The sequence below is a fragment of the Lepidochelys olivacea genome (genome assembly GCF_965140295.1).
Source record: "Lepidochelys olivacea isolate rLepOli2 genome assembly, chromosome: 10".
Lineage (NCBI taxonomy): Eukaryota > Metazoa > Chordata > Testudines > Cheloniidae > Lepidochelys > Lepidochelys olivacea.
Window position 1 is genome coordinate 80,771,596 of NC_140420.1, and position 288,358 is coordinate 81,059,953.

The 288,358-nt window shown below is 41.0% G+C and overlaps 4 protein-coding genes across 5 annotated transcripts in view; 3 read left to right on the forward strand and 1 right to left on the reverse strand.

Moving 5' to 3' along the window:
• Positions 1–17,440: 17,440 nt before the first annotated feature.
• Positions 17,441–46,954, reverse strand: AAGAB (alpha and gamma adaptin binding protein). The gene is made up of 10 exons (XM_084642521.1): positions 46,852–46,954; positions 35,725–35,915; positions 34,544–34,640; positions 33,560–33,649; positions 30,270–30,353; positions 24,680–24,762; positions 23,524–23,617; positions 21,752–21,856; positions 21,054–21,103; positions 17,441–20,448 (listed from the first exon to the last, which is right to left on the reverse strand). Exons 1-10 carry the CDS (start codon positions 46,922–46,924, stop codon positions 20,371–20,373), a joined length of 945 nt encoding a protein of 314 aa, XP_084498647.1. The 5' UTR covers positions 46,925–46,954; the 3' UTR covers positions 17,441–20,370.
• A 237-nt stretch (positions 46,955–47,191) lies between these two features.
• IQCH (IQ motif containing H) lies at positions 47,192–153,203 on the forward strand. Its single transcript, XM_084641774.1, has 21 exons — positions 47,192–47,345; positions 49,867–49,989; positions 50,366–50,463; positions 51,338–51,452; positions 58,135–58,254; positions 72,121–72,232; positions 73,325–73,453; positions 74,729–74,937; positions 76,025–76,576; positions 77,208–77,274; positions 85,004–85,087; positions 89,353–89,528; positions 92,491–92,763; positions 98,271–98,462; positions 113,704–113,824; positions 114,809–115,095; positions 141,028–141,195; positions 147,206–147,331; positions 148,496–148,557; positions 150,227–150,335; positions 151,781–153,203. The coding sequence occupies exons 1-21, from the start codon at positions 47,295–47,297 to the stop codon at positions 151,877–151,879; spliced, it is 3,273 nt and encodes a 1,090-aa protein (XP_084497900.1). The 5' UTR covers positions 47,192–47,294; the 3' UTR covers positions 151,880–153,203.
• A 7,168-nt stretch (positions 153,204–160,371) lies between these two features.
• LOC311527743 (uncharacterized protein C15orf61) lies at positions 160,372–164,148 on the forward strand. Its single transcript, XM_084642045.1, has 2 exons — positions 160,372–160,770; positions 163,925–164,148. Exons 1-2 carry the CDS (start codon positions 160,437–160,439, stop codon positions 164,050–164,052), a joined length of 462 nt encoding a protein of 153 aa, XP_084498171.1. The 5' UTR covers positions 160,372–160,436; the 3' UTR covers positions 164,053–164,148.
• Positions 164,149–182,582: 18,434 nt separating this feature from the next.
• MAP2K5 (mitogen-activated protein kinase kinase 5) overlaps positions 182,583–288,358 on the forward strand; it is a 212,626-nt gene continuing 106,850 nt past the window's right edge. For both annotated transcript variants that reach the window (XM_084641235.1, XM_084641236.1), the window contains exons 1-13: positions 182,583–182,855; positions 190,048–190,096; positions 202,417–202,484; positions 219,529–219,598; positions 225,140–225,180; positions 225,951–226,018; positions 230,576–230,624; positions 235,990–236,054; positions 259,304–259,343; positions 273,815–273,883; positions 273,976–274,057; positions 278,821–278,882; positions 285,774–285,822. In XM_084641235.1, the coding sequence (XP_084497361.1) occupies positions 182,721–182,855; positions 190,048–190,096; positions 202,417–202,484; positions 219,529–219,598; positions 225,140–225,180; positions 225,951–226,018; positions 230,576–230,624; positions 235,990–236,054; positions 259,304–259,343; positions 273,815–273,883; positions 273,976–274,057; positions 278,821–278,882; positions 285,774–285,822 (847 nt within the window). In that variant the 5' untranslated portion in view covers positions 182,583–182,720. The remainder of the gene's footprint in view (positions 182,856–190,047; positions 190,097–202,416; positions 202,485–219,528; positions 219,599–225,139; positions 225,181–225,950; positions 226,019–230,575; positions 230,625–235,989; positions 236,055–259,303; positions 259,344–273,814; positions 273,884–273,975; positions 274,058–278,820; positions 278,883–285,773; positions 285,823–288,358) is intronic.

A 288,358-nucleotide genomic window follows, 5' to 3' on the forward strand; every position in this document is an offset into this window, starting at 1 on the left:
GAGGTCGGGGTGCCTGGGCAAACATGGGAGTGACTCAGCCAAGTCATTTCCCTTTTAAGTTTTGTTTCGTAGTGATTCAATCCTACCGGCAGTGCACTGTCTTTTAATCTGCAGCCAGCAGAAGAAGATGGCCAGCAGTCATACTGCACCGTCTTCTGCCGAACACCCAGGAGATGACGATGCTAGTGGTCATACTCCACAGTCTGCTGCCAGCAAGATGTATAAAGATAGATCAAGTGGATCAAAACAAGAAATAGACCAGATTTGTTTTGTATTCATTTTCTCCTCCCTCCCTCCGTGAAATCAACGGCCTGCTAAACCCAGTTTTGAGTTCTATCCTTCAGGGGGCCATTCTGTTTCTCGCAAAGCCACCCTTTTTATTGATTTTAATTCCTGTAAGCCACGTCGTCAATCATCCCTCCCTCTGTCAGAGCAACGGCAGACAATCGTTCCGCGTCTTTTTTCTGTGCAGACGCCATACCATGGCAAGCATGGAGCCCGCTCAGATCACTTTGGCAATTAGGAGCACATTAAACACCACACACATTATCCAGCAGTATATGCAGCACCAGAACCTGGCAAAGCGAAACCAGGCAAGTAGGCGACATCAACATGGTGACGAGAGTGATGAGGACATGGACACAGACGTCTCTCAAAGCACTGGCCCTGGCAATGTGGGCATCATGGTGCTAAGGGGGCAGGTTCATGTGGTGGAACGCCGATTCTGGGCTCGGGAAACGAGTACAGACTGGTGGGACCATATAGTGTTGCAGATCTGGGACGATTCCCAGTGGCTGCGAAACTTTTGCATGCGTAAGGGCCCTTTCATGGAACTTTGTGACTTGCTTTCCCCTGCCCTGAGGTGCAAGAATACCAAGATGAGAGCGGCCCTCACAGTTGAGAAGCGAGTGGCAATAGCCCTGTGGAAGCTCGCAATGCCAGACAGCTACTGGTCAGTCGGGAATCAATTTGGAGTGGGCAAATCTACTGTGGGGGCTGCTGTGATGCAAGTAGCCCACGCAATCAAAGATCTGCTGATATCAAGGGTAGTGACCCTGGGAAATGTGCAGGTCACAGTGGATGGCTTTGCTGCAATGAGATTCCCTAACTGTCGTGGGGCCATAGACGGAACCCATATCCCTATCTTGGCACCAGAGCACCAAGCCGGTGAGTACATAAACCGCAAGGGGTACTTTTCAATAGTGCTGCAAGCACTGGTGGGTCACAAGGGACGTTTCACCAACATCAACGTGGGATGGCCAGGAAAGGTACATGATGCTTGCGTCTTCAGGAACTCTGGTCTGTTTCAAAAGCTGCAGGAAGGGACTTTATTCCCAGACCAGAAAATAACCATTGGGGATGTTGAAATGCCCATAGTTATCCTTGGGGACCCAGTCTACCCCTTAATGCCATGGCTCATGAAGCCATACGCAGGCAGCCTGGACAGTAGTCAGGAGCTGTTCAACTACAGGCTGAGCAAGTGCAGAATGGTGGTAGAATGTGCATTTGGACGTTTAAAAGCGCGCTGGCGCAGTTTACTGACTCGCTTAGACCTCAGCAAAACCAATATTCCCACTGTTATTACTGCTTGCTGTGCACTCCACAATATCTGTGAGAGTAAGGGGGAGACGTTTATGGCGGGGTGGGAGGTTGAGGCAAATCGCCTAGCTGCTGGTTACGCGCAGCCAGACACCAGGGCGGTTAGAAGAGCACAGGAGGGCACGGTGCGCATCAGAGAAGCTTTGAAAACCAGTTTCATGAGTGGCCAGGCTACGGTGTGAAAGTTCTGTTTGTTTCTCCTTGATGAAACCCCCCACCCCTTGGTTCACTCTACTTCCCTGTAAGCTAACCACCCTCCCCTCCTCCCTTCGATCACCGCTTGCAGAGGCAATAAAGTCATCGTTGCTTCACATTCATGCATTCTTTATTAATTCATTACACAAATAGGGGGATAACTACCAAGGTAGCCCAGAAGGGGTGGTGGAGGAGAGAAGCACCAGGAGGGGTGGTGGAGGAGGGAAGGACGAGGCCACAGAGCGCTTTAAAAGTTTAAAACTTATTGAATGCCAGCCTTCCATTGCTTGGGCAATCCTCTATGGTGGAGTGACTAGGTGGCCAGAGGCCCCTGCACCGCATTCTTGGGCGTCTGGGTGTGGAGGCTATGGAACTTGGGGAGGAGGGCGGTTGGTTACACAGGGGCTGTAGCGGCGGTCTGTGCTCCAGCTGCCTTTCCTGCAGCTCAACCATATGCTGGAGCATATTAGTTTGATCCTCCAGCAACTTCAGCATTGAATCCTGCCTCCTCTCATCACGCTGCCACCACCTTTCAGCTCAGCCCTCTCTTCAGCCCGCCACTTACTCTCTTCAGCCTGCCACCTGTCCTCATATTCATTTATTGCTTTCCTGCACTCTGATATTGTGTGCCTCCACGCATTCGTCTGTGCTCTATCAGTGTGGGAGGACAGCATGAGCTCAGAGAACATTTCATCGCGAGTGTGTTTTTTTCACCTTCTAATCTTCACTAGCCTCTGGGAAGGAGAAGATCCTGTGATCCTTGAAACACATGCAGGTGGTGGAGGGAAAAAAAAAAGGGACAGTGGTATTTAAAAAGACACATTTTATAGAACAATGGGTACACCCGTTCACGGTAAACCTTGCTGTTAACATTATATACATAGCACGTGCTTTCGTTCCAAGGTCACATTTTGCCTCCCCCCAGCGTGTGGCTAGCCCTCATCCCTCCCCCCTCCCTGTGGCTAACAGCGGGGAACATTTCCATTCAGCTACAGGCAAACAGCCCAGTGGGAACAGGCACCTCTGAATGTCCCCTTAAGAAAAGAACCCTATTTCAACCAGGAGACCATGAATGATATCACTCACCTGAGGATAACACAGAGAGAGAAAGAACGGATGTTGTTTAAATGCCAGCAAACATACACTGCAATGCTTTGTTCTACAATGATTCCTGAGTACGTGCTACTGGCCTGGAGTGGTAAAGTGTCCTACCATGTAGGATGGAATAAGGCTGCCCTCCCCAGAGACCTTTTGCAAAGGCTTTGGGAGTACATCCAGGAGAGCCGCGAATGCCAGGGCAAAGTAATCCTTTCACATGCTTGCTTTTAAACCATGTATAGTATTTTAAAAGGTACACTCATTAGAGGTCCCTTCTCCGCCTGCTGGGTCCAGGAGGCAGCCTTGGATGGGTTCGGGGGGTACTGGCTCCAGGTCCAGGGTGAGAAACAGTTCCTGGCTGTCGGGAAAACCGGTTTCTCCCATTGCTTGCTGTGAGCTATCTACAACCTCATCATCATCATCTTCCTCGTCTCCAAAACCTGCTTCCATGTTGCCTCCATCTCCATTGAAGGAGTCAAACAACAGGGCTGGGGTAGTGGTGGCTGAAACCCCTAAAATGACATGCAGCTCATCATAGAAGTGGCATGTTTGGGGCTCTGACCCGGAGCGGCCGTTCGCCTCTCTGGTTTTCTGGTAGGCTTGCCTCAGCCCCTTAAGTTTCAAGCGGCACTGCTTCGGGTCCCTGTTATGGCCTCTGTCCTTCATGCCCTGGGAGATTTTGACAAATGTTTTGGCATTTCGAAAACTGGAACGTAGTTCTGATAGCACGGATTCCTCTCCCCATACAGCGATCAGATCCCGTACCTCCCGTTCGGTCCATGCTGGAGCTCTTTTGCGATTCTGGGATTCCATCATGGTCACCTCTGCTGATGAGCTCTGCATGGTCACCTGCAGCTTGCCACGCTGGCCAAACAGGAAATTGAAATTCAAAAGTAAGCGGGTCTTTTCCTGTCTGCCTGGCCAGTGCATGTGAGTTGAGGGTGCTGTTTAGAGCGGTCACAATGGAGCACTCCGGGATAGCTCCCGGAGGCCAATACCATCTAATTGTGTCCACAGTACCCCAAATTCGACCCGGCAAGGCCGCTTTCAGTGCTAATCCCCTTGTTGGGGGTGGAGTAAGGAAATAAATTTTAAGAGCCCTTTAAGTCGAAAAAAGGGCTACGTCATGTGGACGGGTGCAGAGTTAAATCGATTTAACGCTGCTAAATTCGACCTCAACTCCTAGTGTAGACCAAGGCTTCGACATGAGGATTGAGCTGGAACACAGTTGCAATTCTAGAAATCACAGTTAACAATGCAGAACCAACAATATCTTCAGCTACTGAAAATGTCCCAGGTTGTGTGTTTAAATATGGGATTGCAAATAAGAAAGATCATTGTTTTGCAAGTTATGCTGTGTGAAGCCCACAAGAAAGTGATACATGAAGTCACAACAGGTTTGTTTATTTTTATTTTATTTACCACTTGACTGGAAAGTGTGGAAGCATCATGGTTTAAGATGAAAGGGATGTGCTGCCAATTGCGGGAAGATCAATCATGGCTAACTGTTCAGTGCTTGCCTAATATACCAAACTATCCACACTCATCCAGCAGTTTTGAAATGTAAAAACTCACTGTCAGAGGCCTGTGAAATACATAGAAATATCTACAGCTTTAGCTTTGACCTCTGTTTCTAAAATGACTAGTATTTTACACCTTTTGAGATCTGAGCAACAGGCATAAAATCCTTGAAGTCTTAAGTTGAAATATCATGGGCAGCTCAGCCCTTCATCTTTCCAAAGAAGATAAATGTAAGTGGATGGATCTTGATGTCCATATAGGGCATCGAGGGCGTTTTTCCAGTATAGTTCTATATACACCATATATTAGTAAAAAATATAAAGCAATACTAATGGGTAGGTCTGTAACCAGGCTGTCATTCATTGTGATAGGTGGGTTGAAAGCCCTTCCCTTAAGATAGTAAGATCAACAAGTAAGGATTTTGCCCTTTGATCAGGGTTCCTGTAGTAGAAACTTGTTACAGTTGTATTTGAAAATGTCACCTGTCTTAATTATCTGGCTGCCCAAGAATTGCACATCCTTACACAAAACAGCTTGGTCTGGAAGATCATGCGTGTAATTATAATTGCCTGACGGTGTTTTGGAGATTGTTGGCAACTTGTTAGATACTGTACCCCTTTTCTTTCAGAAGGAGTCGAGATAATGGTAGTGTATGTATTCCCACTAACCTTTTTTTTTTTTTTTTTTAAAGCCTGGAACAATAAAAAATACACCATGATGCAAACTGCTGGAGTTTGGCAATCTCTGCTCAGAGGGTCCGCTACTGAAAGAGTTAGTGAGAAAATGTATGCTTTGGGATTGCCATGGGGAAGTTGCACGCAGCATCTTTATTATGCACAACTCCAGTCCTTCCTGACTTGCATTTTTGTGAACCGTAGCAGTCATCAGTTGCCCACAAAACGTACAGCATTCCTGTTAACAGTGTTAGTATCAGTTGTATATATCTCCCCGCTTTGGGGACCACATCCTGTAGTGGCAAGGCTGAAAATAGCTCTTCTCAGCTCTGTCTTGTAAAACTACAAACTCTGGATCTAATCTTCTCTGGATGCTCATGTGTAGCCCACTAACTGGAGCTGAATATGTGCATCATGGAGCGATGGTACAGTTGCCGTGGTTTTGAGTTGAACATCTTTTGGGTGTGCATGCTATTCCTGCTCAGTAGAGCTCTTCCAAACCTTGCATTAGGAAATGACTCCTCGGAGTCCAGTTGTGTTGTCAGAAGTGAACCATAGCTTCTTCCCTCTGTGGTCACTTGAATTAAACAGGGAACTGGTTATTTCTTTATTTTTGGCATGTCCCCCCAACCCTATGCCAGACTCTCAAATACTCTGTCAGCACTAGCAAACTCCATAGGTATAATTTTCCAAGCACCAACTCCACCGATGGCAGATACAGCACAGAGGGGGCTCAGATGTTTGCCAACCCATCTAATGGTTAGGCAGCGTGGTGTTGAATGCTTTAGCTCTGTCTACACTACAGCTTGCACTGTTGTATCTCTTGCTGCACACTGGGGCATTTATGCTATGAAGTTCTAGAGTAAATGCAGCAGCAGTAATGGAAGGTAGTTATGTTGAGAGTGTAGCTTAATTCTGGCATCACAGAGTCTGAGTAGGGAGACAGCACACTCAAAAAGCATTGTTAATCAAGTAGAGTAACTTTATGAGCCAAAAAGCCTATTTCTATGAACTTGTCTAATTGCCCTCCTAGTGTGTCATAGAATTGAGCAGTACACTTCTTCCTCCCCCTCACCCCCCGGCCCGTGATAAGGGGTTTAAGGAAGAATGCTTTTTCCACTCCACTTTCCAACGATGTGGTAATGAACTGGCTTCGTCCAGATTTTCACTAGGTTTGCCAAAAGCGAAGGTAATGTAGTAAATCAATTTCAGTTCTCTTAGCAGTCACCTTAGTTTATAATTCTTGATTTTCTTGTACTTCAGTATCACAAACTAGTCATTGCAGTAAAATTAGAGATATAAACAAAATACATGTTCAGTGATAAATGAAAGATATAATGAAGCAATTACACATTGCAAATGTATTGTCCAAAAAGTTTGAAATGTCATTCCTCTTAAGCTTTAATTTAAGCAAATGTTGCATAACAAATGACTGATACCTACTGGCAGGAAACCCTTCTTGTAAGTATAATTATAGAATTATGCATTTGTATTACAGCTTGGCGTGCAGAATTTTTTAATGCCCCAATACTAGAGCATGATGGAAAATTCCTGATTAGCAGATCTATAGTTCTCAAATTGTGGTGGGTCTGTTGCTTTGTTCAATATGCGTAATTCAATAATCAGTTTTGGATCCCTACCCTGGACTTTTCCTGCTATCTTCATGGATTCCAAGGCCAGAAAGGACCATTGTCATCATCTAGTCTGACCTCCTGTATAGCACAGGCCATAGAGCTTCCCCAAAATATTCCTCAACCAAATGTTCTAGAAAAATATGTGTTTGATTTTTAAAATGTCAATGCTGGAGAATCCACCACACCTCTGTTAAATTGTCCCAATGGTTAATTATCCTCACTGTCAAAAATGTATGCCTCATTTCCAGTCTGAATTTATCTAGCTTCAACTTCCAGCCACTGGATTGTATTATACCTTTCTCTGCTAAATTGAATCAAATATTTGTTCCCATGTTGGTACTTACAGACTGTAATCAAGTCACCCCTCAACCTTCTCTTTAAGTCAAATAGATTGAGCTCCTTGAGTCTCTCACTACAAGACATGTTTTCTAATCCTTTAATCATTCTCATGGCTCTTCTCTGAAACGTCTCCAATTTATCAACATCCTTCTTGAATTGTGTACACCAGAACTGGATGCAGTATTCCAGCAGTGGTTGCACCAATGCCAAATACAGAGGTAAAATAACCTCTCTACTTCTACTTGAGATTCCTATTTCTGCATCCCAGGATTAGCTCTTTTGGCCACAGTGTCAGATTGGGAGCTCATGTTTAGCTGATTATCCACTATGACCCCCACTGCTGGAGTCCCACATTGTGCAAGCCTGGTGTACGTTCTTTTGTTCCAAGATAAGTTTACATTTAGTTGTATTAAAACACATTGTTTGCTTGCACCCAGCTTACTAAGCAATCCACATCACTCTGAAACAGTGACTTGTAATCTTCTTTTATAACTTCCTCAATTTTTGTGTCCTCTGCAGCTTTATCAGTGACGACTTTGTTGTCTTCTAGATCACTGATAAAACTGTTAAATGGCATAGCGGTCCCAGGGAGACCCCACTGGAAATAGATTCAGATTCCCCATTTGCAGTTACATTTAGAAACCTATCAGCCAGTTCTTAATCCACTTAATGTGTGCTGTTTTGGTTTTTTTAATCAAAACGTCATGATGTACCAAGTCAAATGCCTTACTTAAATCTAAGTACATTATGTCAACCCTATTACTTTTATCCATCAAATGGGCCAGTAAGCTCCTCAGCCAGCTCTTTCAAAGCTCTTGAATGCAATTTATCTGTAGCTGCCTATTTAAAAATATCTAACTTTAGTAGCTGCTGTTTCTTCTTTGAGTGCTTGCTGATGTCCATTCCGTATTAGGTGTGCGTGCTTGCCACATGCACCAGTTCTGGAAGTTTTTCCTTTAGCAGTATCTGTAGGGGACCGGCTCTGGCACCTTTGGAGTGGCGCCCACATGGCGCGGTATAAGGGGCACCACCAGCTCCCCCCACCCTCAGTTTCTTTTTGCCCCCAGTGATGGTGCTAGAACTTCCGCTGCTTCGGCTAGCTTTCGCTGAGTTCAGTGTGTCTCACGAACATTTATTTGAAAAATAGTTGTATACAGTTTTAGTAATTATCCTTCGTATTAGTTCTAGTTAGTTGGTCCCGGATGGGACTCAGCCTAGGGATCCCCAGGCTTTAAACCATGAGATCGTTGTAAGTGGCCCATGCCCATCAGCGACCCACAGGTTCGCTGTTTAAGGTGTCTAAGAGAAGGACACATAAGCAACAAGCGTTGCATCTGTAAGTAGCTCAAACCCAGGATGGAAAAGGAGAGAGACCTCCATCTCGGGACACTCCTGATGGAGTTGGCACTGACCCCAGCATTGGAGCAGAGGTCCGACTCAACCCCAAGCACCGCAGCATCAGGACAGAGCGCCCTGCCGGTGCTGTCTACGAGCCGGAACCAATCCCACTCCCTGGCCAAGAAGCCCAAGAGGTCCATGAGGGGAAGATCTCCCACTTCCCGTAAGGGAAAGGGGAGGGCCGTGCTGGGCGGCTTAACACCTCCGTCAGGGAGTTGGGTCCCAGCTCATGTCGACCCGTTGAGCGCCTCCCGTGCTATGCCTGCCACACGGGACAGTGACAAAGGCCTCCATCAACTCGAAGTCCCGTTGACGCCCGAGGCCCTGCAAGCAGCACGGGAGATCCTGACGCTACCGGTGCCGCCCACCCCAGCTCCGGCAATACCCAAGCGCGGGGTAAACCCAACTTCAGACCGTTCCGAGTGCCCCGCCTCAGCAGCGCCGCTCCTGCCAGCGCTCACCCGCACCGAGCCGTCATGCCTTGGACTGTGGGAGGCAGGCTCAGAGAAACCCTCTTCGGTCTCTGGATGGGAACCTGGGAGGCAGCGACCATGAGATGGTCGAGTTCAGGATCCTGACACAGGGAAGAAAGGAGAGCAGCAGAATACAGACCCTGGACTTCAGAAAAGCAGACTTTGACTCCCTCAGGGAACTGATGGGCAGGATCCCCTGGGAAAATAACATGAGGGGGAAAGGAGTCCAGGAGAGCTGGCTGTATTTTAAAGAATCCTTATTGAGGTTACAGGGACAAACCATACCAATGTGTAGAAAGAATAGTAAATATCGCAGGCGACCAGCTTGGCTTAACAGTGAAATCCTTGCTGATCTTGAACACAAAAAAGAAGCTTACAAGAAGAGGAAGATTGGACAAATGACCAGGGAAGAATATAAAAATATTGCTCGGGCATGCAGGAGTGAAATCAGGAAGGCCAAATCACACCTGGAGTTGCAGCTAGCGAGAGATGTTAAGAGTAACAAGAAGGGTTTCTTCAGGTATGTTGGCAACAAGAAGAAAGTCGAGGAAAGTGTGGGCCCCTTAATGAATGAGGGAGGCAACTTAGTGACAGAGGATGTGGAAAAAGCTAATGTACTCAATGCTTTCTTTGCCTCTGCATTCACGAACAAGGTCAGTTCCCAGACTACTGCACTGGGCAGCACAGCATGGGGAGGAGGTGGCCAGCCCTCTGTGGAGAAAGAAGTGATTCGGGACTATTTAGAAAAGCTGGACGAGTACAAGTCCATGGGCCCGGATACGTTGCATCCGAGAGTGCTAAAGGAGTTGGCGGATGTGATTGCAGAGCCATTGGCCATTATCTTTGAAAACTCATGGCGATCGGGGGAGGTCCCAGATGACTGGAAAAAGGCTAATGTAGTGCCCATCTTTAAAAAAGGGAAGGAGGAGGATCCCAGGAACTACAGGCCAGTCAGCCTCACCTCAGTCCCTGGAAAAATCATGGAGCAGGTCCTCAAGGAATCAATTCTGAAGCACTTAGAGGAGAGGAAAGTGATCAGGAACAGTCAGCATGGATTCACCAAGGGCAAGTTATGCCTGACTAATCTAATTGCCTTCTATGATGAGATAACCGGTTCTGTGGATGAAGGGAAAGCGGTGGATGTATTGTTCCTTGACTTTAGCAAAGCTTTTGATACGGTCTCCCACAGTATTCTTGCCAGCAAGTTAAAGTAGTATGGGCTGGATGAATGGACTATAAGGTGGATAGAAAGTTGGCTAGATTGTCGGGCTCAACGGGTAGTGATCAATGGCTCCGTGTCTAGTTGGCAGCCGGTATCAAGTGGAATGCCCCAAGGGTCGGTCCTTGGGCCGGTTTTGTTCAATATCTTCATAAACGATCTAGAGGATGACGTGGATGGCACCCTCAGCAAGTTTGCAGATGACACTAAACTGGGAGGAGAGGTAGATACGCCGGAGGGTAGGGATAGGATACAGAGGGACCTAGACAAATTAGAGGATTGGGCCAAAAGAAATCTGATGAGGTTCAACAAGGACAAGTGCAGAGTCCTGCACTCAAGACAGAAGAATCCCATGCACCGCTACAGACTAGGGACCAAATGGCTCGGCAGCAGTTCTGCAGAAAAGGACCTAGGGGTTACAGTGGACGAGAAGCTGGATAGGAGTCAACGGTGTGCCCTTGTTGCCAAGAAGGCCAATGCCATTTTGGAATGTATAAGTAGGGGCATTGCCAGCAGATCGAGGGACGCGATCGTTCCCCTCTATTCGACATTGGTGAGGCCTCATCTGGAGTACTGTGTCCAGTTTTGGGCCCCACACTACAAGAAGGATGTGGAAAAATTGGAAAGAGTCCAACGGAGGGCAACAAAAATTATTAGGAGACTGGAACACATGACTTATGAGGAGAGGCTGAGGGAACTGGGATTGTTTAGTCTGCGGAAGAGAAGAATGAGGGGGGATTTGATAGCTGCTTTCAACTACCTGAAAGGGGGTTCCAAAGAGGATGGATCTAGACTATTCTCAGTGGTAGCTGATGACAGAACAAGGAGTAATGGTCTCAAGTTGCAGTGGGGGAGGTTTAGGTTGGATATTAGGAAAAACTTTTTCACTAGAAGGGTGGTGAAACACTGGAATGTGTTACCTAGGGAGGTGGTGGAATCTCCTTCCTTAGATATTTTTAAGGTCAGTCTTAACAAAGCCCTGGCTGGGATGATTTAGTTGGGGATTGGCCCTGCTTTGAGCAGGGGTTGGGCTAGATGACCTCCTGAGGTCCCTTCCAACCCTGATATTCTATGATTCTGTGACCCTGGATTCAAGGCGTGGCTTACCTGTAACCTGGCACAGACCTATGGAGGCATGCATTCCCTGGCATGAGCGTCAAGACCGACCCAGCGGGTCTCCAACATCTCGGAACGGGGTCACTGGTCACCCGCCCACTTGCAGCTGGCACCAAGACGCGAATCTCTTCCAACCGGGGAGATTCTATTAACGACCGGCCCACTCTGGATCCCGGTACAGGTCAAGCACTGTGAGACATAAATTGCTGGTCTACCAGCACAGATCTGCCGAATGATGAAGATTCCCCAGGGCCGTGTGGGAGGAACTCATCCTGATCGGACAGGTCGGCGTTGAGGCACAGAGGCCGGCACCGCGGTGAGGAGGGCCAGCCAGTCATGGTCACTCCGCAGAGTCCGTTCCACCTACGACTCCAGTGCTCATCAGGAGTGCCTGGTAGCAGGACAGGCCCTGGCACTGTCAACTTCATCAGCACCACAACCAACCCCGTGGCCTCTGGGCCAATGGCCAGCAGTGTGGTACCCTTGAAATCCCCCATGGGGGTTCACCCAGCCTTCCCAGGCCTCCCGATCAGTGGTGAGGGTCTCAGGCCATCAGCTGCAGCATCACGGCCCTCTCCGGAGCTGGAGGCCCCACAGGGGAAGCCCCCCGACCATGAGGACCTAGGGGAGCAGCCAGTTGGACCACCAGGGGATGTGGTGCATCCCTTGGCGCTGGCTTTGTCGTCCTCATTGCTGGACGAAGCAATTAGGGGATCCCCTTCACCCAGTTCCACAAGGTGATGCCAAGGCTCATCAGGAGCTTTTAAAGAGGGTTGCCTCTAACCTGGGGCTCCAGGCAGAGGAACTTGAGGAACCACCGGACTCAATGTTCTATGGCCTTCGCTCCAAAGCACCCGCTAGAGTAGCTTTACCCCTACACAAGGGGGGTATTGAAAATAATTAATGCCCTATGGCAAACCCCCTCTTCCCAGCCACTTATCTCAAAAAGGGCTGAGCTTAAATACTTTGTGCCAGATAAAGGCCATGAGTATCTCTATACTCACCCAAACTCCCTTGTAGTTGAGGCTGTTAACCAGAGGGAGAGGTAGGGTCAACCCGGGCCTACGCCCAAGAATAAAGACTCAAAGAGACTGGATCTGTTTGGGCGAAAAATTTATTCGTCTTCTTGCCTTCAGTTGAGAGTGGCCAACCACCAAGCCCTCCTGGGCCGCTATGACTACAATATGTGGCAGTCTGTGGCCAAATTCGAGGTCCAAATTCGAGGTTCGAGCCGGTCCCCTACGGATACTGCTAGAGAGAAGAACTTCCAGCACCGGTGCATGGGGCGAGCACACACACCTAATATGGAATGGACATGAGCAATGCATCTCAAAGAACACCAATTACGGAAAAGGTAACTGTCTTTTAACATCCTCCAGACACTACTGGAATGAAAAGTATGTTACCACCTCACAATGAGACTATATCATTTGGTTTTTCTCCAAGTACAGACCAGAAATAGTTATTGAGCACTGCTGCCTTTTCTGTAGTATTGTTGATCATTTTACCATTTCCATCTAGTAAGGAGCCTATACCACTGTCGAGATTCTTTTTGTTACAAATGTATCTAAAACTCCTTATTGTCCTTAACTCTGCTGTCCATATATTTCTCTTTGTGTCCGTTGGCTTCCCTTATGAATTTTCTACAATTCCTAACTTCTGCTTTATATTCATTACTGTCAACCTCCCTTTTCTTCCATTTGTTACAGCTGCCTTCACTTCCCCTCAAACCAGGTCCGTTTTTTCACCAGTAAAGCCGCCTTCCTCAATTGTGGCATTTGGGGCATCTAGTAAGGTGTTGTTAAATGATGCCCAATGATCATTCTCATTTTTCTGATTTAAATTCTTCCCCCCACCTGAGTTAGTTCATAATTGTTTTCAGCTTCCTGAAATTGGCCTTGTTGAAGCACCAAGTGTGTATATTACTGGTCTGGATCTTATCCACATTATAAATGTGATCAGGTCATGGTCACTTGAACCTAACCTGCCGTTAATTCTTAGTTCTATGATCAATTCCTCTTTACCTGTTAGGACAAGATTTAATAAAGAATTCCTCTGTGTTGGCTCCAACACTTTGAGTTAGGAAATTGTCATCTGTATAATGTTCAGAAATTCCAAGGGTGTTTTTAATAATGGCCATGTGAGCCAGCTTATTCATATGTCACTCAAATTGAAATCCCTCAGATCTCTTTTCCCCCTACACACTAGACACCAACTAATACCCCATCTTGTGCTTTATCTGCTTTGGATCAAAGTTCTAAGCATTCAGAATCACTTTCTTCCGAGTCATTAGTGACTCAGAAATGGACAATGCCACTCCCGCTCCCCTCTAACCCTTACTAAATAGGTTATAACCATTGGTTTTAATATTCCAGTTGTGCAGAAGCTCTCTCTTTCCCCAGGTTTGGTAGGGAGCTTCTCTTCTCTGAACATTTCCAACACGGTGCTGCATCCTCACTGGACCTCTCCCTCCATGGCCACACATGCGCCTAGGGCCTTCTAAAGGCAAGCAGGCGGTTGCTTCAGGGCCTGCTTTGAGCTGGTTTCCTTGTCCTAGCTGTACTGTTGCAGCTCTGGTGTGTTACGCACCAGAAAGTGCTCCTCTAGGGGAGGCCATTTTCTGCTGCAACTCTAGCTGGCTATTTGGGGGAGTGGCTCCTAGGGGGTACACAGCACAGGCTCCCTTTCCCGGACCTGGCAAGAAAGAACACTCATACCCCTGTGTACAGCTGTATGTGCGGGGGTTGCCCTAACATGTTTCCCCAGTGTAGATAAGCTACATTGTGTTCAGTCAGGACCTTGTCATGGTAACTAACACAGTTTTAGGCACTCCATGTAGAACAAGGACTGGTGTGACTGATGTCATGTCAACAGGTCATGCTAGGGATATTGCACCCAGTTGGTGCAATATTAAACCTGACAGGCCCTGGGTGTTTAACACTGTCAGTTACTAGGCCCATTTAGGTTATGTTCTACCACAGGGAATTTCCCAAGGCAGACTAGGCGGGTTCAGAAGGTTAAGCACTTCCTTTCAGGTTAGTTTTCATAGTTTGACCTTGACCATCAAGAAGAGTTGGGTCCCACTGCTACAGCTCCTCTAGTTACTGACAGATGAGGAATACTGATGCAGTCGCACATTAACAAGAGTAATCTCTTCTACGTGTACTAAGGACAATGGAGGTACCCCTCAAGAATCCCATTCTCGCCAAGTTCTTCTCTTCCATCAGAGCATCTGCTAATGCTGTTTAGAGAGTCTTTCTCCACGTCTCATTGTGGTAGTCCCCTGACTCTTCAACACAGCTCTGCTCCGGACGTTATGGCAGGAAACATAGCAGCTGGGCTGAGGGAAGGACGTGTAACCTGGTAGCAGGGAATGTGGTGCTCTCTGAAGGCTGGACAAGATGGAGCAAGTGGTTCTAAGGAGGACAGTAGCAGAACTTCCCCTCCTCTGAGTCCCAGACCCTTCCTGTCCTAGGGTTCCATTTCTGACCTCATCCACCCCTGAACATTAGCCACCCCCACCATAGGTTGACTCTAGCTAGGCAGTGCTTCTGCTTCCAAAGGTGTGTTGATTCTCCACTTGGTATAGGCCAGGCATTCCCACACCCACAATAACTTCTTCAGTGTAAACAATAGCAATAGTACCTGTCCTGTTATGAACCAGTGCTGTCCTGTCAACAATGGGACTTTTAATCATGTTTCAACTGATCCCCTGACGTGCTAGGTAAATACAGATATCCTAGAAGTAATGGTTCCAACTCAGCATGGCTGACAGTCCTTCAGCAAAGGATCTCACTTGAAGTATCTTTCAGAAAAGGCCCTGTGTACCTGGGCCCTGTTAATGTGTTTAGAGCTTTTGGCCACAAGTGGCCCTGCATGCAGTTGAGTGCCGTGATCCATGGCAATTGTCCAGATGGCTGCTACCTTCCCGCTAGCTGTGGGGCAGCAGTTCACCAGTGCGTGGAGCAAAGCTGTTTTGTAAGGCTTCAGGAGGGGAGGTGCTATAGACAATAAAACCGATAAAAGGATATTTTCTTCCCTCTACCTTCCTAAGCAACCTGTAGAATTCACTGCCACATTTGCGAGGCTAAGAACTTAGTAAGATTTAAAAAAAAAAGAATGCTCCACTGTAACTGTATAACATCTACAGTTACTTTAGAAAGAATGGGTAAGGAATAAATGCTCAGGACATAAACCTACCACTGACTGTCCAAGGCTAGGAAGAAATGTCCCTTTTGCCTCAAAAATGCCAAGTATAATTAGTTTAAATCTGAAATACACTTCTGTTGTTCTTTGCAAGTAGCACCTTTCCCCCTAAGAATTTTCAGCCCCTTGGGAGTAATGAGTAATGCTTTCTTTTTACCTTGATCTAGAATCATTATGTTGACACCACATTCCTGTAGTCCTCATGGTTTCTCAGAGTTGGAGACTTGCTAACAAACAATGGTATTAAGTCATTAGGAATTTTGGCAATTTAATTTCTGATAATTTTACAATCTGTAATAAGCTAGTGACCAGTTCAGGCACTGTTTTGCTTATTACACAGAATTCCAACCTGAATGGGACATAGAACAGCATGAGAGTCTCTCTGGACTGTAAGGAAGTACAAACTGTTCCATATAAAGAACACAGTCAATTTAGGAAGTCTACCATTGTCAAGGCAGAAGATGCATTTCAAGAAGACGCAGACATACTGCTCTGAAAAGGCCAATCAGCATATGATAGCTTTAGGGGTTTTTTCAAAGACTGGATAATAAATACTGCCAAACCTGAGCTCATAAGTAGGCCTGGGTTATGTTTAGAATAGATGCAGACTGGTATTTGACAACTGAACCAGTCTGTAATGCACACTCACCGTTTTTAACCAACTTCTGCAAATCCCAATTGTGGATTAAAAGCGCAAGGGGCAATTTCAGATGGAAGCCAGGCGAGTGACTGCTAGTCAAGAGATGTAAGTATCTCCATTTATACCCAGTATAAGTGATGAGACTTCACTCAGTTAGAAAAAAGTCACCAAGTTTTTGGAAGTACTAAAGCTTGCATTTTTGAATCGCATAAAACTAAAGCGAATGGATGAGATTAAAGTTAGTTCCACTGCTTTCATTTCACAAAACGTAATGGGTAATCCAGGAGTTCCACAACATTTTCCTGTAATGTGGTTTGTGTTTTAATAGGGAGATTACATTTGGATGGACTAGCTCCTCTGGAATTTGGGAACATGTTCAACAGCTGCATCCATGGTAAAACAATACTGAGATTATGTTTCTGTACCATTTGCTTTCTAGAGTGCAGTTTGTCCTTTCAGTGAGAAGTGACATTACACACACACTACTTTTGTTCATTACCTCCCTCACTCCCATCTGCTCAGTTATTTCTCTACTGAAGTCAGCCAGAATCATATGACCAGCCAATCCTCCATGGACCAGTAGGTTAAACTAGAAGTAACAACACAGAAATTGATTGAGGGATCTCTGAAAGTTTATCCCTTTACAGTATGTCTTCTCATATTGTATGGGGTAGTAGCAGCTACACCATATTAAAAGCTAATTATTGGTGTCTTGTGGAAGCCCAAGTTTAGTTAGCTAAAATCCTCACCTGAATTTTCTTGATTGCAAAGGTTTGAGGGGGGTTGGAATGTTCACCTTAACCCTTTCCAGCGTTAGGGTTTCTGTTGATCCCCAAACCCGGCCCTTCACAACCGGCCTTGCAACGGTGGCAGCACGGGAGCCAAAGTAACTGACACTTTCCATTTTAATTGCAGCTTCAGGGTTTTTCTTTGGGATGCTTCAAGACACTATTTTTCTGGGCAAAAACCAGCAGCTATTTGACCGTCTACAGCAGTACTGCACAACTGCTTAAGGTCCCAGTTAAGCACGTGCCTAACTTTAACCATATGAGTCGTCCCTCTAAAGTCAAGTGTTTAAGTGCCTTCCTGGGTTAGGGCTTAAGCAGGAGGGAGGTACGCTTGTCCAATTTCAATTGCAAAGGGAATCTTTGGTAGCCAATAGCTTTACCCTAAGCAGTTAAGTAGACTACTAAAGGGCCTGATCAAAAGCTCAGTGGAGCCACTAGAATGCCAGTTTTCCAAGAGCTAAGGAAAGTTCACCTCTTGCAAGCCATGTCCTTATTTAACTACTAACATGAGATTAAAAGTGATTTCCAAACTGTTACAGATGTATTTAAATAGCATTTTAATCAGCCCATTTCCATGTTTACAATGCTAGTTTACACACTAAAGAAAACCCTAAACAAAAGGATACAGCAGCTTTTTTCATTTTGCTTTTCCATTAACACTTGCTTTATTTATTTCTAAAACCTCTACTGTAAGAAATTTTGCAGCCAAAAAACAGAAGAAAAAAAACCACCACACAAGTTCTCAAAAAATACAATTCAATAATCTAAGAATCGCTGAATTTAATTCCATCCTATTTTCTAGCCACAACAGCTAGTTTGACTCATGAATAGATTTTTATTTAAAGTGCTTCAACTGCTGGGATACAAGTTTACAGCACTAAGCTGTTCCAAAGCACTCCCTGACGTGCTGACACGTTGGGGCAAGTGTTAAAACCCGTGGAAACGAATGGCCGTTACAGGGACTAGTGGCAGTGGAAGCGCATACTGTGCTGACAATCCTGGCTAGTTACTGCTGTTTGGGAGTCCTGGCACTTTCCTGCCAATCGTATCAACTTGTGCTGGTCTTTTAAAGACTTCTCACCCCCCTCCGTCCCTACCCCAAATATCCCTCCCAGTTAGCAGGAAGACGGGGTGGTTAGGTTGGATTGGTGTACTCATTCCCTGCATGCCTTGGGTTCTTACCTCTTACTGGTGTCTCTTGCTTCACCTGCCAGCACTTTAAAAAAAAAAAGTCAGTCAAGATCTTAAATTTTAAACTACGGCCAGATGTATCCTGTGAATCTGCTTTACAGAGCATTCAAATGCATGCTGCTCTTTAGGGTATTTAAATGAGTCTTCTCTACTCTTTTGCCACATGCCTCCCCACCACCTGACCAAATATTTAGCAAAGGGTAAAGTCTCTGCCTTCCACGAAGCAAGGAGGCATGAAAGACTATAACTCAACAGAATATAACTCCATGATCTCTTCCTCAAAGCTCTTTCTGCTTGCAGAAGAGGATAGAACAGGATGAGATGGAAAACAACAGAACAAAAGAGCTGTTGCGGAGAGTTGTCTCAAACCCCTTCAGTTTGATTTCCAACACTGTTGACTGGGAGGATGGTTCTGAGGAGAGAGCAGTGCCTCCCAGCACAGTCTTCTGCATATAAGGAATCAGATCCATCCCTGCAGCCTTTCACTTTAGACTCTTGCCTGAGGAGGTCTGAGACTTTCCCATGGCTCCTGCAAAGTCAGTCCCAGGAGAAACACACAAATGACTGGACACAGAGACAGGAAGCAGTGTAAGGTCTCTCCATACAAAGCAACCGCCATTCAAAAAGGTCCACTTTGCTGTGATGGAATCACAGGTGGCAAGCCCTTACAGCTGAGCCTCAACTATGATCAAAGCAGCATTAGTTGCTATTCATAATGGCTTCACAATTTTCAGTTTTGACTTGTGGCTTTGAGTGTTCCTGCCACCCTCCTGTTTCATCTTCATTTGATCCTAACCCAGGATCAAAAGAATAGACCAAGTTCTGTGGATGCGAAAGACCCTATTGTCATAGGGCTTCCAGAAATTCAGCTTTTATGGATGCATTTATGGAGTTTCACTGAAAGTATAGGCTCCATAATCCCTAAAATTTAATGTACACTGCGGCTCAAGTATCAGAAAAGTAAAAGCTCTTTCTCTTTTCAAAGTAAAAACGATTGTCTTGACATGGACTATTTTCATGTGGGTTAGGGAATACCGGGCGTGGCACATGACAAGCCTGAGAGGCATTAGAGAAGCCTGGGCCCTTGTGCTGAATAGTTGCAAGACGGCTGGTTGCATCATCTAAAGTGGTTTTTCTCTTCTAGCATGGAAAGACATGTTTTATGGGCCACTGTTTAAGGTAGGTCCCACCTCCTTTCACTGTATCCCTATCTGCTCTCTGATGAGAGTTAGTTATGTTTGATGAGAAAAGTAGACTAAACTGGTAACTGGCTTTTCCTTTACCTTCTTACCCCCCATCCCCAACCTTCTTCCTTTCAGATTTCTTGTCTTTATGGTGATTATCTCAATGGTGCCTGATATGCTTACACTCTAAATGTATCTCCAGTCAATCTTTGCTTCCTAGTGTCCAGGGAGGAAAAGAGACACTCAGACTGAGCATCTACAATGAGGCAGAGGGGAAGAGGAATACTTTGCCAAGTACGCTCATTGTTAATCTACTATACTTTTTCTAGCACTGAGTACCACTACAAAGCAATACTCCTCCCACTTGCTGGTGCTCTAATACTTTCTAGTCTCCCGATTAAATACAGGTGCCTAAGGCTGTAAGGCATGTCATGTGACAATTTAGTGTTGTTGAGGTGATGGCTTTTACTCAGCATTTAGGATAAAATTCACCAGTACTAGGCCTGTGCCCTTCCCTAGGTCATTTTTAACATTGATGGCAATCAGTGAACAGGACTAATCCTGTGGCCTTACTCTACCATCTCTCAATAGAGTGCAATTCAGCAGTTTTCTTTTCCTGGCTCAAACAAGTCTGGTTCCTTTAAACCAGTAAATTAGTTCTAAAGCTACATAAAAACTTGAGACCAATCCAGGCCTCAAATCTTGAGTTTAGATTCAAGTACTGATTTGACAACCTCATAGAAAAAAAACAGATGGTGAATTTGTTTTTTAAAAAACTCTAAGGAAACAACAAAAATGGTTATTTGGAAAATATAAACTGGTTTGCTACTTATGGTAAAGATGGTACACACTACCTTAAAAATACACAGAAAAAGCCACACACAGAGAGAATACAGGCAGGAGAACAAACACAATCTAATGCAGTTTCAGGTGTTATGGAATGCGTTACTCAATGATAAGCAAGGAGGATCACTTAATTTCTAAGCAAACGAAGTCCAATAGCAGCTTCAGCAAAAAATGAGTTGTTTGTCGGAAACGTCCAGCATTAACTTTTAGGATATTGCATCAGGTCTACTACAAACAGCTACAGAGAACTTAGTTTTCTTCATCTGAGGAGAGGCCTTCAATCTCATCTCTGTCTCCTCCAATTGCCATCCAGAATGCTTTGGCCACCTGTGGGTCAAAGGTAGCAAAACAAGCTCAAGACACTTGAAGTTTGTGCTACATGCTAATAAATGTAAAGTGACCAGGAGTTAAACACGGTAGTGACAGCTATATACAGTACTCCTCGCTGAAATGTTATTTTCTTTCTCTGGCTAAAATCCCAACAAAATGGGTGTGACAATTTAGAGGGCTTTGGAATATCTGCAAGGTAAAATCTGTTTGTGAAATTTGTTAAAGTCTGATCTAATTCCCACTAAAGTCAGAGAGTTTTCCACTGACTTCAATGGAATTGGTTCAAGCCTTCAGTTCTACTGCATGATTTCTGAATTTCCGATAACTGTAACCCGCCCTCAACTTTAAAATTCCAGATTGTTGCCGTTTTCCTGGGAGATCAGCAGCAGGCCCATTCGTAAGCCTGTTGGCCAGATTAGATCATTTGTATTCTGTTTGGAAGATGCTCTATATGTATAAAACTCCAGGAGCAGATCTATTTTTCTATTTATGAAATAAAGTCATGCCTTGCTAAATGTCGTCAAGAGTAGCTGCTATTTAGAAACATGAACACGCAAAGCTGGAGAATTCTGGAGAATTTAAGTTCTTGTTTCAGACCTCACCTTCTCTGCATGCAGTTTTCTCTGTTCATGGGGCAATGTTGCTGCCTTGTCTGTAGGGAAAAGAAGAGTAATGTTAGTTTGTCTCCCTCAAGGGTTAGCAGAGTTACTGAGCATTGAGAGAAACAGAGATGGCCTACTGCAGTGCTCCAAGAGGGATTGGAAAGTTATTTCTGAACTACTGGAATATCATGGGAAAAGAGAGAGAGTGGAGACTTTAGCGAGGACTTCCAAAATTCAACTACGCTAGAAATTCAGTGGTTTTAAGTATTTTGGATTCCACCTCACAACCATTTCTAAACCTCCTTAAACCTTAAGATTAGCATGAAGTTCTATTTTTTTAATCACAATTCTTGTCATGGAATTGTTCATAGAAGATTGTGGAGTAGAAGATCACGAAAGAAGACTAGTGCAGAATGTTTGAGCTACTCCAGTGGGACCTACTTAGATGTTCTTAAAAATAAAGCACTATTTACCTACAATGATGAGTTTAATTGACAAAGGACTACTGCTTTCAAGATCAATACTAGTTAAGATGAAAAGGGAAGTACAACAGATCAAAGTGTTCAACAAGATTTCAACCATTACAAGAATAACTTTCAAGATGTTCACATGGACGCAATGAAGTTCCCAGGTCTGCTAACTGGCTTTTTGACTATTAACTGTTCAGTCACTGATGGTGTGCTCTTCATTTACAGTACCTTTCATTTCCTTCAGCTTTGAAAACAGTCTTTCGAAATTCTCCAGGTCTCCTCCTCCTGTGGTAAGACTGGCTAGCTCTTGAATATCCATATCTAACATGGGATCTGAAATAAGCATATTAACATTGATCTAAGCGGGACTGTTCCTGCTGGATAGCACATTAGTTTGATGATAAATTGCTGGATATTAAACATTATATGGAGTACTAATGAAAGACTCCTGGCTCCCTTTGCAATGTGATGGATAAAAGGTTGGAATTTTCCATTGGTTCATGGCATTAATTACTATGTTACTCGGTTCTGACGTGACACACATTACAAGGTGTTTTAAAATCTGACAAAGTTCAAGAACATGGTTTAAAATGGCTATAAATGTCAAAATGTAACAAGTTTTCTTGCTGGTCTTAACACTATCTGCCTTAGAAATGGCTGGGGATCATTACAAATCGAAGTGCTGACTTAATTTTTGCTTAAACATCAACATCAATCCCCAGAAGACTAGGATTTGGACAATGCCTGTTAAGCACTCAATACCAGGTAGTTTAAAAGTTCTCATATTAGTCCCCTCTAATACATCCCAGCCCAATAAGTTAAATACTGTACGTTGGAAGCTAGGGACTTTTACATTTATACACTCAATGTTGTGAACAGGGAACAATTTAAATCTGGTCTTAACCCCAAAACATATATTTTTAGTTTTGTTTCCATACTGTAAAAGAACTAAGCCTATAATCTCTTTCCATCAGAAGCAGAAGCATCCATGGAACTATATGTTCTCTTCCAGTGATCTGAAGAGTAGGTTGGGGATGAGGCTGGTAGCTACTCTGAGATAAGTGTAGTTTTGCTAGGTCTCACAACTTGATAGTGATAGTCTTGTGATGGTTTGAGATTTACTTAAAGCCCCAGCTCCTGTAGTCATGCAGGAGGATCTCAGCTTTCATTTAAAAAAAAATGCTTCTAGCCCTCATGGTTGTGAAGAAAGACTTGAATGCTCTGAGTTAGCAATATGGCAAGTGGAACCTCTGTCTTAAATTCTGAGGGAATCTGTTCCCGGCAGGGTTGGGCCTTGGTTTCTCAAAAAGAGGCATGATTTTGATGAGAGGGTTACTTAGTTTCTAGGGGCTCTGGCAACCCCAACCCCAATTATGCTATTATCTTTGGGGAGAGGATGGGGATGGCCAGGAACCAGTAGCCTTCTGTAACTATCTAGCATAGGGGTGCATATATGCCTGCATGTGCATGTTGTTCATCATGTCAACTTTTTAATAGGGAATACAAACATATGCTAAAATCTTTGACTGAATGGTAGGAAATGTCAACTACTGACAGCAATGAAGGCTAAGGACATGTAAAAAATGAGGCATAGATTTGTGTACTGTCTCTTTAAAGCAAGATTCTGCCACAAACAAGCTGGGAAAAAAAGGGGAAATTGATTATCTGTAATTCTACTTCTCTGAAGAGTTTTTTTTTTTTTTTTTAACTCCGTTCCTGTTCTTGGTCTTCTGCTTAAAAGTCCCAAGAGCAAGCATCCAGTCAACGTGGTATCTTTAGAGAAGTACTATTATGCAGTTTCTAACTGGAAACTATTCTGATATTGGTTACCCTATGGCCAGAGAACTAAGCCACAAAATCATCCAGTTATAATGAGTAATGGCTCTCTTCCCACACAGTTTTTTGGGAATGTTCCTTTTTTGTACACATCATGGTTTAGTTTCTACCTCACCCTGTAAAACTCATCAGAATTTTGTTTACTAAGCAAAGGAAGAACTTACCTACAATGCTGTCAATCTGCAAGTTGTTTGTGCTAGCTGCATCTCCTCTGTTGTCTAAATGAGATTCTGCTCTGTCCACTGCTGGTGGATGGGGCTGTCAGGGAAATTACCAGTTATTACTATAACCAAGAAGAAACAGCTCTCTCTATTCCAGTTCAAACATTCAGGAAGCCAATAGGAGTTCAGAGAGTCAGATATTTATGAAAGTCTAACGAGTGTTTAGGAGAAGCATTCTTGATAGTCTTAATCATTTTTTTTTAAACAATATCTCAGCTGAGTGAAAGACTTAAAGCTACACATCAAACGTAGTTGCGGTGTAGCAACACCAAGAATTCAGTTGCTTTGTGTTTTCCCTTGAAAGCTTAGCCTTTTCCAGGGATTGTTTCATATGGATCTTGAAATGCAAGTTTTTCAGGATAGAGCACCTATCTTGTGTATCTTTACTCATCCAAAGTGCTGTATAGGACTGTGGATGTACACAATGCTACCATGATACATATTTTTCTGAGCTATGATATTCCTGCAGACAATTTAGGGCTTTTGAAAAATAACCTCTCAAACCGTAGCTCTAATCTGGCACAAACACTACTCCCAGACATAAATGAAAAAACCCCAGCATCTTGACTAGAATTTTGTATAACTTTTTCTTGGCTCCAGCCTGCTGTCTGAGGGAAAGCATTTACACAAATGTCAGAGAGCCTATGACTAACACCCACATTGAAAATTCAACCAAGTTTCACCAGGGAAAGTTACTGAGCGCAAAGGAACTGTGCTGTGCAACAGCTCGCAGCCACAAGCTGACAGCTGTTCCATTACTAAGGGCATTCATCTTACAGGTAATCTTGAGTATGCATCCGATGAAGTGAACTATAGCTCACGAAAGCTTATGCTCAAATAAATTGGTTAGTCTCTAAGGTGCCACAAGTCCTCCTTTTCTTCTTGAGAAAAATGCAGGCTGCAAGTCTTCAGGCTTCATAACATTTACAGAGGGTATTTCCTTTAACATTGTATTTAGAGAGGACATGAAGTGTCCTTTGAGGAAAAAGAAAATGAAGGTGGAAGACAAAGGGTGTAATCACATTGTGTGACAGGGAGGAGGGCAGGGCAGAGAGGAAAAACACTGATTTTAAAAAAAGTGAGAAATAAGAACGTTTACTTTTGTATCTTGGTTCTCTTCTGACCCAATGCTGCAGTTTGCACCTGCTAGCGTACTGAGAAGGCCAAAGCCCTGATTCCTGTCTGAAGAAAAACAGCTATTAGTTTAATAGAAAATGCAACACTATTCCCAAAGAGCAATTCAGCAGATAGGATGAAGTCTGTTACAGGAAATAGCTAAAGCAGTATATAAATCATGACACAAACCTATGCCCGTATAGTTTACAAAAAATGAAGTCCCTAAAAGATGCTGATTTAAAATAAGGTTGGGGCCTAGCACAACTGTCCTCCTGAGCCTGCAAACCCTTGCGCACATGCTTACCTTCGTGCGTGCGAGCAGTCCCACTAGTTGCAGGGCTGAGTCCAAAAACACTGGCATGGCAGCATTATTTCTAAGTGTTAAAATCAGTGACGAGAGTGGGGACAAGGGTCATGGGAGGTGTTAAAAAGTGAGTGTGGGCCTGGATATTGTATGTCCTGGTCTCTAAGTACCAGTTAATGCTTGGATTCCACCAGACCCCCCTGACAGAAACACAGTTCAGTATGATTTTCAGAACACAGCAGGAGAGTACACTAGTGATTAACAAGGGTGGTGGAGTTTGTTTCACATACCACACGCAGCATCAATGGAGGTGAATGTCTGTTATTCCGCAAAGGAAATGCAACAAAAGCCTTTGTTTATATACAGCTCTATCCTCTAAATCTGACATACCTTAATGTCATGAACAATAGTTTTAAATTTATGCAGGATTAACGTACAGGTCCACTGGCCACAGTACAATGTTTACTCAGACTGTATGATGTTCTGGACACTCAATTTTTATGAACACACGGTGTACTTTAACAATATTTTAAAAAATCCTACCAAGCCAGCACCATGAAGCTGAAACTAGTTCATTACCCTCCCATCTCTGACCTCTAGCATGATGGGTTTTAAAACTGCTAAGTATTACTAAGCAGAGACAAATTTAACAAGCAACATTAAATGTTAGGACAAATATTTTTGCAGGGCTGGTACTGACATAAGTATTTATAAATTATTTGCATGCTGAATATAATGGACTCAGAGCACTTAAAGTATTTTATTAGTAACAGAGGGCTTAGTCAACTGAAAAGTTAGAAGAACATAACATTCTGCTTATAATTCAAAATGCAAGATGTCAGAATTTTTTTTTTTTTAAACTTTTAAAAGAAATCTGCCCTACATTAACATTGCACTAATGACTTAACTCTAGGCTCCAGCTTGGATGATATAATTTTTATACACATTCCAATTCAATTTGTAGTTTATACAAGATTTTTTTTTTTTTTTAAACCAAAATCATCAGCTATCTGGAAAACATGTAAAAATCCCTCAAATAATTCCAAATACCTCCTTTCCCCTTTAATAAAATTTGTCATTGTGTGCTTGAGTTTAGTGATTGATTTTTTTTAAAAATCCACTTTAGTCTTTTACCAAGTATTTGTTTAAACTGGCTCTGCTGTATGCAGTTTTATTGATGAAACAGGTTACTTGCCAGAGGCCCCAGGGAAGAAGTGAATCAGTCTAGCTGACTGAATCTCCTTAAAAACCTTGGGCTGCAAGATGCATGAAAGCATCTGAGGTATGCCAACTAAATTAGCATCAGATGAAGTGATAATATATTGGAACCCACAGCCCAACAGAGTAGTTTTTAAAAGTTTCTGTAGGCTGTGCAAAAGCTGTCTTTTGGAGAAGTGGTAAAAACGAAAGATTATTAACCAATTTGAGTCATCTGAAAGTAGGTTGGCCATTATTGTCCAGCCGGTACAAGAGAGAACATCCCTGCCTGTGCAGAGGCATGGATTTTGTGATGTAATAGTGTAGTTCTTGTTGGCTTCTCATTTCTACAATTAGAGCTCATGTTATATAGAGAAATGACACAAGGATTTGCACCCTCTCCTGCAAGCTTGTTTGGAACTTGACATATTGGTTTGAAAGTACTGCCCCATATAGCAATGATTTGTGAGCAGGAAGCTGTGTTTCTCTAAAGCTGTGAGTAGGCAGACACAGACCTTGGAGTTGCAGTTACACCTTTGAGAAGTCTCCCTACAAACTCATTTTATTGGATGTCAAAATTATTTTATCATCTGGGCACAGCTCTGGAACAGGGCAAAGCATTAGACAGTATTCTTTCTATGAACCAGGAGCCAAAAATTAGCTAGCTAACTCCCTCCCTCAGAAATAACTGGCATAATTTATGGTTCTATTAGGTTATCAACAGCAGATTCTTTACAGCTTCACAAATGCCAAAGTTAAAAAGCAAAGTTTGCAACAGCTGTGAACAGCAGGCTGGCTGTGTTCACAGCATCATTTTGAGCACCACACTTGCTTATTTGGCAGCCAAGGTATGTTTACTATATTGGTTTCTATTGAAACATTCTCCCCACCCCCACACACATCTGTTGTAGCCATATCCAGCTGAAGATTGTGTTAACTTTGCACCTTTGACTACCTCACCTGCACTCTGCCCACTAATCCTGCTCTACAACTGCAAAATGAACACACTACACTGCTGAGCAGCTTTTAAACAGCTTTCTCCTCCACTTCAAGATGTGGAATTTGTCCCCAAAATTGTCTGGTCTGAGGTTCAGAATAGGTAATAATTAGTCCTGGATCAGAGTGATAGATTGACAATCCTTATCTTGTGTAAAAGAGTAAAAATGCCTGCTTTGTCCCACTGGAAGTTAAGTCAGCATTTGTTCAAACAATAGGGCTTACATACCTCACTACAGCAGGCAGAGAAGAGGTTAGCTCCCTGCAAAAAGGAGAGAACTAGTTAGCTGGCCCCACCCCAGTGAACCTGCTCAGTCTCCACCTGGGCTCATTGGAACAAGTACTTAAGCAGGAAAGAAGGTCAGCTGGAGGAGTCTTTCAAATGAAAGCAGCAAGTATCCTGTTCCTCTTCCCCCATTGTAAGGAGACAGCAGAGCCAGTCACTTCCTCAGCCTGATCCTGAACATCAAAGAATAGGGAGTGTTTTATTTATATCGAAGAACTTTGTTTGCCCCTCCTAACCCCCGGAGGTGACAGAGCCATCTGACTCCCAAGACCAAACACAGGTAAGGACCTGCTTTACCCCGGCCAGAGGATGGAACTCTGCACAGCCTCTCAGATAAGCCTATTTATTTTCCTTTCGTTTTGCATTTCCCTTCACTGAAGTACACCAAGCTGACAGCGCTGCACCGGTGACACTCAGTTCACAGTTACAAGGCTTTATTCACAAAACAGTTATTTCAGTATAATAATGTGGCTGAATTGTAACCATTCAACCCTATACTGAAGTACCCATTTTGCTCTATCATCTCGCTCTGTTATAGAGAGCTGTACTGCCTTATTTAGGAGATGAGTGTGGAAGAGGCATCAAACATGTTCTTAGGGGAGAGGGAGAAAAGAAGGCTCCAGTAGGCTCTTCCAGTTACAATTTGAACTGCTGGAGAAACGAAAGCATGTATATGTTCCAACAATTAATTTAATATATTCATTCTTTAAAACAAGTTTCTTACAAATGTAAAAAACAGCTGAATCTTCTGATTTTAAAGTAAGGCAACTACTGAATAAAGTAAAGCAACTAAAATAGGTATTTGTGATGTAGCCTTGATGGCCAATCCTAGTTTAGAAGGTATGGTACATTAGAAGAAATCCTTAGTATTATGAAATCATCCTATCATTTCCTGTAAAAATCCTCACACAAAGAAGGATAAGCAGCAAGGCCAAGCAGCCACTGACTGGTGGTGAGGGGTCAGCCAACAGAGAAGCTAAGATTTTATTTCTGCTGCAGCCAGTTTTAAGGATCAGGAGGAAGTTGAAAACAAAGGATTGTTACAGGTTGTACAATGTTTTACTTAGGCACACTGAGCTCAGTTGTGCCCCTTTGAAAGTATGCTCAAGCTGCGAGAGAGTCCAAATGTAGTTCATTTCCTGACATGTTTGTAGTAATGTACAGCAATGCTATGTAGTTATTGCATAGTGGAAACTTTAAATCTGGATTCTAAACAAGTTTGACCTTTACAAAATACACTAGTGATGTGTGGGAACTTCCCCCCAATGTAGAATTCAGCATATGACTGAGTCCTGCTCTTTGGTAATATAACATCTGTCAAATGCAGGATGTAAAACCAGGAAACAAGCTGCCAAATAAGTGTCTTCCACTCTAATGAAATAATTTACACCATCTCGGGATGGCTATTGGTTTTACCGCACTCACAGCTATATAAAAGTTGGAACCTTTTTTGAAATCTCATTCTGACTTAATGCGACAGTCACCAGGTTAATTTAAAACAATCGATTTCCAGTTTAGTACTTAGTCATGTTCTACTGGAAAAAACACTACCATTAGGTAATCGGTTATAGGAACTAGCAAAGACCTTTCAATACTCAGTCACTGTGTGAGGTGGGGGAGGGAGGACGGGGAGAAGGAGCCAAGATAGTAGAGAAATATGTGCCACAGAGGAGGTGACTTGAAAATCCATCTTCCTACATTTTCTCAGATAGTCTATGCACTTGCAAGGGCAACTGAAGGGTCCTTTGTTTGAAAAGATGGTTGTATCTATACTACAAAAATAAAGTATGCTAGGCAAGCACTGCTCCTCCCTTTTAATGAGCCCAAGCCTAAGTAGATATTTCCACAATCTGACAGTCTCTACCTGATGGCCTAGTGCCTGGGAGATGATTTTTCCATGTTTGCTCCTGATCTCAAGTACTTCCATGTAACCAAAGACTCTGAAGCTTCTATTGCTCACAAATGGAGAGCTTTGTATATTTTCACACCCAACTCATCTTATGAAGAGTGACTAGCAGTAGTAGGCTAACTTAGTCTCCACTACAGCCTTCTGGAATACACGGTACAGGATGGAATATGTCTGGACACTGGCTTACCAGTAGCTGAGTCAGTAGAAATATAGGGTATAAATATCTGATTTTAAAAATACCATAGGGTAGTGCTATTTTATGCTTCTACTTTGGGGTGTATTTGGGGAGGGAGGGTAACGTTCAGTTCCACGAAGTGGGACACATGGAATGAATTCCTCAGAAAATCCAATCTCTTCCTTCAATCCTATTTTAGCCACTATTTTAAAGTGTAAGAACAACTGATCTGTGACTCAGTGTGAGGCAATATAAACTTGATAGGCAAGTGCACTGAACTAGAGGTGGCTTCATTACAAGTTTTAGAGTCAGAACAGACGGGAGGCAGGCCACCTCACTGCCAGAGCTTTGGTTGAATGAGCTTTAATTTCATTTGACCCTGATCTATCTATCTTACCAAAGACCGCCAAGGAATGCTTGAATACAACCATTACAACATAACAGTTCTGAGTATAGCGGGAATGCTGTGAGATGGTAAATTTTGAGTCTTTTAAGGCCAGACACCTGGAAAAGATTGCTGAACAGCCAGCCCCCAAAAGCACTCAGAAGGAGCTCTGTTTTTATATACCCTTTTGCAAGTGTGGATCTAGTACTTCCACTTTAAAAACCTGCTGAACTTAAACTCTAGCTGTAAGAACTGAAAACTATTGGCATTAACTTATCCAGAATTCCAGCTTTACACCAGAGAAAAGCCTTGGTTACATACCACTCTTCATTACTACATTAGACCAGACATTGGCGTTCAAGGCTTGTACGATTCGTTTCACCCCTGTGGACTCAGGAAAGTCATCTAAACGAAGAAGACAAAACTCATGTAATTTCTATCAAAGTTATTCTGAACCCTAACATGCACGACAGTAGAAAATTAAACTTGGAAAATGGTCACGTGGTGCATCAACAGTAGAAATGAAACAGAGACCAGCCCACTGTCCCAGACTCCAATTACTAGAGCGTGCAACCCAACCCAAAGGGACCTGACTACCAGTGTCAGGATTGTGTCAGGTCAGAAAACAATCCAACTCTCTCCAGGTCCGGTCAGGGAGGCTCTGATCACTTCCCCCTGCCCATCGGGGTGTTGTGGTGGCAGCTTCAGGCCCACCGCTGCACTGAGTGAGAGGTGCTGTGACTTGTCCAGCAAACTGGCAGAAGTAAAGCATGCAGCAGCTGCTGCTGCGCAGAACCCCTGGGTAGGAAACTGCGGGAGACCCCCTGCATGGTAAGAGGGGCTGTGGGAAGCCCTCACTAGGCTGAGCTCTAAGGAAAAGGTGGCAGTGGTGCTGACAGGTTTGGCGGGAAGGGTCGGGTCTGAAAACAGTCAACCCTCTAAGGATTAGGTTAGGCTTTAGAAGTAGGCCTGAGCAGACCTCTTCTAATCACTGGAAAATTTTCTTACATACTTCACCACTGAATACCTATCAGGTGTGAGTGCTTGTCTTACGCTGCCGAGCAGACTGGTACTGAAAGTGAAGGGATGTAAAAAGTAACCTGCTTAGGGAAAAACATTTGTCCCTTTGTGCCTCTTTGATACCCTATATTTTTGCCAGGTGTTTAAATTTTTTACTTCATCGCCTTGTCTTCCATGGGTCTAAGCAACATTGATTGAGCTCTCTCCGCCTTAAAATGAAGGGTTGGATATGCTGAATATTTAACAAAAATTGCCCTTGCATATTGCTGAGACATTTGAGTTACAGGTACGTGTGCTACGAAGTGCAACACTATGAACTGAAATCACGTCCCCTTATAGTGAAGCAGGTGGCAGGTGTCACTTGTTGTATTGCTATCTGTTCTGCTCTTGATGAAAAAATTGCTAGAATTATGACAAGTCCTGAATATTTAATGTAAAAAGCAATCAACCCCTCATCCCTCCAACAATCTGATCTTTATACACAACAAAGGAGGCAAACCCCATTTTTTTCCCTTTGCAGTTCACTAGTTAAAGAGGGCAGAGATGTTTGGCCAGCTGACCATTTCCAGTTATAAAATGTCCATGCTCTACTATTTAAAAGCTCTAGGACAAACGCTATAAAAAGCCTGATTATATTTTGATTGATTAATTGGAATAGGATTACAGGGAAAGCCTAAAATTACTTCTCTGAAAACTGTAACTTCAGTTGCTCCTTAAATTACTCTAACCTGAGAGCCATTTTTATTATTTCAGTTTGCCTACTGTGTGCATCTGACAGCACTTTGTGTATAGTCAGTTTCACCATTTCCTTGGATTAGTCAGTTTCCTCTGTTTGTGGAGGTCTCTCACAAAGCAAAAGGGGAGAGAGAAACATTTCAGGATAGGAAAATATGACTGCAAAAAAAAAATCATGAACATTTCTGGGATGACTCAGGGGCAGGTCTTGTAAATTAGATTACCTTTAACGCCTTTTAAAAATAGATTTCAAGGTGACAGTGACCCTTAAGTTTAAAATACGAACAAAAAGCCAAAGAGCAGGGTCTCTCAGGAGACAAAGCACAGGAGTGACTGTCATGAGGCTGAATTAATAGTTCAGGCTCTCATTACAAAAAGTAGCTGACTGATATTGTACTCGTAATGAGAGCTCCGAGTCAGCTGTAGCAGCTCCTTTGGTAATTTTTAAACCGCTCTTGGCACCATTTATGTGCTGCATCCATTTTATTATGTTCCTGGGTAAGCATTTCATGTAACAGGTTTACAGGGGAAACAAGTTACTCATTAGAATGTACTTCTTTCAATGTCTGAGTCACAATGATTCAATATGTTAATGTCAGACAGGTACGAGAGCTAGAGTTTATGTATCACCACTCAAAAACTAACATACTGGCTGATTATTAAGATTACTTATTTTATTTGCATCTAAACAAGTGAGTCATACTTTAAAAAGAAAGTACATTTAAAAGAAATTTCCACTGAGAGAAAGCATTGGTAACTTTAAAGTACAATTCTACTCTGAAAAGTGATTAAAAATGATACCATGGGGTTTCATAATTGTCTCCCAGTAACTTCCGTATCAGTTGAGTTCAGTTTATAACTCAAAACAAGCTCTTTTCCCTAACTGCGAGGCCTGCAAACTCAAACTGATCTAAAAGACAAGTTGGGTTCTTTCCTTCTTGTACAGCACCAGTAATGAAGGCGCTGTGAAATATGGAACCTTGTAATTTTCTGCATAGAGATTCTTCAGGTGAAATTAACCTCTCCTTGACAGCTGTGCATTCCCACTGCCTTCAGTGTATTTGAACTGATATAAATATTAGTGAATAACTGATGCTTGGGAATATAGCTGATGGTGCTAGCTCTACTGAAGTAGTAAACGCTTTCCTTTTCTCAACACACATGGGAGATCTGCATCAGGGGGTGCCAGAACTCAACCACAAGAGCGGAACATATTACATTTTTCGTCACAGATGTCAACAACACACAACCGGTTTTGCTTCATGGGTTTTAATTTTGAACATACAAGTGATTCTGAAACTGGTTTGTTTCCTGCAAGACTCTGTGTGTGTGCGTGCACACCCCCCCCACCCCCCAAACAAAAAATTAAAAAAGTTTATTCAAAAGGTAAATTTTGTAGCCTGAAGACAAGAGATCATTAAACAACGCTTGTATTTTATGTTTGGTGCTTTTAAAAGTCCTCAAAGCTCTAAAAATACTTTTTCTCTCCCCCCTTGACTCTCTCTACCAGTTTTTTTGTTTCAAATGGATCTGGAAATTGAGTATAAATGTTATTTTATACATGACCATCAAGTATATAATCACAGCACTAGAATTAGTTAACAGCTGCTACAGAGCCAGAAGAGCGAGCACAAAACAGTTTTGATGTAGGTGCTACATCAACAGCAGTGTATTTTGGAGGAAATAACCCTGGAGGAAACAACCAACCCTCCTAGCCCTGACAGGAAAAGCACCACTCTAACTTGCAGTATTCCACAGACACCCCGGTAGTACAGAATCAAATTAAAAGCCCCTTTCAACTGCTCCATAATCAGCGTTGTAATTTTATTCGTTCTAAAAACAGGTTGTAACCCTACCGTCTTCATCAGGCAGCTCCTCTGGGCTCAGTTCCACCAGTTCAAAACTGTGTTTGATGCACCACTCTTGAGCTTTTTGTCGGTTCACACCTAAGGTTATGAAACAAACTGCTTTCTAAATGTCTAATTTTTTAAACTCTGCAATACCAAATGTGCAGAATTTTTTATACCCCCCAAATCTGTCCCCTCGCTTTGGATCCTTTCATAACAAAGGAAGTACAGAAATAGTCGGGTTCTGTCCATTACTAACATCACAAATAAGGATTCTACAGGCTTTCGAATTAAACTGCACCATATCTCGAATCGCTCTGTTTCCCTCTTCAAAAATCATGTATAAATTCTTGCTTTTTTGCAATTAGAGCCAAGACTGACATGTAAATGAAAATTATGGCATAACAGGGATTACTTCTACTAAGGGCTTGATCCTGAGCTAAATTAATTTGCTTTGCACAATACATGCCAACACAGGAACCAAGCTTACTTATATACAATAAAATGGATTTACACAAGAAAATCACCCAAAAAGGCTGACACTTCTGTCTTCACACTGCAGTCAGTACCCAGGATCCTACTGATATGCCCCAACTCTGACTCGTATGGACCACCTGTACAGGCAAGTGTATTTCAGCCCATTCAGTAACTTGACCTCCCAGTGAATATTGGCAGTGGTGTTGAGAGATATCAAATGTGGGGGTGACTTTTCAGTGTGTACACCTGTCCACTAGGAACTGGCCAGCCCAAGTGTGTCATGGAGACAAATAAGCAGCCATCAGATGGTACGTTTGTCACTGCCAACCTGGTTGGATTTAAATTGCAATTAAAGTAAAAGGCTCCATCCAATTACCAGCCATTTGAGTAACTCAGCTCCTCCCTATCAAATCTAAAGCTCTTATCCATATACCATAAGATATAGCTGTAGTACGTTTGCCAAGAAAACAAACAGCATGCAAGATCACTTTTTCAAGCCAAACTTTAGCATCTTACCATTTTCAGATACTCTGTCACACACCAAGATCATAACCTCTGGTAACCATTCTTCTGTTAGGGGAAGCCAAGTAGAAACACTTTCAAGACCAGATTTCTGGAGGAAACAAGGTTCTTGTATGAATACCTCAAAGCACTTTGCAACTTTAAAATGAATCTTTAAAACCCTGTTAATGTAATGCTTAAAGCCGCATGGTTAAAAGACAGTCACAAAATGAGAGGATTAAGGTTCCAACAGCAATGCCAGCTCATCTGTGTTGTACAGTTGGTATATTTTAGGATAGGTTCACAATACTAATATTAAACTATGCATTTTTAACCAGAGAAAACAGGAATAGCAAATATACTGTGTCCTCTGTGGCGGAGTTCATCTCACTTGTTTGGAACTTAAATATCAAAATATGCAAATTAACTGAATTCCTAGCTCAGATTACATAAATTAAAAATCCTTTGTAATAATTTAACATTTAAGCAGTTTCAATGAGGCTTAAAGTTCATGCATCACTGAAGCTAATGAATTATCTTTGCTGCTGCTGCAAACTGTTTATCTGGAGACAGTCTTACAGTGCCAGGTGAAAGGTGTCCCTCAAATAGGAGGGAGCTTGAAATAGATTTGTGCCCTTTCTTGTTCATGGTGTGAAAGATTCTCCACCCCAAACAGACATTTTCTATTTGTTTTTTGTTTTGCCTTAGAAATATTAGGAATCCCATTGGCCTGTTCTGATTTTACTGGAAGACTGTTTGGATGACTCCAGCCATGTTGGGGCTCTCTTATTTTAATTAAAGGGGTGATGGTGAATCCTTACAAAGATCCGCCCTGATCCCAGGCTTTGCACAACCAGCATCAAACAGCTCTAAAATCAGCATAACTAGTCTGAGGAGAATGGCCCCAGTGTAGCAGGAATATCTGATGCATACAGGTGGAGTACCAGTTCTTATGCTACCTCTCGTCCTGGGACTGGTGTAAGGGAAGATGGTGGGGCAAGGAACTGTGGCTTCCCTAGCTGCCATAATGGTTCCTTAGGACCACTGGTAATAGGCATAATTTAAGGCTCCTCTAACTTGCATTACAAGACCAGCCTGACATAGGATCTGGGGAACATAAAGATGACTTAATTATAGTAACAGTCCCAACTACAGTGCATGAGAAGATCATATACAGGAACAAAAAACATTCTTACTATTGTGCTGTCAAAGTAAACCACAAATGCCTGGACAGATTCAGAAATTTCTGCTGTCACAAGATATTTGTTTGGTACCACACACAGGTGAATATCAGCAGAATAATATTTATTGTCTATTGTCCAGGGGTAAAATCTCACACCCCCACTTGTAGACACATCTGCAGCAAGGTCTTCTGTTCCAATGATACCTATACAAAAATCAGAGAAAAGAATGATGAGATGGTAAAGCCAATACCAAGAGTACAGTCCATCTAGAAAAGTCTTAGACATAAGGCTAAATTTAGCTGGACTGTAATACTCAGAATAGATATTAAAAAAAACACCAATACTTGTATGGACTCCAAAAGCTTATTTCCCAACTTGTTACTATATCCTAGATGAATGCTAGCCATGGAGATCAATACTGTAGCAAGCAAGAGTTACGGAAAAGTTTTAAGAAGTTATTTTAATTAATACTGTTTTTTCTAGCCTGAAGTATGCTATGCAGGATTGCATCTAACAATGCACACGATGGAGCTCATTAAGGATATTCTGTGGAAGGAATAAGAAGGCGGCTTAAATACTGAAGGTGCAGGCCTGGCTTCTATCATGTGTGCTCCTCCAACTACCAGCTGGGACAAAAAAGGAGAATTCTTGTCACTTTTGCCTACCTACTTGCAGATTTACTTCAGTGTTTAAGTATGTTCCTCCAACTTCATATACTTGCAAGAGGCTGTACCAGTAACCTCTACTCGGTTCACAATCTTTTTAAGGAAAGAAAAGGAGTACTTGTGGCACCTCAGAGACTAACCAATTTATCTGAGCATAAGCTTTCGTGAGCTACAGCTCACTTCATCGGATGCATCGGATGCAGTGAGCTGTAGCTCATGAAAGCTTAGGCTTAAATAAATTGGTTAGTCTCTGAGGTGCCACAAGTCCTCCTTTTCTTTCTGCGAATACAGACTAACACAGCTGCTACTCTGAAACCAATCTTTTTAAGAATATACACGCTATAAGGGCGTGAAATGAAATACATGCAACCAATGTCACTACTAGCCAAGTCATCAAAAATTGTTGACGACTATGACTGACAATGCACAACAAGGTGATGGAGTAAATTATCAGCTGTCAGAAGTTTAGTGTTGGTCCCAGGATATGAGAGATAGAAGGTAGATGAGGTAATATCTTTTACTGGACCAAATTCTGTTAGTGGAAGGGACAAGCTTTCAAGCTCCACAGAGCTCTCTCTCGGGTCTGGGAAGGTAACCAAAGTGTCTGATCTATATACACACTGGGACAGATTATACAAGATTCCTATATGGAGTTCTATGGGAGCCGCAATTAAAGTCCCAACCAACACTTTGAAAATTTACTCCTAAATAGTCCACTACCTGAGCCCATAATAACATTTAAGTTAGTATTGCCTCCAGGGCCGAGGCTATCACATAGCTTGACAGCCACCTGGTGGAGTTAAATCATAATTAGTAGCAAAGAACTACAAATATATAGCATTGAAATAGTCAGCATAACTGGGATCATATTGGGCAAAATCATAAAGTTTGAAAAAGTTCTAGAACTGTACCCATGAATGTGAATCTATCGGAGAACTACAGTTTTGTGGGGACCAGAAGGCTCAGAGGACTGGAAATGGAATATGCAGTCTTTCAGTTCTCAGAGTCAGATTTTTAAAGTATTTAGGTGCCTAAAGGTATAGATAGATGCTTAATAGGATTTTCAAAAGCACCTAAGGGCCTAACTCGCAGTGCTTTCCAAGTCTCTTGCCCAAGAAGTTTGATTGAATTCCATTTACAATATATGGGAGAAGAGTTTAAATACAGGTAGGTGAGAAAGTCCCATTGGCAAGGACAGCATAGTGAAAATGGGGTTTACCATGGGATTTGAAGCAAGATGGGAAGGACTGGAACAAATACGAGGTGGAGGGAGCAGCTGTTCAAACACATCAGTGGATGGCACATAACAGATGTAAACAAAAGTGTTATGCACAACACTGAAGCAGAGGAGCTTGGTAGGAAGAGGAAGGCAGTGAAGGAATTAGAGGGTAAGATTTGACCTTGATAACAGATGACTAATCTGTAAAAGAATTTCCTAATCTAGTTTCATAAACCTTGTTTTTCACAAACTGGCTCCTCCACACCTATATTCTAACTCTTTAACCTACTTTTCTTATAAATAAATTTTATACGATAGAACCTCCGAGACAACTTTCATCTTATTTTAGCAACATTTATCATTTTTGGTCCTATTACTCTTCTGTTGTCAGAGTGAACTAATGGCTTTTAATGCAATCAAAGTCCATTCTGTTTGATAAGAATGTTCACTTAACCAGAAAACAAAAGAAATAAAGGATTTAAGATAATGCAAGGCCAAACAAATCTTGATTCTGGCTTCCCTAGTATTATGTGACCAACTGTTAGTCTGCAAATCCATGGTCATAGAAGTATAGTCCAGGGGCCACTACAACACCTAACCAAAATGATCTGGATTAATATGTAATTCAAAAAAAACCTTTTTACCTCACTTCTAAAAACAAACAGTTTAAAATCCTAGCTCACGAAGATATTTAGATTTAGTGTATACTGTTTATCAGTAACTTTCAACAGCATCTGAGAAAGTTCTTCCTACAGTTGTCTGCCAAAAACTCTGTGCAGGATCCAATATTTACCCTGCACCATTTTATGGCCTTATAGACACCTAAGAAAAGAACTCTGTCTGTGTTTGGTGGCTGGATGATGCCATCAGTTGCTATGATGCAAACACCCAAGTCTCTCGTCTAGACAGGCTAGTGGAAGAGGACTGCTTTTCAGTTTGTTTAAACACACACTGAGTATTTTCAGTTCTAAACCTCCTCAAGTAATTTGGATTACACACACAACCTTCAGAAATCCCTTTAACAGATTGTCCTTAGCATTCAGTAACAGAGAAACTCTTGAAGGGTGACATCGCCTTCCAAAATCCACAGAGCTGTTCACTGAGTCATACATCAGTTTTATTTAGAATAAAATTTGTTTTAAAAGTGTCCCTTGCATGCCAAAACTAACACTTGTTTCTAGTGTAAAGTGGGGGGAGGTGGGGTTGTAATATTGATATACTGCAGCCAGATTTAAGTACAACGGCAAACCACTATCATTTACTTTAGTTTGAAACTCAGGATATTAACAAGTCTGGTATATAATAATGCCAATTCCTACTGCACAAGCAGTTTACTTGCAAATTGCTAATACTGCAATTTCATATTCTGTTGCAAAGTCAAGGTAGTTAAGATATTGTTTGAAAAATCCAGGGACTTTTTTTTGGCAAGTAACAAACAATGAAGCATTTCTAAATACATGAATACCAGTTCTTTTTCTACAGGGCCAGTATATGTAGCACACTGTTTCAAATGCAGGTAAAATATAATTAGTCTGGCCTAGAAGTAGCTATACTGTGGTGGGTTTTTTTGTTTTTAATTCCCACTTTAAAGCATGTTTTGGCACCTTAGTAATCTGTTTTATGAAAGTTCTCAGAATTGAATTTTTAGAATTGCTTGCCAATGCTAGTGGAAGTTATTTAAGTTATGTTAAAGCTGTTCACCACCACCACCTTGAAATCATACAGAAATTTTCAATCATTTAGTTAAAAAATTCCCCATATTTTCATGTTTCCCTTTTGCTACTGAAGATAGTTGTGTCTCAGAGCTCTTATCTCTGCCCTGCTTCTCCCTCCATTTGATCCTTTAACAAAGCTATAACTGTTTGACAGTCTGTTGCCACTGAAATAATTGTAAAGTCACAAAATCAACATTATAACTTCACTGAATGACCAGTGGGAAGAAAATAGAATGAGGAAAGAAAGTCTTTGTTGGAAAACACTTTTTTTCTTCTTAAGTTAGCCAACTCAGTAAGAATCATGAACGCATGCAAAAAGGAAGTATGTTTTTAAAAATAGCTCCCCAAACGTCACTGTGAAAGATCTTTCACATCAGCTCCATCAATAAAAAATTGTTTACAAAACAGTAGAGGCAAAATTGCTAGACAAAGTATAAGCCTTTAAGAGAATTCAAGAATGTAAAAACAAAAACCCCCCGCAAATGCTTTCCTTTCGCTGCTAAGGTTCTGCTATTTTATGCGACTTTCATTCACCCTATTCTGCTTCTGATTATAGACATTTCTCATCCAAACAGAATGACTTTGCCAGTCATAATGTGGAATTTCTCTCCAAGAACCATGTGGAATTAAAACTCTTGTACACAAAACTCAACTCAAATACTGACAAGACCTTAAAGTTTTATAACTTGCCTTGAGCTAGATTGCACACTTATAACTTCCCATAAAAGTAATTAGAGGTTTGGGATAGTTACTACATTTCTACAGCACAGCCGTGATGTCCCATTTCTATATATTACTCTTGCTGACAAAATTAAGTGCAGCTTGGATACTTTATTTTTGACAGCTTCAATAGGTTTGCCACTAGTTACATTTCTCACTAAAAATCACTACCTATACTAAGATATTTAAGTGTTTTGCCTTCTGTTTCTGCTGTAAAAACAGAGGCTGTACGAGGGTACTGAAATAAACTGTCTAGACAAATTAAGAATTGTCCAGAATGTTACTCCACCTTGGAATTAGTTTCATATATTGTACATACGGTACTTCATTTCCATTAATTTTCTCCCCCAAATAGAAGACTCTTTGTATTTTAATGCAAAAACAGGTTCTCAACTATAATGAAAGCTTTCCACACCCAGTTCTAGAAAATATTTTTTTAGGATAAAAAACATTTCAAATTCTGCTTGCACTTGGCCAAAACAAACATTTCCAGAAAACTGATATCATGGCAAGAGCACGTGTCTCAGTAAATGTACGTCTTTAGAGAATTACTCATTTTCATGTTTGATCTTCCCAACCATCAAGAGGGATAGCTCAGTGGTTTGAGCATTGGCCTGCTAAACCCATTTAGGGATCTGGGGCAAAAATTGGGGATTGAGTGGGGGGTTGAACTAGATGATGACCCCCTGGTCCCTTCCAACCCTGATATTCTATGATACATAAGAGGGTCAGTGGTTTAACATCCAAAGAGTCTAGAAAACCAACTGACTCACTCAGTGACCACAAACGCAGGCAGGCCTATTGGACTGACTTCTCTAGCTATCCTCTTCATGGAACAGAGATGGGTTATTCAGATTACAATAGCAAATCCACAGGTCCAAATGGTTCAGGGCCCAGTGGAGAACACTGAACACATAGGACAGTTCGTGCCCCAAAGAGACTCTACTCACAGAGTGTCACATGCACAAATATAACACCTTTTTCAAGAAGGCTTCATCTACAGCAGAAATGTTAATGTTTAAGCTCCTTTGCTCTGAGAATCACAACAGGAGATACTGGACTGGCCCAAATAGAGATGCTAAAAGCACTGTAAACAACATGGCATTTTTGACTGGTTCAAGACCAGTCTCTTGCAACCCACCAAGGACTAAAGTTATTTAAAGTTGAAAATCTTACATTTCCAAAATGGTGTATCAGCTTGGTCCAGAGCAAGACACAAGAAGCTCCCTAATACTTATGGAATCTATTCATAGGAGAAGTGTCTTTCGAACCCCAGGCAGTTGGTTGGTTTATGCCTTAAAGCATGAATTATTTATATTCCTCAGGTTTTTTTAAAAATTCTGTTTAGATATTTGTTTGAGCAATGAGAACACTAGGTTTTTTGTTTTTTTTTTTAAATACTGCTAAGATCTTGGACTCTGATAGGGGCAGCAATATTCCTCGATAAGTTAAATTTCTTGCCTTTCAAATTTCATTGGGTGTTCCTTTGGTCTTGTTACCAGAGGATAAATGAAACACAGTAAGGTTCTGAGAAGGAAAGGGAAGGCAGACACCACCAAACTGAAGAATGTAGGTGGCATGGCATATATTCATGCCATTTGTAAAACTTCAAAAGCTCAGCAGACGTTCCATACATGGAAGGCAACTAATGTATGGAATGGACTGTCCAAAGCACTTTAGAAGCTTGAAGTATGACCTCTAAAATGAGCTGAATATGAATATTTAAGAGAAAAGTCACAGGAAATAAGCTACAGAGCTGAAGGTCTGTCCATCTCCCTCCCCCAGCCCCCACCCTCAGAATTTACTGCTCTATTACAGCTATGAGAAAACAAATACCTAAAACTGAAGCACCCTTGCTATGTCTAGTATTTACTACCACTGGACTAGTAACGTTCTGTTAATAACCATCACAAATCCCCTGTTGCAACTTTTCTCCCAAAGATTACCGTAAAGCATTCTTGGTTTTCTTTTTCTGAGTGCTTTCCAATTTTAACACTGACTAAATCTTAATTTAAAACACGTTAAAGAACTGAACTATCAAGTCTCCTCTGGTCTGGTAGGTATGCTACTAGCAGTTCTCATATTCTGTGTCTTGAGAGCCACCTGGTGGAAAGCAACTATAAGAAATACTTCCTGTGTAACTTTCAGGGGGTAAGAACTTTTCAGGAATACATTTAAGAATCCCTTTTCTGAAAGAAAGAGAGAACCACCAAGTACCAGGGATTAGCTGTACAGCTACCTACCTGGTCCACCAGAGTGTTTAAAGTTTGATCTGAGTGAGTAGACAGTGTTTGGAGTGGTAATATTATGATTTTGCAAGACTGTTTCAGATAACTAAATACATCTAAGGTGCAGGTGCCCATCCTGTGCTATGACATAATGTAACACACAATACAACAGTCATAATGTAGTAAACTATGAAGGGCTGCTCACTGCATCTTGAAACAAAAATATATCCTCCAGCATATACACTAAAAACCCCATAGTGCTCACAACACATCCCTCAAGCCACACCCCCAAAAAAGGTTGAGGGAGTGGGGAGAAGAGCTTTGCAACAGGACTGAAAGTTTAGAACAAACCTAGGTTCTAGAAGACCACAGGGGAAGTGAGTTCCAAAGTAACTGCAGTTCAAATCATTTAGGACTTTATTGGTTAATACCCAATACCTTGATTTTTGACCCAGAAACCTACTGGAAGCCAGCACAGATCCTAGAGCACTGCAGAGTGTGTTCATGGTAGGACTCTTTGCTTAATAAGAGGGCACCACATCCTTCTTTAGTTTCAGCTTCCAAGTGGTCTTGATGCATAGCCCATCACAGGTTTCAGAGTAGCAGCCGTGTTAGTCTGTATTCGCAAAAAGAAAAGGAGTACTTGTGGCACGTTAGAGACTAACCAATTTATTTGAGCATATGAAGTGAGCTGTAGCTCACGAAAGCTTATACTCAAATAACTTTGTTAGTCTCTAAGGTGCCACAAGTACTCCTGTTCTTTTAGCCCATCACAGTAATCCAATGTCAAAGTAACAAAAAGTGATGGATAATGGTGATAAGGTCCCTGCATCTGAAAGGAAAGGCTCAGATTTGACAAAAAAAGATACTATCTGGGTCTCAAGGAGCAACACAGGACACCCGTTATATATGTGTGTGTGTTACAAATGGCAGTGCCACTCCCTTAGTGGGACTGCCACATAAGGTTTTGTCTCTATAAGCAGGGTGCACTGATTTAACTAAATCAATTTAAAATTCATACCCTTTGGTTAAAATGATGCAGAGTGCCCAAATTCTGCGAACTCTACCAGTGTCTGTCTTCCTCCCAGTCTTGTCTTGATTGAGTGGCAGCCATCTAGCCCTCATCCAAATGCCAACCTCAGATAGCCCCTGGGTTGTTTGTTCCACTATTCCAGTTGGGTCATGTGATTTACTTTCATATACAGAACAGCAATTTAAGTTGTTGCTTTTTTAAATGTCACTATTTTACTATCTCCATTCAATCTCTCTCTCTGTGAGTTGCCGCCGTAAGTGCTATAAGCAACTTAATTTGATGATTGAAAATAAGACTAAGAATCTGCTTTGGCATTCAAAAGCAATGGAAGTCTAAATGTTTCAAAGAGGTTACTGTTTTTAAAAAGTCAAATCTGGTTTATTTGAGTCACTTATAAGTTCTGACTTCCATAACTCTCAAACAACAAGTTCTTCCAATCCTATTTTCCATCATCAGGTAATCAAGATATCACCACCCTGTCTTATTTTAACTCCTTTAGGTTTCTCTCTGACACTTAGAGCACAAAACTGTGAGGCTGTACAAAAAACACAGAATTCCCTACAACTTTCCCACAAACAAGCAGCTACAAACAACTACCCAGGGGTAAGATTTCCCAAAATTTTCTCCTGGTACTGAACTAACATGCAGACTGAATCAGAACTTCCATGGTTTAAGTTACAACCTTAAAGTTGACCAGTTGCTTTGATGTGATTGCCTTTACTTAAACATCTGTACTGCCATTCAAGTCCCACCTGAAGTTGTAAACATTTTGAAAGTGAATTATTTAATCAGTTACTTGTCTTTTAGTATGCATGTAATTTATCTGACAGCTCTGACTATTCTTTAGGACCCATAGCTGTGCCAATTATTTCACATTTATAGATGAATGATAAACCATGACAATGAACTATTAAACCAAAGCTTCTTTCTGAGCAGATTACCAATCCCTGGAGTCATATCATGCAAAAAGGCAAATTAGCTCCTTGCACTGAACATTCTCTGGTTTCAGAGTAACAGCCGTGTTAGTCTGTATTCGCAAAGAGAAAAGGAGTACTTGTGGCACCTTAGAGACTAACCAATTTATTTGAGCATAAGCTTTCGCGAGCTACAGCTCACTTCATCGGATGCATACTGTGGAAACTGCAGAAGACATTATATACACAGAGACAGATTGATAGAGCCAGAAGAGTTCCCAGAAGTCACCTACTACAGGACAGGCCTAACAATGAAAATAACAGAACGCCACTAGCCATCACCTTCAGCCCCCAACTAAAACCCCTCCAACACATTATTAAGGATCTACAACCTATCCTGAAGGATGACCCAACACTCTCACAAATCTTGGGAGACAGGCCAGTCCTTGCCTACAGACAGCCCCCCAACCTGAAGCAAACACTCACCAACAACCACATACCACACAACAGAACCACTAACCCAGGAACCTATCCTTGCAACAAAGCCCGTTGCCAACTGTGCCCACATATCTATTCAGGGGACACCATCACAGGGCCTAATAACATCAGCCACACTATCAGAGGCTCGTTCACCTGCACATCCACCAATGTGATATATGCCATCATGTGCCAGCAATGCCCCTCTGCCATGTACATTGGTCAAACTGGACAGTCTCTACGTCAAAGAATAAATGGACACAAATCAGATGTCAAGAATTATAACATTCATAAGACAGTCGGAGAACACTTCAATCTCTCTGGTCACGCAATCACAGACATGAAGGTCGCTATCTTAAAACAAAAAAACTTCAAATCCAGACTCCAGCGAGAAACTGCTGAATTGGAATTCATTTGCAAATTGGATACTATTAATTTAGGCTTAAATAGAGACTGGGAGTGGCTAAGTCATTATGCAAGGTAGCCTATTTCCCCTTGTTTTTTCCTACCACCTCCCCCCCCCACCCAGGCGTTCTGGTTAAACTTGGATTTATGCTGGAAATGGCCCACCTTGATTATCATGCACATTGTAACGAGAGTGGTCAGTTTGGATGAGCTATTACCAGCAGGAGAGTGAGTTTGTGTGTGTATGGGGGTGGGGGGTGAGAAAACCTGGATTTGTGCTGGAAATGGCCCAACTTGATTATCATACACATTGTAAGGAGAGTGATCACTTTGATAAGCTATTACCAGCAGGAGAGTGGAGTGGGAGCAGGTACGGTTTCATGGTCTCTGTGTATATAATGTCTTCTGCAGTTTCCACAGTATGCATCTGATGAAGTGAGCTGTAGCTCACGAAAGCTTATGCTCAAATAAATTGGTTAGTCTCTAAGATGCCACAAGTACTCCTTTTCTTTTTTTGAACATTCTCTGCAATTTTTCCTGACTGCCAGGCATGTGATCCAAATCACTTTTTCAGACCATATGAATGCTATTCCTCATCCTCCAAGAAGTCAAAAGCACTACTGCATGCTACAGATTCTCTCTGGGCCAAATACATGGAAATTTTAAAAATGTCATGGAATATTTGAGTGAGGGGAGAAAAGCAGTGGGAAGAAGAGATTTTTCCATCCCTCTAGTTTTTGGTGTTGCTAAAACAAATCTAAGTTGGAGTTATAAACAAAAAGAAGTCACTTGTTAAGGAGCACCCCTGCCTAAAAAGCATGACCTCAGATAAACTGCAGACTTTGGAAATAGCAGAATGCTGGAGAACTGTGCCCTTTTCTTCTCCCCTCTAAGAGGAATTTGATCTTAGAACTACCTGAGTTCATCAACTAAACAAACACAAGTTTATTTTTCTAAGGTACTTCATGGAAGGTCACACTGTCTGATTTCATCATTTGGGGTTTACTCAGACTGTTCTCTGCAAATTTTAGCTATTCCTGGCTATTGGTCCTTTCTTTTACAAAAGTTTGTCTTAATCCCCAGGAGAATGTCAAACGTCAACGCTTAAACTATTTGATCTGGCACAGGCTTTCACAGAAAGCTACTTCCCCTCATCTGTGTGAATCGGATTGTGATCATTTCAGGCAGGTCCCAGAGCGATGAGGCAGCTGCTCCTTGGCCTGGAGGGCACTCACCTGAAGGGTACAGGGTAAAATCCTACCCCTTTCCCAGCTATAAAATCCCCATGAGAGTTTGCTCCGTGCCACAGCATCTAGGGTCAATAACATGCTTAAGCCACCAAGGTCAAACATTTCCGGGCCTGCTGTGACCGATGCCCTCAGGCAGAGGTTACAATGCTTGACTGAAAGGCACTTGGAGACGCTGAGCGTGTCCCTGGGCAGCGGAAAAGATCACGCCCCGCACCACGGCAGGGTGCACCTGTACTGCAATGACGCCCCAAAGTCTGTTCCGTTTTCACCCCGGCACTTCCACCTGCCCGCCCCGCAACTTCAGCCGGGCCCGTCCGAGGTCCGGCCCGGCGGCTGCTTCCTCGCGCCAACAGCCCCGCTGAGGCGGCTGGAGCCCGACTGCGGCAGAGGCGCGGGAGCGCGGGAACCCCCCCACGCCGTGCGTCACGGGGGCCGACCCGACCCAGCACGCGGGGGACCGTTGGGTCAGCCGGGGGAGGGGCAGAGCTCTGACCCCCCCCCAGGGTTACTCACTTTTAACCAGCTCCTCCCCGGCAAAGCCGGCAGCGCAGCTGGTTATCAGCGCACAGGGTCCCTCCACCGCCATCGCTCCCCCCACCCCGGCCGCCCGGTGCTTCCGCTTCCGCCCCAAAGGCCCGCCCCTTCCGGCCTGGTGAATGGTACCCTCCGGGCCGGGCAAGCGGCAGCTTGGAGCAGTGAATGACCGTCGCCGTGGAGGGGGTGGCCCAGGCCGGAGGGGCGGGGTGTCGCTGGTAGGGGCAGCCCGCGTGGGGGAGGTGCCCAGAAGGCAGAAAGTTCCCTCCCGCACCAGTCACATGGAATGTTCCTCCCCCGGCAGGGGATGGTACGGTCCGGCCAGCGCGTCCCGTTGCTAGGGCACGGTCACGTGCACCCTCATGCCCCCGGAGCGGGGCGCGGGAGCTGGAGCGCTGGGCGCCGATTAATCGGAAGCTGCCATGGCCGATGTAGTCGGGACGGGAGAGGAAATAGGAGCCGTTTTGGTCCAGGTAGGTCACAACGGACCGATTCCCCCCGCCCCGCACAGAGGTCTCGGTGGGGGGGGTTTCAGCTGCCCCCCTTCCCAGGAGCCTTTGCGCCTTTGCCCCAGGCCAAACTCCCATGAGCCTCTGAGGGGCCAGCCAGCCAGTCTCCCCCCCCCCGCCCCGGGCCGGGGACTGGGAGGCCGGATGGGTCATGGCTGGGGGGCAGCGCTGAATGGAGGGTCGAGGGCGGTTGACACTGGGGCAGGCAGCCAGGCCCCCCATGGCGGCTGGGCAGGGGGTTCCCCTGGGTGAGGAGCTAGGGGTGGTGCCGAGCCTGAGCTCGGTAGCTGTGTGGGTGGGCACCACAGCTCGAGGAAGCCCCGAGCCCCCGGTGGTGGGAGGGTGGCACCACTGAATGGCAGGTGGATGGTGAGGTTAGGGCCGGGGGCCTCAAACTTCATCGCACCGTGACCCCATCCTGATCACAAAAATTACTACACATCACCAGGAGGGGGGACTGAGCCTGCCCGAGACCTGCCATCCTGGGGATTGGGGGAGCTAAAGCCGAAGGGCTTCAGCCCCAGGAGGGGGGCCTGTAACCTGAGCCCTGCCACCCAGGGCTGAAGCCCTCAAACGAAGCATAAATTAGAAAGTAGCAAGCTGTTGTTTCTATTGGAAAGAAATCAGTCATAGTAAATAAAACTTTCTACAAGCTGTAGGTGGTAACAGTTGCTCTATAATTTAGGTTGTAATATAGTTTAATGCATATCCTTCACGGATCCCAAAGACTTTACAGACTGAGGATATGATCTGCTCAAATTGAAGTAAATTTAAAACTTCTACTGATTGCAGTGCAGGTAGGCTATTCAGATGGGTGAAAGGAAGTGCAGAGAGATTAAGGAGATCACCCCAATGACCCACTGAGTTGATGGTAGCACTGGCAATGCTGTTGGTGAGGCATATTCAATCAAACCTGGGCCCCACTGCAAAATAGTTTGATTGGACTCTAGACTGAAAGGTACAAGAGCTAGTTTACAACCTTATCCATGTCATCTTCCCAAGCTGATCTCCTGTAATGGCTGGGCATGGGAAGGGGAGACAGTAGGGAATGTATTCACAAATGGTCTGTTTATGGAAAGAAATACTGGCACAGTGGATGATGATTTGCTGGTAAACTGGAGGTAAGGACCTGTGATATAGTCTGGACAAAGGAGTCTGGGGCGGAGGGGGGGGGGATTCTGGTATCCCCGGGGATTCAAATTTGAATTACTTCACAAAGCCACTTGTACTCTAAACTCTGTGGCACAGGAATACGTGTAGAAAATATCACCTAGAATTTCAAACTGTCTCTGATTGGATGGGGTTGCCTGTGGCCTCAGGTTTAGGAACATTATCTGAACTGGTGCTAACTTAGAACTCAAAGTCCTAACTCAGTAGGGGGATGGTATCCTGCCCATGTAGAGGGAGTGAGTTGATTTAATAAGTCTTTTCCATTTCTGATTACTTTGATCCAGTACAGTTCCTCAAGTGTTATTTTTCCCTTTGTGAATAGAAAATAAAATGCACTTATCTGTGGTGGCTGCACTAGCTAGCATTCAGCTTCTAGTTGAAATTCAAGGGGCTGGTTAGCCAGGTTTCAGAGGAGGGGATGTGGGCCTTGCTGTGAATAATGGGATGGGGGTCTGTGGCCCAGTGGGGAGTGAGGAAAATGGTTGTCCTTCAGACACATAAAATATAGGGGGAAATTTTTTCTTTTTCTCCTTAAAGGCTAAGATTCTACTTCTGTGAGGTGGCAGGGTGAAAGGAAAGCACCTTGAGTCACGAATGTCTCAGCAAGTTGGCTGTGGTACTTGCACACAGAGGAGGGAAGGTGGATGGTCTGGGGAAACTTAATTATATAAATGTGTTTTATAATGTGTAGGAATATATATAAATCATATGTGTATATATAACAATGTATGTATCATTGACATTTTGCTTTTATGTTATCTGTATAATTATTGTTTGTCTGTCTTGTCTATTTAGATTTATAAGTTCGGGCAAAGACTGTCTCTTCCTAAACATTAGTAAAGTTCTTAGCATAATGGGGCCTTGAATCTAGTTGGGATCTTTTAGTGTTCCCACAGTACAAATAATCATAATCAGTGACAAAGACCTATGTGATCTTGATGTACGCTACTTCAGTGAATGCCTCTGCCTTTCAAAACTTTTGCAGCACCTGCATGCCTCCAGAACTGTGCCAAGAGTGACGCTTGAATGGAATGGGGTCAGGGCCCCACTTGGTAGCAGGCCCTCACTTCTGAAGCTCGCTCTCTCAGGTGGCATTGTAAGATGTTGTCCAGGTTTTTGCACTAGCTGTCAGCTTCAGAAGTCCTTGGCAAGATTTCTCTGTGTCTCCTGTAAAATTGCAGGGCTGCAGGGGCTCACGAGGGTATTTGTGTCCTCTATTTAGGAAATGTTTTTGCTTTGAATTGAAACCATGTGAAGTACGCCATATGTTATAGTGATATGTGTGCATTATTGGTATAACAACATAATTTTGTAGGTTCAAGAAGACCTTCACCAGCTTAAGGACAAACTGACAAGCATCAACCTTGAACAACATGGAGAGGGTGTGGATGTTCACGTTCTTGAAACAGCCATTGAAAGAACTGAAATTGGGCTGAGAGTAAGTAGATCCACAGTTCAAACGGAACAGGAAGAACTTGCCAATAGTGAAGTATGTGTCAGTAATTCATTGTAAATACATGGGTCTAAATAGTTGCCTCTGTCTGTATTTCATTTCTGAATAGCAAGCAACAAGATGCACCAAGCATTGTATCTCAAAGCCATGATTGCACTTTTTGGATGGTCAAAGTCAACAGGCCTTGTGGCTTATGAAGTTATCCAAGATGTGCTATAATTACTCATAAATGTCCAGCCTGTCATTCCTTTTCAAGTAATTACAAGAGCCAGAATGTTAAGTTAATTGATCCAAGTGAATACGCTGAGTGTCCCTAACTCCTCTGTAATAATCTAAACTTGATTTTTTTTTTCTCTAACAGAAACATGCTGAGGATTATTTAAATGCCATAAATAGAAGTGTGTTGACTATTCCCTATACTGATGAAAAAGAAAGATACTCAGAACAGCACCCCAAATGGTAAGGAAAAATGGAAATTATTTTATTGTGGAAACTAATACAAGTAAATACTGTGAAACAGGGATTGGCAACCTTTGGCCCACAGACCGCCAGGGTAAGCCCTTGGTGGGCTGGGCCGGTTTGTTTACCTCCCACGTCTGCAGGTTCGGCCAATTGCGGCTCCCACTGACGGCCGCTGCAGGCCAATGGGGGTCGCAGGAAGCAGTGGTCAGCACATCCCTCGGCCCGTGCCATTTCCTGCAGCCCCCATTGGCCTGGAGCAGCGAACTGCAGCCAGTGGGAGCTGCGATCGGTTGAACCTGCAGACGCGGCAGGTAAACAAACCGGCCCGGCCTGCCAGGGGGCTTACCCTGGCGGGCCACAGGCCAAAGGTTGCCGATCCCTGCTGTAAAAAGTTAACTTTCACATTCAAGTGGGGCACCCAAATAGTGGAATTTATATATTCCTACCAATGGAGGGAAACAGGAAAAAAACTTTATAATGTCAGACTCCTCTAAAAGGAATGGAAGCAGCTGAGTATTTAATCCATCAGTTGAAACACTTAACCTGGCTGAGGTTAATAGATAAGTGCTCTCTTCTAATTCCAGAATCACATGTCTGGAGAAATACCTTGCATTGTCAAAATTGTATTGATTCATGGATTGCTCTTCTGTATTACATAAAATATTGAAGAACAATATAAAAACAAAATGCAGTTCCAAATAGGTATCTCAAGCTTTTCTGCTGACTCATATAACTGCTATTTTTTCTGTTTTGTTACACATGAATTTTAGTAAAACTACAGTTGCCAACCAGATGGAGGCAGTACAAGAAGTATAGGTAAAACAAGAGCAAGTCTTGTAACTTTTATTATTTCTGTTTCTTTCTAAACCAGGAGGCTTCCTATTGGTGCTGCTCAGAAGCAGTTTATTTTTCCACGGGTGCCTGTTAAACCTCTGATTACCCAGCCGTGTGGCAGATCAGCAGCACGTATTTCTCCAGGTTCGCAGGTCTGAAATAACTTATTACTACTTTGACAAATAGACCCAAAGTAAATATTGTAGACTTACTGTAAGGGTTAAAAAGCTTACCAAGAATGCCCTGGGTCTGAGTGTGTTAAATATATGAAATTGCTTAGCAAATACTCCTGTAATTTACATTCTCTTAGCCCTCCTGTTCCAAATGCCACACAGAGTCACTTTAAGCCAGCATGGCCATTTGGTAGCTCAGGGTTTTAGAAAATTCTCAGAAGAATGAGCGCTCCTCAGAGATGGGAGGCCCTTTTCCTGTCTTCAGAGCAAGGCAGAGGACTTCAAAACTCTCAGGGAATCCTTTAAAAAGAGGCTTTTCAAGGCCAAGAAAAAGCCTGCCACCTGTTTTCCTTTTCACAATGACATCAAAGAGATTGTGGCACCTTAGAGACTAACCAATTTATTTGAGCATAAGCCTTCGTGAGCTACAGCTCACTTCATCGGATGCATTCACGAAAGCTTATGCTCAAATAAATTGGTTAGTCTCTAAGGTGCCACAAGTACTCCTTTTCTTTTTGTGAATACAGACTAACACTGCTGCTACTCTGAAACCTATCAAAGAGATTGTTAGGGAATGGAACAAGTTAGCTGCTTGTTCTGCTGTAAGCAGAGGTGAAAGTAAGCCGGTACGCCCTGGTACAGCGTACCGGCAAGAGCCGATGCACCATACTGGGGCAGTTTAAAGGGCTTGGGGCTCCCAGCGGTGGCTGGAGCCCCAGGCTCTTTAAATTGCCTCCAGAGCCCCGCTGCTGGAACCCTGGGGTAGCGGCTGAAGGGCTCCGGGGGCTATTTAAAGGGCTGGGGCGGTAGAAGCAGGGGAGACCTGGGCCCTTTAAATAGCCCCTAGAGCCCTAGGGTAGGGGCGGGGCTTTTGGGGCTATTTAAAGGGCCGGGGCTCCAGCTGCCTATGCCGCTCCGGTCCTTTAAATAGCCGCTGGAGCCCCGCCGCTTCCCCAGGGCTCCGGCAGCTATTTAAAGGACCGGGGTGGTAGAAGCAGGGGAGTTGCGGGCCCTTTAAATAGCTCCCAGAGCGCTGGGGTAGCGGGGGCTCCAGCAGCCTCTGCAGCTCTGGTCCTTTAAATAGCCACTGGAGCTCCGCCACTTCCCCAGGGTTTCGGGGGCTATTTAAAGGGCCTGCGGCTCCCCTGCCTCTACCTGGGAAAGTGGTGGGGCTCCAGCGGCTATTTAAAGGATTGGGGCGGCAGCTGGAGCCCTGCCGCTTCCCTAGGGCTCCGGCGGCTATTTAAAGGGCCAGGGCGGTAGAAGAGGAGAGCCCTGGGCCCTTTAAATAGCCCCCAGAGCCTCGGGCTGCTGCTGCTGCTACCCAGGTGGTGGTGGGGGGGCTGGCTCTGACCCCCTCAACCCCGCCCCTTCCACCCTAGGCCCCATCCTTCCAGGGCCAGAGTTGGCCCCAGCGTACCAATAAGTCACTCGACTTACTTTCACCCATGGCTGTAAGGCTTCAGTCCTGTAGGCATGTGCTTAACCTTACTGCTGAAAGTTGAAATCAATGGCACTAATGTTAAGCATATGTATAAGTGTTTGGAGGATTGGGGCCTAAAATGGTGCCTCTTTTTTACTTAAGAGATGCCAAACAAGCCCTGGGAACTCTTCTATGCATATTCATAGTGATTACCTTTACAGAAAAGTCAGCTCTCCCAATGAAAATATGATATTTGGCTGTTTTTTACAAGCAGAAATTTTGATTTTTTTTTCAGAAGTTATGTTTTTTTGAAAAATTTTGATTAAAATTTTTGTTTTATTCTGAGTTGTCAATTTTGATTGGTCAGTTTAGTCAGACAGTGATAATTTTAAAAAAATTATTTTGAAAAAAAAAAGAAATTTAAAAAATTCAGTGCCAAATTCGAAAAATAAAATTTCTATCAGAATGAAGTATCTCTGAAATTTTCACAAATTTTAAAAATGTTTTTTGATAAGCTCTAGTCAGCATTGGGACCATTGGCTGAATAGTATCCTTTAGGCTATCCCCTAGTTATCTGGTATAATCCAGAGTTCTCAGGCTATTTTGAATTAGTTTTTTAAATTAGGGAAGCATCAAATGGGCTGAGAGAGGGCTGTTGGTAGGAGGAGCTCTGTTGGATGCCAGAACCCTAACAACAAGGTAGGGAACAAGGCAACTTGCAGGAATGAACCAAGGATCAGCAGCCCATATTTCATACTGCTGGATCCCTCTGCAGAAAATCAATTTATAAATTAAGACTAAAATTTCCCTTGTCACTGTAAATTGAGGAAATTTGATCTAGAAATCTTAAAGAAACAATGAATGTGGAACTCTGACCCCCTGTTTGAAGAGGGATTGTTCAGATTACAACCGCTCTTTAATTCTCCTGGTTTCTTTCTGTTTTGAGATGCAACCTTAACATTACTTTAATATGTCTCTGTGCACTAAAATCCCATCATTTACACTTCAAAAAGAATGTAAACTTTACACTTCTCTGGGGTTCTGTTGAACAGAACACCCACAAGACCATGCAATCTGGAATGGAAAAAAAGTGCTGATGCAGAAAATGGTTTTTAGAATCTTTTGGAAACAAAATACAGTTTCCTAGAAAATGTTCAAGCACTCTGCTGTATAAAGACACGTGTCATGAAAAATTATCAAAGGCCAACTAGTGTATAGTCGGAGTATAATCCGTGGTCTTTCAACTGTTACATGCACGGGTGAACTTAATATAGAGCAGGACACACACTACACCCTACCATGACTTTCCCTTGAGGGGGTTTGGAGCCCCATTGTCCTTCCATTTCTGATATCTGTGACATCTGCTTAAAAATGCATATCCACGGACACACAAGATAGCCCTAATTTCCCATTATGAAGTAAATGACAAACAGTGCTGTTTTGCCAGCTGTTCTACATGCATGGCATGCTAACATAAAAGCTTTTATTATTAAATAGTTGTGAAATCCAGCTGGGAAATTACCACCTATAATTCCCCACTTTCTGTCTTTTAAACTAGGTAATCCCCAGTTGCAACTATAAACTGTTTTTCCACATTAAAAACAATGTAAGGTGAACAGTTATCAGTTGTTAAGGGTACTTAAGCATCTACAGGCTTAGTTTATTTAACCTGTTGGTTAGAGAAATCAAGTTTCAAATATAGATTTTAGATTCAGAGAGAAAAAAATAGTTCATATAGCATTATCTCTGTGGTTTGTGGTCAGTAGCCCGCTGCATGATGGTAGATATGGAGCGTAAGTTGTGTTTGCAGTAGTTAGCAGAAAACAAGATTACAATCAAATTAACATAGACTATATTTCATATACAGATTGTTAGAATTCTTGCCATATGCCAGATAGGCTGGCCACAGATGTGCTAGTATACTCTTGAAATTATTATTTACATGCAGGTACAGTATTTCTGAATCATAGCAACAGCAGGATGAGATTGTGCTAGCCCAGATAATATGGAAAATCAGGATGATCATTCTTGCTTGTTGTAATTGGGTTTGTTCTTCCAGGGAAGCCTCAGAGACTTACACATACATCTCCCACTAGGATTAATTGGGATTGTCTCTTAAATCCCCTGCACAGCAATGATAGTGAAGACCTTAGTGTCTCTATAGCTGGGTAGTTCAAACTTATTTAGAGAATCTGCTGGGTTGGAAAGACCTGAACTGATCCGTTTGTTTTTCTTTTCAAAAACTGTTTTACCCGTGGCGTCCTAAAGACGTAATATGGGTTCCCTGTTCTCTCATTAGTATGAATGGGAGTTACAAAGGTAAATGAAGAAAATAGACTCTATAATACTGTCAACTAGGTGCAAGCTGTTGATTGTTAGGGATAAGAATTGGTTTAAAGTAGACAAATATACTTTTTGTTTCAAAGACTAATATGGTATAGTCAAAAAGAAAAGGAGTACTTGTGGCACCTTAGAGACTAACCAATTTATTTGAGCATGAGCTTTCGTGAGCTACAGCTCACTTCATCGGATGCATACCGTGGAAACTGCAGAAGACATTATATACACACAGAGACCATGAAACAATACCTCCTCACACAATAGATAAGCTATTATCATCAGGACAGTGGGGTGTGAGGAGGTATTGTTTCATGGTCTCTGCGTGTATATAATGTCTTCTGCAGTTTCCACGGTATGCATCCGATGAAGTGAGCTGTAGCTCACGAAAGCTCATGCTCAAATAAATTGGTTAGTCTCTAAGGTGCCACAAGTCCTCCTTTTCTTTTTGCGAATACAGACTAACACGGCTGTTGCTCTGAAACATGGTATAGCCAGTTTACAGGGTGGAGTTCACCCCTGGATAGTGGGCCATGCACCACTTAAATCCTCAAAAATAAGCCTTATGTGGTGGACAGGATTGGTTGGCCCTCTATATGGGCTGAATTTCACCCAGTATGAAATGACATTTGTACTGAAGTAGAATGAGACTTGATTGTAACATACAAACTATACAGTTCTGTGGATAGTGAACCAGTATGTAGAAGGGAGAAATACACAGAACCTCCAGTAGTACGGAGTCCTTTAGCAGCTGATCCACTGCCTGATGGCACAGGTACACACATCTACACTGCTCTGGGTTGTCCCTTTTCATTTATCTGTTAGTGGTGAGGCCTACATGGTACTTCCCAGTTATCCTGACCAGAGCCAGTGACACCAGGTGGGATGCCCCATCTTTTCCCTATTGGCTCCTTCCCTTGGCTCCTGTTGTGTCCCAATTACCCCAAAGGCACTCTTTGAGCATCTTCCATTTCTCTGGCCAGTTTAAAAGTGACTGTGGCACACATCGCCCATGATTTTTCTAACTAAAACTGGAATAAGTCCTGTACAGTACGTTTGCAGGGATTACCACTAGATTATTTGCTTGTTGTACGTATGTAACATGCCAGTTGCCCTGTCCATCACATCCCCTTCTTGTTGTGCACTGTGATAATAGAAGCTGGAGATACAGATGATAGAAGTTACAGAGAAATAGACTGGATGATCTAATAGCTCTATCTCCCTGCAAATGTAAGATTGTTCCCAAAAGTACATTTACATTTAGAAAGTAGCTTTTGTCAGCTTTCTTTCTTAAGCATTTCATTTCTCATTATCCTGAGTGGAATTTGCCACTGGGAGATTTATCAGTTTACTGTCAGCCTGTGACTAGGGAGTTTACATTGTGAGTTGTCTCTTGTTTTTAATTGAAAAGGTCTTCAGAAAGAACTATTGCAAATTTCTTTCCAACCCTTGTTTAATAGCACAAGCAGTTTGCTTGTTGTATAGTGATGTGGTGTGGTAATAAAATAAATACTGTACCACAAAATCATTGTTGAGGTGAAAAATGAACTTTCTGCCTGTATGCAGCCATCTAGGTAAAAGAGCAATTTGTGTAGATAATAACTTTTGTTTCTGTAAACCAAAGTTTGACAATCACATGTGATATGTTTGCTTGTAATTACTTTCAAAAGAAGAGGATACAAAGGTCAGATAAATTAAAACATGTTTAGTTCTTCAATAAATAAAACAAATAGAAGATTGCAATTAGTTTAAGAGATCATTTTGAAGGTATATATAAATCTTATATCTAGATTTATTTTGTTTTTCAAAAATTGACACACCCATCAAGAGAATAAGCACACACATCAAGGAGAAAATAGATCCTTGTGGCCAAAAATCCTGGCTTATTTTCTGTCCTGAACTGAATTTATTTACTTACTCTCAAGTACCTATTCATTCAAGACTGATCCTGCACCCACCGAAATTAATAGGAAGACTCCTAGCGAGGGAAGAGAGGGTGGGGAGAATTGAACCAATTTTGAGTTTCAAGCTGTATTTTAATCCTTGCCTCTAAGTTTCTTTGCTTTCTATATGGTAATTTATTTCAATATATTTTCTGTTCAGCTACAGAAACTCAAGTGTTGCTTATGCCTGTAACTGATCTTAGAATTAGATGTTTGCTGTGTCTCTTGCATACCTTTTACTAAATCCGAGTATAGATTTATCGTGTAAAGATGTAGCTAGAATCCGTTATGGTGCTTGCAAACCTAGTTTGGAGTTTACCTTTGGTGACCCTGATAGAAAAGTGTCCAACTTAACAGAGTGAGACTTAAACTTGCCTGTTTAGCCGTAGTACATACAGAGTTCATTGGCTAAATCTTTCACTTGGATGGTGACAGGTAAATCCCAGGCTGGATTTTTAGTCCCATCCTCCTCACTGGAATTTTTAATTTTTTAAAATTAGGAATGTTTTCTTTTGGCAAAATAGAGTAGATGTTCATTTGTAGATTCAATGATAGAAACTACAGGCAACCTACATCACTCAAATGGATCAAACTTAATGTATAATTTTCCTGAAATTTAACTAATGTATGAGGTGTAGCTCTAGAACTTTCAGGACATGTTAAATAAGTAGATCCAACAGAGTTTGGTGGAATGATATCTGTGAATAGTTATTTTGACTTCTTCTGTATTAATTATCAAGTAATCTAATCACAAAAACATTTTTTCATTATTTGTACAGTTCAGTGGATTGTTGAATAACATTAATCAAATTATTTGAAATTTTCTCCCCATTTATTGATGAATTTATTCATGAGCAATGTTTTTCATTATTCAATCACTCTTGTTTTTAAACATTTTAGTTTATGTAGTAAATATATTTTGAGAATATGCATAGTATTTTTTATGTCTTTGTTTCAGCACAAGCTTGCAATGAATGTGAAAATCATGTATGATCCAGGCGACACCAGTAATAGAGTTCTTTTAAAACAGAACTATGGAATCAGCTTGCCACTTATTAATAAGAGAAAATCAGTTCCTGTAAGTAAGTTGTTTCAGTGCCCTTTTTATCATTTTTGACCTTATTTTTAGTTTAGGCTTTCATATTATAACGTTTTACATAAGTATATCTTGCCTTTCTCTCTCTCTCTCTCTCTCTCTTTTTTTTTTTGTTTGGATACTTCGTAAGTATTACTAAGATCATTTTAACAGAAAAACAATGCTGTCAAATACAATACTACAGCGGCACCGTGTTTAAAGGCCTTGATCCTGCGAAGACTTAAGCATGTGCTTATCTTTACACACTGTGAGTAGTGAGTAGTCCAGTTAAAGTCTGTGAGTAAAGTTAAACATGCATACAATCCTTTGCAAGTTTGGGGCTGATGGGATTTTGGGCCTGCTCCAAAGTGCATTGAAGGAAATGGAAAGACTCTGGTTTTAGTGGATTTTGGATCAGTTCCTTTGTTGTTAAGGAACTTTGAAGGAATAAACTCTATTTTCAAGCTTCTGAGAGCATAATATAAAAAATGAGTTTTAAAAAAAATATGAAAAATACACATACAGCACTTGACATTTTGGTGCTATATTCTTCACTGACATTTTTTTCAAAAGTAACCCTAACAATAAAATACTGTAATTCCAGAAATAAGTGTCAGGGAACTAACAAAGAGCGGCTCTCTTATTTAAACTAGGGAATCAAAGAATCTTAAACATCCATATCTTGATGAAGTCTAAAGTTTGCAATAAAGAGAGAAACCCAGAAATACAACAAACTAATTATATAGACTTGTATGTTTTAGAAAAATTCTTAGAGTAATATTATAGTTTTCTTCACATAAATTGCTATCAAATCTTCTCTCCCTGTCGTCCCCCCCCCCCCTTTTTTTTTTTTTTGGTTTTGGTCCCTGCTGCTGCCTGATTGTGTACTTCCAATTCCAAATGAGGTGTGTGGTTGACTGGTCAATTCGTAACTCTGAGGTTCTACTGTAGTTATAATTCAGAGCTGTAAAATTATAGTACATAGAGTACCCATTCAAAACACTTCTGTTTAGCTGATGACCTTTCAAACATCAACAAATCAAATGCCTACTGTATTTCATAACTTTGTTACTAAGAAAGAAAAAAGATAGCAAGATCACACTTCATACATGTCAATAATACATGTATTCTTCAAGAATACATGTGATCATACATGACAAGAATACATGTCAAGAATACATTACCTGTGGGATGCAAAATGCCACCTCAGATACACTTAGTTGTATAAATGACATCACCTCGATACTAGGATGATAGTGTCTTTGAAATATTTAAAATAGATTCTTTGGAATGTTTTGGAAGACTAGAATTCTCTTCAATATTGTTTACTTCTCCGTATGTGAGATTGAGTTTTTGTAATATGGCCATTATTCTAAATAATCTTTCAGCTCCTCTACATACTGTGTTGTTATGTTTGGACACCAAATACAAAACAATTAGGTTTATGTCATCCTTGTAGAACAAAATTCTCTATTCCATGCTCAGTCGGGCTATATTTGACAAGCTTGCTTTCTTCACAGGAAACATATATTGGGGAAGAGGGAGAGAGAGAAAAGGTATCAGCTACAATGTCATTGCCTCTGTTGAAGAGGAGAGGCTTGTGAAAACAGATGTATTGACTATACACAGAATTTGTATTACATATTAGACACATTAGACTTTGAGCTCTGTTAAACAATTTGGATAGGGCTCAAGATGACTACCTAGGTCTTTGTTTTCTCAGAGCATGGTTTCAAAGTAATTAATCCCTCCCATCTAATTTGTGTAACTCGAGCAACATACATTATCAACAACTTTCTTTCCGTTTTTGAAGTGTTCTGTTTATCCAAGATAGTTCTGTGTATGCTGAGCTGCAGAGGCTCTGAGATTTCATTTTCAATGGGCTTGATTCAGCTCCCATTGAGGATAATAGAAAGATTCTTCAGTGGAAGTTGTGTTAGACCCAGAGACTGTTTACTCCATCTCTATAGACAGGAAGAAAATAAAAATAAAGTAAAACCACTTTGACCAGCTGGGTACAAGCACCTCGCTACTGCCACGCTAAAACCTACCCTGTTATTGGATGAAAATGGACATTTTGAAAAGAAGTGGCACAACTGTGTGAGACTAAAGTTTGACTGACAAATTTCTGCACCTCCACCACTGTCCTTCTTTTTAAATATATGAATAAGCATTAACAAGGTATTTTCCACCAGTGTTGTTTTTATATTTAATATGCACAGACTTATTCCAAAGATCAATTACTCTCATAATTTCAATTCAGTGATGTGGACCACAGGGAAGCACATGCCCAGTGATCTAATCCGAAACACTCTTTTACAATTTAATTTATGTAATAGAAGCATTATGCAGCAAGCCCTGTGCCATACGCAGCATTCTAGGGTGTTTGGTTTTAAACAACATAAACAGCATCTGTGAATGGCACAGTTGTGGGCTGACACTTATAAAAAATGATTTTTGAACGCCGTTGCCCAGACTAAGAGGTGATTTGTCTAACCCTGTGATATAGAGTTAATTAGAAAAAAACATCATGGCTAATGGCATTTTAAAACCACTCAAAAACAGAGGAATATTATTCTGCTGCAGAGAGTCATGTGTTTTACCACTTTCACTGAAACATGTACTGATCAGTGAAAACTTCTTAATGTTGACTTAAATTACAAATTTTAGTCTAAATTAGGGAAGCTATTTGATACATACTAACAATTGCTAAGAAACTGTAGGTAGCATATGGTTTTATATATAAAAACATGGCAGGGAGGTGGAATAACCAAACAGATATTTTCCATCTTCAACTTCTATAATTCTTCAATAGCACTACTTAACCAGTAGCCTTTCAAAAGTTTTTTTTTTTTTTTTTTTTAAATCTCAGGACGTACTTTGTTTTATAAATTTTTTAGAAGATGTTTCAGTTGCTGTTGAAACCGAATGCCAACAATTTGAAAGCATGAGGATTTTCATGGATTTTTTTCAAAATAGGCCTCAGAGGGTATGTCTGCACTGCAATAAAAGACCTGTGGCATGGCTATGGCTGGCCCAGGTTCAGCTGACTTGGGCTTGCAAAGCTATAACATTGCAGCGTAGGTGTTTGGGATCGGGCTGGTTCAAGCCCCGCGAGCCCAAGTCAGCTGACCCAGGCTCTGAGATTTTGTGCCATGAATTTCTTGTCACAGAATACCCATACCCCTAGAGTGGGATTGTGGTTGCAATGTTATCCGTAAGTGTCAACTATAGTGAAACAAGTTACGACTGCTGCTCCATAATTAAATTAAGATATATAATTATGGAGCTGGGACTGAAACCATGATCCTCTAATTTTAAAAATAAAAGTCTCTCTACCATTTCAGCTACGGAAAGACCTCGATTAGAAAAACCCTTATTCTCTCTCAGATGTAATCAGTCAATAGAGGGCAACATGCCTGTACACACACACTTCCTGAACTTGCTCCCACTGAGGTTGATGGCAAAAGAACTCCTATTAAAATAATTGGGAGCTGAATTTGGACCAAAAGTATCCACAGCAAAAAATTTTGCTTAATTGTAACCTATATTCTTCAAAGATAGCCAGCATCTGAGTATGCAAGGAAAGTTAACCATCTGGAACGTTTGAAGTGCTATTAACAAACTGGTTTTGAGGTAAAAGGAGACAAAAGTTATTCGACAAATCAATTTCAAATCAGGATATAATTTTTTGTCGTGACCTGTAACTTAAAAACAGTTTGACAGATCTTCTTCAAACCCTGGAACCATTGTTCTTTGAAAGAAGAGTGAATGTGGCAACTTTCCAAGTCAGTAGCTGATCTTGGATTTTTATGATGAAAGCTGAGTGCAAGCTTTACCTGTGGAGCAGCTACTGCCTCGCCATAGTTTTGTCATTGTTTCCTCAACTTCTATTTGTCTGATCAGCGTTAGCACTTTTCCTCTATCATAACATTCCATACATATCGAAAACCAACTAAAGAATAGAGTCCCATTTAAAACAAAAGAGGTATTTTGGGCATCACATTATTTGCTGAGTACATTCTGGGCAACCAACGAAAAATGATGAGGCGATAACCATTAAAAATAGACACTTCCCATGGAGAATCTAGCAAAACAAAATGGTGATCTGAATTGCTGCAAAAATAACTCTGACTAACTGCTGTGACCTAAAAGAGATTCACAACTATACTTTGGGTTTTCCTAGGATCGCTGTGCTGCTATAGAATTATACTGGCACTTTGGTCCCAGTTTCCATCTAAATAAATATATAATGTAATGTAAACTTAGAACCTTTTAATTTATTCATGAGGTATAATTTAATACTTCGATTTCTCTTTTTTATAAGTCACATCATATTCATTGTTTTACACTAACTTCCTCCAATTGCAGCAGTATCCATCACCGTTTCATTATTCACTCTTTTCCGTGTGTGTGTGTGTTTGTGTGTTGATGCTAATCTTATACTCTCTCACTAAAAGCATATATATTTCCATAATTATAAAGTAATGCTAAGTGTGGCAATTCTGTTAATTTCAAATTATTAGAAGGACAAACAGAAGAAAGAAAGGAACAAAAGACCTCAAAACCCAGTTGTATTTTAAGCCCATGCATATGACAACAATTACAGTCAAAACATAATTTGGCATTGGTAGCAGAATTAGATTTAAACAAATTGATTTTACATGACAGTAATTCCAAATGAGCTTGTTGGATTTGTAAACCATACTAAGAAGCACATGAATTGTTGCCTCTAAAAATAAAAAAGAGAATAATTGGTGAGATGGAGTTAACTTAACAGATGACTACAGTCAGCATCCTTTCAACCTAGAAATGGGAATGTGAAGGTCACCCCCATCTCAGATGACAAACAGAGAACATTTTGTTGGTAAACAAATTAATCTTTTGAAAGGTCACCATTTGTTTTAAGTTTTTATCCAGTTCTTGTCATCTGGAATCAGAGATTGACTGTCATTTTGCTAGGCAGGGTGCAGTCGGAGCCACCGAAGCTGCTTCTGTACATATCAGCATTCCTTGAGAAAACTCAGTGCCTGATTGCGATGCTATGGGCTGCTGGTTTACAGCTGTCTCCGGACATGAATGGAGGCCCACCCCTGAATTCCAATAAGATGGGCCTGCATATTCTGCTTGGTGTAAGCTGGCCCTTTGCCCACAAGTAAAATGTATTGTAGTTCAAGCCAGCAATTATCTCTCTTACTTCCTTCTGTGCTGCTTCTGTTCTCTTTTTCAAAAAACAGATGTGGTATTCACTGAAGTTCTGCATCTATTCTCTTTCACACCTGCTATGGCAGAATTTTGACAGAGGTAGATTTTGGGAAAGCTAGTAGTAAGCCATCAGCTATCGTTTCTTTGATAATAGTTTAAAGGAACAGTGCTGATTTTTCAAGTAAAGGGAGTTCAGAGCTATCTCTTTAGAGGACCCAAAGGAAATTCAGAATAGATCTGCTATATTATTATGAAGAAGCCCTGGCAGTTCCATATTTAAGGTTGTGTTGGGCTGTCCACGTAAAACAGAGTTTATATCACCCTGTATACATAAAAGCTCCTGTTTATCATCACCCACAGTCTATACTAGAGTGTGTACGTTAGAATAAGAAGGGCAAACTTGAATGTTTGAGATAATTTTCAAACCCTGAAAACTCAGAATTTCAGCAGACAAACCCCTTAAAAAATCATTTATTTCTGACGTTTTTACAAAGACAATCATACTTTTTTGAGCACTTATCACATTACAATGGCTCTACTGAATTCAGTGCGAGTTTGGATTCCACATGCCACTTCATGGTGAATAGAGGAGAAGAATGAGGTCATTTGAAAACAGTTTTTAAAAATATTAAGATTATTTGGCTTGTTTGTCAGAATGGCTTTTTTTTTTTTTTTAAATCATGGAGGCTGGTGGAACACTGCAGCTTCACCTTCTATTCTCCAATGCTATGCCTCTAGCTCCATTGCTTAGCACATACATATTCACACAGAAAAACTTGTGAGCTTAGAGGCTAAGTTATTAAGACTGTACATCCTAACTGTGCAAACCATACAAAAAAAATCTGGGGAAATAGGTAGTTACTTCACTCAGCACCCTATCATGAGTTTTTCCACAGTTTGAATTAACTTCATTCCATCATTCACAGCCCACATATCCTCCACCCTCCTCCTGAACAGCCAGCAGGTCCCTTTGATCACCAACCATGTATATTCATGTGTTTTGATTATTAATATAGAATTTCTATGGTTTCATAAATTACATCCTATGTGCCTTAGAATAGGTGTACATATGTATATGAGGTCTGGTGTCAGATTGCAAATGGTGGCTGCAAAATATGTTTTTCTGTAATGTTTAGGCAAATGTGTGTGAATGGGTGACCCGCGGTGTTAGTGATTGCTGTTAATTTGTAATGAGGAAGTTACAGTATGGGGTGGGGTTAATAACTTTTTTTTTTTTTAAAATTACATGGAAAATTAAATTGTCCTTCGAAGAATTACTGGACCTGATTCTTCACTCCACTAGTGTAAAACTGGTGCAACAGAGTGGAGAGTCAGGCCCATTGTGACAAGTATGGAGGCAAAATTCACAATCAAAGTCTCTACTTGCATTCCTCCGTAAAAGTCAGTAGATTTACACCAGTAGATAATTTGACTCTTAATCATTACACTGTGAAACAGACAGATTTTAGGTGTGCTTCAAGTGCGGATTTCAATGCAGCCTTAACTATCACGTCACTACAGAGACGTGTCTGTCTCTCTCTCTCTCTCTCTCTCACTAAATATGGCTGTGTTTTTAACAAAGGAAATAGTGATGGGAAAATTCTTGCTGCATTAAAACAAGTATTCCATTTAAAATGAAGCAAAGAATAAATACCATATAGAGTGAGACAGCTGTATCCACAAGAGAAACACACTTTTAAAAGGCAAATAGAATTGTTTTTCTCATGTTTTTCTCATGGTTAATTATACTCAGAAGTGCTTGAGATGAAAAAGTACTTTTGCGACACACTCCAGGCACATTATACAGAGCAAATCTTAGTCTGCACTACAAATGAAGTGCTCGCTGCTAGCCTTTGAAAGTACTTTAAAAGCACTCATCACAAGCAAGCACACTGTCTGCTGACTCCATAAAAATATACTTGCTGAATCATAATGTTTGTAACATGCTTTACTAGAAGATATTACTCCTGGAGGAACATCTCTTAAATTCTAATCAACTCTTTTAAACAGTTTAGGGCTCAATTATAGCTCTTCTAAGCCTGAGTTGTGTTGTGGACAGAGGAGGTGAACTACCAAAAGTTATTAGGCCAGATTCTTTGCTGCCTGGTCATTTAGACCTGTGCAACCAGGGTGTAAAACATGCACAAAGAGTTTTGAGTAGTCATTTACAACGTGCAAGGTAGTGAAGAATAAGGCACATTATACCATTGAAAGCATTCCACGGGACTTGGGGGAGCATGGGAAGGAGTGTCACTTACTTGCCTGTAGAACAGGTGTAACCAATGCTTTTACAGACCTCCCTTCCCCGAGTCCAACCATAGAGGTTTGCAGGACACATGGTGCCCTTGCCCAAGAATATCCTCTCTAGAAGCATCAGCCAGCCATCTACTTCTATTTGCATTCCCCAGCACTGGAAGTCGCTGTACCTTCTTTCCCTCTCATGCACCTACATCACGGGAGACATTATTTAGCCCTCCAAATGTAATTAAAACCCACAATTCTGACCATCTCTGTATATGTTCCTTCTTTATCCTGTTAAGCTTGTGTATGTTGAGGGGCTAATTGTTCTATAGAATGCCTCTCTTCCCAAGACCAGTTTAATAAACAAGCCAAGCTCTTTGGGGGGCCTCCTTTTATGTGTACGTCTAGCACATTTTGGATGCTACTGCCATACAAATAATAAATAATACTGATTGTGGGTAACTAGATGACACAGTGAATTAGTACAGTCACTTTTTAACTCTGGAGAAACTCCACTGAAAGCTTGTTTGAAGCATGAAATCATACAGCACTGAATAATAATATAAACAATGAATGATGGCAATAGTAAATTGCACATGGACACTTTCTTCGGTATGGATTATCTTTCTATTAATTAATTGTATGTTTATTTTTTAAACAGGCCAAAAGTCAGTTAAAGGAAAATAACTAATGCCTTAAAATACACTTGCACGTTCTGCCTTCACTTGCTTCTGGGCAGCCCGATTGAAGTCACATGGAATTAATTACAGGGGAGAGCATTTGAAGCAAAGAGCATAACCCAGTTCTATAAGCAGAACTGTCTTTGTGGTGAAGAGAGGCTGTGATGGAAAAGCAAGAGGGTTAGTAAAAAAGAGGAGGTGTGCGGGGCTGGATAGAATTTTCCTGATTAAGAATTCTGGGTCAGTTCAGCTCAGCTCAGGTTGTCCGGATATAACAACTTCATTGCAGTGGCGTTGCACAATGTAAATGGGAGCCTAAATCACCCTACTGTTCAAAATACAGAGTTACATCTGCCCTGTTAGTTGACACCTGCCTTTTACTTTACAGAAATTTAATTCCACCTACCTGCTTCCTTGCCTTACTCCTCAATTTCCTCCTCCTCCAGAAACAAATCTAGGCTTCTCTTGAACTCATACTCTCTGCTTCAATTGCTTTCCTTTGTAGCTTATTCCATACATTTATTGACACACACATGGTGCACACTGCTGCCTATCATGAAAAATCTACTAGGATTTAAACTGAGGGTAAATCTGGCCAGCAGTAAAATCAATGCTGCTTTACAGATACAGCACAAAATTGCAATGGTCTGAAAAGAGAGCTGCTTTTTAATTAAATCCCATTCTTTTAGTATATACTTTATTGTGTCCCCACGTGCAGGGAAACAAAACCACTCACTGCTGGCAAGATTTAAATATAGGGAGTGGGGAGCATAGGTGTGTCCCTTTTTTGCTCAGTATTAACCCATTTATAATCCTGGCTGGTGTAAAGTTAATCTTTGCCACATTTCTCATTTTTTTACTCTTGGAATATAATGACGTAAAGATTCATGCTTCTCGTTCCTTTAGAGTGTAATGTTTCATAATAGCCGCAACCAAAAATGTGCATCTGTTACTGCCCTAAAAAATCTTTACTGTAATGAAGCATGTGTGCAATTCAGCCTTCTTGGTGTCTGCCATCGGCAATGCTATGTATGAATTAGGGTGGAGAAATTATAAATTGGATATTTCAATCTCTCTCCATTTCCCAGTTAGAAATATGAACAGATCTTCAAAAACGGCCTATCCTTTTTTATAACATTGATTAATTTTGTTGTTATTTTGTGTTACAGTAGTGCCCAAATCAAGGCCAGGGCCTCATTGTACGAAGTGCCATACACAATAATAATAATTATTATTAACACTTAGCTCTTATAACACTATTCGGCAGTAGAGCCAAAAGTGCTTTACAAAGAACATAAGTATCATTATCCCCGCTTTACAGGTTGTCTAGGCAACCTTAATTCTGGCATTTCGTAACTTTTGAGGGCTTGACTGTACTATCTGAATACTGTTCTTTTAATGCAATTTTGTATGTGTGTGTAATTTCCTAAGCTTTTAAAAAAACAAACTGAAAAATCAGAAACTCTATCATGTGGCATCATATTGACACCCATATGGTTCAGCAGCAGGTTTGGAACGTTTAATTCCACCACACAGATCTCTGCCACTTGAGGTAATGGAGTCTTGATGGCAGTAGTACATTATCATACTCTGTGTGGACCAGCACCGTGATGGGTTGGGTGGGGTGGGGTGTTGGGACACTTAGCCAGTGGATTTCACAGGCCTTTGCTGACATCAGAGGAATGGTGAGACTCAGGACTCTGAGGTTTCATTCCAGCTCTGGAGGGCCGTGTTCTCTAGTGGGCACAGGCTCTTCTGCCTGTTTTCCCCCAAACTTGACCCCCTTCTTACCCTGACCCTCCAACCTGTCCCACTCTTATCCCTTCCCCACATCTTCCTCCTAGTCCCAGTCCCATTCTCCTCACCTAGCCAGTCCCAGTTTCTACTCTTCAGGCTTCTCATCTCAGTCCCAAACTCTTTGTCCAGCAAATGCTAATCTCACCCCTCTGGAATCCCTGGCCCGGTCTCCCCCACTTCCAGGCTCCTTGTGCATCCATTCCCAGTTCCTCTCTAGTCTCCCAGCTCTTTGTCCCCAGTCTCCTCGCTCAGCCAGCCCCAATCTTCCTTCAGCCTCATCTCCTCAAACAATGTCAGTCTCCCTCCACCCCACATGGCTCCAACCCATGCATTTACCTCCCTGGTTGAATGTCCCAGTCTCCCCCCATCTCCCATTCCCAGTCTCCTTGCCCAGCCAGTTGATCTACCTCTGCACTTGAACTCCTAGTCCCACTGTCCCTCTCTGCTTGACACCCTTCAGTCCTATCTTCACCCCCCTGACCACCCAGCTCCTTGTCCTAATCTACTTCCCTAACTCCCTTTGCAAGTCTGGCTCTTGTCCCTTCTGTGTTCAAATCGGATAGCTTCCTCCTCCATGCTGCCTGGGCCCAGCAGGAAAGTCATTGGCAACACTGGAGAGAGACAGGCTCCCTGCTTCCATCCAGATCTGACACAGCCCATAGCAGCCCAGAGCTGCTATTGCAGGGAAACTCCTGCTTAGCCCCTGACTGCAGCATGCCCAGTGTGGATGGAATCTTTGGAGAATGTAGCTGCTGAAATCTAAGAAATCTCTTTTGAGCATATGTAAACTGTGATTTTTCAAGGCTTATAACTTGGCCAAATTTTGGTAGATTTTCACAGGGATAGCAAAAGGGCACTGAAACAAAGATCAGCTTCCTGATAAATGTCAAGTCCCTTCTCAGAAATATAGGAGCACTAGAGCTTTTCAAAGAAAAGGACACCAGAATTTTTCAGCATGGGCAAAACCGTGTATTTTCCCATAGCCTTGTCCTAAGAAATGGCTGAATCATTTTGGCAGAAATTTTCCAGAAAAGTTCAACCTGAAGCAGGCACTCACTATGCATGGAAAATTTCAGCCCAACTGGTGAAAGTCTGGCAAAGTTATAAGCAACTGAAAAAAATGTTATGTAATAGAAAATGTTGAGCAACCTGAATAATAAGTGGGCTATCTGCCTTGCCTCTGATAAAACATTGGAAGTCTTTTCTGGTCACTTGTCTAACCATTATCAGTGAGCAGTTTACCGGAGGCTTCACAGTAGTAGTTAGTTTTAAGGAGGACAGGATTATGACCTTGCAAACAGTAGAATAATTGACTCTGAAGAACAGATTTTCAGCACTGTCCTCCAGTTTTATGTGTGAAATGAATTGGGTGAGAAACAAATGTTCTTTGCCTTCAAATAGCCATTTCTATGTGCAGCTCGGTTAGTTGAACATTCACTGGGCTGAAAATGTGTCCCTAAATGTTCTTGTTTTGGATTTGGCCCCCTTTACTTCTGTCCTTCACAAAAGCTCCATATCATACAACCCTGCTCTCTACACATGAGGAAGGCTGGATGAATCCGTCCTTACTGCTTCTAAAATCAGCTCCAGAGGGAGTTCTAGTAGGCACTGAGCCCTTGCCTACTGGAAAGGGAGGGAGGGAGACTTTTCTCTTTCATAGCAGCATATTGTGCATCCACTAGACTGATTGACCAAGTTTCTCATTTCATTTGTCCTTTGCCTGCTGAGCAGAGCAGCTCTGAGATTAGCATTTTCTTCTCCTTCCTATGTTGTGCATTGGTAAATTTAACAGGTTTATATCTGGAACCTTCATCTAAGCCATTTGTCACAAATGGGTAAAGTCTCAGAGCGGCCTGTTATTGCTGACAAAACTCTGCTTTCACTTTTCTCAGCTTTATCTATTGTTGCATTTTAACTTGGATCCCAGATACTTCTGATTTCAGAAGCAACCTGGCAGGGGTACTTTATCAAAGGCTTTCTGGAAATCTGGATAAACTGTGCTGTATGCCTCAGAACTGTCAGGCTTGCCTTTTACTTCTCCAAGATGGTTGAGAATAGTAAACTGACTTTCTTGACTCCCTAGATTTACCTGTGCCTTACTGGCCCTAGAATCAATCAGGCAGTGCCATTTTCTGCTGATGTGGTTTTACTGTCTTTTGGCCAGATCCCCAATTGGTGTAAATTGTCATGGCCCCATTGAAGTCAATTGAGCTATCATAATTTAAACTAGCTGAGGATCTGGAGCTTTGTTTTTATAGTTATAAAGCAGAGCCCCATTTATCCAAATGGAACAAGCAACATGGAATTTATTTGGATAAACTGGAGTTCACAAAAGAAGGGGAAGTTTTTCACAAACTTAATTAAATTGTTGTCCCTAAGAAGCTCATAAACCGCAGTTTTCAGATATGTAATGTATGGAAGGGAACACAACCCATGGGGTTTCAGGTAGTGGATTCTACAACATACATTATTATTCAGGCTTTATGTTCAGTACTATCTTCCTGTCTCCTTGATAGATTCCTCCCAATCCACCTGCAATAACATCTCAGAACATGTAGTGTATTTAAGAGGTTTTTAAAATCACTTTATATCACCCTTTCAGCATAGCCATTCATATGGAGATATTTCTATATTTATATTGATAGAACTCACCAATAATTAGAAATTGAATCTTCTATTCTGAAACATTACAGCAGATTTTTAGAACAGTGGTATGAAACAATGTTAAATTAAAACAGATTAGAAAGCACTTTCTTTCTCTCCTTCCCTCTTTCATCATTACAGCTATTTGCTTTGACATTTTTCTTGACTTGTGACCAAAGATGTGATAATTTAGTCCTGAAAATAATAATTGTCAAATCTGTGATCAGATATCAGACCAACTCGTATTGTCTTTCTCCATGTGAGTGCCAGTTATAACCTTGGCCTCTGAGTTTGCATGTTCAATTTTGCATGTGCAGAAATAGGCAAGCATCTGTTTTATGGTCACAAATCAGGATATTTGTGATGTTTAATAGCACAAAGTAAGTGCATGCCTACAGTTGCACGCACAATATCAGAGGCTCATTTGCTCCCCTCTCTGAACACTCATTTGCTTCAGGTGAGATTGGTGCACACAGAATGGCAATATCTGGCCCGTAGTGTATAGCAAGATGTATCCTTACCAGTGCGAAATGGAAAATGTGTATGATACCTGAAGAGGGAGGCAAAATGGTTAGTGATGATGTTGAGTATGTGTGTGTGTATATAGTCATGTAAGATTATGAAATCTGTACTTTCCACTGTGCAATGCTCCATATATGGGATACTTATCATAATAGCTATAATGTCACTGCCATGTGAGGATTATGTGTGCGTGAACACGGTGCCTTCACACCGGCACTTAGAAGATGCAGGCTTTATCTTTAAGGTACCTTCAGACTCCATCATTCTATAGTAATTAATGTTCACTGATTACAAATAGTTACGTATACCGTAAGTCCAATAATATTCTGTGCGGTGAATTTGCTTTGGATCTATTTACGTATTTCCAACTACTATCTCCTGCTTCCTTTCCTTTCCAGTACATGGCATGTGTACATGTTTCCTGTATTCAAAGCCTGCTCTGTCAAGAGATACTATGTTTATGATATAGTCATTAAAATTGAGCAAAGTCCTTGCAGTTCCTTTATTAACTAGTACACTGTCTTTGTGTAGCAGAAATTGCAAGACATTGATTGGATTTAATTAACTTTATTTTAAATTACATACACTAATGACAGTAGACAATAGTGCAGCATGTTCATAAGCAGTAAAATCAGTGCCCGTACTGTTACATTATTAAACCTTAATGAAACTGTTCATAGCAGAAATTGTATTTATTATTTAGCTTTATGCAAGTAGAAAACTGAGTTCTTTGCAAAACCAGGAATATGGTTTACTAAAGGATCATTCTGTCGGTTTTTAGGTATGCACTCAGAAGATAGTGAAAGGCCCTACAGTTGGTAACCTCTCGGCTTTGCCTGCCTCTCATCAGATGGATGCTCCCTTACCTATATTGGAAAGGGATGCAAGGAAAGGTCAGTCATAGATGCCTACTCCTGTCATTTTTAAGCCAACAAGATGAAATACTGAGCTCTAAGAAGGCAATGTTGTCTGCTGAGAGTCAAGACCTTGTCTGCCTTGTGCAAGCCACTTAGCGTCTCTACTCTTCTCCATTTTACAGACTGGCATAATAATATCTGCTGCACAGGAATATTGTGAGACTTCATTATTTAATGTTTGTAATGTGCATTGAGATTCTTTGATAAGAGAACTGAAAAGCATTATCATCATCAGTAAAGGGTAAGGGCCAAATCCTGGCTGCTTATCCCGTGAATGGATTTATGGGAAAAGAGCTTGCCAGTTGGAGAACCTTGAGGCACAACTGTTGTACCCCATGCTAGACTCCCCCAGAACCAACAGAGTTCATTTAAGGGACATCGTTGGTTTATTAAGCACATGCTTTCTGTAAGCCAGCGATCCACTTCTTAAACAGAGTTTTGTTGCTGCTGGAAAGAAAAATCTGTGAAGACTTTCTGTGTGGTTGCACCAAGATCAAAATAAGTGGCCACTATGAATGCCTGTTTCTTCAGAATAAAAGGGCCTGAAGTTGCCCCAGGACTGTAACTGGAGCTGCATTTGGATTATTTAGAAAATGGATCAAATCATTTGTAATAATTCCATAGCCGCAATTACAGTGTAATTTACAAGTCTTTCTTTTCAGTAGTTCTACTACATGTACCTCAAACCTGCCATTTCACAAACATATAATTCCTGTTTATAATACTGCCCCAGTACAGTATAAATTTCATTTGTATGTCACTATTTATAGGCAAAGTTTGCCTTCCTTGAATTTGTCATATAAAGATCACCACTGCTCCTCTAGTTCCAATTGGCTTGAGGAAGAATTCATTAAAGCAAACAAAAAGGCTTGTCTTAATCTCCATCTAATTTCTTTCTTTACAATTACTAGTTGACAACATCTTGTCTTTCATGATTGGGGAAAGAATAGCTACAAGGCCTTTAAAGAGAGTGAAACATTTTTCTTTAGGTAACCTGAGATGATCCATGTAACTTTATAAAACAAGAAATTAAATATACATTGTTCAGCAGGGTTTTTCATTTTCTAGGTATTCTGAATCTAATTGAGCGAAGGCTAATTCCACCAGCAGCAAAGATTACACTTGAGTCACCTCCTGTTGTACCCAAAGCAGCTCCTCTCCATGAATTTCGCAAACAGCGCAAGAAGCCACCTGTAGGTAAGGATAAAGGATTGATAATGCTAATCAGTTAAATTCTGAACTTTCCCTTCTATTCCCCAGGCTCTTGTTTTCTCTTAAGAGAGCTGCTGAAGCAGTGAACTCAGGGCCAGGTTTTAAAGGTATTTAGGCATCTAACAGTGCAGATAGGCATTTACCGGGATTTTCAAAAACATCCAGGCCCCCCAGCTCCCATAGATTTTGATTAGGGGCCAAATCCAGGCTGCTTATCTGATGTGTGGATGTATTGGAAAAGAGCTTGCCGGTTGGGGAATCATGGGGCACAACTGTTGTGCCCTACTCCAGGCTCCCCCAAAGCCAACAGAGTTTATATTCAGATGCACTCTTGAGGCTGGAGTTCCAAGTTTTCAACAGGAGTTCGGTACTAGGACACTCCTGAAAATCCTACTAGACGCTTATCTGCATTGGTAGATGCCTAAATACCTTTGAAATCTGGCCCTCAGTTCTCAGTAGTGAGTAAAGCCCATGATTCAACCTTGACTTATGCTATCTGATTGGGAATGGATTTTGCCAAGACACTGGAAGGAGCTGTGTGTCTGGCTATCTCAACTAGAGGAAAATCAGAGAGTTACTCAGAGGAGGAGTGCTACCAAAATACACCAGACCTGAACTGTGGAATACAGAATCTACACAAAACTAGTGTTCTCTTGCTGCATAAGTCCGTATAGAAAGGCTGAGGTCCCTACGGCAGGAATGATCAAGTCCACCAGTGAGTCAATAGCAGTTGCTTTGGATTTGAAAGGCTTCATGATGGATGGACATGACCAAAAAATGAAACCAAGGGCTGTGAGTTATCGTGGCAGTAGCATGGAATCACATGCATTAAAAGTGACAAACATTTCAGGAGTATATAGTCTACACTGATTAGCTGCTTTAATATATTATGGAAAGTGGAAAAACTGTTGGCTGGTACACTAGCTTTAGAAAATGTATATTAAAAATTTCTGCGGTTTTCTGTAACCTGATACCAGCATCTGTGATAGCAAATCTGTAATTGTCCTTCAGTCTGTTAGGCTTTTATTAGTATTTGATGACAAAGTTATATCATTAGTACTTTCCTCCCAAAATATTACTGGTTTGGTCAAAACTTAATATTTGGATTACATCCTTTGGAAATAGCAACCTATTTGGACATCAAAATAAAGTAAGATAGCTTCTGGGCCAATTTCTACCAGTGAAATTGCACTTTATTTTGATTGTATGGTGTTTCTTTTTAGTAGTAAAACCTTACATTGCATTATTCTATTGGTACAGGAGGGATTGGTAGCAAGGTGGACTTTGCTGGTACAGACATCTTTCCAGACTCACAGAGGGGTCCCGATGACTCATATTGCTCAAACAAAGGTAGCATTGCTCCACCTCCATCCAGCAGCTCCATGGCTTCAGCTAAGAAATCAAAGCGATTATGGACACAACCAGCTCAAGGGCTGGAGTTGATAAATTGTGCTTCCCCTCAGCCAAAGGTATTTAAGCATTGGTGACAACAAGGTTTTATCATGTAGGTTTTCATTACTGTCTTAATCAAAGATTGTTTAAGACATGATCCGGGACCACTGAATCAGGCCAAAGCCAAGGAAGTAAATAGAGTGATTTCCTCTAGTGCCAGTTTGCTGAAGTGTCTCTCCTGTAATTCTTGCATTGTTCATATAGGCAAACAGAATGTCTCAGATGCAGCTCTAGGAGAGTCTGAGCCTGCGTGGCTGATTTCAATTATTACTTGAGGCTTGATGGTTGTTCTTGGTATCTATGCATAAGGGACATTTCCTTCCCTTTACATGCACCTGAATTACAGTGTTGTTTACCAATCAGGGCTTGGAGTTTTGCTTGGCCTTTTAAGACTTTTGTATCATTCGCGTGCTGATCGATGCCATGGCTCAGATGAGAAATGAAAAGGAAAAATCAAGCTTGGTGAATAAGGCTGGAAAATTAATGAGATAATATCAGTAAAAATAATCCTGCAAAAAAGTCCCTTGAAATAAGTAAAGTTGTAGCAAAAGCTAAAACTGGTGACCTGGCTGAAGTCTCCAGTGGAGACAAGAGTTCTGGTAGGATTCAGAAGTGGTGAGTCTTGCTAAAAGTAGTTTTGGGAGATGAGAGTGCTGCCTCTGGTAAGCGTGTAACAGAGGATGTTATCCATTCTCTCAGGATTGGTGGACATCTTATGAATGAGATAACAATGCTGGAAGGCTGTCGTCTGGTAAATCATACAGATTGTGGGATCAGCTGACCATATCAGAGTTACTGTAGAGCTTTATTTTATATATGATAAGATCAAGCATAGTTCCCATGAGCAACTAATATATTTCTATAAAAATGTTAATAGTCTTGCGTGTCCCCTAAGGTACTTTTCTGGTAATGAGTTTTAAAGTATATATGGGCCCGCCTTTGTGCTTATGACATGTATATGTTAAATCAATATGAGGAATACATTTCTGGATCCATAATTTCCCACAGTTGTGTAGTAAATGATAAAATGGTAGTATGTCTTGACCACTCATTTATAAGTAGCTGCAATTACTTTTAATCTGTGGCTGTGCTCTCTTTCCACAGAGCCCACATATGATGCCACCTCAGCCTTTACAGAATACGTTTTTGGATTATGATATAACTATTTACAATGGCACTATAGATCATAAGGCTCCAGATTTCCTGGCATTCAAGCAGCACTGTTGTTTATCCTGGGGAAGTATTCTTTCTTTCTTGGAACATGTTGAGAAACTACTCAAGGACTACGCTGTACCATTGGCTATAATAAAGGGTAAGAAATTGATGGAGCTCATATCGGACTTTGAACTTAACCAGAGGCCTACCAGAGATGACCTTCTGTCGGTGATAAAGAACCGGACAACTGTGAAAAGGATCTTAAATCAACCTGGCCAGAGATACAAAGGGCAACATGGTACTGAAATGGCTGCCACAAGGATCCAAGCAACATGGAGGCGCTATACGGACAGAAAAGCCTATATCCATTTCAGGCAGCAGCAGTGGGCATCAGGTGTGATTGCCATTTCTTGGCTCTTGCATAGTCACATGGCACGTGTAAAAAAGACCCTGAAGGAATCACGTCAGAGACACCTGGAGAATTTTTACATCAGGGCCAAGGTGTGCAGTGCTGCCAGCTGCTACAGCAGCACTTCTGTCCTAAACATCTCTTGCTTGAGTAATCGCAATAAGCTGTTTCCATTTTTTTCCCTTTAACTGTACATTTGTCCGAGCATCATATTTCATCCTTCATCAGTGATTCAGCCTTTGTGGCTGCAGAATCTGTTGCAATTTTTCTATGGAAAATGTCCCTTCACTTTGACTTTGGTAGTTCTGTCAGAAAATCAATGTTTTAACTGCATTACCGTAGCTCCCAATATATACCTTGTGGCAGTAAATTGGCTGGAAAAAAATCCCTCTCTTGTCTACATTGCTGTCACCACTTTGTCAGAAAGTATTTAAGTTTGTAGACAGCCTTTTAATTAGTGCTCACAATTTCATTTATGTTTGCTTTCTTTTTTTTTTCATTCATATTCTGTTAATTAAGTGAGCAGCCTCTAATCTTCCCCTGCCAGTAGCTTCATGTAGCCACCTAATTAAATTAATTGGGGAAGATGTTTTAAGTATGTAATTAAATCAATTAATATAATTTATGCCTGGCTTAACTGTACAGTGGAAAAACAGCTGAAGTTTGACTAGATGAATCCACTACAGCTTCCTGTCACTGATCAATGCTCTTCTTGATTTTTAGCATCTGGCAGCCAACTGGAATCGCATCAGGACCTCCAGGAGGACTATTATCCATATCCCATCATTAGGTATAACACTTTTGCCTGCAAATCTATCAGCAACCTCTATTACCCACCACATTATGACTCCTTGATTGAGTTCAAGGAAGGCCCCTTGTTTTATTCAAATTGGTCTCGGCAGGAAAATGTTCTCAACATGATGAGAGTAATAACACAGGGCCCTCGCTCGAAATGGCGTTTAATTTGGGGATTAAGCAAATAAAGTCATTATGTGGAGGCCGCTATTCAGTGGAGAGGTGATTTGCTGTAATTCGCTTTCATCTGTATGAAATGAACTAAAAAGTTGTATTTTTTCCCCCTGAAATAACAGATAATGTTTTCAGTCTTCTTTAATGATAGCAGAACGTGTGCCTATGTATGTTGTTGCTGTTACAGCAATAAGCCAGGGTATTGCTTGTACACTGTTTTTAATCAAATGTGCAGTCAAAATGATAAGCTACATTCTCTGAAATTATTTAGTTCTAATTACGAGCAGATGGGATGCTTTATTTGCACCTAGGGCGCCTGAGCAAAAGGAAATGCTGTGTGAACAAGAATAATTAAGAAGTTGAATAGTGTTTTTTGCGCTTAAATAATCTGCAGTTTCATGTTAATTAGCACTAATGTAATTATTTAATTACATTTATGAATTGGGGAACTTAAAAGCTGTTTTCTGCAAAGCGGTGGCCAAATGTAGTTGTTTAGAAATTATAGAATATGATTTCTTGGGAATTTCCAAAATGCACCAATAATCTCTTAAAACATGAATTGCTGTCAAAATGTTTGTGATTTGATTTATTTTCTACGCTTTCATAGCAAATTAATTGACCTTAGAGAGTTAGGATTTCATGAATTGAATTGGCTTAGATTTGAATTAATGAAAACTGTTACAAGTTCTGTCTCTCATATTTATGGAATATATATCCTTTGATTTTTATGAGAAGATAGTTTTGCAAATTATGTTAACATAAATATATAGCCCACTGTTTTTATTTGCACATTGATCTTAAATTCTCACGTAAATTAATATGCCAGATTAAATAATGTATCAGAACTCTAATTTAAAATCATGAACATTTAAAAATAATATTTAAATTCTAATGGTTTTGAACCAAATGAAAATGGGAATTGGGAGGGAGATCAGTTATAGAAGAAAAACAATTGTTAAGTAGATCTGTAAACTCAAATGTCAGCAATATTGCTAAGCAACAAATGCTTTTCAAGTTGTTTTCAAAACTTTGGTATTATAAAAATTATAAAGACTTTGGTATTATAAAAATAGACAAACTTTAAAAACTCTTTTTTTAAAGTGAAATGTCCCTGGTACTCAAATGACCCTGTTAACTTCCAGCAAAATGTACAGATATAATTGAAAATATTTAGAATCTCCTGATGACGTGTTTAAACTAAATAGGGATTCCATTTTCATTTGTCATTTGACCTAGTGTCTAGCCCCTTATCCTGCAACTTATTGTATGCAGCAGTCTGCATGCATGTAAGAAGTTATATGATTCGGGCTCTAGATAGGAATCTTCTCTCTTTAAAAAAAATAAATAGTCTGTATTAGGTACATTTTATTATGAGTTCAAATGTTTTCTTAGAAAATAACCAGGTATATATAACTACCAAACGAAGGATATATTAAAATTATGTCAATCAAAATAGGGATTCTTAAGGTATTGTAATCAAGTGTATTCATGTTTATTTGCTGTAAATATATGCAACTGCATTGAGACTTCTGTTACAGAATTCAGGTTTTTTAGATATATTTTAGTTTCCTATAAGCATTTTTGTCCATGTTGAAAGTTAGAATAAAAGCTTTGTACTTTTTTTTTCTTTTATAAGAGATTCAGATTGAAAACAGAATTTTTAAAAAAGTTGAGTTGCTTTTGAGATATTCAAATATAAAATATCTGGAAGCTAACCAGATTGACACAAACAGAGCTTTAAACATAGTTTACATTTTAAAAACTGAAAACATGAAGGCTTTTCAGTTCTCTGAACTAAGCCCCTTTCAAGTATATAATAAAATTAAATAAAATGAGAACATTTGACATTTTTAAATATGCTTCTCTGCATGGGTTTGTTTTTTCAAAGATATTTTCATTAGGTTTTTCATCCATCACTAAGGCATTTCCAGTTACTGTCACTGTAATTTATCAGAAGATCTTCTCTGATTGTTGTTTTGCTCTGACAAGTACTGTAATAATACCTGTTGTGAAAAACACTGCTAATTTCTTGTAGCCAAGATATCAAAACAACTCCTCTTTTTGACCTAATTGAGCATTGGAATAAATAAACTTGATTAGATGTTTACACAAGAGGCTACACTACTCTTTGAACTAATAATATGCATTTTATAATCTGAAGATAAACGTATCTCTAAAACATTATGGCCCTACTCAACGCTACTTACTCACACAAAATTCCAACTGACTTCAACAGGAATTTTCTCAAAAGAATTGAGTCATATCAACATAAAAATATGTCTAAGTAACACTAAAGTTGGAACACAACTGCTGAGCACCAAGAAGTGCATGTTTTGACAAAGTATTTTTCACCAACAATATTTTTTCTTTGCAGTATAGTTAGTTAAGAATGGAGGACTAAATCCTAGCTCTGTTGAATTCCAATGGACTTCATTGAAGCCAGAATTTCACCTGAGTATCAAAACTTGAATCTCTTCTCACACAGGTGGAACTCCCCTGAAATCAGGCCACATTGTTAATTGTGAATTTCTCAACTTTTTTCAGTTTGAAGAATGTTTCAGGACCATTACAAGTATCCATTCTCTGCACATGACTAAGGGAAATATTAAGTGAGATGATTGGTTAAAGAGACACTGTCAAGTTAAAAATTATAGTTTTTTAAGGAACAAATTTCTATATTAATTTTACTAATAACAAAGCCTTGTTTTATTAAAACTGGATTTTAAAAATCTAATCTAACTTTCATTATTTAAACAGGTTGTTACTTTTTGCATTTCTCTTTGTTAATATAGTGAAAACAGGCTAGTCAGTTTCACTTTTGTTTATAGTCATTTTCAAGTCAATTTCACTTTCAAATTCTAATGCTTTAATTCAGTGCTGCAATATTTCAGTTGCAAATACTGTTGGAGAATGTTTTATTTTTATATAACTCTTTTAATTGGATTGTTTTAAAATGATAGAACCTTCTTTTTATCATTTTTGCAAAAATTAAATTTGGGGCTTAATTTGACCTGACTCTAGGTCAAATTCCATTTGCACTTACACTGGTGTAAAATTTGGGGTAACTTTTCTGATCTTTAATATGATTTCAAGCAAAAACATTAATGGACTGTAATTATCCACTGAGAATTTAGTATCATCTTCATTAAATTAACATGTAAATATTAAAAAAAAAAAAAAAGTATATATAATTGCAGTAAGATATTCTAGTTCTTGAATTATGGTTTATCTTATTACAAGAAGAGCTGCTTATTACAACACAGAGCCACTGTGGCATTATTTCCTAATAAAATTACTGCTCCACTCAGTAACACTGCTCTGCAGAAACTTTGCATAATATATGGTTATTGTCGCTTTCTCCTGTGTTCCTTCTCTCCCTCCCCCTCCTCAGTACCTCCTCCCCATTTTAACCCCTTCTCTCTGTTGCATGTGAGTGCAACTCCTGTGCAACTCTCATGTTCTTTTAGAAAACGGTGTTTCAACGCATACTAGTACTTCAAAGTAAATATGCCAAGTATATTGGGCAAATTAGAAATATGTTTTAGCACATGTGACCAATATATTAGGCACTATCAGCTGGTTAAACTCCAGCTGTCTTTCTTCCCTCTTTTTTCTGCAGGGAAAAAAACACAACCCCAACTTTCTGACACTGTTTTGTCTTTGCCACCTCCGTGCTTCATACCACTGCTTTTATTTTAAAAGGCAATTCTGAAAGGTGTTATGGGTTGTTTGCTGGGGCCAGGCACTAATGGGGACCCACAAAACATATTTAGAAAGGCTAGTGAGTTCTGGCAGGGGCTGAGATGGGGAGGCAAAGGTAGTCCCTTTACTATTACCTTCTACTCCCCATTTTCTCTGACTCTCTTCTCAATTACCCCAGTGTAAATTGGGAGTAACTCCATTGAAGTCAATGGAGCTATATTGGTCTGAAGCTGGTTTTAGAGAAGCAGACCCTCAGTGTTCTTTCGGTAACATAATCACACATTGCACTTGGAAATCCACAATTCTCGCTCTAAGAGATTGAGCTTTTCTACAGTCCAGCTCAGCCATTGACACATCATGGTGGATCGATGCTGAATGTGAGTGAAAGGTCATATCACCAAGCTCTGATAAGCTGCAGGTTTGGGAGACCAAAATATTACCAAATCATTGATTTCAGCTACAACTGGAAGCATTATCTACCCATACTGTCACTATACACCATCCAAAGTCATGATTCTGTGACTCAAAAGAAGATCTATGGTTATGGCTTGAGCTCATAGTCAGAGATTCTGTAATTGCGTGAACATTTCAAACAAAACCCAGCTGCCCAAAGTATTAGTTAGACCTAAAACAAATGCATAACTGCACATATCAAAATTGGAAGTACACGGTACATTCACAGCACACTGACTGCAAATGTAATCATATGTAAATTAACTGTGGGCCGTTATAAAGAGGACAGTGATCAATTGTTCTCTATTTCCATTGTAGGTAGGACAAGAAGTAATGGACTTTATCTGTAGCAAGGGAGATTTAGGGTAGATATTGTGGAAAACTTTCTTACTATAAGTTTAGTTAAACTCTGGTATAGGATTCCAAGGGTGCTGTGGAATCCTCATCATTGGAGGTTTTTAAAAACAGGTTGGACAAACACCATTTCAGGGGTGATCTAGGTTTATTTGGTTCTGCCACAGTGCAGAGGCTGGACTTGACGACTTCTCTAGGTCCTGTCCAGCCCTACATTTCTATGATTCTGTGATACTGTGAAGCTGATTGAAGCTGCAACAGGTGGAACTGAAAGAGGCTCCTTTAATGAGTAGTATCAACAGCCGAGCATATAACAGGTGCCAGGACTTACCGTTGGTGTAGTGCATGCTGTGAGCTGGTCGGTGCGTGGGACACAATGTGTGAAACTGGAATTTTGCTATTGACTTCAATGGCGTGAAGATTTCACACAGTTTGTTTGTGACATGACGTATGTCATTGGTATTTAGGTAACTAATTTTAGAAAATTACATACTGTAGCTGATATAGTGCACTTGGAGAACTACATCAATGTCAAAGTTACTGAAATTTGTTCCATAGCTAAAATTAAATATTTGCCGTTTAAAATAATTGTGCATTGTCAAAATGACAATATTAATACAATTTTTCTGCCAAAGTATGTTCCCTAAATACTAAACTATTTTCATATGTACAATACAGTGCTTGGAAACCAGTTGTCTGTTTCCTGTGTCTAAAATTTAGGAATTATTAAGCACCAGAGTTAATGTATTAGAAATATGAGAGGGTGTCAGGAACGTGGATTATAATCCCTGCTCTACCACTGATTTATTATGTGACTTGGGCAAATTATTTAATTTATCTATGTCTCAGTTTCCCTATGCTGACGTCACAGGGGGGTTGTAAAATTTAGTTTTTCATGAGATTGAGGCCAAGATTTTCAGAAGCATCCACTAATTTTGAGTGCCTCAGTTGAGACTGACATTGAGAGGTGCTGACCATTCACAAGTGCAGTTTTAAGTTAATGGCAGCTGTGGGTGCGCAGGACCACTCAAAATGAAGCTCTGTGTGTCTCAAGTTGAGGCACTGGCAATTTGTGGTTGCCTTTGAAATTTATGGACTAAATCTTTTTAGAATTTAATTTCTCGGTATTTCCTTTGGGGCATTGCTTCTATAGATCATGGACATACATACAGAACAGCACTGACATACCCTTTGAGAATGCTGCTGGTTACTCATCACTAATTCTCTGATCAAAAACAAATTCCTTATAATAAAAAAAAGGAAAAGGTGCAATAGCAGTACCCTTTGCAAATCTACTAATGCTCTTCTCTTACCAAAATTTAATACTTCAGTATTTAAGCAAATTGTAGTCATAACAGATGGTTCTCCATGTGCAGATGTATGGAAAACTGTAACATCTTCATGTTACCAGATCTTGTTAACAGACCACTTAAGAGTATATGTCAAACGCTGGGTATTAGACTGCACATCCTATTGATTCAGCAACAACTGCCTCTATTAGCAATTGATGTTATGTTTTTATTAGAATATTTTTTCTAGCAGGTTCATTTAGGATTAGCTAAATTTTAAAATCTACACAATTAGAGATTATAGTCACTCTAAACATGTCATTTACAGAAGCCTTTTAGAAGGTGAGGATATAATCAGTCCGAAATCTGCCCTTCAAATAGATAATCCTAGCCCAGACAGGTTGTTAGTCATCCATACACTACATCCTCTGGAACAAAGTGATCAGATGTCATTGGGGTTGTACTCTGGGTGCCTTTTCTAATGAGGCATTTTTTGTTGCCTTTTATCTTTGTTTGAAGGAAAATGTGCTGATAGAATGGACCAGCTTGATCAGAAGGGATCCTTACTTAATTGTGATGGCACTGACTTTTCTCTACTGTTGAAAAAAAATAACAGCAACATGCACAAACCCAAATAAAATAGACACTTGCATGTATTTTGGGGTTATAACGCTCTACAAGGTTTAATACTGCAGTCCCTCTTTAAAAATCTCATTTTACATAGGTATGATGTCGCTCCTGTCCAATAACAAAAATGGCTAATTAAATTCAGACATGTGATATCATGTGTGTTTAGTTGGTAGAACACACTTCGTTCAGAAGGCCTCCATTCAGAGAAGTCGTAAGTAAACAAAAGGATTGAAAACCTTTTATAGGACTGTCAGGTTTGAACGTTAAATGCCTCACTTCAACTGTTTCTATAAAATATAATTGTGGTAGAGGGAGACATGAGGAAATTGTAGGTTCACTAAAGAGGCCAAAAGTCCAAATTTATGATATTTTCCTGAAAATTGGCATCGCAAAAATATACTCTCAGTAGGGTTTCCACTAGTACTAAAAATGAGCGGCTTTTATTTGTTTGTTTGTTTGTTTTATTTTGTTCCTCCTTTTTGGTGCATGTATTTTCTTTTGTGTGCAGTATCAGCAAATCCTTGCTTCAGACAGCAAGGTATTTAGCCTAAATCAGGCTGTCAGTCAAGAATGAATCTGAGCTAACATTTAAAAAATATTGCATAGGAGCTATGCATACCAAAACCCAATAAACTACACCTCTGGAATTTGAGCATATGCTGCATTTCTCACAATGCATTAAACTTTCATCCTTGCATGATGCATGTCACAAATTTGCATGTCACAAATCCTCAGTGTGCTTCCATGATCCTGGTACTGGGAGTTTTACTGCATTAATAAAAGAAAAAAAAATAATAAAAATAAATAGATTGAAGTTTCTAGTAGCATAATCAGCTTCTTGGCATGCATTTTATCGGCCTAATTCTCCTCTCAGTTATATCAGCAGCAGTTTTGTTTTTGACTTGAATCGGAGCAGAATTGTGCTCTGCGTTTTGTATTTGACTATTTATTTTAAATAAATAAGGATTTAATTCTTAGGGGTAGAATAACTATAAAATATATTTTTATACAATGACTTTTAAAGGAAAAATGTAATTAGCTTATCTAGAATCTGATCTCTTTGAAATATACATGAGATGAGGGGTTTTATTAATAGATGTTGGTACCTTATTTTCTTTTTAGGGTATTCCCAATGCATTCGTGAGACTGCTCCTGATTTTGCTCTTCAGCAGAATTTGCAGATGGGGAGGCTGTGTGACATACTAGGTATAGTAAGTGCAGTCAGCTGCCTACATCTTTGTTGTTGTTTGTCTCTCATTTTTAAGGAAAAGAACATGGATGAGGGAGAGTTTCTTGCTGTAGTAATCTTGAATGCAGAGAGCATCTAAACTCAAAAGCACTTTTCAGTACTTGATCGGTCCTTTATGCCATTTACTGCTCTGTGAGATGTTCATAAAACATACTTGTTATTTTTGATTCTGCGGTGAAGTAAGATGATCTGATTCTGCATGGTGCTGAGCATTTCTTGGCAGACTGGGGTGCTCAGCACTCCACAGAATCTGTTTTATAATTCGGCAGTGCCAGTTATGCATTCAGGATCACGTTAAGAGAGAAGATATGCTGGGAAAGAGTAAACCTTTATTTAAACCAATTTTTTAAATTAGCAAATGAGACAAGAAACATACATTTGAAAGTTTTTCCCAGCATGACAGTTCTCCTTTAAACAAAGCAATGAAGAATATTAATTTGTCAATGACCAATGTTGTTGGCTCCCTGGAATGACATACTTTACATGATTCATATATATTTCAGTGTCATTATTATTTCATAAATGCCATTTAGTAACTTTGTAACAAAAATGTTAGATCCAGAAATTTACAGTAGCCTAAAATAATAATGTAATTGCCTTTATATATTATCTAGGCACTAATGTTGTTTCTCCATATTACAGTTGGTTTTTATTTTTTGGAGCTTTTTAAAGATAGATTTGTTACATCTACATTGTTTGTTAGAAACTGAAAGGAAGAACATCAATGCGTCGTATAGGAGTCAATCTTGATGATCGAATGGTTTCTTCTCACCTTCATATAATTGCATTTCCATTGGAGAATTTTGGTCCTAGCAATAAATAACCTAGAAATAAACCCTATGATTACAACTGAAGGAGATCAGAGATATTTTTTTTTAATTTTTTCTCTTTTTTCCCCTTTATTTACTTTGTGCATTTGACAGCACTTTTTCTGCCCTATGTGGTCTTGTTTACCAGAAACAGCAGCAGCAAAGCTGAGGTTGAAAGTGAATAGTCAGCAGAGGGAGAGGGGAGGGGGCCAAAGGGGGTGGTCTTGAGCATGTTGGATGATGTTGCTCAATGCCCCGTTTATCCCCCAAAAGACCCTTCTAAACATAAACAGGGGAGCAGAAAAAATCCTAAATATTTTAACATATTTTTAAAAAGCCCAAAGGTGCAGAACATACTATTAAAGTGTGCTTTACCAAAAAAACTTTTTTTTTTAGTATTAATTAAAAAAAAAAGTCAAGTTGACAGTATTCCCTTCAAAGCTAATCCTATTCTAAACCTGTTTAATTCTTCCTTATTAAAATCATTTATATAGAATCTTAAATTTAAATAAAGATAAGGCCCAATCCTGCAGCCCCTTTTCATGTGAATAGTTTCACATTGGCAAGGACTTGGGGAACGGGGCCATTAGACAGAAATAGGACATGGCAACTCGTGTCCAAACATTCAGCTGATCTGCTGTGTTCAGATATCGGCTCTGATCCAACAAACACTTTGGCACTGGAGTAACTTGAGTACATAAGTACTCCCATGGAGTTCAGTGGGCTAATCACATGCACAAAGTTATGTGCAAGTGTCTGTAGGACCAGGGCCTTAGTGCTTACTTCTGCAAAGTGGAAGGGTCTCTCAAAACCAGAGAAGTGCTTTCTTCACAGTTACGCCGTATTCATTTGCATGGGAGTTTATAAGATTACAATCTAACTCCAGAAACCACCTGTCCTTTTCAGTGAGTTGCACCATACTGTACAGTCTATTGGTAAATAAATATTTTCCCAGCAGTGGTTTTAAATTGGCCAGGATTTTGGGTGGGGCCATTTCATTGGCCTTGTTTTCACTACAGTTTGGAATCATTCTTTAGCAACTAACGGAATTTTAAACTGTAGTGTAGAAAAGGACCAAATACTTTTTAAAATTGTGTTTAACCCAGAGAAGTTATCCACTCCACTGTAAATACTAGATTAGATAAATATTAGTACTTACCACAGGAAAAGACTTATTTAGGTGTCTGAGAATGAAAATAAGCGGAAACTGAAAGAAGGGGTAAAACACATAGAGTTTATTGATAATCATATATCAGATGCTTAATTTGTGCCCAACAGAAGAGCACAGATTCTTACCACATTGGTTTAATGGTTTCTTTAGAGTATCAAGAATGTTTCTTTACACTAATATAATCAGATATTAGCTACAGTCTCCCTATGCATTTCAGCTTATGTCTAAATGAGATCTTGATAGCTATTGCTGGGAGAGTCCCAGTCTTTAATTCAGCCTCGCAAAATTCTGCTCACTCACTTTACCCTGGGCAAGTAACTTTTTGACAGGGTGTTGCAATATCAGTAGCTTTTTCATTGTCACCGCAAGGGCAAGTGAGCAGATTGTGTGCCCAGGTTGGTAAATTTTCAAGACTGACTGAAAGTGATATTGAATATTGACCAAAGACCAAATGGACTGTTCTCGTCATTGTCATTACTTTTTGAAATTATGTGGTAATGAATTTTATGCATTCTTTTTATGTGCACACAGAGCTTAGATAATGGGCTAGATCCTCGGCTCATGTCATTTTTTTTGTACACCAGTTGAGCACTATAAATGTATTTTTTTAGCATGTGCTATCTTCCTGCAGTAGCTGCACCACAGCGAAGTAAATGAGTGGAATATTTTATTCCAAGTCTTTTATGCTCAAATAAATTGGTTAGTCTCTAAGGTGCCACAAGTCCTCCTTTTCTTTTTGCGAATACAGACTAACACAGCTGCTACTCTGAAACCTATGAAATTAGGTTTTCCTTCTTACCGCCTTTTCCGCTAGATTTAGTTCCTGCACCTTCTTAAATTTCATCTTGATGTAATAATAATCATTGTTGGTACTTTTAGGGCTCAGGCCAACTCCCAGTGAAGACAAGACAATTGACTTCAATGGGAGTTGGATCAGACCTTATCAGTGCTTTTTTTCATTTGTAGATCTCAAAGTGCTTTTCACGGCAGCACGCTGCATTGATGTTATGAGGCCTGTTAACTCATCAATGTCTAATATTAATGTTTTAGAAAAAAACACACTGGGTCAAATTTTCCAAAGTAGCACCAACAGTTGTGTGGCAGTTTTTCACACCTAAGTGTTTGCACATGCAGCCTTTCAGACCAGCTTGTTTTATATGCATGAACTCAGATTTGGTATTTAACAGGCCAATCTGCATGCCTGTTTGGTCTGCAGAAGTTGTTAATGCCATCCTACTGTCAGAGTCGTCCCTTGGGTACGGCAAATGATAGAATCATAGAATCATAGAATATCAGGGTTGGAAGGGACCTCAGGAGGTCATCTAGTCCAACCCCCTGCTCAAAGCAGGACCAATCCCCAACTAAATCATCCCAGCCAGGGCTTTGTCAAGCCTGACCTTAAAATCTTCGAAGGAAGGAGATTCCACCGCCTCCCTAGGTAACGCATTCCAGTGTTTCAACACCCTCCTAGTGAAAAAGTTTTTCCTAATATCCAACCTAAACCTCCCCCACTGCAACATGAGACCATTACTCCTTGTTCTGTCATCTGCTACCACTGAGAACAGTCTAGATCCATCCTCTTTGGAACCCCCTTTCAGGTAGTTGAAAGCAGTTATCAAATCCCCCCTCAGTCTTCTCTTCTGCAGACTAAACAATCCCAGTTCCCTCAGCCTCTGGGGACCCCATGGGCCGGTGCGATTGGCTGGCGCGGTCAGTCCCAGAAGGGACGGATTCGTCACTTCCTCCCCGGGCCCCACACTCCCCTAGGGACGGCCCTGCCTACTGTGAGCATTTACGGGGATGGGGCAAGAATAAGAACAGGCCATGCAAAATCCAAGCAGAGTATGAAACTGCAGTTTCATCAGCTTTCTAGAATTAATAGCTCAGTTTTATAATTTACTGAAGTTAATGGGATACATGTTTAAAGTAGTGCGTAATTCCCATTGATGTTGTGCTGCTCAATCCCCCTGAAACGCTTTGGAAATTCTACCCCCAATGTGTTCTGCAAACTTAATTGTGAAAGCTAGCTATTTCTTTGGGTTGCTGACCTGTCTTCAGAGAAATGCTGAAGCACAGAAAAGCAGTTAAACCAGTAAGGTTTGTGAAATTATAAATCTCATTTTATTTCCAGTATGCTTTTAAGGAAGCTGTTTGTTAGCAAATGGTCAGGAATCATCAGATATTAGTTCACAATGGAGTTTACCTTTCTACGGATAATGAACATTGTGCCCATTTGTTTTAGATGCCAACGTTGACGTCATCTACATCTGCCCCCTTCATCTGAGTGAGGAGTTACTGCAGTATTACAATAAACTCCTGGGTCTGCAGGCAGCTGTTAGATCTGGGAACCCTGAGGACATGGGTGACCTGCAGGACAGGTTCAAAATTCTCGCCCCTGAAGCTATAAACAGATTCCCAGTGAGTTTGTCTTCTAATTACTACAGCTTGAGGGATGCAGTAAAATTAAATTGGAAATTTTATAACGTGTAACGCTCTGGTACCCATCAGTGAAATATTATTGCAAGTTTAAGAGCTTTACTGATTAGACTACTAGTTAGACTGCTGGAAATAAATATCCCAGTTTAGTTTTATAGACTTAGTTGAGGTAGTCCTATCCCCATTGTCTGTAGCCCAGTGTCCATTCTCAGTGTTTGTCTGGGACTTAGCACTTGGTAGATTTATAACGCTAAGGAAAGTGTAACAATAAAAACATTTCTATTATTCAAACTTTAGCTCCTTATAGCTGAACAGCCAGTCAAGTATTCATTCCTCAAGAGTATTTATTGCAGTGAAATCCAATTTAGAACTTTTTTTTAAAGAGTGTGGAACTTTAAATGTGTTTAATGTAGGTTTTGTAGTAACATTAGCTTTAAACTTGTTAGGCCAATTTTAAGACCAAACAATGGAATATAGTCCAAAAAGAGACTCAAACCTACCGAAGGGACAGCGTTGCTGAGCGTACTGCAGGACTCTTGCTGAGGCAAAACATCAGTGACTTCAGTAGTTGTGAGTTTAGTGAGCGTTTTGCCTACGTAAGCAGTCCTGGATTAGACCTTTATAGGTTTGTTTTGAGTACCTTTCTTTCAGTTCATGAGATGATGTCTTTTCTCATTGTACTTAAATTTACCTAGAAGTATCCTCAAAGTCCTGAGTATGGATTGAAATTAAGGAGCCAGGTCCCAGCTCTGGCAGCAGATAGCAACGTTAATACCGACTTAACCTGCTACCTGGGGATTGTGGTGTAGGGAAAATCACTGGGTGGTGATAACTACATAGCCGGTGCTGTGCCACCTCTGGTCCTAACCCGCTGCATGGCAGACTTGGCTCGGGAAGGAAGGGTGTGTGGTTCAAACAATCTTGTGCTCTGACAATCCCTGGTTGCTGGCATGACCCTTTGGGGAAATCACTGCAGCCAGGTGCAATTTAAAGCCTCCCTGAGATTGCTCTAAATTGTGGTGGTCCTCAGTTGGCCCCAGGCTCAGGTGATTTAGAACCATCTTTGCTCATCACTTTGAGTCTGATGCCAAGCTGAGCTTATCTGGATGCAAGGATCTAGCCTCCAAGTCCTTGAAACAAGTCAACACATGATAATAAAACAAATGGCCTTTTCCTCTGTCTGCTAATTATTGTTCCTGTGTTATTCCCTTTTGGATTCCTGAGGATTCCCCACATCCCCCTGCTTTTATATCTTCTCCCCCTGAGCACCTCAGGTCATGGCTATCACATCACTATCTGAGGCAGAATGAACGAGATTTTACACCCTGTTGCCTGCATTCCTTAATTAACTGTAGAAGCTGTTATTGAGATACCCACAGCAAATCTCTTCCCTGCATCACCACTCCTGGCCTCAGGGAGCAAGTGACCAGGACTGGAAATTGAACCTTGGTCAGTCAGGCTGGCCCTTCTGTCCTGCTTTCATGCTACTGCTAGGGGAAAAAAATACAAATATCACTTAACAAAACTTCAAGAGTGTGCTTTAAAGCTGAATAAAGAAAGGAAACTCAGGGACATAGGTTTGTTAGCTACTCTCCCTCTGGTTATGCCTCCGAAGACCCTCGATTTTCCTGCGGGAACTTCGAGGATCACACCTCTCCAAATCATGTCCACCAACTTCACAGAGAGCCTTGGACACTCTTTGGCACTCCACACTGTTTCCCCATTAGGCTAGGGACTTTACTGTTGAGTGACATGAGGCATTCTTCCCCTCCACTTCTGGGGCAGTGAGCATCATACCTCCACCATGCTCCCAACCCAGACACCAGGTCCAAGATTTAGGCTTTGCTTTCTGATCATGGAGGCTGCAGAACTTTGAATGAAAATAGCCTTTAAGGTACCCATTCAGGAAAACACTTAAACATATGCTTAAGTCCACCCCTATTAAGGAGAGCATTTAAACATGTGTTGAAGAAATAGGAATGCTTTCCAGAACTGGGTCCTAAACTGGTGGATGAAATTTCATTGTAAAGAAAACTTCCTTCTCAATATGGTTCTAGAACGTTATCTTCATTCTTGTGTAGTAGCAATCTCTAACCTGCTAAATGTCTGAAATATTCTATGCACGGCATCCATCACTGTCTTACTCACTTTCTGAATGTACATTGATATTTCCAGTGAAGTAACTTATACATTGCGTAATTTGCAGTGGATGCATAGGATTTGTCGTAGCAACTAATCCTAAGACTCGGCCTTCCATGATTGATGTTCTTAGTTTAATTTTACATGATGTGATATCTCTCATGAACAGCCTGTCCAGAGACCGACATTTTATTTTTAAAAAGAAATGAAAAACTGAAACCTTTGTGCTTTTTAAAAAAAATCTGTTTCCTTCTCTGCAGTCAAATTGACTGTAGCCATTAAAACTACTGCATAATGGAAATGTATATCCCCTGTAATTTAATGTGATCAATGAAAGGTTTGCTAAATCAAAATGTTTTATTCTCAGAGAATCATTTAAAATGCTGCTGCATTGTATGGGGAAATATATTCTCTGCTATAGGGGTTTTTCTTCATTTTTTGTATTGATTTTGCAGACGCTTTAGAGTTAAACCATGCCAGAAGTGTTGCAGAGATGAATCACTATTATCCAAAAGCCACCAGCATCTCTGCCGACTGACAGAAGGATAATTCCGCATGGATCAAATAAATACAGATGTGTAGTAATTAGTTCTATTCCCAGTGAGCCCATTTCCAGCACACTAAAGATGTGAACGATTATGGAGCCTCACCCCTACAGCTTTTATCAATTTAAACGGCTAAGCTACAGGATAGGTCATAACCCAGCCTGCTATTAATAATGTATTTATTGTGTGCAACATTATAAATTAGGTTCATGGAATAGAAAAGAACACCTTTTAACAAGAATAATGTTATCTTTATACAGGGCCATCACATGTGCCTGGCCACTCAGCTGAAGTACAGTCCCAAGACAATCAAAAGAATAAAAAATCTTATCCAAGGCAAAGAAGCCTACATCATTGGTGGACTTCCTCACAAAGATGATTTAGCAGTGGCTGACATGTTAAATGTGCCCATATTGGGCTCTGAGCCAGAAGTAGCTCATCTCTATAGAACTAAGTCCGGAAGTAAAAGAATTTTTGCTAGTGCTTGTGTGCCAACACCTCCAGGAGAATATGACATCTATAACCATCAACAGGTAAGTGGGAAGCAGTTTGGGAACTTGTGTCTGTTGGCAAAGGAACAGTTTATTTGGCACGTCAACATATGGACGCATATTGTGACTAGGTAGGAAGCATACTTTGTTGCCTTGTATAAAAAAAGTCAAATGTCTGTTGTTGCATTGATTAGAACCGAAATTGGTTTGGATGAGTAGTTGGAATATGTATTTTTCCCCATTGGTTTTATTTCTTTCTGCACTTGTCTTACCATTTAAATTAACTTCTGTCTTGTTAATGAAAGGATTCAGGAAAAATACTTGTTCCAGTAATCTTTGTAGTCCTCCTCTAGGATGCATACCATCTTTAAGTATCTGGTCCTTTCAGACAGCCATCATTAGAGCATATCATGAGTGAAATCCTGGCTCTGTTGAGGTCAATGGGAGTTTTGCTATGGACTTAATGGAGCCAGGATTTCACCCCATATCTCCACTAGGAAGCCATGTCAAGAGAGAGGCATGTGCTGAACTCCACTGTGAAGTGAAGCATTTGTGTCAAGGGAGGTTCCATTTGTATAGGAAAAGGTGATCATCCAAATTGAGATCTGCTCGGCAGACCTGGTGCCAGAATTTTTTCCTCTGTTTTGTGTATCAATTCATTTTCAATTTCACTTATCTTATTGCCATGACAAAGCATAAAAGTTTTGCCAAACTCAATACACGAATCATCTGCGTATGGGGCGGCTTTAACAACGGTAAGAGAGGAAAAAGGATTTTATATAATCCGTTCACTTTGTCTGTATTTATTCTGGACTCAGTGGCAGGATACTATTCTTTGAGGTAACTGCCCATTTCCATTGGTGTGCCTCAGTGTATTGTTACTTTTTGCTGAATTTATCTAGTTGTGGTGCCATACGTTATGCAGCAATTAAACTATGTACAACCTGGTTTTGTTTTCATTATCTTCCTTTTCCCTCTCTCCTGTGGAGCACTAACATGTTGCATCCTGTCTCAGATTAGCTTGTAAGCTCTTCCGGGGAGAAACTGTCTCTGATGATGTATTTGTTCAGCACCCAGCGTGGTGCCTGATATGGGCCTCTAGGCGCTATCACAAAACAAACAATCAATCATATCTTTGGTTACAAGGAACTCCTGCCAACAAGACATAATTGAGAGAGGGAGTCCTTGGCTCCACCTTCACAAACAGTATCCAACTGGAATTCCTTTGGTCAGGTGAGGTACAGAACCTGGCTTCAAATTGTGTTTAAAATCATGTTCCTCTCACTGACCCCCCCACTTTTATCCTCTCCCTTCTGTACCTGAGCTCTGGCTTCCTAGCATCATTTTGCTTCTGATGCATCCTCATCTCGCTGTGAGGTGAGAGTAGTTCAGTCTCCACTCTGTGGCTGCTCATGGACAGATCTTCCTGATCACCATAGGTTATATTCTCTTTTGTTGGTTTATATGTATAACCAGCTGGTTTTGACTGCCCTTGGAGTTCAATATTAAAAATGTTCAAGAGGCCAAATAACCAAGCTCAGCCAGTTTATTGTGTATAGACAAACAATATGGTATAGGAAAGAAAGAGCTAATACATCACCAATCCTTCCAAGAAGTGGTTTCTCACAGTGTGTTCAGTTCACCTTCCACAGGAGGTTTGCTTCCCAAAAATACACCCTTAAAAATACCTCTGTTTTAATGGGGTTGTTTATAAGCTAAAACCCTCTGTATGTCCTCTAAGATTCCACCCACCAATTCAACTTATTTTTCTGGTTCCATGATGCATCCCTCTTGGGTTTTTGAATACAGCATTCCAAACTAGTTGGGCCATGGAGGCACTCCCTACCTGTACCAGGGTAGAACACTAATATATATTGTTCCCTGTCTCCCTGTGCCAAATGCCGAGTTGTACTGTTACAAGGTATTGTGGGATACTTAGTATAAGAGAGTAAGAGTAGGCGTAGTACAATTCAGCGTGATCACCCAACTTATAGTCATTATGCCGTAATAACAGCACGCGCATAATACGTATTACCCTGGTGTATACTGCATCTAACTTATATGTATTGGCAAACAGGACCCCACTTGTGGCTTTGGTAATTGTATCAGGATGACACCTTTGCCAAATGAATATATGAAGCAGAGGTGAGAGCATTCATGTGAGTTTTATACTGTTTTAGCAAACTGCATAAGCGACAGCACATAATTAATACAATTAAAACTAACACTCCCTGTAATACAAGCCAAAGCTTTACGTGCAACTTCTATCCAAGTGTGGGAAATTATTATTTCAAGATCACTATCATGAGTAATTTATCTAGCTGAGGTGCTTGTTCTGCCTTGCATATGTCATTGCTAATCTGGGTAGTGTGAGTGTCTTTTCAGTTCAGTAATGTTTTTAAATTTAAAATTAGTGGTTCAATATGTATGTTTAAAGCTGGTATGTATTTCTTTAATTTCATCCTGGTGCTGGGGCTTACTTTGAATCATGGAGTCATTTTGAAAGACTGAAACAGGCATAATTAGTGTGCCATATAATGCTACATTCATGAGAAATAAAGCAGAAATTTGGAGCAGTGACATTACAAACGAGGTCTCCATACATAAATGTTTTGTAATTAGTCACTCCACAGTACTGTCCATCCATATTACAGGTCACCCTTACTTTGGTCATCACCATTTGGTGAGCGTCACAAGGCAGGAGACAATAGCAGCTAGCTTTTCTGACTCAATAAACGGATACAGGCCAGCATGGCTATGTAATGGAATTGGGATGTCAAAAACAACACATCTGTACACATATCAATATCCTTTAGTGGAACAACAAGCCGTGTGCAGTGCCCTCCAGATTTGTGCTGCTGAGTGATGCACCATTAGCTGAGGTAGACCTAGGCATTCCTTGAAGATGCTGTCTTCCAGATAACCTGCTGAATGGCCAGAAGCCAACTGATCAAATGTTACAGAGTCAGGTTCCATTATCGGAAATAATACCTTAAAAGAAATTGAGATGGAACCCACCACTGAGCACAACTGTTTTGAATAACATGTACCTTGATTATGAGGTTGTGTCACTGACCCCAAATTATGAATTGTGCTAAATGGAATTGTTATGATTGTTGCCAATACACGACAATCTCGGTTGTACACTGACGCTAATACCATTTGGCTAATTTCTCATCATTAATAAGATTAGGCAATTTCTCTTTTTCAATATTCCCTAATGAAATAGTTACCACATATCTCCCATACGCGGTGCAAATTATTTCTCTACCTATATGATTTCCCCTTTTTCATTGTTTTCTGTGATTAATTAATTAATTTTTACTTGTGTTTGGTTAAACAGCTTAGTAATGTCATGCATATTTTACACCATTTATCATTCCCCAGTAGCCATGAATTATGGGTTTAGAAACGGTGTCTGCTGTTCAAAATAGTTAATGCTCCATTTTATATTTTTCCGATCTGCCATGTTCCAAATGGACATCCCAAATCCAAATAGCCCTGAAACAGAACCCATAATTCCATCTAAACTTTGGAGTCCCCTCTTTCGAAAGATACCAGACTGCAGAACAGTTTCCTGCCTGGCTATTAGGCCTTGTGAATATTCCTGATATGATACTATCCTATCAACTAACAAAGAAGTATGCAAATTTTATCTCTTTTATGCAATAGTCGGCTAGTTTCCCTTATTCACATGGGTTTTTCACACAGCAACAGGCAAACAAATTAAAATCTGTGAATCTGTGATTAGGAAGAAGAAAACATTTTTGCAAGAGGAAAATGTGATTCTGAAACTACAGAATCTGGCAGGATGTCTTAACAGCAGGTGGGGTACCTGAAATTGCGCATACCTCATTTTTTAAATTGACTAGATTTCAGGTTAGTGGTGTCCCTTTAACAGCAGCATGCTTAGCCATCGATCCTTTTATAAAATTTCCTGCACACTTCCTTCAGTATCATTGCTGATTTTTTTTTTCATGGAATTTGGATGAATTTTGGGTTAGCTTTGAGCGTTCATTAGATTCTGGAAGAAAATACTTCACATCATCAAGAAAATCATCTTGTTTCTACTGTGTTTTGAAATTTGCAGCATTCATCCAGCTGGTAATGTCAGCATGTTGTATTTGTGGATGGCAGTAATCAATAGCTTCTCTCTTTTTACTGATGTGCATCATAAACCTGAAAATAGTGAGGATGTTATCATTCTTAGGCAATCTTGCTGGATAGCAAAAAGCTTTTTACATTCCTTTTCTTTTTACAAATACCTTTAACACTGAAAACAATAGCAGCTAAACGAATATATAACAATTTCTGTACAGTTGATAAAATAGACAAATATATGTTCAGTGAGAGAAAAGCAATACGTTAAACTTCTAAATTAGTTCAGTTTATTATTAAGTAATTCATTTATAAAAATTTCCTACCCAACAATCCCACATGCTTATTAGTTCCTCTTTTGTTCCATGCTGCAACATTTCAGAAGTTCTCCTTCTGTTGTTTGCTCCTATGAAATATTGACATCTTAGGTTAAATAATAAAAGAAAGGTGACACTATGTTAAAGCACAGTTCAATTTTCACTTAAAGATAGCACATAATTCTTTCCATTGGTACAATCTTAACAATACTATTGATCGTTTTCATTACTGTAGGGGAGTCATCAACAGAAACTCATTTAGAGGGTTCTCGAAAGCAACAAATAATAGGATTTGGAGCAAACAGATGATAATTCTGTTTGTGGTCAAAGTCCAAAAAATATATACAACTAGGAGTCCAAAAGATTAGCATGTAAAAATACCTTCTAGTCAATGCAGCACAAGATCTGTATAACACTTTTCCAGGGTCCAATGGCATTTACTATTTCTAAACAGCTAATTATATTCTGCTCCCCAGCTAGTTTTACAAGAAAGCCATTTAAAACTGGGTATGAATATAGATAAATAATTAGAATCACTTTAATAAAGCCTATCTTGAAACCCCTTCATAAATTTATAACCATATAATTCACTCTGCAGCAGGAACATGTCAGAGATGTTTGCCTGGTATTAGAATCTGACTGTAGGAAGGTTTTTAAGAGAGGCTTTTGAAAATAGTCTAGTGCTGCCATCAGCTACCCTTTCTGAGACACATCCTGAGAAGTACTGAACATTCAAAACTAATGGCCCCGGTCCAGCAATGAGCTCCACGTAGGCAGACTCTGCACTGGCACAGAGCCCCATTGATCTTTCTGTGGGTCTGCATGGGGGCAAAGGTCTGTTCAGGTGGATCCAATTGCAGAATTGGGGCCAAAGGATCCTGAACAAAAAGGGTTTGGGTGAGCTTTACACAAGCATCCAAACTACTAATCATCAGTATCTCTGCTTTTTTGGGATGAAGGAGGATTGGTGAATATTGGTAAAACTGGTTTGAACCTGAAGCTAGAAACCCTAATTATAAATCTGTTATAAAAACAAATTTTAAATCAAAATATATGAGCACCTTAATGATGCCCTAATTCAAAATGTTTTTGAAGCCATTCCCTTTTGTCTTTATGCCACTGTTTCATCCATAGATGTTTGAAGTTCTGAGTCAGCTGATCATAGATAACTTGGGAGTGAGACGTTGGTTGTTTAAAGTGGACAATGAATTTGGAGGAAATGGCACTGCATATTGTGACATTGCCAGGCACCTGAAATGCTACCACTGGGCCCAGAAGGAATGTCAGAGATACAAGACTGAGATGTGGAGGAAGAAATGGGCACATGTAAGTTAGTGAGAAGCTGGGTATCTTATTCTCTGGGACCGTTTGTTTTGTTTTATGTTGGGTATCTCTGTATGGAGTGGGTCATGCTCACAAAAGCAAGCACATTGTCATGCACCCCCTTCCATGGGATTTTTGCTTGGTTGGGGAACATTTAGCTTCGTCTGGAGTTTTCAGAGGAGTTCTGCAGGCGGAGGTGGCTGAGGAAATTTGCTGAATTAATGTGTACTCAGCTCCTGTGGACATGCCCCTGGCTTGCACTGGCCTCTTATATTAACACCTTAACTTTACAAGAAATTGAACTTTATCTTGTGGAATTATTTGAGTAGCAAGTTTTATAATATTTTATTCACATATAATAATAATAGTAGTACCTTCTCTTCTAGAGCGCTTTTCATCCCTAGACCTCAACGCACTTTACAAAGGAGGTAGCATCATTATCATTATCCCCATTTTACAGATGGGGAAACGACTTGCCTAGTGTCACTCAGCAGGGCAGAGTGTTAAACCAAAGAGTGTTATTTATGTAAAAGCGGCAAAGAGGCCTGTGGCACCTTATAGACTAACAGACGTATTGGAGCATATTGGAGCAATACGTCTGTTCGTCTATAAGGTGCCACAGGACTTTTTGCCGTTTTTACAGATCCAGACTAACACGGCTACCCTTCTGATACTTATTTATGTGAATCATTATAAATAGGTGTCCCAGATCAACAGGATGAACACTAGAACCTCTTATACTGAGGTTTGATTTTCAGTGGTGCTGACTATTTACATTGATTTCAGTGGGAGTTGTGCGTGTCTATGGGCGATCAGTATCTCTGATCAGAAGTGTGTATCTGTTTTATCGAGTAGAAAAAACACATGGCTTTACATTCCTAAACATGAACATGAGCAAATGTCACCATGCTTCCATGTTACTTGTCTGTTTGCTGGTGGCTGTTGCTATGCTACAAGTAGTGTGTAATAACAGAGCACGTATTACTTGCCCCAGCTTGTGCATAAATGAGGTGTTGCAAAGGTTTTTAATTCTGTTGTTGCCTTCTGGAAATTAATCCAGCTCCTAGTATTATAAATTTCTCTCCACTGAAGACTTGCTTGAGTGAACAGTTGTTTGGGCCAGATTAATCTCTGATGTAAGTCTATTGACTTAAAGCATAAAAGTGAAGAGGAAATATTAGCAGGGATTAATTTGGTTCATTGTGTTTAATGGCAAGCTGGGAAGTTCACTAAACTAATGTAAGAAAACATGATTTAAATAAGACAGTTAATCAGAAACTTGAGAGGAGCAAATAAAATCGTTAGCTCAATAACTATGGGGGTGGGCACAAAATAAAGGGGATTTCTATTGTTAAAACTTCACTTTTCTAATCATACTCTGTCTTCATCTGTTGCTGTGCTGAATTCAGTAGATAGCCAGGGCAGTGGATTCTGATTTGCAGAAAGTTTGGGTGGCTACAAAAATGATGGACAGCCACAAACAAAATGATGTAAATGTTATGACCTTTCAGCTTTCATTTGTGTAGCTTTTAGTCAGTGTACAAGTTTGTTCTTTACAAATTGTTGGACTGAATTCATTGGATCCGTTTCTTTCAGAATTTGAATTCTGATGCAAATTAGATTAATTTTAGTTCAAGGTCTGTGAATATTTAAGTCTTTCATGCCAAATTTATTCCCATTAAATTCAGAAGAGTTGTATCAGTGAAGAATATGCCCCATCTTCCTATTTTAAATAAAGAAATATTTACTGCAGTTTAGCTTTTTTAATTCAATCAAGAATAGTTAGAAAGTGTAACATTTGATTGCATTGCATAGTATAATATATTTCAAATTGTGCTGGTTAAACTTATTTTAAATTTTGATCATTGCAAAGTAATAGTGCTGTGTGATATGAAACTTTCTGTGCAAACAATGAGGGTTAGATTCTCCAGTCTTCTCAGGCTCCCTTGCTCTGCATAAGCATGACCAGTGCAAAGTGGACTTAAAACAGCCAGAGATGGCCAGTGGAGAACATTGCCTGTGCCAGCGAGCTCTCTGCTTGCATAAAGCTGTCAGAGGTAGCATACCAACCCCCTGTGACAGCTGCCCATGTGGAAGGGGAAGAAGGCACTCCAGAGCACAGCTGCACTACATCTGCTCCTCCACTGGTATAAGTTCCTTGAGAGTCCTTGCACGAGTGGCTTAAGTCAGAGCTATTCTCCTGCCATTTTAACTGCCCTCAGGGCCTGATGGCTCAGAAACAGGGAGTTATAACTGGTTTCCTTATGGTTCCCCCACTTCTACTGCATTTAGGTGGAGCTCAGACACAGATAAGAATATGCCCCTTAAAAACTCCTACAACATGAACGCTTACCAAAGTTGAAAAACAAGGAATGGTACACTTGATATAATTTCCTACAAGCATGTCAGCAGGAAAGCCTCTCTAAATCCAGGCCAGTATTTCAGCGAGCGTAGGTGAAAGAACAAAACACGTTGCCATTGAGAGCATCTTGTCCAGAAATGAGAGTTGACATGTTCTGCCTTCTGAGTTGAGCTCTTTTTTGTAAGCATGGAGACCTTTCTTATATATAATGACTTGCAATCTCCACTAAGTATTACCATTGAGAGCAGAGGATTAAAATTATCCTTTGTTACAGAGTACCATTGTAATGATACACATTTAGACATCAAAGGCATTAGTTTATGGGCACAGGCATGCTTTAATGTCCGATTGCAGTATGTAGACCTGTTTCTTTCGATAATGAAGACATTGTGTCATTGGCCTAAGCTGCCACATACAAAACATATGTTGGCAGGTTATTAAAAAATTCAGCTTCTTGATGAAAGACTATCCTGCAGGCTAAGAGTATAGAGAAAAGACTCTCCATTCTGGTAGAATTATTAGTAATGAGAATATGACTGTAAGCACTAAATTATGTTAATACTTACAAATAGCATCATTTGCATAGCAGTTTATGACACGATACCAAGATTTTTCTCATTGGTATGTAGTAGGCAACAGATTAAAAATAATGTAGTTTGTGAGTTTGAACTGTATAAGAATCTATTCCATCTAAAACAGGGTGATTTTAGATTCCTCATTTCAAGCATAACATTGGGCAAACTAAAATGCATGACAAGATGAGTGAGGTATTTTATCCTGTTAAATTAATGTAGCATCTGAGATATCTGAGAGATTACTTTGCAGCTGCAATTGGGGTGAAATCTGAGGAGTATGTTAACGTTGACTGCAGTGGACCCACTTATGGAGCAAGGCACTACTCAGTATGAGCAAGGGTATCAGTGTCTGACTCTTGTATGATCAGATAGTGCTGAAAAGCCTCAGCACCTCAGTGGCATTTTCCAGTTTGTATTTTGCAATGTAAACGACTCTGGGTAAAAGTAAAATGTTATCTAGCTAAAATCTGTGAAGCTTATCTACGTCAAACATGTGTGCTACCTTTTCTACCTATACACTATCACTTTCCATCCTTATTTAGGTATTGTCTTCAAACAGTAGTCAGAGTCCATTTATAACCAAGAGCCTGTGCCTATTCCCATTGAAGGATTGGCCTGAAAGTTTTGGCAACTCCACTAGCAATAGAGAATGTAGTAAGCATTATTATTGGTGATCTGTTTTGCATGTGGAGGTACTACTGTAATAGTATTTGGCAACGAATTTTCCAAAGCACCTTAGACGTTAGATTTCTAACTCTCATTAAAAGTCAGTGCAAGTTAGGTGCCTAACACTCTTAGGCACTTTTGAAAATCCTACCCATATTTAGTTTTTCCACCATCATATGCCATTATTTTTAAAGGGATAAAAATAAATCACTAGCCTCCTGTCTGTCTTAGTTACTTCTTTTGGTATCTGAAAACATGAGACTTTCAGAGTCTGTACACAGAGGAGGGCTGCAACCAAAGTTTTATTTTTTTGAGTCCGAAAACTTTCTGTGAATTTGAAATTCACCCTCTCGACTGCTCCCACTGTTAGAGAGTTGCACTAGAAACTCTGTAATTATGTTTGCATTTGTTTTACCCTGAAAAACACAGTTTATAGCCCCAGAATTTACGTGAAAATGAACATGTTCCATAACCAGAGCTGGACCTGTTTAATGAGGAACTTGCTCTGGAATGCTCTATAATTCTCCCACTAGCTTCAGTGTTACTATTCTGTGAACTTTGAAAATCACCCCTTTGTCAAATCTGTCTTTGGGAGTCTGTTTTATCACTTCTCTAGAGCTAACTTCTTACAGTTATAAGTCTTCAATGGAACACAGAGCACTCATTAGAAAATGGCTTGAAAATGGTTGGCTGGAGTTGGTGACAGCTGTTACACAGTAAAGACTGCAAGGAGCAGAGGTGGCCAGGTGAGGGCGCTCAGAGCAGCTCAGTGCTGCGGAAGAAGATAGGGAAACTTCAGTGCTTCCCTGATTTCTCCAGCTGACGGACTTGCTGTGGCTCACCAGAAGGGAATCCAGTGGTGGCAGCCAAAACAGGAGTGCAGCAGTGGGGTTCTTCTGCAGACCCTAATAAACCCCCAGATCCCCAGGCACTACCTCGGGGCAGTAGCCCAGGAGAGTGTTCTGACTGGTGTCAGAAGTCAGCAGTCCACTAGGCTCTGCAAGATACCAAAACCAAAAGGCTGTGTTGTTATCAGGCTCAGAGCGGAGAAAAAAGAAAAGGAGTACTTGTGGCACCTTAGAGACTAACCAATTTATTTGAGCATGAGCTTTCGTGAGCTACAGCTCACTTCATCGGATGCATACTGTGGAAAATACAGAAGATGGTTTTAAACATACAAACCATGAAAAAATGGGTGTTTACCACTACAAAAGGGTGGGGGGAGAGAAAACCTTTTGTAGTGGTAAGCACCCATTTTTTCATGGTTTGTATGTGTAAAAGCATCTTCTGTATTTTCCACAGTATGCATCTGATGAAGTGAGCTGTAGCTCACGAAAGCTCATGCTCAAATAAATTGGTTAGTCTCTAAGGTGCCACAAGTACTCCTTTTCTTTTTGCGAATACAGACTAACACGGCTGTTACTCTGAAACCTGTCATTAGTGGAGAAAAAGACATTCTCTAGAAATGCACAGTATTTGATCTTAGTGATCTTCTTTCTCATCTTAATAAATCTTTGGTTAATTAGACCAGCTGAGTCTCTGACTGCTGGTTGGAGAGAGAAGTGAAACAGCCTCTAAGATGAGATAGGAAGCAGGGTGTTCTGGAGCCTGCCCACTCAGGATTCTCACTCCAAAAAGCACACAGACTAGGGAATAGTGTGCTGCAAAGGTGTCACTTGAAGGGCTATGGTCTGACAAGCATACAGAAAATATCAAATGACTGTCACAGTTACCAGCGAACTGCACCTCTGCTCCCTCCTGGTTTCTCTTGAGTGCATCTCCTCTCAAGCCAACACCTCTCTCTAGGGGTAGAATCACACAATTTTCCCCCTCTCAGGCTCTGGGCTGCAGTCTCCTGTGATCAACCATCATTACCTCAGCAGGTCTGATGTATCTTTAGTGACTTCAGTTCTGTTCCCTCTGGGGACAATAACAGAGTTGCCTTTCTGTTTGTTCTTCCAACAGCCCCTTTGAATTAAAGCAATGAAGGTATATGGTAAACATTCCATTACCCCAGTATAAGTCTATCTCAATACAAGGTTACATTTCCGTCTTCATAGATTGTTGCATCACAGCTCCATATCCGCCACAATGACCACAGACTTGAACTAGTTTCAGGGGCTTAAGGTGACAGGAAGTTTTAAAGATAAGGAACCCTAGGTTGGGGGCAGAGAAAGGGATGAGTGCAGGAGATGTTGAAGAGGAGAGAAGTGAAGGTGGCATAGAGAAAAGCAAACTGAATATGGCAGCAGTGGAAGAGAAGGTTTAACATTACAAATTGGCCAGTAGCAACAGAGCCGTTAGAACGCTCTGAATCGTACATCTGTTGCTGAAAGAAAAAGGCTCTTTAACACACAACGTATCGTTTTATTTAAGTTTTACGGTTTTTTAAATCACTGTTTCTGACTATATCACTGTAATTTTGTCATTATTATTTGTATTACTGCTGCACCTCGGAGCCCTAGTCATGGACCAGAACACCAAACAAAGACATCTAGGTCCTGGTTAACTCACTAAAATTAGTGATAGAGATTTCAAATCTTTTCAGAGGCAGATAAAGCACAGAAAACTCAAATTTCCATCAGTATTGACTAAATATTTTAACACTGGTTTTAGGATTTGAGATTGATCACCGTTGGAAAATCCCAGGTTAGATGCCAGAAATAGCCAACCGTTGCCTTAACATTTAACATTATTGATCATTTTTCAAAAATTCCTTAAAAAAAGAATTAAATAAATTCAGAGATTATCTGAAAATCAGGAATAGTAGTAAAGAGGTGTATAACTTTTTGCCTAGGGTTCCACAAGGAAAATAAGCCTTATGAACAGTTTTCATCACACTTTGCATCTTTCCAAAAGTAAGGAACTCAAAATAAGCAGCAAAATAAGTATTTATCAACCAACTCAAAATATAACTACAAGACTGCCAAAGCCTTAACTTCAAGCTTTATAACTAAGCTCTGTTATTCTCTTATACACATTAATGTTGCTGAACATGTACTTTCCACTTCCTAAAACTCATACTTATTCTTATCACATTTGTTAATCACATTCTGTAACAGATTCTAAAATAGTCTGGTGCCAGAAATGTTACAGAGATTGCTGGGGTTCACAAACAGTTGAGTTGTGTTTGCTGACATACCTACTAAGGGTCTGTGGAAAAAATTCTTTAAACAAGCGGTCTTTCCTGCTGATTTTATTGATTTCACATGCAGTTTTTGGTATGATCATTTTTCCAGCCTGAAGGAGACCAGAAACACAGAGAGTTGCACAGAAAATCCACATAGAATATTTTGAAAGGTGTGACAGGCTTTTAAAATTTCTTTTAATTTAATGTGGTGTACAGTCAGATGGTAAAAATTATCTTGGCTAAAGGAACAGATCCCTGCTAGCTTCAAACTGTGCAGTTCAGGGTTGTTTCCTCCCTAACGAATATAGCCAGTGCTCCATCAACAGACTACCTTGAGTAGTTTACATATTTATTATATCTGAGAACGATCTGCAGTGTTCTCATTCCAGTCAATTATTATATTTATGTAGCTGCTGGAGTTATGTTTCAGGTGATTCTTAAATCCTAAGTAAATAACAAAGCATGATAATTGTATCCTTTGGTTAAATTAAGACCATGATATCCATTCCTAGGACCTACAATAATCAGATATGCAAGCTGTTGGTTTGTATGTCCTATTGATTTAATATGCTTCTAATCAGTACATAAAGCTATAGGCCTGCAGTGTTAATTTTTCATATGCTTACAAAGTACCCTTTGATTTTCTGTCACGCGTTAATTACAGTGTTTTGCCATTAAATAGGAAGCTTTGTGTAAACTAATTACTAGGTAATCATTGTCTACCGCAAGCGTGCTGTTTGTACCTTTTATTTTATTCTAAAAATGCACAGATCTCGCAGTCTGGAACCACTATACCTTCCAGCCATTAGCTCTCACTAATTCATAGCATTATTGTGTTAGGATTGTAGGAGTTGTAATTGTTGTGGTATCAGTGCTGTTAATTACCGGAGTAAACAGTTGAAATGGTGCCAAGGTCTATTGTACAAGGCAGAGAGAAGGAGGTTTAAATGTTACTTCCACCATCTGGGGACTGGAGTAGAGGCAAATGCTAGAAAACAGCAGTGAGGCAATATCAGAACTTCAGCTCCAGGGTTTTAGGCCATATGGATCTAGAATATTTTGAATCAATTGAAGTTAACTGCCAGTTTTTAGCAATAACAGTGTGGAAGGAGAGGATAAAGCAAGAACACTAAAGAAATCTGAAAATTGTTAGTGTTATCACATGCAATAAAATGCCTGTTTGGATTATTTTAAAAATGTTTGTTTTGCTAAAATCCGAAAAGACAAGTCTAAGACTAAAAGAAGTTCAACCGTGTGTCACTTGTGAAACATGACATAGTTTTTCTCATTCTGCTCTGTAGGTTGTTTTGAAAAATAGCTCTGTAGTTTACATGGAGTACTTGTGAATTTACTGAGATTATCCATACAAGGCTTTTTAGTAGTTTATTTTTTAAATCACACTTTTAAAATGCACTTAGATTTTTTTCTCTATGGAAGCAGACAAAGAGGATGGCCAATGAAATAAAGCAAATTATGTAGAATTTGTAGAATTATGTAAAAAAATATATTTTTTAAACACTTGGAAAATCTAGTGAACTTGAGGGGGCATGAACTGAGCATGTATTCCTAGGGTCTGATACACCAAAAGTGTGCACTCAGGTGCTACTCTCATAGGAATTACTATCTAAGGCTCTGATCCTGCAAACATTTTGCCTGTGAGTGTTTCCACTGACTTCAAATTTTTATTTTTTTTTAAAAAAGAAAACCTTTGTTTGGGAAAATATTATTAAGAAAACATAGTATTACCCCAGCCCTCCATAGAGAAATGGGTTTATTGGGAAAATTATTTATTTGGGAAATTAGGATCCTATCTTGCAAAACACTTACACATGTGCTTCTCTTTAAGCACAAAATAGAACTCCACCAGTCACATTGGTTAAAAAAAAAGCCATTGTATAAAATTGTCATAATCACAATTAAATTACACTTGTGCTGTGTATAAATCTGCATGGCTATTTGATAATATCACTTTGCCTCTAAGCTCCTCTTTCTGTCTGATTTTTGGTGGCACTGGATATAGTGTTTTTTATATTTAATTTTCTCCAAATTTTGTTTTCCAAGGTGAAATCTACAAAAATAAAAAAAGAGGTCTCTGTAGCTTGCTGCCATTACTGGTTTCGTATCATTGAGAGGAAATAGAAGGGATCTCTCTTTCTAAACAGTCCTGGTTTATTTATTTTTTTTATTGGTCTGTTAGCAGATGTTGAAGTAGTTCAGGGCACAATGTAAACATGCTTTTAAATAGAGGTATTGTAAGTAGCAAAGTATACAATGAAACTGGAGCAATGGGGGTTTTTTGGACTAGGACAATGTTCTCTGCTTTTTTGTGTGCATGTAGCTGAATTTAGAATTAAAAGAAGTGCTTGATCTTTATATATTGAAATCCTCAGCGTGCAGAGTGACAGCATGAGCCAGAAGAGAAAACCATGGCCCCATGTGGTGTGAAAAAAGGAACAGCAGTTTAAGTGCTGGAAAGTTGAAAGAGAACTAACCTCCTTGTTCTTGTAGTCAAGGAAAGTGGTTGTTTTGTGCTCTCATATCGAAGCATAGCATATGTGCCTCAGTTTGACAAAAAGCCTCTTGAGTCAAAGCAATCCTGTGTGCTGATCCAAAACGAAGGCCACAATAATGAGGGACGGGCCTCTCAAGAAGCAGTGAGTAGATAATACTACATAAGTAGAGAATTCTATGTAGTGTTCTCTCCATTCTACTTAATGCAAGTCGAAACCACGGTGAATTGCTTGCCATCCAGCCGAAATGGGCCATTAGCTATCAGGGAAAATTGTCTTTGCTACTTTCAGCAGATGGAGCAAATATTTTACAAAGCAATTTTACATACAAAAAACATTTGTGTTACTTGGTAATGACGGCTGTTTTACATGATGTTACCTTCTCCCAGAACATATTTTTTTAGCTCATGGAAGGCAAAATTGGCACTTTTTAATTTTAAAATTTGCAGTTAACAATTAAATGTTCGTTCTCAAACCAGCTTTTAAACTTTAAGTAGGTGTGTGGTAGGCAATGTATCATGTCCAAAACCGTTTCCGTCCCCCCCCCCAACCTTTCAAAATGTTTTTGGTCTTTAGCCTAGATTAGGTATCATATACCTGTCTGGACAAGAAAGAATATCCACTCTTTGTCAGTTGCAAATAAGGGAGCACTGACAGTAAGGTGGGACAGCAGTCAGGACATAAGCTTTAGACTCTTCCCATGCTTGCCAGTGCTTGTAAGAATATAAGAGTAAATAGGGTCGGACATAATACAAAGGAGAGCAGATCCTCAGCTGGTATAGCTGTCATAACTCCATTTGGAGCTATGGCAATTTACAACCCTTTGTACTGTTCTTCTCTGGCCCATTCGGCTTTTTGCAGCATCGTTGGAGCCATGTTGGTCCCAGGATACGAGAGATAAGGTAGGTGAGGTAATATCTTTTATTGAACCAGCTTCTCTTGGTAGAAGGAACAAGCTTTTGAGCCACACAGAGCCCTTCCTTCCTCAGGTCTGAAGAAGAGCTCTGTGTAGTTCAAAAGTTTGTGCCTTCTACGCACAGAAGTTGGTACAATAAAAGACATTACGTCTCCTACCTTATCTCTCCCATTCCTCTTTACTTATCTGGGATTTCTTTCTTTGCTCTATTTGCTTCTAAGGCCCACATAGCTTCCTTTCACTCTGATACCATCTATAAGCCCCAGGCCTTTCTCATGCACTCCGCTCCACAGCTTCTTTCTATCCTGGGTCTCTAGGCCTATTTCTCTCTTCTCTTCTCTTCTCTTCCTTTCTTTGTTGCCTGATCTTTCTCAACTAGATCTGCTCTCTGTTCCTTCCAGACACCCCACCTCCTGTCCTAACATTATCTCTTGTGGCTACTATTATTGTCACACAGCCTTGCAAATTTCTGTTTGCTCTAGGGCCAGGAATATTTTTTGATAGAAGAGGAAAAAATAATTATTTTTCTTGCTCATCCATCATTATGGCAAAGAGCAGGTAAGCAGACTTTGTGCCTGGGCTTGTCATGTAAAGTGCAACAAAAAAATATCGGTGCTGACCCTTTTTTGCTGGCACAGAGAAACATGAGCGGAGAGGTTAAATTCAGTAAGCCTATCATTCTGCATCAGTCTGGGGCCACAATTCAGATCATAAGAGTAAGTTCTGCTGAGCTACTGTCCAACTTAAATAAAATTGTCATGAAGATCAGAAACTCTTTTAAAAGGTCTGGCTTCATGAGTAAATGTCTGAACTACTGGTTTGAGGGGGGTTGAATTTTATTTTAATGAATTCTCTCCTCTCTGCTATACTCCGTGTAGTTGGCAGTATTACCTCTCTAGGGGCACACAGTGATGGAGACACTTCAGCTAGGAACTAGATTATTAAGGGAACTTCAGGTGGGTTTGATCCCAGTTCTACTGAGAAAATTTGAAAAATGTGATAGTTTATTTTAGAGCCACCGCCTTCTCCCTATGAGTTGATTTTCCTTCGCCCTTGTGATAGCTGGGAGACGGTATTTCCTAGGCTACGTGTGAAGATGTACAACTCTGTGTGGTCTGCATAAGGCTGGCATCTGAGCCCATGGTGTCTCACAATGTCCTTCAGAGGTGTCATGTAAAGAACAAGATGTGGGACTTAGCAGGTGAAAGATCTGGAGATGAAGGGGCAGATTCTCATCACTACTTTCTGGGTGTGGTTGGCTAAGAAAGACCAAAGCCATTTATTGGTCCCTACAAGTTCTCTAGGAAAGTGAACAATATCTCATTAGAGTGCAGTATCAAATTTTGCCAAAGGGTGCCATAGTGTGAAAAAGGATGTTTGATCATCTTCCATGGCTACGGGGAGACCATCCGTTAGCACCATATTATGCTGTGTCATGGTCTAAACCCCAGCAAGCAGGGATTAAGAATATTAGTGGAGATTAAGTATTGCCAGAGTTGGCATTTTACCAGCTTCTTAATCAACTGGTTCAGGAACTGGAGACTGGCCGCTGGGCAGTGGTTAGTAAGATCAGTTGTAGCAAGCGATGACTTGTTGAGTATCAGCTCGAATGTGCAGAGTGGTTGAGGAGAAGAGCTTAGTGACTTATTTGTAACAGGCGACAAGAATGGTTAGGGTAATAGAACAACTTCCATATGAGGAGAGATTTAAAAGACTGACTGTTCAGTTTAGGAAAGAGACGACTAAGGGGGGATAGGACAGAGGTCTATAAAGTCATTCCTGGGGTGGAGAAAGTGACTAGGGAAGTGTTGTTTACCCCTTCACATAACACACGAACCAGGGGTGACCCAATGAAATTAAGAGGCAGCAGGTTTAAAACAAACCAAAGAAAGTACTTCTTCATACAATGCACAGTCAACCTGTGGAACTCATTGCCAGGGGATGTTGTGAAGGCCAAAAGTATAAGTAGGTTCGAAAAAGAATTAGATAAGTTCTGGAGGATAGGTCCATGAATGGCTGTTAGCCATGTAGTCAGAGATACAACCCCATACTTTGGGTATCCTAAAATCCCTGACTGCAAGAAGCTGGGACTGGATGACAGGAAATGGATCACTCAATAAATTGCCCTGTTCTGTTCATTCTGTCTGAAGTGTCTGGCATCAGCCACTGCCAGAAGACAGGATGCGGGGCTAGATGGACCATTAGTCTGACCCAGTATGGCTATTCTTATGTAACCGTTAGCTCTCACAGTCTCTTGGGATAGTTATATTTAAAGGCAAAACACAAGCCCTGATGAACCCAACTGGTCTTTGCTCACTGTTCTGATGTTTTAATCAATCTTGAATTCCCTGGTATAGTTCCTGCTTAGATGAGTTTGCTTTATGTCACTGTTCGGCTACAGTTCTGATCCTTGACCTCACAGTTTGGAATAGGAATAAATCACACCGTTAGTGTCTCAGTATCCTGTGGTTGTCTGCTCAGAGGGAGACCTAATCAGCTGCAGTTACCATTGGTATTTTCGACCCTAGAGTAGATGCTCTTAGGAACTCCAGTTTGTATTATAGGCTGGTATGAGAAACTTAAGTTGAAAACCAAAAAGAGTTCTTTCTTGTTGGCAGTATTACTATGGGGCATTACTTTTAAGAATTAAAGTCACACTGTGGTATCTTTTCACCTTATAGGAAGAATGGCGATTGTACAATTTGAGCTGTCACTGCAAACTTGTGGGAACCATATTCTTACCTCATTTAGGTGTAAATTCAGAGTGACTCCAGTGAAGTCAGTATGGGCAGACAAATTCTAAAGTCATGAGGCCACACATGGACAGTACTCTGCCAGCAGCTTCTTCCTGCTTAAACTTAGGGGTCTCCAGCTCAGACCCCTATACTGATCATAAGTTCAAGTGTATTGTACAGGGAAAGAGCCATTCTCTCGGACAGGTATGTCCCATGCCTGAACTGGTAAAAAACAAACACCTTGTACTCTGCTCAGCTGTCAATAGCCAGCCAGTGCAAATCCCACAGTTAATGCAATATTCTCACAGCAAGAAACCACTCAACAAGCAGGCTGCTGCATTGTATACAAGCTTCAGTTTCCAGATGGATTTAAGGTGCAGAAGTATACAGAGAGCACTGCAGAGCAGACAATTCTAGAGGTGACAAAAGCATTGATGACAGTAGCAAGACCAACATTCGAAAAAGTCCCAGCTTCCAAACCAGACACGGATGTAAAAATATAAAATAAAAAATCATCAGGGGGACAACTCAAGGAGTAAGGTACTAGTCAGCGTGGATGACAGAACGTGGCTCAGGGTTAGGCTAAGGGTCAGCAGTAAGCAATGTCTTTCCAAAAACTTACCCTTGTGTTGTGTTCTTCTCACACAAGACCTAGACCACCAGAACTTTGTCTGATGTGGATCCCGGACTGCATACTGCAAAGGCAGGACAAACTGATAAATGAAACCTCATGTGCCAAATGATGCAGTTGGTTTCACTTGCCCAAAATAGCCCATCTCTATTAACCTTCAGGGCACACTGCAAAACCCATGTGTTATGCTCAGACTTTGGAAGAGCAGGGAACAGGTTGAGAGGTGGTAACTTGGGCAGAGGTCGATGGTATTGTGTTATTTCAGGCTAATCATCTGGGATGGTTTTGGCTCTGAGTGAAATGTTGTGCTGCTAAATTTATTTATTTATTGACGATAAGTGTTTTTAAAAGGTTTGTCAGTGGCACCTAGAGCCAGCAATAGACACTTAAAAATATATACCACTTAGGTCCTTATATCACCCCCATTGTGTAACATCTGAGCACCTCACCGTTTTTAATGTATTTACCCTCACTACACCCCTGTGGTATAGAGCAGTGCTATTATTCCCATTGTACAGATGAGGACCGGGGGCACAGAGAAACTAAGTGACTTGCCTATAGTCACACAGGAAGTCTCTGGCAGAGCATGGAAACCAGATGTCCCCTATCCCAGGCTGTTGCCCTTAGCCACTGGGCCATACTTCCTCTGCTACTTTTTGTAGATAAATCCAAAATTAATCAGAATAAATATGAATTAAAAAAACCTTTTATGTCACATTGCACGTTATGGAAGTAAGAGGATTCATTGATTGCTCATGCAGAGTAGCGGTTTTGTTCATATTTATACAGTTTTAATCACAAAGTTATACTGAGCACCTTCCGAGCCCAAAACAAGATCAGGGCTCAGAATGTTGCCAGGATCGGCGGATAAGTGGTCCTCTTCTGGCGCGTGGGACATTTCCTTCTGTTTTACATCCTTCTGAAATGAGAAAGAGACCCGGGGAAGCATGAAAATGCTTATGAAGTAGCAAGAAAGAGGGGCTCAGGGCTTTAGAGTCAGGGTCCTCGCACTTTACATACTTGTTCACCTCTGGGCCTCTTGAACAGCAAAGACAATGGAGTTATTTTTTGCCAAGATACGTTTGATGGTTTTTGTGATAATACTGGCAGGGACTGAAGCTGTTTTATATCCTATAATATGAAAAATCAAATTCCAACCAAAGGTAGAGAGCCATCAAACAATCCTCTAGTTTGCTTGTCTCACAAATTGTAGAGATTTACAAGGATACCTCCCATCGTGTATACACTTTGTATGTAATGCTACCAACCTTGCATGGGCTCCCCCAAATTCATGATGACTAAAATGCTGAGTTTTGCCTTGAGTATAAAAGTAAAAGAGTTAGGAAGAGTATTATTGGAAACCATAGCCATTTTAACACACTCTGTTTTAAAATACAAATATTGTAGAAGTTATCGACTGTTGATATCCACTAAGCCATGACCCAAGGCTTTTATGTCATTTACAACCACAAGGTCATGTTACTGGTAAAAGTGATAATAGAATAGATGCTATGCTGAAAACAAATCAGCCTGTCAGAAAAAAAGACTATTTTGGATAAATGTAAGGAGAAAAATTAAAAAAGCCTGTCTGACTGTGAGTAAACAGTAACCACTTTTTTTTTTTGGTGCCTGTTGGAGGCCTGGTTTTTAATCACCCCACAAGCAGTTTTCATTTCTGTAGTAAAATTGCTTGTGGTTCTATTTAATTTGTTTCTGCAGGAGCCAGCTTTGGTGAAGATCTCCCAGGAGCTCCCGGGCCTTTTAGCACAGCACGCACAGCCAGTCAATGAGAAACGATTTCCTACATGGGAAAAATTTCTCCAAACATTTCTTAGTCAAGGTAAATAAGACTGCAAAGTTCCTGTTAAGTATTATAATGGGTAATTATACCATACTGTACACCATCTTCTTGTTAATCTTGGGCTTGTTTAAAAATTCTTATTTCCACATTATATTTAACTGTCCATTTAAGAATTATATATAGGCAGTTATTCTATCATTCTTATATCCTACTCACATGTTTAACCTGAACATTGACGCTACCTCATCTACAGTATTCTGAGTGAATAAGGACCAACCATTTTAATTTTGTGTTACTACATTGGAGCTTATGTTGCATTTGGCAAAGAAGCTCAGCAGGAAATGTCAGCATGTGGACTTGTGGAATCCAAAACTATTCGTAGCTCAGTCCTCTGAGTTATTGGTCAGGAAACAACTGAGGGAGTGTGGTTTTGCCATCCCTCTGGACCAGAAGGTGAGTTGCATGTAGCACTAATTGCCTACTGAGGGAAGGAATTCGCAAGTACCATATAACCCCCAAGCCATTCTTCCATCAGACATGTTAAGTAAGTTTCTGGAGTGAAGTTCCCTGCAGTTATATTAAATTTGATACATTCCATGGATTTCATTATCTGTAGAAGAGTCAAGGGTAGATCAGGATTCCCACTTGAAAATGGTTTTGGGAAAAGAGCACCCACGGTCACATTTAGGAATTGTATGAAAAACATCATTTATCATAGCTGAATCAAATATGTAATAGACAACAGTAAGTTAACACAGAATGCCAAATAATCCTGTTAATGCTCTCCCTATGAACAGCTATGTAGGGTTGTGGTTTAGAGTACATACACTTCATTTTCTAAGAGATGCAGAGGGGTTAGCTACACAGTTCTTATTACATTTTATTTATTTAAGGGATTTCTGTAGCAGTCCTCATCATAGTGTCTGAGTGCAATAGATGTGGCTGGTTGAATTCTGTGTGACTCTGAAAATGCTGGAGTTTGAATTCTGTTACAAGTCTAACAAAAAATTCCTTTCTTACCAGGTGGTGTGATAGAAGCCTTTCCACCCTCAGAAAATGTCACCAACCTTACAGTGGATATGTTGATAGAGCCAATGGGAGACATAAAGATAGTTTCATCCGGAGATCAGATCCACGCAGATGGTCCTTTGCAATCATCTGGCACCACTGTTCCACAGTGTTCAGTTGATCCAGCAGTTCTTAATTCATTATGTTTAAAAATTGGAGAGGCCTGCAAATCTAGAGGGGTGCTTGGCTACTTCTCAGTTGATCTTGTAACTTTCATCCATCCGCAAACAATGGAGCAGCAGGTGAGTTAGACAGAAATACTTTACCACATAGTGTCCCAGAAATATCTGAAATACCCACAGTGCTCTAGCAGATCATGTGAAAGGCATTACATTTAAAAATTCATTGAGCTAATCAACTTTTCCCCTGCAGACAAATTCTGACATTTCTGTGCTTCCAATTCTCCATCTGTAAAATGGGCATAATCCTTCCACCTGGAGCTTTCATGAGCCTTAGTTCGGTAATATTTGAAAGTGTTTTGAGTTCTTCGGATAGAAACTGCTGTATAAGTGCAAAATATCTTTTTCATAAATTTAGTGGTTATGAAAGTTACCACACAGATGGTGGTAGAGATTTAACTCCAGAGATCAGGTACCACACAAGCAATGCAAGTGTAAGTGTTACACTCCTCCATTAACCTGCCTAAACCATCATCTAGAGGAACCTCCTTCAGTCACTCAACCAATTCAATCATTGGTTCATTTCAATCTATGCGTCTCTGTCAAAACTGACTACAAGGGTTCCAGTAGTACTAATTATAAGGATGGGTTTTGTGATGTGGAATTTGTCCACTCTGTACTGTTCTGAAATCCCCCACTCATTTTGCACAGCTGATCACAGATTGGATAGTTGTCAGAGGCTGATGATTCCTGTGTTGTACCAGCCTGGTCCTGATTTGAAATGGTGACATAGTGGTCTGATGCACTATATTTAATATTGCCAATTTCTGAGCCATCTAGCCCTCCTCCCACAATTAAAATTTTAAAGGGAAAGTGTTAGTATTAGCAGAATGTTGACTAGTTTGAACCTCTGTTTTTTCTCTTAAAAATTCTATGGATTATGCTTGATACGCTGAATTACTTCAATAAGAGTTTAGGTCCTGAAGGTTCTGCACAATTCTGCAGAAAGGAGTCATTCTGTGGCTGCAGAATTGTGGAATAGATGGGGCCCTGACAATATACTTTCCCCCCATCCAGCCTTCTGAGGCAAAGATCTGAGAAGAAGAGTTGGCTCTGTACCGTGCCCTGAAGGTCAACAGACTCATGCGCTGTCTGATGAACTGTGAAAGTGAGTTTCAGGGTACAGTGTGTTACACTGAAAATACCCTGGCACCAGCTTTCTGATATTCAGATTTAAACCATGTAAGACGAAATGATATCGACTGATCGCTGTTGCAGCGGTATGTCGGGTGAGAGGTAGTCTTTCAGAGAGCCAGGGCCAAGCAAGGTTGGGTTATATTGAAAGAGCAACTCCTTGAATTACACCTAGAAGCACCTGTTCTCGGAAGCCCAGTGTAGTTTTTGGAGCTGTGGTGCAATGTGCAACCTACAGGAGCCACAAAGAAGCCGATGAAGTAGATGAGAGCGGTGACCAAACAGAATCCTGTGGAACTCTGCCTGGGAGAGCCCTTACTGTGAATGACCAATCGCTTGTCTTTAAAGAGGTAAAATCAGAACTACTCAAGTAGCTCCATCTACTCCTGCCTGAGTCTGCAAGTCAATCAGCAAAACCTCATTGTCAGCTGTATCAGACTTCTGACAAGATGAAAAGTGATGTAATAAATCCACCAGGCAGAGTATTAGTTCCAAAACACGCTGCTGCCTAAGGCAGCTCGGAGAGAAAGAAGAGTAGTTGGGACCACACTCTTTCTTATAAACCCTCCCACTCAACATCCACATTCCTCAGGGGGTGTGCTGCTCTAGTAGTCGCTTCTTTCCAGATGGTCTCAAGCTTGCAGCACCAAGGAACCCACAGTCAAGAGCATGGATTTACAGAGGCAGTGTACACACAATTACAATTAGAGGTGAGTTACCCTCTTTATAGCATATTTTTGGGGTGGGGCACTGCATCAGCAGGTGACAAAGGAATTATTTCGAGTGTGTGCTGAAAACGATACAATTTTTGATTTCATTATTTTAGTATCTTTTCTGGAAGGGTTCATAATGCAAACGACCCATCTAATTTTATTAGCTTGAAACATGCTGAAAATTGCTAACTCTTGTTCCATATTTATTTCCTTTTCCTTCTGGCATGAGCAAGGCTGATCAGCTTTGACAAAATTGTGGGACAAAATATCGATCTTGTCATGTGTTTTGCTGATCTTGAGTAATCTTGCATTTGTTTTGTTTAAAACGGTAAGATTTCTCTGTCATTATGAGATCTTCCACCAAAAAAATCCTAATTATCAAATTCCAACTACTCTGAATATTTTCTTCTTTAAAAGAAAGGAAATCATGTTATTAAATTAAAAGGGGCATTGAGATTAAGGGATTTTGCAATTTACACAATTGGCCAACAATGAAAGCCAGGTTTAGAGACCGAAAACTAATGATAAAACTTAAAAAGGTGGAGTCTTTGCAGGTTGTTGTGAGCACTGCTATACAGTTATTGGGTACTGTCAAGGTTCCTTCCCCACTCTGAACTCTAGGGTACAGATGTGGGGACCTGCATGAAAGACCCCCTAAGTTTATTCTTACCAGCTTAGGTTAAAAGCTACCACCACCAAAGTGTTACACAAAGAACAGGGGAAGTGCCCACTTGGAAACGTCTCCCCCCCAAAATATCCCCCCAAGCACAACACCCCGTTTCCTGGGGAAGGCTTGATTAAAAAATCCTCACCAATTTGCATAGGTGAACACAGACCCAAACCCTTGGATCTTAAGAACAAGGAAAAAAAAACAATCAGGTTCTTAAAAGCGAATTTTAATTAAAGAAAAAGTAAAAGAATCACCTCTGTAAAATCAGGATGGTAAATACCTTACAGGGTAATCAGATTCAAAACATAGAGAATCCCTCTAGGCAAAACCTTAAGTTACAAAAAGACACAAAAACAGGAATATACATTCCATTCAGCACAACTTATTTTATCAGCCATTTAAACAAAACAGAATCTAACGCATATCTAACTCGATTGCTTACTAACTCTACAGGAGTTCTGACCTGCATTCCTGCTCTGGTCCCGCCAAAAAAATCACACAGAGAGAGACTCTTTGTTCCCACTCCCAGCTTTGAAAGTATCTTGTCTCTCATTGGTCATTTTGGTCAGGTGCCAGCAAGGTTATCTTAGCTTCTTAATCCTTTACAGGTGAAAGGGTTTTTCCTCTGGCCAGGAGGGATTTAAAGGTGTTTACCCTTCCCTTTATATTTATGACAGGTACAAATACACATGTTCAAAATCAGGACATATATCAAAATACTAACACAGGGTCCCAGTCATACTAAAGCCCCAGAACCCAAACCTGTTTACATCACAAATTGACAGCCTCTCCCGTTCTGCTGGCTCCTTTCCTATTCACTCCTGATTGCAGAAACTCCTAATTGTCTATGCAAGGTTGTTGTGTTCCAAGGGGCTCAGATAATTAAGACTCTACTATATTTATAAGATCCAACTGCATATATTAACATATGTATTTAATAGAGTAAACTATGCAGCATGGTTGGGGTTTTCAAAGGACCTTATGACAATGACATGCCCAAATCCATTCAATGGAATTAGTGCACCTACCTCCCATAGGCTGCTTTGAAAATCCCAGCCTATGTGCTTTGTGAAAAGAGGAGGGGAAAAGGCCTAAATACAGGGGTTTCATTTATAGCCCAGAAGTATGGTATCTGTTGGCAAAAGTGAACTCTCTGTAATGACACCACTGTTATGACAATCATGTTCTATTGTAAGTGCAGAGGAAACTGCGGTGATGTTAACTTTGAAATGGGGACCACTGTATATACGTGACCCACAATATGTATGTGCTCCAGTGGTGTGATTTGGATTGTCCTGGAAATTAGCCCCACTGGATAACTTCCATGAAAAGTTTAAAAACAAACAAATAATAAAATGGCTAAAGGGTGAAATCCTGGCTCCACTGAAGTCTGCAGGAGTTTTGTGATTGACATCAATGGAGCCAGGATTCCATCCAAATACAGAAACACTTTCTAGATCATATTAAGGTTGTGGCACATGCTGACAGAAGCCAGGAAAGTTAAAATTAATTAATTCTGTTTGTTCATTATTCCTGTCTGTTCTGTCTTGTTTTCCCTCCCAGTGATTCTACCTTAAAATTTCCTCCATTTGTCAGCTTGTACCACAACTTTAGCATTATCTAAGCACAGTTTTTTAAACTTAATTAGATATAGAGGCAATTAATGATGCCATCTGTCTTGTTGTGTGTGTGAGAGAGAGAGAGAGATTACACAAAAGATTGTGCTTCTGAAAGCACTATTTTTTGGCAAACAAGAAATCCTATTAGACTCTTAGAACGCTCTCACGCTAATTTTAGAAGTACTGATTTTAATGCAGTAGCTGAAAGGCTCAAATAAATTTTCTGGAAGCACTGTATACTTAGGCATCCTTTCAAAGTTATATTTTACAGAAAATATCAAATGATCTATTGTTTTTTCAGTAAAACTAAAAATTTAAGATATAATTGAACATCTGTTACCAGTACAGTGTAACAGTATTTAAATACTTTAAAATCCCTGAAACCTTCATAAAGTTATATGTATCTTTTACATAAACACAACTCTTCAAGCAATGTGAGGGGCCAGATTTTCAACTGTGGGTGAAATGGGTGCAAACCAACACTTTGTCAAAGTGCACAGAGCAAAAACCCCTGCATTTGCACATGCAGATGGAGGGGAGGGGGTCGGGGTGGGTGTCGGTGTGTGTATAAAAAAATGAGATTTTAAAACTCCATATTTTTCTCTTCAAAGCATGGTTTAAAATCTTTCACTTAATTTTTCAAGACAGTTAGTGTTAGCAAAGTATTTCCTTGCAACATCCATATTTTATCATGTGTCTCATTTATCGTAGAACATCAGGGTTGGAACCTCGGGTCATCTAGGGACCTCAGGTCATCTAGTCCAACCCCCTGCTCAAAGCAGGACCAATCCCCAATTTTTGTCCCAGATCCCTAAATGGCCTCCTCAAGCATTGAACTCAGAACCTTGGGTTTAGCAGGCCAGTGCTCAAACCACTGAGCTATCCCTTCCCCCATATATGAGCTGCCTCCGTATATGAGTTGTAATAGCAGCCGGTAGCAAACAGGTTAATCTCTATATGCTGAATAAATAACACAGACTGTCGATCAAACAGGCGGAACAGTCCCAGGTTAGTTATCATTGCTGGCTGATACCATGGAAAAGGTTGCATGAATGTTGCAATGATAAAATAGCCACGATTTGACTAGAGCCTAAGGTCTTGCAGCGGTCCTTGAGGTGCTGGATTAGAATAGAAGAACAAGAGTCTATGGGCCTGACTGTGATTGTCCTGTGTGGGAGTGAGGACACAGAGACTGCTAGAAGCCTTGTCCACCTCCTCAGGCTCACCACCTCAAGAGCCTGTAACAATCAAAGAACCTGTACTTAGGGGAACAGTGGGACCTGTCCTCCTTTGCAACCCATGGGGTGCATATTGACCAAGAGAAGATGAGAAGGAGGACATGGTCTTACCCTTATCCTCTGGCCATGTCATCATTTGAAAGGATGAGGAAGGCTGGGAGGCGGTTCTGTTAACCGGGCCATGTGATGGCTTTGTGCCTCCCTGGGGTGAAGTCCTTCCCATAGTTTCCGTGACAGGGCAGCTCTGCACCACTCTCTGTTCAGATCGATGTCTTAATGGCGCAATTTGAACAGAATGCACAAGAAATCCTAGGCTGAAAGGTACAGAATAATTTAAGGTGTGTTCTCCTTTTGCTTCTTGGAGTGTGTTGTACACCCAGGTCCCCTGCTTTGAGATGAGAACACATTGCTTCATACAATACTATAACCTTTTCAAATATACAAGAACTGCCTGCTTATATTGAATGCAATTTGTCAGACAATTGAATGTGTGATAGAAATGCTTGTTTCTTTTGGTCCCTCCAGTCTGTTCAAGCCCCCTCTCAGTCCGATCCTTAGCCACTGATCTCTTCCATCTGTCATTGTCTGGGCACTCTTTAACTAGCTCATGTCTCTCTCACTTTCCAAACCTAGCACACAGTTTGCTTTATGTGTTGTCAGGTGTTCACCCCTCCGATCCCGCCATCCCTGCCAGAGGGGTCTCCAAGGCTTTCTTGGAGCAAACTCTGTTCCTCTCTCATCCCCTCTCCTCCGAGATCCCATCTTGTATCAGACATCCTTCTGAGGGAGTCACCACTTAGAGGCCTCACAGCTCAGGAAGGCTCAGCAGCTCCTGAACAAGCCATATCTCCCACTCAAGTGATGGGACCAATGGATGAGGGAACATAGCAGACAGGTATCCTCACTGACCAGGGTTTGGGAACACTCTAAATTGTGAGGGAAGGGATGGGATTCCTTTCAGTCCTGAATCTGAACCAGATTTTTAAGTAGTTGAAGAGTGAGGCAAGATGAGTCCTACCACTGAATGCACTGTGCCTGCTACCCCTACCTCTACCCCCCCAGCCTCAGAATTTAGCACTAGAGTAAGTTCAGGACTGAGTCTGCTGCAAGGAAAAGCTCCACTACCACGATTTGGTGTAAAAGCCAAGGTAGCGACATTGTCAGAGCTCTCTGCTTACCTCAGGATTCTACCTTCATCCAAGTGACACATCTCTGTCTATGCGCTGAGAGTCCCCCCTTTGGGGAAGAGCAAAGATACTGGAAGTGCATTACTTGGACAGACTGGATTGCTCCTGATTTCATCCTTCTCCATTTTCCAACTTTACCTTTTAAGGGCAGGCCGTTGCCCCCTCTGAATAATGTCTAACACAGTGTTGATGACATGTCAGTCTCTTACCATGGATTCCAATCCTGCACATACTTACACACATGATCCCATTCAGCTGCATGGGCCTGCTCACATGTGTAAAGTTTCTCATTAACATATTTGGAGGACCTGGGACATAGATTGCTTCTTCTCATATTGGTCTCATAAATTACAAATTTCTGCTTCCTATCCAGTGATAGTGAGAGTGCCCTGGATCCAGCTGTTCAGATCAAGACTTTTCTTTACCATGAGATCATATTCCACACATAAATTAAGACCTAATTTAAAAGCTAACTAACATTTTATGTAAGCAACAACAGTCCAGGCACGGGGCATGTCCTGGGGATTAATGACCAGCTGGGAGCAGTTGGTGGCCCAAAGCAAATCATCACTCACTTTCTGTGCACTTACAGAGAATTAATGCCTACCTCATTGGCTAATCAGATCACAAAAATAGGGGTATTGTCTGCAATTCAGATATTTATGGCATATCAAATGCCTTCTTGTTTAATGAAGCAACATAAGGAGAGGGATTCTCCATCACACTATGACTATCTGTACACCACTGCTTGAAAGCCCTGGAGCTGGCCTGGGAAGAATTCCACTGGCAAACACACCCTGTAGAACAGCTAGAGGCTGCCCTGCACAGGCCCCCCCTTTGCAAGCCCGGCACGTAACACAACAGGGGAGAGAGCAGTCCCGTTGGGAGGATAATTTAGAGCAGCCAGGGACCGCTCTAAATTATGTTGAGGGTGACAGAAACCACCAGAGCATCTCACAAGAGTGAGGGTGCTAAAGTGGCTGAAAGCCACCTTTCCACATTTTCTTCCTCCTGGACTATGGCTCTCTGTGTTGTGCTTCCAGGAGGCACAGCACAATTTCAGCCAATGATCTGAGCATCTCTGTATAGTCCAAAGCATGAGAGAGACATTTTTATCACGGATTTGACTATTTGTTGCTTTGGGGTATTGATTCATATTAATAATTTATTTACAAAACACCCTTCTGCCAAAACACTTGGGGCACTGCAAAACACGATCAAAATACAATCCATATGCTTTGAAAACCCACCCTCCCTAAAAATCACCCATTAAAAACAGCTGAGGGAGATCTGATACCAAAAGAAAGAAAAGAGGAAGAAATGTAATCGTGATGGGAATAGAAATAAGGCATCACATTGATAAGATGGAAAAGATCAGAAGAAGACTATTGGTGGTTTTTTCTGACCTTAATTTTTTAAAAAAGCAAACCAAAGATTGAAAACAAACTCTTTAACGGAAGCTGCTATAAATTGTGTATAGTTGATGAGTATCTTACTATCAGGGAACCCAGAGGCCTTTCAATTCTGTTTTACCTTGCTTGACAAGGTCTGTTTTCTTTTTTGTTTGTATAAGTGCTCTTTTTTCAAGAGTTTTATAAAGGCCAAAGTCAGTCTCCAAACAGATAAATAAGGTAATGGTATTTATTGGTGAAAACAAACATTGTAAAATTTATACAAATCTGTGGACACATATTGTGGGATATAAAATACAAAAATAAATATTGACACATCCAGAAATTATCCTTGAATGCAGTCACGGAAACAACAGAGTTTAAATGTGTTCTTTGAGCGAGGAAATACTAGTAAAGAGAAGCATTTATATTTTGGGTGGTGCAAACAAAGTGATTCCTTGTGTACTTTTCATCACAGACTCCAGCATGGCTCACAGCAAATGCTATTCTAGTAGGAGTTAAAAATTCAGAAAACGATATGTTTTATAAATGACCAAAGTATTATTTTTTATGGTAAAGCGTATGCAAGCCCATTCAGTACAAGTTACATAGCAACCCAGGGTTAAGCAGCTCACCTGACTTTTGTACCATGCCGTTTTTCAAAGATCGCAGCGAACTTTATACAAAAGGATCGTTGAAATACAGCCACTTCTGGAGGTTAGAAGGTTGTATTCCCATCTGAACACCACGTAACAGTTTAGGAAATAAAGGGGAAGTATGCCTTGTCTAACTTACTACTACAAAGGAAAAATGTATATAGGCCATTAGCCAATGGAATTTAGCTTGAACACCTCACCAAGGGTGCTACCTCTACTGTGAGAAATGTGAGGTGATTTTTAAGGATAGCAGTGGTCAGAATATTTGTTTGAGATCTCACCTTGAATGATGGCACTCAAACAACACTGTCCTTTCTTACGCCACTGTAGCACCCAGAAGGAAGGATACCACCTAATGACTCAATGACTTTTCTTAGACATTCACTACTGACCAGGCCTGACAGTGGTTAACGTAAGGTCTGATGAGATCACAGAGCTAAGGTAGTGCAAGTGAGCACTGGATTTTGTTAACTTTACTATAGATAATCTTTGCATCCATTCAATGTAATCTTACTAAATAGTAATTTCATATTGGTTCATCTAGCAAACTCTACCATCTTTCTAAATATGTTATAGTTACATCAACATTTATTTAGCATTTTTTGAAGGAAGTTGAATAATAATCTTTGGGCAAAGGTCTGGTCTAAGTGTAAATCTTCATTATAGTTATCCTGGTTTGCACTGGTGTTACTAAGAGCAAAATTAGGCTCAGGTCTCTCTATACCTGTTTTATGAACCATTACAAGAAATTTAGACAATTTGTAGCATTCTTCAGGAATCTGCATTTCTGAAATGTGCTTCTTGTAGTATTACAGAAAAGGCTAGCAGAGATTCAGAATTCTCCTGCAGAATAACCGCAATGATCTCTTGTTGGACAGTTATGAGTTGCAGTGGTTAGAAAGTTGGCTAGATTGTCGGGCTCAACGGGTAGTGATCAATGGCTCCATATCTAGTTGGCAGCCGTTGGTCCTGGGGCTAGTTTTGTTCAATATCTTCATTAATGATCTGGAGGATGGTATGGATTGCACCCTCAGAAAGTTTGCAGATGACACTAAACTGGGAGGACAGGTAGATATGCTGGAGGGTAGGGATAGGATACAGAGGGCCCTAGACAAATTAGAGGATTGGGCTAAAAGAAATCTGATGAAGTTCAACAAGAACAAGTGCAGAGTCCTGCACTTAGGACGGAAAAATCCCATGCCCCGCTACAGACTAGGGACCGAATGGCTCAGCAGCAGTTCTGCAGAGAAGCACCTAGAGGTTACAGTGGACGAGAAGCTGGATATGAGTCAACAGTGTGCCCTTGTTGCCAAGAAGGCCAATGGCATTTTGGGATGTATACATAGGGGCATTGCCAGCAGATCGAGGGACGTGATTGTTCCCCTCTATTCGACATTGGTGAGGCCTCATCTGGAGTACTGTGTCCAGTTTTGGGCCCCACACTACAAGAAGGATGTGGAAAAACTGGAAAGAGTCCAGTGGAGGGCAACAAAAATGATTAGGGGACTGGAACACATGACTTATGAGGAGAGGCTGGGGGAACAGGGATTGTTTAGTCTGCAGAAGAAAAGAATGAGGGGGGATTTGATAACTGCTTTCAACTACCTGAAAGGGAGTTCCAAAGAGGATGGCTCTAGACTGTTCTCAGTGGTAGCAGATGACAGAATGAGGAGTAATGGTCTCAAGTTGCAGTGGGGGAGGTTTCGGTTGGATATTAGGAAAAACTTTTTCACTAGGAGGGTGGTGAAACACTGGAATGCGTTACCTAGGGAGGTGGTGGAATCTCCTTCCTTAGAGGTTTTTAAGGTCAGGCTTGACAAAGCCCTGGCTGGGATGATTTAGTTGGGGATTGGTCCTGCTTTGAGCAGGGGGTTGGACTAGATGACCTCCTGAGGTCCCTTCCAGCCCTGATATTTTATGATTCTATGATTCTGTGCAGAGTATGGAAATTTAAAATGTAGAATTATAAAACACCTATCTGAACATGAGATGACGGGGCAAATCGGCATGGCTTCTGTGGAGTGAAATTGTGTCTTCTAATCTTAGAATTTTTTGAACATGACAACAGAAAATTGGATAAAGGAAAACTGGCCGACAGAATATATTTGAACTTTCAAAAAGGCTTTGGCAGAGTCCCTCATAAGAAGCTATTAAGAAAACTAATAGTCATGGGGTGAGAGGTAAAGTAGCGTCATGGATAAGAAACTAAGAAACAGGGAACAAAGAGTAGAAACAAATAGTCAGTTTTCAACAAGGCAGAAGCTTAACAGTGTGGTGCTGAAAGGTTCTGCACTAGGACCTGTGTTGTTTAATAAGTGTGTGACCTGGAAAAGAGGATGACAGTTTCCAGACCATATAAAATTGTTTGGGTTAGTCAAGATGAGGCTTGATTTTAGTTGGATTCCTCATAGAGTAAGGTACTATTCAACATTATTAATCCTATTTATTACAGTGGTGCCTAACAACCAACTGAGAATGGGGCCCCATTGTGCTAGGCGTGGCACAAATACAGAGTATCAGATGGTCCCTGCCCCAAAGAGTTTGTAATCTAAATTAACAAGAAAGACGGGGTGGGGAAAAGGGATAAACACAAGCAGAGTGAACAATGGGATGGCTGCAAACCTCATGTAAGTGCCAGCATGGTTTGGTTTGGTTTGGTTTGGTTTTTTGGCTGGGTTTACTTAGCAGGGGATCAGCTAAATGGAAGGAAAGGGGGCAAGGGGTGATGGGAATGGGCAGGGGAGAAGAGGGTAACAGGGCCAGGTGTGGAGATGAAACTGAGATGAAGAGACTGAGGGAGGAGGAGGAGGGTTAGAGCAGACAGCCAATCAGCACAGGACTGAAAATCTAGTCAAAACTCTAATTAAAGTTCTCTGAGCGTCCAAAGATTTGTGCTTTGGCTGCTTCTGCTCCTCCTGGCTGAAGTCTCTGGCTGGTTCCTCTCTGCAGTTTTCTTACAAGGCCATATGGACTGGGGCTTTGGAGGGAGGCACCACTTGGGGGTCCTAGTGCCCCCAGAGTGTGTGTTGGGGAGGGGGGTCTTTCCTGCACAATTCTGGGTCCAGGGGAACCCTGCATGGACAGCACAATCTGGCTAGAGCTAGGTAGAAGGACAGCAAAGTGGCAGATGAATTGCAGTACTGACAAATGCAAAATATTGCACATTTTAAAAGGATAATTTAAACTATTCATATGTGTCACTGCATTCAGATTAACTATAGCCACTCTGGAAAAGACCTGAGTGTTATTTGCTATCAAACATTCTGCTCAAGGTGCAGTAATGGTCAAAAAATGAAAAGCTAACTGTTAAAATGTAGATGTTCTGGGAGAGAAACCCATACAGAAATAGTGTGATGGTGTTCTATAAATCAGTGACATCTAGGATACAGTGTGCCGTCTGGTCAATTTACAAAGCTTGATTACAAAAATGATTCGCGCCAAGGAAAGACTTCTGTATGCAGAGTCTTACAGACTTTAAGGTCAGAAGGGACCACCATGATCATCTAATCTGACCTTCTGCACATTGCAGGTCACGCACCCTCACTCACGCATTTCTGTAATAGACCCCTAACCTCTGGCTGAGCTACTGAAGTCCTCAAATTATGATTTAAAGACTTCAAATTACAGAGAATTCACCATTTACACTACTTTAAACCTGAAAGTGACCCAAGCCTCATGCTGCAGAGGAAGGGGGAAAAAAACAGGGTCTCTGCTAGTCTAACCTGGAGGAAAATTCCTTTCCGACCCCAGAAATGGCGATCAGTTAGACCTTGAGCATGTGGGCAAGATCCACCAGTCAGACACCTGGGAAAGAATTCTCTCTAGTAACTCAGAGCCTTCCCCATATAGTGCCCCATCACCAGCCATTGAAGATATTTCCTGCTAGCAGTCACAGATTGGCTACCTGCCATCATAGGCAGGCTCATCATACCATCTCCTACATAAACTTATCAAGCTCAGTCTTGAAGCGAGTTAGGTTTTTTGCCCATACTGCTCCCCTGGAAGGCAGTTCCAAAACTTAACTCCTTTGATGGTTAGGGACTTTCATCTAATTTCAAGCCTAAACTTGTTGATGGCCAGTTTATATCCATTTGTTCTTGTGTCCAGATTGGCACTTAACTTAAATAACTCCTCTCCCTCCCTGGGATTTATCCCTCTGATGTTTTTAGAGAGAGCAGTCATATCTCCCCTGAGCCTATGTTTGATTTGGCTAAACACACCAAGCTCTTTGAGTCTCTTCTCATAAGATAGGTTTTCCATTCCTCTGATCATCCTAGTAGCCCTTCTGTGTGCCTGTTTCAGTTTGAATTCATCTTTCTTAAACATAAGAGATCAGAACTGCACACAGTATTCTAGATGAGATCTCCCCGGTGCCATGTATAATGTTACTAACACCTCCCTGTCTCTACTGGAAATACCTCACCTGATGCATCCTAGGATTGCATTAGCCTTTTTCACAGCGTCATCACATTGGCGGCTCAGAGTCATCCTGTGATCAATCAATAAACCCAGGACTTTCTCCTCCTCTGTCACTTCCAACTGATACATCCCCATCTTATAGCAAAAATTATTGTTGTTAGTCCCTAAATAGCTCTTTGCACTATTAAATTTCATTCCATTCTATTACTCTTTTTTACAGGGTCATCCAGATCATCTTCTGATATCTTCCGGTCCTCCTCCTGTATGGGCAATACCTCCCAACTTTGTATCATCTGCAAATTATATGAGCACACGCTCACTTTTTAAGCCCAGGTCAATAATAAAAATGTTAAATAGGATTGGTCCTAAGACCAATCCCAGAGGAACTCTACTAACAATATCCCTCCAGCCTGACAGTTCGCCTTTCAGTATGACCCGTTGTAGTCTCCCCTTTAACCACTTCCTTATTCACCTTTCAATTCTCCTATTAATCCCCGTCTTCTCCAATTTAAGTAAAAGTTTCCCCTGTGGAACAGTGATCAGATGCCTTACTGACATCCAGGTAGATTAGATCTACTGCATTTCCTTTGTCTAAAAATCAGTTATCTTCTCAAAGAAGGCGATCGGGTTGGTCTGGCATGATCTACCTTTTGTTAAACCAAGTAGTATTTTATCCCAGTTACCGTTCACTTCTGTGTTCTTAACTACATTCTATTGCAAAATTTGTTCCAAGACCAATTTGAGGTCAAACTAACAGGCCTGTAGTTTCCTGGATCGCATTTTTCCCTTTCTTAAAAATAAGAATTATATTAGCAGTTCTCCAGTCATAGGGTATGACCCTCAAATGTACAGATTCATTAAAAATCCTTGCTATTGGGCTTGCAATTTCATGTGCCAGTTCCTTTAATATTCTTAGATGGAGATTATATGGGCCCCCCGATTTAGTCCCATTAAGCTGTTTGAGAGGTTGAAAAGATTGGAAATAATGAATAGTATAGAGACAGTAAGTCAGGCACTCCTATTTCATGACTTATAATACAGGAACCAGGAAACAGTCAATGAAAATGACAGACAAGAAATTTAAAACTGAAAAAAGAAAATCGTTGTTTTCAAAATTAATAATTGATCTGTGGAACTTACCGCCACAATGTGCCATTGATTCCAAGAGCATAGAGGATGTTAAAAAGAACTGAACATGTATGTGGATTTTGAGGACTGATACTTACTTCCATATTATTAAAGCCCTAATTGAATTGCAGGATGATTGTCAAAAAATCGCAGCTGAGTTGCAGAAAAGCCATGGAAAATTGTGGAAAAGTAATGAGGGACCTTATCGTTCGCGGTAATGAAGTCTATTATTATTTTTCCATGATTTTTCCACTGTTGGCCGCCCGGGGCTGAGAGCAGGGGCCCAGGGTTGGCAGTGGGAACATAGGGCTGAGAGTAGCATCTCCGGCTGTTGGCCACACAGGGCTGAGAGCGGGGGCCCAGGGCTGACAGCAGAGGTACCTGCTGTAAAAATTGTATAAAAATTGGAAGCCTAATATTGTGGAATCTGCAATATCTCAACTTTAAGTAGTGCCTTGTTTATTATTTATTAGATAGGATAAAATATTAGGAGACATATAATGGAGTGTTATGGTTCTTTAAGGCTGGTGAGGGGGGCACTTGCAACCAACGCTACTCCATTCTAGTTGAATGAATAAATGCAGACTTGTGGGACAAGAAGAGCAACCACTCGGGGGCAGAAGCAGCTTCTGAGAGTCAGTAGAGGGTTTAGGAAGGAAGCCCAAATTACTGCCTCTGTTTGGGGACTGAGGCTCAGATCCACAAAAGTATTTAGACTCTTAACTTCCATTGATACCTCTGCGGATCTGGGCCTGAGATGGGAGCTCTTAAATTACAGGATGATCTGGAACTCCTTTCTCCCCTCAGCCCAGAGGGAATGCTGGTAAATGTAATCTCAGAGTGGCGGGACTTGTAGACCACCTTGGCAAGGCATTCTGGGAAGAGGATAGGGTATTTCAGCAGCTTCTGAAAAAGGAATGAGTGTGGAGGGAGATGAAGTTACTGGTAGTTTCTCATAGAGACAAGGCTCTAAAACTGCCAGTCTGGTTCCTGGGTTTGGACCCTCCTTCCTGTGTTTGGCTGAAGGACAGATTCCCTGAGGATGGGAAATTTGTCTGGTTTTGAACTTTGGTCACAAGCTCCTCAGGAGACCGTGTGTCTTTCCAGAAGGGCTGGGAAACAGGTATTCTTCACATGACTTCCAATTTCATTTCCTTTGGATTTCATCCTGACAGCCACTGGGGAGAGTCAGTCTTCTCAATAAGGAAGCCTGACAGAAAGAAACCCTTCGAAGAGGTGGTTTGTTTTGCTAAAGCCCCAGCTATAGGGCCTTTTCTTCATTTCTTCAGTATTGCCGATCCTGAGTAGATCCATGAATCAGGTCCTAAAAAGAATGATATTGACTTTAAAAATCATGACATTTTATCAGTTCTGACATTTATAGCATTAAAACTGAAGATTTAAAATAACATTACTGTAGATGAAAGCCTGTAAGAGACTTATCAAATGGATTTTACACTCTTATATTCATTTGTTATTTCATGGCAAAATGTGGACAGTAAAGTACAACTTGACAATGGTTAGGCAGGTGGAGAGCCGTGATCACTACTCTGCTTTGGATAAGAATTTGCACATCTGTTACCCCATCTCTCCCACGCTGTCTCGCTTGTTGTATCAGCCACCCATTATACCATGCCTTTTTGATTGTAAGCTCTTTGAGGCAGGCATTGTCATTTATTTGGTGTTTGCAGCGTGTCTTGCACAATGGGGCCTAACTTGGTTGTGGGCTTTCAGTACTACTGCAATGTAAATGTTGACTAATCATAATAATAAAGTAATTGTGACCAATAAAAAAAATTCCCAGATTCTTCTTAGTACAGCATTGTGCTTTCTTTGTGTAATTTTCAAACAGGTTCCACAGCTTTCCCTTTAATGGTGTCCACATCAGACATCCAGCCAGCCAGAGCTCAAAAAGTTTCAGAGATGACACTGAGCTATCACGATAACTGCCACTAGATGGCAACCCGTTAAGATACTGTATGCAATCCTTGCTAAAATATTCAATTCCATGGTGAATTTTAAAAGTAATAAAAAGAGCTCTCTCCTCAAAGCCCAAGTTGCATTAATATTTTACTAATTGACGTTTTTACAGTGTCATCCAAGCACTTCTTTAAAAATAGCAGGTGTGCTCTTTACAATAACGTAGACGTCAATACTGGATGCAGATAAAACAATTAAACTGGGGAAAGAAAAGCTATAATTTAGTAACTGTTTAAGAATTTATGTTTTCCTTCCCTTCTGAAGTTTGTTTTAAAGTTGAATCATTTTTATGGCAGCTGTAAAGAATTACACTATAATTGTGACTTTATTCACTTGAGCTGGCTTTATCACGAGGTGCAGCCTGGGGAACCATGTGTTTTAAAGGAAAGCATCTCCTTGCAGCGCTCAGCAGAGCTTGCATACCACAAATTTTTGTAAGTGATGCCAGATCCCAAGTTTAAACCTTCCATCCATAACATTTTCTTGGCCAAGCAGTCAGTACGTCTTATAGGTTGAACCTCTGATTTTTTCACTGGACATTGTCTAAAGATTGAGAAGTCTGAAAAATCTGAATTCTCCCTTGTGTAGGCCCAATCCAAAAGCCCAAATATGATCAGTTTTGAGGCTGTTCTAATTCTGAATCCTAATTTAGCAAATAGCCTCCATCTTTATAATGGGACAGTGCAAAACCCCAGATGTGAACACCTCGGAATGTTGGGATGTTTGAAATACAAATGTCAGTTTTAAGTCTTGGGTTCATATCCAGGCTTCACAACTGAGCTCTGTTTCAGTTAAACTTCTGAACACGTACTCTGTCGCTGTTAATAGGAATTACACACATTTATTGGAGGGAAATAGGTAGAGCTCTGCGCAGATACAAAATTTATATCCGTATCCGATCTGAAAAAATTATCCCCGGATATCTGCGGATTTGCAGAAAAGGTCCTCTGTTTTTGGCAGTATTTAGATGGTGACAGAAACCTGTGAAAGCCCTGAAATTTCAAGTTAAAGTTGACTGCATTACTTTTTAACTTGTCGTGTGGTGGGTTCTCGGTACTGCAGGGGCCTCAGACCAGTTTATGACATCATGTAGCCAATGCCCTTCATTGCATAGAGGTACCAGGGCAAATTAGGAAAATGAGAACAGGCCTAAAAACATTAAATGTTCATTACTTTCCTGGTTGTATCACTCTTTTGCTTTTAATTATACATGACCTCTAAGGCACACCTTTTTTGTAACAGCAGCTGACTGACTGGAGCAGACAACTCACTTTGTTTTTAATTGCTAGTAAATGCCTGACCTGAGCCGTCACTATTGCTTTTATAAACCATGCAAATATAATGAAAAAAACTAAGATTTTTTTCAAAGCATTCTGAGGGATTTTGACACCCCTCTTCCATTACAATTTAAGGAAAATATGTAATCCCATAGACCACATTGGAAATAACTTTTCAGCACAGAAGGGAAATTAAGAGATGAACAGCACATCCCCACGAACACCATTCCATTTACAGTACTAGGCCACTAACAACTAGTTCAGTTACCAGCAGGAAAATAAGACTCCATTCTCCACCAGTCTTTAGATTTACATGTGTGGGACCTTTGAAATAATTCCCATGTCTGATTTGTTAAAATGATACAGCAAAAAACCAAAAATTTACTACCACACCGGCCATGTACCTCACAGATAACATCTCCTGTTATGAGTAGGATTTCCAGTGAAAACAGGCATCTTGGTGCACTAATGCATTTGGCACTGATTGTTCATTTTTAAAAATTACTAAAAGCTGTAGCTACAAGCCACCTTTGAAAAAAAAATTCTGTCGTGTGCTTGCCTTTCTTCTGTCTTACATTTGGGCTCTAGATTGTGGCTTTAATTGAAGAAGTATGCAGTATCAACAGGTATAAGCTGGGATCACATTTCATTTACCTCTGTTGCTTCTCACAATGAAGAAGGACGGTTCAGTTCTTAGAGAGTTTATAGAGATCGCCACTGTCTGTCACTCCGAGTTAAAGGAAAATCATTACAGTAGATGAGAGAAATGTTTTTTCATGCAGTTTGTTTCATTTAGAACTTGTTTTATATAGACTTTGCAATAATAATTGGCTTTATAGTGCCTGATCCAAAGCCCATTGTAGTCAGTGAGAAGGCTTTCACTGATGCCAGTGGACTTTGGATCAAAGCCATCTAGCTCTGTTAATCAAACACTGCAGCAGATAGAAATCAAACTTCACTTGTTTCACAGTTCTCACTCCCACAGCTTAGCAGGGAAGAGAAACCTCACTTAGAAGCAGGAGCCATCTTGGAAATGTGTTTGTTTTCCCTGCTGAGCTGTGGCAGTAAGTGCTATTGGAAACCAGCAGCATCCCAGAATCTGTTCTCCAGGCCCAGTTCTTTCCTTTAGTATCTCATTTTTCTTTTACTCAGTGGTTTGGAGGGTTGGTTTTGCTTCACTCTGGATCTTTTCCCCCCTCTCCCATCTTCCTTGTCTGCTTCTACCTTCTTTCTTTTTTGGACATAACATTAGTGAGTCTTGCCCTGCTTGGGATTCTTCCCCTGCCCTCCTTCCACCTGATGGTGACAAGAACTACAATTGCCCTGTGGTCTGCTTTGTGCCACCTTGTGCTGCAACTTTCTTGAGCTAAGCAGGTTTTGGGCCTGCTCAGTACTAGAGTGGAACCCATAAGCAAATCCCAGGTGTGGTGAGAAATGCTGTGAACATTCATTAGTGGCATTCTTTCCTCTGGGCATGGTGCTCTGGGGCATTGAGCTGCTGTTTGTGGACTGCGCTGTAATGCCAGTGTCTTAAGCACTTATGGTCATTAAAGTTGCCATAACACTTGTGTGGGCATTAATTCCCACTGTTTGGGTAAATTCCAACTCACATGATCACATTCCCAGCAGTTCCACTTAGCTCATGTAGTCTTCACTTTCCCGTCTGAGTTGTTGTGTTTTGTGCAGATATGGCTGCATTTTTAGCAGAGGGTGAAGCACCCCTGTGTATATCAGTTTGGGATGGATGGTGCTGTATACATTATTAATAATAAGGGATCATTTTCCTTTCATTAATGCCACCAGACTTCTTCTGCCATGCTCTTCACCCTGTGCAGTGCTTCATAAGTCAGTTGGCAGAAAGAATGGCCAGCAGCAGAGATGCTGCAGAATGGAAGGGGGCTCAAAGCACAGGGCCTGTGTGCATTCAAGCTAGCATCTTGGGAGGAGGAGGACAAAGGTAGTAGAAGAGAGAAACTCTACTGGGCAACAGGCATCTCTAAAATATTTGTTTCATAAACATGGCATGTATGTGTCAGGCACAGATACACCATGAAAAACAGAGGGCAAACAGCTTGTAAATCCTTGCTTTCCTAGTTTCTGTGCTCTTGCTCAAAGGTTATATATTTTTATTATTTCAGGTTCTTCTCCCCTGCTGCTGCTGCTGGCAGCTCCAGCCACATTGATTTAGCTCAGTGCTCTGCATACAAAAAAGCCCTTTCGTTGCAGTGGAAACAGGTTTTCTTGGCATGTGCCTGATGAGCCCTTCAGGGAAAATGAAAAGTCAACACCTATGGAATCCTCTTAGCCTACAATTCTTTAGGCTCAGCTATAAAGGATTCTACTTCTTTTTCTTTTTTATTATAATTAATCCTAGGCTATTATGCTCCGGGGACACCTGCTAACTGCAGTGGGGTAAAGCATGTGCTTAGTATAAGGTTATAAGCGCTACTCATTTCCATTTGAGGGTGTGTATCTATCTATCACTGGTGAACGGTGGCCTACAAATGGATGTCCACTCCAAATCCCCAGAATAAGTCCAGCATAGGCAGCTATAGGGCAGACTTGTCCCACTGCTCTCCCCGTGAGCCTCAGCCTCACTGAATCCATAGCCTCACTGTTGAGACTACCAACAAGGTTACTTGTCGTTATCAATTACTGTGAATTTTGCAAAGGGCATATCTGACCAGTGGGAACTTGAGAGAGACTTCCAGCTCATTTCATATAGGAATCTACCCACCTGCTGGATGGTTAGTTACAAATGACCTGGGCTGCATCTGAACTAGTAATATGAAATATTGCACCCTATTATCAATCACATGAAAACTACGGCAAGATTCTCAGTCCAGTCTCTCTCTCCTTCACGCAGTGCTCAGGGGACTGAAAGCTGAACTAAAGGGACTTTTGGGGATTTTACCTATCATAGTATAAAGCCAACATAGCTAGCTTACGCCACCTGATTTCCCTTCTTTCCCGTATGTAGGAGGAGTTCCGGGACATGGCCACAATGCAATGTGCTCTGGCAATCCTGGCCCTGTGAAACTGATCCTAGGGGAACATCCCAACTGACATAAATCAGTGACCATTTGGCATCTCCAACTTGCAAGAGTGGTGGTTCAGCCCCCAGGCCCAGGATCAGAGGAGGTAGAAAGGTGGCTTGGAGCTATCATTACCTTCCTCCTCCCTGAACTCAGTGTTGTTGAGGACTGCCCTTCTATTTTAAAAATTGGGTAATCTGCAACCTTAATGACAACCTTCTTAGCCTTGGAATGTAATAATGACTCAAACTGCCCGTAGGAGTTTGTCACCATTCTGTAGAGTAACACAAAACAATATCCCTGCTATAGTATGCTGTAGAATGGTTAAAAAGAACCACAGTTAGAGCAGACATGCCAAACCCGTGGAAAAAAATGCAGAAATTGGGCGTGGTTTTGGCTTAATTGGTTTATGAGTTGCTTGTTGGCTAGTTTTTGGCTTTAGCTTGTTGCAGCTTGTTGCTTCTTCTTTTTGATTGGCTCCTGCCAAGCAGGAACAAGGGGCAAGCAGGGGCAAGGGGGGGGGGAGAAAATCAGAGGCGCACAGCGGGCCCACCACAGTACCAGACTGCACGCTGTGGGGATCTAGTCACATAGAGTGTTGGAGTTCTTCGGGATTGGCTTGTTTTCACCTTGTTTTGAAATGGGATTAGCTTGATATTTGGCTTATTGTGAAAGTCAGGGTGCTTATTTACCGCGTGAAAGTTGGCAACTGTGGGTTAGAGGTAATGGATGTCTTTCTCTGCTGCATGTTGTAGGTTTTTAGAATCCAACTCTTGATTTAATTCATTCATTTTTATAGAACTTTTTCACAAGGGATGATGAAGCAGTGAGCATGGAATGTAAGGAATGTTGATGGACTGTAATACCTCCAGCGTTCAGCCCAGTCCTCTGACCTCTGGGTATGGAGGCTGTCCTGCCCAAAGGCCTTCTGTCGCTAGCATGCAATCTTATAGCCCTTCCCTGAGCAGGGAGCTGAGCTGGGCCTACTTCTCATTCACTGGGGACTCTGTCATGCCCCTGGGTCTCAGAGTGGTGGATGGGAATGTGCCTAGCTTACCTTTTGGAGGGTCTGTTACATACAGCGTTACAGCGTCTTATTAAAATCATAGGACGTGTGCCCAGGCTGAATTTGATGGGTCTATTCTGTAGATCTAAACATAAATAAAAGTGGCCTAGCCACACTTTACAATTAAACTTACAGGAAAGTAGCTGCTGACAAAGCTTGTATGATTGTATTACTTGTTACATAAAATATGTAACACTACATTTTTTATGTTGTCTATTTGAATTTCTATGATGTTTTAATAAATTTGTCACCTGCTAATGCTGCATTTCTTTGAGGGTTTCTCTGTTGTTAAGTGGAAGGCCAGGTTCTTTACACATTGTCAGAACGTGACTTTGACTGTCCAAAGCCATGTAATTATCCACTGATCGGGTACAACACGGGCAATGCAGTGCAAATTTTCTTTACGCTCCCTGCTTTCGTGTCTGAACCTTATCTTGGAGAGACCACCTCTAGGGTGAGGGATTAATTGTCTCACAGCTTTTGAGATCTTTCCCTCCTTCCTATGTTGAGGCTTCCAGCAAAGCTTTCACTTAGTGCTGACATTGATTGTGGCTTTACTGCTGTGGCACCAGAAACTGGATGGAGATGGTCAACTCATTTCACATAGGTCCCCGAGCAGGCATTGGATACTAATGACGGCTGGTCACTGCCATTTTGGGACAGATTTGAACCTCTGAACTAAACATTTTCCATAATCCTTGATCTTCTCACTCAAGCCATCGAGTTCTCTCTCTCTCTCTTTGTGGAATACTTATTTTAGATTCTAAACCTAATTTTCACAGAATTAAAGATACACTCGCTATTATTGATTTATTACTAATACTTATGGAAATGCATTTAATATGAATTCATCATGAACTACATGTGCTGTAAAAATGTAGCTCATTTGAAGGGTTATCACGTGCTGAAATAGTCTAAATCTGTTGTATTTTGAAAGCTCCTTCTCACCGGCATAGAAAGTGAGTATGTAAGACTACATTCTTAGGGAAAATTAAGCATTGTAACTGGTGAAAGTTCCCTCTATTGTTAAGCAAAGCCAGTCATCAGCATCTGATTTGCATTTTATACCATGCAGCAGGAAATATTTAAGTTGACAAATAGCATATTTAATACAGCAACAGATACTTGGCAGTTAGTTATTAACAACTGTTACAGACGTGATTTATTTGCTGTTATGAAAAGGGCATTACCGTGTGAATACGATTCAGAAATTAGCTCCAGTTTAGCGAGAGGCCTTGGCAGCCTGACCTCTTAATATCCTTATAATGATGCCATTTACCACTCAAAGACTTATTCAAGTCAGTCACTGCTAGATTTGTTTTAAAGGAGTCCACTCGAGGGCAGACGTTTTATGTATGTTAACGTATCTGATTGCAAGGTTAGGCACATGGATTTTGGGGGCTAGTCTAGGCTAGAATCGCTACAACAGCCCTGCTAGTGTAGAGAGCTTGTCCCACCGACATAGCGCTGTCCACACCAGCGCTTAGGTTGGTGTCACTTACGTCACTGGGGGGGGGAGCTTTTTCACACTCCTGAGCGTCTTCAGTTATACTGAAGTAAGTGTTAGTGCATATAAGCCCTAAATGTGAATAATGTAAGAGCAAACTATGTACAGGCTGCTGTGAGTACAACAGTCTGGAGGAGAGGAGGATTCAAAGAGCTTTCCTAGCCACAGCATGGTCTTTGTGCTCCACTTAGCATAAGATGAAGCTACTGCCACTGCTAGCAAAAGTCTCCTAAAAGTGGGTGGGAGGAGCTTTCCTTCCCCCGTCCCACGCTCCATACTAGCCACTAGAGCAAAGGGGCTAGATGCTACACCCCCTTCAGGGGTGGCACAGCGCCCTCCCTCCCTGCCTGTGCACTCCCCAGAGCTCCAGGAGGCATTATACAAGGGTCAGGCACGAAGCTTCCAAGAGCTGCGGCTGGGACAGTGCACCTCTGTGGCATCCCAATGCGTGATGGCTCTTAAAGGCACAAGCACCCCAAGTCTTCCTGAAAATATGGTTACATTTCAGTTTCCTCCAGTGCAAGCGTATTGCTATTATTATCAGCTATGCAGCACTTCATAGATGTTCCACAAGATACTTGTTCATCCAGTTAATAGTGTGCAGGGAGGAAGAATGCTTCGGGCACAAGCCTAGGACTCGGAAAACCTCGGTTCAAGTCCCCGCTGTGCCACAGACTTCCTCTATGACCTTGGGCATGTATCTCTGGGGCTCAGTTCCTCATCTGCAAAATAGGGGCTAACAGTACTGCCCTACTTTGCAGAGGTGTTGTGATGATAAATCGATTAAAGATCGTGAGGGTGCTCCAATAATATGGATGATGGCGGTGTCCCACTTCAAGGTGCAATTCAGACCAGCAAGAGGATACTGCTTGTATTATTATCCTGAGTGCCCCAAAATGCTTCTGCTACTTGTGGCTCCCAGCCTGGAGCCACACGCACATCCAGCAGCCAGCATGCACTCTATGTTCTGTAAACTGTACTACTCTGATTCAACCACTTTGAACCACAGCCTGCCAGCAGTTATCATAGACACACACTTGTCTTTAGCAGACTTGGTTAATATTAGCAGGTGACCCCAAGGCACCCCCAATCCCATACTTTCCCACACCCATGTGCTCTGCAATGTCCAGCCCTCTCCTGCAATATTCAGAGGAATATGATCCATTTGCTCCTTTAAAGAGACAAAACCCAACAGCTTGCAATATTAACTGGCTTTAACATTCACTTTAATCAAACACAGCACTGTGGGTTTAGATTAAAAATAAAATAACAAAAGAAGATAGGATTTTAAGTGAATTCAAGTATAAGAGAGAAAGTTAGAAATGCTTACAAACAAATAAAAGTGAAAATACTCATCTAAAAGTCTAAAACTTAATCTAGCAAGGTACAGCCTTGTTCAGGTTGTCTTTTTCTCACCCCCAGTCTTCTAACAAGGTGACTGACCCCCCCATTTTGGTCAGGATCTCCTCCAGAAGCCCAGGTTGTTATTTCTTTTGTAGTCTTAGGTGAAAGAGAGAACTTGGGTTTTTTTTGCCCCTTTCTTTTATAGTCCAGTGAACCTTTGAAATTATCCCTCAAAATAAAGACTTTATTCAAATGGTGAGGAAGGCAACATGGAGTCTGGTGGTTAAGGAAGCTCCATGCTCTTTCTTCCTCCCGCTGGTGTTTGCTAAAATGCAAATTGTTCTGTTTCCCACAGTCTCTTCCCCTTGCTAGCTTGATGGCCTGGTTTACTGCTTATATTTAAAGTGGTATAAACCCACATTCCTTTGTTTAGGATAGACCTATTTAACACCTTTACCAAGGCAAGCTGTCTGGTTTTAAAAATGGGTAATAACATCATGCAGGGGAAATTTATAACTTTACATATAATATTGCTACACACTTTTCACCATGATATTACTGACCAGTGAATGAATAGTTTTCAAATGATACCTCACAAGGCATATTTTGTACAAAGATTATTACAATTGTGTGTGAATACAGAATTGTTTAGGGTCATATCAATTCCTATGGTAGATATTGGATGGTAGATAGAGGCTAGTAACCAGACGGGTTATTTAACATTCCTTGTAACTTGGACTTTTATCTCTAATAATATATAAGCTTAGACATAAAGAGCCAACATTTCAGAATTGAGATCACATTGTGTCCTCACAACACCCCCATTAGCATTTGTGTGCCAGTGGGGGGTAGTTCAATGTGCAATAACCCAGTTTGTGCAGATGCAAGCCTTTATGGGTGCACGTGTCACTCTCAGCTCTAAAATTTTAGGGCCTGACTCTCTGCTCTCAGTTACACAGATGTAAATCTAGAGTGACTCCATGGAAGTTAAACCTGCAAAGAGGTCAGTGTAAGTGGAAGCAGAAGCAGGCCCCAAGTCACATTACTTGCTACACACAAGACAAAGCAACTGCTGTGTATGATGCCATATACTTCAGTAGGAATATGCATTGCTCAACACCATCACTGAAATCATCAGTGACTAAAGCATATGTTATATTCAAATAGCATTGCTTTCTATGTGAAACCGTCCCTTTCACTCACAACATGACTCTGCCCTTAAGGACCTCCTCATTTCTATCTCAAAAAAAGTTGTTTTTTTGTAATTAGAGTGTTTTTAACAGTAAAAAATCTTTAGGGGAGAAAACCCCAGTGTACATTTTAGCTCCATTTATGAGCTGCTCCATCGCATGAGCTCATCTACATGCATGTCCTTAATTCCTGCTAAAACCTTTGCAGTGAGTTTTGCTATTTTCTTATTAGTCTGTTTTTGAGCCTTTCAATATTCTCTGGTAGGTATCTTTCTAAAATTATGTAAGAGTTTTGGTTGTTCCAGTTTGGAAATGGTTTCTTTAGCTCAGTCAAGTAAATGATGTACCAGCATTCATAAACCAGTGGAGTCCCAGCTTCATTAAATAAACTTGGTGAGTTTCACTTTTTTTTTTTTTTTTGGCCTTCTTGTGTTTTGGTAGGTGTGGGTAACAGACCTTGACCTTTGCTATAGTGACCAGCTGGCCTTCACTCAGCTCATGTTGTATGTGACAAATGGCAATCTAGATGGGTGCTCTAGCCACTTTGAAGTGCCACTTAGGTGGAAGAAGACGAAAAGTCAAAGTGTTCAGAGTGAGGAGGCAGAAACTGTAAGTAATGTTTCATTTCCAACTAACATTGTTAAGTGACTTCAGGTATAAAAGGCTGTTCAGCACGTTCGCCTTCAGAAATACCAGTTAATTTGTGGATTCCAAGGTTGGGGGTTTCCTTTAGCATAACCAGCAGCTGCTTTAGAGCCCCCCCAGTACCAAAGGGTTAATGACTGAGCAGCAACTTCTCTTGCGTTTCAGGAAGGTTAAAAAAATGTGACATCACATTAGAAATGAAAAGAAAGCACTTGGCCATTTATGGTGACTCTGATTAGCCACATTTTGCACCTATCAGTATTGGTTCTATTTATGGCACTAATTAAATGATGAATACTCTGACATAGTTCTCCACGTTTTAAGGAATCTTGTGACATTTAATTCTTAAACTTTGTGAGACAAGATAACCAAACAGGTGGTGAAAAGGGCACCGTAGGGAGAGCACCATGGTGTCACAAGGGCTAAAAGGAGGAAGGACAATCATGGTCCTGAGGCTGATGTCCAGGGTTAGAAGTCAGGATACCTGTGGTCTACATCCTGTGTAAACTTCGGGATGACACTTAACAGCTCTGTAAATTAAGCTTCCACATCTGCAAGATAGTGCTAATAATATTGCACTACCCCACATGGATGTTGTGAGGCTAAATAAGTCACGATTAGTAAAATGCTTTGAGATCCTCATACGGACGGTGCTAGAAAGTGTAAACTATGGTTATTGAATTTATTAAATTTGATAAACTGTTTGGCTTATCAGCCTTGAGATTATCCTTATGATGGTGGCTATCCCCAGCAGAAGGACAGAAAAGGTGAAACCTTCTGGGAAAATCAGGGTGAGTTAAGAGGAGGTTCCAGGAGAACAACTGGAGTGTTTAGGTGTTTTATTAGAAACTACACAAACTGCTTTTTCTGTCGACAAAGGAGAGATGTTGTGCCATTCCAAAAAGTGTCAGAGAGTTGTAATTTAGAGGTTAATGAGATCCTGATCTATTGTTCTTGTCAAGCAACCACTTTAAGTTAGAGAGGAGTGAATTAGTCCCAGTCGTACATCTTCTCGAAATTAAAAGTAATCACGTAGCAACTTTTTGAATTAAAATTCTGTCACGATTAACATAAACTGTCACTCTATCCTTAATTTTTTCCTCCTCTTTATATCTTTGGCTCTTACCTCCTTAAAAGTTAACTAGAAAAAAAGTACTATCTTTGAAGATCTTTCTAAAAAAAAAAACAAAAGAGAGACAAATGTTTTTACAGCACATGATCTGTAATGAATGATTAAGTAAAACACTTTGTGTAAAATTATGATGTTAATAATGAATCTGTCCCCTTTATGTATTATATATTCCCAATGCTGCTAGGGCTCTTATTGATAAAATGGAGCAGCCACTGAGTTTGTGTGACGATTGTATTTTTAGAAATCCTTCTTTAAAAGAACAAATTTCCTAGATACTGCTGCTACTGTAATTATGTAGAAAACCAATCACTCATTATAGTTAGGATACATTATCTTCTAGACAGATGAGGCTAAATAAGCAACACATTAATAATTCATACTGCAGTTCATTATGCATGTGTATGCATGCTTTGTAGCTGAAATAAGCACCTCATCAACCTGATGCCAACCCTTAAACAATAGTTCTGTGTTATTGCAGCCACATTCAAGTTTACGCTTGTTAAACTGCTACTTGGATTATTTTATCAAGCATTCATTTATTTGTGGTCCCCTACTGCAGAGAACAGATTTTGGAAGCTCCTTTTTTAAGTTAATGACTTGAGCAATGGGTGTTATTAATTCTCAGAATATTATAAACATGATTAATTTTCAGGCAGAGATGTATTATATAAGGATTTCAACTATGTCAACTTAAATGCATCAATGTCAAAACAATATTATTTGGGGAAAAATACTGTAAATTACATGCTTCAAGATGCAGTATCCCCATTCAAAGAACTAAGAACCCAATCCTGCAAACAACACCAGACTCAAGCCCCAGCTCAGGAAAGTATCTGCAGTCAGGACAGGACTCACGTATGTGTTCAAATGCTTTGCTGAATCTCAACCATAGAATTATCTCTATTGATTCTGAGGGCTACTCATGGTAGTGTAAGCACTATCCCTTCTAATAAGCCCAGGCATTTCAGGAAGCCGTGCGTTTCAGGAAGGTTAAAAAAAATGTGACGTCACATTAGAAATGAAAAGAAAGCACCTAACTTCTATTGATTTCAGTGAGAGTTAGGCACTTAACTTCTGTTTAGGCATCTAACTTCTGTTGATTTCAGTGGGAGTTAGGCACCTAAATACTTTTGAGGATCTGGGCCGTAGTCACTTTAAACTGTGCTTAGAAAAATATTATTCGTGAAAAATTATATTTAAGGTTTTCTATGTTTAGCATTAAGTATTTTTGTGATGATTCAGCTGTTTTAATGAAAGGTGACTTAGAATTAATATTAACCATACATTTGTTCCACATTGTTTTTCATGTAGGGACCGATCCTGACATAGCAGCACGTTCAAAGCTCCCCCTAACTGCAAGGCTGAATCGCACAGCAGAGTGCACCCTGATTCTAGTATCAGGCCTCTAACAAGAACAAAGCTGCAACGTGTCTATGATTTAAAAAACTCACTTGAATTACTGGCCCTAGGTTTGCTGTTCTCTGGCAGGAAAAGTCTATTGATTTCAAGTGGGAGCTCTGGCTTTATAAGGACTACTAGATCAGGCCTACTCTGAAAAGGATAAGGGACTGGTTCTTCTCTCAGTAAGGCACAAAACTTGTCAGTGAGAGTTACATGCGGGCATGGAAGGGATGGTAAAATTCTGTCAGGATTAACATAAACTGTCACTCTATCCCTCACCCCTCCTTATAGAGCTACAGGTTTGTCTTCATTAGGGTTGAAAGGTGTGTTGTTAAGACTGCCTCCAGACTTCAGCTAAGCCCACCAGCAGGTGCTAATGTAAATGCTGCCTCATCTACACTTATAGAATGTGCTACTTACAACATGTGTTCTAACAACACCCCTTTAAATCCTCGTGAAGACAAACCTTCACAGCCCTTTGGGGATGACAATGTAATCTGAGCACAGGACTGGTAATCCAGGCCCTGACACTGTAGCCTTGGAAAGTAAGTTAAGCGTCTGGTCCATTTCCCATTACATTCACTGGAAAGACTGTCAATGACTTCAGAGAGATTTGGTTCAGATCCCTTGTACTGGCTGAAACCTACAATGAAAAACAAATCAATTTGGGGTTTAAGCCTGAGAAATGTATTCTCACTGAATTTTATTTCATGGCAAAATTATATTGATTGGGCAGCATTTGTAAGGAGGTGAATGATAATGTGTAAGCAGAACTCAGGTCCATTTTCAACACAGAGCTTGGGTGGATTATAAAAGATGTTTTAGAATATTATGTTCCATATTTGCTAAATCATTTAGATTCTACCAACCTTATACTCAATGAATATTACCTCACTCTCATGAAATATGTCAACTAAATCTGTGGGATTATTTATGAGAGTAAGGTGCTAGTTGAATAAGGGTGGAAGAATACACCCCTTACTGTTGGTCACAATGCTTCTATTATCCCTAACTGATTTGATTTATCCAGCAGTTGTATTCTCATTGCCATTAAAGTTTTCCACTTTCTATGTATTTAAAGTGATGCTATCAAGTTTGTTAGCCCTAAAACTATATCTGCCTTGACAGTTGACCAATACTGAAGGACTTACAGTTACGATGCCATGTGTGTATTTTTTCCCCAAACGTTGTTCTTTGATCCCACTTCCCCTTTTTAACCACAATTCCTATTTTCATTTTCTGAATGGGAACCCTACTCCCTTCAGGCATAATAGAGAAGAAGGCCAAGACTAATATATTTTCCCAAATTCAGAATACTCTCTTTTTGCTCTAGAGCTACTTGACCAGCGCAGTCATGTAGAGTGTCTGGATTTCTGAGCGAGCACAGCATACAAGTGATGGCAGAATTAAAGCACTTCTCATCCAACTTGAATAATATATCAGTAGAGCAAATTTTGCTTTTTGGATGTGGCTGTACTCAAGCGCCACTCACTTCAGTGAAATGCTGTGCAAAAGGTTCATGTAGAGTCACAATCAAGTTGAATGTGGGGTTTTACTACGAACATTCAGTGGGCCTGAGTAATGTTGTTTGCACAGTGCTTGTGACTTAAAAGCTCAAATTGCTTTACAGAATAGGTACCCCAACTTCCATTGACTTCAGGGGTGTAAATTGATTCTGCTCTATTGACTTTAGTAGAGCTATGTTGATTTGCACCAGGTGAGAATTTATCCCAGTGAGTTGAGTGTCTTGCAGGATCAGACCCTGAAGACGTGATTTTCAGTTACACTAAAGCCTCTTTTTACTGCTCTGGCCACAGTGATGTAGAATGACCTTAGTGTGAATGGCTATCAGTCTTTAAAGCAGCTTAAACCATGAGGAGCTTTTGGTCATATGTGTAGGTAAACAAGTTTTGACTTGCAGCATTTCTAGAAATTCAGTTTCTAAAACCCCAAACTCCAAGCAAACAAGTGATTCATTGCCATCCACTGCAAACTGAACCCACGGAGCTCATCTACATCTATTTTAAGGAGGAGATGCATGTGCCATCTCAGGGCAGAATTTCCCCCTTGGCTGTTGTAATTTTCATACTATTGTAACTTAAGACAAAAATAAGACTGGAATTATGATGTGACTTCATGGTAATTACCATGCAATAACATGCTCAGTAATCACAATGGTCTCCTACACAGTGATAGCTTTTGGCTTCTGCTTTTTTATGTGAGAAACCATGATATGGCAGATATGATATTGACAGATGGGATGGTGTTGAGCTGTCCTGTCTGAACCACATGTTGACTGTTTTATTACTTCTTTGATGATTTTTGCTGAAGACACTGAAGAACCATGCTATCAGATTGAAGAGAGGTTGGTCATATCCTACTTTGGGATGCTGTTGTTCTAAAAGTAAAAATATATTGATTGCAAGACCCTTAATTGTTTGCTCTGAAGATTAAGTAAATAAAAATGAAATAATGAACGGGAACTGGCATTTTCTTTGTAATAGCAAAACATCTTTCACACATATGGTGCTCAGAATTTTGGCATTTGTTTTCTTCCTTTTGCTGTGTTTTATGATGTCCAGATTCCTGAAAATTCAGAATGGTCCTTCAGACCTCAACTTCTTGACAGGGAAGAATAATCACTAGCTGGCTTTGCTCTGTCACATTGGCTTAAACTTTTTAGATTTGTAATACTCTATAATAACAAAAACTATACTGCATTTTATGTGCTACAGTATAAATACTCAAGGCCACACTTTTTAAAATGGCCTTTGCATTTTCAAACACAAACTCTTAACAAATGCAGAGTGGGGGTGAGGCATCAAGTTACAAGATTTACACAAAGAGAGAGCTATTTGTGCATGCACGTGCAGTGGCTGCATGCGCAGACCTGGAGTGAGGCCAGCTGTAAATTTGGCTCCGGGGAATCTATAGGTCACCCTCTGTTCATAGCTCAAGAAACTCGATTGACTGTTGCACTGGAATTTCCATTCATGTCAATAGCAGTTGAGCATATAACTTGAAAACAATATAGATTTGCGCACAGTGTGAAGATTCTGCTCTCAGCTATAGCAGTGCAAATCTGGAGGGGCTCCACCTTAGTCAAAATCTGATAGAATGGTTCCATAGTGCTTCAGTCATCAGTGAAGTAATTAAAACATCTACAGGTGAGTCACAATAGAGCATCTCAGGGGAGTTACTTCAGATTTACACCAATATATCTGAGAGTAGAATGTGGCCCACAGAAACCTACATTGCTTCTGAGTTATATGTTCAACTGATATTGATATGAATGGGAATACCACTGCCAATAGAAATGGAGTTACTCCAGATTTACACCACTGTAACTAACAGCAAAAGTCCTTTATATTTAAATAGTAAATTGTAGGTGCTTTATATAAAATGATATGAAATGAAGAATCATATGTTGTTTTTTTCCAGCCATCTCCAGTAAGCAGCCGCTATGCAGTAATGAGCAGTCAGCTGAGGCACTCCAACCTTTCAGTAATTTACTATAGTGTTCTCCTCCAAATATGTAAGGCTCATGGCATTGGATTTGATGTCCAGGTATGGAAGGAGAAAAATGTATAGAAAAGTGTAATAGTCACTCTGCCTAACTTCTATCTGGAAACTATAATCTTCCATGTGCAGGAGTTCTGTTATATCGGACAAAATTCACCATAAAATTGTCCTATATCTTGTTTGTGCCATAAGGCAGACTTGATAGTACTTTCACATATCACTCTTTTTTAACAGATTTACTGAGACTAATGTATGAAAGCTAAATTACAAAGGGTTCTTTAGCAGGCCCCATATCAATTAGTCTGGTTTAGCAACAGGTTTCCTGTTGTTGTCCTTTGGATTAAGTATATTTAGTTGACTCCTTCATAGGCGACTGTCCTGAGGATCTATATGAGTGGGCTTAAAAGTGGGGGGTGGTTCTGTGAAGAATGAGAAGAAGGAGATTGAGAGACGGATGGAGGATGCAGAGAAACAGACTTCAGTGAAGAAGGAAGAGGTAGAGGATTGTGAATGGAGTGAGAAGAGAGCAATGAGAAAGTAATAGTGGAACGTGGAAAAAGAGGGGAGGAGATGGTATGTGGAGAGGGAATAATAAAAGGAAAGAGTGTCTGGATCCTGGGGCAGAAGTCTTCCACATGGTCACTCAGCAAAGACTTCAGAGTCTTCTACTTGCCTTTCATATCAGAAGACATTTCTCACATTTCCAAATGATATGATAATGGGTGCTTAGTGCCTCTGAAAATCAGACCCTGTGAGTTTTGCCACTGACTCCCCTGGAACAAGGATCTAGCCCATAATGAATTAGAAGATATAATGAAGACTAAAAACATTTTCAATGTCTCTCAACTTTACAGAATGTAATGCTCGTATGGGCCTTCTTTACCTTGATGAATTAACAAAGTGTATACATAAACCATTTTTAAAATATCCGTGACCGCCCACCATTGTAGAAGGCACAGAATATGAACAGACTCTGAAATGTATATATTTGGATTTACACAGAATTATTATATTGTATTCTCTGGTACAAATTACTTAGGTTACATGGAGTCATAATCCAGTACATATAGTTTAAAACTATCCTTTCTTTGATTACATGATTTTGTACATACCATCCTTGCACAATGGGTGTTAGTATCTCTTATTGTAAGTATCAGTATGTACACTGTTTTAAGCAACAGTTAAAATAACTTTTTTTCAATATAACAGGAAAAAGAAGGAACAATTTTTATACTGTATGAAGATCGCAAGCGGTACAGATTGGGAATGATGTAAGTACACAGTATAAGTTAAATAGCCAGGTAAACAAGTGGACAGTTATTTGAGCTGAAGAAGATGAAAATACAAAGTATTACCATCATGGATTTTAATAAAAGTGCTGATTTATTGGAAGACCATCTGGCAATTCAGTGATTGTCACCCACTATTTAGTTGTGATGTGATGACTTCCAGTGAGACTGGCTTGTTGAAAGAAAAGAGGATGGCTCTAAAGAGTTTGGTAAGTGGGTGTAAGGGTGTTAGTGTAGTTTACACACCAAGGAGCTAGAAGGAGAGTTAGTAAGAAACTCAACAGAAGGGAAGGTGTCAAGGATCTAGGGTAAAATTTTCAAAAGTGACTTGACACTTAGCAACTGTAGTCTCCTAAGTGCTTCTGAAAATGGAACTTTGGCACTTTTGAAAATTGAACTCCTAAATTAGTGTTGTTTCCATCCTACTGAACCTTACACCTTTTTTCTACCCCTCTTAGAATCTTTGGGGCAGGTCTTCACTACCCGCCGGATCGGCAGGTAGTGATCGATCTATCGGGGATCGATTTATCATGTCTCGTCTAGACACGATAAATCAGTCCCCAAATGCGCTCCCCGTCGACTCCAGAACTCCAGCTCGCGAGAGGCAGAAGCGGAGTCGATGGGGGAGCGGCAGCAGTCGACTCGCCACCGTCCTCACGGCCAGGTAAGTCAACCTAAGATATGCCGACTTCAGCTATGCTATTTGCATAGCTGAAGTTGCATATCTTAGGTCAACCCCCACGCTAGTGTAGACCAGGACTTGGACTCACAATGACTGCCTAATGTATAACTCACACCATCTTACACATCACTGCTTCCAGATCTGGTCTTATGAAATGAAGCTGACTCTCATCCAAAGTTTGCCTCCTTTTCTTTTTGCGGATACAGACTAACATGGCTGCTACTCTGAAACCTTACATCCTATGGAATCTCTAACACTTTCTGTCTAATATTTCTTTTCCCTCAAACAAGACTGCTAAATACATGTCAGACAACCATTTTAATTTGGAAACTAAGTTCCAAAAATGTAACAGTTTGGTTCAGGTTGTAACATTTTTTAAATAACGCAGCCATCCTGCATTTTACTGCACTGTGCTTAATGTGCATTGCAACTGACATGCTCTAAATGAGGCATATTCCCCCTCAATGAAATATGCTATAATGAGACTCTAGATGTACTGTCAAGAGATTAAAGCCCCAAAGACTAATACTAATATTTCTAAGAACAATGCAATAGTCTAAGTAATACTGATGCAGTTCAAGTGTCTGTGTATCACAAAAAGAAAGTGTTACGCATGGATTGTATTTGTGCATGCATGAAGTAGCAACAATTCTTTTACACTAATTTAAATGTTAAAAAATATGCTAAGGCCACTGTCCTAACTCAGTGGTAGCCTTGTGCTTGGAATAGCTGAACCTACTGCTCTTGTTTGCTAAGTTGATTAATAAAAATTATTTATTACACAAATCCTTTCTGTTGACAAGTTAAAATGGAGCCTCATCTTTCAGATCTCCCTGAAGATTGCCACCTTGTGAGATTGAAAATTCTCATTAAATTCCATCACCAGACAGGCACAAATGAGAAGCCGATTGTTTTTAAGCATGTGAAGGGAATCATTGGTAAACTCATTTGTTTGGATATCATTAACAGAACAATCGGAGAGGATCTCCAGGGGGTCCTCATGACCTTTGCTCACAATCTCTTCATCATCCATCAAGAAATATCAGCACCTAATATGCAAGGCGAGACCAATTTTAAGGTGAGGTGTTAATTAACTAACGATCGTGGTTAATTTCTGTACCAGGACTGAAAATACCTCATGCTGTATTGTAAACAAGTGCTAAACCATTCCTTTTTCATTGTTAGCAGTACATATTTCACACTGTAGAGGTCAATATAGCAAGTCTCCCAATGAACCTGTTAGTTAAATTTAATAGTTTGAAACTTTTTCTTTGAAACCAAATATGCTTTAACTTGGAACCATTTGTAAACCGAATCCCCAAAGCTTCTGAGTTTCTCGTGCAAGAGGCAAAGGAGGCCACCATACTGCTTGAGGGACTTCTGTCACAATCGGCCCTTTTGTTTTTAAAGGAATACCATCAAGATAAAAATTAAAAAATGAAGTTTCCTGTTTTACTAATCACCACTTAAAATATTAATATCACATTTAAAACATCCAACTCATTCTTCACCACTCAATCGGTTTACTTTTTGCATGTCACCTTAAACTTTGAAACAGCCTAGTACAGTTTCAATTTTGTTTCCTTCACACTCCCTCTTCTGGGGGTACCCACTCCACACCTGAGCTCACCTTATTCATGGACTCAGGGCAGCTGCAGAGCTCTGTGCCTAGCATTGGGCATCTCTACTCTGGGAATGTTCCCTGGGGAGCCCTTATGCACCAGCATAGCTGGTGAAAAGAGACCATTGGGCAATAGTGAATCCAGCCCTACATCCAATAGTAAGTTTTTGTTGGATCAGGCCATAAGAAAGTACAGAGCGACTAGTTTATAGTGGAAACAACTGCTTATTATAAAATGATGCTATCTTTTGATTCTAAAGAGTAGCATAACTTCAGCAAATGTTCTTTTGCTAACCCATAGGCCCTCTAGCTCTACAGAAGATTTTAAAAACTTGAACTATAAACAGTTTCTTAAAAGGCAAGAAGAGACCCCCTGTATCGCAAATTTGTGTTGTAATTGATATGGTGAGAATGTAAAACAGACTAAATCTTAACTCTAACTGTATTTTCTTGTGATGAGTCAAATGGCATTTTTCGGGGGAAATAGAATTAAATTTTAACATGTAACACAATAAATAGAAAAAATATTTTTCTGATCTGAGGGAGGGACTCAAAACCAAGTATTGAAGAAACATGTAAAAGCGGATTTCATTTCAATTTACTTATAGTGAATTAACAGTGATTTACATATGCATAATGAAACAACATAGTTAATTAGAATAACAAAATGTGTCTAGCAATATATTTTCATTTACCTAGGATTTATATGTATGTGTGTTTATTTTTAAATAAATACACTCCCAATCCCACAGTAATAGTGGAAGATTCCATTGGTGCATTCTGTTAAATAACACAAATTACTTTGGGGGGGGGCGGGATTTGCAACCAGCTGAAAAATTTGTGGGGAGTTTATTCCAGTATAACATCCATTAAATAACTTGCACTCTTTCAATCTATTACAGATAGCAGTTCAAGATATTGAAGCAATTCTTGGAATTACAGCAGAAAACAAACTGAAATTTAAAGAGGAATCCTCCAAAGAAGACGCTCCCCAAGAATAGTTGACAGAAATTTTAAAACTTTTTCTTTAAGCCTCTAGGAAAAACTCTCTCATTCTCAGGAATGCAGGAAAGAAATAACTTACAAATTTTGTTGTTCTTGTCTATTAATAATTAAATTAATATTAGCTTAGACTGGAAATTTTAATGATTACTGAGTGAGCTTAAATGATTAGTAAAATAGTAACTAAAATATCCCTGGTGGTGCAAAAGGAAATCTTGGTGAAGAACAGAGGAACAAAATAAACATTGTCCATTTTCTTATCCCTGTCCGCCAACTTCATATCATGAATACTGTAGTACAGCATGTATTTTTCAAACCTTATTCGTAGACTCATAGTTTTAGAAGTCAGAAGGCACCATAATGATCTTCTAGTCTGACCTGCGTAGCACAGACCATACAATTTCACCAAATCATTCCTGCATCAAGCCCATAACTTCTGACATCAGCTAGAGCATCTCTTTTAGAAATTTATCCAGGCTTGATTTGAAGACCACAGATGGCAAAGAATCCAGCACATTCGTAGGTAAATTGTTCCAATGGGTAATGACCCTCACTGTTAAAAATCTGTGCCTTATTTCTAATCTGAATCTGTCTAGCTTCAGCTTCCAGCAGTGGGATCTTGTTATGCCCTGCTAAATTAAAGAGTACCCTGCTATGAGAAAACTCTCCGTGGAGATCGTTATAAACTCTGATCAAGTCACATCTTAACCTTTTTTTTACATAAACTCAATAGACTGATTTCAGCGTAGCAGCCGTGTTAGTCTGTATCCGCAAAAAGAACAGGAGGACTTGTGGCACGTCAGAGACTAACCAGTTTATTTGAGCATAAGCTTTTGTGAGCTACAGCCCACTTCATCGGATGCATGCAGTGGAAAATACAGTAGGACAATTTTATATACATAGAGAACATGAAACAATGGGTGTTACCATACACACTGTCACGAGAGTGATCAGTTAAGGTGAGCTAATACCAGCAGGAGAGAAAAAAAACTTTGTAGTGATAATCAAGATGGGCCATTTCCAGGAGTTGACCAGAACATGTGAGGAACAGTAGGGGGGAAAAATAAACATGGGGAAATAGTTTTGCCTTGTGTAATGACCCATCCACTCCCAGTCTCTATTCAAGCCTAATTTAATGGTATCCAGTTTCCAAATTCATTCCAATTCAGCAGTCTCTCATTGGAGTCTGGTTTTGAAGTTTTTTTGTTGTAATATTGCGACTTTTAGGGCTGTAATCGAGCGACCAGAGAGATTGAACTGTTCACAACAACCATTGTTTCATGTCCAGTGTGTATATAAAATCGTCCTACTGTATTTTCCACTGCATGCATCTGATGAAGTGGGCTGTAGCCCACAAAAGCTTATGCTCAAATAAATTTGTTAGTCTCTAAGGTGCCACAAGTCCTCCTGGTCTTTTTTCGATAGACTGAGCTTCTTCAATCTCCCACGGTAAGGCGGGTTCTCTGATCCTTAACTTTTTTTTTTGTACCTCTTTTCTGAATTCTTTCTAATTCATCAACATCCTTTTTAAAGTGTGGATACCAGATCCAGGTGCAGTAGTCTAGTAATGGTCTCGCCAATGCTGTATACAGTGGTCATACCACTTTCTTACCTATATCTCTGCTTATATATCAAAGGCTTGTGTTTGCACTCTAGCCACCACATTACACTAGGAGCTCATGTTCAGTTGGTTATCCACCATGACCCCTAAATCCCTTTCAGAGTTATTGCTTTTCAAAATACAGTCCCCCATCCTGGAAGCATGACCAGTGTTCTTTGTTCCTAGACATGTGATCTTGCAGCTGGCTATATTGAAATGTGTGTTTGTTCAGGTGGGCCCAGTTTATCAAGAGATCCAGGTTGTTCTGCAGCACTGACCTACCTATATTGTTGTTTAACGCTCCACCAGTTTTTATATGAGCTGAAAACTTTACCAGCAGTGATTTTATATTTTCTTCCAGGTCATTGATAATTACACTGAATAGCTTTGGTCCAAGAACAGATCCTTGTGGGATCCCACTAAAAACATCTCCATTGGATGATGGTTCCCCATTTATAATTATTTTTATATCAATCAGTTAGCTAGTTTTTAATCATTTTAATATGTTCTATGTTGATTTTGTAATAGTGCTAACTTTTTAATCAAAATTCTGTGTGGTATTCAGTTAAATGCCATATAGCAATCTACCTATATTAGCACAGCTGCCTTTGTCAACCAAACTTGTAATCTCATCGATAAAAGATATATTTATTTGACAAGATCTATTTTCCACAAAACCATGTTGATTAGCATTAATTATGCTACCATCTTTTAATTCTTTATTGACTGCATCCCATATCAGCCTTTCAGTGAGTTTCCCTGGGATCCATGTCAAGCTAACTGGCCAACAGTAACCCGTGTAATCACATTTAACCTTTTTAATATCACCACATTCACTTTTTTTCAGTCTTCTAGAATTCCTCAGCTTTCCAGATTTGTTAAAATATAATGTTTTCCTCTCTTTGTTTTTGAGGATTCTTTTGCTGCCCCATTTGTAAATTGTGAAAAGAAGATTTTGTACACTCAGAAATGGTTTGTGTAAGTAATATAGATGGTAAAATCACTTTTTCTTTCCTATGCGTTTCTTAGCATCAGATTACTTGTCATTTGCTGTCTTCAGGACAGGAGGGCAATGGAAAGGGGAAGACCAGTCTCCCCAACCAAGGCTGTAATATTTATCTTGCTGGAAGATTATGCTCTTGCTTTAAGTTACAATTTATTTCTTCCTGCAGATTGAATGCATTATCTCCTGAACATGCCAAGTCTCTACCATCCTACAGCTAAAAAATCTCAAGCAAATACCAAAGCCTATGTTTTTCCAGTCAGTAATGAAATTCACTATGGAACTACAGTGTACAGTGCCTTTCTTTTTCAAAGATAGATTTAACTGAAATACTCAAGTGCCATTCACGAGCCACAGATCTGTTAACTCTGCATAAACTTCTGATCAGCCTCTGTATTCTCCACAGTGGTTGAAGAAATAAAAATAGAAGTGAGAACTGTAATAAGATATGTTGATTTATTCTTCAAATAAAATATAAATGTATATATTTTTAAATTGTTTGGGTCTTTTTGTCAGGTAGTCTCAATAATTCCTCAGTTCTGGATACACTAGTACCACAAACAGGCTTTTCTACTGTGGAATTCAGCCAACAATCATCCTTTCTAGAAGCCTTTGTTTTGCTCCAGTTGGAAATCAGATCGGCAGGTTTCTCGCCTCTGATAGATGCACTAGTGATCTTTTGCTTCCAAGAAGTCCATTGTCGAAAGACTTAACTCATAAACAGCATTGTTTGCCTATTAATCCTTAAAACAAGAACAGTGGATATATTCACTTTTTGTTCTCTCTCTGAGGTGCTGAAGATAAGTAAACTCCTAACTTCCTCCCCCCTGCAACCAAGGTACACACAGTGTACTTCCCTACTCTTAACAAGAGACTCTTCCTAGATTTCTGACCTAACCCCATCTCTCCACTAATCACTACAAACACTCAATGGGGTGCGGGGGAGAGCTACTTTGCAGGTGATATCAACCTGGAAATTAGCTAGTTTCCTAAGGCTTAAGAAGAATCAAGCCTTGATTCATGCCAGAACAACATAAGGTTTGAGAGGCTCATTAGTTCACTGGCACTCAGTAGACTGCAGTGTCCTAGGAGTAAATGAAACCCTCTGCCTCTTTATGTCTTTGTTCTGTTCTGACAAAAGAAAACTGTACCTGTTTTTATTCAGCACACGCGATCTGAAAGTTCCCGTGGTGAGAGTTATTTCTCAGCATGTACAAAGTGTGAAATGTATTTGGAGAGAAAAGTTTTTAATTACTATTAGCACTTCTGAGCCTTGAGTTGATGGCAGGACTGAAATTGCTTTACAATCTCTCACATTCAACTCTCATGCTGCTGGTGTCAGAAATGTCATTAATATGGCTGTTATAAACTAAAATGCCAATTTTCAATTTTAAAAAAATAAATTTCAAATATATTTCAGCAGAATGTGTTCATGGTGCTTTTAATCCCGTGCTCACGCCAGTACGTTCTATTCCCTCTCACCACAGGAAAACATGACCCCTTGAATAAAGATATCTTGCACCTTGATTTTGTAGGGTCATGATGATCCAGGTCTAGGGTGGTAGGAAAATATGGCATCTGGGATTAGGGGGCTCATGTCTGGATAGTTATCGGTAGGGCCCTACCAAATTCACGGTCCATTTTGGTCAATTTCACGGTCATAGGATTTTAAAAATTGTAAATTTCATGATTTCAGCTTCTTAAATCTGAAATTTCACAGTGTTGTAATTATAGGGATCCTGACCCAAAAAGGAACTGGCGGGGTGGGGGGAGTGTTGCGGTGCAGCTACCCTTACGTCTGCACAGCTGCTGGCGGTGGCGGTTCCTTCAGAGCTGGGCAGCTGGAGAGCGGCGGCTGTTGGCCGGGCTCCCAGCTCTGAAGGCAGCGCCGCCGCCACCAGCAGCACAGAAGTAAGGATGGCATGGTATGGTGTCTGCAGAGCTGGGCCCTCAGTCAACAGCCGCCGCTCTCTGGAGGCAGCAGTGCAGAAGGATGACATGCTATGGTGTTGCCACCCTTACTTCTGCGCTGCTACTGGCGGGGTGCTTCCTTCAGAGCTGGGCAGCCGGAGAGTGGCAGCTGGAATAGTGTGTCCAGTTCTGGTGACCTAAGAAGGATTTTGATACATTTGAGAAGTTTCAGAGAAGAATCATGAAAATGATTAAAAGACTAGAAAACATGCCATATAGTGAGACTCAAGGAGCTCAATCTATTTAGCTTAACAACTAGAAGGTTAAGGGATGACTTGATTACAGTTTACTAGTACCTACATGGGGAACAAATTTAATAATGGGGCTCTTCTTTCTAACATGATCCAATGGCTGCAAGTTGAAGCTAGACAAATGCAGACTAGAAATAAATCATACATTTTTTAACAGAGTAATTAAACATTGGAACAATTTAACAAGAGTCATGGTGGATTCTCCATCACTGACCATTTTAAAAGGTTGGATGTTTTTCTAAAAGATGTACTTTTTAGGAATGATTTCGGGAACGTTCTATGGCCTGCGCTATTCAGTAGGTCAGACTAGATGATCACAATGATCCCTTCTGGTGTTAGAATCTATAAAAACTCAACTATGCCAATTATAAATGTTTCAAAAACTTAAATATTTGTGTTTTATTAATGTTATTGTGAATGGGACCTCTGGACATAAGCACCAGCTAAATGGGACAATTAATGTGCTTACAGTTAGGCATATGCTTTAAGTATTCTTACTTCAGTTCCTGAAAGATAATTTGTTATGAAATGTGAAGTACTTGAAATAATGTACTGAATGGAGTAACACTGGGAGCTTTCTTTTCATTTGATAAGATCTAACCCTCTTATTGACTATAATAAAATATTGGTGCCTCTTTTTGGGAATAATTGTGGTCTAATGATTAGGGTGGGGGACTGTGAGTCAGGACTTCAATATTTGAATGCTGTCTACAGACTTGTATAACCTGGAGCAAGTAATTTAAACTCTCTCCCTCAGACCCTAATTCTGCAATAACACGCACACGCCTAGCTTTACATGCTGTGAGTAATCCCATTACAATTAATGTGTGTAAAGTGAGCACGTGTAAGTCTATGTAGGATCAGGACTTCCGTTTCCTTAACTATAAAATGGGGATAATATGACACACATTCTGAGGTTGTGAGACTTCATTAATATCTGCAAGGCAGTTTTGATGCTTTGATAAAAAAGGGTATAAAAGTGCACGGAATTATTACCAAATGTCATCCTATTGTTTTGTAGCTATGCTGTTACATTTCTTCAGCAAGGCCTTCATAATGAAATACAGAAGTTTATTTTTCACTGTAATAGTCTGACTCATGGTTGTGAACTTCTATTACATTTGGGGAAGGACTCGAGCTCTTAAAGATTTTAAACTAGTAGTTTCTGGGATTTTGTGTACATGATGAAAGGACCAAAATAATAAATATACTATTTCCAAAATTATAGTTTTTGTTTGTTTCAATCTTCTGCTATTTTATAGCAAGATCCAAAACAAATTACTACAGAATTACAGCCTGGTAAATTGTGCACCAATTGACTCACTTTAACTATGGAAAGTTTACAGTCTGTTGTCTTCCATCTTCACCCCAAAGACTCTTTGAGAAGTGGCATGTCACATTTCAAGAGGCGGTTTTGGAACAGCAATGATATAAAAGCACAGTGCACTCCAAAAAATCGAGACCTCAATGTATAAAGCATAAACTGTCCAGCCAACATTTATTATGCAGCAGCACTGCTGTCAGGGTGGGTTGTTCTTTCTAAATGAATGATGTTCAGATGGATGCCCAAAAATACTCAACATTTTATCATAAGCTCATCTTAAATACATACATACATACCAAGCCACGCTCCTTTGCATTGGTGAAGGGTCTGAGATGCTTTGCTGGTCTTATGAAAATGCAGGTGCTTCTCTCCCTCCGTTTGTAGTACACAGTGTGAACACACACATATGGATATCAGTACATTCACTGGTTTAATGAGAGGCTACACTTAAAAAGCTGTAGGATTATTTTGTTCCTCTCCATGCATTTTTACAAGGAAGAGCAAATGCAGGCATTTAAATTAATAAGTGCAAAATATCTTGCAAACTAATATAGTTTAAAAATTAGAAGCAATTATTTTCAAATACATTCAATAGATTTCAGTCCAGCAAAACTTAAAATGTAAACACCGACTGACCATGGACTGTAATAGCACAAATAGTGCTGTAGGAGTATGATACATTAGTCCAATCCTGCATTTCAATGAACCACAGCGTCAGGTTCCACTTCCTTTTTATCCTGTCATTGTTGCTGCTAATAAAGAAAGATATTAAAGCGAACTATATGCTCTATTAATTATAGAAAGGTGAACTTGAGTCAAATTTGTTACTGACAATGATTAATAATTACTGGTTCTGCTACATAGTCATGTAGTGCATTACAGTAAATAAACATGGTACATTGTTGTATAGTAATTGATTAATTAGCACATTCATACTACACAGCTCAATGGTCTAAAATTGCTGAGTTTGAGATATTGCTCATAATTATTAAAAGAAAAGAAATTGTTTCCATTTCTCAGTTTACTCTTCTGTACAGTCATTTTTTCTCAAACAGAATATTTAATGGTTCAAAACCTTAGGTTTTGTTTAGATAAATCATATCACAGAATTTTTAGTTATGATTTTAAAATATTCCTCTTCCAAGAGCTTTAAAATATTCAACCCAATTTCAACCTCAGATGTTGCTTTCAAACTTCACTAAATAATATCAGTGTGTTTATATAATATGGCCTAAATCAACTTTTCCCCTCACACTCAGGTTAATCTCTTTCATACTCCAATTGCAACATGTGCCAAGAAACCATGGGGTGGTCTCTTCAATGCACAGAACATACAGAAGAATAAAACATAATGATGAGTCGCTTGATTGGTCCATTCAGGGTTCTTTGTGATAGTTTTTGTAAATGAACATTATGAATGCATTTTCTCAGTACTGTCTATTGATTTACCTGCCTTGAACAGGGAGGGGACAAAGGGCATGTCAGTGTGTCTAATTTCCATTTAGTTTCTGAAGTTATTTTTTGGCCACTTCCTACAGTAGTATCCCACAACAGCTCACCTCAGCAGCAGTGCAGATTGATTTTTCTGGAGTGGGATGTCTCATGATCTCACCCTCCCGCTTCCAGTGTTCCTAGCAGGGACCCCCACTTTCCACACAAGGACTGTGCCAACTCAAGGACTCTCCCAGGTGACCTACCATTATCTCTGCCCCCAGGGATCCCTAGAATCAGGAGCTTCCATGATCTCCCCCAATAGCTCTGGGTGACCCCTATCATACGCTTCAGAGACCCCCTGTAATCAGGGACTTGCCGATCAGGGATCCCAGATGACCCCCAGTATCTCCCTCAGGGACCCTAATATCAAAGACCTCAGGTGACCCCCAGTACTCCCCTCAGGGACCCCAGGTGACCCCCAGTAACTCCCTCAGGGACCCTAATATCAAGGACCTCAGGTGACCCCCAGTATTCCCCTCAGGGACCCCAGGTGACCCCCAGTAACTCCCTCAGGGACCCTAATATCAAGGACCTCAGGTGACCCCCAGTATTCCCCTCAGGGACCCCAGCTGACCCCCAGTATCTCCCTCAGGGACCCTAATATCAGGAACCCCAGGTGACCCCCAATATCCCTCTCAGGAACCCTCTTTATCAGGACCCCCAGGTGACCCCATGACCCCTACACACCGCCCTATAACCCGGGAGCCTGCCACGTGACACCTCCCTCAGGGACTCCCAGTCTCCCCACTCAGCAGACCCGCCCGCGCGCCCACCCGCTCCGGGCGCGAGCCGTGCCACGCTGGCGGGCGCGCACGCACAGGGCCGGGGGCGCGCGCGGCCGGGCACGCTGGGACGGCCAAGAGCGGGGCCGGGGGCGCGCGGGCCGGGCGCTGCGGGGGTCTCTGCCCGCGGCATGCTGCTCCTGCGGCAGCTGCACGAGGCGGCCCTGAGGCGGCTCCTCGCGCCCGCCGGGGGTGCCGCCGCCAAGCCCAAGGCCTCCGAGGTGCTGAGCCGCCACCTGCGGCAGCGGGGCCTGCCCCACTGGACCTCGTACTGCGTGAAGTACAGCGCCGTGCGCAACGACCAGTTCGGCCTCTCGCACTTCAACTGGCAGGTGGACGGCGCCAACTACCACGTCCTGCGCACGGGCTGCTTCCCCTTCATCAAGTACCACTGCTCGCGGGCCCCGCGCCGCGACCTGGCGCTGCAGAACGCCGCCTTCACCGCCCTCAAGCTCGTCAACGCGGGTGAGCCGGCCCCCGAGCCCCGCAGGGCGGCCAGCGAGCCCCCTCCGCCCGCGCGGCCCTCGTCAGAGGCGGCGCTAGCCCATGGGGGGGGCAGCAGGAATATTGGGGCCCCCCCACCCCTAGAAATGCTGGTGACACTTCCACCAACCACGCACTGCGGCACACAGCACGGCCCAGTGCGCTTGTGAACAAGCCCCGGTTCAATAAGATGAATGATATTGGGGGGGGGTAATACTGAATCGGGGGCCCCCCCTTGAGCAATTGCTTAGTCTTCTTGTGCCCACTGGCTCCTGTCTAAGATCAGGGACCTGATACTGCACGGAGCTTAGCCCTCCTCAGGTCCCCTTTACCTTGGTCCTTTGCAGGCCGGTAAAGGGTTGATCGCTGTGACTGATGGGTTTTTGGTTTTGTTTTTTAACATAAACTTGTCTAGTCCAAGACTATTCACTGGCCTTTTAACTATTGCTTAGGTAACAAGTTTTTAATACTACTTATGCTAGCCTTCAAAATACCCAGGTGCTCATTCATTCTTCTAAGGAGCATTTCTTGACTACTGAGTGACACCATCAGACTGTCAAGAAAGATATTTGCACCCTACTTGATTTTAAGTATTTTAAAAACTATATTTGACACATTTTAGCAGCTTTAACTTTTAATTTGTAAGGAGATGTTATCATTGAAAACAAATCATGGGACACTATCCACTGAAGTAAAACACCATACCATCTGAAAATTTACCTATCTTATTACAAATAATTTCTAATATTATGGGGGGCCAAAATCTGCCCTCAGTTAAACTGCTGCTACTGCCATTGGCTTTACTGATGTCAACGTGATTGCACAGACAGAAGAGAGCAGAATTTGGCTCTTGAAAATAAGTACTGGGTCTGCCGTTTATTACTTGTTTGCACAGTACCTAGCACAATGAGAACCAAGCTGGTGGTGGTCTTCAGACACTAGCACAGTATACACTTTTATTTATTATTTGTGCTACCATAGTGCCTAGCGGCCCCAGTCATCAACCATGGCCTCATTATGCTTGAGTCTGTACTAACACTGAATTAAAAAAAAGAGTCACTGCCCCACAGAGCTTCCAATCTAAGTATAAGGTGAGACAACAGTTCGATACTGTACAAAAAAACAATGAGACAATATTGGTCAGCATGATAGGCCGTGGTCTTAGCACATCAGCAACCTAATTGTTTAATAATAAGAAAGTATTCGTATAACATTTGTTAGCGATTTACATGAAGAAGCAATCTATCCCCAAAACTTGTTTTAACACTGATTGAAACATTCATCAATTACATTGTAATTTTTTTTAAAAAATGTGCAGATAATAGACATTTAATATTTAAGTGTTGGTTGTTATGAGGACTGTAATCTTTCATATTAACAAATTTTATTGGTTTTGGCTCTGGCTGTTATCAGTAAACTGATTTATGCTACAATAATCACTTTGAAAATTTTACATAATTTGTATTAGAAATGCTCTCTGAGTGTTATCTTTGAGTCTGTCCTCTCTCTGCCTTGATGCTTGGACCTACTGTCAAATCTTATTGCTGCTTCCTCTGTAATAGCACTAAGACTGCTCTGTCTGTCTAAGATAAGCTCTCTATCTGCACAGTCAAAACTCTTATTCAGGCCCTCATCGTCTCCTGTGTTGACTATAACAGTCCCCACATGTCCTTTCAAAGCACTGTTGTTAAGACTGTCTTTCTGGTGCTCCAGTCAGACTCTCTTTATCCCCTGCCTTGTTTGAGGGTTCAATTCAGTAAGGTACTGAAGCACATGCCTCACTTTAAGCATTGAATAGTCCCATTGAAGTCAGTTGGACTATTCATATGCTTAAAATTAGGCACATGCATGCATAGGCACCGAATGAAGGGCCTGAGTCTATCTGTGGACTCCCTCTTTTTCACTGCATCAAATACAAGCTTCTTCTTACATTTTAAGGCCCTTCTGAGCTTAGCCCCTTACTACTTATCCACTTTGTATCTTACATATTACTATAATACAAATAATAAACAATAATAATTGCCAAGTATCAGAAGGGTAGCCATGTTAGTCTGGATCTGTAAAAGCGGCAGAGTCCTGTGGCACCTTATAGACTAACAGACGTATTGGAGCATAAGCTTTCGTGGGTGAATACCCACTTCGTTGGATGCATACCGACGAAGTGGGTATTCACCCATGAAAGCTTATGCTCCAATACGTCTGTTAGTCTATAAGGTGCCACAGGACTCTTTGCCAATAATAATTGCCTTCCTCTTAAACACCTTCCTGGCATCTTCGATGCCAACAATGCCAAGCACCATCACTTCTTTATCCACTTCTCCCACAAACACATTCACATTTTCTGCCATCCCTTGTGCATGAGACACCCTTTCCCCATTGATCTATAAAGTAACTACCCTATTTCCCTTTAAGTCCTGCATGTCCGCTACTGGGATCTCTTTGGGAAACTATGAACAGATAGCAATTAAGTAGAGACCAGTAGAGGGTTCTAATATCTATTTTAAAAAAACATTTTTTTTTAAAGACTAAATCTAGCTTTAAGCATAGCTAGTTCACTATAGCCAAGTGTTTCATATCTCTTTTACCCTTATCTGCCTCCCTTCCAGTCCTTCTGTGTATTCCCCACTTACTACATCTTATTATAAATTAGGACCTGATCCTGCCCTGAAAACTGTCAGGAGACATTCATGAGCATTGGAGTCTGCTCATGTGGTTCTCAGTGCATAATTGGGATCTACGGTTGTAAGCTCTTCAATGCAGGGAATTGTCTTAGTACAGCTGCTTACACAATGAGCCCCCTACTGTAATATTTATATTTTCCTTCATAGCCATTATTTTTAGATATCACTGTGTTAGTTTTAAGAAAAGGAGTAGTTGTGGCACCTTAGAGACTAACAAATTTATTTGAGCATAAGCTTTCGTGAGCTAGAGGTCACTTCATCGGATGCATTCGATGAAGTGAGCTGTAGTTCACGAAAGCTTATGCTCAAATAAATTTGTTAGTCTCTAAGGTGCCACAACTACTCCTTTTCTTTTTGCGAATACAGACTAACAGGGCTGCTACTCTGAAACCTGTGTTAGTTTTAGTTCTCTTGGTTTATAATGGTTGTATGTAACAAGTATTTCTCTTTTGTAGGCATCCCAACTTTATTATATGGAATTGGCTCCTGGTTTCTTGTTAGCGTCACAGAGACTGTCCACACAAGTTGTGGCCCAGTTACTATTTATTTTCTGAATAAAGAAGATGAAGGTGCCATGTACTGAAATTGTGCATTCAAGCACTCTCATTTGGTGGGTTTTCACAACTGTGGGTATTTATATATTCCTGCTGCTTTAAAATATAAACAACTTAAAAATAAACCTTTGTTTTCAGTGTGTTCCTTTTTAATGTGGTGGTGTCCTCAAAAGCCTTCATTGTCCTTTTTTCAGTTACAAAAAATGTTCCTGTTTCAGTAGAGGCATGAAATGAATATTGGCATCAATGAAGATAAGATATTAGCATCTTTGGAAAATGAATTGACTTTTCTACTGTCCTCAAAAGTCTTAGCTTTAAAGACAGTGATTGAAATGCTTATTGCTGAGAAGAATCTTCTGATTATTTTTTTTAAAATCTCCTTTTTTATGTACATTGGATAGGTTATGATGTTTGTAAATTAACCTGAAGGCAAGCAACACAATCTCCAAATACGTTACACATAATTGTAAATGATGAGAGTTTTAGACTCTGTGCATAGGTGTTCAACAATATATAAATTGTCCTAGTACCTAATCAGAGTCTGAAGGAATCTGTAATAGCACCCTTCTTTTATACAGATGTATTGAAATGCTCTTTTAACCCCACAAATTAAAATCCGTATTAACGGACTATGTAGTATGTGTCAACTGAATATTCACATCTAAACATATTTTAAAAGTAAACATCTGAAAAGTGGTTCCACCTTTTTCTTTCAATATCTGAATTCACAATTCTGTGTTTTCTTTGGCTATAGTTGATTTTATCTCTCACATCTAAAGCAGTCTAAAAGAAGCAGTTCCGCACACTGCTTTACAGGTCTGAGGGTATTGATCCCATTAATAGTGTTTATTGTGATCAGACCAAGAGTTGCTAAACACCACTATATCCTCGATATATGCTCTTGCAAAATTTTTTAAACCGCTTAGCACGTGGTTGACAAGCCTCTGAAAAGTGGCTCCTGCATTAATTAACGCAAATGATAACACTTTGAATTCATAGTGTCCCATATCAGTAATAAAAGCAGATTTTTTTTCTGTGCATCTTTTTCTCAAGGGATCCACCAATAACCTTTTGTGAGATCAAACATGCTAAGTAAGACATCTAGGTTTGCTCAAAATATCAAACATATCAATTTTGGGCATAAAATAAACATCTGAAACACAGCATTGAGTTTTCTATAGTTGACACAAAACCTTAGTTTTATCTTTCTTAGGTACTAGCACAATGGATGAGGTTTGGCTTGAGAGAGCCTTGAGGAGTTTGCTGATGAGGAAGAGAGACTGGTATGGCTGGGAGCTGACATGTTTGATCATCAGCAAAACTCACTTTTGTTGAGGTCAAGGGGTAGCACACAGTGGCTCAGAGCTCTAGGTATCCCAAGCAGCATGTTACAACATGCAAAAGACTTTTTTTAAAGGATAAAATCACTAATATGACTAATATAATTAACTGATGCAAAATACAACATACATATTCTTATTGAAAATTATTTGTAAGCAGTGAACTGTTTCATGCTTTATGAAGGAAGTATGTCTGCTTGTCTAAAAGAAACACTAAATAAAACTTTAGTCGAAGGAGCACTTATTCCAGTATATTTAGTACTGAAGAATATTCTTGACACAAGTTGAATAAATAGCTTTCACAGAAGAAGAGAGAGTTACATTCAGCTTCATTAATAATAAAACTCACTATTAGCATTTTGCTGGAATAGTTAGAACTGATTTCCTCTGTAATGAGCAAAAGTTAAATAACAACAGCTCATAAGTTTGAAGTCAAATACTGCTCATTTATTGCAACTGATCTTGTCAATACTTTGCTGTAAAGGTTTGGTCTCAACATGAGGCTGATAAAATGGTTTTTAATTACCAGACTATAAATACAGCTTTTCATGGGAGTTGCACCTCCATTCACTGCAGCTTGTTTGATTTCTGATAATGTGTACTGCTGACTTTGCTTACCTGTTTTTCAATAAATGCAGGCAATGCGACTCCTTGTCCATACAGTGATGGGCAAGTCTCCTTAGAGAACATCTTTGACAAACTACCCTATTGATCACTGCAATTCTGTGCTGCTAGTAGCATTAAATAGAGACTTGATTTCTTGTTCAATGCTCTCACTGTGTAACAATTAAGCAAATGTAATATTTTCTTGTATTACATGAAAATCAATAGACCTCTTGCTCTTGTGGAGTTGATCATAGTGAAGAATGAACTGGAAGATAGCTGAGGGCAAAGTTCAAATATAATATCATTCATTGGATTCATTAAGACTTGTTGCGTAAGAGCTGTTGGAATACTTAGAGGAAAATATGCTATTCATAAAGGGTAGTACTTTTGTTCACACAAATGTTTGAGACATTTATTAAGTAATGGTGAATCACTATTTTAATTGGCTTTAATCAAAAGTGAAAGATTAAAGTGACCAAGATTTATTCTTTAGTCATGGTCTGAGTTAAAAGTGAAAACACTGTTGAGGGACAAGCTATGTCCCAAGAGTGCTTCTCATCTGGAAAGGCTGGTGACCTTGGTGATAACTTTGGGTATGGTTCCAGGCCCAAAGAGGAACTTCAGAAGCTCTCTTGTGCAGTCCTGCCCATGAAATGATCTTCATAAGAGACTAGAAATCATAGAAACGGCAGGTAAGGATGGATGGATGGATAATATTGAATTCTATGACATCTTGGCATTGGGATCTTATCAAACCTTTGCTTCATTGGGAAAATCATCAATTTAGATACTTGTCTAGTTCCCATCACCATCAATTCTGGTTCTCCTTGCATCTAGGTCAGCTCCTACACAGACAATCAGCTGAGAGGGAACCAGGGAGTTATATTGTAAGGCTATTGCAAATCCATGAGCCTGAAACATGGGGAAGGACCTCTGGGTTGTTTCCTGTAAGGGACCTTTGTAGTCCATAGGGCTAACTTGCCTTTATTATATTCGCTGCCTTGCCTTCTTGTATAGAATGATATAGTGATTTTAATAATATTGGGCCTGCTCTTGAGACAGGAACCTGTTAACCATCAAAGTGATAACTGGGAATTCTTAAGTAGTCAATATAATACATAATCTATAGATCGGGTTACATCTTAGGGACAAGGTTCTGATGAGTGTGTCATCTAAAAGTGGGCATAGATGAATTCCTAGACTCTGTAGCCTGGTTGCTATCACTACCTATCCCTTTGGGAATATCCTGGTGTAGCGAACAGACTGGAAGATGCGTTGTATTGACAGTGAAGACAGGTGAACTCATGAAATTGCTCATGACAGAGTCTGATGGCAACATGCAGATAAGCTTTTTTCAGGTCACTGATTTCAGGTGGTCTACTGAGAGTGACATCTAGAGTCTCCACTCAGAATTTTGTCTTCCTCATCTACCTGTTTGAGCAATTGAGGTCTAAAATGGCCCTAAGTCCTCCGAACCCTTTTTCCATACTATAGAGTGGTGAACGTCTCTTGTCTTGAAAGACCAGTGAAATCTCTTTCAGGGTAATTTGAAGTTTCTTGGTATCTCCTGATATTGGATAGGGCATGAAGAAAGGATGCAGAGTAGCCTGCCATTCCAGAGAATATCCAAGCTCCACTGTCTCCAGGATTCATCTATCTAAAGTTGCCTGGGTCCATATGCATGAGAAGGGCAATATAGATATTGGTATTATGGTGAGGCCAGTGGGTTGGGAATGCTATCTACTATGGGTCTGATCCAAAAACTCATTCAAGTAAATGGGTGTCTGTTGACTTCAATAGGCTATAGACCAGCCCTGGAGAGCTAGAGGGTAGGGGGTTCAGATCTAAATAATATCATGTGGAGAATATGGTTGCTGCATTCCTTCCTTCCTTCTCACGCGGTGGTGTTGGGCACTTGCTTGTTGTCCTGAAGGGTGCTCTAATGTTGAGTTCCATTTTGCCTCCTCTCCATTTCAATGTATTTATGGGCCTGTGGGAAGGTTAGTGAGGAGGCACTGTGCTGTTGTGATTTTAGTATGCTGATGACACAGAGTACTATATTTCATCCAACCCAGTAAGTTCTGTCAAATGTTTTACCTAGTGTGTGGTTGAGATTGGAGCATAGATGAGTTAGCTGGTTGAAACCCAGTCCAGATAAGACAGAGGGGATGATGGTAAATTTTGGAGGCAGCACCTAGAAGATGTGGTGAGGATTATAGCTGACCTTCTTAATAAGAGTGAGTGACCTCCATTTGTTAGTTTGCAGTTTGGGGGTATTAGAAGATCCTAAGTTGCTGTTAGAAAGGCATGTAGCAGTAGTTTGTAGGGAGGCCTTTTTTATGTGGATCTGGCTAGGGTTTGACTTAATCTTTGGTTAATTATTTTTTGATTAGGGAGCAAGTGGAGATGCTTTACTTTTTTATGTGACAGGTTTCAGAGTAGCAGCTGTGTTAGTCTGTATTCGCAAAAAGAAAAGGAGGACTTGTGGCACCTTAGAGACTAACGCATTTATTTGAGCATAAGCTTTCGTGAGCTACAGCTCACTTCATCGGATGCATTCAGCCACTGAATGCATCCGATGAAGTGAGTTGTCGCTCACGAAAGCTTACGCTCAAATAAATGTGTTAGGACTTGTGGCACCTTAGAGACTAACACATTTATTTGAGCGTAAGCTTTCGTGAGCGACAACTCACTTCATCGGATGCATTCAGTGGCTGAATGCATCCGATGAAGTGAGCTGTAGCTCACGAAAGCTTATGCTCAAATAAATGCGTTAGTCTCTAAGGTGCCACAAGTCCTCCTTTTCTTTTTTTTTTTTTTATGTGACTATTTTTAATTGACAGGCTCCTTTTGTACCTACTAAATTATATATGTACGCACATACATATGTTTATATATCAGTACTTTGTCACAGATGATTAAAGTACAAAATTACCCTTCAACTTTCTGCTGACTTGGTCTGCTCTGTTCTCATTTGAAACGAAGTACAGTCTGCCTTGTAACTCTTGCTTTAATTATCTCTTCACTGACTACAAGGATGATGTTTAAATGAGTGAGATGACATAAGAAGAAAGGAGCTTTGTTTCACCTCACTTAACAACTAATGCAGATAACTGAAACCTTACTCTAAACCCAATAGATCAGGTAGCTACTTTTTTCAGCACTAGCCTTTTAAACAGTAATGACTACTGGGGGCATCTTAACCTAAATGAGTGCTTAGCATTACATCTTACCTGGGTCAACAGTCTAGGGTATCAGAGTTAAACTGTGTTACTGTAAATTAATGGAAAATGTAACTGCACTTTGCTGAAAGATCAATGTCCAATAAAGGCTGCACAATCAAATCTTGTTGCAATGATTGAGGTCCTTAATTGCCTTTCAAAGATAAGGTGGTAATCAGCATAGGTTTAACTGATCTTTTTTACTAGTTCAATTACATGCTAATGACTAGTGCCAAGTCAGAATCTTTAACTACTTATACTTATTAAATCTTATGTTAGTAATGAAAAATTACGTAAACCACACAATCAATAAAGCACAAGTCTTAATTACTATATTTCACTTTTATACCTTTTGTGTGTTTGACAAATTTGTTTCACTCGAGATTTCCCACAAATAAGAGGTATTATTAACAGAGACTATATTCCTTGGAGCACTGTTTACTAATCCAAATTGCTAAATCTTAGATGTTTTGTGTATTTGTTTTAATGGAAACTTCTTAGCTAAATATCCAGTAAAGCAAACTTCTAATCTTCTAGGCATCTAACTGTATATAAAGATCAGTTTCTGTATCTGATGGCAGCTCCTTTTACTGCTGGATCTAAAGCTATCTGTAACCTGCAGGCTGTCAGAGACATTATCAATTTGAAATCCATCATTTTTTGTAAATAAAATGTTAAGTTTGTATGTTGCACCTGCCCCTACATCTCCTTGCTAATTTTGTGGGCAATTAATAACATTTTCTACTTCCTTGAAAATATTTTGTTCTTCCCTCATTGCTGAAATGGAAAAACTCACACCAGCTGCAAGCAAAACGAAGGGCCTAATCCAACTCTTACTGACTGCAATGGGAGTTGGAGTCGGCCTGTACTTACTATATAAAAAACACAGTGGAACAGACTATATTTAGAACACTGTTAAAATCACAAAGTAAACAAACTAAGAGAGATTTTTCTCATCTTTCAGTACGATAATCTTGGGTGTTAGTTGTAACAACAGTAGATTGAAAAATTTTAGCAGAAGTGATTAAAAAAATCTAAGTACTTATCTGACCTCATTACCATAGTATCTTGGTGCCCCAATCATTAATACATTTTTTCCTCACAACACTCCTGTGAGGTAGGAAAAGACTATTCCCCATTTTACAGAGGGGGACTGACGCACAATGGTAATTAAATGTCCCTTTAACAAGTTCCTAAAAAGGCAGTGTAAGCTGATGGAATGGATGAGCAGAAACAAAATATAGCAACAAGCTGTAAAGTCCATTAAATGCAAGAGAATCTTTTTAAACACAAGTCAAACATAGGCTCTAGCCATGTTAAGGAAACTTCCCCTAGTGTAAGTACATCAAAAGTAGCTACAAAGGTGCAAATCCCTAATGTAGAGGTCCAAAGCGGAACTTACACCGGTGCTTAATGTGGCAGTATACTGAAATAAGCTCCGTTTTGCATTGGTCCAGTGTGTCTATATTATGCGTTTACACTGGTGCAGCTACATTGATGTAGTGCAAATTTCATTATTGTGGACTGGGCCAAAGTAACACTAGCAAAAAGAGTTAGGGCTTGTCTACACCATGCAGCTTTTAGCAACAAGGCTGTGTCGACACAGCCTTGTCGTTAAAAGTCAGCATGTGTAAGCGCTCTTTATCGGTACTTTGTCGGCACTTTTGCTGACAATATACTTTCAGCCCCGCGAGCAGCGTTAGCTTTGTCAGCAGCGGAGTATTCTGCCACGTGCGTTGGCAAAACTTTTGTCTTTTGCGGGGGGGCTTTTTTAAGTACCCGTGAAAGACAAAAGTTTTGTCGACAACTTCGCAGTGTAGACAAGCCCTTAGACATAGAATCATAGAATATCAGAGTTGGAAAGGACCTCTGGTGGTCATCTAGTCCAACCCCCTGCCCAGAGCAGGACCAATCCCCAACTAAATCATCCCAGCCAGGGCTTTGTCAAGCCTGACCTTAAAAACTTCTAAGGAAGGGGATTCCACCACCTCCCTAGGTAACTTATTCCCCAGATCCTCCTCCTTCCCTTTTTTAAAGATGGGCACTACATTAGCCTTTTTCCAGTCGTCGGGATCTCCCCCTATCGCCATGAGTTTTCAAAGATAATGGCCAATGGCTCTTCAATCACATCCGCCAACTCCTTTAGCAATCCTCATAAGTCATGTGTTTCAGACCCCTAATCATTTTTGTTGTCCTACACTGGACTCTCTCCAATTTTTCCACATCCTTCTTGTAGTGTGGGGCCCAAAACTGGACACAGTACTCCAGATGAGGCCTCACCAATGTCGAATAGAGGGGAACGATCGCGTCCCTCGATCTGCTGGCAATGCCCCTACTTATACATCCCAAAATGCCATTGGCCTTCTTGGCAACAAGGACACACTGTTGACTCATATCCAGCTTCTCATCCACTGTAACCCCTAGGTCCTTTTCTGCAGAACTGCTGCCGAGCCATTCGGTCCCTAGTCTGTAGCGGTGCATGGGATTCTTCCGTCCTAAGTACAGGACTCTGCACTTGTCCTTGTTGAACCTCATCAGATTCCTTTTGGCCCAATCCTCCAATTTGTCTAGGTCCCTCTATATCCTATCCCTCCCCTCCAGCGTATCTACCACTCCTCCCAGTTTAGTGTCATCCGCAAACTTGCTGAGGGTGCAATCCACACCATCCTCCAGATCATTAATGAAGATATTGAACAAAACCGGCCCCAGGACCGACCCTTGGGGCATTCCGCTAGATACTGGCTGTCAACTAGACATGGAGCCATTGATCACTACCCGTTGAGCCCGACAATCTAGCCAACTTTCTACCCACTTTGTAGTGCATCCATCCAGCCCATACTTCTTTAACTTGCTGACAAGAATACTGTGGGAGACGGTGTCAAAAGCTTTGCTAAAGTCAAGGAATAACACGTCCGCTGCTTTCCCTTCATCCACAGAACCAGTTATCTCATCATAGAAGGCAATTAGATTAGTCAGGCATGACTTGCCCTTGGTGAATCCATGCTGACTGTTCCTGATCACTTTCCTCTCGTCTAAGTGCTTCAGAATTGATTCCTTGAGGACATGCTCCATGATTTTTCCAGGGACTGAGGTGAGGCTGACTGGCCTGTAGTTCCCAGAATCCTCCTCCTTTCCTTTTTTAAAGATTGGCGCTACATTAGCCTTTTTCCAGTCTTCCAGAACTTCCCCTGATCGCCATGAGTTTTCAAAGATAATGGCCAATGGCTCTGCAATCACATCCGCCAACTCCTTTAGCACTCTCGGATGCAGTGCATCTGGCCCCATGGACTTCTGCATGTCCAGCTTTTCTAAATAGTCCCGAACCACTTCTTTCTTCACAGAGGGCTGGCCACCTCCTCCCCATGCTGTGCTGCCCAGTGCAGTAGGCTGGGAGCTGACCTTGTTCGTGAAGACAGAGGCAAAAAAAGCATTGAGTATATTAGCTTTTTCCACATCCTCTGTCACTAGGTTACCGCCCTCATTCAGTAAGGGGCCCACACTTTCCTTGGCTTTCTTCTTGTTGCCAACATACCTGAAGAAACCCTTCTTGTTACTCTTAACATCTCTCGCTAGCTGCAACTCCAGGTGTGATTTAGCCTTCCTGATTTCACTCCTACATGCCCGAGCAATATTTTTATACTCATCCCTGGTCATTTGTCCAATCTTCCACTTCTTGTAAGCCTCTTTTTTGTGTTTAAGATCAGCAAGGATTTCACTGTTAAGCCAAGCGGGTCGCCTGCCATATTTACTCTTCCTTCTACACATCGGGATGGTTTGTCCCTGTAACCACAATAAGGATTCTTTAAAATATAGGCAGCTCTCCTGGACTCCTTTCCCCCTCATGTTATTCTCCCAGGGGATCCTGCCCATCAGTTCCCGGAGGGAGTCAAAGTCTGCTTTTCTGAAGTCCAGGGTCCGTATTCTGCTGCTTTCCTTTCTTCCTTGTGTCAGGACAACATGAACAACGTAAGTTTCCCTAACTTGGGTAGGGCACCCTAACTTGTTTCAAACATTCTTCTGGTTCTGGCTCTGTTATAGCCATTCCCTTTGCAAAAGCACTCTGGGACAGCAAGGGAACTGGAAGCTGAAATTAATCTTTTGTGTACTGACAAGTAAGTGCTGCTACATTGTGACACAGACAGTTAATCTTAAACCTTTCAATAACATAAAACTGATCAGAACTATTTGGCAGGTTCAAAGTCTGCCAAACTAAAAAAAAGCATAGATCAGCTGCATAAAAAGATTACCTGTAAAAACAGCCATGTTCATAATAATACTTTGCACTTATTTTACAGACATTAACTAGCTAACTTTCACAACACCCCCATGAAGTGAGTAAATATCCCCATTTTACAGAGGGGAAAATTACGTAGTGTTTGGTTTTGTTTTTTACCTCTAAATTAATTGATTATATTGAGGTAGTTTAGATAACATGTTTGTGAAGACTCCTCAGGACAATCCAAAACATTTATTCCAGGCTACAATCATTTCTGGTTTACTCTAGGGACCGCCTAACTTTTACCTGGATTTAGCCAGAAAAATTTCAAATTGGAAATAAGGCATACATTTGTAACCATAGGAACAAACTACTGAGGGAAGTAGGGGATTCTCCATCTCTTGATGCCCTCAAACCAAGACAGGATGCCTTTCTAGAAGATATGCTTTAGCTAAATGCAAGTTCTGTGTTAGGCACACGTGAGTTATGGGACTCAATACAGTGGTAAATGGGTGAAATTTAACAGCCTGTGGCATTACAGGAGGTCAGAGTAAATGATCTAATGGTCCCTTCTGGCCTTAAGCTATATGAAACGAAGAACTTGAAGATAAAATAAGAATAAATAAATAAAACTAATGATGACAAGCCCACAGAGAGTTAGTAGCAACGCCACAATTAGAAATCAGTAGTCCCTAGCTCCAGCCAGCCACTTGCTTAGTTCTCTAGGCCAGGCTGCCTCTAAATATGAAAAAGAGCAAGCCATTTAAAAGACCAAATTTAACAAAACCCACATGCAGCTATATTGTAACCCCCGGCTTACTTAGATTTCTTGCTTGTGGACCTGTCTTGAACCAACTTGGCTTATTCTCCTTGGGTTCCTACATTATTTTACTTGGCCTTTTATGGTAAATTGTTTACTGTAACATGCTTTAATCTTCCTCTATAATTTTGCTGGTTACAGAAACATAAGGTAATAGAACTCGATCTAAAATCTGTGCGTTTCTCAAACCATACATTTGTATGGAAGTACTTAGCTGTACACACCTTTTGGGCATTTTCATTCAGTTTAAATCTACTTGATAACTACAGCAAAGTGGACTTTGAGAGACCGTAATGATATATTAATTTAGGGATAAAAAAATTCCTTAAATAAAATCTGCAATGTGTATAGTACAACCTCACTAATTTTCATTAATGATTAGGATACTCATTGCAAATTATTGACTCTTGTGAATTAGTTTGTGGAAAAAATGCAGCTTAAATAAATTAGGATAATTCATCATAAAATGTACATTGCTTCTTAGACAAGTGTTGTTTAGTCTTAATTATTTATGCTAATACCAGTCAATGCACTGTGGTATAGTTTATAAAATATTAAGTCTTTGTATAGTAAATAGCTATTAAATGTCTGCTAAGAAGTTGAGTAAAATCCATGATATTTGTTCATGTTCAAATTATAAACCATGCAGATAAGCAAAGTCTGAATGAAGAAATTGTTGCATGGAACACAAATGTGTATCTATTCAGCATTTAAAATTTTGGTGAAGCTATTAAAATTTTGAAATGATATTATAAATTATAAAATCAGCCAGTCTGGAATCATTATTAGTTGCTGTTGGTTTGGTAAGGTAGAATATGTATGGCTAAAAGTTATTTTTAAAACGATTGCATCACTTTAAGCACAGTTTATGAGCACTGTACTAGTTCATTATAAAACCCAATTTATTACTTTCAGTGATATTAATAATCCCAATAAAATCAATCTGTAAAACATGATGCAAAGCACTTCTTTACACAAGTAGTCTGATCAAGGAATTCTTTCAGTTTTAAAATGCAAATTTAAAAACACAACACTTCCTAAAGAACTCTTTATTTCTTGGGGGGGATAAAATTATATACGTTATAAAATCAATGTGTTGTAGTAAATTCAGATATATAAATCTATTGGAATTACTTTTATAAGAAGAAATGCCATTAGATATGATCATTATATGCTTAGTGATTCATGGGCCTTGTTACATACATGCTTTGTAATGTATGAATTATTTAGTAAGAAAAATCACAATGATTTTGTTGTTACTCAAAAATTTATAGGTTGGCAGAAACAATTATGCAGCCCCTGAAGCTGGTCTGGTAAGGTACAGTAACATTAACACTGTATAGGCTTATTTTTGATCACTTTTATTTGTAATGTTCATTCTGTAATTTTTCAGTAATTGTGCAGCATATGTAGCATTGGAATAATAATTTTATTAAGCATAAAATATTTTGATTGTATGTTTTTTCTTATTTTTAAAATATGGACATTATTTAAAACAAGACTTAAACATTTCATTACCTAGCCTAAATCAAGAGGATCATTTCCCTAAAGTTTATATATATATAAAAAATTCCAAATACGCTGTACCCTGAGGAAGAAACAGGTTTAAAAGTTCCATTTGGGGCCCAATTCTGGTCCCACTGAACTGAAATCATTTGAAATTTTCCACTTACTCTGCCTGTTCCAGTGATAATTGTAAAATTGACCAAGGTGCAGAAGGTCTGTGCAAACCTTCTGCATGCCTTAAACCAGTGCAAAAGAGTTACAAGGGGTAATGGCAAAGGCATATAGAGGTAACTCTGCAAGCCCTGCATGCGTTTTAGAGGATCTGTACCCTGGCTGTCACTAGGCTGGTACAGAGGAAGCCCATAGTGTGGAAGAGTAGGCACATAAGTCCTGGACTCTCCAGTCCTACCTGTATGGCTGAGTGAATTCCTTCACTAATGCTTTTAGTTCACCACACACAGTCTGATTTTTGGAATGTGGGAAGGGAGGAGTGAATTTCACCCCAGTGTAACTTTAGGTTGCTATTTATCCATGCAGAAATGTTTCTCACACGTTCACCTACCTCTTTAAATCAGAAAGAAACATAGCCATGAAAATATATGTCACTGGAAAAATGAGCCATTTCTTGCAGGAAGCAAGGAGCTCTCCCCCCCCCCCCCCCCACACACACATTATAGATGTTTGTTGTCCTCTTTAGAATCAAATATTGGTCCTAGCCAGAGGTAAAATTCTGGACTTTGTGGCTTATCTATTTCAGTGTTTCTCAAACTTTTTGTGTTCGCAACCCCATTTGGACTTTAAAAAAATTGTGAACCTCCCCCAACTAGAAAAAATTGTGACCCCCTACCTTGAGCCCAGCTCAGGGCTTCAGTCCCCCCCTGGGTTGGGGGAGAGGAGCTCTTGGCAGGGGCTCTCTGCCCTGGTTACCACATCAAAGCAGGGTCCCGATCCACAGCATGAGAATCACTGATCTATTTGAATCTGAACTTCGGCTCTCTCTAATCAGATGTACTGTATGCGTGGTATTCTAGGCCTACATTTTTTTTAAACATTTAATGTGGCAAATAACTTTAATCTCCATGCTCCTGTAAGGTAGTAAATATGTACCATTATTCCTGTCTTAAAGTTGGGGAAATTGCAGCAGAGGTGAAATAATTTGCCCAGAGGCACACAGAACCAGAATGAAAATTTAGCACTTTCTGACTCCCAACTACTTTCCCCTCTAGTTTTCTTCATAAATTTGATTTCTGAGGTTCCCTCTTATCCAGCGATCTGAACACAGGGCTGGATACAAAGAATTCTGTTTTCTAATCTTAGGTTCAGCACTGACTCCGACTTCCTTTGTGGCCTAGGGCAAGTTCTCTGCCTCAATTTCCACTGAATAATACTTACAACAAGAATGTTCTGAAGATTAACATAGGGGTAGCACTTTGAAGATGAATGTGCACATATAGAGGAAATGCATTTTGAGGAAAAGACTATGTAAGTGCTAAGCATCATTTTTATTGCCTGCACTGGCCTTAAGCACAGGCACTTGCTTGAGCCCCTACAGAGATTCATCTCACATATTCCACTGTTGGCTGGGGGACAAGGAAGCTGCTAGATTTTGGGTAACAAACAGATCCAGTAGGATCACAATCCAACCCCTCCTCCCTCTTTCTCTATGGATATATGGAAAAGGGGAGAGGCAGGGGTCAATTTTTTTTGTTGTAACGTGTTCATGGTATGGAAAAGATTGAGAATCACTATGCTAGATATTCCTTTTATAGCAGCACGGAACTTTAGTAGTAGAAGTTTTTCAAATATAATGTTGCTTAAATGTTCTGTAGAGGGGGAGTACACTATACATATGGACAAATTATTACAAAGGGAATTGATTACATGCATATTCCTTGTTGACAACATGACATCTGAATACTTTATTATTCCATTCTCTGTTTACAAATTTTTCTGTGCTGAAAACAGTCTTTAAGAAAAGATTAATATAGAGGGAAAACACATTCATTGGTCTTTGGGAATCTCTCAAAATATAGAACAAGAAGTCTCTGCATTCCTGATACATGAAGAGGGAACATTTCTTATCTGGTCTGGGCAAAAATACAAACAAATGAAAACCACTAATTCTGCCATAGCAAAAATTCTGCAGGATAATATCACTGAAAGTGTGAAAGAATAGATCTCCATTATTTTATCAAATTTTGGTATATTTAGAACTTAAGTTCCCAGTGAATGGGGGGTTTCTGAGAAATCTCTACTGCAAGATATAAATGCTTGATGTGCTTTACTAGGTGAGATAAAAAGCTGAAGTTTGATTACAGTTGCATCAACACAAATCAGAATGGGGGATTGAGGTTGCGATTAGCTCTGGAAAAGCTATATAATGTTAATGCAAATTTGGTAAATTGAGTTGGTTTTCCCTGAAGCCCTATGAATAAAAAATATATTTGAAAAATAATCATAAGCCCATAGTAATTCTATGATTTGGTATCCTAGTCTTTAAAACTTAATAGAAGATGAATCATTATTGAAAGGTACACGGGGACTTCAGGTAAAAGGTTCATTTTAACAGAAATGAAGTTCATGTGGGAAATAGCAGTTCCTGGGATATTCTTGACATGGGACTATATTAAATTTCTACTGTAGCAGTTAAATTATAAAGTTATTGAACAGAGAGATCATTTATCTCTGCTAATGACCATTCAAAGATTATTTTTTTTAAGAAAGCCCAGACAACATCAAATCCTAATAAGGGGGAGTTGGAGTATGGTGACCAGATGTCCTGATTTTATAGGAACAGTCATGATATTCAGGGATTTGTTTTATAAAGGCGCCTATTACCCCCCACTCCATCTTTCACCCTTGCTGTCTGGTCACCCTAAGATGAAGACTGTTTTAGAAATTAAATTTAATATAGTTGGCATCATTATTCTTATTGAACATGTAAGTCAACTTGTCCAGCTTGTCACTTGTAATGAATAACTAACATTAATGGATGTGATCAGGTTATAGAAGACAACATACAGTTGTTCTTCATGCACAGCTCCCACCAAAATCAATGGGTGAGGGTTGTGCTCACGGTTCTGCAGGGTGGACAGCCTTGTATGATCAACCCAATGAGAAATGAGCAGAGATGTGTTGTGCATAAGATTTTTTTGGTATAGTTGAATGTGATGTGTGATGACTGGTGACTGGGTTTTGTTATTGTTTGTAGAAAAAGAGGGACATTGCAGCTTTATGCAGCTGCAGTCTTATGACTGTTGCTGCTCCTACCTTCCATATTAATACCTTCCATATTAAGATTCTTTGAGCTCAAGTGCTTGAGGCTCATGCTTTTTGCAGAGGTCCCAGATTCATTCCCCAAAGACTACTCAAATAGGGGCACTGATACATTTGGCTGTGCTGCCTTTAACTTCTAGATCCACGATCTGCTCCTGCAGCCAAGAGGGGAAACCCAAAATCTCATACCGAGAGTAGTAATGTCTCACAAATAGTTGTATTGTAACTCACTGGCAGAGTGGGTGGTATGTCTCCTCACAGAGGATAACAGCGTGCTTTCCTCTGTACCAGTTGCTCCAAGTTTCAAGGTTGTGAAATCCAATCCTGTTGATAATTTATGAGGGGATAAAAAATATGTATGTATAAAAGCTTATGTACCCTGAGGTAACTGTTGAAATGATTTTATATTGCAAAAGGTATTTATATTTCATTAATATGTTTTTACTTTTGCATTTTTATGAAGTCTGCCCCTCTTAAAACAGCACGTGGGAGACTAAGAGTATGGCTACACTGAAAAAAAGGTATGTCCTTAACTTGGTTTAGGTAACCCGCATTAGCCAACTTGGGTTAAAATAGCAGTGAAGACACAGCAACTCAATTTTTAACTAAGGTTTGCAGCTCGAGTACAACCCCAGGCTGCCTATCAGTTTTAACTCAAGGTTCTAACATCAATTAAAAGCCAAATTGTTGTGTCTTCATTCATTGCTGTTTTACCCCAAGTTGGCTAATGCAGATTAGCTAACTTGAGTTAGGAACATGCTATTTTTGCAGTATAGACATATCCTGAGAATGTGATTGAGTCTGAAGTGTTTGTGGGAAAATATGCTGGTGCATGCAAAGAGTGGATGATCTTGCCTAGGTAAGCTTCAAAATGGTCAAACCTTGATTTAATAAAATTCATCTTTCCTCAAAGCAAGTTTCACTCTCCAAGATGTAATGTTAGATGTTGGACTGATTAGATGTGTCTGGTTATTGCTGATGAGCTATCTTGCCTTTTACTTGCAGGTTACCAGTTTGAATCCTCAGCTCAGCTCATCAGGAATTAATAAGTCTTCCTAACTCATGGACGATAGATAGCTCCTATATGAGATTAGTGTGTGGAGTCCCAGTTCCCAGGTCACGAACTCACTAGTGTGCTTTGTTCTAGACTATAACTGTCTCTTACTATGTGTTTGTACTAGTGAGAGTTCTGGCAGCAGGGAGCAAAAAATTGCCTTACTCACTATAAATGTGTAAGAGTTGACAACATTGTAATTGTCACACAAAATGTGTGGATGGGCATGGGGAGTTTAAAAAGCAGAAGATAAGTTAACCACTCATACACCTTTTATAAACATCTCATGATGTTGGGGGCTGACATATGACCCTTGGCCATTTGGGTTTGGCAATACTGGGGTACAAGAAAACCTTTGGGAATGTTCTAAACTCTGAATTAGTGAGGGGCAAAGATCAAGGACTCTCACATGTGGGGCTGAGACGGAGGAAGCCACCAGACGACCTCTGTGTTGGGGGGGCCGGGCCTGGGGGAATGGGACCATGTGGGGCAGGGTGGGTGAGGCGGGAACTCCAGGTCGGGACAGCCCCTGGGGACCAAGGGAGTGTCTAGGGGTGCAGGGGAAGGAGAATCAGGATCTGGAGGGGAGCCGGGACCCAGGGGCTGAGGAGTAGCCCTGGGGTGTGGGGTGTCTGTGGGGTGTAGGCAGAGAAGATTGTCTAGCAGCCCCTGGGCAGAGGGAGGCACTAGAGGGGGAGGGGGCCTGGCTGCTCCGGGGCCGAGGGGCGCAGGGGGGATGGGGCTCTGGGCCGTCTCGGGGCCTAGGTGGGGAGGGGGCTCTGGGCAGCCCGGGGCCGAGGGGTGCAGTGGGGAGGGGGCTTGGGGCCGAGTGGGGAGGGGGCTCTGGGCCGCCTGGGGCCGAGGGGCGCAGTGGGGGAGGTGTCTCGGGGCAGTCCGGGGCTGAGGGGCGCAGAGGGGAGGGGGCTCTGAGCAGCCCGGGGTCTCGGGGCACAGTGGGGGGGTCTCGGGGCAGTCCAGGGCCGAGGGGCACAGTGGGGGGGGGTCTCTGAGCAGCCCGGGGCCGAGGGGCGCAGTGGGGAGGCCTGAGGGGCGCCGTGGGGAGGGGACTCTGAGCAGCCCGGGGCCGAGGGGCGCCGTGCGGGGGGTCCCGGGGCCGAGGGGCGCCGTGGGGGGGGTCTCGGGGCAGCCCGGGGCCGAGGGGCGCCGTGGGGGGGGGTTTCGGGGCAGTCCGGGGCCGAGGGGCGCCGTGGGGGGGGTCTCGGGGCAGCCCGGGGCCGAGGGCCGCCGTGGGGGGGGTCTCGGGGCAGCCCGGGGCCGAGGGCCGCCGTGGGGGGGTCTCGGGGCAGCCCGGGGCCGAGGGGCGCCGTGGGGGGGGCTGAGGGGCGCAGTGGGGGGGTCTCGGGGCAGCCCGGGGCCGAGGGGCGCTGTGCGGGGGGTCCCGGGGCCGAGGGGCGCCGTGGGGGGGGTTCTCGGGGCAGCCCGGGGCCGAGGGGCGCCGTGGGGGGGGTCCCGGGGCCGAGGGGCGCCGTGGGGGGGGTTCTCGGGGCAGCCCGGGGCCGAGGGGCGCCGTGGGGGGGGTCTCGGGGCAGCCCGGGGCCGAGGGGCGCCGTGGGGGGGGCTGAGGGGCGCAGTGGGGGGGTCTCGGGGCAGCCCGGGGCCGAGGGGCGCAGGGGGGGGTCTCGGGGCAGCCCGGGGCCGAGGGGCGCCGTGGGGGGGTTCTCGGGGCAGCCCGGGGCCGAGGGGCGCCGTGGGGGGGTTCTCGGGGCAGCCCGGGGCCGAGGGGCGCCGTGGGGAGGGGACTCTGAGCAGCCCGGGGCCGAGGGGCGCCGTGGGGGGGGGTTTCGGGGCAATCCGGGGCCGAGGGGCGCCGTGGGGGGGCTGAGGGGCGCAGTGGGGGGGTCTCGGGGCAGTCCGGGGCCGAGGGGCGCAGGGGGGGGGTTTCGGGGCAGCCCGGGGCCGAGGGGCGCCGTGGGGGGGGGCTGAGGGGCGCAGTAGGGGGGTCTCGGGGCAGCCCGGGGCCGAGGGGCGCAGTGGGGGGGGTCCCGGGGCCGAGGGGCGCAGTGGGGGGGGTCCCGGGGCCGAGGGGCGCAGTGGGGGGGGACTCGGGGCAGTCCGGGGCCGAGGGGCGCAGGGGGGGGCTGAGGGGCGCAGTAGGGGGGTCTCGGGGCAGTCCGGGGCTGAGGGGCGCCGTGGGGAGGGGACTCTGAGCAGCCCGGGGCCGAGGGGCGCAGGGGGGGGGTTTCGGGGCAGCCCGGGGCCGAGGGGAGGGCTGAGGGGCGCCGTGGGGAGGGGTCCCGGGGCCGAGGGGCGCAGGGGGGGGTTTCGGGGCAGCCCGGGGCTGAGGGGCGCCGTGGGGGGGGGGCTCTGAGCAGCCCGGGGCCGAAGGGCGCAGGGGGGGGGGTTTCGGGGCAGCCCGGGGCCGAGGGGCGCGGGGGGGGGTTTCGGGGCAGCCCGGGGCCGAGGGGCGCCGTGGGAAGGGCTGAGGGGCGCCGTGGGGAGGGCTCTGGGCCGCCCCTCCCGAGCCTGGCGCCGCCTCCCCGCTTTTCCGGCTCCCGCGGTTTGGTTCCGGTGCAGGCCGGGCCGCCGCTCGCGGAGGGGAAGCGGCAGCTCCGGCCAGCGGCGCATCGACCCCGGCGAGTGCCGCTCCCGGGCCGGGCTGCGGGCCCCCAGCATGTGAGCCGCCGCCGCCGCGGAGGGATGCTCGTACCCGGCGGCGGCCCGCCCCGCGCCATGGAGAGCCCGCCGCTCGTCATCCGCATCACCATCCCGGACGGCGGCGCCGTGGACTGGACCGTCCACCCCGCACCGCAGCTGCTCTTCAGGGACGTGCTGGTGAGTCCGCCCCGCTCGGGGCGCCCGGCTTCTCCCCTCCCCCTTCGTCCCCCCCCACCCCGGGGTGCTGGGCTCCCGTCTCCCCCTCCCCTCGGGGCGCCCGGCTTCTCCCCTCCCCCTTCGTCCCCCCCCACCCCGGGGTGCTGGGCTCCCGTCTCCCCCCCCCTCGGGGCGCCCGGCTTCTCCCCTCCCCCTTCGTCCCCCCCCACCCCGGGGCGCTGGGCTCCCGTCTCCCCCCCCTCGGGGTGCCCGGCTTCTCCCCTCCCCCTTCATCTCCCCCCACCCCGGGGTGCTGGGCTCCCGTCTCCCCCCTCCCCTCGGGGCGCCCGGCTTCTCCCCTCCCCCTTCGTCCCCCCCCACCCCGGGGCGCTGGGCTCCCGTCTCCTCCTCCCCTCGGGGCGCCCGGCTTCTCCCCTTCCCCTTCCTCTCCCCCCCCACCCCGGGGTGCTGGGCTCCCGTCTCTCCCTCCCCTCGGGGCGCCCGGCTTCTCCCCTCCCCCTTCGTCCCCCCCCACCCCGGGGTGCTGGGCTCCCGTCTCCCCCTCCCCTCGGGGCGCCCGGCTTCTCCCCTCCCCCTTCGTCCCCCCCACCCCGGGGCGCTGGGCTCCCGTCTCCCCCTCCCCTCGGGGCGCCCGGCTTCTCTCCTCCCCCTTCATCTCCCCCCCCACCCCGGGGTGCTGGGCTCCCGTCTCCCCCCTCCCCTCGGGGCGCCCGGCTTCTCCCCTCCCCCTTCATCCCCCCCACCCCGGGGCGCTGGGCTCCCGTCTCCTCCTCCCCTCGGGGCGCCCGGCTTCTCCCCTCCCCCTTCATCTCCCCCCCCACCCTGGGGTGCTGGGCTCCCGTCTCCTCCTCCCCTCGGGGCGCCCGGCTTCTCCCCTCCCCCTTCGTCCCCCCCCACCCTGGGGTGCTGGGCTCCCGTCTCCTCCTCCCCTCGGGGCGCCCGGCTTCTCCCCTCCCCCTTCGTCCCCCCCCACCCCGGGGTGCTGGGCTCCCGTCTCCTCCTCCCCTCGGGGCGCCCGGCTTCTCCCCTCCCCCTTCATCTCCCCCCCCACCCCGGGGTGCTGGGCTCCCGTCTCCCCCTCCCCTCGGGGCGCCCGGCTTCTCCCCTCCCCCTTCGCCCCCCCCCACCCCGGGGCGCTGGGCTCCCGTCTCCTCCCCTCGGGGCGCCCGGCTTCTCCCTCCCCCTTCATCTCCCCCCCCACCCCGGGGTGCTGGGCTCCCGTCTCCTCTCCTCGAGGTGCCCGGCATCTCCCCTCCTTCTTCCTCCCCTTCTCGGGGTGCCCCCTTCCCCCCCCGGGGTGCCCGCCTTTCCTTTCCCCTCCCCACCCCTTCGGGGTGCCCAGCTTCTTCCCTCCTCCTCCTCCTTCTCTTCTCCCCTCCCCACCATATCGATGTTTGGCTTTCCCCCTCTCTCCTTCTCCCCCTTGGGATGCCCAGCTTCCCCTTCCCTTATCCTCCCCTGGGGGTGCCCAGCTTCTTCCCTCCTTCACACCTCCCTCATGGCACCCATCTTCCTTCCCTCCTCAAACTCCCCCAGGTCCCCAGCTTCTTCCCAAGCCTCCCTGGGGTGCCTGGGCCAGCTTCCCAAAGTTCCCTCCTGTCTCTCCTCCCACAGGGATGCTCAGCTTGGAGTGGGACCCAGGAATTGTTCACGCCTTTCCCATCCTCCAGGGCGCTAAAGCAGTGGTTTTCAACCTGCAGTCCCCAGGCCCCTCGGGGTCTGCAAACTATGGCTAAGATTTCCAAAGGGGTCCACATCACCATTTGAAATTGTTTAGGGGTCTGCAAATGAATTAAGGTTGAAAACCACTGCACTAAAGCATAACAGCCCCTTAGCGTCAGCAAGCAGGGTTGCACTGTAGATGCAGATTCTTTATCCTTCCCCTGACTGTGCATAGGAAAATTCAGGTGATGAGGTTGGGAGCAGTAGCTAAAAGATTCTTTACTAATGTAAAGGGATTTTACGTCTCAGTGGGAGGAACATTGATCTAGAAGCTGCCTTACTCAGGACATGTGGGATGTGACAAATGGAAACACTGATTAATTAGACAATATTTATCATATTTCATCCACCTTGTCTCTCTAATATCCTGGAACTACATGGCTACAATAAGACTGCATCCAACAATATTTACAGTAACTTTAAATGTCTCTTTAGTCAACTTACTATAACTTAAACCAGTTTGTAAACAGACACACTGTTGAAGCTAAGTGGGGCGGGATAGGTATTTTCCAGGTTTGGGCTTTCTGTGGCCTGGTGTACACTTGGAAGTTTTACTGATTGTCGATAAATTGTATAGTCAATTGTTTGATCACACTTTGGTTTGTTATTTGATTATAAAAAATATTCAAGAGACCAAATAACCAGTGTCTGTCAGGTTTATTAATATGGTACACGAAAAAGATTCTATACGATACCAGTCTCCGAAGAGCATTTCTGTGCAGCGGTGTTTCATTCACCTTATGCAGAAGGTGTGCTCCCCAAGTTACACATTTCAGCTGGTATTATTTGTATGATTTTACAAGTTACACATTTCTTTACATGTCACTAAAATCCAGCCTATCCGTTTGTTCTGGCCCCTAACTTCTTGTTCTGTTCCTTTCTTATTTTTGTTTTGGATACTACTATTTCAGCTACTGGTCCATGAAGGTAATTCACTAGCTTGTACTAAGACGTAGAACGAATGTATCTTGATTTTGACAAGTTTCCTATCTGCTTGTGCCAAATGCTTACTTCAGCAAATGCAAGATGCTATGGGAAACTTAGCATAAGTTTTAGGCTATGTCACTGTTACGGTATTTGTGCTTACCAGTATCAGTGCTTAATGCATATTAATATATATAGATGGTGCAGACAATACATATTATTAATGAGATATATGCTAGTCAGCATATATTAGTCAACACAAATATAACTTTTTCCTTTTAGGGGTATGATTTTTTTTTTAACCAGTTTGTGTGACACCAGAAAAATCCCTAAAATGGATACAGTTATACAAGTCTAAAGATGCCTTATATCTGTATCACTTATTCACCTTCTCATCCTGGAATACGTTATGTAAGCACTTTTATAAAGTATAATTATGTTCGCACTACAGAGGTTGTATCGCTTTAGATATACCGGTATTATTAAAGTGGTACAACTTTTATGTGTAAACAAGCCCTTAATGAGCTGAAATTAAGTGGTCAGGTGGACACCTTGAAAAGTAATAACAATAACATTTATAGGGTCTCTTTCTCAGAGGTGCTGAGCATGCAAAACTCCAGATGAAGTAAGCAGGAGCAGCAGATGCTCAGCATCTCTGAAAATCAGAAAACTATTAATTTAATACGCATTGTGAATGTGCTGGGTATGGTACAAAACAGATTAAGACTAGGTTCGTACCCTAAGGAGGTTAAAAATTTGTAGAAGCAACACAAATCAGAACACAGTGTATCAGGTTATTGAACACAGGGTGCTGCAGGATCTTTATTTTTTTGAAATAAAGTGATTTTTTTTTCTAAATTTAACTTCTTTACTCTTTGAAATCCAAAGCTGTCTCCTTAATATCTAAATCCCTTTTTGAAAATGAGATTTAAGCTCCTGAATCAGTTTGGCATTGCAATGCTGAGCATAGCAACACCTTAATATCTTTAAAAATCTGAGTCCTAATGCCTAGTGTGCTGTTCTACACACTAATCCATGCCCCCATTAAGTTTAATATTCAGTTGTTATATTCCTGCTTAAGGATTGCATCTTGGAAGAGCACTGATAATTGGCGGAATGGTACAGATATGTTTGTTTAAGAAATTAAATAATCATGAAAGCCTTAATTCAGAAAGATAAGTATGTGCCTATCTTTCAGCACTAAGTAGTCCCACAGAATTGGGACTACTCACATGTTTAAAATTAGACTCATACTTAAACACCTTGCTGAACTGGGACCTAAGTGCTACTGTTTGGAACACCACTGCAAGTGATTTTCTGTGTATATCAGTTTTGCAAACTTTGAAGTGATCAGTAAACAGATTTATTTAAAGATTTTTCACTACTAAGTGGATTACAGTGCACTGATTTTTTCATTAATCTGTCTAGATTCACATGCTGTCCCATCACCATGGAGTCTGAACACCTTAAGGAGCAGGTCTTATATTTCTCTCACTTACACTGATGAGAATTCCATAGAATTACACTGATGTAGTGTAATTACACCGATGAAGTGAGCTGTAGCTCACGAAAGCTTATGCTCAAATAAATTGGTTAGTCTCTAAGGTCCCACAAGTACTCCTTTTCTTTTTGCGAATACAGACTAACACGGCTGTTACTCTGAAAACTGATGTAAAAGCTGGTTTAAGTGTAAGGAGAATGAGGCCGCTGGTATCTAACAGCCAGGCAAACCCTGCTACAAGCAATAGGTTTTAAATGTTCAGTTTTCTTTCCTTACAGATACAAATTGTTTTACAATCCTCCACAGAACAGTTTTGACAGATTTCTTGTTTAGTCTACCATTATCTGACTTTTCTCTTCATTGTTAATGGCCTTATGTTTTGTTGGATAAAACACCTGTTGTTCTATACACTGATTACTTGAACATTTGTCTGCAAGATTTATAGGATTTTATTGTTTGTGAGTTGTGGGGATTCTCCATTCCAACATCACTGCTGAAAGTTAGGATATTGTGAGTTTGGGTCAATGAAAGAGCTCCAAAATGTTAGAGTGTAAGGGTTCCTACACATCAGGTGAAAAGATTCTTAACCCCAGATCAATTTTATGAATTCATGTTTTAAAGTTTGGTGTTTCATCTGGTGCATTGACTTAATAGCAAGGTGGGACACTAAGCAGAGTAAAGATACCTTACCAATAATTCACTATGAGACAGGTTTGTGATCTAGTCCACTTTTACAGATCTTAAATTAATGGATTTAGATTTTTCAGGGTTTTTTTTTCAAATCATAATGTAAAATGTGAACTTTAAGGTGAAAATATAAAGCAGGCTAGTAACCCGAGAGTGATGGTAAATCATAATTTTGGGAGTCTAGAGCCTGAGTTGGAGTTCTTTGAGCCCTCAGATATGGTCCTTTCTCAGAGCCCACACATCCTCTCCTCACATATATGCTGCTGGTAGACACCCAAAGCTTGTGATGGTTTAACTAAAATATATTTTTATATTGGTTCAATTGAAATTTGTCTCTGCAGGGATTTGCAGGGTTTAAGTATCTCGATTTAAAAACCAATTTTAGTTAAACCACTGCAAGTTTTGTGTGCAGACAAGACCTTAGTTCTTTGTACTGAATTTGTACAGTTAGACTGTAAGCTCTTGCAGAGAGGGATTATATTTTCTTAAGTTTTCTGTAGAACATCTACTGTTCTCTAGAAATAATTAAACACAAAGAATTCTCTTAACACCACACTGAGTTTTGTGTTGCCTAAATTTTTGTGATTTTTTGACTGTGCAAAGTTTCCACGGAATCATTGTCATCTGTGTTGCACATCCTCTGTCTGTTGTTTAAACTGTAGTATATAAAGGTAATTTATTTTAACACATCTAAGATAAAAAAGCAAGAAATAGTTATATATCTATAATTTGGCCCAGTTAACTCTTTACTGATATATTTGCTGCTTTTTCATTATATCAATTATCCCATTTTAAATATTGCATCTCCCGTTTCATTTCTTAGTTTTATTCAGAGGGAAAAAAGAAAAATAATGGGACCGTGATTACTGAGGGTCCAATCATGTGAGATGCTGAGCACTCCAAGGTGTATAACATTTATTTGCAATAAATAACATTATTCATTTATTCATGACCTGTTTGTGACAATGTCAGTGAAAAGCTTGCATGACATGAGAAATCAGACAGCAGGCAGGAAAAATCACGCTATGCATGTATGCCATACCCCACATGACATATTGCAAACTCACTGTTGACTGATGACAACACGCAGACGAGAAGGCCTGCATGAATTGATCTTCCACTGAATTTTGAGTAACTTTGCAATACCCAAGGCAGTTTTTGATCTGAAAAAAAAAAAAAAGTTATACTGTAGCATAGAAAATGTGTTTAAAATATTAGACACAAAAATGCACCATTTGGGACAGAAATGTGTAACATACACAGAAATTCTACATTTCTGGCCCTTCTGGTATATGCAGTTTGATTCTGTCCTTAGAAGATCATTGTTGTGGAAGTAGTTCAGGCAAGGGCAAAAAAAACTTTTTTAAATAAAACACACTGCCCAGTGTGTAGATGAGAAATATTTACACTTCTTTGATACTTTGGCCTCATTTCTTACTGGACAACCAGTGCATTTTTTTTATTTCAGACCAACTATGAATCCACTCATGTATTTATGCAGGATTTAAACTTCAATTAAAATAAAAGAATAATACTAAAAACTTTATAGCTCATATGGTTGCAGAGAGAATCTTCCAAATGTAAACCAGAGCTTTCTGGTGAGCCTGCAGCAGGCATCACTAATGCATCCCTATCCTTCAAAGCTTTCCTGTGCAGTAGCAGAGTGAAATCAACAAGATTTTAGTTATTGTCCCGTCTGCCGTTCAGATCCATAGATGCCGGTGCTGGGGGTGCTGTTGCACCCCCTGACTTCAAGTGGTTTCCATCATATACAGGGTGTACGGTTTGGTTCAATGGCTCTCAGCACCCCCATTATAAAAGTTGTTCCAGCACCCCTGTTCAGATCCATGTGGGCAGCAGAGGTAGGCACAAAAGCTACTTATGGTTGGGGAGAAGGACCAGAAAACAGAAGCTGAGCAAGTTATAAAGTAATGAACCACTCTCTCCCCAACAGTCGGGATGGTTTGGGGTAGAAAGAGAGAGCGCTCCTTCTCAAGTACAGAAATGATTTATAAACCTCCATTTATATCACTTGCCTTGAAGAGTTCCACATGCATTTTTTTGTACCCTAAGGACAAAATAAACTCTTTACATTGCAAGAAAAATTAAAATGGAATATTTGTTCTGAAGTTATGATCAAGTGATTTAAATACTGTTCTGCCCTCCCGGGGGGCATAGGGGGGAGGAAGGGGGAGACTGATTGAAACTGCTTTGAATCGTATGCTAAAAGTTTGGGGGAGAGGGGTTTAAAGACTCTCTTCTCTGTAATAGAGGAACCGTTAAGTTTAATGTACGCTGAAATATCTCAAGCACTTCTAGTTAGAAATATGGCTTATTCTGTCCTATGTCATTGTTTAGGATGTCATTGGACAGGTTTTGCCTGATGCAACGACAACAGCATTTGAATGTAAGTACAACTTATTTAACTTCTGTCTGCAGTATGTCTGGTATGGGCTCCTCTGCTCACATTATGCAGTTGTCATTTTTTAAGTAAATAATGTTTATGTTCATTATATGTTACAGTTAAATATTTATACATTAATGCAAGTTTAATGATGATACCGAGCTAAGTAATATTTTATTATTTAATTACATCTTGAGTGAGCATATCTCTACAATATAGCTTTAATTACCAACGTGACCTTATCATGCTCTGACTCCTCACTGCAATTATATGGCTTGAATTAAATGAAAAGAATAAAGTACCTGTAGATCTAGGATTGTAATTTGAAAATTTAATTCTCGCTTTAAAAAACAAAAGAGCTGCAAAGTGCAGCTTTTAAAAGAAATATGGTACAGAATGTAGAATAATACCAGGCATGGGAGCATAGCAATTGCTGCATTGAAACCCCGGCTCAACTAGATTTGGGACTTTTCCTTTTTAATTTAGTGGAGACTGACCATATTATGGAGGATGAACCCTTGGTTTCGCCTGGGAAAGGAGTTTTCTGCATACTACATCCGCTGCAGGCTGTTGAGGCAGGAGAAGAATAATGATTGCCGAGATCTTATCCTATTTATGCTCTTGTATGAGGAGATGATCTCTTTTCTCATAGGTGAAGATAAGTGTCATAATATGACAGTCAGATACAGTGCATGTAGTGTTATGGGGTGACTGCCTCTATTACCTTGAGATCAGCTGTTTCTTTGGATCTAGGAAGATGATATCCCGTGTTCATAAGGCTGGATTTGACAGTTGTAGCACAGGTGTCGAGGGCCACACTCCTCCACAATAACAGGGAAAGGTTTGGTTTTGTTTTAAATAGGTTTCTCTGACAATGGGAGGGCTGGAGTCTGTGTTTTCCCAGCCGTAAAGAACAAAGACTGCTCCGTGGGAGGAGGTAGCACTTTCTTCCCATTAGAAGGATGCTCATGAGATGCCAAGTCATAGAATCATAGAATATCAGGGTTGGAAGGGACCCCAGAAGGTCATCTAGTCCAAACCCCTGCTCGAAGCAGGACCAATTCCCAGTTAAATCATCCCAGCCAGGGCTTTGTCAAGCCTGACCTTAAAAACCTCTAAGGAAGGAGATTCTACCACCTCCCTAGGTAACGCATTCCAGTGTTTCACCACCCTCTTAGTGAAAAAGTTTTTCCTAATATCCAATCTAAACCTCCCCCACTGCAACTTGAGACCATTACTCCTCATTCTGTCATCTGCTACCATTGAGAACAGTCTAGAGCCATCCTCTTTGGAACCCCCTTTCAGGTAGTTGAAAGCAGCTATCAAATCCCCCCTCATTCTTCTCTTCTGCAGGCTAAACAATCCCAGCTCCCTCAGCCTCTCCTCATAACTCATGTGTTCCAGTCCCCTAATAATTTTTGTTGCCCTTCGCTGGACTCTCTCCAATTTATCCACATCCTTCTTGAAGTGTGGGGCCCAAAACTGGACACAGTACTCCAGATGAGGCCTCACCAATGTCGAATAGAGGGGAACGATCACGTCCCTCGATCTGCTCGCTATGCCCCTACTTATACATCCCAAAATGCCATTGGCCTTCTTGGCAACAAGGGCACACTGCTGACTCATATCCAGCTTCTCGTCCACTGTCACCCCTAGGTCCTTTTCCGCAGAACTGCTGCCTAGCCATTCGGTCCCTAGTCTGTAGCTGTGTATTGGGTTCTTCCGTCCTAAGTGCAGGACCCTGCACTTATCCTTATTGAACCTCATCAGATTTCTTTTGGCCGAATCCTCCAATTTGTCTAGGTCCTTCTGTATCCTATCCCTCCCCTCCAGCGTATCTACCACTCCTCCCAGTTTAGTATCATCCGCAAATTTGCTGAGAGTGCAATCCACACCATCCTCCAGATCATTTATGAAGATACTGAACAAAACCGGCCCCAGGACCGACCCTTGGGGTACTCCACTTGATACCGGCTGCCAACTAGATATGGAGCCATTGATCACTACCCGTTGAGCCCGACAATCTAGCCAGCTTTCTACCCACCTTATAGTGCATTCATCCAGCCCATACTTCCTTAACTTGCTGACAAGAATACTGTGGGAGACCGTGTCAAAAGCTTTGCTAAAGTCAAGAAACAATACATCCACTGCTTTCCCTTCATCCACAGAACCAGTAATCTCATCATAAAAGGCGATTAGATTAGTCAGGCATGACCTTTCCTTGGTGAATCCATGCTGACTGTTCCTGATCACTTTCCTCTCATGCAAGTGCTTCAGGATTGATTCTTTGAGGACCTGCTCCATGATTTTACCAGGGACTGAGGTGAGGCTGACTGGCCTGTAGTTCCCAGGATCCTCCTTCTTCCCTTTTTTAAAGATTGGCACTACATTAGCCTTTTTCCAGTCATCCGGGACTTCCCCGGTTCGCCACGAGTTTTCAAAGATAATGGCCAATGGCTCTGCAATCACAGCCGCCAATTCCTTCAGCACTCTCGGATGCAACTCATCCGGCCCCATGGACATTAGTTTTCCTTCCCTCCTGTACAATTTAGAGATGTTGGCCAACTTATCTACATTCTTCCTTTTTCTTTTCTTTGTTATGATGATGGAGGAATGGCTGGGCCAAACCTGAGCCATACTATGATCCCGTATTCGAGGTCACAACATCCCTTCCAGGGCCTGCCACCCCCTGGGGACAGGACCTGTCACCCTCCCCAAGGGCCTTGGTTTCAGAAGGGGAGTATGTAAAGGGGGCTAGGCGAGGGATCTTTTGCACTAATGGGGAGGCTGTGACATGGGGGCTGAAGAGGGCATGGGGAATATTTAAGGGGTATTGTTGTATACTTACTTTTAATTCCTAAAACCTTTTAGTACCGTGTAATAACGCTTAATAAAATGGTGTAGTCTAAATAAACTGTTTTTTTTTTCATAGTTTATACATGGGTTTTTTTATATGGGTCATTTGAGGTATTTTATTAATGTAAATGTAATAAGTAAAAACATTTATAGTGGATAAAACATAATAAGACATTTTTAAAAAATGAAAAATTGCAAAAAATAAAAAGTTCACAGGGCTCTGTAAGTAGGCCAAGATCCTACCGTAATTGAAGTCTGTAGAAAGCTCTCATTTACTCCATTAATGCAGATTTGGGACTGATACTGACTTGCTTATTTTCTTTCCTTCTTTCTTTTTGTAACTTTTCACTCTTTTTATCATTTTTGGTTCCCATGGCATTGTTTTCAAGAAGAATAATTTGTGAAGGGCAGTCAAACTTCTCTGCCTCAGGCAATAAGATCAGTGGTCTATTTAAGAGTGCATAGGCTTATAGGCTTTCTAGTGCTCCTTTCTAATATTTTAATTATCATGGGTCTGTGCTAGAGGAAAGGTTCCACCAATTTTCTCCAAAAGGTTTGCCCTGGTAGAGATGGGTTTACAAAAAGAGCCATGGGATGTTGCATCTGGTTTGTGAATCTGCATGCTGTGTATTGATGCTGGAAGTGAGAGAGTATATATGATAGAAGGTAAGGTGCAGAGTACTTGGTTGTATTGTGCTTGAGGGATAATCATGGGCATAGAAAATTAAAGGAAATAATTGTTTTGTGAGCCTTCGAGTGCTTTTGTTGCTTTTACGCCACATGTTTGTTTTCAACTAAAAAACGTATCCTGTGGATAAGAACTGTGTTTGTAAATGTCCATTTCCCCTGAGCCTGGGACATGTACCCTTCCCCATTGTAAAACCTAAGACTTGCTATAGGGACCTGAGCAAAACCAGGCTCTAGACCTTACCATTTCTTTTATGATTTGTTGATTTGTGTTACCTATTTCCCATATCACAGATTAGCTTTGTTTGAACTTCATGCACCAGTAAGAGTCCCTGCAATCACAGCAGTAGCCCATATTAATGGTACCATGTGTAGAACTTTCCTGGAAATACACATCTGCTGCTGTGCTTTCAGTTCATGTCTCTAGTCTGTCATTTACATCTGCACAAAACTATTTCCCCTGCCATTTAACTGGCATCTAAAATATGTTATGTATGTTGATGCTTGGTTTCCTGGTTACTCTATCCATATCAAATGCCTAGATTTTACTGGTATAAATGTCCTTCTCACCTGTTTGTTTACTTTCCAGTCATGGATAATTGCCGGCTAGTATAGTCTCCTCTACTGTTTGTTTAGTTGTTGTTATCTACACTGTGTCATCCATTGCAGCCTCTACCTGGGGCTGTGCTTCTTCTACCATTGGACCTTTATGTGGATTTCACCATTGTATTACACGGTGCTACAAATAAAATGACTAACAACATATGGCCTGTTATGATCCTTTTATCCAAACAATGCCATTTTGTGTATTTGTGACACACTGCAGATTTTGCAAAGATTGCTTCATAATATTTGTTTACCATCTGCTGCACTCTATTTGGTATCTTGCTAGGATTTTTTCCTCCATTTTAAGTGACATTAGCAAAATCCAGCCAGTACATAGGCTTTTTGGTTCTACTTTTGCTTCCCTAATGTGCTGGAAAATCAGATTGTTGTGCTCTAGGCAAGTAGACAAGCTTGAAATTCTTCTCTCTGAATCAGTGCATCATCTATAGCCAGTTTGGAGGCTATACCCAGTTATATTTTTTGGTAGGATGGCAAAAGAATCTCTGCATTTAACATGAGAAATATAGTCTCTGATTAAGAAAAAATTGTCCTTTTAATATCTTCTTTCATCGGTATGTTTGTATCTTTCCTGTATTCTTCATGTAACTGTAAGGAGTTTTCACAGTTCTGAGTACTCTGGAGCTATTTTCATATCATTTGAATCTAATCCTGTGTGACCTGGTGATCTGAGGATGTTCTTCCAGTGGGCTGTGAGAGTTCATCAGCTACACCCTTGCGTGTTTCTAGCGTCAGTTTTTCCCCCCCCTTGAGCCTGACTTGTTTAACAACTCTGGTCTTTCTCTGTCTTTTAAATATATTTTTTGCTCATCTACTTTTACTTCTGATCCCCTCTCTGCTTACAGTGCTTTCATTGTGGTCACTATTCTAACGACAGCTTTCTTCAGTGTTTCTGATTCTCATGCTAGAGCAAGTTTGTTTTCAGCCAAGTTGTAGTTTTACAAACCTCTCCTCCTTTTTCTGTCTCTTATATGCTTTCAGGCAAGGAAACATTCAGTTTCAACTCACTAACTCTTCCAAGTCTTTTCATCATTCTTGACTCGATACAGGTTGGTAAGTCTAGAGAACATTTTTAGCAGCCTGGCAACTTACTAGTTAAATTTCCATGTGTCCTCAAGACTATTACACAAGGTAACTGTGCCATCCACTTCTCCGTTCAAAGCCATCTTTCCAGTGTCTTCTGATTCCACTCTGGTAGATTTATAAACTCTAGCTCTCTAAGTATTTTCAGTGACATACTTCCACACTGTTATTTCTTCCCCTCTGAGCTCTTTTTGCTCTTTTTCATTATTGCTTTGGAGTTTTCTGCTAGATTTTTCAAAAAAGAATGAACATCTTCCTTTGCCCAACTAATTTAGATCTGTTGCTGAACTAATGTGTGTAATTATGAGTAGAGGTTAATTTTCATCCAGGGAAATATTCACACATTTTGTGTGATGTTCTGTGCAAAGGCTGTGATTTTTTTTAAAAAGGGACTTAAGCGAGTCAGACATCCATCTCCCATAGGCTTCCAATGAGAATTGGGTGCATAGGTCTCTTTGAAAATCCCAGCCCAAAAACACGTGTGGTTGATTTCCCCTCCCTCTCCCCCCGCCCCAGCCTACAAATATACATGCATTTAACACTGCCACATTTTTGTGCTTAAAAACTTAAATGTCTTGTGGAAAGCAGTTTAGAAAGACCACTGTGTCCGAGGCTCTATCTGTGCTATGAGCTAGGTGTATAATTCCCCTGCTCGTGTCCGCATATGTTTGCTGAGTTAGCATGAGTCTAAGGGTAAGTCTACACTACAAAATTAGGTAGAATTTATAGAAGTCGGTTTTTTAGAAATCGGTTTTATATATTCAAGTGTGTGTCCCCACAGAAAATGCTCTAAGTGCATTAAGTGCATTAACTTGGCGGAGTGCTTCCACAGTACCGAGGCAAGCATTGACTTCCGGAGCTTTGCACTTTGGGTAGCTATCTCACAGTTCCTGCAGTCTCCACTGCCCATTGGAATTCTGGGTTGAGATCCCAATGCCTGATGGGGCTAAAACATTGTCGCGGGTGGTTCTGGGTACATATCGTCAGGCCCCCGTTCCCTCCCTCCCTCCGTGAAAGCAGCAGCAGACAATCGTTTCGCGCCTTTTTTCTTGTTACCTGTGCAGACACCATACCACGGCAAGCATAGAGCCCGCTCAGGTAACCGTCACCGTTATGTCTCCTGGGTGCTGGCAGACGTGGTACTGCATTGCTACACAGCAGCAGCAACCCCTTGCCTTGTGGCAGCAGACGGTACAATAGGACTGGTAGCCGTCATCGTCATGTCCGAGGTGCTCCTGGCCACATTGGCCAGGAGCGCCTGGGCAGACATGGGTGCAGGGACTACATTAGAAGTGACTTGACCAGGTCATTCTCTTTAGTCCTGCAGTCAGTCCTATTGAACCATCTTATGGTGAGCAGGCAGGTGATATGGATTGCTAGCAGTCCTATTGTACCATCTTCTGCCGGGCAGGCAAGAGATGAGGATGGCTAGCAGTCCTATTGTACCATCTTCTGCCAAGCAGCCGTGAGATGTGGATGGCTTGCAGTCCTTCTGCACTGTCTGCTGCCAGCCAAAGATGTAAAAGATAGATGGAGTGGATCAAAACAAGAAATAGACCAGATTTGTTTTGTACTCATTGCTTCCCCCTCTCCCCCGTCTAGGGGACTCATTCCTCTAGGTCACACTGCAGTCACTCACAGAGAAGGTGCAGCGAGGTAAATCTAGCCATGTATCAATCAGAGGCTAGACCAACCTGCTTGTTCCAATAAGAACAATTACTTAGGTGCACCATTTCTTATTGGAACCCTCCGTGAAGTCCTGCCTGAAATACTCCTTGATGTAAAGCCACCCCCTTTGTTGATTTTAATTCCCTGTAAGCCATGTCATCAGTCGCCCCTCCCTCCGTCAGAGCAACGGCAGACAATTGTTCCGCGCCTTTTTTCTGTGTGGACGCCATACCAAGGCAAGCATGGAGGCTGCTCAGCTCACTTTGGCAATTAGGAGCACATTAAACACCACACGCATTATCCAGCAGTATATGCAGCACCAGAACCTGGCAGAGCGATACCGGGTGAGGAGGCGACGTCAGCGCGGTCACGTGAGTGATCAGGACATGGACACAGATTTCTCTGAAAGCATGGGCCCTGCCAATGCATGCATCATGGTGCTAATGGGGCAGGTTCATGCTGTGGAACACCGATTCTGGGCTCGGGAAACAAGCACAGGCTGGTGGGACTGCATAGTGTTGCAGGTCTGGGATGATTCCCAATGGCTGCGAAAGTTTCGCATGCGTAAGGGCACTTTCGTGGAACTTTGTGACTTGCTTTCCCCTGCCCTGAAGCGCATGAATACCAAGATAGAGCAGCCCTCACAGTTGAGAAGCGAGTGGCGATAGCCCTGTGGAAGCTTGCAACGCCAGACAGCTACCGGTCAGTTGGGAATCAATTTGGAGTGGGCAAATCTACTGTTGGGGCTGCTGTGATGCAAGTAGCCCACGCAATCAAAGATCTGCTGATATCAAGGGTAGTGACCCTGGGAAATGTGCAGGTCATAGTGGATGGCTTTGCTGCAATGGGATTCCCTAACTGTGGTGGGGCCATAGATGGAACCCATATCCCTATCTTGGCACCGGAGCACCAAGCCGCCGAGTACATAAACCGCAAGGGGTACTTTTCAATAGTGCTGCAAGTTCTGGTGGATCACAAGGGACGTTTCACCAACATTAACGTGGGATGGCCGGCAAAGGTACATGACGCTCGCATCTTCAGGAACTCTGGTCTGTTTCAAAAGCTGCAGGAAGGGACTTTATTCCCAGACCAGAAAATAACCGTTGGGGATGTTGAAATGCCTATAGTTATCCTTGGGGACTCAGCCTACCCCTTAATGCCATGGCTCATGAAGCCGTACACAGGCAGCCTGGACAGTAGTCAGGAGCTGTTCAACTACAGGCTGAGCAAGTGCAGAATGGTGGTAGAATGTGCATTTGGACGTTTAAAGGCGCGCTGGCGCAGTTTACTGACTCGCTTAGATCTCAGCGAAACCAATATTCCCACTGTTATTACTGCTTGCTGTGCCCTCCACAATATCTGTGAGAGCAAGGGGGAGACGTTTATGGCGGGGTGGGAGGTTGAGGCAAATCGCCTGGCTGCTGGTTACACGCAGCCAGACACCAGGGTGGTTAGAAGAGCACAAGAGGGCGCGGTACACATCAGAGAAGCTTTGAAAACCAGTTTCATGACTGGCCAGGCCTACGGTGTGAAAGTTTTGTTGGTTTCTCCTGGATGAAACCCCCCGCCCCTTGGTTCACTCTACTTCCCTGTAAGCTAACCACCCTCCCCTCCTCCCTTCGATCACCGCTTGCAGAGGCAATAAAGTCATTGTTGCTTCACATTCATGCATTCTTTATTCATTCATCACACAAATAGGGGGATGACTACCAAGGTAGCCCAGGAGGGGTGGTGGAGGAGGGAAGGAAAATGCCACACAACACTTTAAAAGTTTACAACTTTAAAATTTATTGAATGCCAGCCTTCTGTTTTTTGGGCAATCCTCTGTGGTGGAGTGGCTGGTTGGCCGGAGGCCCCCCCACCGCATTCTTGGGCATCTGGGTGAGGAGGCTATGGAACTTGGGGAGGAGGGTGGTTGGTTACATAGGGGCTGTAGTGGCAGTCTGTGCTCCAGCTGCCTTTGCTGCAGCTCAACCATACACTGGTTTGATCCTCCAGCAGCCTCAGCATTGAATCCTGCCTCCTCTCATCACGCTGCCGCCACATTTGAGTTTCAGCCCTGTCTTTAGCCCGCCACTTACTCTCTTCAGCCCGCCACCTCTCCTCCCGGTCATTTTATGCTTTCCTGCACTCTGACATTATTTGCCTCCACGCATTCGTCTGTGCTCTGTCAGTGTGGGAGGACAGCATGAGCTCAGAGAACATTTCATCACGAGTGCGTTTTTTTTTTCTTTCTAATCTTCATTAGCCTCTGGGAAGGAGAAGATCCTGTGATCATTGAAATACATGCAGCTGGTGGAGGGAAAAAAAAGGGGCAGCGGTATTTAAAAAGACACATTTTATAAAACAGTGGCTACACTCTTTCAGGGTAAACCTTGCTGTTAACATTACATACATAGCACATGTGCTTTCGTTACAAGGTCGCATTTTGCCTCCCCCCACTGCGTGGCTACCCCCTCAACCCTCCCCCCTCCCCGTGGCTAACAGCGGGGAACATTTCTGTTCAGCCACAGGCAAACAGCCCAGCAGGAATGGGCACCTCTGAGTGTCCCCTGAAGAAAAGCACCCTATTTCAACCAGGTGACCATGAATGATATCTCACTCTCCTGAGGATAACACAGAGAGATAAAGAACAAATGTTGTTTGAACGCCAGCAAACATACACTGCAATGCTTTGTTGTACAATGATTCCCGAGTAAGTTTTACTGGCCTGGAGTGGTAAAGTGTCCTACCATGGAGGACACAATAAGGCTGCCCTCCCCAGAAACCTTTTGCAAAGGCTTTGGGAGTACATCCAGGAGAGCCGCGAATGCCAGGGCAAAGTAATCCTTTCACATGCTTGCTTTTAAACCATGTATAGTATTTTAAAAGGTACACTCACCGGAGGTCCCTTCTCCACCTGCCGGGTCCAGGAGGCAGCTTTGGGTGGGTTCGGGGGGTACTGGCTCCAGGTCCAGGGTGAGAAACAGGTCCTGGCTGTTGGGAAAACCGGTTTCTCCCCTTGCTTGCTGTGAGCTATCTACAACCTCATCATCATCATCTTCTTCGTCCCCAAAGCCTGCTTCTGTGTTGCCTCCATCTCCATTGAAGGAGTCAAACAACACGGCTGGGGTAGTGGTGGCTGAACCCCCTAAAATGGCATGCAGCTCATCATAGAAGCGGCATGTTTGGGGCTCTGACCCGGAGCGGCCGTTCGCCTCTCTGGTTTTCTGGTAGGCTTGCCTCAGTTCCCTAAGTTTCACGCGGCACTGCTTCGGGTCCCTGTTATGGCCTCTGTCCTTCATGCCCTGGGAGATTTTGACAAAGGTTTTGGCATTTTGAAAACTGGAACGGAGTTCTGATAGCATGGATTCCTCTCCCCATACGGCAATCAGATCCCGTACCTCCCGTTCAGTCCATGCTGGAGCTCTTTTGCGATTCTGGGACTCCATCATGGTCACCTGTGCTGATGAGCTCTGCATGGTCACCTGCAGCTTGCCACGCTGGCCAAACAGGAAATGAGATTCAAGAGTTCGCGGTTCTTTTCCTGTCTGCCTGGCCAGTGCATCTGAGTTGAGAGTGCTGTCCAGAGCGGTCACAATGGAGCACTCTGGGATAGCTCCCGGAGGCCAATACCGTCGAATTGTGTCCACAGTACCCCAAATTCGACCCGGCAAGGCCGATTTAAGCGCTAATCCACTTGTCAGGGGTGGAGTAAGGAAATCGATTTTAAGAGCCCTTTAAGTCGAAATGAAGGGCTTCATCGTGTGGACGGGTGCAGGTTTACATCGATTTAACGCTGCTAAATTCGACCTAAAGTCCTAGTGTAGACCAGGGCTGTATAGCAGCATCCCCATGATACAAACCCACTGGTTTCAGGTGGGTTTGTACGTACTCAGCAGAGCTCAGCCATGCCTTTGCTGCCACTATCCATAATACTGCAGCTCTGCTATTTATGCTTGTACTACCTCAAATAAATATGAGCAGGGGAATCACACCGCTGAGTCATACCGTAGGTGTAGTAAAAGGAAAATCCAATTTCCAAATCTGGGGAAACGTAAATGTTAAAGGAATATAGTATCCTAATTGTACAAACTTCAGAAAGAAAGAGCAGTGTTAAATCATGGCAGGCAAAGATGGGAAACAAATCAAGCAAAAGGTAAATCAGTAAAAAATTATATATTGCTACAGATTGAGAGTGGGGTTCTGATCTGTCTATCTGATTACTTGTGCGTCTCGCATCACAAGGGTGTCTGAGTACCTCACAATAGTTAATGGAGATCAGAATCCTGCCTTATGCCTTTGGAAAACTTATTCCAATGTTAGATCCTAATTTAAAATATATATATTTTAAAATCCCTCGCTTTACATAAGCCTTTCTGAATCTTCTTGTTCTTTCCTCTGCGTCCAATACTACAGCAGCATCTTTCCTTATGTCACAAGGTATGCAGTTCTGTGTGTATGCATGTCTGTACCATAGCTCTTATTACAAAGGTGTGATTACATTGCACTATTCGTGAACCACTCACTCTCTTCTCCCACAGTTGTACTGTGCACAAATCCTCCCAGACAAACGTGCGTGCACACTAAGTTTGGCACTAGTCTAAACTGATGTGTGTATATATAGACATACAAATGAATGATCATGTGTTCCTTTACCTTTTTTTAAAGGTAAAGCTACTGTTTTTATTAGGTGTGATAGAAACCTATGCTTCCTGACGGATATCGGGAAGAAGCAGCATGACAGGGGGCAGATGAGCATGACAGGAAAGAATTCATGTAAGGACAGAATATTGTAGAATAAGAAGGATGGAGTGGTAAGAAAACAGATCGAGTTTTTGGTATTATGTTTTTTCTTTCAACAAAACTGAATACACTTAATTCCATCTTGGGAGACCTAGACCCATTAAGAAACCACTCAATCTTCACTCCGAGTTTACAGTGTCACTAGAATGACTTAATGGATTTGCATAAGGAGTAATATACTGTGCATAGACTGGAATTCCACAGGGAGGTTCTGCTAGCATCGTAAATTGTGAGAGCAAAGTTTCGAGTGCTTTGTTCTTGTCCCTGCTCTTAAAATGTAATTATAGCCTCTGTTTATGTGCATTTGGGATTACTTTGGTATATGCGGTTAGAGAATGTTCTGTTGTCATCCTTTTGTGCTCTTGCATCTCAAGTCTTTCAGCTGCTTGGTCTTGTTTTCCTCACTTGTTTCTTCCACACCACATGTCTAGGCCCCAGACGGTGATGATGTCAACAGTCATTTCAAGGTTCTGGGTTTTTTGTGTAATTGGCTTGCTCGTTCTGTTTATTTTCATTTGTTTGTAGAAGTTCCGTTGTTCAGGTAGAGTAAACAGGCATAATTGATTTATTAAAAACTGTAAATGGCTTTTCACTTAATGAATGTAATACTTTTTTATCAGATGAAGATGAGGACGGTGATCGGATTACTGTTAGAAGTGATGAAGAAATGAAAGCCATGCTATCCTATGTAGGTATATTGTAACAAGTGGCGAATGTTTTTCATGCTTTTCAATTTTCCTGTAATTTTATCCATTATTCTGCTTGTATTGAAGTGTTAAAAATAAACAAAAATAATCATAATGTATTCCTGTATTATGCGGAGGTGGTGGGTTTTTGTTTTTTTTGTTTTTTTGGGGGTTTTGTTTTATTTTTGTTTTTGTTTTTTGTTTTTTTTGTTTTGTTTTTTGTTTTTTGAAAATCACATGGAGTTGTGGGCATGCATGACATTTTTAAAAAGAGTTGTACACTTACTGATCATATGATGAACATTAGGAATAATGCATCTTAATGACTTTTGCATTAGGTATAGTGCAGACTAAATGGACTATCAATTTCTTGTATTTTTTATGCAGTACTTAAAGTAACGGCTCATTAAAAATGAACCCCTGGGCTCTAAAAAATTTTCCGAATCTACTTTCATCTGGAGACTATTTCACCCCTCCTAACAGAAGAGTTACATTGTAGCTGCAGGCTCAATATGCACAGAAGATTTAAAGATGTATTTCTGATGTATTTATATGTACAAAAAATCCTAAAAGCAAAACCAGTAACTTATTGAATCACAATTATTTTAACTCATTTTTAGCTACATTTATCTTTCTTGTTGTAAATTTAAGTGAAAATTTCCATTTAACACTTGCTTTGAAATGAAATGGATGAACAGGAAAATAACCAATAGTTTTATGGATCTTTTCTTTTAAGATGGATATTAAGTGCTAAAATCCACTTTTTGGCCAAAAAAGATTTTTTTTGTTTTCTGTTTTCTGTTTATTTCTTAACTTCGAGTGTTTCAAAATTAACTACTGTACAGCCATTGAAGTACCAGTCATCTGATTACAGATGCTTTTTGTGTGGGTTATAATGCGTTAGCTTAGTTTAGAATTTGTCATCAGAAATATACCGGGTGCTGTTTTGTTATCAAGGCTTATTTTAGGTGTCAACTATTTCTCCCAAAGCATAGAAATATAGAAAATTAGGGTTGGAAAAGATCTCAGGAGGTCATCTAGTCCAACCCCCTTCTCAAAGCAGGACCAACACCAACTAAATCATCCCAGCCAGGGCTTTGTCAAGCTGGGTCTTAAAAACCTCTCAGGAAGGAGATTCCATCACCTTCATAGGTAACCCATTCCAGTGCTTCACCACCCTCCTAGTGAAATAGTTTTTCCTAATATCCAAACTAGACCTCCCCCACTGCAACTTGAGACCATCCTCTTTGGAACCCCCCCTTCAGGTAGTTGAAGGCTACTGTCAAATCCTCCCTCACTCTTCTCTTCTGCAGACTAAATAAGCCCAATTCCCTCAGCCTCTCCTCATAAGTCATGTGCCTCAGCCCCCAAATAATTTTTGTTGCCCTCCGCTGGACTCTTTCAAATTTATCCACATCCCTTCTGTAGTGGGGGGCCCAAAACTGGATGCAATACTACAGATGTGGCCTCACCATTGCCCAATAGAGGGGATCGCCGCAAGTTTTCAAAGATAATGGCCAATGGCTCTGCAATCACATCAGCCAACTCCCTCAGCACTCTCGGATGCATTAGATCCAGCCCCATGGACTTGTGCATGTCCAGCTTTTCTAAATAGTCCTTAACCTGTTCTTTCACCACTGAGGGCTGCTCACCTCCTCCCCATACTGTGCTGCCCAGTGCAGCAGTCTGGGAGCTGATCTTGTCTGTGAAGACTGAGGCAAAAAAAGCATTGAGTACTTCAGCTTTTTCCACATCATCTGTCACTAAGTTGCCTCCCCCATTCAGTAAGGGTCCCACACTTTACCGGACCACCTTTTTGTTGCTAACATACCTGTAGAAACCCTTCTTGTTACCCTTCACATCCCTTGCTAGCTGCAACTCCAATTAGGAGATGTCTTTCAGTTTGCTACTGTAAAATTGTTAGTAGGTAAGTCTATTATCTTTGCTGAAGGTTTTAAAATAAACAAACATTTAGTGTGAGTTTGAATGAAAGACATTATAAGGTACCTATATGTAGTCATAGGCTGGATTTTGTGACTGGCTGTTTTGTAAGGCATTGTGTGTGTGTGCATGAATCCACATCTTTTCATATAAGTGTGTGTATGTGTGTGGATAGATGCGGACTCGTGTGTAGTAATAAAATGGCTAAAGGCCTGATCCATCATTTGCAGCAGGTGATAGGCAGAATGTTTAGATGTTTTTACTTGTTTTTGAACATATAGTAGCAAAAATTGAAAAAGGAAAAATTTTTAAAGAGCTGATTCTGTAGACCCTCCTTATCCAGAACTTCTGTGGATTGCAAAGACTGCAAAATTTACTTTGTAGGAGGAATCTGATTGGTTGATGAGAGTTCTAAGTATGTATGCCTGATATAATCACAGAGCTGGGACATGTTAGTGATTTGATACAAAGATCTAGTGCAAATATTTTATGTAGGTAATTACTTAGTACTTTTAAAAGTACAGTTACCGGATACACATGCTGCTGAGTTGAAAAACTGCATGTTTAGTCTCTGATCTCTAGTCACACACCTTACAATTTAATGAAGGACTAAATAAGCACATCTAGAAATGTTCAGCTAATCAAATGTCCTGATTATTTGAAACTTCCAGTGTGTCTCTTTGATAAAGTGAAAGAAATGATCATGTGTGCTCCCATAATAACACATTGTTTCATTGTTACTACTACTGCAGGAGGTTTGGGGGTTATTCTTTTCGTATAATGTGACAACATTTGTGGATACTTCAGTGTGTAATGGGGCTGACAAATTTACACTAATTGTGAGCTCAGCTGTAAAAAGTACGTAAAAGGTCATAAGATGCCAGAATAACATATAATAATGCTTATCTCAACTAACGTCTTCTCTTTTCCCCAAAAGGGCAGTTATTACTGACTTAGATACTATCTGAGAGACTGTCAAACAAAGACATTTTCCTTCTGAAAACTCTCTCCAGCTAAAAGGAGAGGGAACAAGGGATGTTATTAAAATGAATGAAACCCCTATTTAATACTTTACATTTCAAACATTTTAACTATTTTTCCTTTTTTTCTTTATCATTAATAAAAGCTTAAAAAGATGTTTAATGATGCATTCGCCATGGTACTAAGCAGGCTCAGGTCTCTGTATACCACACCCTGAACCTTGTTTAACACTGTTTAAGGTTGGACAGTGACTGAGTTGTATTAACATCTTTGGCCCATATGTTCCATCTAAATTAATACCTAAAGTAGGAATCTCTTAATTAGGGTTTATTGCTTTTTCACTGTGAACCCTAGAGTGGTAATCTTGCAGCCCTGCTTGGTTCCCTGCTCCTTCTATGACCAGATTCAAGGGTGAGAAATTATATCATCTGCCTTGTCTCTTGCCATTAGCAGATGGTGACATTCTCCTTTTGTGGGAAAGAGGCGCCTTCTGTTTCATAAATAGAGTGAAAACTAGAATGATTTCACTTTTTATCTTTCACAAAACTTCTCAGTATTGTGCTCATGGGTAAAATGACATGGAGTCCCTCTTCTTCATCTCTTATTTCCTTCCCCTCTTTTCTCTCTGCTACTGTCCTTTGAATGGCATAGCTGATCATTGAGGTGTGTGTGATGTCAGCTTAGTGAAGTGGTTTGGGGGAGGGCAGACAGAGAAACATAACTTTTATATATTTAGACAGAAATAAATGGAGGACTGGAATACAGCAAACATTTTTACACTTGGGTTTAATGGTGGAGAAGGTCATGTTTATTTTTTTCCTAGACCAAACGTGTATAACAAAGGTTGAGAATGTCAGCTCCTTAGGCTTAAACTAAAGTGGAAATATCCTAGTATTTGTTGACATCTGAATGTTTTCTGGCAATGTTTCAAAATCATCATGCCTTTTTATCAGGGGCATAAAGAAATTTTGTATTAAAACTGAAAATGTTTCCTTTTTATAACTGAAATCTTATCAATTATTTAAATTGCTGAGCAACCCCGGGCTCTTAATGGTGCACATTTATGTGCTGCATGTGACATGAAGGATATCTAGTGCATAAGAATTTTGTCACAGAAGTTATTATGTAGATAAGTGTGCAAGATACTAAGCTACAATGGGACCATTCTGTGTTTTTGAGCTTTTTGTTCACGCTGTGTATTTTTAAGGGACAGTGAGAAGAAAACCAAAATTGTAATAAATTGTCCTGTAAAAAAATGTAGTCATTTTGTTGCCACAGAGACTTGTACTGAAGGAGTTCTGCAGCCAAATGATGTTGAAAATGCTGCTGTGACAGCTGTTTTATGAATGTGTGTCAATCAACAACCTGTTTTCATAGTGTTTCTTTCAAGATACTTTTAGGACACCAATGGAACTAAAGCTTTTTCTCTGATGTGACTGCCTGATGAACACACTGTAAATTTTTAATTAAAATATGAAATGTTTTTTATTGTAAGAAAAATATTGCAAACCTACATATTCTGATCGTTGCTAATTAAATGAAGGACTGTGTTAAGCATTCTTTTGATATAGCCATTGTAATTTAAAATGGCCTTTTCCTCTATTGATTTGTAATATTCTCCAAGAAGCTTGAGGAAAGAATGTCTCTCTCCCTTTCAGTTTAGTTTTTCAACACTGATCAAACCCCTGATTTTTTTAATCTGTGTTTCTTGCTGAGTGCAAGCCAATGAGAATATAGCACAGCATTAGGAGTTGCATGTAGAGTGATGAATAGATAGCATAGACATTGTTCATCCTAATTTATCTAGAGATATTTCAATACAGTAGAAGTAAGAAACTTGTTACATGGGTAATGTTGTTGCCGTCATAAATATAAAGGGAAGAGTAAACCCCTTTGAAATCCCTCCTGGCCAGGGGAAAGCTCCTCTCACCTGTAAAGGGTTAAGAAGCTAAAGGTAACCTCGCTGGCACCTGACCAAAATAACCAGTGAGGAGACAAGATACTTTCAAAAGCTGGGAGGAGGAAGAGAAACAAAGGGTCTGTGTGTCTGTCTATATACTGGTTTCTGCTGGGGATAGACCAGGAATGGAGTCTTAGAGCTTTTAGTAAGTAATTTAGCTAGGTATGTGTTAGATTATGATTTCTTTAAATGGCTGAGAAAAGAATTGTGCTGAATAGAATAACTATATCTGTCTATGTATCTTTTTTGTAACTGAAGGTTTTGCCTAGAGGGGTTCTCTATGTTTTTGAATCTAATTACCCTGTAAGATCTCTACCATCCTGATTTTACAGGGGGGATTTCTTTATTTCTATTTACTTCTATTTTTATTAAAAGTCTTCTTGTAAGAAAACTGAATGCTTTTTCATTGTTCTCAGATCCAAGGGTTTGGGTCTGTGGTCACCTATGCAAATTGGTGAGGCTTTTTGTCCAACATTTCCCAGGAAAGGGGGGGTGCAAGTGTTGGGAGGATTGTTCATTGTTCTTAAGATCCAAGGGTCTGGGTCTGTAGTCACCTAGGCAAATTGGTGAGGCTTTTTACCAAACCTTGTCCAGGAAGGTGGGGTGCAAGGTTTTGGGAAGTATTTTGGGGGGAAAGACCCGTCCAAACAGCTCTTCCCCAGTAACCAGTATTAGTTTGGTGGTGGTAGCGGCCAATCCAAGGACAAAGGGTGGAATATTTTGTACCTTGGGGAAGTTTTGACCTAAGCTGGTAAAGATAAGCTTAGGAGGTTTCTCATGCAGGTCCCCACATCTGTACCCTAGAGTTCAGAGTGGGGGAGGAACCTTGACATGGTGGCATAGTGGTGGGATTAACCTGAAATCATTTTGAGATCCAGATGAGATTTTTTGAACTAGAAATACAAATTTTAAAAAGGAAATTTTTTTTTCCTTTGGAAAGGAAGTCCAGAAAGCAGCTGAAACTGAAAGCAGCTTGTTTTTTCTCTGCTTTGTGGCCAAGCAGGGACAAAAGGGGATTATCTTTGTGAATTAGAATCATAGAATAGAATATCAGGGTTGGAAGGGACCTCAGGAGATCATCTAGTCCAACCCCCTGCTCAAAGCAGGACCAATCCCCAATTTTTGCCCCAGATCCCTAAATGTCCCCCTCAAGGATTGAACTCACAACCCTGGGTTTAGCAGGCCAATGCTCAAACCACTGAGCTATCCCTCCCCCCAGGTTTTCTTTGCCTGGAGGCAGGGTACTTAACTCCTGCAGGGAAATTCACAGTCTTCCAACCCAGAGGTTTTTTTTTCTCCTAAAAGTAAATAGGGGGTGTGTGTTCTACCCATTTGCTTTTTCTTTGGGCTGGGTAAGCAGGTTTCCAAGTAGTTGGAGGTTTTTTGCTTTGATTTGGGCCCAGAGCAGAGACAAGGGAATTGTCTTTTTCTGTAGGCTGACAATCACTATCAGAGAATAGGTATTCTATTCCAGCACAGCAAAATTTTACAGCCAAGTTTTGTTTGTTTATTTCTAAACCTCGGGTGTAAAGTTAGTTAAAAACAGAGAGGTTAGAATGACAAAATCCGCGGCTCGACTACAGCTGGAATTAGCCAAATTTCAGGCTGAGGAAAAACAAAGGGAACATGAAAGACAGATAGAACTCATGCGGCTGGAGAAGGAGGTACAGGAGGCTGCCCACAAGAGGGAAATGGAGGCAAGGAAGCATGTGGAGGAGGAGAAGGAAAAAGAGAGGAAGCATGTGGAGGAGGTGGAGAAGATAAAGGCTCAGCAGAATATACCAACAAACCCTAGCAATCCTTCTCCAGGTACCACTTCCCATCCCAGAAAGTTCCCCACCTACAAGGCAGGTGATGATACTGAGGCCTTCTTAGAAAACTTCGAAAGGGCCTGCCTTGGGTACAGCATCTCTACTGACCAATACATGGTAGAGCTGAGGCCACAGCTCAGTGGACCCTTAGCTGAGGTGGCGGCTGAAATGCCTAGAGAACACATGAACGAGTATGAACTGTTTAAATCCAAGGCGAGAGTCAGAATGGGGATAACACCCGAGCATTCTCGTCGGAGGTTCAGAGCCCTAAGGTGGAAACCAGACGTGTCATTTACCCGACATGCCTACCACATTGTGAAACATTGGGATGCCTGGATATCAGGAGCAAGTGTTGAATCTCCAGTAAATTTGCCCTTCCTAATGCAAATGGAACAATTCTTAGAGGGTGTTCCTGAGGAAATAGAAAGATACATCCTAGATGGGAAGCCCAAAACTGTAATCGAGGCAGGAGAGATTGGAGCCAGATGGGTGGAGGTGGCAGAGAAGAAGAAAACTGGTCGCAGTTGGAGCGGAGACCAGAAGGGACAACCCCAGACCCCACCCTATTACTGGGGGCCGCCCAAAGCCCCACCTACCTCCCAAAGAACCCTCCAGACCCCTTATCGTCCCACCACCCCGTTCTCCAGCAACCCCCCTCGCCCCAGTGACCTGTCAGCTGGACGATGTTTTAAATGTAACGAGCTGGGGCATGTAAAGGCCAACTGCCCCAAGAACCCCAACAGATTACAGTTCATTGCACCGGAATCACACCAGAGGTCCACAGGCCCAGATACCCTTGGAGCGGAGGGAAACTGTGAGTGTGGGCGGGAAGAAGGTCACCGCGTGGAGGGACACCGGAGCACAAGTGTCAGCTATCCATGCTTCCTTAGTGGACCCCAATTTAATCAACCCAGAGATCCAAGTGACGATTCAACCCTTCAAGTCCAACTCTTTGGATTTGCCTACAGCCAGGTTGCCTGTCCAGTACAAGGGCTGGTCAGGAATGTGGACTTTTGCAGTCTATGATGATTATCCCATCCCCATGCTGTTGGGGGAAGACTTCACCAATCATGTGAAGCAGGCCAAGAGGGTGGGAACGGTCACCCGCAGCCAGGCTAGACAAGCCGTGAGGCCTAGCTCTGTTCCGGAAACTTCTATCAGGACCCGGTCAGAGGTGATGGACCCGGACCCCAGGCCAATGTCTGCAACAGCAGTAGTGGATCCAGTCCCAGAGACCCAGACGGAACCAGTCCCAGAACCGGAACCAGCCAAACAACCAACACCAGACCCAGTGTCAGCACTGAATCCAGTACTTGCAACCTCAACACCAGAGGGCCCCACCGACCCTGAACTGGCAGCAGCCGATAACCCGACACAAGAGGGCTCAGCCGGAGCCTGAATCCCAACATAGTGCACCAGCGGAGAGCGGTTCACAGTCAACAGAAACAGCTCCATCCCCTATATCGCTTCCAGAGGAACCAAGCCTAGGTCCACAATCCAATGAGGAACTGTCGTCTCCAGCATCAAGGGAACAGTTCCAGACCGAACAGGAAGCAGATGAAAGCCTCCAGAGAGCTTGGACGGCGGCACGGAGCAACCCACCGCCTCTCAGCTCTTCTAATCGATCCAGGTTTGTTGTAGAAAGAGGACTTTTATACAAGGAAACTCTTTCTGGGGGACACCAGGAAGACTGGTATCCTCAGAGACAGTTGGTAGTTCCAACTAAATACTGGGCCAAGCTCTTGAGCTTAGCCCACGATCACCCTAGTGGCCATGCTGGGGTGAACAGGACCAAAGACCGTTTGGGGGGGTCATTCCACTGGGAGGGAATGGGCAAGGATGTTTCTACCTATGTTCAGTCTTGTGAGGTGTGCCAAAGAGTGGGAAAACCTCAAGACCAGGTCAAAGCCCCTCTCCAGCCACTCCCCATCATTGAAGTTCCATTTCAGCGAGTAGCTGTGGATATTCTGGGTCCTTTTCCGAAAAAGACAGCCAGAGGAAAGCAGTACATACTGACTTTCATGGATTTTGCCACCCGATGGCCGGAAGCAGTAGCTCTAAGCAACACCAGGGCTAAAAGTGTGTGCCAGGCACTAGCAGACATTTTTGCCAGGGTAGGTTGGCCCTCCGACATCCTCACAGATGCAGGGACTAATTTCCTGGCAGGAACTATGGAAAACCTTTGGGAAGCTCATGGGGTAAATCACTTGGTTGCCACTCCTTACCACCATCAAACAAATGGCCTGGTGGAGAAGTTTAATGGAACTTTGGGGGCCATGATACGTAAATTCGTAAATGAGCACTCCAATGATTGGGACCTAGTGTTGCAGCAGTTGCTCTTTGCCTACAGAGCTGTACCACACCCCAGTTTAGGGTTTTCCCCATTTGAACTTGTATATGGCCGTGAGGTTAAGGGGCCATTGCAGTTGGTGAAGCAGCAATGGGAGGGATTTACACCTTCTCCAGGAACTAACATTCTGGACTTTGTAACCAACCTACAAAACACCCTCCGAACCTCTTTAGCCCTTGCTAAACAAAACTTACAGGATGCTCAAAAAGAGCAAAAAGCCTGGTATGGTAAACATGTCAGAGAGCCTTCCTTCAAAGTAGGGGACCAGGGCATGGTCTTTAAGGCGCTCCAGGCCCATAAAATGGAAGCATCGTGGGAAGGGCCATTCACGGTCCAGGAGCGCCTGGGAGCTGTTAATTATCTCATAGCATTCCCCACCTCCAACCGAAAGCCTAAGGTGTACCATATTAATTCTCTAAAGCCCTTTTATTCCAGAGAATTAAAGGTTTGTCAGTTTACAGCCCAGGGAGGAGACGAAGCTGAGTGGCCCGAAGGTGTCTACTACGAAGGGAAATGTGGTGGTGGTGTGGAAGAGGTGAACCTCTCCATGACCCTTGGGCGTATGCAGCGACAGCAGATCCAGGAGCTGTGCACTAGCTATGCGCCAACGTTCTCAGCCACCCCAGGACTGACTGAATGGGCATACCACTCTATTGACACAGGTAATGCTCACCCAATTAGGGTCCAACCTTACCGGGTTTCTCCTCAAGCTAAAACTGCTATAGAACGGGAGATCCAGGATATGTTACAGATGGGTGTAATCCGCCCCTCTGAAAGTGCATGGGCATCTCCAGTGGTTCTAGTTCCCAAACCAGACGGGGAAATACGTTTTTGCATGGACTACCGTAAGCTAAATGCTGTAACTCGCCCAGACAACTATCCAATGCCACGCACAGATGAACTATTAGAGAAACTGGGACGGGCCCAGTTCATCTCTACCTTGGACATAACGAAGGGGTACTGGCAGGTACCGCTAGATGAATCTGCCAAGGAAAGGTCAGCCTTCACCACACATCTCGGGCTGTATGAATTTAATGTACTCCCTTTCGGGCTGCGAAATGCACCCGCCACTTTCCAAAGACTTGTAGATGGTCTCCTGGCAGGATTAGGAGAATATGCAGTCGCCTATCTTGACGATGTGGCCATATTTTTGGATTCCTGGGCAGACCACCTGGAACAGCTACAAAAAGTCCTTGAGCGCATAAGGTAGGCAGGACTAACTGTTAAGGCTAAGAAGTGTCAAATAGGCCTAAACAGAGTGACTTACCTTGGACACCAGGTGGGTCAAGGAACTATCAGCCCCCTACAGGCCAAAGTGGATGCTATCCAAAAGTGGCCTGTCCCAAAGTCAAAGAAACTGGTTCAATCCTTCTTAGGCTTGGCCGGTTATTACAGACGATTTGTACCGCACTACAGCCAAATCGCCGCCCCACTGACAGACCTAACCAAAAAGAAACAGCCAAATGCCGTTCAGTGGACCGAAAAGTGTCAGAAGGCCTTTAACAAGCTTAAAGCGACACTCATGTCTGACCCTGTACTAAGGGCCCCAGACTTTGACAAACCGTTCCTAGTAACCACAGATGCGTCCGAGCGTGGTGTGGGAGCAGTTTTAATGCAGAAAGGACCTGATCAAGAATTCCACCCTGTAGTGTTTCTCAGCAAAAAACTGTCTGAGAGGGAAAGCAACTGGTCAGTCACTGAAAAAGAATGTTACGCCATTGTCTACGCTCTGGAAAAGCTTTCATATGTTTGGGGACGGCATTTCCACCTGCAAACCGACCATGCTGCACTGAAGTGGCTTCACACCGTCAAGGAAACTAACAAAAAACTTCTTCGGTGAAGTTTAGCTTTCCAAGATTTTGATTTCGACATCCAACACATCTCAGGAGCTTCTAACAAAGTGGCTGATGCACTCTCCCGTGAAAGTTTCCCAGAATCAACTGGTTAAAATTGTCCTTGAGATGTGGAAAATATTGTTAGTCTTTATGTACTTGGTAGTATATTTAGAGATGCATGTGTCTTATTAACTCTGTTTTTCCTAGAGCTCCAGGAAGAAATCCCAGCCAGTGTTTCACCCTAGCTGAGATTTGGGGGGCGTGTCATAAATATAAAGGGAAGGGTAAACCCCTTTGAAATCCCTCCTGGCCAGGGGAAAGCTCCTCTCACCTGTAAAGGGTTAAGAAGCTAAAGGTAACCTCGCTGGAACCTGACCAAAATAACCAGTGAGGAGACAAGATACTTTCAAAAGCTGGGAGGAGGAAGAGAAACAAAGGGTCTGTGTGTCTGTCTATATGCTGGTTTCTGCCGGGGATAGACCAGGAATGGAGTCTTAGAGCTTTTAGTAAGTAATTTAGCTAGGTATGTGTTAGATTATGATTTCTTTAAATGGCTGAGAAAAGAATTGTGCTGAATAGAATAACTATATCTGTCTATGTATCTTTTTTGTAACTGAAGGTTTTGCCTAGAGGGGTTCTCTATGTTTTTGAATCTAATTACCCTGTAAGATATCTACCATCCTGATTTTACAGGGGGGATTTCTATATTTCTATTTACTTCTATTTTTATTAAAAGTCTTCTTGTAAGAAAACTGAATGCTTTTTCATTGTTCTCAGATCCAAGGGTTTGGGTCTGTGGTCACCTATGCACATTGGTGAGGCTTTTTGTCCAACATTTCCCAGGAAAGGGGGGGTGCAAGTGTTGGGAGGATTGTTCATTGTTCTTAAGATCCAAGGGTCTGGGTCTGTAGTCACCTAGGCAAATTGGTGAGGCTTTTTACCAAACCTTGTCCAGGAAGGTGGGGTGCAAGGTTTTGGGAAGTATTTTGGGGGGAAAGACCCGTCCAAACAGCTCTTCCCCAGTAACCAGTATTAGTTTGGTGGTGGTAGCGGCCAATCCAAGGACAAAGGGTGGAATATTTTGTACCTTGGGGAAGTTTTGACCTAAGCTGGTAAAGATAAGCTTAGGAGGTTTTTCATGCAGGTCCCCACATCTGTACCCTAGAGTTCAGAGTGGGGGAGGAACCTTGACAGTTGCACTTGCATTGTAGCTTTGATCCTCAATGTCTGATGACACTGGAGTTTTCAAGTATTATCAGATTGAAGACAGCTGGCTGTAGTTCCAAGTGCCACAGGGAATTAGCAAGCCAGTATGGTTTCAGCACTACAAAAGTGGTTTACCCAGTATTCTGCACTGTGTTCCCTCGGAGTCTTGCTCGAGATCAAAATGCCTTAAAATCATCAGATCATAACAGTTTTTGAAAATCACTTCAGTCATTTCTAATGACAATTGTAAGGAATTAGACTAGAACATATGATGGAAGACTTGTCAGCATAAGTCATGTTCCTGTGCCTGTCTCTGTGTGGGTTACAGGCTTCATACGTACGCATTCATTGCCCCAGTTCATTTTAGTAACATGCAGAAGGCTTTCTTTGCTAGGCCATGATCTTTTGATATCTGAGGAGATTACTTCTGGGAACTTCTATGCAGTGTTCCTTGTTAAGCATTCCTTCTATTACTGAATACCAAGTGCTCCAGTTTCACTGTGAGATGTTATTCTTAATGTCAGTGACTTAAGCCAGGAGAGTAAAAGAACTTCAGGTTCCAGATGCCAATTCACCTATTTGTAAGGTTCAGATCTTCTAAGGAGATGATGAATTAAACCTTTTTCCCACCCAACCTTCCCTCACTTGCCTTTGCATTCTGAAGAGACCAGACTATCTTCTTGCAAGTCTGATATTAAAAGAATTTTATCCGCAGTGGGGTAAAATTTTTGGATTCTACAGCTTTTTCTTTATTATTCTACTGGCTCAATAATGATACTTTCCCATGAGATCTGTCTATAACCAATCTATTCATTGATAATCCTCAAGAAATCTCTGGGTTTATTAGTGTCAAGTATTGGGGGTAGCCGTGTTAGTCTGTGTCATCTGAAGAAGTGGGTTTTTTACCCATGAAAGCTTATGCCCAAATAAATCTGTTAGTCTTTAAGGTGCCAACAGACTCCTTGTTGTATTTCTGGGTTTATTGACGTGATACGATAAGGATACTTGCATTTTTTTCCAGCACAGTTTTACAAATCACTACTTTGCAGGTTCATCATTCTGGCATGAATCCAGGCCTATTGTTGAAATTTCAGCATGTTAGCAATTGTAAGTGCCCAATTCTTTTGCCCTCCCAAATGCCTTAAGATTTATGGGATGCCTATAAATAATCTTGTTCCAGTCTGAGCCATTTTGTTTCTACCTGTTTTGTCTCTGATGTTTTACAACAGTTGGCTGTTTCAGTGATGCACATGATGGTTTCACATTCTAGCAGTCTGTCTGTTGTTTGGTGGCTTATAAAAACATCCTGGAGCTTTTTAGTCTCCAAGAGTGGGAATGAATCTGCCATAATCTTAAAGAAAATAGTGGAGACAATAAAATTACTTGTTCTTGTTCCTGGAAGTGAGGTTGTTATAACTCTGTGGACATCCATCTGCCTTGCCGGCAGAGTTGGGGATAATCTTTTTGCAGGGCGTGCTACCTTTTTCTCAAAAAATAATGCAATAAAATGAAAACAAACAACCAAAGCAAAAAATCCCTTAAAAACAAAAAAACTGATGGTTAAAGGGGCTGCTGGCCATCATCATCACTGGGGCTGATTACCAAATGATGTAGGTAAGATTTAGCTACCCTAAAATACTGAAATTTTGAGAGTTCTTGTAAATTGCATGCTGGGAGAATGGACTGCAGAGAGTAGCTCTGTTATAGCATACATTCTAAGGCACTCATGGTAGTGGCTGGGCCTGGTAGCAAATGTTTGTAGGGTTGGGAAGCTGCTAACGTCTTTCCAAGAACACTGACATGGTTCATTTTGCCGTCAACACACTAAAGGTTTTGGAAAAGGAAAGTGAGTGAATTATTTTGTAATTCAGATTAAATAATGAAATGAGAATACAGGTCCCTTCCATGCATGCAAGGTTTTGTGGTAGGAAAAGTTGCTTTGTATCTGTTATAACCCTTTTATCATTGAGGTTATTTGTTTGTGAACTTGACCATCAGCACAGTTTTCAATCAGCTCTGTAATTAATTTGCTTTGTAATACACAAAGAGAGTTTGCATTATATTTATGGAAATATTGTAAGATGGTAATTGAAATTATTTTCTTATTATACATAGCAGTTAATTAAAGAAAGATATTAAGTTGCAGTGGATCTACACTACCACTGTTGTCTTGTATCAGTATAAAAAGGCAGTAATTTTTTTGACAGCCACTGATTGGAAAGTTGCTTGCAGCCTTCTGGAAGCAAGGGGTACATGCTCTGGATCAATAACTGGCAAATTTTCCATTTAAAAGTACCTGAACAATGTTCCAAATAGCCACTGGCATCTTAATTTTCCATGGAAACTGAAATACTCGTATGTGGAGGACAAATCATTTTCGGAGAATTTTTCCAGACTACTTGTTAACAGTTATTGCTGTCCGAAAAGGTTGACAGCTGACATGATTGATATTTCATTTACTTGTCATCACTGAGTAATGGAGAAGGCTACAGTACTATTTTTTTCTAAAGAAGCGTAGTCTCTTGAACATTTGGTTTAGTTTATTATTCCAGAGAGTATGTAGTATGTGCTTATACTATATGTATATGTCTTGGGGTCCTGGCATATTACTAAAAGTAAGGAAACACATTTTCTTTACAGCTTTGGTCTGCTAGAAAGCAGAGCAATCTTTTATAGCCCCATGGCTCTTAGATGCTAGCTGCCTTTGGGGGAGGGTCGGGGGTGGGCAAAGATCTTAACTTGTTATTCATTACCCTGTGATATAAAATAAGTCTACAGGGATAGTTCCCTTTCTTCCTGCAAAGATCTCTTGATCATTTTAAAATTGTATATTTTTGCAATTAATAACTTTACTCTGTATAAGCACAGTGGGAGCATGTGTAGCGGGATTATTTAAGAGAAGTGTACAGTAATCTTGACCCAGATAGCCCTTCAAACATGCTTTTATATCATGCATGGATGGGGCTAACGACCCAACACCTCCAATAGTTTTCTCCCCTATTAACACTTTACAGGAGGAGTGTTTTTCCTGTCCATTCTCATACGAGAGAAATGTGGAGATAGCAAATGCCTTCTCTTTCTTAGCAGGTTAGAATCTTAGAACTGTAAAGGAACATTGAAATAGGGCCCCAATCCTTCAAGTGGGTCTGCACATGCTGACTTTTGTGTTCACTCAGAGCCACACTGAGATCAGGACTAAGTTTGTAATCAGCTGTAAAGAAATCTGTGTCTGAAGGTGAAGCTAGAAGACTTGAAGCTTCCAGAATTCAGTTTTGTGAAGGCATGTATGATTTTACGCAACGAAAGCATGTATTGTGCACTAAAGCAATCTTAGTGACCTGTCTTACAGCCTGTGCTCACTATATTCATGTAGTTGCTCCCTTTATATACTTAATTTGATGGCATTCCATAACAAGATGAAAGAAAACTATTTACATAACAATTAATAAACGAATCCTTACGTTGATTTGCATTATGTAAACGTCAAAAAAGTTTGTTTTATGGTAAGTCATTGGTATGATCAGAACACTGATACCTGACACCATACAGATATACAGTATTCTCTGTTTAGGTTAAGTAGTGTCAGCATAGGTAACAGCATCATAAAATATTCATCTGAGAACACTATCATTCTAAAATCTTCGGGCCAGACCCTCAGGTGGTGAAAATGAGCAACAAAGTCAGTGGAGCTATGCTGACTTACACTGGCTGAAGATCTGACTCACAGTCAACATTTTTGTTCTTAAGATAGGTAAGTTGCAGTTGGAACATGCTTCGTACTGTGCTTTGAATTCTCAACACTTCCCATAGTCAGAGAGATGCATTGGCAAAAACCAGTGAGGTCAATCTCCTTGCCATAGCAGGATTGTTTCTTAAAGTACATGTTCCGGTGTTTTGTCTAGTGTTGTTCTTCAGTGTCCCATGTAATGGAGCTTCCGACATTTCCCAGGGGACATTTTTTCTAAAGGCAAAGAGATATTCCCAGATCTCCAGCCTAAATGTCCCCTTTCCTTATTTTTCACCCATTACTCAGTAACTCTTCTCCTACCGTGCTATTTCCCTTCCATGCTTGGTGTTCATGGCCTTCAAATATTTACAGACTGTTATGTAGCCTTGTTGTCATCTCTTTGCCAAACTTGTATTTATGTGTATATGGTAGCTGTCTCATCAACTGCTCACTCCAGCCACTACAAAGTCAGGGGCTGTGGTCCGAGGTCCGCCTAACTTGACAATGTCTTTCTGGTAATTAAATGCTAAGAGCTGTGGACGTTATGTTGTAAGTGCCGCTGCTCTGGAGCCCCACGCACAGGGACCATATTACCTCTCTGATTTGTGTGGAGTGATACCTTTGGTTATGCAGCCCAAAGCCGCATTTACTGTTTCATATCATATTGGCAATTCATGGCTAACTTTCAATTGTATGTCCATTGTCATCCATTGGTCTCATTCAGAATGACTACTTCCCAGGTTTCTCTTCCCCATTTGCTCTTTCTGTCTTGAATTATTTTTCCACAAATACTGTAGTTGGTATATTTCCAGGTTTAATTTCATTGTGTTTTGTTTTTGTTTTCTAATCTCTCTTGGTTCCTTTGTATTATTTCTGTCTCCTAACCAATTTTCACAATTACTCCCAATTTACTTACTGCTGCACATTTTGTTAATGTTCTCTTTATTTGATGATGATGTAGACGTCAGATAAGCCTGAACCTGTGATGGTCCTACGGTACAGTAGTAGACCGCTCCCCTGGAGTCAATGTATTACTGATTATCATTACCCTTTGCTTAATGTTCTTTCATAGTTGTTTTGTTGTGTGGACAGTACAAACAGTGGGAATGTATTTTGGAGGCTGATACGTGTAACTGCAATTTTTTAAACCCTAAAAAATACCATGAATTCAACAACCTATAACACGATTACTACTATTCATATGTTATTGAATAATCTCTGTAATCTCTTTGCAGTATTATACCACTGTAATGGAACAGCAAGTAAATGGACAGTTAATAGAACCTTTGCAGATATATCCAAGAGGTAATGCTTAACAACTTCTAATTAGCAATGATTATATCAGTAAGATGTTTCATCAACAGTTATGTTTTCAGAAGGTTTAAATGCACATAATATGAAGTTTACCTCTTAATTTAGATAAAATAATTAAGTATTGTCAGGATTGTAGTGAAAACTAGTTATTGCACATAAAATAGCTTATTTACTGGAGTAAATTAAACTGACAAGTTTAGTTTGCATAGTACATATTTATGTACATTTAAAAAAATTTGGTGGTGGAATAGTTTGTGTCTATTCAAAGCCAAAGCAGTTGAATAACTCAGGTTCTGGTTGCTTCTTATGACCCTTGTTGAGCTGTTGGTAGTTGGTGACAGAATCAAAATAATGGAGTTTTATACACAGAAAATACCCAGTTATGTAGGCACTGATTGAAGAAAGTATCTCTGATCAGCACAACACTTAGTATGTGCTCAAGTGCTCTCCTGAATTCAGAAGACTTAATCACATGCTTCTGTGCTGGGTTGCTATTAAAATAAGATTTACTAGGTCCAAAACAAAATCATAGGCAACTATTTGGATTTTGGATATGTACTTTTCTCTGAGAACTCAGGTAATGGTTAAAAAGAATAGCATATTACATAACCCTTCTAATTCAAATGTTCTCAGTATCTAGTCTCTGCATCTGTGGTTCTTAATTGAGGAAATGGATAAGGTTTAAATTCTCCAAGTAAATCTCCCAGCAATAAATTAATTGAAATAATTAAGAATTAAAATCTTCTCTGTTAACTGATACTATACAAATAATCATACTATGAGTTCCCAATTAAATATTCTAGACTTTCATTACTTATAACTCTCTGAAATTTTAATTGGGCAGCTAACCAACAGGCCTTTCTAACACATGCTATTAAGGTCTCAAAAGGAGGCTGTCTCTGGTGGTAGGTTAGTGAGCTGCTATGGGAAGATGCTTAAAGGAGAAATATTGAGACTTTTGCATCTCAGTCTAGCAGGGGCTGAAATAGCAGAGGGATTCTTGTAAATTCTAGCATGGAAAGAGCTCATGCATCACTAGATTAATTCCTCGCTGTTATAGTGGGTTTTCTGAGTACAAATGCAGCTATAAAGAAGGAAGTGTGTATGTGTGTAGTACATAAACACACACTCACTCACTCACTCTTACCTGTTTATAGCTGCATTTGCATTCACACATTGTAATGAGGTATCAGGGTAGTGTAGTATCTAGTGCAGGGGTCTGCAACCTTTCAGAAGTCGTGTGCCGAGTCTTCATTTATTCACTTTAATTTAAGGTTTCGCGTGCCAGTAATATATTTTAACATTTTTTAGAAGGTCTCTCTCTATAAGTCTATATATTATATAACTAAACTATTGTCGTATGTAAAGTAAACAAGGTTTTCAAAATGTTTAAGAAGCTTCATTTAAAATTAAATTAAAATGCTGATCTTACGCCGGCAGCCAGAACCCCAGACCAGCAGCGAGCTGAGCGGGGCCGGTGGCCGGGACCCCAGACCAGCAGCGGGCAGAGTGGCTCAGCCCGCTGCCACTCAGCCCACTGCCAGTCTGGGGTTCTGTCCGCCGGCTCCTGCCACCCAGGTTCCCGGCTGCCGGCCCCGCTCAGCCCGCTGCCAGTCTGTGATCCCGGCCCTGCCCACATAGAGTGGGTACCTACCTTCTCCCTGGTTCTAGCCCATTCTCTTCCTCTCTCTGCACTGAGCTGAGTGGGGGAGTGTGCTGAGAACAGGGCTGGGGGTGAAGGAGCAGGCTGGGGGTTGGGGTGCAGGGTCTGGCCAGGAGCTAGAATGAGGAGGGACGGGGGGCTCAGGGTTGGGGCAGGAGGTTTGGGGGTGGAGTGCTTACCTAGGCAGCTCCCATTTGGTGCGACGGGTGCAGGTGGGAATGTGTGTGGGGGGGTGTGCAGGAGCTCCCGTTTGGTGCTTGGGGTGGGGCTGGGAATGTGGGGGGTGCAAGATTCAGGACATGCGGTGTGGGGGGGCTAGGTATGTGTGGGGGTGCAGGAGTCAGGGTAGGGGGCTGGATGTGTGTGAGGGGGGTGCAGGGGTCAGGGCAGAGGGCTGGGAGGGTGTGTGGAGGGTGCAGGAGTCAGGGCAGAGGCCTGGGGGCATGTGAGGGGGGTGCAGGAGCCAGGGCTGGGTGTGTGTGAGGGGCTGCAGGGGTCAGGGCAGGAGGCTGGGCGTGTGTGTGAGGGGGGTGCAGGGGTCAGGACAGAGGGCTGGGAGGGTGTGGGGGGGTGCAGGGGTCAGGGCAGAAGGCTGGGGCTGTGGGGTCGTGGGGGTGCTCCCAGCCCCCTGCCCTGAGCAGCTGATGGCAGGGGGCTGGAGGGGATGTGCCCTGATTTCCCCGCCACTCCCATGGCCCTGTCCCCACCTCTTCTCTGCCTCCTCCCCAGAGCAGTGAGCATGCTCGCTTCTCCCCCTCCCTCGCAAGGGCTATCAGCCGGGGAGGGAGAGGAGGAGGGGCAGGACCCCACACGCTGGGGGAAGAGGTGGGGGAGGAGGAAGGGCAGGACCCTGCACACTTGGGGAAGAGGCGGGGGAGAGGGGAGCTTGTCTGCTCTGCAGCAGCAGCCGGCGGAACCAAGCTTCTTCACCCTGCCCCGGGGGGCGGGGGGGGGCAGGATTCTTAATGGCTCGCTGCTGCCTGCTGAGGTCCCGGCCTGGGTTCGGCAGCGGGCTGAGCGGGGCCGGCGGCTGGGACTCGGCAGGCAGCAGTGTGCCATTAAAAATCGGCTCGTGTGCCGTCTTTGGCACGCATGCCATAGGTTGCCGACCCCTGATCTAGTGTGTACGTACACATGCGCGCACACACATTCCCTGAACAAGACCACAGGCCTATTTAATATCTTGGGAAATTAGAGCACTCATGACACATCCCCTTGTTTGGAGTTGTGTGAAGAAGGTTCAAGAGCCCCTTGTTGCATATTTTGTGATGGCCACATGAGATTTCAATATTTTCTCTTTTGCAATTGGACAGAGTATATGCTACTTTGGCAGCTGAGTCTTCAAGGGGCTGAACAGCTCAAAAGGGCTGAGTATTGTCATTTCACTTTGAAATCAGTGGTTGTTGCTTGGAAGTTGTTCAGTACCTTTCACGGCTGAGTCCCCAAAGGGCCACACGGAGGTTACAAATAATCAGACTTCATGTTCTATAAGTTTGCCTTTTGGACCATTCCTTCACTACCTGCCTTGTGGTTCCTGCTGTCCCTCTCCATGGGAGTGCCTCTTCTCTCTTCCATGTATGCCTTTTTTGGGCGATGTTCTTTGATCTTTTGGATTCAGTTATCACCTCTGGGCTGACGACTTGCCGATCTCCATTTCCACCTGTGATCTTTCACCCTTTGTCCAGTCATGCCATCTCCTCTTAGATGGCTTGCCACCACCTCAGGCTGAGCCAGTCCAAAGCCGAGTTTCTTCTCCTTCCTCCCAAAGTTTCTCTGTTAACCCCTCTGTTCTCCCTGTTGCTATGCTTGTAACCTTGCTGTCATCTCTGACTAATTTTTCTGCCTCTCTCACATCCAAGCTCCCACTAAGTCCTGCTGCTTCTTCCTCTACAGTAGCTGAACAAGTGCCCGTTCCCCTCTTTTTTTTCCAACCAGTGCTCTAGCCCAGGCTCTTCTTTTCCATCTGTCCAAAACTGTCCTAACAAAAACACTTTCCTTTCTTGTCCTTTTGGCCATGTCTCCCTTCCCACTGCTTTTTGAGTCTTCCTAGTGTCATCTACCTTTTCTGCATGTAATTTGAGCTTCTCTTTTTCTTTCAAAATTCTTCACAGTTCCACTCCTCCCTACCTCACTGTCCGCACTAGATCCTATACATACAAGCCCCTCGTCTCGTTTCCTGACATCATTTTAACCTTTTTGAGGAAGGCTCTCCAGTGCTACTCTGTAATAAAATCGTTTCTGAAAACCAGCCTGTTCCATGAAACCAGCCAGCACTGATGTCTATGTGCCATGCATTGTTGCCTTAACTGTGCTGCACCTGTTACATATTATAAGCTCTTGAGGGTAACAAATTTGTATTTAGTATATTTTACCTATGATGTAAAATGCTATATAAATAATAATTGCCAGATTTTTTTCAAACCCATCAAAAATATATATTTGTTTTGCCAGTGGGTGACTCTTTTTTGTATTTTTTTAACCGCTCTGAAAGCTTATATTTTCCATACTCTCCACTGATTATATATTTTTGTGTTTTAAGGTCCGATCACTTCTTCAGCAAAAACCTAGATAAAGGGTTTCTTTGAAGAATGCTTCAACCTTTCACAACAGTTGTCTTAATTCTGCTTACAGTGGTAGCTCAGGAGAAAAATATTTTAATTAAATACTATCCATTCTTTAATTCATGGTAAACAAATAACTTATTACAGTGTTTATGGACAGTGCACTTCTTATTCAAACACTATGAATTTTGTTACCAAAGCATGGTGTTTCAGGCATCAGGGCAAATGACATTTGACATGTCTTTTATTGTTTGTTCAAAATGTTAATTTCCATATTTCCATTTCTGAAGAAATGTAAACTAAATTGGTTGGTAAACTTTAAATTTACTCTAAAAATTTATCCATTTCCCTCCTCCCCAATCCTGGGTGAAATAATATTTAGCTTCTTTAAGAATATAATGGTAATTTCTAATGCACACAGCCTGGCCTAGCTGATGTGTTTAATAACTATCATCTGTGTCCTTTTGACTAATAAATAGCACTGTTTCCTGCTGTCAAAAAATGGAGTGAAATACATGTGCATCTGAGAGAAAAATCAAATTCATCCCTTCCCAGACAATCAATCAAAATTGACAGGCCCTTTAACGTACAATTTGTAGAGCACTGTAGTTTTAAAATGGGAATTGTCTGTAACATGTAGCTAGAAGCCTGTGTGGTTTTAACATTTGACAAAGGCACATCCACTGAATGGAAAAACCGTGGTAATATATTGTTTAAGGGGCTTTAAGAAAATACCTTTTCCCAAGTAGGACTTCATCTTTAAAGCTAGACATCATAAAAAGATGTCAGGATTTGCGTGTAAACAAATAATGCATCATCTTTTATTCTATATTTAATGCATTCAATCGTCTGCTTCCTTGGTCTTTGAACTTTGTTCCCCAACCAGGTTTTCCCACATTAAAACACACAGTGGCCTGTTTGTCAACATAACTAAAACAAAGTCTCTCTAAAAGAATTTAGTTAACTTCAGTACATCATGTAGGTAAGCAAAAGAAGATAGTGAAGGTATTTGAATTAAGAAATGAATCTAATCATTTTAGCCCAGTTATCTTGATTTTGATGTGTTTTAAGCAGAAATTTTAATTTATATTAGACAATGTCAAAAAGCTCTTAGCATTTATAAATGCTCAGTCCCTGCAAGTTAAAAATCCTGGCTCACAGTTCCCGCTCTGGGTCTTAGGCGGCACTTTTCAATCATTTCTCGCTGCTAATTTTGGTGTCACCCTCATTTCTTTTTAAAAGATTCATTTTGAGCAAATTTGTAAATGGCCCTGATGTGTTCTACAATTTAGTCAATTACTGTTTCAGCCTGCAAGCCTCCTGGGAAACGCAACATACATGGCCTGAAGGTACGAATTTCAATAATTGTTTCAGTAAAGTTAGATGGATTTGTAATGCTGTGTTCCACTTATTGAAATGTCAAATAAAACTGCACTTTTTTGAGTTCTGACAAGCAGATTTTTTTTTTATGAGTGTGGGACAAAGATTCATCTGCTTTGTATTGGCTGCAATATCTGAGTGTTGTATACAGTTGTATTAAAAACTGAAATGTGTTTTGTTTCTTCCCTTTGTTAATAAGCTTCTAACATATTAACTCTGCTATTAGTACCAATTTGCAAAGAGGTCTTTTGAAGGGAGAAACACCATATTCATTTGATTTAATTAATTTATATAACCTGTCAAGCACACAACCAAGTTGCAATGAAATCCTTTCGGGACATTTATTCAATTCATTCATATATACTTACTAACTTTCTACTGTAATCATACATATGTTCTCCATTCTGAATTGCAGGAAACTATCGGATAATTTGTATAAAATGATTGTTTATCTCTTAATGCATGTCTTAAAGGGAATAAAATGGCAGTCTTACTGCGTATTTCTGTTTTTCTGTATTATTTAATTAAGGATTTAAAATGTAAGGAAATAGTATACTGAAACCCATCAGTTATATAGTATCCTAACCTACATACAGACAAGACCTCAATGATGGGTATGCCTAGCAACAAGCTAATTAACCTTCATAGTGAAATGAGAAATTCATGGCAAATTACAGGTTAATTAGAATGGTGTCCTCTGAACGCAAACGACTGATAGAGATTCTTTCCCTGCCTGCAGGTAAATACACGAGCAGGGTCTGCTAATAATAGCAGCTCAGCAGTCTCCGATTCCCTTCCAAGCAATAGGTAAGAGTCAATAGTGGATGTGGATGTTTTTTATTAAAACAAAATGGAACATGAGAACTGATTGGTGCATAGTAATTAATGGTATCAAACTTGAAATGTCAGATAACTTCATCAGTATGATTTTTGGGAGCGAAGGAGCACAATGGGAAAGAAAAAATAATGTAACCTGCCCTGTAGAACTTGTTACACTCCTATTACAGGTGTTCAGTAAACCTATTTTCTGCCGATAGAACTGTGCCTTTATGGGATATTTCAGATGGCTTCATCCTTCATATGACATTGACATACTGTATATGGTTGAGCCAGAAGTTTTAGTTATTTAGCAGGCTTAGTCATTCACTGGATATCTAATTCAAAGTGGTTTTGCTGAAAAATTTGGTCCTGTTAGGTTTGATGCTCAATTTAATAACCTTGCTAGCATGGGCTGGGATTTTGGAAGGATTCTAAGGGTATTAAACTCCCAGATACCACCAAAATGCAATGCGATTTGGCTGTCTAACTCCCTTAGATTTCTTTCAAAATTCTAGCTATGGATTTAATATTACATCTTATTGCCTGTGAATGAGAGAACTGTTTAATATTGGAAAGTAGCTTCTACTGCACCACAGTACAGCCTTGTAATTCAAAGGCTCAGTATTTTAATTGGAATTTATACATTTTATAGTGCCCTTTCTACATAGCCCTGCACCAAATGTGTCCCCTTTTCTTTTTAAAAACCCTCTTTTAAACAAGTTGACAAAGAACAATACAAGCATGTTAAGATATGACCTGTTCACACTTGAGTGGAAGCAGTCTTCTGTTGGTACCTGCTAATATTGCAGTCCTATTTTCTTGATATTTGTGGTGCCACCTAGTTATCCTCTGGGGAGAGCAGAAGTACGTTACAACATTGGAGACAACGCAAAGATCATGATACAGTATGTAGCCAGACTCTGCAAGCCCCAAAACCACTTAAGGTGCCCCAGTCAGTGAGCACCGTTAGAGACCTTGACAAAAGAGAAATCAAGCACTTTAGGCAAGTCTGCTTTGGAGAAATCGTGGTTGCAGTAACTCAGTGACATATGCTGAGTATCACAATTGTGAAGATGCGATCCACGTCCTTTAGAAGAAAATATTTACTGTTTTCACTAGCCTACATTGTACACTAAGCTAAGTAAATACTCTTCCTCTCCTTAGCATTCAGTAGTTTTCAGTATGCCATGTACTCTGAGATGGTTCTCAAAGTGCACTGAAAACGAGTCTTCTAGAAGATTGCGTCATCTTGTCTTGGTTAATTGCCATTCCGTTTCCAAAACCTTTTGCACTAGGAGTTGTGTTTTTGAAGTAATTGAAAGTCTCTCTTTGTTTCATGTTCACAAATTGTTAGTCCTGAGAGATGACAAGATCAACTTGTGTTTCCTTGGAAAACTTAATCTTTCTTTAAAGTAGTCCTGGAACAAAAGGCCTATTGAAGAACAAAGCCACCAAATATGAAGTCTCTGTTTTCACTGTTCCTGTTAGTAGTGATCTATGATCAGACAAATGCACCTTTCAAGATTATATTATTGTGTTTGGTTGTTTTTTTTTTTTAAAGTTCACTAATCAGTCTGAGAGGATATTTCTAGTGGTACTGTTGTCTAGGCTGTATGTTGTGTGGGAGGATGAGGAGATCAGGTTGTCAGGAAAACAGGGGGACGCCTTGATATTTTGGGAGAGGAAATTACCTTGGAATCAATTATAGCAATGCATATTTCATTTTTGCAAAATAGTCTTCAGTTACCAAAAACACAAATACAACTGCAGCAGTTAGTTGTGAATATCCCACTAGAAGTGTAATGTCTGTGACTATAACTAATCCAAGATGGCTGGTACATGAGACAATTGTGTTGAAAAAGGGAGAGGCTATAAAAACAAATTGAAGTGGAAATAAAATTTCTTCTTTCTACACACACAGACAGGGGTGCTGGAACAATTTTTATAGTGGGGGTGCGGAGAGCCATTTAACCAAACTGTAAACCCTGTATATAATGGAAACCACTTCAAGCCAGGGTGTGTGGTAGCATCCCCAACACCCCTAATTCCAGCACCTATGCATGTAGAGGATGGGTTAATTAGATTCTGGCAAACACTTTCCAATTAGGCTGTGTAAGACACGTATATTAAACTGGGTTCTGAGCACCTGCTGTTCTCTTAAAATCTGTGGGTGTTGGAGGTTCTCAGAAAATCCATCTAGTTTTGTTTAGGTGCTAAGTATGGATTTAGGGACCTTACTTTAAACACCTAAGGATGAAAATCTTGACCATATACTTGAATTTTTACCACAGACAAAGCACCACTTTTATACTTACTTTCAAGTATTAAAAAATAATTGTAATCCAGTCAGAAGTTTGATCTCTTTAGCCCTCCATGGTAGTCCATATTTTACTTAGTTTTTGACAGACCAATCATTGCATATATATAATCTGAACTTCTTGTATATTCTAATAAAATGAGCGTGCTCTCTGGAAAGGCATCATGCTATGCATCATGCTGGTACTTCTTCATTGCTATTTCATTTATTTCATGTAGTCAAGTTTCCAAAAGCTAAGAGCTTCAATTAAGAATTTAAGTTTACGGCTCAGAGTGAAATGGTACCAATATTGTTCTTAATTTTTTTATTTGTATTTTCTAAAACTTGCCCTGACATCTCCAAGTTTCTGTGACTGCACAAAATATATATTTTAGAACCTTCATGTGCAGGTTCCACTATATCATCTGTGGTGTTTTAAAATATTTTGACTTATATTTTATGGTGAAATACAACAAAGATTTCTCCAACGAATTTATCATAACCACTTTCAGGGCACTTCCCATGCTAGATTGGTGATGAAATCAAGAGGAAGGATAAAAATGAATTGTGACTTCCTCAGGCTTTCTGGAGTTTTGGTAGTACTTTATTTATATTACAGTGGTGCCAAGAGACTCCAACCAACGTTGGGGCCCCATTGTTCATACACATAAGAAGACAGTCCCTGTCCTGAAGAGCTTACAGTCTCAATAAATAAAACAGACACAGGAAGGATGTTTTCCCCATTTTGCAAATGAGGAAGTGAGACACCGAGAAATTTAGTGATTTGCCCAAAAGAAGTTCGTGTCAGAGCCAGGAATTGAAACCTAATCTCCTGAGTCCCAGTCTAACCTTAAGTCTTGCCCTAACCCGAAGACTATCCTTCCTCTTAAGTGTTTTGCTTTTAATTTATACATTTTTTCCCCTAGTCAAATGATTAAATTTTGCCCTCCATGCAACCCTGTTGTCTTCAGTGGGTATACAGTGGCTTTTTTCATTAGAAGACATTTGGGTTTGGACCATATTTTTCTTGTAAATTTATCTGAACCTCCCTAAATTCTGGGGCTGCACAAGTTCAGAGATGTCTAGTTGTGGTGCTTGATCTATTATAACGAAGGGGCTGGCTGTGAAATACAGATCCAGTTTTGGAATCCCAACACCTTAAAAAATGAAGATGTACCTTTCAAGTCTGAGGGCTAGTCTACACTGGCAATGCTAAAGCCACCTCCACGAGGGGCGTAGAGGTGCACTGTCTACACTGGCACTTTACAGCGCTGAAACTTGCTCCACTCAGGTGGATGTTTTTTCACACCCTGGAGCCAGAAGGTTGCAGTGCTGTAAATTGCCAGTGTAGACAAGCCCTGAGTCTGTTTCTGCTCAGAACAAGTCATCTTATCTGCTGTACTCTGTTGAAGATGGACTTTAAAATGAGCAGGATTTATAAAAATACAGCAGTCTACAGTAAACATTATGGGCTGAATTCATCAATGGTTTAAGCTGTTTCAGCTCCTTTGACATCAGTGCAGTTGTGCCAGCTTATGCCAGTGGTCAGTTTGGCCCAGTGATCTCTGCTGAGGAGGTCAGTTCCTCATACATAAAATATATTGCATCTGAAGAAGTGGTGTTTTACCCATGAAAGCTTATGCCCAAATAAATCTGTTAGTCTTTAAGGTGCCACCAGACTCCTTGTTGTTTTTATAAAGTATATTAACCATCTCATTGTAACACATTGTGGTTGAGTAACACAGGCCTACATTTATAAATTACTGAATCTGCCTTTATAGCTTAATGTATTGGTAAACAGAGATATAATTCATACTGTGTACATTTTAAGGTATCAAGAGATGAGACCTTACTGGGTTTTGAACTGAGCCATGCAGCCAAGGAAAACTGAAGTAAAACCTTGTGTTTTTTGGTACTTTTTTATAAAACATTTGCTGGCGAGGGTAGCTTTGTTTTATTGACAAATGTTAGGCTGTATTTTGAAGAGTAGGATGGTCAAATGTCTGTCGTTATCTAAACTGCTTTGTAAAAGTGAAATAAATCTTGATAATCTTGAATTTTCATTCTTTCTGGACTTTTGGCTTATGCTGTTTGAGAAATATCAGGCTCGGTCTGTGTTGCATAAAGTAAAACATATTCAGCATGCCTAACCATAAGCAAAGGTGCTGTTTTGTTGGGGGATACGGTTTCAACTCAATTTCATAGACTGAAACTGTAGTCATGGAAAACAATTGTTTTGTATTTTTCAGCTTAAAGAAGTCTTCTGCAGAACTGAAGAAAATATTAGCTAATGGCCAGGTAGGTGCATTAAAATTCAGACTTGGGTACATGTATGACTTGTTACTGCCTATCTACCACAGTGATTGGCATACTACGTATAAGTGGAGAGATGCTTACTGCTCATTTAGTTGTAATGTTCCCTTTTTAAAACTGAGGTGGAGAGACCATGAAAACCTTCATGATATGGATGAGTTATGTGTCTTGATTTACTTTGATTGCCATAGCAATTTGCTTCCCATTTCTCAAAAGGTGAGAATCAGATTTAGCTCCGAATGAATTTAAGCACCTCACACACACATTGCACTGCAGCCACAATTTAGGGGAAGAAAGTTAATCAGCTTTGAGTAACTGAATCAGCTGCTCAGTTGCTAGAATGACCTTTGTATTTTCAGGGCAGTAGGCACATAAATATTTAGCAGGCTTTTGCAAGTGGCAAGAGAGAAAATTCCTTCTTATATTGTTTGGAGCTGCATCATATGCTGCATTATCAGAGTAAAGTTGTGGAAGACTTCCTTATCACCTACTCTTTTCTGCTCCAGGCATTCAGATCCTGATATCCAGACCTAAATAGTTTACACTTTCAATTGATGGACCAATGGACCCTTTAGGGCAGTCATTTCTCACCAGTTTTGATTCAAATAGATAGATCCAAAGTTGTATAATGACTTTAAATATACACTGCTAAATTAAGCTACCTAAAAGAATACCGAATTCTTCAGTAGCAACATAAATAAGTTTTAATGTTTGTCATAGTGAACCCCCTTTGATAGCCTTGGAGGCAGGCACTTGTCCATTGCCATCAAGCTTGCCTATTAGGCTGTATTGACTGAGACATCTGTGTCACCGCAAATAAAAGACTCTTATTGATTTTCTTAACTGTTGTTCACTTCCCCTCCATGTTTCGAAGGCTGAAATCTTAATTATCTCAGATCCGTATTCAGTGCCTTCACACAGTGACCTCTCCAAGTCTCATTGGCATTTCATGAATCAAGTAGTTGTAGTTGAACGTGTCAAGAAGATAAAGGCTGGTCTTCATGCTTGTCCTTCAGTATCACCTGTAACACGGTGATCTAATAAATGAGAGTGCCTCTTTAAAAGGTGATTCTAACAGCATCAGCACTGCAGCCTTGCTTATTTGGCACTGAATCCTTTGAATACAGCTTGGAATATATTTTTAAGCTTGTCAGCATTCCTAATACAAAGCCATATATGAACAAATTGATTCTTGCCAGGAAGGTCTGTTTATAATTTTAAAATATTTATAAAATAGCCAAACAGATAACTTTAAATTATATGAGTACCAAAAACATGCTTTTGAGCTTTTTAGTGAAATTTGGCAAATACTAATCCATAATATAAGAGAGAGCCATTTGGGAATAATTTTTAGAAAATGGAATAAGTGAACATGAATAAGATCACATAATCATGAATGGGTGAATAACCTGAATCTGACATTTTGACTTGTTGAAAGAAATAGAAATAAAGGCATTTTGCACAGCTGGATTTTAAAAAGTTAAAGGTTACCTATTTTAAAAATTCTCCTATGTAAGGAAATAAAATAGCTAAAATCTATTAGTGATAGTAAAGATTTGACTTATGCCCATCAAAGAAAATAAATTCAGAATTAGTGTTTTAATGCTACCCTTAATTCGCCATGCTGTGATAAGGGACTAGACTGTAAATCTCCAAAGAGGAAATGCTCTCTATTATATTGCATACCTTTTGTTATTCAGTAATTAGGCACAACTATATAAACTGGGACAGATTTTTGTTTTAACTTTGACTTTCCTTTCATTTTGGAGTTTGTCACACTTAGCATTAGTTTAACATAGTTTTTTGTGTGGTTTATGTTTTCAAGCATTAATGATGATATTCCTTTCCACTAGCCTCCACTTAGGTTTAATAAGAAATTCATATTAATCATTAAAAGAAGGGGACATGATTCTTCAAGATAATCAAATATTGGCAGGTTAGAAATAGCTTTCTGCCTAGGTTCATTGATATAGGTTATGTGATATAAATATTTATTTCTTTTCTGTCACTCAGAGTAAATGCCACCAATTGATTCAGCATTGATATAGTGTCAACAGTTCATAAGAAACATTTGACTGGCTTGTGTTTTCCGATTAGTCTCCGCTCTATAAAGTGGGATTTACTAAATCTCTTCAATTGTCTGCTCACAGAGTGTGACTGCTTTCTGAAACCATTACTACTTCGATTTGTAAAGCAAAGGTACAGCTATAGGACTTTGCTTCTGTCAGAGCTTTACATATAAAATAAGGATTAATTGAGCATTTTGCTTTTAATGATTTACAAGAGAATAGACACTGAGTCTTTCAGAGACAGCAGGTATAAACAAAGAGTGTTTTGTTTGCTGACCCATAATTGAAATCTGTTTTCACTTTTTCATTAATTCTGTTAATATCGGCATCCAATCAAGTTTGGCTTTGAAAGTTTAATATTCCAGGCCTTGCTGTGGAGTCATTGTTTTTATGTTATCATTTTGTGATTGAGGATTCAGTTTTCCCAGTAAAATACATAACTCACTAGGTATTTTTTGACATCTTTATTTGTTTCAATAAATCAAGCTTTATGTCTGTAAGGTTTTCTGGTGTATATTTGCTCCACCCCAATATCTATTTCACCATCAGTTCTGCGCTGATCCTTTGTGCGTAACTGTCAAGGAATGGTACCAGAGTGACAGTGAAAGGCATGCAGAGTGAAAGTGGTGTAACATCACAGCAAAGATATGGCTAAGATTATTCACTTTTTACCAGTTAGCCAAATGCAGAAGAAAAGGGAAAACATTGGTATAAAATAACCCTTTGCTGTTTCTTACAAAATACGCTTGCATAATTACACGGGGGAAAAAAACCTCCCAGAAGAGCTAATATATAGTTAGTTATGGCTATCTAGGTTTTCTGTGTTTCTCACAGATCTGTTGTTTACAATAGAGTCTAAAGATGTATCTAGTATCTCACCCTGTGCCTAGTATCTCACCCTGTGTGAGGTGCCGATGCAATATTTTAAGAGGGGAGAATTCCTTGCAATTTTTTCCTCTTGGGTTGCATTTTTTGGTGAAATATAATTATCAGAGTTTTCAGCCTTAGTTTTAATACTTAATTGGCCTTTGGGTACTAATCTTTATATATCTTGAAGATTTGTGGTGCAGACTTAACTGCAAATAGACAATTTATGTGGACGTAACTTCTGCTTCAATGTACTTCCAGTTATCTCAGATCTCACAAGCGTCAACCTTGGAAATATATAGGAGAATAAATATTTCCTTTGATAAGCGAGTTGGTTGAAGAGCAGAACAAAATATTTAAAGCTTCACTGTTAGTGATTCAAAAACAGATTATTTTTAATCAATTAAAAACTCAATTTTTTGCTGTTGAAACTTGCTGAAAGTTGACATTTTAGAGGTTTTTATTGCATGTAGCACTTAAGGCCCAACTCTGCTCCTATCTTCAATGGTGTAGAATAAGGCTTTTGGAGTGGGATTTTCAAAAGCGCTGAAGCGACAAGTAACTGAGGTCCACTCACCACTGTGTGCCCCCTTGTGGCCAGGCATGGCATAACAGCTCTCACCAGGCTAGTGCCCCCTACTGATGGTCACTCTGGCACTGTGGTGATTTCTCTGTCAATGACTCAGCCTTCTGGCTAGGTCACAGTCTTTAGTCCACCCTTTATGGGGTCACAGTTGTCCAAATTAAAAATTCCCCCAAAAATGTCTTACCTCAAAAACAGAACCTTCTACCCTCCCGGGGGCTATTCCTCAGCCTCCCTCCTGTTTGATCAGGGTCTCTGCCAGGCCTCCCAGCCTGGAGACCTTCTCCCCTCCTGCAGGAGCCTTCTTGCTCCCTGCAGTCACTACAGATATAGTGGCAGTTTCCTGGGCTTCTCCCCTTTCACTGCCCCTTCCTGCTCTGAACTTCCAACCTTTATAGGAACCTCCCTCCAGCTCTTTCCCCAGCTGAGCTTTATCCCTACTTAAACCTGGCTTCTTTTACACAGGAATCACCTGATTCTTCTCAGGTGCAGCCCATTCTTTAATCAAGGTTGACTTAGCCTCAGGCACTCCAGCCCACATAGAGCAAAACACCCTGTTATACAATGTAAGAGCACAAGTCCCATTTGATTTTTGGTGGGATTTGTGCTTCTGAGTTACTCAGGTGTTTTTGAAAATCTCACCATTGGTTAATAAAATTAGCAGGAAGTTTTTTAGTAGCTGGAACAACTTGCACAAAATTAATAATTTGGTGTCAAACAGAATATAAATAATCCAAGAAATGAGTCTTTTTTTAAGATTTTGTAGTAGATTGCTAACAATATAATTTAAAATCTGAAACTATCCAATCTTGATTACTTTCTATTACTGTTCATCAATTTAGCATCCCTATCTTAGTTTAGGAGACATTACTGTGGACCAAAATTTATCATAATTGAAAGAGTTGTTTTAAAATAGACATACACTATTGTCAAAAATGGCTTTGGTGCTTTTGAATACTAAATTGCCTTATTTAGGATGTCCAGTGTAATATTCACTTTTGTATAGGAGAAGTGGGGTTCCTGGTTTTCAATCTGATCCAGTAAGTCAACAAACAAAACTGAACTAAGCTTTTATACAATATAAAAGAACCAAAATTCCCATGTTCACAACGCACGAAATTTCCTGGTGTCGGGAGAGCAGACCCTAAAGCTCCATGTGGCTTCGGGGGTCTTCACAGGCTCTGACTTCCCACCACCCTGTCTGGAAACTTGTCTCTGGGAGCACTAAGCATCCAAGGTAGCAATTTATTGTATAACTCAAGGAAAACTGTGTGTGCTCAGCACCAATTAAAACCAAATTTTTATTTGTTGCAGGATTGTGGCCTTAATTAAGCATTTGTATATAAACTGTAGCAATTCTATCGATACAGACATATCATCCAATTAGTATCAATTATGCTGATTCTACACTGAACTGTAAATGGACCCAAGTAAACTTTTCTGGCCATATTTAAGATGACAATGTTGGCTGGTTTGCTTCCTCCCCCTCACAACTTTGGCTTTGGTTATGTGCAGTGCTGGAGACCCCTTTCCTATCAGTATCTGTGACCTGACCCTCTTGAGCTATGTTATATCATTCCATTTTGACACCTTTTATCAAACTTTAATGAAATGACCCAGGCAAACAAATTGTCATTAAACTTTCCATCACTTTGTCCCTTGGTATCGTCTTTTATAAATTGGACAGCAAATGTTGTATTGATCTTCTCGTTCTTGCAGCTGAACTTGAAATGACCCAGACTGCTTGTTGTTTATGGCCTAGAGTTGCTTTTCCTTGACATTTCCATCCACAGCATGACATCTTTCTTGTTTTTCTTTCTTTCTTGTGGAGATGAATGAACAAGACATACAATATCGAGATGTCCTCGGTCATGGCAATGGAGGCACAGTCTACAAGTGAGTGTTGCATTTCGCTTAAATTTCTTGAAAAGAAAATTTAGCAAATCTTTCTCCCTCAGGTGTGCAGTATGATGGTGGATGGCCTTTGCTGACATATGATAAAAGACCTTAAAATACAATATATGTAATTTAGGCTTTTCTAGGCATTCTCTTTTTCACATTTGCCTTCCAGATCTTTCGAAATACTGGTTTCTAGGTGCTATGAGGACTGGTGTGTTTTTATTATCTTCTTCATATTTAGAGTTGAATCACTCCTGGGTGACAAGTTAATGGTCCACAAGTGCAAGTTTAACTGGCCTGAAGCATAATGCATTTTTCCTTCCCTCTTTTTAATACTGTTGTTCTTGCTTGCTTACCATACCCGTTGCTAGTTCATTGCTTGCAGTGACACCAATTGGATGCAAAGCTGTTATGATACCATTGCTCTGCTTTTCTGCAGCACTACAAAATTAGTAACCCTCCCCCATTTCTGTTGTATCCACTTCCCTCTCCTGTAAGAAGCTCCATACACAGACTGATGAATATGTTAAGTTATAAACTCCCCCAAATTTTGGTAGTGATGCTTATACCCTGAAGCCAGTTTTAATTTTAATATTGTAAAGATTATAATAGCAAAGAAATAGTTTTCTCAACGGGAAAGTCTTTCTCATACGTAGTGCAAAGTTTAAACTACATAATGTAATATCTGGTACTTAATAGTCTGCAGTGGTGTATGAAAAATATTCCGCTAGGAATTAAAAAATCCATACTTTGTAAGAAAGCCCTGAGGGAGTAATAAAGGTTTCCTCCAGAGAGCTATTTACCATATACAGAAACATGGCATCCCATTTTGATCTTGTTTATGCCTTACACATTTTAACTTTGATATTAACGTTTTTAAAAAAAGTTTTTAAAACCACAACACATTTATTTTATTTTTTAATTGGCCGCCAACTTTGCTAAGCTCCTGCTTTCTGTCTCCTAACATGAATTTTAATAAAAATGCGTTTTGGAGTCATTATCAGAGAAAATCCAGATTTGTTATGAATCTTAACAGATTTCCAAAATCAAGTCAACCTAGTGCATGGAAGGTGGTACAAAGACCTTCTATCATGTTCTCTTATTTGTCTTCTGGATATTACTTATTCTCTAGACCCGTAGATTTCAAACATATGTTTTGTAGTAGTGATATGCTTTTTCTCTTTATATTGGGGAGAGATCGTGGATTGATGCACTTTACAGATCAATCTATGGCTGCTGCTTCTTTGGAGAGAGTTGCTTTTCTTCTTTCTCAACTGGAGGATGAGAGCACAAACCGTTCTGGAGCGAGGATTGTTCTTAGAGAGAGAATGGATGAAGGGTGTGTGGGGAGATTGGAACTTCAAGGTCAGGACCAGACATAGTGAAGGAGAACTCATGTTTTGTTGCTTGTGGAGGGCATGGAGGACCATTTTAAAAAGGAAAATCTTAGTATCCAAGTTCCACTCATTAAAACCACATTTCTCATTGTTTCCCAATATTAGATCACCTTCTTGGAGGAAGTGGATCTAATAAGGCGTAAGCAAGGGGATATTGTCAGCAGGCACTATTCTTAGCCTTGTGCAGGATAAAAGATTTACCATTGTCGTCATTCTCTAAGATCTGATTGGAGCCTCAGCATGATTGTCTAGTACAAATTGGCAGGATTGTTGCACAGTACATAATTGCAAAAGGACACTTTGGCACATGGCCTTGTTAACCAAGTATCAGAGTAACAGCCGTGTTAGTCTGTATTCGCAAAAAGTATGTAGGCCTGCTGATCTCACCATATTTGCTTAACACTGTTTCAGAAATACAGATGTGTCTGTGTCTCTCTTGCTTCTGCATCCTTAACATAGAACATGGGGTGCGCTTGTCACACACAGACGCCTTGTATGTATGTTATACATATACCTTGGTTGTGCTGTGGCCTTCACACCCACGCTGTTTGTGCATCACCTGACAAAGTGTGTTATGGAGTTGATTAAAGAGACTGAAATCCTACTACTGCCCCTCTAAGAGAAGGCAGAAGATAGTGATGGAAGAAACATGGTTGGCATCAGTGGGGAAGGAGAGAGGCTAAATAAAGTGTGGAGAACGGAAAGCAGTGATGGAAAAGTAGAAAGAAGAGAGGGTGAAAGAGGTGGGGTGGGAGCGGGAACTGCTATGAGGTGTTAGCATAACTAAAGCTTGATCCGTAGCCCACTGAAGTTGATACTAATGGGCTTTGCATCAGGACCTAATGGTGTACTTAGCTGCTGCCCTGCTCCTAAGGGATGGCTGCATTTTAGGCACAATGTGTGTATGTAGTTTATAAAGTACTGTGACATCCCTGGGGGTGGAAGCTTTTATATACATGTCAGATATTTGTATAATATTGCCACATGTACAACACATGTTCCATAGAATCCATATAGGAAACTTGGATAAAACACTAGGCAGCGTCAGTTCTGCCTGGCATGCCTTTGATGTTCTCTATTCTTCTAGGTCACGAATGGACAGATAAAGCAAAAATGGCATGAAAGGGGAGGCGTGGCACTTCTGGCAGCTCCTCTGCATGATAGTTCTTGGGTGGGCTGTGATGATGCCAGTGTCTGTCTTGTAAGGGTTTTTGGATATCTTGATTTGATATAAACTGGCTTTCCAAGGAATGATGTTTTTTTGGTGGAAAAATTTGAAATCTCCTCTGAGCCTAGGAGAACATTCTTTTTTTGTTTTCCTTTTTTCATTGTCTTTTGTTTGTGTGTTTTAAAATATAAAAAATGCCCACTGTAGTAGCTAGTTGATTTTTTTCTCATAAGCCGGCAATGTTCCATCCTGCTCCAGAGAAAGTCTACCCATGCTGTCTTGAGATCAGACTTACCATTCCTAAGGTTTGGTTTTACCATACACCCAAATAATAACAGAGCATAAACCTCAGCCCAAATTTCCTCTCCAAGCCCAACTGTTGCTAAGATATCCATTTCTGTAGGATCTCCCTGTGTTTGCTCCTAGATGTCCCCACTTACTCTTTCATTCTGGGGGAGTTACTAGCGACTGCTGTTATAAGAAGTCAGCAGAGTGAACTTTGTGTCTTTATACAGTTTGTTGTAAAGCTGGCCTACGTTTTTCAAAACTAAAAATTTCGATAGAATTTCGAAGTCATGAAAATTGGTAGAAATGAATATTGATGTTTGGATATATATTTTGTGGTGTTTGATTATGGTCCTGTGATGTGTTCCATATAAAATCAGTAAAACTTTCTTGTATTAGAGCATTTGCCTTTCTGTAGTGGGAATTGGTTCTTCCTTGCCAAAGAAGCATACATGTTGTATGAGCCAATAAGAAATTGCAAAATGTAATATGTACAGGTGGCTGGATTGCACTCCAGTAATGGATAGCAACTCACATGTATTTGATTCCAGTAGATCAATGAGCATTTGTCAGATAAAATTAATTACAAATGTTTGACTCTCTCAGTCTACCAGCATTCCATACGATAGGTTTGTTTCAGAAGGTAGCATACATGGTATTGATTTGAATGTAAAGAATGAGCGGGTATGTGTAGGTATCTTTTCCTTGTTTAATTTTTGTCTTTCTATAACTTCATACTAAGTCGTATCCATTATGGCAATGATATATTATCAGCATTCAGCAAACAAGATAGCATGTCGCAGGTTGCTGAGCAGAAATTTTCAGCTTCTGTTTCCACGTGAATTAACTATTATTGAAGAAGTTTATTGAGATTGAAGTCTTGATCACTTTTCATGCTAACCTTGGCTTAAGGGAAGAGAGAGGAGGTGTTTTTGTTCTCTTTGGAAGACACTGTGTTTCATTAGAAAATATATATAGTTCATTTATTTAGGTTTTTTATAGCCTCCACTATTTTACTGCTTGGAGAAGGGGTAGCTTGGCTTTATTTTTATGATAGTATAATTATACTTCAGAAATGCACTTGGTTACTGTGTGTAGCAAAATTGTTCCAGTGTATTGGCTTGGCCAATATTGCTATACAAACAACTTTTCAGTCAATTGAGTCTGGCAAAAATCAATACTTTATAGCAATATTTCTAGTAAGAACTTGCTGAATCTGAATGTTTTTTCTTCTCTTTAAAGAAAAGGGATTTTATAATTGCTTGACTTCCTTTTAAAATTATTTTCTACTGCTTTTTGATGCACTATTTTCTTAATTAAGGAATGATAAGCAGCTACAGAGTTCAATCACTGCAAACACAATTAAGTGTTCTTGCTTTTTTTGAATGCATATAGTATGTAGCTCCGGTACTTTGTTGGGAGTACTCTCCTTACTTTGAATAAAGCTTGTTGAAAAGTTATTTGGAAGTTCAAAATAAATAATAATCCTTCCACCATTCTAGTCTGTTTTCATCATTAAGCCACTTGGATTTGCTCTTTGTATTCACTAATTTTAGGCCCAGTTCTGTGAGGTCTTTTGTACCCTCAGCTGCCATTGATTTCAGTGAGAGTTGAGGGTGCAGAATTGGGTCTGATATAGTTGTGGTGGTGGATTTATTAACTTTCCAGTTTTATAACAGTCTTTCTAATTTTTCCTCAGTTATTTTATAAAAGTTGATATGATGGAGAGTACAGGCTCTTGGCTGCTGCACAGCAGAAGAAAATATTTGTATACTACTGCATCTAGGGTATTTACTTAAATTGCTTTTTTGAAAAATAATTCACTGGAAAGTCCAAAAGGCATTTAAAGTGTGTGTCTTTCTGCTACGTTTTTTACCTCTATCATAGGTTCCAGAGCTCTGAGAGGCCATGTTTTTGTAAGACTGCTTCCTTACTTTAGTGAAATATTATGTTAACATTTTGATTCACAATGTTATGTGTAAACTCTGCTGCGGAGTCTGAGCAATAGCTGCACTAAATTATTGAGAACCAAAATACTGTATAAGTATGTATTTATAATGTAAATATTATATAGAAATGGTATTTGCCACTGGCAAATAATTGTTTTGTAATATTTTTCACCTGCATGGCACTTCTCAAGTTTCACAGTTCTCCTACTAGATGCTGAAACAAAATCATACAGCATATTTTTAATTTCATATTTTTTCATTTCAGCTTTTTAAATGCAGGTAAAGAAATGTCAAATGTTCAAATAAAATTAGAATTCCCTTAGGTTACAGTCAGTATAGTGTTTTAAAATGTTTGGAGTATTAAAAATATGTTTTGTGTATGGTGTATGAATCTACGAGTTTCTTCTAGATTGGTAAACCATAATAAATTGTACAGTAAAGTTATCTAAAATCTGTGAGTAAAATGTATTGGTCATCATATCACTCAAAATTTTGTTAAATCAGACAATTTCATTATTGTTTGCATAATTATGTGGAGGGTCTGGAGAGAGGTGGTTGATCCGCAGGCCAGAAAACTGGTGTGGCTGCAGAAAATGAATATAAATGTGGAGGTTTAATATTTATTTGTGGACAGTGTGTATTTTCAGTTTGCATCAGCAATTCACTTGAGCAATTTTGCTATTCACTTGAGTTGTGTGCTAACTTGAGTATATGTCCATTTGTATATTTTGTATCACAACCACCCTTGGGATAGGTCTTTGTCACATTACACACAACGCATGGCAAAACATCTGGAAGGTTGTCGTCTTGATCAAGTATTTCCCTTCTGAAAGCAGCATATACAAACTGTGCTATTTGAGTGTAATCCTCTGTAGGGTGAGAGGGGAAGCTCACTTCTAGGGTAAAGGAGACGGAGGTTATCCAACCTCCAGAAGCCAGAGTGGTGACAGAATTGTGGCATTACGCCCCATATTCTTCATAGTAATGTTATGATATGATTATGGTATAACTATGATGTATTTTATGCAAGAGAGGTCGTGTAAGGTATCATTGAAAAGGTTCTGATTTACTGAATTTGATTCTCCTATTTGTATGTATGTATCATTTTGGTATCTGAAGTTAGGAATATTGTCTATGCATCTACTACAAATGTGTTTACACCTAGGGAACACCCACTAGGCAGAATGCAATCAGTCTAGATGGCTGGCTGGGAAGGGCCATTAGGGAAAACAAGAGATCTTAGAAGATGTTAATCTCCCACCGGGGAGCCTTTCTGAGGATGCTACAAACAACCTCAGAGTCATGGCTGCTGTGTCCCTACAGGGGCATGTGATCAAGTCATCTGGTACTGGACTCCCATCTTGGAATACCAGTGTTTTTCCACTGACTAGGCATGGCAACCAAGAGGGGAGACAAAGGGTTCCCACCATATTCAAAAGCTATTTAAGGCAGGAAGTGACATCATCGTGGTTCTTCACTGACTTCCCGCCCAAGAACATTGCTGGAAACACCAGAGGAACAAAGACTGGACTAGGGGAGATGGGCTGAACCCAGGCTAGAGGGATTTCTAGCCTGTGAAAGAAATGCCTGGGGTTTTAAGCTGCAAGCAAGTGTAGCTTGCCCTCAAGAATTTCTGCAAACTGCCTAAAACAACAATTAGGGTGAGAATTTGCTACTCATATCCAATCTCTTTAGTATATTAAGCTTAGATTACGTTTTTGTTTATTTGGTAGGTAATCTGCTTTGATCTGTTTGCTAGCCCTTATAATCACTTAAAATCTATCTGTTGTAGTTAGTAAACTTACTTTTGTCTAAAACCAGTGTGTAGAAATCATAACTGGGGGCAGAAAGCTGTTGCATATCTTCCTCTACATTGAGGGAGGGGGCGAATTTCAGGAGCTTACGCTGTACAGTTCCCTGTGCAGCGCAAGATGGTATAATTTTGAGTTTGCACTCCAAAAGGGAGTGCATGCCTTAGGAACTGTGAGGTGCCTTAGCTGAGCCTTCCCATTCAGAGCTGATATCAGCATCTGTGTGTAGCTGCAGCTGGATGTGTCCCTACCTATGTGTGTGCTGGAGGGGGCTTGAGGGCCTGTCATCGCAGTATAGTGTAAAAGGAGTCCAGGCTGGCAAGTCAGCTGGGCTTAGTGGTACCCCAGTTCCAGGAGGAACCCGTCACAAGAATATTTGAGATGTTTGCTGTTTCTTTATGCAATTTGGGCTCTGCAGGGTTTTGCTGTTTTCTTGCTTATCTCAAAGTATTTCTTTGATCAAAGACAGTGATGAATGTATCGTTGTGAAGGGAGTCTAGAGTGCAGATGTGTTCTTCAGAACCAGTAACTTCTTCCAGTATCCTCTTCCAACTTAAATGATGGTGTTGGCCAGACTCTAAGTCTGAGTAGTGATTCCACCTCTCCCCATTGTTTGTCATGAGGTTTTTTCACCATCATTGTCCATTTCATTCTACTTCTATCTATTGCTGTTTGTCTGTCTGTCTGAATAAAGCCATTATAAATTGCCTTTCTGTAGCAATCTCCATCTGAGGATCTCAAAGCACTTTACAAATGTTCATGAATTAATCCTCACAGAATAACGCTGTGAGGAAGGGAAATATAGTCAGAAATTCACAGTATGGAAAATTTAGGCACAGAGTGATTAAATGGTTTGTTCAATGTCCTACAGCAAGCCTATGGCATTGGTAGGCCTAGAAACCAGATCCCTTAATCTTGTATTCTAGCCACTAAACATGCTTCCTTTCTATCCTTACCCATTCTGCTTTATTTTTACATTTCTTGTGGCTATTTTACACCCTATTTTTAGTAATGCTAAAAACCACTGTAACAATAACAGATGAAGTAAATTACAAATGCCCCACACAATGTTATTCTTCTTATCCTTACAGTTTAAACAAGACTGACCAGCGATTGCTGTTCCTTTGTTTGTTTGACCCTAGCATTGCTTGCCTGCCTCATAAAATCTGTTATGCACAAAAGTGCATAAAATGAAGATAAAGTGCCTCCTTCAAGTCTGACAAAAAACATTCCTTTGCAGAATGGTAGTTGCAGTGAAAGTAAATAAATGAACGGACAGCAATCACAGCCTAGTTGATGAAACTGTTCAATTAAAGCACAGGCATTTACATGGTGTAATTTCCCTAAATTGCCAATGAGCCCCTTTAGACACAACCAGTGTTCAAATTGATTTCAGCATTGATTTTGGCTGAAGCTGATAAATTTCTGCTTGTTAGTTAAAGTAATTTTGCAGAAGACTTTGTACTGTGGTATTGAAATGTTCATTTAGCTGATGGTTAAAAGAGGAGTTATTTACAGAGGGCTCTACTATTGTTCTGAGATGGGACAATTCCCCAATCGTCTTCTACTTTTAATTTTTTTAAGCTTCAGTATACCAATCAATAGGTTATTGAAACTGATTAAAAGTTATCCAACCAGCTGCCTCTGGCCCTTTAATTAGAAATGGGATGTTTCTTAAATTAAAGTTGTTTTGTTTACATTGTATACCCATCCTCTAGAAGATTAAGCGAATAGAAACTTAAGTTGCTTTTATTAGGCGTTGTGTAAACGCAATGTAAGTTTTCTCAGCAGCTTCCGTTGCCTTAAAGGGAGCAGCATTCTAGTGGTTAGAAGTAACAGTCTGCTTACTAGATCAGTTGTGGGACTTTCTTGAGCCAAGGCTATGAGTGATGCCAAAGTGATAGATAGGGGCTGTCCTTTAGTTGAGATTACTTTTTATAATTCTTTTGTTTATAAAACGTGTGCAATCTGATATGTGCACAGTAGAATGTCCACTTGATGTAAGTTGTGTTAGAACCATATATTGTGAGAATTTACTGACATCGTGTTTTAACCTGTGACCTTATTCTCACTTCGAATTTTCTGTAAAGAACAGTGAGTGGAACAGAAAAGTCAACAGTAATGTCATTAATAGCAGGATGCTGGCTTTCCATTTCTTTCCCCTGAAGTTCCTGAGGGGAGAGTGTTCAGTGGTTATTCTGGAATATTAAGATTAACCAGTGATATTTGAACTTGATATAAAACTATCTTCTGGCTACATTCCAGAAACATTTTGATATTATGGACCTTTAAACATTGGCACTCAGATTTTTTGCGGATACAGCTTTTGAGAAAGCAAGATACAAAAGCAAAGATTTCACAAGGGCCTAAAGCTGGCAAGTGGGGAGAATAGCCGGGATCATCTCAAATGTACTTACAAGAAGTTTTTTTTAAAAAAATCAATGTAAAACTAGTCTGAATTAAATTTTTAATCTAAATTTTGTGTGAAATTGAGCAGAGATTAAATGGAATCACCAATTCCAGCTGCTGTAGGGAATGCGAGAATAATTTTGTTTGTTTGCCTTATGGTTATCTTTTCTAGGTCTAGGAATTATTGTACAAAACTACTATGCTCCTTAAATAGTTCTCACTCTGTGATTAGGGCATGAACATGTATTTGACCAGAGGCCATGTCAAGGTGAGGACTTAAGGGATCAACCCCACAAAGGGAATTTATGGATCAGTCTCTTTGTCCATGCAGATCTCTTTGCAGGATCAAGATCCTTTTGTGGCTGTGGTGATAGGAATGGACAAGAGAGGTGAGGAAGGGAAAGCAATTTGTGTAAAGGATGACTTCCAGACTTTTGGTCTTTGGATGTGTGTGTGGGGAGGGGGAAAGGAGGATTAAGGAAAGTGGTAATAAATGGAAATGACAGCTGTACAGATGTTGCTTGGATAAATGAGGTGGGGATCCACTTAATCTCATATGCATGTACACTGGCCCTCACCCTCCTTCTCCATATGTGAACTCAAGTATTGTACATTCACTTGGTACTGTTTCTGGTGTTTGTTTTACTCTTTTGAAGAGTTTAGATTTTAGATACAAGCATTTTTTTGGTTCTGTAGTTTAACAACAAATCATTTTGCAATCACTATTCAAGCATTTGTAATAGGATTTTAGACAGAAGGAAGATTGGCATAGATTGCTTTTTGAACTAGCAGAGTCCCCATAAAAGCTTCTTTTTACAACTGCTGTTCACTTTGTATTTCCTGTTTTAACAGCCAGAGAGCCAGGCTAATGTGTTTGTCTATTACAGAAGGCAGCAACAACTGTCAAAGTGTTTATTTCGTAGAAACAATTTGAATCTATTTTTTAGATGGTCGTTTTAGAAGGTGACAACGCTATCGTTAAAACTCCTAAAGTCTGACCATTAGCATGAAACACAGTGGTAAATCCGCACACGCACAAAAGCAGTAAACCAAATCTGTGGGTGATTTGCCGCATGTAGTTTGCAGCTGGTGACCGACATGTCATTCTACAATGTGCAACACTTATTTTATTCATCTTACACAATACTGTGACAGAATTGTTTTGCTCTAGGTTATTTCTCATAGGATAAGAAAACATTCAATCTGTTTGACTCTCTTCACAGTTCTTGTGTATGAAGAACTGTTTGCTGATGATGCGTGCTACCAAATGAACTGCTGCTTAGTGTGTAAACATTTACATTCAGAATAAGAAACCAGATGCTCCTGTAGGCATGGGTCTTCCATTGGGTCTTAAATACCTGAGTTTTGAAGGTCTTCACCATTCCTGTCCTTCTGAAAGCCTGTGTTGTGATTCTTTGTCAAGGAGGTTCACACTGTTTTCTCTTTGGAGCCCATCAGCGCTGTTCCTTAGGTGGGCTGATACAGATCTGGGTAAGGCTGAACAGTGTGTATAGCCTTTGTTGAGTGGAAGAATGCCTTTCTCTTGAACAAGTATCCAGGGGACAAATGGTGAGGTGGAGGGAGGGCAGGAGAAAGACAGATGTGTGCACACATAGGAGATGACCTGGAAAGTTTACTTTTCAGATGTCCTGAACATCAGGATAAGAAAAAAATGTTTGCATTATATTCTATTTTACGAGCAAATGCATGTGACTACATTGGGAGAGACGTGCACATCTAAGGACAGAATCTGTCTCTTGTTGATTTGGAAAGGAGAACCTAGTGAATCAAAGATTTTTATATATCCTGTCTCTCTAGTCAAGCTTAAAATCTTGGAGGAACAATTTCCCGCACTCCCAAACTCTTTTTCCCTTAGAAAACTTATTTTTGGCATAGTCAGTGGAACCTATGAAACAAGAACACTGCAATGTTGGAGGACCCATTCCAGTTTTAAGGAGAAAATATAGTATCATTTAGTTAACCATTCTAATACTTGCCAATGAAAAAAATCACAATTTCCATCTGGGTTTTGTCACAGTAAATACTTTTTCAAGAAAAAGAATACTTACGTGGTTTTGGAATTGTTATAGCTATATTTGCTTTTATTAAGGAAGTAGATTTACTGTGTCCTAGCAGAAAGGATTTCCCATATGAAATTGGACGCTGTACTTTTGTTACTGGCTGCAGTACCAGTAGCATGCCTGAATTCAAGGTTAAAAAGACAGGAAACAAAGGGTAGGTATAAATGGTCAGTTTTCAGAATGGAGAGAGGTAAATAGTGGTGTCCCCCAGGGGTCTGTTCTGGGACAAGTCCTATTCAACATACTCATAAATGATGTGGAAAAAGAGGTAAACAGTGAGGTGGCAAAATTTGCAGATGATACAAAATGATTAAAGATAGTTAAGACCCGGGCAGACTGCAAAGAACCACAAAAGGATCTCTCAAAACTGGGAGACTGGGCAACAAAATGGCAGATGAACTTTAATGTTGGTAAATGCAAAGTAATGCACATTGGAAAGCATAATCCTAACTATACATATAAAATGACGGGGTCTAAATTATCTGTTACCACTCAAGAAAGATCTTGGAGTCATTGTGGATAGTTCTCTGAAAACATCCACTCAATATGCAGCGCTAGTCAAAAAAGCTAACAGAATACTGGGAATAATTAAGAAAGGGATAGAAAATAGGACAGAAAATATCATGTTGCCTCTATATAAATCCATGGTACACCCACATCTTGAATACTGTGTGCATATGTGGTTGCCCCATCTCGAAAAAGAAATATTGGAATTGGAAAAGGTTCAGAAAAGGGCAACAAAAATTATTAGGGGTTTGGAACGGCTTCCGTATGAGGAGAGATTAATAAGACTGGGCCTTTTCAGCTTGGAAAAGAGATGGCTAAGGGGAGATGTGATTGAGGACTATAAAATCATGACTGGTGTAGAGAAAGTAGATAAGGAAGTGTTGTTATGAGAAGGAGTAAACGCAAGAACTGGGGGTCACCAAATGAAATTAATAGGCATCAGGTTTAAAACAAACAAAAGGAAGTATTTCTTCACACAACGCACAGTCAACCTGTGGAACTCCTTGCCAGAGGATGTTGTGAAGGCCAAGACCATAACAGGGTTCAAAAAAGAACTAGATAAATTCATGGAGGATCGGTCCATCAATGGCTATTAGCCAGGATGGGCAGGAATGGTGTCCCTAGCCTCTGTTTGCCAGAAGCTGGGAATGGGCGACAGGGGTTGGATCACTTGATGATTACCTATTCTGTTCATTCCACTGGCCACTGTCAAAAGCCAGGATCCTGGGCTAGATGGACCTTTGGTCTTACCCAGTAAGGCCATTCTTATGTTCTTATAAAGTCTATTCATTTGGGGAAAAAACTAGGAACTGGTAGGATTCTACAAGTAATTTAAAAGAATAATTGCGTCTACTGTTTTCGTAGGCATCCCTGACATATATTATGTGGCAAGAAATACTTAAACCAACAGTCCTCACTTGCCAGGGTTCCTAAAGGAAGTACCATGTTTTGTTCACAGGAACTGTGTTGTCTTGTCAGCTATTAGAAGGATCATCGTTCATGTCGCACCCCTTGTCAGTACCCGGCCCGGGTCAGGGAAGCTAATGATCCAACCAGCAGACCAAATTTGGTGGTGAATCCGGGTCATGAGCCACCTGAGGCACACTGCACATACGCTAAGACGACTGATTGTATACATGTGATTACCCAGGAGATTCTTTCAGGAGCCTGTGCAAGCGGAGAGCACCATTTACCTAGTGCTTAGTGGCCACGTCATTAATGAATTTACACTGTAGCATTACATCATTCTGTCAGTTTTGCAGACGTCAGTTATGTGTATAGCAAGGTGTAGGGAATGACTCATTAGTATAATAGGCAGGCCATGGCTTGTCCTTGAATTGGTTCAGTCTTATACAGTGAATACCTTATTGCTTAGTTTGCATTATTGATGGGGAAAAATAGAAAAGTAGTTTGCTGGACAGAATTCAGGAATGGGAAGCAGGAATTCCTGAATTCGAATCCTGGCTCAGATACTGAGTCCTTCTGTGATACTGCGCAAGTCATTTAACCTTGTGTGCATTAGTTGCCCCATCCCTAACACTGTGGATATAACAGTAATAAATCTTCAGTTCTGTGAGTGAGGTAATATTTAAGTTGCAGATAAGTGTTAAGTTTTTTAAATAATTTGATTATACTAGATTAAAGGTGAACAATTATGGTTTTTAGTTACATATATGCTAAAAGTTTTAAGAAACTTAATATATCTAATCTATGTGCTTCTAATGTGCACATCCCTAAATCATAAACAAACTGAAAATTGTTTCCTCTCTTTCTCATGTGCCAGGAACCAAGTTCAGAGTTCTTTGCTTTTCCTAAAATAAATGATATCACAAACCCTTAAAACACTGTAAGAAAAACATTGCTTAGCTCTACTTTTAGGTATTAACAAACCCCTAACTTTTGCAAGAGGAACAAAGAACTATTATCTTAGGGCATGGCAAGCTTAAAAACACCCAAGACAACCAAACAAAAAAACATTTCATTTCACTTTTGAGACATATTTATTTTTAAGTTTGTGTCTTGTTCTTTTTGGTCTGTTAAATAGCTTTTTAAACTTTTGAGGTGTGAAGTGCTGCAGAAATTTGATGTCTCCATTAAATGTATGGAATTTTTGTATCTTTATCAGAAAAGATCTGATAAACTCTAGATTATTTTATGAATAAGAGTCAGCCTAAACCATCATTAGTTTCTCCCTTTATTTTTCTGTGGTTTAGAGTCCTTCAGGCATAACTAAGCAGGCAGCAGAAGACAGAGACGGGGAAAAAAAAGAGTTTTTCATATGTAATATAAATTCATATGTTACTGTTGAATCTCAGCTCTTTATTTCCTTGTATTCTTTCCTGTACAAAATTGCTCTTTAGTTTTATTTTGATTTTGTGAGGCGTCATCTGGAATTCTTCCCCCAAAATCCCCTCAATGTCCACATTATATTTTTGCTTCTGGGGGAGAAAGGATACACACACCACCCTCCAAAGTTGATCAGAATGTCTCTGATGTTAGCTGGAGGACATTGTTTGACCATCTTTCCTTCTTTACCCAGAATAACTAGCCTCTCCCCACAGACTTGGGCATACTGCCTTAGTAAGGCTCCCTGGGTGAGCTTTTGATTTTTGAAGTAGAGGAGACAAAGTTATGCTGAAGGACTTGGCTTGCATTGGGCCCTTCAGGGCTTTCAGTGTCTAGGGACATGGTTAAGAGCCAAGGTTAATAAAATATTTGACACAACTGTTCCAATCTTGCTTAGAAGCTGTTCACTGTAATAGAAGTAGAGGGCTTAAAATAATGAATGCTGATGGAAATGTGAACCAAGATTTAAATTTCCTTTCTGCAGTGGATATGTTCCAAAATCTGCAGGAGTTGGTCTTTCCTGTGCTTACATAGTGTATTGTTGCTTTCAGCGATCCTCTCTGAATCGCACACTTTTTCACCAATAGAGTGTCCCAAAACGGAAATGTCAGCCATTTCTTTCATCTAGATTTTCAGTTGCTAGGCAATCCCACACGTCACTTTGTTTTGAATTCTCCCATGGTTTCTAGTACAGTACACCAGGGCAGGGGTGAAGGTCCTGCATAACTCTTCTTCATCATATGTTTGTGCCAGCTTCGTTGATCTATTTGTCCGCTTCTCCCACTAACATTGCTATCCTATCATGCCACCTCTTATTCATAAAATGTCCTTTCTGAGCTGGGCTGCAAAGCTACTACTGTCTCTTCTGCATCCCTCCTGAAGACTCATTTCTTCTGTGAGGCTTATAAGAACCCTACTGATAAGTCGTCTACTTATTTATTCCAGCCATTTGATTTAATCAAATAAAAGTTTTGGGTTATTTTTAAACTCGACATTTAGTTGAGTAATGGATTAATCTCATCGATGATGCTGCTTCTCCTGCCCTTCCCTATTGTGGCATTATCCCCTTCACCTAGTTGCGTCATATCAAATATTAGTTTGTAGTAAGCTCCTGGGAGCATGGATCGTGTCCTCTGTCTGCATTAGAAATGCACTCTTAGATGCCATTAAAATAATCGTGTTCTTTACGTAGTGTTTTCAACTTCTAAGCAGTATCAGTCATTGCTTTAGTGTGAATTCTTCTGTGGTCTTTTATATGGTATTCTGTGGCTTGGGCATACTTTTCAAACCCATTACCTTTCAGCTCACCCTCTGAAGACATTAGTGCCATATGTTAACTGCAAGAGTCCACTTCAGTTAATGAAAATCTAGAGCATTGACTTCAATGAATTTGAAAGGACTGCAGCATCTTACAGGGTTGGTCCCCAAATGTGAATATCTGAACTGTGTATTTATCTCATTAACATGTTTCACCTAAAATATTCCTCAGCTAGAACAAAAATTGACCAGTTGTACTACTTTAACAAAACTGTCTCTGAAATACCTCCTTAGCTAAAAGAAAAGGAGTACTTGTAGCACCTTGGAGACTAACCAATTTATTTGAGCATGAGCTTTCGTGAGCTACAGCTCACTTCATCGGATGCATACTGTGGAAAGTGTAGAAGATCTTTTTATACACACAAAGCATGAAAAAATACCTCCCCCCACCCCACTCTCCTGCTGGTAATAGCTTATCTAAAGTGATCACTCTCCTTACAATGTGTATGATAATCAAGTTGGGCCATTTCCAGCACAAATCCAGGTTTTCTCACCCCCCCCCCCCACCACACACACAAACCCACTCTCCTGCTGGTAATAGCTTATCTAAAGTGACCACTCTCCTTACAATGTGTATGATACTCAAGGTGGGCCATTTCCAGCACAAATCCAAGTTTAACAAGAAAGTCTGGGGGGGGGGGGTAGGAAAAAACAAGGGGAAATAGGCTACCTTGCATAATGACTTAGCCACTCCCAGTCTCTATTCAAGCCTAAGTTAATTGTATCCAATTTGCAAATTAATTCCAATTCAACAGTTTCTCGATTTGAAGTTTTTTTTGTTGTAATATAGCAACTTTCATGTCTGTAATCGCTTGACGAGAGAGATTGAAGAGTTCTCCAACTGGTTTATGAATGTTATAATTCTTGACATCTGATTTGTGTCCATTTATTCTTTTACCTAGAGACTGTCCAGTTTGACCAATGTACATGGCAGAGGGGCATTGCTGGCACATGATGGCATATATCACATTGGTGGATGTGCAGGTGAATGAGCCTCTGATAGTGTGGCTGATGTGATTAGGCCCTATGATGGTGTCCCCTGAATAGATATGTGGGCACAGTTGGTAACGGGCTTTGTTGCGAGGATAGGTTCCTGGGTTAGTGGTTCTGTTGTGTGGTATGTGGTTGCTGGTGAGTATTTGCTTCAGGTTGGGGGGGTCTGAAGGCATGGACTGACCTGTCTCCCAAGATTTGTGAGAGTGTTGGGTCATCCTTCAGGATAGGTTGTAGATCCTTAATAATGCGTTGGAGGGTTTTAGTTGGGGGCTGAAGGTGACAGCTAGTGGCGTTCTGTTATTTTCTTTGTTAGGCCTGTCCTGTAGTAGGTGATTTCTGGGAACTCTTCTGGCTCTATCAATCTGTTTCTTCACTTCCGCAGGTGGGTATTGTAGTTGTAAGAATGCTTGATAGAGATCTTGTAGGTGTTTGTCTCTGTCTGAGGGGTTGGAGCAAATGCGGTTGTATCGCAGAGCTTGGCTGTAGACAATGGATCGTGTGGTGTGGTCAGGGAGAAAGCTGGAGGCATGTAGGTAGGAATAGCGGTCAGTAGGTTTCCGGTATAGGGTGGTGTTTATGTGACCATCGTTTATTAGCACTATAGTGTCCAGGAAGTGGATCTCTTGTGTGGACTGGACCAGGCTGAGGTTGATGGTGGGATGGAAATTGTTGAAATCATGGTGGAATTCCTCAAGGGCTTCTTTTCCGTGGGTCTAGAAGATGAAGATGTCATCAATATAGCGCAAGTAGAGTAGGGGCGTTAGGGAGCGAGAGCTGAGGAAGCGTTGTTCTAAATCAGCCATAAAAATGTTGGCATACTGTGGGGCCATGTGGGTACCCATAGCAGTGCCGCTGATCTGAAGGTATACATTGTCCCCAAATGTAACATAGTTATGGGTAAGGACAAAGTCACAAAGTTCAGCCACCAGGTTAGCCGTGACATTATCGGGGATAGTGTTCTTGACGGCTTGTAGTCCATTTTGTGTGAAATGTTGGTGTAGAGGGCTTCTACATCCATAGTGGCCAGGATGGTGTTATCAGGAAGATCACCGATGGACTGTAGTTTCCTCAGGAAGTCAGTGATGTCTCGAAGGTAGCTGGGAGTGCTGATAGTGTAGGGCCTGAGGAGGGAGTCTACATAGCCAGACAATCCTGCTGTCAGGGTGCCAATGCCTGAGATGATGGGGCGCCCAGGATTTCCAGGTTTATGGATCTTGGGTAGTAGATAGAATATCCCAGGTCTGGGTTCCAGGGGTGTGTCTGTGCAGATTTGATCTTGTGCTTTTTCAGGGAGTTTCTTGAGCAAATGCTGTAGTTTCTTTTGGTAACTCTCAGTGGGATCAGAGGGTAATGGCTTGTAGAAAGTGGTGTTGGAGAGCTGCCGAGCAGCCTCTTGTTCATATTCCGATCTATTCATGATGACAACAGCACCTCCTTTGTCAGCCTTTTTGATTATGATGTCAGAGTTGTTTCTGAGGCTGTGGATGGCATTGTGTTCTGCACGGCTGAGGTTATGGGGCAAGTGATGCTGCTTTTCCACAATTTCAGCCCGTGCACGTCGGCGGAAGCACTCTATGTAGAAGTCCAGTCTGTTGTTTCGACCTTCAGGAGGAGTCCACCTAGAATCCTTCTTTTTGTAGTGTTGGTAGGGAGGTCTCTGTGGATTAGTATGTTGTTCAGAGGTATGTTGGAAATATTCCTTGAGTCGGAGACGTCGAAAATAGGATTCTAGGTCACCACAGAACTGTATCATGTTCGTGGGGGTGGAGGGGCAGAAGGAGAGGCCCCGAGATAGGACAGCTGCTTCTGCTGAGCTGAGAGTATAGTTGGATAGGTTAACAATATTGCTGGGTGGGTTGAGGGAACCATTGCTGTGGCCCCTTGTGGCATGTAGTAGTTTAGAAAGTTTAGTGTCCTTTTTCTTTTGTAGAGAAGCAAGCTGCATTGTTTTATGCCTGCTTCAGGATTTTGGAATTGCAGTTTATGAAAGAGCTGAAATCTTGGTCAAGAAAACTGGGATTTGATGGTGTTAGAATATTCTAAAAATTGTTTGATTTCTGTAGAATTTTCTAACTAAAATCCTAGCAGATATTATAGGTGGGTTTTTTTGTGTTTTGTTTTTGCTGTTGGAAAAATTTAGTCAGTGCAGCATAATGTTCTCTGTAAATGTGTTGTCAGGTTGATAGAATAAAATGAGTGTTTTATTTTTTTAAGCATGTAGGATCTTACCTGTAATACTTCTAAAGCAATGGAAAGACTCTCACTAACTTCAGTGGGAGCTGGATCAGGCTTCTAATAATATAACTGAAAGAGGGAAACACAAAATTTTTTCAGTTTGCCACTGTGATTGTTAGGTAATGCCTCTGATGAGAGGAAAATATGAACAGTGCATTACATGGTATTAATTACACATGCACAGTGTAAATAACGTACAGAAATGGGGAGAAATTAAAAGGATCTGTGCAGTTGTAAATTGAAACGACTTTGATAACTTTCAGATTTGTGAGTAGTTTACATTTGCATCGTTTGAAATTGCCTTTTAAACTTCTTGTTGCAGAACTTGGCTAACTTGATGTAATGCTGCCTGTTCAATTTTTCCTTAACAATAAATGATTTATAGCTGTCTTTTCCCAATCATCTGGGTTATAGCTTTTGCAGCGGTTCATTTGCAGAGCAAAAATAAAGCCTGAACACACAAAATAGAGAAATGGACTTGCTCTTCCATGGCTGGTTTCTGTAAGGTGTGAACTCTTATAAATTCAAAATGTAGTTTCCCTGGGTTATTCTGCGTGGTGCAGTGTTTTGGATTTATTTCCTTTGGTTGGTAAGGACTGATTTACCACAGTCTTAGAGGAGATGAGCATATAGAAGTTCTTTGGTCATTAAGTTAGTGCCAGTGTATTGAGCTGTGCAAACAAAATGCAGTTAGAAAAATATGAGGAACACAAGTCAAAAGTGAAGGTAAACAAACTAATATCCGGCCTCAGTTACACTGAGAGATAACAAGTAGAGCTGAGTGAATAATTTCATTTTGAATCAACCAAAACATTTTAGGTCAACTCAAAACATTTTTTGGTGTTTTGTTTTGATTTGCCCTTTTCTGTGTTTTGTTTTTTAAATTGGCCAAAGTTGAAAATGAAATGCCATTTTGTAATGGAAACCCAAAACAAAATTTTTGAATTGGTTGAAATGAAACATTTCAGCATAAAACAAAAATTTTAAAAAATAAGGGGTTTTTTGTTGTATCGCTTTTTTTTTCTTTTTTTGCCAAAACTACAGTATTTGTCAAATTCCACACAAATTTGCTAATAGTTTCAGAGCCCCCCAAATGCATCTTTTGGCAAAAATCTCTATTCACTGAAATTTTTTTGACCTGCTGTAGTTTAGAGGAAGCCTGTGATTCATTATATGAGGCTTCCTGATGCATAATATATTAAAAAGTGAGACAGCCTTTAGTAATACACTGCTCTGCAGTTCCACTTAGCGTAGAATCCTCTTGACACTGGTGGACAGCCTTCTGTATTGCTTAAGCAGCTGTCCTCATTGTGAGCCACATTCTGCCATAGATTCTGCATAAGCTATTCTTACTGAAGTCAATGGGAGCTGCACGGATATTTTACTATAGCAAAAATTTGCCCTAAGAGCAAAAGCCAACTAAAAAGTGTCTGTCTGCGCTACATAAAATCTGATATGGAATAAAATCTATTATTCACTGCATATTATTTTTTTCCTGCTCTTCTATATATTTATTTTTATTTAGCAAATTATTACAGATCTTAGAATTTCACACTTTCACATAACATCTAGTTAAATTAGCTCTTTCACATTGTTCAGATGCATCCTCAACCATCAGAATTTGTATCAGAACTGTCCCTATTAAACAACAGCCGTTGCCTTTGTTTTACTTAATTTAAATCTCTTCCATGGAAGATATTCCATTGAAGTATCTCTGCTGACCCGAGACCAGGTCCTGCCAAGTGCGGAACACCATCAACTCTTAGCACCTTGCAGGATTGGGCCATTAGTGTGTCTTTATGAGAGTGTACTACATTGAACTTGCTACCTTACTTAGTCCCACATGTCACATTCTAGCACAGTGGGATCTTTTACTCAAGCCTTTATCTTTTGGGTGACAGTAAGATGTGTAAAGAGCTGTCTCCTGGAATGGTGCTGTATATTATTTATAAACAACAATACTTTAATCTCTGCATATTTACCCATAGATTGGGTGGTGGGTACATTTAACAAGTGTAAAGAAAAAACAAACTTTCAGGGTCAGCACATTATTCTATGGGCTTTTTAGGATATGATTCTGCAGCTTCCTAAGGGTATTAAATCTTCATATGTTATCTATGCTGACACTAGCCAGATTGGTTAATTCCTGGTTGCTGTTCTATCTAATATCTAACAAAAATATTTCCTCCACACACTCACTGGAACAGGTAATTACTGTAGCAAATGCAGACTAATTTGAAGTCTTAGCTGTTAATTAAAACACTGTCAAGGTGTACCATTGTCTTTTGGTGTAACCAAAGCTCCTATTCAGACTTCATTAATCACTTTACAGTTATTGTGTTGAGGAAGGTCAAGACAATTGAGATGGCATATCAGTCTGAAGTAAACAAATTCCCTTTCACCCAGGTAGCATGCCATTTGCAAAGTCAAGGGACACACTGTACCCCTGGGCATGGTGTCTCCTTTGTGGTCCAGTTCTCAATGATAATTAAATGTTAAATTGGTACTGTCAATGCTCTGTAAACCAAACCAGGTATCTGTCCTTTGCTGGAAATTTAACCCAAACTTCCACGGATGAATTAGTGCGCATCATAATTAAATAATCAAGTCTTCCCTTTTAATTCACTTGGAAACAGGAGACCTCTCTTATGGAAAAAAGATCAGCTTTCTTGACAAGCTAATTAAGTTGCCAAACTGTCCAGCACGGTACATATTAAACTAACAGACGTTAAGCATGCTATCTCAGCCTGTTCATTTTCTTATCATTTCTGCTGATCTTAAAGTCAAAATGTTTTGCCACTGTTGGTTCATTCATAGTTACAGAATAGTTTTTACTCCACCTGACTCATTTATTATGCATTCAACTGTCAGTCTCTCTATTATAGCTTCACCTGCCAGTCCTGTGTTCTGCACCTTAAACTGACATTAAAATAATACTGATTTCGATGCATACTATGTAAAATATTGTCAGTCCTTATAAGTTTATGCCATTCACATATTTATCAATATTATCCCATAAATTGTTGATTTAAGATATTTTAAAATGAGCTTTTTAAGCTCCCAAGCCATTAACAGAAATTATACAATTAAAAATATAAGAGTAAATTATATTCTTGTCCTGTACTATGAATAATTTTGCATGGGAACAAAACTATTGAAGTTTCTTCAGTGATAATTACTAGTGGTATATAGTGCTAAGATATTGTAATTCATTAAAGTTAATGCCACATATATGACAATATTGTACATAGTACAATAAACCAGTACTAGACAGTAAAATTACTGAAGAAAAAAAAACTTTAATGGTTGTGTTTATATTCAAAATTTATATGTAGAATTTTTTGCTCATACTTCTTTAGTTTCTTAGAACAATAAAGTTAGGATTATATTCATTTTACAACAGCCAATTATAAATATTCTGTGAGACAAATTGACACAAACTGCTCTTGGATTACTGTGCAAAATCATTTCAAGTACACGTAGACATTAAGGTGTAGATGCATTGTTATAATACAGATATTAATCATACTATAGACTATAGAACGTGTATTTCTATACTATAGAATGTTGATTTCACTAACTAGTATTCTGGTTAGTCTTTTGATTTCTAAGAACAATCAATCACCACTGGGTTTTTCATTTTAATTGATATAGTTGGGTGCCCCTTTGTCTTAACTCTCAAAATATCTGCAAGATTAGAGAGGATTAGTTTGTGCTACAATGCTCATTTTATATGAAGAATATGCATAGGGTTGTGATGGGGTGCAACTCACAACTGCGGCACCCCCTGCTGAATGTCCCTTGAATCAGCTTTGCTAGCCAGTGCGCCCTCTTCTGGTGACGACTTGCCACCGTCACTTCTGCTGCAGGGACCCACATCACTCCCAGGATCGCGATGTCATCTTTGTGACACAGCCCTCTGGCTATGCCACACTCTGTGCTCCCCCCTTTTGGGGGACAGTATCACAGTCCACTGTCCAGCCACTTTTCTCAGTGGCTTCTGCAGCCAATTGTCTGGCCACTTTCTCAGTAGAGGAGGGGCGGAACCCGGGTCTGCCCACTACTCTGGGTACTGACCCAGGGACCCTATAGATGGCAGCCACGTGCTGCATCCCCTCCAACCTCTCAGTACCTTTTCCTGGGGGGGTCTTTGTCTGCAGCACTGCTCTGTCTGGAGTGCTTGCTGCCCTCCTCAGGCTCCAGGGCATGACTGAAGCAGCTCTGCTCTGCAGGCCTTCTTATATGGGCCAGCCTGGCCCTGATTGACTGCTTCTCTCAGCCTCTCTCTGATTGACTGCCTCCTGCACAGCCCCTCAAGGCTCTATTAACCCTTAGAGCCTAGTGTGGGGCAGGCGCCCCATCACAAGGGTTTACAGCATATTTGCATTACTTTGTAAGAAACTATGAAGGTAAGTCAGTTCATATCCATATCCACATTACTATGCAGTATAAAATTCCCTTATATATGTGCCTGTCTACAAAACATGCAGAAACATAATGTGGAAACTGCTGGATCATCAAAAAAGTTTTATTGTGCATACATTCATTTTTCTGATCAGTTGTTTTTAGACATAAATGCCTTGAAATACGTTTGCTGTTTGGAAATAGTATATGGAAACTGTTTTCCAGTAAAAGTGTGTTTTCACTAATTCATTTTTATGTGAAATTAATTATATACAGGTTGCATATATGTATAAAGGTTATCTTGCGGGATCTCAAGTTGTTTAATTTTTTCCCTCATGCAGAGCATATCATGTCCCTAGTGGCAAAATACTGGCAGTAAAGGTAAGATATTGTAGTAATTTTCTGTTTTTTGTTTTGTTTTTAATCTTGACTTTGGTTTCTTTCCTCTCCCTTTTATAATTATCAGACCTTAATTTGCTTCACTGCATTAAAAAGCCACAGTACTTACGTAGGGAAATCGCCTTGCATAATCTAACAAATCAGAATGACCACAGAGCTCCCAGATGACCTGGTTTCACAGAGTGGTAGCAGGGGGATTATTCTGCATTGTGCTTCAGGCTCGCTACATTTGCCCCCCCACCCCCATTTAGGTTAAGTGGGTAATCCTGAGAATAGCTGTGGTGTGTACCATGGGGATAAAAACCAGTTGGCTGTGATTCTGCTTTACCACCTGAATCCTAGAATTACAGAAATAAGTGGTAGAAAGGTCATCTAGGTCATCCTATCTGTTCCTCTGCTGATGCAGAAGCACTCCATAGAGTATATTCTCATGTGCTTTGTGAGATGATTATTTCCCTTGGGAGATTATTCTGCTTTCTAAGAGATCTTGCTGTTCTGAAAATTTTCTTCATAGTCTTCCCTAAATTTTCCTTTTATTGTTTGTATCCAACTGTGTGGATTTTTCTATGTCAATATTTTTAGAACCTCCACTGAAAGTTACTATTGAATTATTATTATTTATTAAGATAAGTGACAATCCATACTGAAGTTTGACTGAAAGGTGTGTTGGCAAATAATGAAAACTATTTCTGATTCCACTGCACCAAGTCAGCATATGTAGAGTTGAATAACAAATACAATTTAATATTTTAAAACAAAATATTTGAAAATAAGTTCCTCCTTTACTTATCAACCAAGGTCTAAACATAGTTTTTTTGTGATACCACTGAAACTTAAAACAGTCCACAGAGTTCAGGAAAACATTTTCCTTTTAGTGTTTGTTATGGTTTGGTAACTTAAATAGGTAACTAAAAAAAGAAAAAGTTTACTTTAATTAATTTATGAGATAATTTTTAAGGTTTTCATTAGAACTCTCTTTTCTCCCATCCTATATCTAACCAATGTTTTTTCTGTCACTGAGTTGTGTTGAATTTTATTTTGCTGGGTGGAGGGTGTACTTGCAGCCTAGCTTCTGAAAGCAACATTGCCACAGTTTGTTTGTGTGAATTGAAGTAAAAGGAGCTTCTGGTTACTGGCCTGTGCCATGAGACCTCTATATCCGGAATGCTCGCTGACTTCAGTGTGTGTTCCATGCATTGGGGGCTTCAAGGATTGGGCCCTGTTTTTCTGTGCTTTCAATCATGTATATTTTAATAAAATTTTCCAGCTGTGCCTCTGACTTTTTCTTTGGGGCAGATAAAATCCTTTTGTATTTCACATAAAATAGATGAAATTCATAATTATGTATTTTGATTTGACTCATTGGAAATTCCTGTGCATTTGAGAGAAGCAAATGTTTGCTGCTGATTCCCTTTCTCAACTGGCTCTCTGAATACAGGAAACGTTTGAAGTCTAATGACTCTCTGAAAGAGAGCCCAGGACGTGGAACTCAGAGAGGAGATGAACTCAACAAATTTTGCACATGCACACTGAAGAAGCCTTTTTTTTTTTTTTTTTTAACATTTTCATGTATTGTGTTTGTCGTTGACAAAACCCATGACAATCAAACGGAGAAGACAAGAACCCACCATAGTCCTACAAAATGATCCCTTGTTTGTTTATTGTAAGTAATTCTGAATAATAATTTTAACAGGAAAAGACTTTTTTTTTTTTTAAATGTGGGGCCGAAAATGTTCTTCCCCAAGACGATTTCTCTTTTGAAGGCTAAAATCTTTGCCTGTTGAACACTGCCCCCATCTCTCACTGGATGGGAGCCCTGTCTCTTTCCATGCTCCTGCTCCCTCTGCTCCCTTGAGAGAGAGCTCTTCCAAGCCATATACAGAGGAGCCTCCCTCCATGCCAGCCCTGGCACGAAGTTACTCCGGCTTCTTTCACCACAGCCTCATCTCCTGAAGTATGTTGCCACCATCCCACTGTGGGAACAGTTGGAAATAATCTGCAGGAGGTGGTGGAGCAAGTGAGGGCACAGGTCTTGGAGGAAGGAAGGGCTTGTCAAGATTAACTACATGCAAGAGAGACTGATCCCCCGCCTTTCATTTGCAAGAAAACCTTTCCCTCCAAAAAAACCTCACCTTGTTGTTTCCCTCTAAGGAGGCCCTAAGGAGTCGACCAGTCCCCAAGGGTTAGTTAGTATCTTGTGGGTTTGTTAGCCTGGATTTTGATTGCTAAATGTCACTGCTTTGATTGTCCATATCAGTATTAATTAAAATGTACTTATTCTGTGCCCTTTCAAAAATTGCATTGCGGGACATGCGTATTGTCATGTGTTTATAACATAATGGTCGCAAAAGTAGGAATCAGGAAACTGCATCTCTGTCCCCGTTTTGTCACTAATTTGCTCTGTCACCTTAAGCAAGTCACTTACCTCTGACTCAGTTTCCCCATCTAAAAAATGAGGGTATTAAGACCTTTGTCCTGATAAGAATGTTAAGGATTGATCAGTGTAAAGCAGACGAATATTAGAGGACACTGTGATCTCTGTGAATTGAAAGGGCTACAAATGTGTAAAGTTATTCTTACATGAGTATATTTCTATTAAATGTAAATATTACATAATGATTTGGCAACCCAGGTTAACACTTGTAAGTCATGTTGATTAGGTGCTTTGTACTGGTATTTAGTCTTGAAAATTGCAAGTAGACTGAGCAGAAACAAAATACATGTTGCAGACTGAAGCTCTCTACACTGAGTCTGCCATAAAAACTTTTCAGCTAGATAATGCATGGAGGATTTAATAGATTTCCTAATATTACTTATTTTCTAATTGGGGGAAAAATCCATCTAAGAGCGGATGAAAAATCCTAGCATTGTGTGTATTGTGGCTGATTGCCATTCTTCAGCTGTTTTAGTTTTTGCTGCTCTTAAACTAGCATTTAAATGGACCATTTGATTAATCATTTGTATCCTGACTATAATACTCCCAAATTTCCTTTGAGTTGTACATACTGTAAAAGACAATTATGTCGCCACAGATTAAATAAGTGAATTAAAACAGAATAGCAGCTTAATTTGACCTGTGATTTTACTCTCGTTCCCTTTAGTGGAACGTATGCCACTCCAGCAAATAGATGAAGTCATCCATGACAGCTTGTGATGAATTGCCGTATTTATACTGGATATTTTAATAGCCTCACACTAATTTAAATTGAGCACAGAGTAAATTATAATTCAGTCACTTGACTGCTTGTATTTAACTTGACAACTCATCCTTATTTGTCCTGGAGGTGTAGAGGAGAGCAGAGGAAATGTGCACAGGTATTTCTCTTTTAGATTTAACCCTTCCTGTTTGAAATCTTAAGTAGTCAAATTCTCATATGTTTTACGCTGCTTAGCATGTTTATAGGTTGCTTTATTTTAAGCAGAGGAGTTGATATTCTTAATACTACTGTCCTTACTGTGGCATTCTGTCATTCCATCAGGAGGGAAGGAGTGTGTTGTCGTTCAGGATCCAAGATTGGTAGACAAGAGATCTAGGTTCAATGCAGAGTAGCTGTGTGACCTTAGGATATGTCTACACTCCAATTCAACACCTGTGGCTGGCCCGTGTTAGCCGGCTTGGGCTGCAGGGCTGTAAAACTAGTGTAGACAGGCTTCAGGTAGAGTGAGGGGTTGTGTGTGTGTGTGTGTTGCCTTCCTGCTTATTGCTTCCTCTTATTTGTTTCCTGGTTCTTTCTCCCTGAATTCAGTGTTCCAGTTCCTTTCGCTGTGTGTGTGTTCATAGAGCCCTTCTGTGCCTCAGTTTCTCATCTGTAAAATGGGAATACTGCTACTTTCCTAACCATGGAGTAGCATGAGGCAGAATTTATTAATGCTTATGAGCTGCTCAGATACTCCACTGTTAAGCACCATAGGTATGTCATTTAATAAAATGCCTCCTTCCCAGAACTCTCCTCTGTATCTCCAGTTCTGGATCATCATCTCTCCTAATTTTGGAAAAGCCTCAGTTGGGTCAGACACTTCTGATCCACCATTCCCACTCTGGCTTTGGCTTTTCTAGAAGGTAGATAGTTGCAATTAGCACCTGAGTTTTTTCCCCATTTGTCAGGAATGACATGATGTTAAATCATGTTATTTTCTGCCTTGGGAAAAGTTAGTCCCAGCTTAAGGCGTTTTCTGTGTTAAAAGCTGTTTTGTTAATGCATACCACATTACACTTCGTTTTAGTTACTTATTCAATTTGTGGTTACATATAGCAGTAAATTTGTGTAATAATTTAGGGTTGTACGAATACAAATTAAAACTGCAGTGGGCATAATATTAATATATGTAATTATAATACTGAATATTGGGATGTTTGTATACATTTTTGTTTGATACTTTCTCAAGAAGATATACATGTCATGACTCATTTTAGTTTTCAATATTATATATTGAAAAAAGTTGAAAACACTTGATTATAGGAAAATGACAATAATGGAGAGTAGTATGTGTGAAGCATTAAGCAGTCAGAAGCATGCAGTTGCGGTTACCAGTCCAAGTCTGTTTGGCCATGCAGCATTCTGCAGCAGAGGGCCAACTTGATATAGTGGATAGACCAAGCCAATTCCTCAAGTTTGAATGGATGTATCCAAAAGTTGAAAAGATGCTGTCTATGCTTGATGATGATGCTAGATGCTGATGCAATTATTTTTCCCAGTTTCCCAGTTTAAACTAGGTTTAAGCTGGTATTTACCAGCGACCTGTCCTAAACTGGTTTTCCCCAGGAAATTTCCAACCGTGCCATATGTTAAGGATTGACCCGCAACTGTTTCCTTGAAATCAGTTGAACTGTTCTGCTTCTATTTGTGCTGAATGGTGCTGAGTAAATTCACAGCGAGTTAATTTATACTTGAAGAATTTAACCTCTCTTTCTGCTCTCAATATGTCCAGGAGCAGGACACAATTTTTCCTTTCTTTGCCACACCGGTCCTTTCAAAGATGCTGCAAGGTTTATTTGCTGTGTGCAGAGTTTAAATTTCATTTTCTTTCAGCACATTCAAGCCACATACATTGCAGTTGTGAAGGGTGTTGCCAGATCCTTATTTATTGCCTGTGTGTCAGTAGTAATGGGCGTGGGAAGTTATGTCCTCTTGGTGTATTAAGCAGTGTCCCATCCCACATAGACCTCTTCCACCTTAAAATTTGCTATCTGCAAACAAAACCCAGTTGTTGCAAGGGAACTATGCACAAAAGGAGCATGAGCAAAGACAAAGAGAAAGCATTAGATGGTCGAGATCAGGATCCTGACAAAAGGAAGAAAGGATAGGAGCAGAATACAGACCCTGGACTTCAGAAAAGCAGACTTTGATTCCCTCACGGAACTGATGGGCAGGATCCCCTGGAGGCTAATTGCGGGGGAAAGGAGTCCAGGAGAGCTGGCTATATTTTCAAGAAGACTAATTGAGGGCGCAGGAACAAACCATCCCGATGTGCAGAAAGAATAGTAAATATGGCAGGCGACCAGCTTGGCTTAACAAAGAAATCTTCGGTGGGCTTAAACAAAAAAAGAAAGCTTACTAGAAGTGGAAATTTGGACAGATTATATGGAGGGGCATAATGATATTGCTCGAGCATGCAGGGGTATATTCAGGAAGGCCAAAGCACAATTGGAGTTGCAGCAAGCAAGGGATGTGAAGGGTAACAAGAAGGGTTTCTACAGGTATGTTAGCAACAAGAAGAGGGTCCAGGAAAGTGTGGGACCCTTACTGAATGAGGGAGGCAACCTAGTGACAGATGATGTGGAAAAAGCCGAAGTACTCAATGCTTTTTTTGCCTTGGTCTTCACAGTTCACAGACAAGGTCAGCTCCCAGACTGCTGCACTGGGCAGCACAGTATGGGGAGGAGGTGAGCAGCCCTCAGTGGTGAAAGAACAGGTTAAGGACTATTTAGAAAAGCTGGACATGTATAAGTCCATGGGTCCAGATCTAATGCATCCAAGGGTGCTGAGGGAGTTGGCTGATGTGATTGCAGAGCCATTGGCCATTATCTTTGAAAACTCGTGGCGATCGGGGGAGGTCCCAGATGATGGAAAAAGGCAAATAGAGTGCCCGTCTTTTTAAAAGGGAAGGAGGAGAATCCGGGGAACTACAGACCAATCAGTCTCACCTCAGTCCCTGGAAAAATCATGGAGCAGGTCCTCAAGGAATCCATTTTGAAGCACTTGGAGGAGAGGAAGGTGATCAGGAACGGTCAGCATGGATTCACCAAGGGCAAGTCATGCCTGACCAACCTGATTGCCTTCTATGATGAGATAACTGGCTCTGTGGATATGGGGAAGGCGGTGGACGTGATACACCTTGACTTTAGCAAAGCTTTTGATACGGTCTCCCACAGTAGTATTGCCAGCAAGTTAAAAAAGTATGGTTTGAATGAATGGACTATAAGGTGGATAGAAAGCTGGCTAGATCGTCGGGCTCAATGGGTAGTGACCAACGGCTCCATGTCTATTTGGCAGCCGGTATCAAGCGGAGTGCCCCAGGGGTCGATCCTGGGGCCAGTTTTTGTTCAACATCTTCATTAATGATCTGGATGATGGGATGGATTGCAGGCTCAGCAAGTTCGGGGATGACACTAAGCTGGGGGAGAGTTAGTTGCTCTGGAGGATAGGGATAGGGTCCAGAGGGACCTAGATAAATTGGAGGATTGGGCCAAAAGAAATCTGATGAGGTTCAAAAAGGACAAGTGCAGAGTCCTGCACTTAGGATGGAACAATCCCATGCACTGCTATGGGCTGGGGACCGACTGGCTAAGCAGCAGTTCTGCAGAAAAGGACCTGGGGATTACAGTGGATGCGAAGCTGAATATGAGTCAACAGTGTGCCCTTGTTGCCAAGAAGCCTAATGGTATATTGGGCTGCATTAGTAGGAGCATTGCCAGCAGATCGAGGGAAGTGATTATTCCCCTCCATTCAGCACTGGTGAGGCCACATCTGGAGTATTACATCCAATTTTCGGCCCCCCACTACAGAAAGGATGTGGACAAATTGGAGAGAGTCCAGTGGAGGGCAACAAAAATGATTTGGGGGCTCGGGCACATGATTTAAGAGGAGAGGCTGAGGGAACTGGGCTTATTTAGTCTGCAGAAGAGAAGAATGAGGGGGGATTTGATAGCAGCCTTCAGCTACCTGAAGGGAGGTTCCCAAGAGGATGGAGCTCGGCTGTTCTCAGTGGGGGCAGATGACAGAACAAGGAGCAATGGTTTCAAGTTGCAGTGGGGGAGGTCTAGGTTGGATATTAGGAAACACTATTTCACTAGGTTTCAGAGTAGCAGCCGTGTTAGTCTGTATCCGCAAAAAGAAAAGGAGTACTTGTGGCACCTTAGAGACTAACAAATTTATTTGCTCAAATAAATTTGTTAGTCTCTAAGGTGCCACATGTACTCCTTTACTATTTCACTAGGAGGATGGTGAAGCACTGGAATGAGTTCCCTAGGGAGGTGGTGGAATCTCCATTCTTAGAGTTTTTAAGGCCTGGCTTGACAAAGCCCTGGCTGGGATGATTTAGTTGAGGTCTGTCCCAACCCTAATTATCTGTGATTCTGATTCTATGTTCAGATTTAGGGGAGGACATGCAGCCTTCCCCCCCCCACACACACACTTTTGGCCCAATTAGTGCTGAAAGCCCTAAATAGCATGGGGTTATTCAGATGACAAATTAGTGTGAAACATATGGGCCTCTTTAATTTTTTCTAAAGTCATGCCAGCCAGCTCCAGCTCAGACACAGTGGAACCCTGCTGGTCAATAGAGCCAGTTATTGTGTTTGGATACAGTTAGCAGTGGTCTCTCTAATAATGTGGAAAATGCAACATTTACTGTGGCTCCTATGTATTGGCTGCTTAATCTGGGGCTTCCTGGCAATACATTCTGGACTGTCAAAGCAGAGCTGGCATGTAACTTTGTCACTTTTTTCTTTTAGGTTCCCCATTCATCATTTATTTATTTAGAGTACATGGGGATGAAGCACATACAGAAGTTGTAGGGTTATCCTTTTGCAGGTCATCTTTAACATTAGAATGCAGAGTCTGTGTGTAATTATAATTTAATTCAAAACAATGGGAGACCTTTCTTCATGCCAGGTCCTGGGTGATTGGATACTGGTGCTGTATTTGACACCAATCACGCTAACTAGTCAGTGCTTAGGTCAGTGAAAGCTTTAGTGAAGAGAGCAGAGACTTTTTATTGTCCATGGTATGTAATAAAAGAAAATTAATCTTTATATTTTGAAGTAGGATTAAATTAAATTAATATGTTAATGGGTAAAACTGCTATAGTGTTCCAGCAAATTATTTTAAGTTTTTCAGACTGAAAAATGTAAGTGAATATTGCTGGCAAATGACTATTGATCTAGAGAAGTGTGTTAAATGTTTCTTGGCAGCCCTATATTACAGTTACAATTTAGTTTAGTGAGAGTTTTTACAAACAACCCTAAAGCAAACTCTTGATAGAAACTATGCTTTTTTCTTTTAGACTGACATCAATACTGTAAAATGTATGTTTGGAAATGGTCTCTCTCTTTATTTTGTTTCATCAGCAGTATATGCAACACATAATTTGTGTTCTCTTAATTCTGCAAAAGTACTGCTTTTGCTCTATAGTTCTAACTCTAAGATAGCATATGGATGGGGAAAGTAAGACTAAGGATAACATGCATTTAGTGTCAATCAATTTCAAATGTATTAGTGTAGCATCTTAGTAATTAACCATAACGCTCAACAAAACTAGCACAAATATTTAAGTCATCACAATACAAAAGATAAAATATCAGGTTCAACTCTTCTGCTAAATTCAAATGACACGTTTAAAACACCACATAAAATAATAAACAACATAAAATTACAAAAGCTGAGACTAAGTTGACCCGTTTAGGCCATAAAGAAAATTAACTTCATGCAATTCTTTCCTTGTTTTTGCCACCACTAAGGCAAATAGAGCAATTACCTATATAACGGACCTATTCATGTTACATAACAAACCTTCTAATTTTTGAACCAATGGTGCCAAGATTGAAGATAGCTATTTATTTCTCCAAAGACAATAAAAGTTACAAAATAGTAAGTAGTGTGGCAAATCTTCAACCTGGCTGGGCCCACATGGGTCATAAATGGTTATGCCTTTCAGTGCCTCCCTTTCATAGATGCTGACTGCATTGTTTGAAAATGGAGAGCCATAAAGGCACTCCTTAGCTTTTGCTGCTTATTCAGAATTTCCAAGGTATTACTTGAATTTATAGATGGTCTTTAAATGCGGGAGTTAGGGAGACATACTGGTTGTGTTAACATCTGCCATATTCAATCGTTCTCATATACCTTCAGCGCTAAACTTAATTCAGATGTTCATGATTTTACTTAAATTCCTGACCAAACCTAGTTCCAAAACTGCCCAAGAATGAAGTTCTCCATGAACTTGCAAGAGCCAGGGAAGCTCTAAATTTTACACCTACTAGGCTGTTACTCCAGACATGAGCTTGGCACATGATGTAAATTCATATTGTTCTTGGAATATGTGTCAGTGTGGATTCCACTGTAGGTACACACATGCACAAGTTAGTCTTTTAAATAGCCTTGTTGTTTGGGGCTGTGCATCCTTACGCTCCTAATCAAAGGTGTAAAGGGTGGGTCAGCCATGTACCTCCTTTGGTTCCCTCTTACCCCCTATGGTTGCGAGAAGGAAGCTGGTGAGTGTCTGACCCACTAGTTCCTAGATTTGGCTAAATTTCTCAAACTCTTCAATAAAACCCCCACGACTCTTCTGATCCATTGACATATGACTTCTGTGAATGATGTCGACCCATCTGGACTGAATGTTCACGGGTCATACCTGCTGTACAGTCCCACTCAATGTGGCAGATTTGAAACCTGCGGGTTTTAAGCCCTGCCCCTTCTGCAATGGACTAATTTCACTGAAAGATGGGAATAGCAGTGCTCTTTCTGCTTAGGAGTGTCATATGCACTGAGCATATACAGTGCCTTTCATTCTCCCCAAGAGTGCATCGGTTGTGAGACCTGTGGCTGAAGCTTCGTCTCCTGAAGCAATATTCAAAGGTTTCTTCAGGTCCTGAGGAAACTAGCTCCAGAGTGCTGATAGTGAACAAGCCAGTTTTATTACGCAACCCTAAAGATCAGCACAGCATCGAGACAAGAACTGGCAATGGCACAGGTGCCTCTGGCACCAAAGCTGACTCCACCAGTGCCATGGACACCTCCAGTACTTTATTCTGGCATGAGAGCGGTTGCGCCAAATACAGAGGTAGGCGTTCCAGGCAGAACTCCAGCGTCTTCCCACAAAGACTGACCACCTAAGGATAAAACTACCGTGCCCAGATGGTGTTGAGGGCTGGTGATGAGCAGCTTGTAACACAGAGGAGGACTCCTTGGGCACTGACCCAGCCCATTAGTAAAAACTCTGGTACAGAGTGTGACGCATGTCTCAGTGCTGCCCTTAGAAGAGGTCTACTCAATCTCTCTGTCTCCAGCATATATCTTCCTTCCGCTTTTAAGCAGAGAATTCTCTCCTCTGAGATCTGTGGCCAACCTCACAGGAAGGCCTGTCTGCTCTCCTGACAGGGCTCAGCGGTCATTTTGTCAGGAACAGCTTTGGACTGACCAATGCCGATCATCTGGCATGCCACTATGTCCCTTTTGGACTTATTGGGGTTTACCATCCCAGACCTCTAGGAGCTGGTCCACATGACATTCAAGGAAGAGGGAGAGATCATTCTCTCCATCAGCTTCTCTGGGCAGACCACCTATTCCAGGCTTCCAAGGGAAAAAAATACCCAGCGGCAGAACAACTACAACAGAATCCTCTTTTGCCACCAAAGGACCAATCATCCTCATTGCCCAATGAGGCCATGTCTTTGGCACTATATCTGGTGCCAGATGACTTCCAGTCATTCTAAGAACTCCTTCTGAGAATTGCTAAGATTCAGGCAATAGAGACTTCCTATCACATATGAGAGAAAGCTTATAAGCCTTTCGATAGTTTGACAGCTCCTGGGGCAGCCAGAATCATTGTCCTCATAAATGGGGAACTGTTGGACCTGGCCATGAGGCAGATGCCAGCCTATAATATAACACTGAAACATGGGTAGAGAAGCAACACCAACTAGAGTTGGATGAATAACTGTTTTTTTTCGGTTTGTTGGCAGTTCTGAAAAATAAAAAAAAAAATTGATTTGTGTCAAACTGAAACCAGTTGGTTTTTTTCCAGCATTTTCAGTGAATCAAAGATGGAAATTTTTTTGTCTGGGATGTTGCCCCAGGTCCTGCAGGACCACACTTGGTGGTTGGACCCAGAGTATATCCAGAAAGGGCTTTCCTTCTTGATCCCACTCCCTGATGATAATACTCATCACAGACACTTCAGAGACAGGTTAGGGTGCCCATCTGGATCAGGTTAGGGTGCCCATCTGGATCATCTGCAGATGCAGGGGACCTGGTCTCAGGATGATTTGAAGCTGCATCTGAATGTCCTGGAGCTGAGGGTCATCCAGTGGCCTGCATTGTCGTAGAACTGGACAGCCAACACGTCCTTAATATGCTGTATATACAAGCAAGGAGGCACTTGCTTTTCCCCTTCATGCCGAAAAGCCATTAGACTATGCACTTGGTGTCCTCTCCAGGGGTTAACCCTATTGGCTCTAATCCTTCTAGGAACCAGCAACAACCTGACAGATTTTTCAAGCCAGCATATGGTAACCAACCACAAGTGGTGACTGCAGATGTCCATCGCAGCGCCCATATTTTGCCAGTGGGGTATTCCCATGATAGAACTGTTTGCCTCTGAAGACCTTCACAAGTGCCCATACTTCTGTTCCAGAGGAGGCATGAACCTGTGTTTTTAGCCAGACATCTTCCTGCAGTGGTGATCACCGGGCCTCCTATACATCTCTCCCGTGACTCCCCTGTTCTCCAGGGTGAAATTAAAAGTCAGACAGTTGACTAACCCGAAGAGCTCCCTTCTGCCTGAGGCAGTTTTTGCCAGACATCTTCCTGCAATGGTGATCACCGGGCCTCCTATACATCTCTCCCGTGACTCCCCTGTTCTCCAGGGTGAAATTAAAAGTCAGACAGTTGACTAACCCGAAGAGCTCCCTTCTGCCTGAGGCAGTTTTGGCTCTGATCTCTTGCCCATGTTTATTCAGCCTCCCATCCATCTCCCATTCTGCCTGGATGTAATATCTCAGAACCACTGCCAGATATTGTACTCAAACCATGCACCTGACGGTGTGGATGTTGGCTGATTGAACACTGCTGACAGATTGTTCTCAACAAATTCAAGAAATCCTCATGCAGAGCAAGAAGCCATTTATTAAAGATCCACTCCTTCAAATGGAAATGAATCTCCATATGATCACTCCAACGTAAACTGGAGCCAGCAGAGGCTCTGAAACTCTGGATCCTCAACTACAAGCTGCACTTGAAACAAGCTGCATTTGCACTTAGTGTTTCCATCTTGCAGCTATTTTGGAGTGCCAGCTCCAATACAGTCATACTCATCTTCTCACATCCAACAGTACTGAGATTCCTTAAGGACTTCCTGCTTACTTACCAGCTGTTAGAGACCTGCCTCCTACATGGAATCTCAACATTGTCCTCCTAACATTTATGGAGTCTCTGTTTGAGCCATTATTGGATTGTTTGATTCGTCACTTTACCCTTATGACAGTCTTTCTGGTTGTCATCACCTCAGTGTGGAGGGTCTGCAAGCTCCAGGCCATTATGGCCAGACCTCCCTCCGTAGCTTTCACAGGGACAAGATGGTTCTGAGACCACACACTAAATTCATCCCTAAGGTCATCTTGGAGCTTCACCTGAAGTAGTCAATTAACTTACCCATTTTCTTCCTACAGCCCCATTCAATGCCAGAAGAGAAGAAGCTACTTTGGACATTTCTTGCTCTCTTATCACAAGACCAAAATGTTTAATCTTTCTCCTCTTGTTTTTGTTTTTTTTTTTGCTATATCTGGATGGTTGAAAAGACAAACCATCTCATCAGCGAAAATCTCTAAGTGGATCAGTCGTTGCATCTCCTGTTATCAGTTAGCTGGCGAGCCTCTCTCTCCAGGCATCATGGCACGCTCCACCAGGGCATATATAGTGTCTTTGGCCTGCTTCAGAAATGTACAAGTATCTGAGATTTGCAAAGCAGCAATATGGAGCAAGCCATTGATATTTGTTAAACTTTACATCCTTGTCGTGATGGTTAGTACTGATGCCAGATTGGAGAGAGCTGTTCTTCAATTGCTAGCTGACTAATGCAGCTCTCCTCATTCTCACCGTCCAGAGGGAGTACTGTTTGCCAGTCCTGTACAGTGGGATCCATACTGACACAATGGAGACAATGGTAACTATGGTTCTTTGAGATGTTGTAGTCAGTGCAGATCCCACGACCTGTCCTCCATCCCTGCTTTTTGGAGTCCTCAGCAACATGGTCTTTAAATTGTGAGGGACCTGGGGGAGAGTCATTGCTCCTTATCCTTTGTACTGGAGCACAAGAAGGCACGGGACACGTGCACGGCCCCTGACATACGCCACTTATTCAAAATACTTGGGCCTCATGTTCATGAGGCACATGCACTCCTACAGTAGTATCCACTCTGACTTGTGCTGGAGAATTCGCGTAAATGCTACAGGACTTGCTTAGAATGTGTAAAGTGTCTTGGCTGCATTCTGCAAAGTTTATCAGGGTCCAGAGTTCTCGGTGTTTCATGGCCAGCCACAGTTGAAAAGTGCTCACGCCAGGGCTGGAAATCAGTTGACCTGAGCTCTGTCTAATGCACCTACCACAGACTTGATTGACGCTGTCTTTCTTTGCTCCAGCTTCCCTGTCTGTAAAATGAGGATCGCATCTTTCAGGTGTGGTTGAATATATGTAAAAGTGCTGTAGTATCCTTGAGTTAAAGATGCCTTTATAAGTGCAAAGTATTAGGCCAAGGGTTTTCAAATTAGAGGTCATGAGGTTATTACATGGGGGTCATGAGCTGTCAACCTCCACCCCCAAACCCTGCTTCGCCTCCAGTATTTATAATAGTGTTTAATATAAAAAAATTTGTTTTTAATTTATAAGGGGGGTCGCACTCAGAGGCTTCCTGTGTGAAAGGCGTCACCAATACAAAAGTTTGAGAACCACGGTGCTAGGTGGTGCTGCCTTATACTGTTAGGGTAAATTATTCCTCTTATTCCTTAGGGAATGTGTGTGGCCGAAGTAGGTTCTATAGTCAGTTTAACCTGTGACTAGCTTTTACAAGTAATTAATTCTGTCCTTTGGCCTCCAGTTTCCTTTCGCTGCCATTACTGGCTCCCACGTTCTCTTTCACATACAGACTATCAATATATGCTGTTGATTTTAATTCAATATAATTTACTTGTATTTTATTTCAGAACAGATAATGTTTCTAATGTTTATATTTTTAGCTCATACCTTTAGATATTACACTGGAACTCCAAAAGCAGATTATGTCGGAATTAGAAATCCTTTATAAGGTATTCTTTTTATAACACTTACTTTTAATTACATTTGTCTGTAGTCTTTATGCAGAGGCTTTTTTGAATAGGGTTCTTTTTTCTTTTTACAGTGCGACTCATCTTATATCATAGGATTTTATGGCGCTTTCTTTGTAGAAAACAGAATTTCACTATGTACAGAGTTCATGGATGGTGAGTTGACTATTTTGTGTACTCTTAATTGTAAAAAAAACATTTAAAGATCTATACTTCCAATGTACTGGAGAATATGATCATTTTAAAAAGGATGTTAGAATTACCACTTTACATTAAATATTTCATTATGTAGAATATTTTTCTGAATGTAATTTCATTTGCTTTTATTGAAAATTTAAATAGAACAGAAATAAGTGCTAGTTTAATCTGTGTTTTGATATTTGATTCTTCCATGCAATCTGTCTTCACTGACAAAACAGCTGTTCTTTTCTTTTAATGTTTCAATAGCCAAAACAGATTTTCTTTTAAAGAAATCTATTAACCCAATGTCCTGTGAGTTTTCCATGAAAATTGGTTCTTAATTGCAAGATAACGAATTATTTTCCAACACAGCTGTTTAGCTCTGCTGCACTCAGTTTCCTTTGGAGTGTACCCTTATTTTTTCCAGTCTGAATCTCTTTTAGGCCTATAAGAAAAGGAGTACTTGTGGCACCTTAGAGACTAACCAATTTATTAGAGCATAAGCTTTCGTGAGCGACAGCTCACTTCATCAGATGATCACTGCATCTGATGAAGTGAGCTGTAGCTCACGAAAGCTTATGCTCTAATAAATTGGTTAGTCTCTAAGGTGCCACAAGTACTCCTTTTCTTTTTGCGAATACAGACTAACACGGCTGTTACTCTGAAACCTGTTTTAGGCCTATAGTACTCCCTACCCTGTGATCTGGTTCCAATGTCATTCTGGAGATTTATTAGCACTTTTACCTTGAAATTTTGTGCTTTGAGATCCTTGAATAAAAGGCACTTTCAACAAGCAAAGTAATCTTATTAAAGCGATTTATAATCATTGCTATCCTCTGTCTATCAAGTCTGGGAGTCTCTCTTGCATGACAGATACAGTCTTCCAGTGTCTGGTGCATGAAAACTTAAACATTTTCCAGCATTCTAGTCTTAGTTTTATGTTGTCATTACATCACTGAAGCAATAATCCATGACGCTCTATGAATTTCTCATGAGCCAGCATTTTCTGGCATAGCTAGGGTTTTTTTTACAAAGGTGCAGTTGAGTTGGATATGAAGAAATAGAAGTCTTGCAAGTAATTTATAATATAAATAGTCATGCAAAGATGGCTCTCTCATAGGAAGTTTACATAAAACAGATGTGTGTCAACGACCATTGTTGGCTACCTTCTTTTCTTTCTTCCATTGAGGATCGCAAATAAAGTCTTTCAGAGTTTTTTATAGATTTCTGCTCATTACAATAATCTGTTTTAAAGTCTAGATATGATCATTCTTTTTGCGCTTCCCTTTGCTATTCTGAAGTTCATAGCAACCCATTTTCATAGATGAGTTGTAGCTCTGATCTTCTGTAAATGCTAAGGTTTTATATATATATATATATATATATATATATATTCATTCAACAAAACCCAGATGTGAAGTTCATTGATGTTCTTGTACTGTACAAACATTGCCCAATGGGTTTGATTTTCAATATTTGTGTTCTCATTAATGTACTCTGGGGTTGAGAATAGGCTGCTGGAAACTTGTGTACAAATTGGTATTTAAATGTGCATGTCATGTGGTGGGCATTCCAAGTAGGGAAATATTTGGAAATGCTACAATGTGCATCTACTTACAGTCTGAAGATCAGGGTCTATAAGTGAGCAGGGAAATTCAAATGCAATTAAAAAGTGACAGAAGTACCTATCTGTAAATGTTCGCCATTCTGAATTCTTGTATAAGAACAGTTAACCCTTTAAGATGTGCATCTTTCATAATGTTGCACAACACTGGTATTTGCTGACCATGCGAAAGTTACTTGGAATCATGTTGGAAAAGAACTCTGGTCCATCTAATGCAGTGTACACTCCCTCTGGCAATGATCTGTAAACAATAATATAAAGGAAGAACAAAACTCACATAATGAGACCTTGTCAAAACTTTTGTTCAAAACTTTCTTATGGCTGCAGGTGAAGATGGAAACATTTACCTCCTAACCCCTGCAAGTGAATAGCCCTTAAGCATGACACTTTTTAACCCCTAGTAACCATTTTTGACAAGCCTTCCTGTCTTGGAATAGTTGTGTATAAAGACTTGTGTGTATCCAGTCTCCTCTTTAAAAAATCCCATTGAACTGTGTCTCAAAAGTGTCCTATGGCAGTGAATTCCATGGATGGCTGTGTGAATAAATACTTCTTTTGTGGAATAGCTAATCACAGATGGAGTTCTAAGGTTAGCTCGATATTTTGCATCTGTATGTTTGGGGATACTTATGTATTAAGGGGATGCAGAGTAAAAACACACACACAGTAGTATTGGTTCTCCTCTTATGGACTTGAAAGCAAAGAAAACTACGTGAATCGTGGTTTACAAATACTGAAGTGCAGAGCTTGAACTGCTTGACCTGGCTCATCCTGGCACCTGCCAATTGATCTTCAAAATCAATGGGAACATAAAACGAGGCTTATTTGCCGTTTCACTTTTACATCTGTAATAAAAATGCTATTTTACTAAATAAAGATGGTGAAATACATTGTTGGATTGTTTTTATTATCGCTGTCTTCTCTTTGGAAGTGCAGAGTACCCTCAAATTTAATTGAAGTTAATGGAAGCTGCAGGTTCTCAGCACCTTTAAAGATCAGGCCCTGTTTGTTTAGGTGCCTACATGTGGATTTAGAAGCCTAAATTTAGGCTCCCAGTTTTGAACATTGACCACAATTTTTGTCCACTGTGTGCTTTGCACAACAAAAATGTTTGGATATTCTAAGATCAGTGTGCTTTGCTTTCTTCCACTGCACTGTCTATAGTCAAACTATTCACTTTTTAAGCACAAGACTTGGCTGCTGATGTGTGAGAATAGACTATTTTTTTGCAGCGGTAAATGTACACTGCTCAGTAGACTCATGAACATGAATAAGAATGACCTGAGCCTGTGAGCAGCCTTCCCTTTCTGTGATGAGTGCTCTGAGCCTGATGTGTCATTTGAGATAATTACCTGTGAGATATCAGCCAATCCACAAGCAAGGGTCTAACCAAGGCAGGTATACAGGTTCCTAATGAAAGCAGCCACTGCAGTCTGCTCAACGTTGACACCCTGTCGGGGATGCTCCCTGCTATCTGGTAGTTCTGACAGACTGCTCCTTCCCCTGCTCCAGCTCAAGCCAGGCTGGTCACCTGGCTGTCCTGACACTTGACCTTCTGTGGTGTTGAATAGACATGTGAGGCTGTGCTACCTTTCATCACACTGTGTAAGAGCCCAGCTAAATTCACTTTAAAAATTTAAGTCCAGTCTCATGCCTTGAACATAGACACTCTACATTTAAAAACAAAACTTAACACATAAATAGAAATGATTTTAAGAAAACAATGTTATGGCCGTGTTGGTCTCAGGATATTAGCAAGACGAGGTGGGTGAGGTAATATCTTTTGTTGGACCAACTTCTGTTGGTGAGAGAGACAAGCTTTCTAGCTTATACACTCTGTGGAATTCAAGATATTACCTCACCCACCTTATCTCCTTAAGGAAATGAGATAGAGCAGTGTTAGTGAAGACCAGCACAAATACTGTATTTCCAAAGATGGAGAACATGAAGAAACTGGAGCAGCTCTTTGGAGTAACTATTACTCACACGACTAACAGGTGAAAAATGGAACAGGAGTCCAGAATGGATTAAGAATCCTGTGATTATTCTCTGGACTCCTGCATTACAGAATGTCTTTTATGATTTTTAATTCAACCATAAACAAGTGAAAGTGTGGGATTTTCAAAATTTCGCAGTGTTGGCCTAACTCTGCTCAATCTGGATTCTTTGGTAAAACCACATTGTCTTTGATGGAAGCAGTACCTAGCAAATCTGAAAATCCCTCTTTGCATCTGTTTTATGTTTTGATTTATGCCTTCACAAGCCAGGAAATCAGAGCTGGCTCACCTATATGTTGTTCATCTATTTTACATCCTCAATTTTAAATTTGTTTTTCTGAACAAACTTTATAATTTTTAAATGGGTTTTTTCATTAATTGGGCATGAATTTCCAGAATAAATAATCTAATAAAAGATAGGCAAGTGGAAACTGTCCTTCCTAGTCTTCTGGGGATGCCTGGCATCCCATTAGGAACCAGTGTTCTCCATCTTCTCCACATATAGTGGCTGGCCATACTGAGTTGTGGGCAGGTAGTAAATAAAGGAATATACTAGCAGAAGCTCTCTGTTGCATCTCCAGACATCCCTTAGTTCAGAGATGTGACTTTGAGGTGCAGTCAATCCTTATGTGTTTGATCTGCAGGGGAAGGTTGATTTCAGGGGCACGTTTCACTGTGCTAGATACCAATAGCTTTTGATAGCATCAGTTGTACGTGGCTTTTTGTGACCAGGTGTAAATGATGATTTTGACTTCGTAATCTGTTGTAATTCTTCTGAAGTCTTTAGATTACTAAGCAGTAAATTAAGGTGCACCAAACCTTGTTCAGTTCTCTAGAATAAAGTCTGTTTTTTGCTTTCTGTCCTGCGATATGGATGTATTCTGAAAAGACGTTAGTAATATCTTTGCAAACATGGGAAGAAAAGAGATGTTGAGAGCTCTGTCTCCTATGGTTGTTCAGAGAATGAATGTTATTTAAGGTCAGTTAATTCTGACACTGTTACTGTTATGTTGTTTATGGCATTTTTATTAATAACCAAAGGGCTAGAAAACCTTTAAATCTAGGGTAGTATTTGATTTTATATTAACTAATCACACTTTGTCTGTCTGTCCCTACAGGTGGTTCTTTGGATGTTTACAGAAAAATTCCAGAGCATGTACTAGGAAGAATAGCAGTAGCTGTAAGTATTTTTGTCTTTGATGGTTGTGTCATGTGCGTCTCCAGTCTTAGATTTGATTGTATCAGGTGTCCTCTCATTGGGCCATTGTAGTTGTTCCCATCCTTTCTGTGCACTGTTACGGCCTTGATAAGCAGCAGTAAGACCATGTGACAATGGGACCGTAGTGACGTATTATGGTGGCTGGTCTTGTGCATCTGCTGAACTGCTGCTGACTGACTTGTGTGTTTCAGCTCTTCTGGTCCTCTCTATGCACAAAGGCAGGTGAATCATTTAGATCTGCTCCTTGGGCCAGGAAGTTGTGACTAAACCTGATGGGAACGAACAAAGGCTTGCTTTGTTCTGCTGCATACGCCTGTTCTCAAGGTGCAGTAGCATCGTGTGTTTAACCGCTTGTACGGTACAGTTTTTCCCCACTGTTGATCTGTTTCCTAAAGCAACAAGCAGGAGACTGTAGTTGCTCTCCTGGAAGAGAAAGTCTGGTAAAAACATGCCTATGGGGCATGTTGCATTCCCAACCCATTTCTGTGATCCTTCACACAAGTCATCTCTAGTAGGGGTGATTTAGCTCTAATCCCAAGGGAGTGGGGAACTGAACCCTGTCCTAGGCAGGGATATCAGCCCCAACCTCCCTTCAGTTTGGTGGCAGAATTTTGACAAGGGGCTCCTGAGAACCCCCTCTAGCACATCAGCGTGTCTCAGCAGCGTCTGAGGGCTTCATCATGATAGTGAGTACAAGAGCATTGTTCCCTTGATTTTGGTAATGGTGTTTGCAAAATATGGAGTCACTTTTTTATTCTATAATCTGCTTTCAAAGCCTGAACCGAGGCTAATTGAACATCTTGGCAAACATCATGGGGGTGAGGGATACTGCTAAACAATTGCTAAATCTAAGAAATACTTTGATAACTTAAGCAATTTAAAGCATAACAAAGTTATTCTATCATGTGCCATTTAATTAAGTGCTGGGTTTTCACATTCATTATACATCAAGATGATAATTTAAATCCTTTAATCCAACACAGGCAGCTATTTAGTCTCTGTTCATTGTAATTCACAGCTCTGCTTTCTCTCTGTTCTCTGCCCAGAATAATGAACATCCTTTTCCGATGACATTTTGTCTAAGTAGCTTCAGATCTGCTCATTGTTCAGCCTGACCTCTTACCAAATCTGTTGTTGTTGGCAAACACTCCCTGCTACTCACCTCAGATGGTTGACACCTGACATGTGTTGATCCTACACCTGCCTGCACTATGGTCACTGCATGGACTGGTGGTGGGATAGAAGGTGGACAAATGAACAGGCAGATTCAAAGAAGCAGTTTGATCACATTTCCTTACTCATAAGCCACAACAGACACATCCTGCAGTGAGGGTGGAGTTTGGAAGCTATCTCTGCCCCCTTGCTAGTTCTCTGCACTTGCTTGAGAACAGTCAGAGAGAGGGAAACAAAAGCTCTTGCATGCTGAGTAACTTCTTTGCTGCCGTGTATCCTGAAAGTGCCCCTGGTGCTTGTTGTTGTGTATTATTTGAATTACGGTAGCACCTAGAGTCCCAGGACCCCATTGTATAGTCACTGAATATGCCCATGTGTGCACACACAGGCTCACTATCCTTGCCCCAGAGAGTTTACTGTTGTTGTCCAAAGGTCCCAGGGATTGCTAGCTTGGTATTTACATCCCTGTCCATGTCATGAGAGGGAAATGGAAAAGCAAAGGCTAGAGATTGGGACAGGACAATACACAAATGTCCCAAGATTATATATTTTACTTAAACGAAATCTAAGAGTCCTGTACTGAGAGAAGCATGAGCTTTTTTTCAATCAATAAATCTTCTTTCCATCTTCCATGCACTATATGCACAGGGCATTTATCCTGTATAATCCTGAGAGCCGACAATTTCAGTAGGCTGTAGAGTCTGCACAAAAATGCACATGATGTGCACTTCAGTTAATTAAAAGCTTTTTCAAAATTAGTAAATGATTCTTCTTAAGTGAAATCTTTCCAAGAGCACCCAACACAGTATGTAGATCTTTACTGCATCAATCAAGGCTAAGGCCTAGTCTACCCTAGAAAATTAGATTGGTTTAATTACGTCGGTCAGGGGTATGAAAAATACACACCCATGAGTGGTGTAGTTAAGCTGACTTAAGTCTCCAAGCAGACAGAGCTGGGTCAATGGACCAATTCTTCCACTGATGTAGCTGCTGCCTCTGGGGGAGGTGGATCACCGGTGCCGATGGGAAAATCCCTCCCTTTGGTGTCAGTCGTGTCTACACTGAAGCACTACAGTAGCACAGCTGCAGTGGTGTCGCTGTAGCATTTTAAGCATAGACAAGCCCTGAGTCCTGGGCTTTGCTATACCCGTTCTGCCGTGATGGGACATGCATTTATTCTTTTAAAAAAATCTTGAGTGAATTTAGTGCCCAGGGAAGGTTCCAGACAGACGCACCATACACCTGGAAATAACTCCAACTAGTCTAGGACACGGTAGTCTGTCTAAGCAAGGAGAGTGATCACTTTACATAAGCTGTTACCAGCAGGAGAGTGGGGTGAGGGGAGAGAAAACCTTTTGTAGTGATAAACACCCATTTTTTCATGATTAGTGTGTATAAAAAGATCTTCTACACTTTCCACAGTATGCATCCGATGAAGTGAGCTGTAGCTCACAAAAGCTTATGCTCAAATAAATTGGTTAGTCTCTAAGGTGCCACAAGTCCTCCTGTTCTTTTTACCATTAGAAAAGAACGTTACCCCTGTGCTCTGCTCGCTCCATTGAACGTGAGTCACATTCAAGTGCATGTCTTAATCTACTGGGGGATTGTCTCTTGGCAACCAGGACCTTCCATGGCACCCGCGCTCCACAGGATCAAAGGTGCTATCCAGAGCCAGAGTAAGAAGGGAAGGGATAGGAACTTATTTTCTTGTAAGGGTCACAGATATCACAGTGATGTATTTGGTAGAAATTCTTAGTAGGTATCCATAATACAGGTGCATTAGGGTAGCAACTGTGTAGCCTTACACATACTGTCTCCTTCCGATGTGACTAATCCCCGACTTGGCACGATCATCTCTACGGCTGAGAGAATAAGTCTGCTGAGACTGCCAAGTATTACCTGTTGAGGCCAGTTGCAGTGGTACCCTTTCTGGTGTGGACACTTGTCCGCTGGGAAATAGACTGGGAAATACCAAACCCTTGCACTTAAATACAGATTAAGTAAAAAGATTATTGGCACTGTTCTGTATACCGTCTACAGTTTCCTTTCATTGTTACTGCTGCCCAACCATCCAAACATCATGTTACACTGTTCAGGGAGAAGTGAGGAGCACCAGACTCCTTTCACTCAAGTTGATCCCGCAAGAGTCCATTATCAGGTCCATTCTTTTCTTTCCTAAAGAAGTTCTGCCTTGTCAAATACTGGACTTTTTTCAGTTTTAGTTATTTACTGTGGATGAAATAAGATACAGTAAGGATGAGAGAGTGGCGGAGAAGGGGCAGGTTAGTGGGAGGAATCCGAATAAAGACTCAGAGAAAGAGAGGAGTCTCATAGAGAAGACCGATGGTGTTTAGTTGAAGGAAAGCAGTGAGAGAGAATGGCGGAACCTGCCAGAAGTGAGCCTCGGGAGGAGAGAACTGTCTCTGATGCCATCACAAAATTCTGGATCATTCTGCCCAACGCAGCCTTGATGAGAAGGGAACCTTTTTCTGTTTACTGTATTATTCACTTTATTTAGTGAATGGCTAGTGGTTTTTCCATGGGAAAAGGAAAATATGAGAACCCTGAAAGAGGAAGGCTTACTCCATCTTGCTAAACAATTTTCTACTACAGTGTGTATGCTTTCAGGCATCTCTGTGGTTGATACTATTCTACCTTTGCTTGCCACTTCACACATTTATCTCCACTTCCATTTCTGAATTAGTGACATTGTGCACTGTATTTTTAGTGCTAATGTTGATTGAAGTTCTCCCTGAATGGATGTGCACTTGAACTGTCAAGAGAGTGAGTGATTGACAGCAGGTAGAAGTACTTTTTGTGTCAAGGCTTTGTCAAGTCATTGTTGCAAAACCTACTTTACTGAATACCAATAATACCTCCTAGATGTTCAGTCAAAAGATACTCTATGCTGGCATCTTTTTAGAATAATGCTTAATAATCAAAATGTTCATCCTTAATAGGAAAAGGGCATCTCCTTTAATGTATGTTTTAGTGTTTCAATGAATGACAATAATTTATGCTCATTTTCTTTATTCTGTAGCTTTCAAACATAGCTTACATAAAAAAACTCCTTGAATTTTCATGTACTCTGTTGCACAGATAATCTGAATGTGATCGTTTGTTTAATAGCAAGCTTTTTATAACCACTTATGTGGTGTGTGTGCTTTAATAAAGAGATGTATAATAACTCACAGCTGTTGATTATTTTCCCTAGCAAATGTTTGCTTTATTCCTGTACATGATAAATGTTCAAAATTCATTATGGAACTTGTTTAAGGTATTTTTCAAGATTTTAAATTGTCTGAATATATGTTTAATGAAGAGAATAGCTTACTGTATCCAAAACTATTTTTGTTGGGGAAGTGAAAGAATGACTGAAATGCCATTCCTTATTTTTTTTAGTATTGCTATAATTCTAGCAATTTTTGAAACAATGTGTAAATAGAATTCTACTGTTTTGCTTTTTGAAAGGCTAAAGTGAACAAGGCCACACTGAGGGGGATATATGGACTATGATTAAGGCTCTTTGTGATGGTAATTACCATCTGAGGCCATGAGGCACTTGGAACTAGGGATGCAAGTTTAGCACTCAGAAGGTGCCATCTAGACTAGAGCAATTTAGTAAGGATCCAAAATCATTATTCAGTATACAAAAGAGGTTCAGGTTCCACTTACATTATTTTGCTTACTGAATGAATGAGATTTCAGAACGATCTTCTAATCCAATAGGAAGACTGAAAATTAATATAATCTTATGCCTTTACATGCCATGTAACAATTTTGACTTTTGTAAAGTTTAAGTCATTCACTTTAACAGAAACAATTTAATTTTATTTCAACCTCCTTAATTGCCAAAAAGAATTTTCATTCTTCTGCATGAGGAACTCCTGTCACTTTCCAGTCCATCTAAAATGGCCTGTTGTTCAGGAATGTACTGGACAAAAAGACCTACCTCAGTCAGGAAAATGAGTGGAATGTCATTGTCAACAGCAAATTTTGTAGGAAAAATTTTGCAATAAAAATAATTGGCTGACACAGCAGAAATCTTCTGGAGAAGAACAGTGTGCAAAACTAGAATCAGATTTATTAGATGATCTTATAGATCTCGGGCTGCTGGAAAAAGCAGATCTGGAAAAAACCTTGGTGGTGGCAGAAGGCAAGAAGTTACATTATTTGGGGGGTTTTAATTACTTTGTTATTTATTGGGATAGCTTTACAAAAACTAGGGAGAAGAGCCTATTTCTAGGTAACCTGTAATACGGGATTGCATTCCTGTGCCGTTGATTGAACAGTCATATAGTCTGTATACAGTCTGTATAGTCATAGACTATTCTGAATGTAATCCTAGGAAAGAAAGAAATAGGATGGAAAATAAATGGTAATGCTTGGTACATCTCAGAACTAATGGTTATCTTGCTGCTAGATTTGAAATAAAGATATGTAAATATTCCATGTATGGAAGCATCGTGAGGTGTCAGTTTGAGGAATGTAGGCTTGGTGTATGCACAATGCCCTATGGAATGTTGATTGAAACTCTTCTCATATCTCAGAAAATGTTTGAGTAAAGCCGAATTGAAAAACGGGGTGGGGGTGAGGGAGTTGCTTCAAGTCAGCCAAAAGGTCTTGAGTTGGCTCAGGGTTTTTTATTTTTTGAGTTTTCTGATTTGACAAAAATATTGAAAAAACGTGTTTGGGTTCAAATCAGACTCCGCTCTACTCACCACCTTGCAAGACTGAGCCCTTGCACAGGGTCTTCCACAGCAGGTTTTCGTCTCGAGAGGATTTGATTCTAATTTCTAAAACTGACATGAAGTTTATATTATAGACCCTCAATGTTGTAGAATGTTAATGTCATGTGCCAACAACTTTAATTTAAAAAGGAAGACAAAGCAAGGCTACGTATTCTACCACCATTTTTATGCCATTTACATGTAGGTTTTTGCTCAATAAGCTTTAACCAATGTCAAGCTGTAGGAGTGGAGACAAATGAACAGAAAATAAGCTTATTTGTTGATGATGTATTGTTAATAGTTTGAACCACTGATATCTCTCCTTAAAATAGCTGGAGCAACTTTGGAAATGCATAGGCCTGAAAATGGCCTTTTACAGTAAAAAATGCTGCATGTTACTTTAACGGAAAGAGATAATTGCCCCAAAAGGAATACAATTGCAAGTGGGTTAAATCCACAGTCAGGGCATGCACTCAGTCCTCTGCTTAGAATAGTTGTCTGGGGAAAAATTTCATCCTCTTACTTTAAAACAAACAAATAAACAAACAGAACTTGATTTACAAGATTGGGGAAAGATCTACATTTGCTATTTGGACCAAATTTGGCCCCTAAATATATTCTCTGAAGACTAAGCTATCTATTTTAGACATTACCCATATTTATTTCAGCTAAAACTGTAATGAACTTCTTCATGTGAAATTAATAACACTCAGGAATTAATGAAAGTATTCTTAATAAACCAAGAGATAAAGTTGGACTTGATATTCAGGGTGACTACTGGACAATGCAGCTAAAACAACCATAAAAACATGGGGTAAACTGGAATAGACCTATTTTTCAATCTTGCTTCTTGCACGTGCATCCCAAATCGTTAAGAATAAAATCCAACTGAAATGCGTATAGTTCCCCATTAGAAATTTTTATTATGTATTGTTTCTCTTGTATGCAGGTTGTTAAAGGCCTTACCTATTTATGGAGTTTAAAGATTTTACACAGAGGTGAGTGACAGATTTGTTCTTTTGTTTTCTAAGTGAATATCATACTTTCTGGTTCAGTGCAGCTTTTTACAAAGACAGTGGGCCACACTAAGCCCTGTGATGCTGCTGACATCAGTGGAGATATGCCAGGGATTAATTTTACTCAGTAGCCTTTCACATTCTCTGGTTGTGGATTTTTATTGCCTTCCTCTTCTCTCTGTTTCTCCCCAACCCAAACAAAAAGGTAGACAGACCGAACCAGATTTTCCGAAGTATTTAGGTGCCTAAAGATACAGATAGGTGCCTAGTGGGATTTTCAGAAGTGCCTAAGCAAGTTAGGCACTTAACTCCCATTGAATTCAATAGGAGTTAGATACCTAACCTAATTAGGCACTTTTGATCATCTGACTAGGTACTCACCTGCATCTTTAGGCACATAAATATTTGGCTCATTACCCCTACACTACTATTTTAAAGGACAAAGAAGTGTAACTTTTAAAATCTACGTAAGCAAAGTTGAAACCATTCTCAGTATAAAGCCCTATCCTTATTCCTCAAGTAAATTTTTGCTTCTTTTAAATTTTCACCTATTTGTGACTTTTAGATTTTCTTAGTAATGTAGATGATATGGCTAAATTGATCCATATGTACCAGCTCTTTCAAAAACAGAGAATCACTTGCCAAACTATGGCAGATGCTGAGGATATACCTGTTAGAGAACAAGGAAAGGGTTAAGTAAGTATTTTGGCAAACAAGAAGAAAACTCTGCATTTATAATGGTACCAAAGTGTCTGAAAGTAACAGCTACAGATTTTAATGTTGCTAACAATACTGCTTAATTTAACCCATCTGCTCACTCAGTCCTGGTGCACAGTTGGAGGATACAATAGCAGACATTATTTGTGATTAAAAGGCGGATAAGAGAAAGTATCAACTTGGGGAGAAATGAGTAGTCTAAATTCAGAATTTCTGCTTTAAATAGGAACTTTGAATTCACATTGTAAACTCTTTTGGGCAGGGCCCATCTCTTTGTTGATATGTTTGTATGTGCTCAGCAAATGGAACCCTGGCTTCGAGGTGCAATAGAAATAATAATAAAATTCCAGCCCGGTTCTTAGAATTTGTGAATTTTCAGCTCTTGTTATTGTTAATCAGATTTGCAATCCTAACTTCTCAGTTTGTTTTTTCTGTGCTACACCTGTTCCTAGTTTGCTCAAACTGAAAACTAAGCTATAAAACATCACATGGGAGGCTAAGTAACATCACAGGGTCCAGCAGTGTTCGCTCAAGGGACTTTGGTTTTAAATAAACACGTACGTGCATGTGCCCACATCCTATGTCTGTGCAGATGCTTACAGAGTAATGAAGTACAAATCAAAATGCATATTTATTTTTCACTGGTCATGTGTAGCTATATATAGGATTTAATGCATTAGGCAAATGGAAGAAAATGTAACCTTGACTTCTTTGCTATTATTTGTAAAATGTACTGCATAGAAAGCTCTTATGGACTAAGGAGTCAAAAAATTCCACAGTGGTGATAATCAAGGTGGAGAAGTGGTCCTCGTGAAAAAGTTGTATAATACAGTGCAGCAAACATGGCAGTTTCTGACTAGAGGGTGGATAAAAGCAAAGGAAACAAATAAGGAGAAAGTCTTTTATTCCAGATCAGACATTTCAACAAATATTGCAGCTTAACTTCAAAACATACCTTGTGATTAATGAGGTGGTAGTTCTGCATATTAATAAACCTAAAGCTGTAGTCATAGTCGTCCTTACCCACATCAAACGTAAACAAAAGATTAACACCTATACCACTGCTTTGGAAGATGTGAGAATGGCCCAATGATAACTGCTCTGTCTTCCCCTCAGGATAAAGAATAGAAATGGAAGGGTAATGAGAAATGAACTTAGCTTTAACACAGAATTAGCAATCAAACTGGTCTAATTTTGCACAAAGTCAAAGTTTGCAGAAAGAGGAAGCCAAGTCCGTTAAGTTCAAGAATAAAGTATAATGCGTATACATTATATCCAAATGGTATTTCTTTTTTCTCTGATAAAGCATGCTCATTAAGGAGAAGTGCACACAATAAAATATTACAAGAGTATGTTTTTGTGTATATATATTTCATGCATGTGTTTTTATCTGTACAGACAACATACATGTCTGATTGCTATATCCCTTCTACTGTAGTATTATAATGTTATCTAGAAGGTGAGCAAGACCTTCCAATTTGAGCACTCATTCCAAATCCTTAATCTGGATACATTAGATAAAATTTTCAGCGGTGCCTAAGTGACTTAGCAACTTTTGAAAATGGGACTTAAGTCCATTTGAAAGTCTTACCCAGAATACTGCAGTGGTAAAAAGAGGAGACCAGTAATAAGATTCCTGGTTTTTGTTTCTGATTCTCCTACAGACTCAGAATGAGTGTGCACAAGTTTCTTAACTTGCTTGTGCCTCAATTTACCAGTAGATACATCTAATGGTGCAACATTTTAGCAAATAGCACGTGTAAATAAATTGGGCAGTAAAATCTAACTTTACAAGTTTAGA

Bases quoted from the DNA above. Each gene is read 5' to 3' on its own strand.
- LOC311527743 (XM_084642045.1), top strand. From the start codon at position 160,437: ATGCTGCTCCTGCGGCAGCTGCACGAGGCGGCCCTGAGGCGGCTCCTC. The intron at 160,771-163,924 runs GTGAGCCGGCCC...TCTCTTTTGTAG, and splicing joins CCTCAAGCTCGTCAACGCGG to GCATCCCAACTTTATTATAT.
- IQCH (XM_084641774.1), top strand. From the start codon at position 47,295: ATGGCCGATGTAGTCGGGACGGGAGAGGAAATAGGAGCCGTTTTGGTC. The intron at 58,255-72,120 runs GTAAGTAAGTTG...GTCGGTTTTTAG, and splicing joins ATAAGAGAAAATCAGTTCCT to GTATGCACTCAGAAGATAGT. The intron at 72,233-73,324 runs GTCAGTCATAGA...TTCATTTTCTAG, and splicing joins GGAAAGGGATGCAAGGAAAG to GTATTCTGAATCTAATTGAG.
- AAGAB (XM_084642521.1), bottom strand. From the start codon at position 46,924: ATGGCGGTGGAGGGACCCTGTGCGCTGATAACCAGCTGCGCTGCCGGC. The intron at 30,354-33,559 runs GTAGGGTTACAA...TTCTTCGTTTAG, and splicing joins GGAGCTGCCTGATGAAGACG to ATGACTTTCCTGAGTCCACA. The intron at 21,857-23,523 runs GTAAGTTCTTCC...TGCTTATTTCAG, and splicing joins GCAGATTGACAGCATTGTAG to ATCCCATGTTAGATATGGAT.